A 265,429-nucleotide genomic window follows, 5' to 3' on the forward strand; every position below is an offset into this window, starting at 1 on the left:
CTGAAAGCTTTTCCTCTAAGACTAGGAAGAAGACAAGGATTCCCACTCTTGCCATTTTTATTCAGCATAGTATTGGAAGTCCTAGCCACAACAATTAGGCAAGAAAAAGAAATAAACGTGTCCAAATGGGAAAGGAAGAAATAAAACTATCACTATTTGCAGATGACATGATAGTATAAATAGAAACCCAAAAGACGTCATCAAAAAACTACTAGAACTAAAAAATGAATTCAGTAAAGTTTCAGGATACAAAATTAATGTACAGAAATCTGTTGCATTTCTATACATTAATAATGAACTATTAGGAAGAGAAATAAAGAAAACAATCCCATTTACAATTGAATCAAAAAGAATAAAATACCTAGGAATAAATTTAACCAAGGAGGTGAAAGACCTGTACCCTGAAAACTATAAAACATTGATAAAAGAAATTGAAGACAACATAAATAAATAGAAAGCTATACTGGGATTATGGATTGAAAGAATCAATATTGTTAAAATATCCATACTACCCAGAGCAATCTACAGATTCAATGCAATTCCTGTCAGAATACCAAGACATTTTTCACAGAACTAGAACAAATAATTCTAAAACTTGTAGGGGAACCACAAAAGATCCTGAATTGCCAAAGCAATCTTGAGAAAAAAGAACAAAGCTGGAGGTATCAGGCTCCCTGATTTCAAATTTACTACAAAGCTATAATAATCAAAACAGTATGGTACTGGCACAAAAAACAGACACATAGATCAGTGGAACACAATAGAGAGCCCAGAAATAAACCTATGCTCATATGGTCAATTCATCTATGACAAAGGAGGCAAGAATATACAACGGGGAAAAGACAGTCTTTTCAATAAATGGTGTTAGGAAAACTAGACAGCTACAGGCAAAAGGATGAAACTGGACCACTTTTTTACATCATATACAAAAATAAACTCAAAATGGATTACAGACTTAAATATAAGGCCTGAAACAATAAAACTCCTACAAGGAAACCTTGGCAGTGCTCTCTTTGACACTGGTCTGAGCAATATTTTTTTTGTATATGGCGCCTCAGTCAGGGGATACAAAAGCAAAAATAAACAAATGGAACTACATCAAACTAAAAAGTTTTCACATAGTGAAAAAGTCATCAGTAAAACAAAAAGGCAATCTACTGAACAGAAGATAGTTGCAAATGATATAGCTAATAAGGGGTTAATATTGAAAATATATAAAGAATTCATACAACTCAGTATCAAAGAAACAAGAAACCCAATTAAAAAATGGGCAAAGAATCTGAGTAGACATTTTTCCAAAGAAGACATTCAGATGGCCAACAGGCACATTGAAAGATGCTCAACGTCACTAATCATCAGGGAAATGCAAATCAAACCACAGTGAGATACTATCTCACACCTGTCAGAATAGTTATCATGAAAAACACAAGAAACAAGTGTTGGCAAGGATGTGGAGGAAAGGGAACACTCGTGCACCTTGGTGGGAATGTAAATTGGTACAGCCACTATGGAAAACAGTATGGAGGTTCCTCAAAAAGCTAAAAATAGAACTACCATACAATCGAGCAATTCTGCTTCTGGGTATTTATCCAAATAATACAAAAACACTAACTTGAAAAGACATATGTACCCCTATGTTCATTGCAGCATTATTTAAAATAGCCAAGATACGGAAGCAACTGAAATGTCCATCAATAAAGGAATGGATAAAGAAAACATAGTGTACATATACAATGGAGTATTATTCCGTCATTAAAAAAAATGTAATCTTGCCATCTGTGAAAACATGGATGGACCTAGAAGGTAGACAAATACCATATGATTTCACTTATATGTGGAATATAAATAACAAAACAAACAAAACAAAATGGAAACAGACTAATAAATACAGAAAATAATCTTGTGGTTGCCAGAGGGGAAGGGAGTGGGGAGAATGGATGAAATAGGTGAAGGGGATTAAGAGATATAAATTTCCAGCTATAAAATAAATACGTCATGGGTATGTAATGTACGGAATAGGGAATATAGTCAGTAATATAATAACTCTGTATGGTGACATGGTAGCTAGAGTTATCATGGTGATCATTTTGTAATGTATAAAAATATCGAATCACTATGCTATGCACCTGAAAGTAATATAATACTGTATGTCAATTATAATTTAATTAAGAAAAGACTTTGATCTTTTGTTCTGGAACAAAACTTTTCTAGTGTCTGTTGAAAACCCCTGAAAAATAGAAATCAGCAACTGTATCTTATGGGGTATTACTCATCTCATAGCAGTTGCAAACTTCAGTGCTTTAAAAAAGCATTTTAGATTTGCAATATATTTCTTAACTATGTACCTTTTTTCCCACTGCTTTGTGTATTGCTCAGACTTGTCCATTTAATACTCAAGAACAAAGTGCTATTTTTCCTAACTCTTTGGCTTACTGGTAATAAAAACATATTTTCTCATCTTTAAATATGAAATGCATCCATGATTTTTAAAATATGCTACTTTATTGCCTGACAAAGACTGAGATGAAAAATAGGACACAAGAGACATAAATTAATGTTAAGAAAAAGCTTACTGGGGAAAATATTATTTCCTGACTGCTTTTCTTACTTAGAAGTTTAAAAATATGAAGAAGTCTTCCCCAGAAAGGACTGAGGAATTTCAGAAGAACTGATAGGCTATATTCACAAATCCTTGTATTGAAATGCTATTTTAATATATTTCATATGGAATTATAGAAAATCCTATTTCCTCCTATTTCAATATGATTTAACCTCAATGGTAGCCAAAATATTTATCCTACAACAAATCCTTTTAGAGACTAATTCCTATATTTCATAATAATGAGTTTTCTACAATTTTATTATAAACCTAGGGTCTATGAGACAAAGTTTAACTGTTTGAGAATACTGTATTTGGAATTTTGAGTTAAACATAGCGTGCTGAACATGTATTTGTCTCAGGTTCTCCTAAAACCCCATTAAAATGACAACAAAGATTTTTTAAAGCATAAATCCATGAGAAGAAAAAGAATGGGAAAGAAGAGGACAACAGCACAATTTTCGAGGTGGAAACAAGAGGGATAAATTATAACCAATTTCGAAGCCAAGAGAAAATGAAAACCAGAGATACGTCAACTCACAGCTCAAGAATTGGAAGTAACTGGAACTTCTCAGTGGAACTGGCTAGTGGATACAGTATTGCAGAGTGCAGAGGTAGATAATACTAGCTCCGAAAATTTTCACTTGCCTTTAGGAGATGATTTAATAGTGAACCACTGGATGACTGGGGAAACTGAGGAGACAGACTGTACGTTACACTGATACCTAGACTGCTTGTAGACTGACTTGAAGTGCCACTGCCCACATGGGACTGTCCAGTTGATGCCCAGACTTTGGGACTGAATTAACACCCGGGAAGGGGGAGATAATCTCCGAGGGAGATGATCCAAGAAACAGTGTAGGTTGAGAGTGGGAAATCCCTAAAAGAGAAAGAAGAGGTATACTATGAACATTTGAAAACGGAAATGCTTATTGCAGTGTTTGTGTGTGTGTGTGTGTGTGTGTGTGTGTGTGTGTGTGTGTGTGTGTGTGTGTGTGTGGTGGTGCGGGGGAAGGGAGAGACAGGATTTGACAACAAAGAACATAATAAAGACTCATTGTGTGTCCATGAGGATCCCCCAGTAATGGGTTTAACATTTTGTGTTCCTCTTCGTTGCACTATGGAGTCAGTCATATTTACTTGTGGTAGCTTTCAGTTGCCTGCAATGCTTCAATAATTCTGATATACCTTTGTAGCCTGGTGTGGGTGATATTGCAGGGAATAAAAATAAGACAGTAAAGGGAATGGTGCCTGCCCCATGTGGAATGCTCTAGAGGGGCGCCTGCTGGGAGAGAGCAGCATCGTGGTTCAGGAAGTGGCCCACAGCAGAGCGAGTGGTGACAGACAGGAGCACATGATTAGGAGAAGCAGCGGAGGGCAGGCAGTTCAGGAACAGGTGTGAGAAAAACTCTCTCAACCTCAAATATTCTGGAAGGAGGTGACTATGAGGGAACGGCTTCCCCAGAAAGCAGACACTGATATGGAGATAAGTGTGCAGAAAGCACAGCTCTCGGGACCAACCCCTTGTGGGGAAGAGAAGGCAGCAGGATAGGGTGGAAGCAGAAGTCGGGCTTCAGAGAAACCACAATGCGGCCTTAGCTGACTGCACAGCAATCCCTGGAGCTGGGATGGCCCTTCCAAGTTGTCCTGAGCTGGGGTGAGGAAGCTGAGCCATTTTTATCCTTAGTTCAAAGGCATGGAATTTGAGTAAAGAGGCTCTCTTTAACAGAGGACAATTCTTCCCATCAGCTGAGGAAATAAGTCCCTCTGTTCTGAACAGGGGATTTGGACAGCACAGTACAGTATCCATGATAGTAGAGAAGACTAGTATAAGCGAAAATGTTAAAATAGAACATACACTGGTTTATATCCAATTATCCAGTGATGCATATTTTATATGGCAGACGAAGAGAGTTCAAAAATAATTATATTAACATGAATAAGTAATAGTATGGTAAAGATTAGTAAAAAGATTGTGAAGATATGATTGAAAATTTCTTGGCATTTTATATTGTTCCTTATTCAAATTATGACCAAATAAAAATAATACATTCTCAGCCTACAATGTAGTTCTTACCCAAACTTGGGAACAAATGTGCATTGATTTGGAGAGTTACATCTTCAACACGCAGTCTCTTTCTTTCGCTTTCTCTTTCTGTTTTCTGTCTCTCTCTACCTCCCTTACACACACACACACACACACACACACACACACACACACACACACTTAAGAAGACCTGGGTTTTCTTGGTTATTGGGATAAGTACTTTGGAACAGATAGCTGGTCACCTAAAAGACAAACTTGAGTCACAGTAGAAGGTTGCTGAACTGCTTTGTAGGAAAAATAGGTTTGGTTAAATGTAGGTAGAGGTTTTGTTTTGTGGAGGGTGAAGAGTAAACAAGTCTAAGACCAAAAGTGAATTATTTGAGTAGTAAGAAGGGTTCTGAGAAGTAGTGGAGGGGTCGGGGGAAGAGAATGAAGATGTGACAGCTGGCAGTCTAAGAAAAACTGAGGGGGAAGAGCAAAGGAGGAGGAATTTTTTTTTTTTTTTTTTTTTTTTTTTGCAGTATGCAGGCCTCTCACTGTTGTGGCCTCTCCCGTTGCGGAGCACAGGCTCCGGATGCGCAGGCTCAGCGGCCATGGCTCACGGGCCTAGCCGCTCCGCGGCACGTGGGATTTTCCCGGGCCGGGGCACGAACCCATGTCCCCTGCATCGGCAGGCGGACTCTCAACCACTGCGCCACCAGGGAAGCCTGAGGAGGAGATGTTTATTACATTTCATCCGTGTAGTGTGCAGTGTCAACTTTCTTCTCTGTCAAGCCACAAAATTTGCAATAAAACTTTCATTATTTGCCAATCCATTCTAGAGTTGGATGTTTTCTGCTGTGTTTTGTTTTGACCTCAACAAAGTATGAGTAGTACTGTCTCCTAGGTGCCTTGAGGTTGAAATGCTCACTAGTGCTCACTAGTGGCCAGCCCTATCTGGCAATAAATGCTTTCACAGTGAAGATGATGGTTGAAAGTTGAAAGCTAAAAGTAGAGAAAAGATATGTGTTCAATGTTATCATCAGACCAACTTCAATATGTCAAAGCACCTAAAATCAACTTGTTTACACCATCACCATCAGAAAAGACAACAGCATTGGAACTGGGAATTTGATCTCAAGAGCCAATCCATTCTGATCTCTTTAAATACCACCTATATACGGATGATTGCAAATGTGTACCTCAGTCCAGATCTCCTCCCTCATTGCAGGCTTTGTAACTGTTACTCAACAAGTTCACTTGGATGTCCAAAACCAAGTGTCCCATCACCCTCTGCAATCCAGCACCACTAAACAGTTTTTCCCATCTCGGTTAATAACTCCCAAACTACCAATAACCGAAGCCAAAAACTTGGATTCATGTTTAATCACACTCTTTCTCTCATAAACTACATCCATTAACATACACCATCCATCCATAAACATACACCATTCCTTCAAGCTGTCATTACCTCTCACCAGGATCATTTCAGTAGCCTCTTAATTAGTCTCCCTGCTTGCACTCTTGTCACACTACAACTTAGTTTCAAGATAGAAGCCAACAGAGAAGACCTTCAAGATGGCAGAGGAGTAAGATGCGGAGATCACCTTCCTCCCCACAAATACATCAGAAATACATCTACATGTGGAACAACTCCTACAGAACATCTACTGAATGCTGGCAGGAGACCTCAGACCTCCCAAAAGGCAAGAAACTCCCCACGTACCTGGGTAGGGCAAAAGAAAAAAGAAAAAACACAGACAAAAGAATAGGGATGGGACCTGCACCTCTGGGAGGGAACTGTGAAGGAGGAAAGGTTTCCACACACTAGGAAGCCCTTTCACTGGAGGAAACAGGAGGATAGCAGGGGGTAAGCTTTGGAGCCACAGAGGAGAGCACAGCAACAGGGGTGCAGAGGGCAAAGCAGAGAGATTCCCGCACAGAGGATCAGTGCCAACCAGCACTCACCAGACTGTGAGGCTTGTCTGCTCACCTACTGGGGAGGGTGGGAGCTGGGAGCTGAGGCTCAAGCTTCGGAGGTCAGATCCCAGGGGGAGGACTGGGGTTGGCTGTGTGAATACAGCCTGAAGGGGGCTCGTGCGCCACAGCTGGCAGGGAGGGAGTCTGGGAAAAAGTCTGGACCTGCCTAAGAGGCAAGAGACCATTGTTTCGGGGTGTGTGAGGAGAGGGTATTCAGAGCACTGCCTAAACGAGCTCCAGAGATGGGCATGAGCCACGGCTATCAGCATGGACACCAGAGATGGGCATGAAACACTACAGCTGCTGCTGCAGCCACCAAGAAGCCTGTGTGCAAGCACAGGTCACTCTCCACACCTCCCGTCCAAGGAGCCTGTGCAGCCTGCCATTGCCAGGGTCCAATGAGTCAGGGACAACTTCCCCAGGAGAACACAGGGTGCGCCTCAGGCTGTTGCAATGTCATGCTGGCCTCTGTGGCCACAGGCTTACCCCACATTCCGTACCCCTCCCTCACCCTGGCCTGAGTGAGCCAGAGCCCATGAATCAGCTGCTACTTTAGCCCCGTCCTGTCTGAGCGAAGAAGAGTCACCCTCAGGTGACCTACATGCAAAGACAGGGTCAAATCCAAAGCTGAACCCCAGGAGCTGTGTGAACAAGAAGAGAAAGGGAAATTTCCCCCAGCAGCCTCAGGACAGGGGATTAAATCTCCACAATCAACTTGATGTACACTGCATCTCTGGAATACCTGAATAGACAACAAATCATCACAAAATTGAGACAGTGGGTTTTGGGAGCAACTGTAGACTTCAGGTTTGCTTTCTGCATCTAATTTGTTTTTGGTCTTATGTTTATCTTAGCTTAGTATCTAGAGTTTAGTATCATTGGTAGAGTTGTTTATTGATTTGCTTGCTCTTCCTTTTTTTTATATATAGATATATATATTTTTTTCCTTTTTCTCTTTTTGTGAGTATCTATGTGTATGCTTCTTTGTGTGATTTTGTCTGTATAGCTTTGCTTTTACCATTTGTCCTAGGGTTCTGTCTGTCCATTTTGTTTGTTTGTTTGTTTTAGTATAGTTTTTAGTGCTTGTTATCATTGGTGGGTTTGTTTTTTGGTTTGGCTGCTCTCTTCTGGCTTTATTTTTTTTTTTACTTTTTCATAATTTTTTATTTTAATAACTTTATTTTATTATTATTTTCTTTATTTCTCTTTCTCTCTTTCTTTATTTCTCTTTCCCTTTCTTTCTTCCCTCCCTCCCTCCCTCCTTCCTTCCTTCCTTGCTTCCTTCCTTCCTTCTTTCCTTTCTTTCTTTCTTTCTTTCGTTCTTCCTCCCTTTTCTTCTGAGCCATGCGGCTGACAGGGTCTTGGTGCTCCAGCCAGGGGTCAGGCCTGAGCCTGAGGTGGGAGAGCCGAGTTCAGGACATTGGTCCACCAGAGACTTCCCAGTTCCAGCTAATATCAAACGGTGAAAGCTCTCCCAGAGATCTCCATCTCAATGCTAAGACCCAGTTCCACTCAACGACCAGCGAGCTACAGAGCTGGACACCATATGCCAGACAACTAGCAAGACAGGAACACAACCCCACCCATTAGCAGACAGGCTGCCTAAAGTCATAATAAGGACACAGACACACCGAAACACACCACCAGATGCGGTCCTGCCCACCAGAAACACAAGATCCAGCCTCATCCACCAGAACACAGATACCAGTCCCCTGCACCAGGAAGCCTACACAACCAACTGAACCAACCTTAGGCACTGGGCGCAGACACCAAAAACAACGGAAACTATGGACCTGCAGTCTGTGAAAAGGAGACCCTAAACACAGTAAGTTAAGCAAAATGAGAAAACCGAGAAACACACAGCAGATGAAGGAGCAAGGTAAAAACCTACCAGACCAAACAAATGAAGAGGAAATAGTCAGTCTACCTGAAAAAGAATTCAGAGTAATGGTAGTAAAGATGATCCAAAATCTGGGAAATAGAATGGAGAAAATACAAGAAACATTTAACAAGGACGTAGAATAAAGCACAAACAAACAATGATGAACAACACAATAAATGAAATAAAAAATTCTCTGGAAGGAAACAAGAGCAGAATAACTGAGGCAGAAGAACAGATAAGTGACCTGGAAGATAAAATAGTGGAAATAACTACCAGAGCAGAATAAAGAAAAAAGAATGAAAAGAATTAATGACAGTCTCAGAGACCTCTGGGACAACATTAAATGCACCAACATTCAAATTATAGGTGTCTGAGAAGGAGAAGAGAAAAAGAAAGGGACTGAGAAAATATATGAAGAGATTATAGTTGAAAACTTCCCTAATATGGGAAAGGAAATAGTCAATCAAGTCCAGGAAGTTCAGAGAGTCCCATACAGGATAAATCCAAGGAGAAACACGCCAAGACACACACTAATCAAACTATCAAAAATTAAATACAAAGAAAAAATATTAAAAGCAGCAAGAGAAAAACAACAAATAGCATACAAGGGAATCCCCATAAGGTTAACAGCTGATTTTTCAGCAGAAACTCTGCAAGCCAGAAGGGAGTGGCAGGACATATATAAAGTAATGAAAGGGAAAAACCTACAACCAAGATTACTCTACCCCACAAGGATCTCATTCAGATTTGATGGAGAAATTAAAACTTTTACAGACAAGCAAAACCTAAGAAAATTCAGCACCACCAAACCAGCTTTACAACAAATGCTAAAGGAACTTCTCTAGGCAAGAAACACAAGGGAAGGAAAAGACCTACAATAACGAATCCAAAACAATTAAGAAAATGGGAATAGGAACATACATATCGATAATTACCTTAAATGTAAATGGACTAAATGCTCCCACCAAAAGACACAGATTGGCTGAATGGATACAAAAACAAGACCCATATATTTACTGTCTACAAGAGACCCACTTCAGACCTAGAGACACATACAGACTGAAAGTTAGGGGATGGAAAAAGATATTTCATGCAAATGGAAACCAAAAGAAAGCTGGAGTAGCAATTCTCGTATCAGACAAAATAGACTTTAAAATAAAGACTATTAGAAGAGACAAAGAAGGACACTACATAATGATCAAGGGATTGATCCAAGAAGAAGATATAACAATTGTAAATATTTATGCACCCAACATAGGAGCACCTCAATACATAAGGCAAATACTAACAGCCATAAAAGGGGAAATTGACAGTAACACAATCATAGCAGGGGACTTTAACACCCCACTTTCACCAATGGACAGATTATGCAAAATGAAAAGGAGAAGTAATAATTGACACTGCAGAAATACAAAGGAACATGGCAGAGTACTACAAGCAACTATATGCCAATAAAATGGACAACCTGGAAGATATGGAAAAATTCTTAGAAAAGCACAACCTTCCAAGACTCAACCAGGAAGAAATAGAAAATATGAACAGACCAATCACAAGCACTGAAACTGTGTTTAAAAATCTTCCAACAAACAAAAGCCCAGGACTAGATGGCTTCACAGGCAAATTCTATCAAACATTTAGAGAAGAGCTAATACCTAGTCTTCTCAAACTCTTCCAAAATATACCAGAGGGCATAACACTCCCAAACTCATGCTACGAGGCCACCATCACCCTGATACCAAAACCAAAGGTGTCACAAAGAAAGAAAACTATAAGCCAATATCATTGATGAACATAGATGCAAAATCCTCAACAAAATATTAGCAAACAGTATCAAACAGCACATTAAAAGGATCATACACCATGATCAAGTGGGGTTTGTGCCAGGAATGCAAGGATTCTTCAATATACGCAAATCAATCAATGTGATACATCATTTAACAAACTGAAGGATTAAAAACCATATGATCATCTCAATAGATGCAGAAAAAACCTTTGACAAAATTCAACACCCATTTATGATAAAAACGCTCCAGAAAGTAGGCATAGAGGGAAATTACCTCAACATAATAAAGGCCACATATGACAAACCCACAGCCAACATCATTCTCAATGGTGAAAAACTGAAACTATTTCCTCTAAGATCAGTAACAAGACAAGGTTGTCCACTCTCACCACTATTATTCAACATAGTTTTGGAAATTTTAGCCACAGCAATCAGAGAAGAAAAAGAAATAAAAGGAATACAAATCAGAAAAGAAGAAGTAAAGGTGTCACTGTTTGCAGATGACATGTTACTATATATAGAGAATCCTAAAGACGCTACCAGAAAACTACTAGAGCCAATCAATGAATTTGGTAAAGTAGCAGGATACAAAATAATACACAGAAATCTCTTGCATTTCTATACACTAATGATGAAAAATCTGAAAGAGAAATTAAGGAAACAGTCCCATTTACCATTGCAACAAAAAGAATAAAATACCTAGGAATAAACCTACCTACAAAGACAGAAGACCTGTATGCAGAAAATTCTTAAGACACTGATGAAAGAAATTAAAGGTGATACAAACAGATGGAGAGACATACCATGTTCTTGGATTGGAAGAATCAACATTTTGAAAATGACTGTACTACCCAAAGCAATCTACAGATTCAATGCAATCCCTATCAAACTACCAATGGCATTTTTCACAGAGCTAGAACAAAAAAATTTCACAATTTGTATGGAAACATAAAAGACTCCAAGTAGCCAAAGCAATCTTGAGAAAGAAAAACGGAGCTGCCAGAATCAGGCTCCCAGACTTTAGATGATACTACAAAGCTGCAGTAATCAAGACAGTATGGTACTGGCACAAAAACAGAAATATAGATCAATGGAACAGGATAGAAATCCCAGAGATAAACCCATGCACATACGGTCACCTTATCTTTGATAAAGAAGGCAAGTATATACAATGGAGAAAAGACAGCCTCTTCAATAAGTGGTGCTGCCAAAACTGGACAGCTGCATGTAAAAAAATGAAATTAGAACACACCATACACAAAAATAAACTGAAAATGGATTAAAGACCTAAATGTAAGGCCAGACACTATAAAATTCTTAGAGGAAAACATAGGAAGAACATTCTATGACATAAATCACAGCAAGATCCTTTTTGACCCACCTCCTAGAGAAATGGAAATAAAAAAAAAAAATAAACAAATGGGACCTAACGAAACTTAAAAGCTTTGGCACAGCAAAGGAAAACATAAACAAGACGAAAAGACACCCCTCAGAATGGGAAAAAATATTTGCCAACGAATCGACTGACAACGGATTCATCTCCAAAATTTACAAGCAGCTCATGCAGCTCAATATCAAGCAAACAAACAACCCGATCCAAAAATGGGCAGAAGACCTATATAGACATTTCTCCAAAGAAGATATACAGATTGCCAACAAACACATGAAAGGAAGGTCAACATCACTAATCATTAGAGAAATGATGGAGAACAGTATGGAGGTTCCTTAAAAACCTAAAAATAGAACTACCATATGACCCAGCAATCTCACTACTGGGCATATACCCTGAGAAAACCATAATTCAAAAAGAGTCGTACCACAATGTTCATTGCAGCTCTATTTACAATAGCCAGGACATGGAAGCAACCTAAGTGTCCATCGACAGATGAATGGATAAAGAAGATGTGGCACATAAATACAATGGAATATTACTCAGTCTTAAAAAGAAATGAAACTGAGTTATTTGTGGTGAGGTGGATGGACCTACAGTCTGTCATACAGAGTGAAGTAAGTCAGAAAGAGAAAAACAAATATCGTATGCTAACACATATATATGGAATCTAAAAAGAAAAAAAATATTAATTCTGAAGAACCTAGGGGCAGGACAGCAATAAAGATGCAGACATAGAGAATGGACTTGAGGACACGGGGAGGAGGAAGGGTAAGCTGGGATGAAGTAAGAAAGTGACATGGACATATATACACTACCAAATGTCAGATAGCTAGTGGGTAGCAGCCGCATAGCACTGGGAGACCAGCTCGGTGCTTTGTGACCACCTAGAGGGGTGGGATAGGGAGGGTGGGAGGGAAACGCAAGAGGGAGGAGATATGGGGATATATGTAAATGTATAGCTGATTCACTTTGGGGATATATGTATATGTATAGCTGATTCACTTTGTTATAAAGCAGAAACTAACATACCATTGTAAAGCAATTATACTCCAATAAAGATGTTAAAAAAAAAAAAAAGCAGCAGCCAACACAAACAAAAGCCAAAGTCTCAACAGTGGCCTGCAAGATACCTGGATAATGATCTACTTCCCACTTTCTTCTTCTGACCTCATGTCTTATAGCTCTATGACTCCCTTGAGCATGCCTGGCACACCACTGCCCAGACCCTCTGCACTTGCTATTTCCTTTGTAGCAGTGCTCTTCTCCCAAATATATGCACAACACAGCCCGTCATGTTAGTATTTACTCATAAGTCACTTACTAAAATTGAACCCCCCTCACATTCTGTCATTCCTTATCCCCCTTCCATCCTTATATCTATGGTCCCTATCTATGTTTGATGACTGTATTTTTTACTTATTTATTTGAGTACTATATGTCTTCCCTCCACTTCTACTTGATGCAAACTCCACAAGGTTAGAGATTTTTGTCCTATTCAGTGTCCTATCCCTAACCACTTAGAACAGTACTTGGTATATAGTACGACTGCAATAAAATTGACTGAATTTAATAAGTAATTTTACACTCTGAGTATTTGAGAATGTTAATGTCTGCATCTTGACCTTTATTTTGAGGATTTTATCAAGTCTCAATAGTATAGTGATCCTCTAACTGATGCTCCTAATTGTTTCTCTGAAAATAGAAGAGTTTCGTTTGTCTGTTTCACTTTCTAGTTGCTCAGGTTTGATGTTAAGTCAGGTTACCTGCTGAACATAATCTTACTATGACTATATGGAGGAGGTAATCTAAGAGATGCTTGCGACCCAAACTGCAAATCTCAAACCCTCCCTAGCAATTCACTCCTTCTGTAAATACAGAATTACATGTAACATTTCTAACAGAATCAAATCATTTGAGGGATGTAGAATGGAAAACTGAGTAGATAGCTTGAGAGAAAAACACTGGAAGTCATAATTTGCCTTTCATAAATTCACACAAGTGAGAAATTCATCTAAAAATGGAAATTCTAAAACAACCAGAAAAAAATTACAAACCAAATCTTTTTTTTTCTTTTTCTTCTTTTGTAAAAGTGGCTTCCATTTCCTGTGATTTTATCCCACAAAACGGACTATCTACATTGGTAAATGCACTCCTGGGGCACATCTGACCTTTCATCCTCATCAATCAGCAGCACTTAGTGAGTACCCACTGTTGGTACCAGATACCATGGTGTGTTTAAAAAGAATTAGACAACACTTTCCTTAATTTTTCCAAATAGAATGAGCAGTATTGGAAAAGCAACAATACTTCTTTAATTCACACTCCACTAAAGCTGAATTTGTAATTAGTCAGAAGAAGGCCAGACTAATGTGTATACTATCTCTAAAGAATTTTTTTTTAAGTTTTAAATTAGTTAATTAATTAATTAATTTTTGTCTGCACTGGGTCTTCGTTGCCATGCACGGGTTTTCTCTAGCTGTGGCGAGGGGGGGCTACTCTTTGTTGCGCTGCACGGGCTTCTCATTGCAGTGGCTTCTCTTGTTGAGGAGCACAGGCTCTAGGCACGTGGGCTTCAGTAGTTGTAGCTCACGGGCTCTACAGCACAGGCTCAGTAGTTGTGGCACAGGGGCTTAGTTGCTCCATGGCATGTGGGATATTCCGGGACCAGGGCTCGAACCCGTGTCCCCTGCATTGGCAGGTGGATTCTTAACCACTGCGCCACCAGGGAAGCCCTAAAGAATGTATTTTTTAAGTAAATAAATTTTCCACAAAATTTCATGAAAACTGTTTAAACTATATTCAAGTACCTTTAAGCATTTAAAAATACTCATTTGCATGTGGATCATTATTATGCTATTTAGAAATAATTTTGATCTATTTACTACAAGCCAATCGGCAAAGGACATCTAAGCCAATTTTTCTCTTAGACCTAGTTATGATACCTTCCTTAAAAGAGCAAAAAAAACTGTAATTATTTGTAAATATTTTCTCCATATTTCATAAATTTAGCTGAGGATTTTTCATATTAAATAGAAGTGAGTGTTCTTTCTATACTTATAACAAGTTTTAAAACATCCTTATAACTAACTGAAGTTATATAGAAATACACACAAATGCTATATAGGTGGGGAAAAAAGAAAGGAAGGAAGGCTGAAAGAAAGAAGGAAGGGAGGAAGAAAGAAACAAAGAAAGAGAGTGTTAGATTTAAAGTCAATGACCACATACATTAACATTATATTTGATGTAACTGAAACCAACTATGTTATGACCACAGATTACTCAGCTGGACCATCAAAGCTCTCCATGAACTGGTCCTATCTCCTTCAATTCATCCTCCAAATAAAGGTGTTTTGTGCATTTAATGCTGGTCAGAAAATTTTCCCAAAGATGAGGACCGTGTAATTTACATATTTTGTATCCTCAGTCAGTATATAGATGGTACATAGGGTTTATTATCCAAGAAAAGCAGTGGACTAGGAGCCAGAAAGTTTAGTCCAAACACTTCTATTTATCATTTTCAGTGGCAACATAGCACAGGTGGTTAAGCACCACAGAGCCAGATATCCTGGCTTCAATGCTGGCTTCACCCCTTACTAGCTGGATATACCATGTCACAACCTCTCTGTTCCTTGGTTTCCTCAACTGTAAAATGGAAGGCATAGTAGTTGCATATACTTCATAAGTTGCTGCTGTCAAGATTAAATGAATTATTGCCTGTAAAGTGCTTAGTACTGTCCCTGGCACAAAGTAAGTGCTCCATAAATGTCAGCACTAATCATTACTGCTACTGTTATTATGACTGTAACTCATTCATTATCTTTATGTTTAGTTTCTTCATGAACTTAGTGACGATAACTTCCCTGTCACACACCTACCTTTCAAGCCAAGCCAGCAATGTAGCCAAGGCTCATGGAGGAAAGCTGGGGCCCAAGCTGTTAAATGGAGGATGAATAATCAACACTGAGATAAGTAAATCAAGAGGAAAAATCAGGATAATATAATTAAATGCTATTAAAGATATGTGAACCTGTATTCATTTCTTGGATAGGACAAGGATTGATGACTCCTCAAATAAGAGGATTACTCTACTATGGCTGTCACCTATAAAATGAAGCCACTAGGATACCTCAGAAGATGGTTTTCTTCTTATTATTATTATTTTTTTTTGCAGTACGCGGGCCTCTCACTGTTGTGGCCTCTCCCATTGCGGAGCACAGGCTCCGGACGCGCAGGCTCAGCGGCCATGGCTCACGGGCCCAGCATCGGCAGGCGGACTCTCAACCACTGCGCCACCAGGGAAGCCCGGTTTTATTTTTTTGAGTAATCCAACTTCAACTTGGTATTTGAGTTAACAGCTAATAATTCTTTTCTGAAGTGTTCTACTCAATATACATCTCTCACCTCTTAGAAGGAAGAATGTTAGTGGTGAGGAAAGCTGTCAAGTCTCTGATTACTGCCTACAAATGTTATCACTTGCTACTGTTCAACAATGTTCTGATGAAAATATTACTACTAATGGAACAACATGCATATGTTCTTAGGATAGAAATAGTATCACTGCATTCTGTTTGCTTACAAGTAAAGTAAATTAACATTGAACTGAGGTGAAAAGTAATTCCTTGAACAAAGTTCTCATGAAATTTTAACTCTGAATGCACACATCTCATAGATATTGCAAGAGACTTCAGGCTTGAGCACTTTCCTAAATAAAACCTCATCTCTCAGTAGATACTATTACACAATGAAAGCAGTTAATGCCCGTTCCTGAAGACCAAGTTCATATTGTGGGGTATGCTACACTGTGTTTATTGTCATAAACTTTCCCAAAGGGGCTGACAAAGGACAAAAGATAGTGCCAGAAACTACCATCAAGTCAATCTACAAGCAAATTTCACACACACCAGCCATCTAGCCAGTCGTCTTTCTTGAATTCAAACTTATAAAAGCATTATAAAAGCATGTCCAATATCTTCAACGAAAATGACAGAACTGCAAATTTAAATGTAAAAGACTTTTAGGATACAGTGAGTTTAAAAAGTAAAGGGTAGGTAGGTGCAAGCATTTTACATGAAATAAGGAATAGCAAAGAAAGTTTGAAATTAAAACTACAGAAAATGTATAATATTTATCAGGAGTCAAGCTTTTTCACATACCTGAATCAATCATTTCGACAGTGGGGCTCTATTAAGGAAATAATTTTGTGTGGACATGCTTTATTGGTAAAGATGTTCATCACAGCATTATTTTTAATTTAGAATTATTCTTGGTTTTAAAAGTTAAGAAAACAATGTCTCCATCAATGGCAGAGTGGGTGTATGCAGTGAGGAGAGGTTAAGTACACTACATACATCTATTCAATGGAGTTTTATATAATCATTAAAATTCTTTTTATGATATAATACCATGCAGTTATTTAAGGGGGTAAAGAATAAACATGTAGATGATAGATAGTAAAATATTTTAAAATGTATTAAGTGCAAATGTAGGTTGCCCAAAAATATTTTAAAATGTATTAAGTGCAAATGTAGGTTGCCCAACTGTATACAAAGTGTGATCCCAGGATTGCATATTTATGTACATATATTTTATCTGTATATATGCATACTTTTTTGTTTAAATGCATGGGCAAAAGTCTGGAAGGATATACACTAAATTTCACTGCATTTATTTCTGTGGGGTGGAATTACTTTTGCTCTATACATTTATGCATTATCTGAAATTTCTATAACTAGCATGAATTATTCATATAATGAGAATAGGAAACAAAGAAATATCCATTTTTGCTTTAAAAATTATGTTTGCTAGGTATTTCAAATAACTAAGGAAAACCCTTATGTTATAATATTAAATGCAAAAATAGGATATGAAATTGTATGTAAAGTCTCAAATATGTAACAAAAAAATGCAAGAAGTATGCCAAAATGAGTAGTAGGATTTTAAGTGACTTTCTTTCCTACTCACTTATGCCTTTTCATACTTTACAAAATTTCAACAATGATCACTTATTAATTTAAAAATAAGAAATAGATAAACATGAAGTTTTACATATTTATGTTCAATTCCAAGTAAAAATACTAGGAACTAATGTTCGCCATTGAGAAGTTCCTACTGGAATCTGCTTTGATGTGTACAGTGTTTGTGACAGGCATCTCCTGCCAAGTGTTCATTTATTCCTTTTTAGAAACTATCTTGAAATTTTTTGTAGACTAGAGCTCCCAAATTTTTAGCTCCTGGGGCTACAGTATATCTAACCCAATCAAGTATGAAAAAATCAGTGGCTAAGGTAACTAAGTTTTTAATGAAAGACTAACCAGTTACATACCGTTTCCTTGAGCCTTTGTCAAATAGATACAAAATATAGATAACAGTGCTTTAAATTCAGAGGTTAAAAAAGAGGGTGCTACTTTGTTTTGTTTTTGTTTTTCTCGTTTTTTTTTTCAGTACGCAGGCCTCTCACTGTTGTGGCCTCTCCCGTTGCCGGAGCACAGGCTCAGGACGCGCAGGCTCAGCGGCCATGGCTCACGGGCCCAGCCACTCCGCGGCACGTGGGATCCTACCGGACCGGGGCACGAACCCGTGTCCCTTGCATCTGTTACTTTGACTTAGAAAATTAAATAAGCTGGGGGTGAAAGAGTGTGGGGAGGGCAAACTTGCGTAGAATTTAATTGGGGCTTTAAAGGATGGGCAACATTTGATTAAAAGCAAGGGAAGTATTTCATATACAGCAGTCATCATTTACATATAACTGGGTTGAAAATTAACAACTTATTATGCAGATGTGCAAAGAAAATAGTTCCTTTGTGTTTTATAATGCTCATGAATGTTTATGTTGAGTCCAATACTGCAGGGAGTTGGTGGGGAGAGAGTGCTGTTGGTGAGAGATGCAAACTTACCAAATGTTGGGCTCTGGGTCTCTTAAACTCTTATTAATTGCTCAGTATTTTAAGATTAATGCTCAGCCTTTCAGATTTCCTTCTGGAGGCAATGGAGAAATAAGTTATTCTATGTAAAAAGAATAGTTGGTGTAGTCATGAGGTTGTAAAAATTCCTGATTGTATTTCCTTCTCCATAGACCCACCAAGGTAAAATGGAGACATGCCTTATCCTTTAAATAATGGACGGGTTGAATTTAGCCATGCTATCTTTACCAAGAACAGATGTTAGTTGGGGGATAGTATAGTCTAAATCTCAGTCTAAAGACTGTGAATAGAAATGTTTTCTCAATTAGCAAGATGCCTCCCCCTTCCCAGATTGTGAAATGTCACATTTGGTTTCTTCCATCTGAGAGACCCTACAGAGAAATAATCTCTTCTAAGGAGTTACAAGGCACTTTAAATGCTGTTACCTTGTTTCTCTAAGAAAGAGCCCAGATTCTAGAACTTTCTTTAGGCTTCATAGTTTGGAAGTATGAGAAATCAGAGAGACAGGGATGCCAATAATTTTTTTAAGCATCCTATTCTTCCCATTCAGCTTTCCAAATGTGCTGCCCCCCTGTACTGCTGACTAAAGGAACTAATTGCCCACCCCTCACTTGATGGCTCTCACTTGTGTGTCTTCTCACTTAGGCGACATCTCCCCAGGGCTCTGCCACAAATCCTGAGGAAGCTAGGAGCTGAGGAGAGAAGATCTAAGCTGAAAGACCAGCTATATGTTATGCCTTGTGATTCATTCAAAGTTGCCTTTCCCTTCTGACTTTTATCCACTGTCTGGGGGCCAAGTCTGTGAACCTCAGCTCCCCTGCCACTCAGGCTGCACTCATTCTCCATCAAGCATACTGCCAGGGAAGTTTAAGCATTAGCTTTTGTGACCAGTCTGGGGAGACCAACCATCATCTCCAACAATTCTAGTCATTGACTTTCCCATGAAGGACAGGATGTGTTTGATTTCTCCATAGCCTAGCTTAGGCCTCTCTGAGTCACCTGCCACTAATAAAATATGTCTTGAGCCCTCACCACCTGCCAGGCCCTGAGCTTCAGCTCAAGTTGGAATAAAAAGATGGAAAAGGCATGTCTCTACACAAAAACACATCAGAGGCTAAGGAGGAATTAAAGGCAGAGGTGGAAAAAAATCCATCTTAAGACTGGACTGTCTAGAGGGTCTGGGAAGAGGGTGGGTGCCGGAGGTGTCTGGAAGATAAACTGGGGCTAGATTACAGAGGATCTTTAATTCCGAGTGAAAATGATGAAATGCAACAAATCTTATTTCTTAAGCAGTGGTATTTCTGTGATTTATGTCAACAGTTTATTTTTGAATCTTAAAAAAAGTTATTTTGGTCACTTTAAATATACCACAAGCACATTTTTAAACTCTTAGATTTTGTTAACACCTGCAGCTTTGTCATTGTACAAAGTAAGTCACATTAAACGCTAAGTGGAAAAGCTTAAATTAAGTCTTTCAAGAATAGCCTCATCTGGAAACCAGTGCTTATGGTGAGGTTCTGGAGCACTTCTGCTCTAATACCATGCTAATCATTCTTAACTTTGACTCTGGATAGAGCCTTAAAGACATGTAAAGAAAGGAAGCAAATTTGCTTGCTGGTCAGTCATCAAAATCATTAATGACTGTCTATTAACACATGGCGCTATACTAAGTGCTTTTTCGGAGGCAGTTAGAAACATGATTCTCCCCTTTTTCATACTTATAGCCCTAAAATAAATTTAATTCTAAAAAATCTAATGCCTTAAATCAAAATTCAAATTGATTTTTCACCTATCATCATAAATCTGGTACATGATCTTCATTGAGCGCCTACTCTATTATTTACTGAGCACCAACTATGTGCTTGGCCTTTACATATATTACCTAATTTAATCTTTACAACACCTTATGCGATAGACTTTACTATCCTCGTTTCAAAACAAGTAACCTGACCCTCAGCAAGGTTAAGTAACAGGGCTTAGTTACAAAGCTAAAAAGGACCCAACACAGTTTTGCCCAATTGCCAAACCTGTGCTTTCTCTCCATTACATGTTACCTGAGCATCAAACTAAGAAAATACAAAGTATAGAGGACTACAGTGAGGATATATACCAGGCATGGGGGGGGGTCATAAATGTGGCACGTCTAGTTCTGCCTAACGGAGCCAATTAGCAAAGAAATCTTCCCAGGAGAGGCAGAGACCTAGTCCAGATTTAAAGGGTAAGTACTTTACTAGACAGAGCGGTCAGCAGGTTCAAAGGCAAATATGAGAGGAAAAAGCATGTTGGTTTCAGAGACCTTCCTCTGATAAGTGAGTTAATAATGTTAGAATACAGAGTGAGCATGGAGGAATGACAGACGGTGGATTAGGCAGGGAAAAAAACACAAAAAGCTTCCTAGTTTTGCTTGATATGAAGGTCTTGTTTCCAGAAAATAAAAGTTTCATTTAAGGGAATTCTATGGTTATAACTGAGGTCCTAAGCTGAAGTTGCCAAATGAAAAATGTGGCACCCAGGCAAAAATGGTATGTTCATTCATCAACCATTTATTGAGTATTGTAATCCACCAGAAACTGTGCTTGGCACTGGGGATACAAAAGTGGGTAAGATACTCTCCTATTTGGGATTCTCTACTGTAATTGATATTGAGGTGGACTCTCCATCATCCATCCCAGCACTCCCGCTTGGTGTACTAGCGACGTAACTTTAAGGACTGGCCCCAGTAACTAGGTTGTAAAGATTTTTCAAGTCAAATATAATAATTCTATCTCCCTCTCAACTGATACGTTCAGGAAACCAGATTTAAGACGATCAGGATTTTAAAATGTCCTTCAGATTACTCTTGTCCATAGGTGGACTCATAATCCAATCCAGTCTCTTAAAAAGAAACTGACAGATGCATTGATTAATATTCCACTTTATTCCAGAAAGAATTTGAGGCAACCTGTGAATATGCACACAAAATAGCAGAATAAAGATTAAACAGATGAAGAATTGAGAATAAGGGGAATAAAAGAATAATGGACAGCTACTAAAAGAAACAGATTTGATCCTTAACGTTCCTAGGAGAAAAAGCAAAGAAGAAAACATGAATAGTTATAAGAATTGCCAGTTCCATGAAAGAAAACAGTAACAACAATAATAATAACAGCTTACACTTTTTAAGTACTTACGTTCCAGGCACTGCTCTAAGCACTTACAATATATTAATTCATTTAATCTATAGAAAAACTCTATAAAGTGGGTAAAATTTTTATTCCCACCTTTGAAATGAGAGAAAGTGAGGACCATAAAAGTTAAATACATTATCAGAGGCTTAACTCTAATAAGTGACAGAGGTAAGAAAAAGTCAAAAACAAATGGAGAGCTCAGAGGAAGCACTGTATTTTTTTTTTTTTGCGGTACGCGGGCCTCTCACTGTCGTGGCCCCTCCCGTTGCAGAGCACAGGCTCCGGACGCACAGGCTCAGCGGCCATGGCGGCATGTGGGACCTTCCCGGACCGGGGCACGAACCCGTGTCCCCTGCATCGGCAGGCGGACTCTCAACCACTGTGCCACCAGGGAAGCCCAAGCACTGTATTTTTAATGCATTGTCAGAGAGAAATCTCTCTCATGGGTCCTTATAAAGGTAGATTTTTGAATTATAATAGTTAATATAATAACAATTATTTTGGTGGTGAAGTAAGGCAGAAAATTCCTTAGCAGACAAATAAGGTTTTTTAAAGTATAGGGAAAAGTCCTTGAAGATTAAGATTTAGAAGTAAAATATGGATACTCTGAAAGATCTTTGTATTCCCTCTCAGTGGTTATGATCCTTTTCTCTGCCAGATGAGTAAGGTTTCAAGTTTCAAAAATATAGGCTTAAGCTGATTGCAAAATGAATCTTTAATTGGGGTCTGGAAAACCTACTCTCCTAGCAACTATCTTTCAAAAAAAATGTAATTCTAATTTGCTATTTGAGGTTTCCAGTAGAATGACTGTTTTGAGCAATAGTAATTTCTGTATTCTTTCTTATAATAAATCAAAAGGAAAAAACACCTTTAAAGCCTCAGATATTTTCACAACAAAATCATCTTACATGTATTTCCCTTATCATCAACTTTTTGGATTGTTTTCCACCTGGACAATGATTCTGATATTAAAATCATGGATAAATCTCTGGTGATTTATTAGCAGGCATGTGGCCCAGACAGACATGGCCTTTTGGTAGTAACCCCTCTCTACACCTGAGTCACTTGGTTCCCCCCAGGCTGTCCTCTTCTCCTTTTCATTAAAAGCCATTATCGAGAAAGGATCTGAGCAACCCACTTCCACTGAGGCTAAATACAGGTAAGGCTTAATACACATCTACTTTACTTACATTTTAATCCAGCAAAGAACCTGAAGGATCCAGTCACTGAATGTAGGAATTATCTGAAGCTAGGGAGATCCAGCCTCTTAAAGAATACTACAAGCTGAGAGAGGGGAATAAGGAAGCTCTCTTATTTTTGCGAAAGAATTTCAAAGTTACAAAAAAGAGAAAGTCAAACTTGCTTTTCAAGACCAGTGCAATTCAATGTCTTATCCACAGATCAGTACAGTTCTATGAACTCTTTGCTTTCAGTTTATGACAAGTATAGACTCTGAGAATGAAAATTTGAGAGAACTAATTTTAGAGCAGTTTGACAGAATTATTTTATGTCTATTGCAACATAGTTTTAAAAATTGGATTTGTACTTTTTGTCTTTTTAACATATTGTTTTTCTAGTAATTCATTTTCATTGTATTTTACAAAAGAATTGGTCTGCAGTGGATTGGATATTAGTTCGAGAATCACTATACTATAATATAAATAATTTTGTATTAATGGTATATTCTGTCATATTTTGTTCTAACACAAACAAATGGTACCAGGTGACAGAGGTTTTAAAATATTTTATGGAAGAAGTCTTTTATCCATTGATTTAACTCTTGTATGTGTGAATTAGGAAAAGATTTCCACTATTTGTGTAAGCAAATGTATATCCAGGAATCAATATCTGAGAAACACTCTAATTAGGTAATAAAATACTAGATAGAAGATAAAGCAATTTTCCAGAAGTTATTAGAGAGTAACCAAGGAAGAGATCTCTAGGTACAGGGGCTGTTACATTTTTGGCAAATGACTGATAATGGAGGAAAGATTAATAGAATCATAAAAAAGTTAGAAATAATAGAATCCTATTTCTTGTCGATAAATGAGCTCAGAATAAGGAAGAGATTGTTGGAACTAAAAAGATGAACTGGTGGGTGAGAACTGCAGTTCCCATTATATACACAGTTTACATGTATAAATATATCCATGTTGCTATTTTATAATATCCAGAGTCACATAATATTAGAGCACAAAGAACCTACCACTATCATATAATACAGCTTCGAATTTACATCTAAGACAACCAAAGACTTAAGAGGTTAAGTGAACATGCCTGAAATTGCCCAGTACTTAAAGAAGGAAGATCAGGAAGAATAGAATTCAAGTATTCTGCCTCCCATTTCAGTAATTTCATGTGGCACCATGTTGGGAGAGACTTTTAAGTAAGCTACCATATTAATTCCTTAGGAAAAGTCTTCTACTTGGAACCTAAAGTAGTATATTTCACAAGAATGAAGCTTTGTTTTTCTTATGTAAATCAATGAAAAAATAAGATTTATTTAACAAACTAAATGATTAACCATAATGGTAGGACCAGAGGAATTTTGCCAAGTAGAGACAATGTATCTGGGTGAATGATACAATTTATAAAAATTAGAGAAATTCAGGGTTAGAATAAACCTTAACTAATCTCTATACACTGACTGGAACAACCTAGCCTACCCACAGGAAGAACGACAATCAATCCAAACCCAAAATTTCTATGTCTTTGGACTTGTAAACTGTGCTGACTTATAAAAACAGACATTACTTCCTTAGTACTTCTATAATCCAGGTACCAAGCTACTGCTTTATTTAAATGCCTCATAATAAACACTGTGAAGAAGGTATTATTATTAATCTCATTTTAGAGATGGCGTAATTGAAGAGAAGTCAAGTAAGTTGTACATGTAAACATTGCTCATATGAGATCAGACTTCGATATGCTTATATACCCCTCATTCATATCTATTATACCATATTGTGGTCTAGTAAGTGGTCAAGGTGACATCATAGGCAGCCATAAGGGCCCTGGAGTCAGACAAGCCTGGGTTCGAATCCAGCCTTTACTGCATACTAACTGTGTGACTTTAGGAAAGTTACTTAACCTCTCCGTGCTTGCCATTTCTTTCCTATAAAATGGAAGTGGGGCTATGGTGAAGAATTCTAAGTATTCAGCTTATAGCAAGTACTCAATAAATGCTAGCTACTATTACCAAGGGCCAAGGAGTCAACTCAAGCTAAAGTAGGCCTCTTGTTATCCTGGGCACAGCAAAATCAACTTACTAACTCTACTATCCCTAATCTCCCTGTCTGTAAGCCCTCTATCTGGTGGGAGGAAGGCAATCCAGCTTCTGTAGTATTTCTCAAAGAAGTCGTATATTTCTCCTGCTGAGGTAAACAGGCTCAGACATCTTCCCATGCCAGAACTTGCTTGGAGCTATCAGCCTTCCAGGGGTTATTAGTATAACATTTTAAACAAAAAAAAGGGAAATATTTGAAGATGGTAATGAAATTATAAAATTGTAAACCAAATCAATAGTCACTATAAGAAACTCTGAATATCATACTTCTAAAAAAGAAATGTATTGTTTAAAGCAGTGGTTCTCAAAAGTAGCTGGACATTAGTCTGAAAAGATCTCAGAGTTTGGGTTAAAGTTAGGGTGACACAGAATTACATCAGGATCTCTGGGGATGGAACTGAGTTATCAGGTTTTTTTGGGGGGGTGTTAATCTCCCCAGAGGATTCTAATGTGCAACCAAGGTTGAGAATCTCTGATTTAATGCTACCAAGTAAAAAAAATTTCCTAAGGTTGAGTCTGGAAATCTGTATTTTCAGAAAACAGCCCAGATAATGCTGATGATTGACCATATTGGGAATCACTGGCTTAGGACACGTTAACGTCCCAATAAAATAGCTGAGAGCCTTTATTTATAGTTACAAAGTCTAAAGAAACATTGCCAGTGGAGCTTTCAGACAAAAAATAGTTGGTAATAGTTTGGATTCCAGATCACAAAATTGGAAACAGATTCTTAAGATCTCATTATTTACGAACCAATAGACAACATAGGTTAGTAAATAATGTTTAAAGTTGGAGGTTTAAGGTAAAATTTAAATGTCTATTTCCTGCTTCCATTATACTTAAATCATAACCTTTAACACTGAGCTAACATAATTTGTCTTTTCCTACCAGGAATTATTTCCATAGGCAAACTGTATGAAACTCAGCCGTTTTAATACAGAAGAGACAGCACAAAAATCACTGCTATGTAGCAACCAAGCAAAAACAGTGCTGATTTATGAAACTTCACAGACTCAGAAATAGAAACAAAGCACTAAATATTCATGAAATCCCATACAGTGCCTGCACATAAGTTACATCTCAGTGATCTGTAACTTAGTTATAGGCAAAAAATAATAATCTGAGCACATTCAAACATATGGAACCTTTCAAGTGTTAAGTTTCACTAAATTTTGGTCTTATTTTATTTTGAGTCATAAATAAACTATGAACATGCTGTAAATGGTTGGCCATAATCTAAACCTCCCAAAGAAAAGTAAACAAAGATTTCATCAGAAAAACAAGAGAGCAACTATGGAAAGAAGGATTTAATGAAAATCTTCTCTGATTGCAGTGTTTTTAGAAAGTGGTAGAAGCTCTTTAAAGACACAAAGACACAACTGAAAGAAGCAAATAAAATTCTGTCATTCAACAAGGCAACATCATAAACCTATCATGCAAACATAATTAAAGTAAGAAAACAATCTGTGTCATGTACTCTTTGAATTAATCATAAATTCAAGATATAATCTGATAGTTAATACAATAATCAAGGAAATCTTAAATTTCAATGAGTTACCTTGCCAATTTTGGTTCCAGTTTCATAATGTAATTATCCCAGTTTTATTTAACTATACCAATGACAGATGCAAACTTCAAATACAAACAGTATGCCTATATACCATGTTTAAAGTGGAAAGATCAAAAGCATACCACTGGTAAAATCTAACAATTCAACCCAAAATCTGTTTGTTTATTTATTTCAGATATATTATTTTTTTTAAAGAAATATAATTTAATTAATTGCTAAAAATTCATTCTTTTTATCCACTTTGCACCCTGTGTTTTTCTTCTTCAGTGTTTGATAAACCATAATTAACCCCAAGTAGCTCTGGAACATAGTGCTGTTCTTTAACAACTGTTAACAAACAAACAAACAAACAAAAACTTCTTTAATTAGAAAAAATTTACAATCGAGATATACACTTCTGTGTGTGCGTGTGAAGGGAGGCTGTTTGTTTTCAAATGGGCTTAGTTTACCTGTGATACAAATAAATGCTCAGAGATAATGTACCACCTCCACTGAAATGCTTTTGTTCTTATAAAAGCAAGTGGGATACTGCGATGCATAAACAGTAGTTAAGCATTAGGAATGTGAGGTGACACATCCAGAATAAAACTATAAATAAATAAAACATGGGTCAGACCCACGTGAGCACAAATTGTTTAGATTCAGAGATTCAAGAAAGAGATGTACAGAGCAGTAAAAAGGATCAAAGGATTTAAAAACAAAACCTATAGTAAAAGCCTTGACAAAATGAGATTATTCAGCAAAGGAATTCTTTAATAATGGTTCTCAAGTACGTGAAGAGGATGGTATCAGCTGCTCTCCATCGTTACTGAGGAATGAATAAGTAAGAATAAGATTAATTCTCAAGAGAGCAGACTTAAGTGAGATATAAGAGAATATCTCAAATCAGTTATAGTTTTAAAAAGAGCAAATCATTCAAAGGATCTGTGGGATTTCCTTCCCTGGAGATATGTATAAGTAATGTATATATTCTTGTTCAAAATGTTTCAGTGATGTCTTGCTGGGAGGAATAGTCTACTATTACTGAAACTCAGGATAGGAAGATCATGTTTCCCAATCACCATTTATTGCTTTCAAATATTCTAAAAATGGAGACTTACTATATAGTTATAAGAATTAAACATTGAAATATTTAAAAAATTTTATGATCTATAGTTGAAATATGCTTAATCCCTGTTAGATAAACTATGGAAAATGAGAAACCATCCTCTTCTAGTTAACCAATAATTTTCTACATGGCCTTATGACTAAACTTTTTTTAAAGAGACCTAACTCTATCCTTATATCTGGAGAAAACTTGCTATCATCAGGATGCATTAAGCTGTCAGTGTCTTCCCAACTCTCACCTGATAGAGGAGTACTTGGGTAAAGGTTCACTCTAGTTCAAGAAGTCAGATGGAACCAAGCTCTCTATGTAACGAACAGGCATACCTTCAGCATGTGACCCTCTCATTACAGCTCTCTCTAATCCCATGGGAGAGATATGGACACACAGCAATAGTTTGCTGGCTCTACTACACTGTTATCACCCCTCCAGGAGGAAGATATGTGGCAAGTGAGAGAAGAACCTGGAGCAGGTCTCCAGTAGACCAATCCTGCTATCACTTTTCAAACTTTCAGTGCTTGTCTGTATTCTGTACACATAAATAGCTAACATTTATAAAGTGTATATTTACATGCAACATACATATAATATATAAAGTACTGTTACTGATGGTTCATATTTGCTCTACTTATTTAATCCTCACAATCCTGAAAGGTTGGTACTATTATTGTCATCCTTTTAACAGATGAGGAAACTTTGGCAAAGACAAGTTAAGTAATTTGTCCAAAGCCACTGAGATATTAAGCTATTGAGCCAGGATTCAAACGCAAACAGTCTGGCACCAGAGTCTGTGTGCAAATCCATAACATCAAACATCCATCCCCTCTGCTGTTGGATTAAACATACAGAAAATAAGAAATCAGCTATTTCTATTCTACTCCTTATACTTGGAAACATCATTAGTCACTAATTTTCTAGGCACCAAACACAGCACAGAACTCTCCAAAGTTAGTGAAAATAAAATATTGCTTTAAATTATTTATACATAATTTTCAAAAGATAAAATAATACCTCATTGTCATAAATTCATTTATCCACTGGCAAAACCTCTTTTCTTATGTCTACAAAAGGAAGGAAACAGATTGACACTAATAAGCTGTTTCTTGTTTTTCACTGTAGTGTATTTGAAAAGAGTGCTCATGAATTGAATTGATAAGAAGTAAATTAACATATAAGGATATGAAGCAGAATGTATTTACACAAAAAGTAACTGTTGGTGAAGTAAACTGCTAAAGTCAACAACAATCACAAGTAATATTTTTAAAGACAAATTACTAGAAGGTAGTACACAGAATATACATTCATTATATATATTTAGTCTCTCTTATCATTGACCTTAAGTTTATCATAAATATAAGAATAACCTTGATTTCAAAGGTCCTAGAAGACATGGGAAAACCAGGCTGGAACTGTAAATACCATGGTGCAAGCACACTCTAGCTAATTCAAAAAATGAGCCCCGTGTCTGAATGTCCCACAGTGAACTATTTCTGACAATTTCTCAGATTTCCAGTTTCTGTTTCTGCTAAATAGCCTGCAGACTTGTCCAGTCCAGTCTCTTTATCAGCCACCACGGCACAATCTCTGCTACCACTAGCCTTCCTAACATGGCTTCTCCACAGCGACAAGTGTTCTCTGCCTGTTCCAACTGCTGCTCACTGCCTGCACCATTCTGCCCTCAGGGAGGGAATATGAGCAAAGGCTCATCCTATATTCTGGATACAAGAGCTAAGACTAGCTCTAATTATCTTAGGTTTCAGTTTTATAGACTTCATGGGTCAAGGGTAATGCAAGTTAAGGCCCAGGGCCTGCCCAAGGTGAGGAGTCTCATAGGAGACTTTCTACTCATTAAATTGGGACCCCAAAGCTCTCTATCTTCAGAATAATGGTGAATCAGAAGTAAACCTGCCTCCATGGTCTATAGGAGGGTGGGATGGTTTGTTGGTGAGCACAGCAGACAGCAGAGAAAAACAGTGTAAGAAACAGGGGTAAAAGGGTTGGAAGGTGTGGATTCCTGAGAAGTTGTGACCTTAGGCTACCCTTACATAGTTCTGCAGCCTGGGGTTATATCACGTTGACAGTCCAGGGAAACTTAAGGTAGTCGCAGACTAATAGCAACTCCATATAGGAGTCAGAAGCAAATTCTCTCTGGAAGAAAAACTTTCATTCTAGACTTCAAAGAATTTCCTCAAATAAGATTTCATATGCTATAATGGTACATATGCCATAATGGTACATAGCTAAGCATAAACAAGCACAAAAGAAAAAAGCCAGCATGAGCAAGAGAAATAGACAGCAGATACAGATTCCAAAAACTTCAGACATTGAAATTACCAAATGCATCTTATAAAACAGCTATTATACTATGTTTTTAAAAATAGTTTGAAATAAGAACAAGTTTGAAGATATGTTCAGAGAGCAATGAACTCTAAAAAGTGCCCCAGTAGAACTTTAAAAGGGCTAAACAAAATGTCTTCAAATGAAAAATGCAATAATGAAAATTAAAAACTGTAGTTACACACACCTATTAGAATGGCCAAAATCCAGAACACTGACAACACCAAATGCTGGTGAGAATGTGGAGCAACAGGAACTTTCATACATTGCTGATGGGAATACAAAATGGTACAGCCACTCTGGAAAACAGTTTGGCGATTTTCTTACAAAACTAAATATACTCCTACTATACGATCCAGAAATCACACTCCTTGATATTTACCCAAAGGAGCTGAAAATTTATGCCCACACAAAAACCTCCACACGGATGTTTATAGCAGTCTTATTCATAATTGCCAAAACTTAGAAGCAACCAAGATATCCTTCAGTAGGTGAATAGATACATAAACTGTAGTACATCCAGACAATGGAATACTATTCAGTGCTAAAAATAAGTGAGCTATCAAGCCATGAAAAGACATGAAGGAAACTTAAATGCATATTACTAAGTGAAAGAAGTCAATCTGAAAAGGCTACATATTGTATGATTCCAAAAATATGACATTCTGGAAAAGGCAAACTATGGAGCCAATAAAAAATCAGTGGTTGCCAGAGGTGAGGGAGGGGAGGAGAGATGAGTAGGCAGAGCACAGAAGACATTTATGGTAGTGAAAATATTCTGTATGATACTATAATGATGGATGTATATCATTATACATTTGTCCAAACCTATGGAATGTAGAACAGTATGAATGAACCCTAAGGTAAGCCATGAACTTTGGGTAATTATGATGTGTCAAGGTAGGTTCATCCTTGGTAAAAAGAAAAATGTACCATTCTGGTGAACGATGTGGATAATAAGGGAGGCTATACCTGTGTGGGGCAGGGGGGTACATGGGAAATCTCTGTACCTTCCTCTCAATTTGTTGTAAAGTTGAACTGCTCTAAAAAAAAATAAAGTTGTTTAAAAAACCCTCAATAGGGACTTCCCTGATGGCGCAGTGGTTAAGAATCCGTCTGCCAATGCAGGGGACACGGGTTTGATCCCTGGTCCGGGAAGATCCCACATGCTGTGGAGCATCTAAGCCTGTGTGCCACAACTACTGAGCTTGTGCTCTAGAGCCCGCGAGCCACATCTACTGAGCCCACGTGCCACAACTACTGAAGCCTGTGTGCCTAGAGCCTGTACTCCACAACAAAGAGAAGCCACCACAATGAGAAGCCTGCACACCGCAATGAAGAGTAGCCCCTGCTCACTATAACTAGAGAATGCTCGCGTGCAGAAACGAAGACCCAATGCAGCCAAAAAACAAAAAACCCAAAAAGGCAGTGGGAAGTTGTCTCCATTAGTCTTTAAATAAATAAATAAATAAATAAATAAATAAATAAATAAATAACCCTCAATAAACTGGTCTTATAGCATAATAGACACATGAAAAGAGAACGAGTAAGCTAGAAGATAGGTGTGAAGAAGAGAGGCACAATACAACACACACACACACAAATTTTTTAAAGGAAACTGAAAGTGTGTGTATGTATACAGCACTTAACCACTCAAGAGTACATATTCTTCCTAGCACACATGGACTACTTATGAAAAGTGACCATAAAAAAAGTTTCAGCAAATTTCCAAGGGCTTAAATCACACAAAGTATGTTTTCTGTCTTCAGTACAATTAAGCTAGAAACTAAAAACAACACCAACAAGATATCTAGATGTTCCCTATACATCATCTGTTATTTAAGAAATAAACTAAATGGTCCCTGAAACAAAGAAATCATCATCAAAACTGGAAAATAGTTTTACCTGAGTACCAACAGAAATACTATAAAAATATTACATATAAATCTTAAGTTAAAGCAGTACTTAGAAGAAAAATGTATACCTTTGAATATTAATAAATAATTAAGCATATATCTCAAGAATTTTAAAAAAGAACAGCAAAATAAACACAAAGAAAGGATGAAAGGACATAATTAAAAATAATCTTAAAGTCAACAAAGTTTGAAATAAGCAGCCAGTGAGGGTGCATCAACAATTTCAACCATTAGTTTTTTTTGGAAAAGACTGATAAAATGAATAGGCTTCTGGTGAAACTGATCAAAAAAAAAAAATAGTTCCAAAAATCTAACACCAGAAATGACAAAGGGAATCATATTAAATAAAGATGCTGCAGATACAAAAAACATAATAAAAGGATATTGTGGGAAGCACTGTCAGTAAAATTTGAAAATTTAGATAAAGTAGGAAATTTTGTAGAAAAATAAAACAACAAAACTGACCAAAAAATGGAAATCTGAATATAACCAATAATCTATAACCTAAATGTAACTGATAACCATTAGCGAAATCGAATAAGTAGTCAAATATCTTCTGGTCCAGTTCCACTTAATGTCATAATTTCTACAACTTTTCCATAGGATAGAAAAAGATGAAATGCTCTCCAACTCATACATAGCTAGTATAATCTTGTTTTCTTAACCTAATAAGTACAGACAAAGGATTATGGGCCAAATTCTCTCATAAAGATACATGAAAACATTCTAAATAAAATATTACCTAACTGAATCAAGTAATACATAAAAAGGACAATATATCATGATTAAATTGGGTTGATCCCATGAATGAGGTCTGTTTAACATTAGAAAAGAAATCATTGTAATTTACAATATTAAGAGGATAACCAAGAAAAATCATATTATAATCATGAAAGATGCAGAAAAAAAGCACTTGACATAATCCAAGTCCCTTTCTTGATCAAAAAAAAAAAAAAACAAAGAAGAAACTTTCAACAAACTAATAACAGGAAACAACCTTATAGAGCATATCCTGATAAAATACAACACACAAACATCATACATAATGGTAAAATATTAAAAGTTTTCCCTTTTCAGATTAGAAGTAAGTCAAGAATGGCCACTGTCACCATTTCTAGTCAACCTGACATTAGAGGTCCTAACCAGCATCACAAGGCAAGAAGGGGGAAAAGTATAAGAAATAGATCAAAGAGCCATATTGTCATTTATTTCCAGATGATATATGGCCTATATAGAAACTTTTAAAATCCACAAATGACTTTTAAGAATGGACACTGGGAGGGAGACGCAAGAGGGAAGACATATGGGAACATATGTTTATGTATGACTGATTCACTTTGTTATAAAGCAGAAACTAACACACCATTGTAAAGCAATTATACCCCAATAAAGATGTTAAAAAAAAAAAAAAAGAATGGACACAAAATTTAAACTATGAACTATATTACTGTGTAACAGAAAATACAATTTCCAGTAGATATCATTTAAATCATATAAAAATGAAGTACCTGGAAAAATGGAAAAATGTATATCTGAGAAAAATTACAGGAACTTACTGTCATTTTAAAGAGTAATTTAAAAGAGAAATAGCATGTCCATGGATTTGCAAACTTAATATTATAATGTCAATTTTCCCTAATTGATTTACAGATTTAATGTAATTCCAATCAAAATCCCAACAAAATTCTAAAACGTATGTGGGAGTACATGGGAACAAAATACCCTTGAGGAAGAACAATATGTAGTCCATAGGGGTCTACTCATTCTAACATATATTTAAATAGAGAAATTCTTTTGTTTTTACTTATTGTTTTGTTTCGTTTTGTTTATAAACTGATATACAGACCTTCCTGAACTTACGATGTGGTTACATCCCTATAAACCCACTGTAAGTTGAAAATATCATTAAATCAAAGATGCATTTAATAACCTAACCTACCAAGCATCACAGCTTAGCCTAGCCTACTTTAAATGTGCTCAGAACACTTACATTAGTCTATGGGCAAAATTATTTAACACAAAGCCTCTCATGTAATTTATTGAATATTGTACTGAAAGTGAAAAACTGAACAGCTGTATCGGTAGAAATTTGTTGTAAGTGCATATCTCATGGCTGACAGGGAGCTGCAGCTGCTGCCCCTGCCCAGCATCACAAGAGAGTACTGTACCACATATTGTTAGTCCAGGAAAAGATAAAAATTCGAAGTTTAGTTTCTAATTAATGCATATTGCTTTTGCACCATGGTAAAGTTGAAAAATTGTTAGTTGAACCAGCATAAGTTGGAGAGTCTGAAAAATGGTTTCCTTCCAAAAGGCAACATCAAATCAAATCAGCAAGTATTCACTCTGTACAATACTTGGTATCATCATGTACAGACAAGTGGTTTTCAGAGTTTGACAAAAAGATCCTTCTCAGTGATGAACACTGTAAGAGGCTCAAGGAAGGAGGAGAAATGGGATAATAAATAGGAGAGCCTCTTAATTTCAATCAATTCTTAGTGCGCTAATAGGTAGAAATTAATTTTTAGATGTTCAAATATCTAATGGATTTTTAAAACTCCCCAAATAACAAGAATTCACATCTTACACATATTGGTCAAAGTATTTCTGTAACATAATACAGGTATTTTAAGTTGAAGGATATATGTGTACTGTTCATAAAGAATTATGTGATATTCAAAAGCACTATTCATATGTAGAAAAGAACATGAAAAGATCTAGAAGCCAAATAAAATATGCAAAATTACAAGGGCTAGTGAAATGAGCAGAAGCAAAATAAATCAACTATTAACTTTTATTTTCCCCAAATAAATAAATGTTAATGATGCATACCAGTGGTTCTCAGAAGTGTGGACACCAGAATGGCAGCATCAGCATTACCTGGTGTCTTGTAAGAAACATGAAGTCTGAGTTTCCACCCTGGACCTACTGATCAGTAACTCTGGGGATGAGGCTCAGGAATCTATATCTCACACTCCCTACTGGTGATCCTGCTGCCCTTGAATCTTAATATAATTTTCTTTTTTTTTTTTGGTGTGCAGGGATTGAGTCCACGCCCCCTGCAGTGGAGGTGCAGAGTCTTAACCACTGGACCACCAGGGAAGTCCCCTGCTGCCCTTGAAGTTGGAGAATCACTGAACCATTTCAAACCACGCTGCGCTCTTTTTTTCTCATGTGAATGGACAACTGGGTTTAATGTTTATTATGAAGATTAAATAAATTATCATAATGGAAGAGAAAAAATAGAAAGTACTTAAAATAGGTTTAAATAGCATAAATGGAGCTTGCATTTTGTCAAAATATAATTAACGTGAGTATCTTTTTACTAATTTCATGAAACTAATATTCTACATGAGAAGGGAAAGATCCATACCTGCTTTAAAATACTTAAAAATATTTCACATAAATATTAGGGAGATATTTTCTTATTTGCAATTTACTAGTTATGGAACCTCTCCATACATTGCCTTATCTGTCATTACAATTATGTATTATTCAGCACACCTAACCTCATTATTATTCCAAGACTATTATTTCATACTAAGATTTTTAAGTTCATTAGAAATTTTTTTTTAATTCCAAAGTGTGTTTCAAAAATACCGTCACGAGTCTAACATAATACTCAAAATTAAAGTCGCATTTCTGAGTAACAAAATTTTGTCTTTTTCTCCTATTTGTTTCACTCATATTTATTTACCTAATCACCATCTTCACGTCTATTGTATAAAATGACAGATTTCCAACTAAAAACTCAGTAAACAAACACGGTAGTCAACCTAAATTGTAAACAATCACAAAACAAACTTTGAAGCATTTCTACCAATGTAAAGCTCTGTGGGAAACTGTCTTCTCAAAGTATTATAGATGATTATTATGAACAAAAGAAATGAGGTAAGGTAATGTTACAATAATGATCTGGAACTCTGAGTCAAACAAGGATTAAAGGCACAAAGAAACTCTTCCTAATAAACAAGCAGATAACGGCTGGAAAGAAAAACATGTTCCTTTTGGAAATTAACTGCCATACATTCTCAAACTACACAAAGCTGCCATAAAGAACATCTAAATCTGTCCTTGTTTGTAACATGTGTTGTGACAAGATTTGACACTTTATCAAAGACCTGTAATTGTCACCTAAACATCTAGCATTTTGTCAACTGCAAGCGTGTTTAGTGAAAGCATTTATTTTACTTATAATACAACAACTATTTTTCTCCACTTTCTGAAAGAACCGACTGACTTTCTTTTCTCCTTAGTTGATCAAGCTGCATCAGGGCTCTCTTTGAATTATTTATGTTGGAATCGTGAAGGGTAAAAGAATAATCGGTAAAGCAAGAAACTATTCCCAAGGTAATAGATATATTCTGGGTATTAACTCAAAAGACCTTCAAAATACAACAATTCTCACAGACCTGTAGAGATGACATTTAAATATGCTTGCCTTGGGAAGGAGAAAGATAAGGCATTTTCTCTATGCCACAATTTTTGTTTCCAGAGTAATTTATTAGCAACATCTTAAATAGAGAGAATGTGTTGTTCAATGGGCATCATTCCTACCTATAACCTTTGTCAGAAACAGTCAATGATAAGATAGATGTCTTTCTCAACCTACAGAGACTAAAATAAACAGGAGCTAAATCCCCTTACAATAGACCCATGTAACAGAAATATCAGAGTAATGAAGATATTTCCATGACACTGCTAATCGTTCATTTCTTTCTGGAAATAATTCTTAAAAGCAAAAGAATTTTCCAGTCTCAGCTTTGGAGTTTTGTTCCTTGTTGTAGTTGTTCGACGAAAGAGTAAAATTTTGTGCAACAATTTCTACATAACCTTTTGATTTTTTCCTTCATTCTGATAAACCTCAAAGAAAAGGCCTAGACATGGTATAGTGAGAAAAGCCCTGTGTGGAAATTCAGGGATTCTGCGTTCTAATCCATATTCTCTAATTAGCTGTTAGATCCCAGGCAACTTGCTTCGTTTCTCTGGGCCTCGGTTCCCTGTCTGTGAATTAGGATGCTAGACCGGGTGGTTTCTAAGGTCATTTCCATCTTTAACATTTTATGATTCTAGACAAATCCCTGAAACTGTGAGGTGTTGCAACAGCCAGAGCATGGATCAAAAATGGCAGCAACACAAAAATTTCTCCTGCTTAACACCTCAAGGAAAACGCAAGCAACTATCGGTTTTTAAAGTTTACATTAGCGTTCAGTCCAATTTAGTAATAATAAGTCGATTTAAAAACCTGTTTTGTTTTTCTTTAAAAACTGAAAAATGTGTGACACATTTAGAACACTAAGAATCATTTTAATTAAAGCTGCAAGTACTTTTTAGTGTTGCTAAATTAAGACAGAATTTTCTTTAGAAATCACTGTATGTAGTCTTGGCTGAAGATGAGAATTATATTGTATAGGTGGGTCTGTTGATTTTATAATAGGAAAGAACATGAATGAAGAGTTGTGGACTGAAATGAGCCTGCATATACGGTCAACCATGAAGAGTTTGAACTGAAGAGAAAAGCATGTTGATGTCTCCAGAGATGTGGTTGGATCAGCAGCAGGACATTTTGATTTAGCCTTTTTGACATAGCTGTTTTTATGTTTTATACTAAGCACATTTAATATATAAAAACACTGTTTTCTAGCAATGTGTTTCACAGAAATTGCCAAATCTTATCCATTTCTGTTGCCTCCCCCCATTCCTTACCTCATTCCTGATCTTATCCTGTCCATGAACCAAACCCAGCAGGGAAGCTCAAAAGTGGGGTGTGAAGATACATTCAACAAATTATTTAGTAATTTCAAAATATTATAAAATGATGATTTGGTTTTAGGCTAAATAAAAATATCCCAGAACCAAATGTTAAACACACAATTAGTAGGATAAAACTTTATGATCTCTATCTGATGTTTCCACTACTTTTATGACACAGTTTATTGTTGAAATTCCTGGTATCTATGATCTCTACCACTTCTTAGCCCTTACTCCAACCCCCAATGCATTTGGAAACTGTGTACTTAAAATTTCCTAAAAAAGACATATATATTTTGTTAGTCTTTTTTAAATTATAAAAGTAATGAAAGTTCAATACTACATTAATAGATGTCAATAAATTGTGACATATTCATCCCCAAGTACAACCAACCTACTCCCCTCTGCAAAGGTAATCATAATAAAAAGGACTTCCTTAATGATTTGATGCTTTGACTATTACTTAATTTTAAACACATAAATATCATACTATGCATATTTTTGTGAATGATTTTTTTACATTTAAAAATATCTTGGATCACCTCACACTGGTCAGAACGGCCATCATCAAAAAATCTACAAACAATAAATGCTGGAGAGGGTGTGGAGAAAAGGGAACCCTCTTATACTGTTGGTGGGAATATAGCTTGATACAGCCACTATGGAGAACAGTATGGAGGTTCCTTAGAAAACTAAAAATAGAACTATCATATGACCCAGCAATCCCACTACTGGGCATATACCCAAGAACCATAATTCAAAAAGAAACATGCACCCCAATGTCCACTGCAGCACTATTTACAGTAGCCAGGTCATGGAAGCAATCTAAGTGTCCATCAACAGAGGAATGGATAAAGAAGATGTGGTACATATATACAATGGAATATTACTCAGTCATAAAAAGGAATGAAATTGTGTCATTTGCAGAGACGTGGATGGACCTAGAGACTGTCATACAGAGTGAAGTAAGTCAGAAAGAGAAAAACAAATATCGTATGTTAATGCATATATGTGGAATCTAGAAAAATGGTATAGATGATCTTATTTGCAAAGCAGAAATAGAGACACAGATGTAGAGAACAAACCTATGGACGCCAAGGGGGAAGGGGGAGGAGGTGGAATGAATTGGGAGATTGAGATTGACATATATACACTACTATGTATAAAATAGATAACTAATGAGAACCTACTGTACAGCAAAGGGAGGTCTACCCAGTACTCTCTGGTGACCTAAATGGTAAAGAAATCCAAAAAAGAGGGGATATATGTATATGATTCACTTTGCTGTACAGCAGAATTGACACAGCAGTGTAAAGCAACTATACTCCAATAAAAAAATAAATAAAATTTTTAAATGAAAAAAAGTAAATAAAATATTTTGGAGACACTTCCATATGACTTCTTCCATATGACTACTGCGGTCTCTTTAATGGCTGCCTGTGTATGTACAATACATTATCTGATAATTTAGCTATTGACAGACATTTTTGGTTTCCATATTTTGCTTTTATAAGCAATTCTAGAGAGGTTACTATTTGTCATTCATCATCTTATACCCTGTAAATGGGGCAACACCTGACACAGAACACCTCGGGAAATATTGACTAAATGGATTAATACAGCAAAAAATACTGTTATCAATATACTTTGTGAATCTTTCTATTGAGTAGATTCCTAGAAGACACGTTGAGCCGTATGTTATGTACTCAATTTCCCTTGCAAAATCTACACACTTACACTTTCCATTAGACTAGAAGGAGTTATCTATTTTATAATTTTGGCTTACCTGGTATGTGAAAATGAACGTCAATTTCTTGATTTGTAGCATTTTTTCATACGTTTGTTCCTCCTTATCTTTTTCTCACTCAGTTGGAAGAACTCTGGGCACGTTCTCCACATTTCCTCCAGTCCAGAACTTTCCTTTCAAAGCTACGTGTTTTGCCTTGTAGAAATTTTACATTTTTACGTATTCAGATTTAAGCTGCCCTTGGAAACTAATACAAGCACTAATAGAGGAGGAAAAAAAAAATCCACGAACTGAAAAAAGATTTGGTTTTTTTTTTTTTTTTCGGTACGCGGGCCTCTCACTGTTGTGGCCTCTCCCGCCGCGGAGCACAGGTTCCGGACGCGCAGGCTCAGCGGCCACGGCTCACGGGCCCAGCCGCTCCGCGGCATGTGGGATCTTCCCGGACCGGGGCACGAACCCCCGTCCCCTGCATCAGCAGGCGGACTCTCAACCACTGCACTACTAGGGAAGCCCAAGATTTGATTCTTTAGTTTTGAAGCGTGAACTGGATGCCAAGAAGGAATTTTTTTTTTTTGAAGACCCAGAAGGCAGTTTAGAGCGGCGCACATCCGGAAGAGACCGGAACAGCTGAGTAACAACCGGAGCTCTCGCGCCTCTCTAGGAGCTGGAATAGTCTGTGGTCTGACCTCTGTTCCTTTCTCAACTGCAGGGGTGATCACCGGACGTAGAGAGCCTAGGGCAGTTGACCAAAATGCCAATCAAAATCTTCAGCGGCAGCTCCCGCCAGGACTTATCCCAGAAAACTGCCGACCGATTGGGCCAGGAGCTGGGCAAGGTGGTGACTAAGAAATTCAGCAACCAGGAGACCTGCGTGGAAATAGGCGAGAGTGTGAGGGGATGTCCACATATTGCAGAGTGGTTGTGGCGAAATCAACGACAATCGAATGGAGCTTTTGATCATGATTAATGCCTGCAAGATTGCTCCAGGCAGCCGAGTTACTGCAGTCATCCCGTGCTTCCCCTGTGCCCGCAGGATAAGGAGGATAAGAGCCGAGCCGCAATCTCCGCCAAACTTGTAAATACGCTGTCTATAGCAGGTACAGATCGTATCATCACGATGGGCCAACGCTTCTCAAATTCAGGGCTTTTTTGATATCCCAGTAGACAATTTGTATGCAGATCCAGCTGTCCTGAAGTGGATAAAGGAAAATATCTCTGAGTGGAGGAACGGCACGATTGTCTCTCCAGATGCTGGTGGAGCTAAGGGAGTGACCGCCGTTGCAGAAAGACTGAATGTGGACTTTGCCTTGATTCACAAAGAACCGAAGAAGGCCAATGAAGTGGACCGAAAGGTACTAGTGGGATATGTGAAGGATTGTGTGGCTATCCTTGTGGATGACATGGCTGACCCTTGTGATACAATCTGCTATGCAGCTGACAAACTTTTCTCAGCTGGAGCCACCAGAGTTTATGCGATCTTGACTCACGGAATCTTTTCTGGCCCGGCCATTACTCACATCAACAGTGCAGGCTTTGAAGCAGTAGTAGTCACCAATACCATACCTTAGGAGGATAAGGTGAAGCATTGCTCCAAAATACAGGTGATCGATATCTCCATGATCCTTGCCGAAGCCATCAGAAGAACTCACAATGGGGAATCTGTCGTCTACCTGTTCAGCCATGTCCCATTGTGACAGAATAACGTTGGGGTTGTTGTATTTTAAATAAAATAAGATAAAATAAAAATATACCCTGACCGTTGGTTTCCCTTTGTGTTTGATGAAAAGTTTGGCAGAAGACCCTGTTTGTTCCAGCATGGCTTTCTACATCCCACATCATGTATATTAGATGCTTATTTTAGATTGGAGAAAGACAGATTAAGAATAATTGCTGGAATATCCTATCTGGGTTGTCTCATTCTGGTTTCTTTGATGATTTTGTGAGCCTTGCAGCTGTAACTACAGTTCAGCTGCTGACTTCAGACTTTGAAGGTGTTGTGTGGAGTTGTATGAAATTAATTGGGGAAACTTAGACTACTTTACATGTGAATGCTTCAGGGTTCACTTTGTTCAGAACAACTAAAAATGCAACCAACCCAATCCACCACCACCACATCTCAATCCCACCAACCCCCTCTTATTCCCTGTATTCTCCTCCCCTCTTCCCCGTTTGTCACAAGTTCTCCAAGATCCGTGCTAAATTAATCAAGAGTCCTGTGCAACCCAAACCTAGTTCACGTGGTTGCTGAGCCATCTGCAAGGCGAGAGCAGCAGCTTTCAGCTTGAACAGCCATTGGGTAGGATTATGAGAAAAGGCTGCAAAGTGCAGCAAATGCTTCACGAGAGGAAGAAGATAAATCTGTCACCATCTGTTTGGAGAGTACATGTTTTGGATTCTCCAGTGTACCTGTTCTTTTTGATTTAGTTTTACTTCTAATCATCTTGACATTTTCCTGGTCAAACATCCTGTTGGATCCAAATTATCAGTGTACCAGTCTTCTGGAAAGCAAATCCACTTCCTGCTATATAGTCTCTAAAATTTTCATCAGATGTTTTTGCTGTAGCTAAATCTTAGCCTGCTACTGCCATGGTAGTAGATTTTAGGTGGTGTTGTAGTACCTTTTGATTAAGCATTTAATTTTAATCTTTCTTCCTTGCCTCTCAGATGACTTCAGATTTATATTTTAAAACTTACGTTATTGTCTCTTGTAGGGAAAACCAATAAAAAGTCTGCATGTATGTGAGAAAAAGTCCACCTTAAGATATATCCTGAAATTTCTGATTCCCAAGAAAATTCAGACAGGCCCTAAAAGTTTCTGAGAGGTAAAATGTAAGATAGTTCTAAAGAAATAATATTCAGTTGCTGTCAGAATTCTCATTTGATCTCTCAGGTAATAAGCAAAATGGAACAATATTTTTGCAGTTCTAAAGGAATATTCCTTTTAACTTAAATTTGTGTGCTTAGCCAAACTATTATTTAAGTTTGAGGACAAAATTAAGGCATTTTTATATATTAAAAGACTCAAATTTTACCACCATGAATGCTTCCTGAAAGTATCACTTGAGGATACTGAAAACAACAAGTATGTACAACTAGGAGGAACACATGGAATGAAAGAGATAATGGTGAGCAAAGAAAGAAGTGAAACTGATAAAATTTTTCGTGAAATTATTATGAATATTATCACAATTATTAAGATAAAATTCACGTAAAAATTGAACCACAATGTAAAGCAAATTATTTTAAAATCTGTAATAAAATAGTTTAAAATATTTTTAATTTAAAATAATTTTTTTCCTAAGTATCTTCATATACATGTTCATCAAACAGTGATGCTTATAATGGGCTTCTTAATGTCAGTTGTCATTTATCAATATCTAGCTCCTTGATGATCTTAACTTTCTGCTTTCTTGACTATATCCTGGAAAGCACTTCCAGCCTTCTTAAAACTTCCACCGTAAGCACCATTATAACATTATAACCTTGTTTATCTGAAGCATATCCAATGTTACTTTTACACATACAAGCAGTCATTTTGGACAAACTGTTCTCAGAATACAAAATAGATGAAAGAGGCCATACCATAGTAAATACCACATACTGCAGAATATATTCACCTCATGGTTAGCAAAGTAGCAGTTTCCATAGCTGAAAGCGATAGTGTGCTTATGCTTATTGACCAAAAACTGTTTTAAACACTCAATAGTATTACATACCAGCTCATATATATGATAAAACTGGCATATCATGTCATTGGATAAATAATGCACTGATCAGTCAATGATGCCGGATAACTGACTACTAATTGGGGCAGCATTTTTTTTTGTTTGTTTTTTGTTTTTGTCTTTCAATGATGCACAAAAATAAATTCCAGAAGGAATGGTTATAAGGAACAAAACTGTAAAACACTGGAAGAAAATGTGGAATAACTTCTGTACTCTTGTAATAGAGAATTTATAAAAATTTATATAAGATGAGATTGAGGCATGACTTCTAGGATTCTACAGGCAGGAAATAGGCTGATAGAGCTACTCAGTTGCAGACTTGTGCTACCCTTTGTGAAAAATAAAGAATGACTCTAAGGGCAGAGATGACAAGAGTGGTACAGAGGTCAGAAGTTTCATTGAGAGAGGGCTAGAGGCTGACTGAGCCTCTGCTGTGAACCCAGAGGCTGATGGAGCCACTGTCGCAGGCCCAGAGGCTGGAGCTGTGGACCCAGCAAGTGGAGCATCAAGCCACAGATAATTACTCCCAGTCCTTAAAACCTAAAGAAATTTGCCCTGCTGGATTTCATACTTTCTTGGGTTGTGCAACCCCTTTGTTCCTTTAAATTTCTCTGTTTGGGAATGAGAGTGTATATCCCATGCCCGTCCCACCATTGTATTTTAGAAGCAGATAACTGCTTCACCAGTCCCCATATGGAGAAAAGTTTTGCTCCAGGATGGTTTATACTCAGAGTTTCGCTTGTCTCTGATTCAGATAATTTAATAATGAGATTTAGGACTTTTGATGAGATTTTGAACTTAGGGTTGATGTTGTAATGGATTGAGACTTTGGTGGAATGTTGGGATGAGGTAAATGTGTTTTGTATGGATGTGGGACAGATGTGAGTTTGGCAGGGGCTAGAGAGCAGACTGTAGTGAGTTGAATAGAGGCCTGCCTCACGAAAGACAGATCCATGTCATAGCCACCTGAACCTTATTTGGATAAGGTGTCCTTATTGAGATAAAGGGTCTTTGTAGGTTTAATTAGGTTTAGGTTTTCCAGATGAGATCATCCTGGATTTAGGGTGGGCCTTAAAAACAATGACAGGTGTCCCTATAAGTGAAAAGCAGAGGGAGATTTGAGAGAGAGACACAGAGGAGAAAGTGACATGAAGATGGAGGCAGATATTGGAGTGAGGCATCTGCAAGCCAAGGATTGTCAAGGATTACAGCAGCCACCAGGGGCTAAGGGAGAGGCATGGGACAGATTCTCCCTCAGAACCTCCAGAAAGGGCCAAGTCTACTGACACCTTGATTTCAGGCTTTTGTCCTACAGAACTATGACAGAATAAGTTTCTGTCATTTTAAGCCATCCCGTTTGTGATCATTTGTTACTGGAGCTGTAGGAAACTAATACAGTGTTTATACCAGGAAATGGAGTGCTGCTGTAACAAGTACCTAAAAATGTGGAAGTGGCTTTGGAATTAAGTATTGGGAATAGGCTTGGAAGACGTTTATTTTAATGTACTCTTTATTTTTAAAAAGTTAAACAGAAGATAGATTTCAAACTTACGTTGTGTTTGGATGGTCTATACAAACTTCAAGGTGAAGACGGCATCATTCTCTATGACATTCTGGATTTGCTGCAGGTGTTCTTCTATCTAAATGGAGGATTTTGCAGTGCAGCTTGGGGTGCGATCATTAGTTACTTTATGAGAAAATTGATTTCTGTGGGTAACAGTAACACGGTGCAGCTCAGCATCCATGAATTTAGAGAATATAACGTAGTAATCTATGGAATGCTTACTGAGCGAGGCAGAAAATTCTAACCTTGGTAAGCCACTGGATCTATGGCCTTTCCCTTTAAACATGATAAAATGACTTTCAAAATAACATTCTTCAAATTTATGAGCTGGTGTGTCTGCTACACTATAAAATACATTTAAATTAGGATGTTAAGTCATCATTTTATGCTAGAAAGGGACTGTCTTTGGACTTAGCACTGCCTATGATTTTTGGCTAGGTTCCTGAAAGGCTTGGAAGAATTTTGAGGTGCATGATAAGAAAAGCCTAGATGACTTTGAAGAGACTGTTGGTAGAAATAGAGACATGAAAGGAAATTCTAGGCAAAGCTCAGAAGGATGTGAAGAGGATGATGTAACTCACAGATCCAATCTACCATCTCAGCAGAAGGCAGGAATGGAAATAGTTATCCAGGAAGGATTGGTAAGGTACCCTCTTATCTCGTTGTGGGGACCCCATGACAGGCACAAAATCAAAGGGTACAGAGACAGGAGAAAATAAATGAGTGCTGTCATTGGGAGCTATTATTCAACCTACTACACTGCATCTTTTCCCTTCTCTGTTTATGTTTTTTTGGATCCCCTATTAGATGGGTATTTTATTTTCTGGATATATCTTCCCTATCTTATAACTTCCTCATATTTTTCATCATTTTATTCTTTGTCACTGGGTTGGTGGTTAATTCTTTAATTTGATCCTCCAGTTAATTCAGTCTTCAGTTAATTCTATTAGTAATTAATTTTATTATTCATCCCATCTATTGAATTTCCTTTCAATATCAAGCAACCCTACTTTTAATTTTCACATACTCCTTTTGTTTTTGACAGCTTCCTCTCTTTTTTTTATGGTTGATATCATTGACATTATTTTTCATTTTATGGAATACAATATCTCGATTCTCTTTGTAGATTTTAATTATATTTAACTTTTAATTCTACTTCCCAGTATTAGCTGTTTTATTGAGGACACACAGTAGTGGAGAGAAAGAAGTATAGCAGGGGGCCTTTCCTTTGTGATGGATATTTTGACTTCTGGCTGCAAAGATTTCCTAGCTATTGGGGTGACCATAACTTACTTTGGATACTGCACTTTTCAAGCCTAAAAGCCCACATGAAGTTATCCCCTCTCACTTTTAAGAACCAAACTCACAAATTGTCTCTTGTGGCAAAATTCTGAAGTCTACTGGTCTAAAAGTTGGAGACAGTCACAACCATTCCACTGCTCTTTAATGTTTTAATTTAATTCAATAAATTGCTCATAGACCCTTCCCTTTCTCAATACCCAATAACCCTTTGAGAGTTTTTCTAGAAATTTGCTACACAACTTCCTTTTGGGGGCTTATTTTATCTCTATGAACGTCCAGCTCTTCAGTTCTATTGGGAAAGAGCTGGCAATTGGTTTCCATATACTTTATATTAACTGGGAATTGTTTACTTTTCTGGTCTTCTGATGGTTTCCCTTCAGACTAAGTAAATATTTATTTGTTTTTATTGACCTCCCTCATTCTCCTTGATCTTTCTAAAAACCATTACAAAATTTATAACTATTTTCTTATCAAGGTGCCTTCTTCACTTGACTTGTTTTTGTTTTTTTGTTTTTTTTTTGTTTTTTGTTTTTTGCGGCACACGGGTCTCTCACTGTTGTGGCCTCTCCCGCTGTGGAGCACAGGCTCCGGACGCGCAGGCTCAGCGGCCATGACCCACGGGCCCAGCCACCCCGTGGCACGTGGAACCCTCCTGGACCAGGGCAGGAACCCGTGTCCCCTGCATCGGCAGGCGGACTCTCAACCACTGTGCCACCAGGGAAGCCCCTTCACTTGACTTTTTATAACACTATAGTACAGGTACTTTCCTCCCAACTCTTGGCTCTTGTCAGACTTCTTCCCCGCCATCCCGCTGATACAGCTCTTTTCAGCTGCTGTGGGCAAATCAGAGGGTTGAGGCTTCTTCATACACTAATGTCTAAGGTAAGCACTTGCTTACCCTAATATCATCCTTCAGATTCCCTCTGTACTTCTGCCAGACTTATTCCTAAAATATTACTTTCATAACTTTAATCCCATAATCAAAAGTTTCTATTTTTTTCCATTATTTACAGAAAAATCCACCCTTTGTTTTCATGTATAGCCATCAAAATCTGGTCCACTACTCCCAATATAAACTTTCCACTTCATTCTTATTGATCTATTCATTGCTCCAGAAAATACCTGTAAATCTCTGCCGTAATTCCTCTATACAATTCAACTAACCTCCAGTAGCCTCACTATTATCCTCCACTTGACTAAATCTTACCTTTCTTCAAGGCCTATTTCTTTTACAAACATCTCAATATCTGATCGCTTTCTCTCTCCCATAAATTCCTATTGTGTGCAGCATTCTCTACAACATTGCCTTCTCTTGTGAGATTAATTTGGGTAGTCATTAAGGATTGGGAATATTTCATATATTCTTTGTACCTTTATGATGCTTCCTATAATGTTTAATACTAAGCAGTCAGATATTATGCTTCAGTTGATTTTTAAAAATTGATATAAATCTTACCTAATGGTGGGTAAACCTAAAAATGTCTAAGTGTCTTAAATACCAACCTAAAGGTTTTTATTTATTTAAAAAGCAATAGGGAACTATTGTAGCTTTTTCGATATGTTTTCTGTAGATGACTTTTGCAGTGAAAATAGTACTTTCTGAAAAGAATGTCTCAGCATTGTGCAAACTGAACTGGACTAGAACGCCTATGCAACTGGGAGACCAAATGAGTCCAGGTGGGCTCCATTTTGAGAAATTAAGCCAACGTAATATTTTTTTAGATTTATAGTAAACAAAGAAGCCCTCATTTTCCTAATCCCTAATGCACACATGGGTTGTTTACTGGAATTCATTCTGAGTGTAATTTCTAAACGTAACACTGACAGTATCTCTTATCAGATGACATGATTAATGATGTTTTCTTCAGAGTGGCTTCAGTTAGTGTTTAGTAAGATGCTTCCCAAATCCTAATTCTATTTCAAAGATACAGTCAGATGATTAGACTTATGAGCACCCTGCAAGAATCAGAAAAGATAAGGCAGTGATCAGTTTTAAATAATACATTTTACCCAAATTTAATTATTTTGCAACCAGTGACTCTATTCTCTGTTTTTATACTTGTCATTGTTTCCTTCTTTTCTAGGTAAACCATTACTTTCTTTACCCTGATTTCACTGCAGATGCTATGCAATGACTGGCATAACTCATTGCTTAGAGCAAAGAAAGAGCTAGGATCCTCTGTTTTACAAAATTAAAGAGTTTGGTTGTCAGCTAGGCAATGAATCTGCTTCACAGATTTAAAACTGTGCTTTTGGGGCTTCCCTGGTGGCGCAGTGGTTGGGGGTCCGCCTGCCGATGCAGGGGACACGGGTTTGTGCCGCGGTCCGGGAAGATCCCACATGCCGCGGAGCGGCTGGGCCCGTGAGCCATGGCCGCTGGGCCTGCGTGTCCGGAGTCTGTGCTCTGCAATGGGAGAGGCCACAACGGTGAGAGGCCCGCATACTGCAAAACAAACAAACAAACAAAAACTGTGCTTTTCTTCCTTCTCTTTGCTTGCCATTTGGCTTGTTCAGTTAACAGCCCTACCACTTAAGAGAGGATTAAAAGGACACCGGCCCTGTGAAGGTCTCCAGGAATGACATACCATGCAGGGGACCAGCAAGGGCAAAGACTTTGAGGTGGGAGCCTGCACGTATTAGAGCAACAGAAAGAAGACCAGTCTGGCTGGAGTAGCGTGGGCAAGAGGGAAAGCAGAATGAGATTAGGTCAGTAAATTGGGCAGAGCCAGATAAAGTAGGTAAGTTATCACCTGCTCTGAATTTCTCTGATCACCAGTCACCATCAAATTGATCTATTGTTTGCCCCTGGCCTGTAAGTACTCAAATCTTTACTGGGAAGATTATGTCTTAAATTATTACTGCTTAATAATGCAATGTTTGTCTTTCACAGGAGCTTTCTGAATGCAAAAGCAACTCAAGTATTCCCAGACTTGCCAGATGATAAAATTCCTGACTTCCCACTTTTAACCTCCTGAATCTCCAGGGAGACCTGGAAAACAATATTTTCAAACAATTAATCTAGACGATTCTTATGATGATTCAAGCTTAGGAAATACTAAGTCCTCAAAGTGAAATTAATAGAGAGAATTTTGACTGTGGAAGGCAATTTTGAGCAGTAGCCTCCCAAATTACATACTACTTTATTAATACTTGTGGCAGTTCTAAGCAAAACATGGTACATGAGTTGCCATTTTCCTCTCCCATGACCATGGCCTTCATCTCTAATGGATCCCAAGGCTCCTTCCTGCTGACTCTAGACATAACTTCAGATTTCTTCTCCATGCAGGGATCCAGGCAGCCCTGCCAATTGATAAGACCTGACATAGAAGATGAAACTTACATGATATCCCTTTTGTAGGGTTATTTCTAGACCAGGGAGACTTCTCAGGTGATTTTTACTTTGAGCAATATTGAATTATTACATAGAAAAAGGTATTTTGGGGGGGGAGTGATCTGTAGGGATAATTTTGTTTTATTGGCTCAGAAATATATATTGATATAGACTTCATAGCTTCAATATCTGAAAAAAAATGGATTTTGACATTTCTTTTATAACAGTTTATGTATACAGACATATTTCTGGAGCACGGGGCAATGAAAATAAAAATTAGCTTTAGAATTAGATAGACCTGAATTTCCATTCCTGGGTGTACTGCTTACCAGCTATGTTACCACCCAGTTAGTATATGTCTTTGAATCTCTGATTCCTCATCTCCATAATGGAGACAAAATATCTCACACAATTGTTGTGATTCAAGATGAACATGTGTGAAACAGCTAGAACAGTTTTGGTCACATGGTGTGTACATGAAATAAAGCCTAGATTTCCTCCTTTCCTTCGCTTGAAACAGAAATCTCCCTCTATTAATAGACTCGCTTAGGAGACTGTTTCCTGTGTTCCTCTATTTGGTAACAGAATTTGGATAGTATAATGTGGAAATTTTAAGAAATACTCTAAAATGTTATTTATTCAAAGTTTGATAGCTCACATGTATTCAAACAAGCAAAATCCTCAATTAACCCTTTTTTGTGTTTAGGTGTATACTCTAGACTTGTAAGGAAACCATGGAATAACAGTCCCTCAGAATTAAATGGGACCCTCAACATATTTAGTAAAACATACTGAATTCCTACAGGCAAATGATGAAAAAATAAGCTCAAATTGGTGCCTCATTTACAAAAATGTAGTCCTGGAGCTAATAAAGAATTGTCTAAAAATACTTTCAGTTTTTTCAGGAAAGAGTAATGACTGTGAGTTCTATGAAATCTCCAATTATTGAAGTAATATTAAATTGTGTTCATTATACTACCATAAGTCAGGAAAGTTAAGCTAACCTAAGAAAAATAAATAGAAGAGTTTATGTTCTGAAAAATTTCTACATAGCTTAAGTAATCAGAAATCTAAATGAATCAGAAGAATACAATCTCTGAACATGATAGTTATTCAAAATTTTACTGAAGTTGAATGTAAATACCTTTCAAGTTTTTCCAACTTCTCTGCTTCCTTTGCCCCTCAAGCATGTATACTTCTTCAAAACATAGATCACTAGGTTAAAATATCAAAAAGTTAAATTATTGACTCTTACTACCTGTATTATTGCATCAGTTCCTAGGGTCAACCCTTATTTTGTCTCCCACCTCTCCTTCCTCAGCTACTCTCATAGGGATTTGCTAGTTTCTGAACTAATCCTAAAAACTCAGGATCAACAGCTTTGAATCTGTAACCTGGTGTAGGCCTAGAATTGATCTCAGTGATGCAAGTCACCCACAGTTGTTGGCCTTCCACATGTCCTCTGTCTCCCTTTTACCATCAACATAGCTCAGCTCAAGGTCTGCTATATGAGGACCAACCCTCAGGCCTTGGCATTCCTTGGGTTGGCAAGCTCTGACACTCCTTCTGTGTTAGCCATTAGATCGGGATTTTCCTTTCATTATCTCTCCTCTCCATATTCTGTCAGCTCTGTGCCCTGGTTCTTATTTGGACTAGGGCCCTATACTGCACCCCAGGTGATGTCAAGGTCCTAGAAGTGTGCTGGCTCTAGTGTCTGCATCCTTTCCTGAGGAGAAGGCTGGAATGATTTCTCCCGCACCTGCTGCATTATCACATCTGGTCAACTCTCTTGCACCATCACCTAGATTTCCCATCACTGTGTTCTGCCCATCACATCAACTCTTATGATTTTGGCAGTTGCCAGTATCATGCCTAAGCATGTCTTTTGGATTCCATGCTTTTGAAGCCCCCATCTAACCCCACTGAGGCTACTCTCCCACTTCCCATACCCTTACCTCTGCCCCAGTGAATAAGCAGCTTGCCACCTAGTCGTGGCCTTGAACTGCTCCTTGATGATGTCCCCATGTGGTTTTTTTTGTTTGTTTTTTTTTTTGCGGTACACGGGCCTCTCACTGTTGTGGCCTCTCCCATTGAGGAGCACAGGCTCCGGACGCGCAGGCCCAGCGGCCATGGCTCACGGGCCCAGCCGCTTCGCGGCATGTGGGATCCTCCCGGACAGCGGTACAAACCCGTATCCCCTGCATCGGCAGGCGGACTCTCAACCACTGTGCCACCAGGGAAGCCCTCCCCATGTGCTTTTTAACAAGGCCCACCTAAGTTGCATCTACTTGTTCTCCTGCCACTCACTAATGTTTACCTATATCTTTACCTTCATAATGCTGACATATTAATCTTCAAAAACATCTTTTTAATGTCATCATTCTGATGTTCAGAAGCCCTATAATAGCTTCCTATTGCCTGTTGCATTTAACAAATTCTTCTTTTGGCTTTTAGGAACCTCGCAGGATCCCTCCAAATTTCTCGGGAATTCCCGAGAGTCAGCTATGACCTGCTCACTGGCCAAGTCCTTTGCTTATGCTGTTGGTCCCACATAGACTGCCCTCCTTTTTTTCTTTCTGCATGCCTCGGTCCTAGTCATTGCTCAAAGACAAGCTCAAGAAGAAATCCCAACACAAAGTCTTTCCTGATCCCTCCAGCTATTGACATTAACCCAGTTTTCAACAATTTAGTAGTTAATTCTTTCCTGTTTGCTTCACATATTTCATTAGTCCTGATTTTCCTAAGAAGTTTGGAAGGATTCTGTAAGAAATGACCATTGTATCCCCTACAGTGTTTCGGACAGTAATAGGAGGCATGAAACAGACTGATAAAACAAGTACCCTTATGCAAATCTTTCGTTGAAAACACACTGGTCAGCTAAGCTGACTATTGATTTGGTTATCTCTGATATAGTGATTTAATTATGTGATGCTTTCCTCTGTCTCAGCCATCTAAGTATCAGAGAAAACATAAGGGGACTCTGCCTGTGTAAAGAAGAAACAGGTGTTATAATTGTGGAAACCTGTCTGGAAAGGTAACTGGGATGGTACCTGACTCAGCTGAGTTGAAAGGCCTGGGAATAACTGTTCCCTAATTGTCTCACTCGGAGAGAACTTCTAGGATATTTATTTGAAACAGGGCAAAGGACTGAGGAAAGGTGGAGGAGGATGAACTATGTTCCCAGGAAGAAAGAGAGAGAAAGAAAAAGAGAGAGAGGAGAAGGGGTGGAGAAGAATGATTATAAATATAAAGATTCCGCTTCTATGAACCAGTTAACAGTTTAACCAGAAAAGACACGGTAAGAGACCCACGCCTAGCGACACTGACCTGGCTTATAAACAGTGGGGTGCTGGTAAAGGTTTAACAACCAGCTCTCTGGAAAACGAAAGTCCTGACTGGTACTGATTGCATGTTTTCATGGAATAAATACTCCTACTGCCAAATTCAAGCTACCAATCTGCCCGCACTGAACACAAAATTGGGAAGAATGTGCGTAATCAGGTCCAGTGGGCAGGAAGGAGCTGACTCCAGCACACCCTTGCATATAAGCTTAGGACAGTCACTACGAGAACTTTCTGAAATTAACTTGAGGGCTTGTAAGTTCTCTCGTATTATTCAGTCTCCTGAGGTGGCAGGAAGTGAACCCCTTATTGAAAAGGGCCTAAATGCTTTTATTAAAATAAGACCAGTGAAATAGTGTTCTGAAAAGACTAAGTTCTAATGCTCAAATAATCTTTGGAGGCAAGCAACCCAATGCTGCAGAATATATAGAAACACTTCCCATCAATTTTTCTGTTCTTAAAATAACCTGTTTTATAACTGATAATATTCTTTCATATAGCAATCTTGAGCAGACCTTTAAAGTTTACTGTGAGCCTGGTTGGCCCTAACCATTGTTTTCAGAGAAGGCCTAAAAAGACCAAGGTCTTGGCCCCTACCTCAGTATCATAAAAAATCTTTTCTTTTGATAGAGGCTCTAGGAGATTCTTATGAGAAGAATTTGTTGTGGTTTTTTTTTTTCCTCAGTAGTAACCTGTCTTAGTTCGGACTGTTATAACAACATACTATAGACTGGGTGGCTTAAACAGCAAACGTTTATTTTTCACAGTTCTGGAGGCTGGAAAGTCCAAGATCAAGGAGCTGGCCTATTTGATGTCTGATGAGAGCATGCTTTCTGCTTTGCAGCCTTCTTGCTGCATCCTCATGACATGGAGAGAGATTTTGTGTCTCCTTTTTATAAGGACATTGATCCCATCATGAGGGTCCCACCCTCATGTCCTAATCTAAGCCTAATTGCCTCCCAAAGGCCCATCACACTGAGGATTAGGACTTCAACATATTAGTCTGGGAGGGACAGACATTCAATCCATAGCACAGTCATTTTCATATAATCAGTAAAAACAGAGGATGAAGGGCTGTGGCCAGGACTGAGGGTAGGAGGAAGCAGAGGAAGGGTAAACTAGAGCAGAAAGCCTGATGGGGAGATCAGCTTAACTGAAAAAACAATATTTTCTTCCACTTGGGCCAATGGGGGCAATAACCTATAGTAGCTGTAGAAATGTAAAGGTAAGAAACCGTTTACGAATTAGTTGACCAAAAAGTAAGTAATCTGATCTAGCTAAAAAGTGACAAAAATAAATTGGTATTAGAGCGATCTGTACAAAATAAGTTTGGGCAACTTTGATTTATTTAAATGAATAAAAACAAAATGTTAATTTATGGACATAATTCGGTAGGCTAATTAGTCATGCAGCACAGCATTGCCCTTCGACAGTTTATTTCCATCAGCAGAATTAATCACAGCAGAGCAGATGTAGTGGGGACAGTCCAAGGTTAAAACAAATGATACAAAATAATGAACTAGAGTACAAGATGATAACCTGGAGAAAGTAGTGATTTGTTATTCTGCCAGAGCCTTCTGTGGATTGTGCAACCACTCTATGCAAGCCTGTCTCCCTTTTAACCAGATATCTCTGATTGTAGTGATCTTTTACTTTGCATTCATTTTATCTGCCTGTGTAATGGTAATGTAACTGTGATAAGAGCCAATTAGTTTTGCACCATTGAGAAGAACAATGAAATGTGACTTAAGAAAACAAAGATAAAATTAACTGTCTAAATGAGACTACAAGGCAATCTCATCTTTACTATTTTCTTATAGGGTTAGAGCACCATATGTTCAGCATCATAAACTGGAGGACAACTATAAGGATACGTGAGTTGGTTCAAAGACATGCTGTACTGAACACGATTCTTCCAGAGTTACATTAACCAGTAATTTAATGCTAACTTTCCACAGGACTTGAGATCTATATCTATGGATTGCATTACCGACAAACACAAACGTCAGGGTAGCACTATGGGGAACCAAATCCCTTTTAAACTCTTTTTGGGATTTTGGTTATGAAATAAAATGAGCAAGAGAGTCTTCAGTTAAATATCATCTGGCTTTATTATACCATCACCATTGTTTCCTTATTGCTTCAGTATATCCGGAAAATTTTCAGTGTGTCTATTGCAGAAGTGTTGCTAAAAGGAAAAACTTGGGGAGTTAAACTTCTGCATGTCTTTTGTGTTTATTCACTTATGCTTCTGGTAAGAAATAGATGCAAAACAAATAATGGCTGAGTAATACAAACCTGTTGTATTCTTCAGATCTCATTTATTTATCATAAAAATAACAAAATTCAGTCTTGATAAAGGTTGTATTTTTGAGGGTTAGAAAAATTGTATTTTTTAAGCCAAGAAACTGGCACACATAGATCAATGGAACAGACCAGAGAGCCCAGAAATAAACCCACACTTATATGGTCAATTAATCTACAATGAAGGAGGCAAGAATATACAATGGAGAAAGGACAGTCTCTTCAAAAAACAGTGTTGGGTAAACTGGACAGCCACATGCAAAAGAACTAAACTAGACTACTTCTTTCATCACACACACAAATTAACCCAAAATTGGTTAAGGACTTAGAAGTAAGACCTGAACCCATAAGACTCTTAGAAGAAAATGTAGGTGGTAAGCTCCTTGACATCAGTCTTGGCAATGATTTTTTTAAATCTGACTCCTAAAGCAAAGGGAACAAAAGCGAAAATAAACAAGTGGGACTACATCAAACTAAAAAGCTTCTGCACAGCAAAGGAAATCATCAATGAAATGAAAAGGCAACCTACTGAATGGAAGAAAACATTCGCAAATTGTATATCTGATAAGGGGTTTATATCCAAAATATATAAAGAACTCATACACCTCAATATAAAAAATTTTTTTATTAAAAAATTGGCAGGGGCTTCCCTGGTGGCGCAGTGGTTGAGAGTCCTCCTGCCAATGCAGGGGACACGGGTTCATGCCCCAGTGGGGAAGATCCCACATGCCGCTGAGAGACTGGGCCCGTGGGCCAATGCTGCTGAGCCTGCGCGTCCGGAGCCTGTGCTCCACAACGGGAGAGGCCACAACAGTGAGAGGACCACATATCGCAAAAAATAATTTAAAAAAAAGGGCAGAGGATCTGAACACACATTTTTCCAGAGAGGACATACAGATATCCAATAGGTGCATGAAAAACTGCTCAATATCGCTAATCATCAGGGAAATGCAAATCAAAACCACATTGAGATGTCACCTCACACCTGTTAGAGTGACTATTAGCAAAAAGACAAGAACTAAGAAGTGTTGGCAAGGATGTGGAGAAAAGAGAACCCTTGTGCACTGTTGGTGGGAACGTAAAGTGGTGTATCCACTAAGGAAAACAGTATGAAAGTCATTCAAAAAATTAGAAATGGAACTACCATATGATCCAGCAATTCCACTCTGGGTATTTATCTGAAGAAAATGAAAACATAAATTCAAAAATATATATGTACTCCATGTTCATTGCAGCATTATTTACAAAAGCCAAGCTATGGAAACAACCTAAGTGTCCATCAGTGGATAAAGAAAATGGTACACACACACACTGGAATACTATTCAGCCTTAAAAAAGAATGAAATTTTACCACTTCTGAAAACATGAATAGACCTTGAGGACATTATGCTAAGTGAAATAAATCAGACAGAAAGACAAATACTGTATGATATCACTTATATGTGGAATCTATAAAACAAAACAAACAAAACAAAAACCCCAAGCCGATAGATACAGAGACAGATTGGTGGCTACCAGAGGTGGGCAAAATGGGTGAAGGGAATCAAAGGTACAAACTTCAAGTTATAAAATAAATGTCATGAAGATTAATGTACAGCATGGTGACTATACTTAATAATATTGTATCACATATTTGAAAGTTGAGTGAATCTAAAAAACCCTCATTACAAAAAAAGAAAAAAAATTGCCACTATCTATGGTGATGAATGGTAACTAGACTTATTGTGGTGATCATTTCACAAAATATACAAATATCGAATCATTGTGTTGTGCTCCTGAAACTAATATGTCAATTATATCTTGATTTAATAATACATTAAAAATAAACTGGCACTAAAAAAATTTTAAATGATCGAATTATTTAACTTTATAAAGAATCTGTATGGCTAAACAACAATGAAAAGCAAACAATCTTGAATATATGCACAACATATATGACAAAGGATCTACAGCTTTAGTATGCAAAGAGAAATAAACAAATCAGAGAAAAGATGATCACCTCAGAGAAAAATGAACAAAAACAGGTATGAATAATTCACAGAAGGAAAAAAAAGGGCAAAATAAACTGAGAATGGGGTGGAATTCAAGCTTCCTAGTAATGCAAGAAATAAAATTAAAATAAAACAGTTTTTTTTACTTCCAAATAGAAAAAACTAATAATTAAATACTCAGTATTAGCTGGAATAGGCAAAGATATTAATACATACATTGTTGGCAAAAATATAAGTTTGTAAATTTTTTTGAGGGCAGTTTGGAAATGTTTATGCTTTTTGATTCAATGATTCCTGTAGTAGGAATTTGTCCTAAGAAAGTAACCACAGCTGCGCTAAAAAATTTTGCTAAGAGGACAATCTTGTTAGTGTTGCTTAAAGTAGTGAAAACTTAACAACAGTCTTAAAATATATCTATTGAGAAAATATTTATTAAATAAGTTATAGTGCCTCCATTCAAGAACTCTCTGCAACCATTAAAGCCATGGTTCCCAAACTTGTCTGCAATTCAGAATTATCCGAAGATATTTTAAAAATTCCAAAGCCTGGGTCACTTTTTAAAAATCATAATTTTTGGGCTTCCCTGGTGGCACAGTGGTTGGGAGTTCGCCTGCCGATGCAGGGGACACGGGTTCATGCCCCGGTCCGGGAGGATCCCACATGCCGCGGAGCGGCTGGGCCCGTGAGCCATGGCCGCTGAGCCTATGCGTCCGGAACCTGTGCTCCGCAACGGGAGAGGCCACAGCAGTGAGAGGCCCGCGTACCACAAAAAAAAAAAAAAAAAAAAATCATAATTTCTGGGAATGAGACACAGGCATCATTATTTTTTTAAGCTCCCAAATTGCAATGTGCAATGTTGTTTGGAAACTATTGCATTAAGGTGATATCAAAAAAATTTATTGCCATGAAGAATGTTTATAATATATTCCTTTGTCAAAAAAAATCAACATGCAAAATAGTGTTATTGAGGGTATAGCAGTGTTCTTAAACTGGTGTTCTATGTGCAAGGTGGATCATCTTACTGAAGGGACAGTTTCAAGCCTCCGATGACACACTCCACTTTTACCAAATCTGACTAGGCAGCCAGTCTGCGAGCTGGCCAGAAGCTCAGGGTGGCTTGGCATCAAAATCTCTGACCAAGCAGAAATAAGATGGGTCAATCAGAATCCTGCTCTAAGGAAATTGCAGTTGTGAATTTTGAAGGAATCAGGCAGCGAGACTGAAGCTGAAAGGATGTACAAAGAAAGGTCTTGAGGCAGAGAAGTGGCCAAGAGAAAACTAAAGTAATAAAGAAGCAGACAGCATTAGTTAGCAAAAGCTGTGAAGTAGTCAAAGAGAGACTGATGATGGGTGAGCAAGAGACTGGTGGGAGAGACAAGTTTGAAAAGATGTGCAAAATAAGGAAAGACCAACAGAGTATCTGAAATGTGGCATTAGTGCAGCTCCACAAACCCTTGCTTGGATTGTTGGAATTTCCTCTTTCTGAGTAACCATCTTAAAAACAACTGTTTTAATATTAATCCCTTGTCAGTATATTTAGGCAAATGTTTTAGTGTTAAAGACCTAGTACACCAATGATGTTCAGCCCAAGGTTCAGTATCTTTGGGGATATTTGAAGGCGCTCTGTATGGAACACAAGTGTTGACAGTACGTGTTAAGAAAATCAATTTCCAGATCGTTTTTTAAAATAAATTTTTTCTTAAATGTGAGAATGTGGCTATGGTCAAAATATCATGTCTACTTTCCTTCTCTAGCTTCACTTTCCCTAATGCCTTTTTCCACTTTACAAAAAAAAAAAAGCGTACCTCTTGCCCATTCTGAATTTACGAAGGCTGCATTTCTCCAGATCGTATAAAGATTATGGGGTGCCAAACAAAGGACAGTTCAAAATTTTGGTGTCTGTGAAGCCTCCTTTAATCAAGACACTGTTTGGGTCTCTGTGACATTTAAAAAAAATGATTTCAAGAAGGAGGTAGTGAAATATATATATATATATTTTTTACTTCCTATTACTATCTCAAGCTTGGGTGATAAAACAATGGTGGAGGTAAGTTAATGGGTTTCAGAGTTTTTTAGCATATACTCAGACTCATAGGATATATATTTTCATTAACCTTTCTTAAAATATTATTGATATTATAAATTTATATTTGTCTTTTCTTTGGGTGGGTCTCCTGTTCACCATCACATATCAACCACTTCTCTATTTATTTTTTCATTCCTGCCACATACTTACTCAATTTAGACTAACTTAGAGGAGATGTGCTGTGGATTCTATCATAAATAATGCACTTAGAAACAATAATGAAAAAACTTTATGTAAGCCGTACACTTATAACTGAACATTTAGTTAATTTCCACTAGAACTTCTTTCATTTTAGAAATAGGGCATCCTTACCTATGGATATGACCTTTATTGCAGGAAAAAAACTGCATCTATTTAATTAGAAATGTATTTCTGGGATTTCCCTGGTGGCACAGTGGTTAAGAATCTGCCTGCCAATGCAGGGAACACAGGTTCGAGCCCTGGTCCAGGAAGATCCCACATGCTGCAGAGCAACTAAGGCCGTGCGCCACAACTACTGAGCCTGTGCTGTACAGCCTGTGAGCCACAACTACTGAGCTTGCGTGCCACAACTACTGAAGCCCACATGCCTAGAGCCCATGCTCTGTAACAAGAGAAGCCACCGCAGTGAGAAGCCAGCGCACCGCAACGAAGTCCCAACGCAATCAAAAATAAATAAATAAATAAATATTTTAAAAAGAAATGTATTTCTGATAAAATCTTACTTTAATGTTTAATAGTAAATTATGAAAAGTGCAATGCATTTAGCTATCTTTGATCAATCATTTAATACTAAATATAACTCAATCCAAAAGAATTTCTAACAGATGGTAATAGACAATAAGTAAATTTTCAAATGTCATTTTATGTGTATATTTTGCTTCAGAGAGGTATAAAAATGTAATCAATAAATCTTTTCAAAACATAAATACTTCAAAAATAAAAATAGATTTTATATTAGGATAAATCAGTGAGGTAAATGTAATGGAAATATGAGTATAAGAAGGAAAAGGAACAATGTATACTTTCTGACAAAATCATCTTGTTGATGTATTTTTCAAATGTACAATTGTGGCACCAAATCACTATGATATTATATTCCATTAGTTATACTAAAGAGCTCCTAACAGTTTTAATTTAAAATGTTAATTTTTAATATTATGGACATGGCACATTTTGTAACTATTAAACCCATGATTTAAAATGTAAATATTGACTTAAAATGAACAATTGGGCATCTAAATTTTTCAAAACAGTTTTAGGAAATAATAAAACAAAAACAATTAAAGATTCATTTATGGGACACTATATTGAGTCTTTAATATTTTCATACCATTGTAAATGGGCTTATTGAAGACATGGAGAAACATTCAAAATATATTGCTTACTAAGTGACAGTCATAACGTGATACACTGCACTTTTTAAAATCTAGAAAATGTTAAAAATTTAACACTATTGTCAATATTAGCAAATTATGGCTATTATTTTAAAATGTTCATCTGATTATATACTAATATTAAATACTAAAATATTAACAATGGTATATCTGAGTGGTGGAATTATGAGTGATTTTTATTTTCATTTTGTTTATCTCTTTTTCTAGTTTATACATGAACACATATTATTTACATTGTAACAAAAAATTATTTAAAATAAAACAGTAATGTGTGTTCTTTGATCTGGACATCAACAGCTTTTCTAAGCAAAAACAATAACAACAACAACAAAAATCCCTGCAGAATTAAACCTTTTAATAGTAATTCTGAAGGTTTAGCTCTGACAAATGCTAAAATAAAACCTTGCTTCTTAATCCTAAATTCAGCTGTCTTTATCCAGGATTCTCAGGATATTTATTCTGAACAAGGAGTGCAGAATCAGACCCCCTAATAGCAACGGTACTACATCATGAAAAATATGCTGCATAAGTCTTTGTAAAAAGGCCAATCAGCAGAAAACATATTCTATAAAGGCACCTCCTGCGTGGTCCTGAATTATAACTTAACTGGAAAATATAGAAACTAAAGAACACAGAAATAGTAGTCAACTTATATTCTACATTAAGTGTGAATTATTATTCTTCAAGGAGTTCTGAGGCTGTTCAGCATGTATTAAATCTTGAACAAGTTACAGGATTTTGGAACTGAAAAGTAATTGGTTTGTAAAACTGGCTTAAGCATTTCCATCTGCACACATATAATTTTGATTAATTTTCTTTCTAGTTATGTGGTGAGGCATAGCAATGTATTTTGACATTGAGCTCTTATCCACATTTAGAGGACTGAAAGGTCATTATTCTTTCAGTCTCTGTAAAGATATTTCTTGATAATAATAGACTGAACAAAAATAGTACCAGGTGATACTTGGCTCCCAGTCAGATGGAGCTCTGCTTTGTCTACAACTACAATTTTCAAAGGACTCAGTTCTACAAATACTGGACTGAACACTTTGGTTTTGTTAGTTTCATCTTGCATATTTTGGAAATACCCTGACTAGAGGCTATCCTGATAAGCCTATGTCAATACACATCTCTTTCCTCAACTCCACAATTTCTCCTTAACCTAAAATATAGAAAACAAAGTTTTACAGGGAAAGTAAATAATTATAATAAGCAATGTTCTAATAAAAATAAAATATTCTAATAAGGAAAGATGGAATTTTACTTAATCTAGCTCAGTGGGTTAATGAAATAGAACTTTGAATACCAAATGGAATATTAAGGCAAGACCATCATGTTGTGAACCTACATGTATTTCAAATGTACAGGTTATGACATTCTGTGGGTTATATCTAAGCACTTAAGGAAGAGAGCACTTGAATTTCATGTACAGATAGGAGATATTACTCCCCTAGAAGTGGGACTTTGATTGAAATAGAAGCAGCTTAAAATAAACAGTGATGAACAATTCTAATGCCCTTTGATTTGAAATGAGGCCTCATAGGAGAAACTGTACTAAGTTTGAACTGCCCACCAAACAAATTCTCACCCGCAAAAAAATCTATTTTTCATTTTAATATGTGATTTATTTGCCTAAAGTATTGCTATTACTTATTCACACAGAAAATTCTTCATAAAAGCAGATTTTTGTGCTAGATTTTGCTATCTCTTCTATGGCTCTCCATCATGCTCTCACCCTAAAATTGTTCACACAGTACCCCCCAAAGCTTTCTTAGTTTATTTAGAGATCAACAGTGACTACTATAATTCCACAGTTACTTCTGATGAGGTGTTAGGAACAATAGACTTGAATTGTTAGGAACAATAGACAGAATTTGAACCCCAATGCTAATACTGACTGGATGCTTGACATTCGGCAAGTTACGTAAACATCCAAACATTTGTTTCATCATCATTTAAGAGGAAATGGTAATAGCCACCTCACGTTGGTGCAAGGAGTAAATGAGGTAATGTAGGAAAAGATCTACCATTGTTTCTAATACATAATAGTTCCTCAAGAAGAGTTCTGTTGCCCTGTATCCTACTGTACCACCTATTAGGTTACGTTTATTCAAAATTAGCCATGGGAGAATCTCTGCAGCACTAATGCTAAAATACCAGTAACTATATGAAAAGAATATTCTCATCAAAAGTCCATTGGATTCGGTCAGAAATATGTCTAGGACTTCCCTGGTGGTGCAGTGGTTAAGAATCTGTCTGCCAATTCAGAGGACACGGGTTTGAGTCCTGGTCTGGGAATATCCCGCATGCCACGGAGCAACTAAGCCCGTGCACCACAACTACTGAGCCTGCGCTCTAGAGCCTATGAGCCACAACTACTGAGCCCGCATGCCACAACTACTGAAGCCCACATGCCTACAGCCCGTGCTCCATAACAAGAGAAGCCACCACAATGAGAAGCCCGCGCACCGCAACGAAGAGTAGCCCCTGCTTGCCGCAACTAGAGAAAGCCCATGTGCAGCAACGAAGACAAACACAGTCAAAAATAAATCAATTTTTAAAAATAGTGTGAGTTAATGTTTTTAAAGAAAGAGAAATATATCTATATTAAACTGAATTCCAGGCCACAATTGGTTTGATCATGCTCTGTATTAACCTTAACATGCTCCAATGTACTTACCTTATTGGTGCATTTGTTTAATGGATGTCCTTAATAATTCTGTCAATGTCAATGCTATTTATTCTAAACTTTTTAATTGCCTTTGGACTTCAGTTAGCACAGAGTTGTTACATTAAAAATTAGAATATAAAGCTTAAGAACTTAAGAGTTAAACAAATGTGGTTTGATTTGGCTAAAAGTCCAAAAGCAAATGGTGAAAAAGGAATCTGCAGCTATGGATAGATTTACTTCTAGTAAGATCGAATTATTGAAGGTTTACTGCAAGGGAAAATGTATTAATAAAAATCTTCCTGCAAATGTAGGATTAGCCACAAAGCAATTAATGAAAAGCTGTGTCACTCATTCACATGTGAAGAAAGTATTAAATAGTCATTTCAATGCTGTTGTGACCTTTGTTTCCCTGGGCAATGACAACTTTGGAAGCAATCAAAGCTTAGTCAATAATCACATTAGTAATTGGGTCTCGTTGCCGTATAGAATTTTCCCAGGGATTCCAAATTCTCTTTTCCTTGTGGGGCTATTAAAAAAATATTAAAAGTACTAGTCAGTTATCCCATGAAATGCTACTCTGGAAACTTCCATGGATATGTTAAAAGGTCAAGTTAATTAGAATAAAAAGAAACAACTACTTGTTTTCTTCATCAACTTCCATCTGTTGTTTAGAAATCATAATTACAACATACATTCACTGATAAAAAGCACAGACATAACAGTAAACAAAAGGGAGATTTACAATCTATTTTCCTACTGGAAAGGTTCTAGCTCAATTCCCCTGTAACTGGAACACTGAGTAGACAAAAGCTCAGTGTAGTAAAATCTCTACTTATGCAATTCAGCATCACCATGGAAACATCTCCCCCTCAGTGAAATAATGAGATGGTAATGAAAACAGCTGCCACATAACGAACCTAGGCACAAGCAGAGGCCGAGTTCCTCATGCCAAAAAGTGAGTGACAGGAGGGTCGACTAGATGGGGGTGGGATGAGCAAGGAGTAAGAAGAAAGCCATCAGTGGGTATTGTGGGAAAGGGCAGGAATAACTGCATAAAATTCTAATATTGAAGCTCTCAGATTGTGAGTTTTGCAAATTTTGGTACCGAGTTTGTTGCATTCCCATTGCAGAGACAATGGGGCATACAACTTGAGTTTTGATTATCTGAGTTCAACCTAACGTTTTACACATTTAACACTTCAAACTCAAATATGTAGCTTGACCATTCAGGGTTCTATATTTTACTGGGCCCTAAGGAACATGTGTAAAATGAGAACAACATCAGGAAGACAGTTGCATTTTGGGGGCATGAAAGGATATGATGTCATCACTTAGAGCCCTCCCAAGTGAATAGAAATTACACTCGCCTCCTCTGAGGTAATCTGGGCCCACGGATATCAAGATTATGAACAGAAATAGGTTGGAACTAATTATATACATATGTATATGAATCACTTTCTGTACACCTGAAACTAACACAACATTGTAAATCAATTATACTTCAATAAAAAAATAAAAATAATTTAAAAAAATAATTTAAAATAATTAAAAAAAAATATCCTGTTGAGAAGTACGCAGAGCCGCCTAGTGGTTAATATGCATTGTTCTGGAATCAGAGAGGAAATGATTTGAACTCTGGCTCTTTCATATACTAACTGTGACCAGGAGCAAATGTCTCTAATTCTAGATTTCTTCACCTGTAAGATGAGGTCAATAATAGTTCCTGTCACTATGTGGTTGTGAAAGTTAAATGAGGTAATGCTTGTAGAACACCAATCACAATGTGTTCAATAAATATTAGCTATTATTTGTTTCATTACAAGTAAATGGGCTGACAGATTATCAGAGCTTTGGGGAGAATGTATATCAACACACTACGTTTTTAAAAGGATTTTCATACAGTATTAAAAGACCAACTGAGATTGGGTGGCCTACATTTGGAATGGCCCCATTCTATACACTTAGGCAATATTTTGTAACCACGCTTTGCAGGCTGGATATGACAGGAAAGAAAAAAAAAAAGAGAGAGAAATCATACAATTGATACAGAGTTGAAAATTTGCAGGAAGGGTTGGCCAAAGAAGCTTTAAAGGTGCTGGTGAGAGATCTGCATGCACTGTGAGGTACATTGTCTAAAGAGAAGCAAGAGTCATGGTCAGATAAAGGTGAAGACGTTAAGAGAATGCAGATGTCCTTGAAGTCCTTGAAGGCAGGTACAGAGGAAGTGAGAATGAGCCGTCTAAATAGTGAGGAAACAAAGTGGTTGGTGAGCATGGAGAGCAGTGACTCATGAGAGTTCCCTGTCCATGGGCAGTGTGCCTTTGAAGGCAGGTAGGGCTGGTTGAGAGTCCAAAATACAGTCAGCAAAACCCACATCACAAGGTCAACATTCCAGCTGCACCTGACCAGCCCAGCGTATGTGTACTGCCTGTCTCCTACTCCGCTGGAATTTGACTGCCTTTCTCAGATGGTTCAGGGTACTTCTTGGCCACCCAGTGTCGAACTCTATTCTCTCTCCCATTATTGGGTCCCCATGAGTAAGGGGTGTCCTCTCTTGGGATCCTGCCCAAGCCATTGCTCTGCCTGCAGGTGCTGGTCAAACCCTTCCTTTCAGATCCCCGTGTAGCCTGGGATTGTTCTTGATTAATAGCATTTCCACCCATGAACCTTTCTGCTTTCCCCTGCCTCAGCCTGGCTGCTGAAGTGCTCCTAGCTGCCTCAAGAGATCACCGTCAGTGGCTGGTGTAATGTCTCCTCTCTCTGCCTGGCCTTGGTTGAGGTAGAAGAAAGAATGCTAAAACTTTCACCCTTACCTACATCAATCAGAAAAACTCTTCTGGTGACAGATGGACGATGAGAGACACTCACCATTAGATAATGTATCACTTTGGCAGTTAGCTGTGTTTAGTAGATATAAAATGTGCAGTCATTACTCACATGTACAGAAATGATGGTGAACATCTCGTATTTTTGCCATTTCAATGTCTTAAACTCAATGTCTTTAAAATTCAATGTCCTTGAGGCAGGTAGTAAAAAAAAAAAAAAAAGTTTCCTTTCTTCTCTTCCTCCTCCTATTCAGTCTCCCCTTCTCTCCCCTAAGTGAACTAAGTTCGCTGGGGACTTACGTATCAGCCTTGTGTATCTATGTGTTGAGGGTGAGGAGAGGGAATTGCTGGTCCAAAGCTGTGGTCTGATTAGCTGTCCCTTGTCCCACCTGGCCTTCAGGTATCATGACCTGACACTTGCTGTGGTCTGGCTGCCCTTACTGGGCCTTTGGGTATTGTGAGCTGGCGTCTGCTGCTGATATCTGAGATATGGTGTTGATATGGTGCCTGGTCACAAGATCTCATGCATTTGGAGTTTTTCTCATCCTAATTTCAGGCCTTTTCCGGTCCTCCAGGTTTCTCAGCTCTACTATATACCTCTGTTCTATAGCCCTTCTGTTTCCCTCTCCCACGCTGGAATGTGTGTTCCCCTCTGTGAGACTCCAGTCTCTGCTGCCCAGACCCCTCCTCCAGCCACAGACGGACATCAAAGTCCTAGAGCACTGAGGTTCCTGCAGAGCTTCTCGAAAGGGCCTGCGTTCTTCTTCACTCTTCCTTGAATTCCTTCTAAACCTATTTGGGTTTTCTAGGTAAGGGAGGATCTAAATTTTGTCATGCGCCTCTCATCTTCTTCTGGACAGCTAGCTGAACTTTTATCATTTTTCATAGTGGTGAGAAAAATGACCTAACATTAAATAGTAAATTCTTTCCATTTTAGGATTTGCAGTATAAATCAGATTTTCAAACCATAAATTGTCACTCATAAATAGGTTATAAAATAAATGTATTTTTCTTAAAAATTAAATAGAATCAAACTGAATAGAAAATACTACTCTATCACATAATAAGAGTAACTGTTGTTTTGTAAAACTCCTGGTTTACTTCTGTGTATGTTTGTGTGTGTTGTATATTGGATACATATTTATTTCTGTGAGTTACTATCAAAAAAAAAATTGACAGGCTCTGGTATAAACTAATTTCAGTTCTCCAAACTCTGACTTTTGGGAACCTAAAATATTTGTCTCCTTCTAATTGTTTGGCTCTAGCAAATCAAATTGCTTTACTCTACTATTTGTCTTTGCTATAAATTTTCAGAAATAAGTATTAGTGCTTTATTCTAGATTCGATCACATCTTCCTCCGAGACAATGAATAGCACTGGGTGATTGGGTAAGATGCTTTTGACAAGAAGAAAAATAAGAAACCTGGGACTAAAATCTTCATGTATTTTCCTATTAAATGGTCTCAGAATACGTACCAACAATTAACTCCCCAAATAGGTGAAAATAAAAGGATTTACACAGTTCTGTATAAAAGAGACCATGATCCTTTTATGCAATAACTATATCTAACATTTGCTGAACATCTAACATGTGCCAGAGATGGGAACACAGAGATAGATGAGAAATTTCTGCTCACATCCTACCTGGGTAGACAGACATAAATAATTAATAATTCAGTAAATGCTAGTAATGTAATTCAGTGCAAAGAGCTATAGATCCATAGAGAAAGAATGTCAAATTTCAGAATTTTAGAATGGCTACTCCATTTAAACTCTGAAGATAAATAAATGTTTCCAAGGCAAAGAATGGAAGGAAGGGTACTCCAGGCAGGAGGAATAGCAAACATGGGAAAAGTCCCGAATGCACAGTGCATGTTCAGAGTGACTGGACAGAAGGTACAAGGCACGAATGTAATGAGATGAGGCTGAACACATAGCTTGAGGAAAGACTGAAAAATGGGAGGTTCATCACCCAGTCCTGACAATCGTATACATGATTAATTTTATTGTTATGTGCCATGCTTAGAAATTTGTACTTTTGTAGGCAGATGGCAGCCAGGAAGTTTTAAACAAATGTGTGATGCTTCAATGTATTTTATAAAGATAAGTTCTGTGGAGAAATACTGCAATGTGAAAAAGAAAATTGGTAGAATCAAAAAGAACAAGGTGGGGCTCCCCTGGTGGCGCAGTGGTTAAGAATCCGCCTGCCAATGCGGGGGACACAGGCTCAAGCCCTGGTCCGGGAAGATCCCACATGTCACAGAGCAACTAAGCCCGTGTGCCATAACTACTGAGCCTGTGCCCTAGAGCCTTCGAGCCACAGCTACTGAAGCCTGCGAGCCTAGAGCCCGTGCTCCGCAACAACAAAAGCCACCGCAATGAGAAGCCCGTGCACAGCAACGAAGACCCAACGCAGCCATAAATAAATAAATAAATAAATAAATAAAAGAACAAGGTGACCAAACTGCAGGTAGGGATTAAGGGAGCCAAGAGCATTCCCAATTCTCCCAGCTTAGGTAAATGTGTAGACGGTGATAGCGGTACCTGAGATGCAGCCAATAAGAGAAGGAGCTAACTTGAGAAACATGGGATCATAAGTGCAGTTGGGCATAAAAATAGAACTAGAGGAGGAAACTATAATCAACAGCATAAGGGAATTTAGTGAGCTTCCAGGGAGGGAGGACTGACAAGAAAATGTGTGTCAATCATAAAGACATTCCTTCTCATGTGTTTGATGAGATATTTTGGCTGTATCAGAATGAGGCAGAGTGCACCTCTCACCTTCTGCGGTGGCCCACACTGTCTGTGGAGTGTGTTTTTCCCAAGGCCGTTCTTGCCTTTTGAGATGGACCTCATTCTGTCTATGGAATGTGTATCCCTCCTTATCCACTTCCTAAGTATCACTTTGTCTCTCACTGAATTCTTTCTGCAATGAGACTTAAAGAACCTGAGCTTCATTAAGTCCTGAGACTAGTTAGACCAATTCCCGCTCAGCGTCAACACTGTGTGGACACCTCCTATACCATTCCTTTGCGACAGACAACTTTTCTGGCACTAACACCTGGTCGGGCAACTACCTTGGAAGGGATAGCATCTAAAATCGCCAGCTTTAATGACCACAGTAGATGGAATATATAAGGTTTGCATCCATGTAGGATCAAAGCTGACAGAGAAGATTCTTCTCAACATTTCTGCTGACTGGCTCAATAGAGTTATGGTCCTTCCCTCAGACGTCACCTACTGCCTAATCACCGAGGACCTACTCCATGCCTTGCTGTTGGGCAGCAGGGCACCTTGTGTCCCGAAGGTGCAGAGCCTCTTTGTGTTAGATGAAAACAGCTACCCTCTGCAACAGGATTTCTCCCTCCTGGATTTTTATCCTGATGATGTGAAGCACGCGTCCATGCCCTTCTCTGAGACCAGAGGAAAGAACTGCAGGCACTTCAAGGAAGAGCACTGAAATGACTTGTCTTTCGAAATGAATGTCAGGGCTTTTGTTTGGGGTTTTAAAATAAGTATATTTTGGGCTTCCCTGGTGGCACAGTGGTTGAGAGTCCACCTGCCGATGCAGGGGACACGGGTTCATGCCCCGGTCCAGGAAGATCCCACACGCCGCGGAGCGGTTGGGCCCGTGAGACATGGCCACTGAGCCTGCGCGTCCGGAGCCTGTGCTCCGCAACGGGAGATGCCACGAGAGTGAGAGACCCGCATACCGCAAAAAAAAAAAAAAAAAGGTATATTTTATAAAGAGAATTTGCTAAATATATTAATTAAAACTCCCCCCCCCAAAAAAAAAAGAACGAGGCAGAGTAGAAAGAATATATAACCTGGATTTAGTACCGGGGTGGCACCTGGGCTGAGGTGATGAACACGGCTGAAGGCTGAGAAAGTCTGTGGCACCTGGAATGGATAGAGACAGGCAGGAGGTGGTGGCAGAAGCAAATCCCCAGCAATGGGAAAATCTATGGTGATCTGAGGGAAGTATCCAATGGGCAACCAATCAATGATATAAAATTCAGGGAAGGTTAATACCTGGGAATCCCAGCAGGCAGACAACTATTACAGGGGATATCTGTCAGCAGGTGACCTATTTACTGGCTGGGGTCTTGGGAGAGAATTCTAGTGTCTGAAGGGGAAACTAGCAAGGCAACAGATGACAGATCTATGGGAAATGGAATACTATGTGGGTTCAGTAGGGGCCAAAGTAGGGAAACAAAAACAAGGGTCCAACTATAAGACTCCAGGTAGAGTTTGGAAAGTGTATCTTGGAATCAAGATGGAAGCCTAATCAGCTGATCAGGAAGATAATAGAGAAAGCTGTTAATAGAAAACTGAATTCAAAAGTGTCCGCCAGGGCTTCCCTGGTGGTGCAGTGGTTGAGAGTCCGCCTGCCGATGCAGGGGACACGGGTTCGTGCCCCGGTCCGGGAAGATCCCGCATGCCGCGGAGCGGCTGGGCCCATGAGCCATGGACGCTGAGCCTGCGCGTCCGGAGCCTGTGCTCCGCAACGGGGGAGGCCACGACAGTGAGAGGTACCGCAAAAAAAAAAAAAAAAAAATGTCCACCAATCAACTGTACTTCAGTTTTAAAAAAATGAAATGAAAAAAGTGTCCACCAATGTTTGTCCACCTGGCTTGTACATTATAGTCTCTTGGGGGAAATTTAAACAAATATCTTTGCCTAGTACCGAATCTAAACAAAGCTAGCACCCAATCTAAACAAATTAAAATCAGAACCTCTGGAGCATTGTAGATTGGGCATAGCTGTTCAAAACAAAAACTATACAAATGTTCTAAGCCAAAGTTGAGAAACACTAGTCTAGCCCTTTCTCAGCCTTAGCTGTCCATTGTAGTCACCTGGGTATCTTTAAAAAATTTGTGAGTCCAGTTTCTACCCCAAATAGATTCTGACTTAATGAGTCTGGGGTTTGGCCTGGACATCAGCGCTTTTAAAATGTCCCTAGATGATTCTAATGTACAGCGATGGTGGAGATTCATGGTCTAGAAGTACAGTGTTCAGTATGGTAACCCCTGACACATGTGTATTAAAGCACATGAAATGTTACTAGTTTCAACTGAGATGTGCTGTAAGTGTAAAATACACACTGGATTTGAAAGACTTACTATGGAAATAATAATGTAAAATATTCATTAATAATTTAATACTGATTATATGTTGAAATGCTAATATTTTAGATATATTGGGTTAAATTAAATTACATTTACTTTTTTTTTTAACTTTTTAAAATATGGCTACTAGAACATTCAACGTTACATATGTGATTCACTATATTTCTATTGGACAGAAGTTCTCACATGTTTCTAGCCCAATTGTCCCAATTGGTCCTAAGAACTGCAATGAGCTGAGCCTGGGGAAGATCCAGGGAGCAACTCCTGGGAAGGGAAAATGGCCTGTGGCCAAAAATCTCCGTCCCTTATACAACTCCTATTTTGTCATAAAATTAAAGAACATAGGGGAGCATTAAAAGTCATCCAGTTTAACTCCATCTTATTATAGGAACTGTATATTTTATTTTACTTTGTTTTCCGGAATGAAATTCTTCCAATTAGCCATTCTTATTAGATAACAAGCCTCCTCCTTTAATAAAGTGAATAACTTGAGACTAAAGAAACTATTACTCACTGACACAGAATTCAAACTAATTCAATCAGATTGCTTTCCTCATAGTACCTAAGGGAAGGCTGTGGGGAAGGAGTTTGGACTCCACGAGGGGAGGTAAGATAACTGGGAACAGTGAGCGCCCTGGGGAATAGGATGGCCTCAGAGAGGTCTTATAAAAGGCACTTAGGGCAGAAAGAAGACACTGAGAATTTGAGCAGAATAGGAGGAGATAGTGGGGGAAAAAAGGACACTAAACGGCAATCAAGAAGCTTTTTTATTTCAAAATTTTCCTGTTTCCAAGGAAACAAGGAAAAGAAAACTAGACTTTCTAGCAGTTGTCATAAGCTTGACTAATACCACAGTATTAAAGTTTAGTGATACTGAAAATTAGGTAGGCTTTTAAAAATTAAGAACTGACCATGTAGAGCACTAACTGCTAAATGGAAAATTCCTCACAAAACTTAGCTATAAACAGCACCTGCACTTTCTCAATGGTAACACGTGGGATATATGTGGACAAGACTAAGCATATAATATGCTCAGGGAGTGGCAGCTTTACAGCTTGGAGTTTTTGCCATTTTGATGGTTAACATCCTGGAGCTGGATACTTTGGACAAGAAGGGAAGTGTTCCTTTCCCTTTCATATACCAGAGTCTGCCCTATTGGGCAGTTTTACAGAGTCAAGAACAATAGCTTGGGCCGAGGAGTCTAAATCTGATTGGTAACTTCTTGACAGCCAATAATTATTTAAATAAATTATGTTCCAAGTACCTTGAGAAAGGTTTCTGTTCCTCCTGTTCACTTCCTCATATGAGATTGTGTATCATTTCAAACCAGTTTTCTATGTGCAACATGTAGCAAGTGCAAGATACTTCTTTAAGGTGAGGCATTCTGCTTTGGGATACAAGAAGAGAACCTCAGGAGAGCAGTAAAAAGAATATTTAGCCAAGCAAAGGGGACCATATGAAGAAATAATTTTGAATTGATGTTCTACTCTAAATGCATTATTGGCTCACAAAAAAAAACAAACAAAAAATAGGCACAAAGCCCTCATAAAATCTTTGTGAGAAGACCCAAATTTGACTGAAAATTTTAACAATAAGAGAAAATTCTAAGATTACAAGAGCAATGTAGTTAGTCAATAGGTTTATGAACGCTTAGATCCTTGTATCTTGGCGGCTTTATTTTTCCCAGTTTATAAACCAAGATCCACCGCTCAGAACCTTGACTATCAGGCTGTTTGCTGACTGAGTGCCAGACATGTTTCTTCATCTAGTGCAATTCATTTTAAACTCTAAGGCTTTATTTGTCTATCTTTCTCAACTCGATAGCAAACGGTTCTGATTCGACTCAGTATATAGATGATTACCTCTTTACGAAAAGAAACACTGTATTGCCCCCAAATTATAGGTCTGTGAGTTTAACAGATTTTTCTCCTCAACCATGAACTGATTTCTTTCTTGACTAAAAAACAAGTCTGTGGTTCTCAGACTTTACTAGGAACTAGAGTTAAGGCACAAGAAGCAACTGCAAGAGGAGCTGAAGAGGCTTTTATAAAGTAGCTTCACTAAACCTCACAAACTCCCTAGGAAAATGTGGCCATTATGGAATTGGTTGCGTACAAAATTCCTAGCAGGGTTTTTACAGTTCCTTCTTTATAAGAAGTAAATACTATTTAAACTTTTTATAATGCTTACAAGTCTAACTTCTTAGTATAACATTGGCCCAAATGGACAAGGATGTTATATTAAACCATAACATTTCTAAATAATTTTTATCAAAACAATATCACTTTTCGTTGTGATTATTAATGGGAATCCTGGTTTTTAACTGAGTACATGGTCACCCAGAACAAAAACTACATTTCTCAGCTGCCCAGGTAGCTAGGTATGGGTACTAAATATGTTCTATTAAATGGGATAAAAGTGGAAGTGATGAGCGCAACTTTGTAGATGTAATTAAGTGAAGGATTCTGCGACAAGATCATCCCAGATTTAGGGTGGGCCCTGAGTCCAATGACCGTGTCCTTATAAGAGAAAGGCAGAGGGACATTTGAGACCCAGAGACACACAGGGGAGATGGCAATGTGAAGAGAGAGCAGAGCTTGGAGCTATGCAGCCCCAAGCCAAGGAACACCTGGAACCATCAGAAGCTTGAAAGGGCAAGGCAGGATTCCCCAGTAGGAATTTTGGAGGGAGAACAGCCCTGTTCACACCTTGATTTCAAATTTCTGGGCTCCAAAACTGTAAGAGAATATGTCTTTTGTTTTAAATCATCACTTTTCTAGCAATTTATTTCAGCAGCCTTAGGAAACTAATACAAGCGGTATGCATTCTTCTTTTCCTTCCCCTTTCCTGCTGACGGGTAATAAAAGCTGCAACCCCAAAAGCAACATGGTACCATGAAGGAGCCTTGGAAATGGAAGGAGAGCACAGCAGAGTAAACTTGCAGGTATGGTTCATTGTTGCAACTGACCAAGTCTCGAATTCTTAAAATGGATAAGCAATATCTTCCTTAAACCACTGCTGTTTTGAGTTTTCCTGTTACTCACATTTAAACCTAATGCTGACCACAACCTCTTATATGATACTTATTTTGTGTGGCCATCTTCCTGAGAGCCAACCTGATATGGGATTCATCTCTATACTTATTTTAGATGTTGATATTTGCACCTTACATAGTATGGCCACTCAAGTATGTGTTGAATGGATGGATGGATTTGATTTTAAATCTTCCTGTCAGTTTACAGACGGTTAAGTTTCTGATCTTAATCAAAATGCAATAAATCTCAAATTTTAACAATAAAGTCTACTCTAAAAGGAAGTCAAGGGAAATTAAAAGGAAGTCAAGGGAAATTAGGAGATTGTAGCCATTTTTGAGGGAATGTAAGAGAGAGAGGTACAACTTATTTTTAAGTTCCCGTAGTTTTTTAGTTTCTACTCCCCTCTTCTTCCTGTTCTTGCCCAAATGAAAGGTCCTTTTCTCACAATAATGTGTCTGTGTGTTGTTAAGGGAATGTTTTAAACCTTCATGTAAAACACAATAGAAATTTCTAGAGGCCTAAATAATGACCCATAGAAAAAGAACTAGAAAGTGAAATCCAACAGTCTTCTACCAAAATCACAATCTAATAATGAAGCTAGGGACATCAATTATAAATTATAAAGTATGTGGGGAGAACTTTTATAGGGATATATCTTCACTTCTCCAAAGCCAACACCTTCCATTGATGAGGGTGGGAAGTGGGAGGGGTAAACTTAAGAAAACTTCATATCTGACTAGTTGTTAGTGACAGTGACACAACTTGTCACTGGCCTCGGAAAGAAAGAACAAGGAGAGTGATACACATTTCCTCTTCTTTTAAGTTATAATTGACAATCCCAATGTTTCCAATAATCAGGAAAGAGTCCTGATTTGTAAATTTACTTGTGTCTGTACAGGTAGTTGGAGTAGAGCAACGACAATAAGCTTGCCAATAATGACATTCAAATTTGGTGTTAACACAAGTCTAATGCATGCGATTTTCAGATTTCTATTGTCCAAATGTTCAGAGTGATCGCTTTTCATTTCACTTCCCTGCATTTAAATATCACTTTGGTTCTCAATGTACCATAGTCAGGTGTGCATATTAAAATAAAATCGACTCCATATATTTAAACTCAGTATTCAATGTCACTTGTAGTAATGGAGTCAATAAAAGAATTGATGACTAGTATCCCTATGTCTTACTCTTATGTATGCATGCATTCACTCAACATTAATATATATAAGGTACTCTTCCTGATTCCAGGATTACAAGGTTAAATCAAATATGAATCTGTCTTTCAAAAAGTTTATACTTCTCATGGATGAATGAAGTGGAGATTAATAGTTGTCCCCTACATCATCCTCTCTTTCTCTTCTAGTAATATAACCTCTATTTTTTTTTTTTAATTAGGCATGTGGCCATGTGGAATAAAGGCTGCCTTTTCAGCTGACCTGGTTGCTAGATGTGGACATGTGATTCAATCCTGGTATGGGTGTGTGGAAATGAGACTGACATTCCAGTGTCAGGTATGGAAGGGTATTGGTGGGAAATAGACCTGGAAGGGTAGCTGGGAGCCAGACAGTGTATAGGCTTGAATACCACCCTAAAAAGTTTAGGCTTTGCTCAACAGGCAATGGGGAGTCATCAAAAGCTTTTGTATATGATCAGTACTCTTTTTTGGAAATATTATTGAGAGGTCATATAATTATGGACCATATTCAGCCCTTGATAGTGAGAATACCTGGTGATGCTAGGATAGTCCTTTCCAAACTTTTTCCCATAAGGGTATACACAGAAGTAATATCTGTAGAGCACCCTGGGTTAAATGGATGAGGCTGCAAATGCTGAGGGCAGCTGCCTCCATACAGAGCTGCTCCAGGCCCCACCTGGGAGCCCTGACCCCTTCAAGGAGCAATATGACAGCATACTTATTATCTATTCCCTTTGTGCTATTGCAGTTAGGAAGCTCTGCCACAGGGATGTTTTATTTAGACATATTTATGTGAATGATTTAGAAATGGAACTTGAGTGACATAAAGGATTACATTCTATTATTAGGGTCAGTATCTTTGATTTCTATATAAACCCTGAAGAGTGTCATTCAATAAGATGAGAGTGCAGATGATGATGATATTTCAGTGCATATATATCTCTCCATCCACACATATTATAAATATATGTGCATATATATATCTATATACGCACATATATATAGACATATACATATATAAAGGAGAAATGCAGAAACCCAATTTTACCAAATATAATTTTATATTCATTTTTATAAACAATTAGACACATTTTGGAAATTGTTCATTTTCTCACTTCAGTGACTAATATTCTCACCCCCTACGCCCATGCCATATGGCTTTTTCCTATGTTCCTTTTACTTGTGGGAGAGTATGGAGACAGCGCTTGGCCCAGGGGAGCTAAAGGCATGCAACTCCATAAATAAGAACTCTTTGTGAGGTTGTCACATTGACCAGTCTCTTTGAGATTCTAGTTGATACACTTTATTAATTTAAAAAAGGATTAGTAAAAATAAGAATAACTAATATGCACGGAATGTCTGGTGCCAGTTACTGTGTACAAACATAATCTTACTTTATGCTCGAGACAATGCTGTCAAGTAGGTACTGTTACTATCCCCACTTTAAAGGAAATCTAATTTTAGGACAATTTAAATCCTTATCCGTTCTTCTCTTGCTGGGACTAAAAAATGAAAGGACTATGAACTGTAGCAAGTTATTTGGGTGGCAAATGCCTGGAGGTATTCTGCATAACCCATTGTTAGGGTCCTTATAAATGTATAAAACAAAACAAAACACCTCACATGGAGTGGCTTAGGGAAAACATAGTTTTTAATCGGGCAGTCTGAGTATTTTGGTCTTTGATGACCCAAATAAACTCTAGCTTTAGCTATTTCCATCAATGAGATGCAAAGAGAAACACAGGTATGAGTCATCTTCCTTTTTATGGTGTATTTTTCCTTCACCTAAATTAATATCATTTAAAAAACTCAGAAAATTCTGTGTCTTGGACATCCTTTATATTTCTGAAAATTAGTGTATTCATGAAAAAATTATTCATCCTAAAATCTCTTCTGCGTGATACAAACACAACGTTGACACAGAATGATTGCCATGATTTGAGGATAATATTCCTCAAAAACAATTAGTTAAAACGTTCATCTTTATTCTTTTTTGTTTCATCGCATCAACTTAATGAAACCAAGAATGGCAAGATACACGCAAAGCCTGCATCTCAAGCCATGATTTTATTCCTAAAATCAAATCTATTTTTAACAGCTACTGAGAGCCAGGGACTAATTTTTACACAAAATTATGCATACATGAAAAACTGTGAATGAATCTACTGCTTGTTAAAGAACATAAGTAAGTGATGGAGTAAACTGCCACCTAGAGTTGAAATTTTAATTCAGTTCAAAATACAATATAAAAATGATTCTAACAACCTGAGATTGTATAATGCCTTAATATTTACGCGTACACAGCAGTCCTTTACTTCCAAAACTTAATGTCTCTGTATATTTGGAAGTTATTCCGAAAAATGTAGTATTTTTATGAGGAAAATATAAGTCTACTAGAAGTAAAACATGTTGATTTTTATTGGCTATAGTTATAAAAATGAGTCTTTGGGAAAATATACTTAATGTATTAACATATGTATGTGCTCCAAAAAAGTCAAATTATTTAGGATGCCTTATGTCATAAATTCCTAGAACAAAAATATATTCAGCCCAACTCTTTCATTCATAACGTATTTGATGTCTTTGCTTCACTTACAGCCACAATGGGAGGTCAAAGGCTTCTACTGTACATCAGGATCCCTGTCAAAAAATCTGAGTGAACTATTCAGATTTATATATGACAGTTATCTGTTCTAAGGTCTGAAAAGCTGAATTTTCACTTCCTTAACTAGCTTGTTCTAAAATCATACCCTTGTCAGAAACCCTGCAATTAATACAGTAGCTATAATACAACCCAGCCAGCTTAATAAATGGTGAACAGCTCATTCTCATTCTAAATTTGCACCTACCCACAAGTGTGAAAAGGATTCCTAGGTCTTAACCACTCATATGCAGCACAGATCAAGCTGTAATTCTGTGTGTGTGTCATACTGTGAGTATGGATTTTCTGGGTCAGGCAGAGAATGTCTATGACACGAGGGTTTAGAAGTAAGGCATGTAACTGTGCGCCTGCACAATTCTATGACTGTATGTTTATAACCCAACTACCTTTACTTTTCAAACCTGGCCACGTACCTGATTTATCTTTAAGTCTCTTAAAGGTAAATTTTTATTTTATTTTCCCCACCCACTTTCCCAGCCCAGATGTATTATCCTTATTCTTTTCCATAAAATTCTCTTTCAACAATCCTTTCCCCCTCATTTCCATTATTCTCTTTGTGACCTCCGTGGCCCAATCCCCTGAGGGTGTATTTGTGCTTGATCCTGTCTATTTTTCATAACTTTCTTCCATCTCCTCTGAGTTCTCCGTAGGTGTCCTTGCATCTCTTACATCTTCCCCTAGGAAGTTCTTGCCTTTGCTGCTTCTACAATCAGCCAGAAAGGAGGTTTCCTCCTCACTCCCTAGCAATTTCTGTATTGTTAAATTTTATTTTATTTCTCAGTATTTGATATTTGCACCTTATTCTTTTGGTTCAACTTGCCTAGAAGTCTCTCCGCACTTTCTCTTTTCTTTCTTCTCCCCCTTCCACTAAGCCTTTTCTGTCTGTTGTAGAGGATATCAATCCTCAATCTTCACTGCCCTCTAGGTTTCTAGCCCTGTGTCCAACCATAATATTAGTGTCTTGCTATTTATGTTGAAATATCTCACAACATGACTTGAACGCTCCCTGTGTGAAAGGCATTATTCTCTGTGCTTTGCAATATTTATTACTTCTTGTTTTAAAAAACCTCCATGAACTAGGTTTTATTACTGTCCCCAATTAGCAGATAAGGAAACTTAGGCATGAAAAATTTAAGTAATTGGCCCAAAGGAACACAGGTAGTAAGTAGTAAAGCTGGAATTTGAACATCACAAGGTTAGACTCCAGAGTCCATAGAGTAGTCACTAGGCTCCACTGCTTCCACGCCTCAGCACTTCTCTTAACTTTCCTTCCTAATTAGTTCTACTGCGCACTAGTGTTGGATCTCAAAAGATGTCAGACAATCTAGATTTAGGTTGCTTTGAGAAGAGGCTGGGAAACTCAGCTCACTTCAGACTATTGCCATAAGAATGCACCAAGGGTTCAGGCAGCACTACTGTAAATAGAGAAATGGTAGGAAGGATTTGGAATCAGACAGACTGGGATTTGATTCTAGGATCTACCACCAGTGTGACTTCGTGTGGTTGTTTGACCTTTCTAGTTCCTCTTCTGTGGAATGGAAATAGGTATCTGTCTCTATCTAGCCTGTGTTATGGTTTGAATACAAAGTTAACGCTCTATGTTTTTTCTTCCCCTTTCTACTCCCAATCGTGTCTCTTCCAATCTAATACTGTGCTTTTGCTGGCTGCTATCTGAACTGATAAATGGCTGGAGGCCCAGACCCTGTCTTTTCCCTCTCTAATCTTCCCTAATTGTTCACTCTTGTAATTTTTGACTCTTGTCAACATCTGCTAAATGAAAGGCTACTTTTTAAATAAAACTTGCTAGGGCTTTCCTGGTGGCGCAGTGGTTGGGAGTCCACCTGCTGATGCAGGGGACACGGGTTCGTGCCCCGGTCCGGGAGGATCCCACATGCCGCGGAGCGGCTGGGCCCGTGGGCCATGGCCGCTGGACCTGCGCGCCCGGAGCCTGTGCTCCGCGACGGGAGAGGCCACGACAGTGAGAGGCCCGCGTACTGCAAAAACAAAAACAGAAACAAAAACAAAAAAACTTGCTAGAAGTAATAAGTAAACCCCTAGAGAGCAAAGGATATTTTCTATAGGAAATAAGTGATAAATGAGAAAACTCCATCTCAATGCAGAGTGATTGGAAGAATTTCCATAGTTCTCATAAAATCATATCATCGAGACACCTATTCAGTCTACATAATGGGAAAGTTAGGCAAATCTACACATGTATTTTAACATGTATCAATTAGTATACACGGTATATAAATATATGATATGAGTCATATTTTTAAGGAGATATTAGATGAGATAATTCAAATCAAATTGTTATCGACTCTTTCAAGTCGGGGCCCAGCAAGGGTCCTCCTGTCCGATGTCGCTGGAGCCAATAGAATGAGACCGAGTTCAGTTCAGAAGCAAAGGGAAATTATTCTTTGATCAGAGAATGGAGACATGTGAGCTCCAGCCCTAGAGCACACGCTCTCCCAACAGGCCATGGGTGGAGCTACTTCATAGGGTCTCACAGCAAGGGAGGAGAGGGAGAAGGGTTCTCCTGGGTCCCCGGCACTGTGCTAATCCCTCCAGATTGCAATGCCGGGTGCAGTGTCACTGTGCACGGCCCGCCACCTCCGTCTTCAATTGAGGTGTCGTGGGCAGCTCTTCTGCAGGTGGCCTGCAGAGCTGAGGTGTCAGGTGCAGCGGTTCTGCGCCAGGACCTCTAATACTTTGCAGTAGGTGCAAGGTCTGCACACGGCCCCCTATTGTTTTCATTACTGTCCTATGAATCTATCATTTGACTCTTCAAAACCTGACTAATGTTCTATTAGTAAAAACAATAGGACATGCCCACTTGAGAAGTAGACACAACTCTGCTCTCATAGCTGTATCTTTTCAGATTGGTGTAATAGACTATACAACTCACACACCACCAGTTGTAATTTATTTGTGTTTTGATCTATATTAGGTTTTTTAAAAATGCTATAGAATGAATAGGGCTCTCAGAGTATATCCTGTAATGGGGAACTTTACTCAATATCAATATTGTTTAATAAATATGTAGCTTAGATTGTTTGTGTACATTAATATATTTGAGAACAATGAAAATACACTATAGACGGGTGCATGGGGACTAGGGTCCAGTGGTTAAAACTCTGCGCTTCCAACGTAGGGGGTGCAGGTTCAATCCCTGGTCGGGAAACTGAGATCCCACATGCCACGTAGTGCAGCCAAAGAAAAAAGTGCCTGTTCTAGGTGCTTAGAACCAAAAATATTTTTCTAGGGGATTATTTTTGTGTGCATTATTGCCTAACGTCATATCCTAGTCCAGGCAAAGAAGAAACCTGGGGATTTGTCAGGTCAGTAAAATGGACCTATGGCAGAGTTTCTGGTTCTGTCTGAATTCTAGGACGTGGCATCAAATATGGGCAGAAAATTCAGGAGCAGTTGTGCACAAAAAAGTGCACACTCACAATTGTTCCTGAGGAAAAGAATCAGAAATCCCTTATGACCTTGAGCACACTTGAATTGGAAAATAGATGGAGCAACTAAGTATGATCAACAAAAGTGATCAGTGAAAAGATGAATTCAAATTAACTTTTCCGTATAGGTTGCCTTCTAAAATAACTATTTTTATTAATCCAGTCACAAATACAAAAGTTTTGCCCCAAGTATGGTAATACCTTAAAGGCATTGTTCTGCCCATGAGATCAATAGTGAAACTGTGGGTAGCATGAAAAGATATAAAGAAACAGACTTCAGAGCCACATGAGTACTCAGGAATAATGCTGAAACCATGAGCTATCAAGGTTACTGAGTGGCCCTGGCCACATTAGTAAACTCTCCGGGCCTGCATTTCCTCATCTGTAAGACAGAGATAGTAATAAACCTATGGCGTAAGGTTGTCTAGAGAATTTTAAAAGATAATACATGGAAAAGCACTTTGAACAGTTCCAGAACACAGAATTTGCTTATTAGATATTAGTTATCATCATCCTCATTCTCATAAGCATCATCATCATTTGCACTTAAATTTAAAAACAGACCATCTGAGTACATATTCCCTGGAAGCTCCTACCAATGATGGTCAATTTGTAAATGTTCCCATCTTAAAATTTTTCACATCTGCTGTAAAGCATTTCAACTTTGTCATGGAATCATCATATCTTTTCTATTTTCTTTAGCCTGAGGTCATGGAAGTAGAAAGGCATGGCAGTAGAAAGTCCTTTAGTGTCAGTGGAAGGGAAGCAACAATTATTTTCTCCTTTACATTTATTCCAGTCTAAAGATTTAAAAATCATGCTGCCTTTTATCAAGACATCTCCCAAGGAAATTGTACTAGCTCTTCATGTGTGAGAAGTGCTTGGTATTTTCAAAGCAACTTCCAATATTAATTAAACAACATCCTTATGAAGCAGGTCAGTAAGTACCTTTATCTTTCAGAGTAGGTAAACAGGATATAGTGAGGTAAAGTAGTGATTTGCCTTAGGTCATGAACTAGCTCATCATTTGAATTGACTTCCTGTGTCAGTTAACTGGTCTGTGATTCAACCTGATAGGCCAAGCTACAAGAAACAAAATATCAAAATACTAATTTGCATATTGTTATACTTTGTGAATCATCGGTGTATCCTGTCCCGTGCCTCATGAATCTGAGCTTTGCATCTCTTATTCTCATTACCTGAGGTCACCTTCTTTCCCTAGTCTCCTTATTTTTCTAGCTAATTTCTACTCATGTTTTGTAACTTAACTTGTATGTAACCTCCTCTAAGAAGGCTTCCCTAACTTACTGTCTGATTTAGAGTCTCCTATTCGTTGTTCATATAGCACTCTGGATCCCACACTGTATCTCTATTATGGTACTAACTATACGCTACTGTAACAATGGGCTTTCTGAGGGGAAAAATAATTATTCTGTCTTTATATTCTCAAGCACAATACCTAGCAGATGGTATTTGCTCAACAAATATTTTTGAATGAAGAATGTATAAATGATATGTGTATTAGTCAGGATAGGAGAGGATATGCCATAATAACAAACTCAAGAGAATAAAATGCTGGAAGATTACACACTGGAAATTAAACTCACCTGTGATAGTAATTTCCACTGAAACACTATTGGCCAGAAGTACTCACATAGCACCTAAGGTACACAGACAGTGTCTTTCTTTCCTTGGCGTGTCCCCTTAAATCCCTAGTCTGTGTGCATTCAATGACCAGCACCCATGGGCTCTTCTTCAGCAGCCTGCCTCTGAGCTACTGGAACTCCTTTGCACAGAGAGCCAGAAGTGCTTGGCTTTCACAAGGACATACACCCCCAGTGGCTGTTTATGAATGACTGTCTTGTGCAGGAATACAAGCTCAACTCTCTTTCCTCAGCTTAGGACAACTCAGAGGTATCACTTACCCTCCAGAATTCTCCTGTGGGATCACGCTAAAGCCTGCCCTCTATGGGACATTTGCCTTAGCTTATACTCTTGTTTGACTTTATTTCATTCCTTGTTTTGCTTCCCTCACTTCCTTACCAGTCTCTCTGGAGGATATTTTCTTAATCCATCTTTTTTAAAAAATTAATTAATTAATTAATTTATTGGCTGCATCGGGTCTTCGTTGCTGTGTGCGGGCTTTCTCTAGATGCTGCGAGTGGGGGCTATTCTTCACTGCAGTGCGTGGGCTTCTCATTGCGGTGGCTTCTCCTGTTGCAGAGCACAGGCTCTAGGCACATGGGCTTCAGTAATTGCGGCATGTGGGCTCAGTAGTTGTGGCTCGCAGGCTCTAGAGAGCAGGCTCAGTAGTTGTGGTGCACAGGCTCACACGTTCTTGTCTTAGAAGCTGCATCTAGGGAGCTCAAGCTATGAGAATGCCACCTAACTAAAAGGTGGGCAGAGAAGTGTAATGTATGATGTTTCCAGAAAGAACTGATATAGGTGAGCATTGTAATGTCTACCATAGCATAATGAAAAGCAATTTGGTGATTAAACTAAGGGTCAAATGACCTGGGTTTAGCCAACCAACTCTATCAACAAGGACTGGACATGGAGAAGGAAGACAGGATTTCACGGAGGAAGGGTCACTGAGAAAAGTGACTTCTCCATTGGGTAAGATGCTGAGGAAGCCAGGCCAGTAGTTCAAATTGCAAAGTTGAAAGAACCCCCGGGCTTGGTTCTAACAGGAGCCATTATTTGAGGAGAGCAAATTGTGCAGTAATAATAGGAATCATCGGCAATACAAGGAGTCCATGACACATAAAGGTAATAAGCAGTATTTACAGGGAAATGTAAATACTGGAAGAAGTCAGTTTGATGGTTCTGGGTTATTATTTCACAACAGGTCCTCAGTCAGTGACTTATGGTATGGGAATTTGGGGAATAGGACGTGACCTTTTTTGTGGGAAGATGGTAGTAAATTCTATGCAGGGTCTCTGGCTATTAGAGAAGCAGACTAGAGGCTCCAGTCTTAGTGGAATGCCAGGTTGGAAAGCAAAGGCAGAACCCCAGGTATTTGAAGTGAGAAGCACTGTGAGGGGTAGAAGCAGGCTGCACTTGGAGACACATCTGCCCCAGTGCACGGACACTCTAAGATACTGGTCCTGCAGTTGCAGGATTCACCGTTGACCCCTCTGCCTGATTTTCTCTGTTCTTGTGAGGATAGGCTCAACCTCCCGTTGACTAGAGATTCCATCAGCAATAAAGGCTATGAGGTCAAATATTTTCTCTTAATGCATCTGGATTATGAGTCATAGTTAGAAAAGTTTTCCATACAACAGAGTTTTAAATAAATTTCCCTTGTTTTTCTCTAGTATGTATATGATTTAATATTTTACATTTAGCTATCTGGTGAGTTTTCCTTTTTGTATGGGTGAGGTATGCCTCTAAATTTATCTTTCTAAAATTCTATCTAATATTCTCATACAACTTTTTAAAGTCCATCATTTCTCCTAGAGATTTAAACTGCCACCTTTGTCATTTACTAAATTCCATAGGTAGTTGGAGCTGTTTCTGGACACGGTATTCCGTTGTTCCATTGGTCTCTCTATTCATGCATCTACTCCCCACATTTTCAACTATAGAGGCTTTATAGTATGTTTTGTATCACATAGGGCTAGTCCTCCCTCAGATTGTCTATATTTAGAGTTTCCCTAGTTATTCTTGCATGTTTATTTTTCCATATGGACTTTAGAATCACCCATTTTCATCAAACAAACTTCAGGGAATTTTTACTGGGACAACATTAAATTCACATATTAACGTGGAGAGAATTTATATCTTTATAATACTGAGTTTTCCTGTTGAAAAACAAGGGATGTCTTTCCATCTCTCTAGGTCTACTTTCTGAGCCGAAGAGTATTTTAAAGTTTTCCTGAAGTTAAACACATTTTTTGTTAAGATTATATCTAATTATTTATATTTTGGATGTTATTATAAATATTTTTTTTTAGTTATATATTTTAAGTGGTTAGTTTTCTATCTGTGAAAGCTATTGATTTTGTATGTTAATTTAACAACTGCTCCTTTATTAAAAGTTTTTTTTTTCTTATTTGTGTTAGTCTTAGCGTGGATTCTCTTCTGTGTTCTAGGTGTAAAAATACATTATATGTCATTAGATATAGTTTTGCTCTTTCTTTCTTGATTCTTAAGCTTCTGCTTATCCTCTCTTGTATGATTGAAACTGGCACCTGTGATCCAAGTTTAACAATAGTGGAGCTAATAGGCATCCTTGCTTTGTTTCTGACTTTGGTGGTAATGCTTCTAGTGGTTTTCTGTATATTCAGCATGTTATGGAAAGGTGTACCAATTAGAGCTTTTTAAACATATCTAGGGGAAATTCCATGGAGGTCCAGTGGTGAGAACTCCCCTCTCTCACTGCCTGAGGGCATGAGTTGGGGAACTAAGATCCCGCAAGCAGTGCTGCACGGTCAAAAATAAAAATAAAAAATAAACTTCATACATATTGATGTTTAAAAATAAAAAAATAAACATATTTAGGACTGTGTATGGATTGAGGCCTAAGCATCTGTTTTATAAAAAGCTTTGAAAGTGATTTTAATATAGTATGAACTCTAACTTGAGTAACTTGAGTATATGTTCCATAAGGATATATGATATCAGTTAAGTAAATTAATCAAACATTTGAATCACACTTTGTGTAGAACCTGTGAGAACAAAGACTAAGCCTGTCTTTCCTTCCAGGAGCTCAATTTAGCAGAAGAGAAAGATCTACAAACTAATGATTGCATATAATAGAATTATTACATTGTAGAAAGTGTTTCGTTACTTGTACCTTTGCAGAAAGTTGGCTTTACCGAAATATTTACTCTTAAGTTTTACAAAATTGTGTCCTATAATACTATCTGTTAATCTCTGCTTTTAAAAATTATTCAAAATTGGCCTTCATCAGTAGTCACTAACTGAAAATGTTATGATGATGTCCTACAGAAATTCTAAATTTCCTATCTTATTTCCCCCTCCCCCCTCGTGTTATTTTCAAATTGTAGATGAATTGATTATGACAGTCTACCTCATTTGTCAGTTCCTGGTGTTTTCATAATTATTTTATCATCAAAGACCACTCAGTTGTCTATTAAACAAAATTATGTAAATAATTGTTTTTGAAAGCAAAGGAATTCTCTTATTTTTGTTAATAGATTTACACTAATATGTTAAATATTGTGTACTGATCCCAAATCAACTCTGAGACCCATATTTTCCCTCCCAGTGCCTTTTGACTTCATTCTTTTAAAATTTCTCAACCACTTTCAAATTTGGGGAGAGTAGAAAAGATGGTCCTAATGCTTGGGGTGGGGGATAGAAGTGGAACTTTTGGAAAAAGGAGATGAAATTTTAAACTTAAAATTTTAAACAAAATTTTAAAATTAGACATGGTGAAGTAAACTTTGGGCCTCCTATGTACTTTGGCTTGAATTGTTGCAACATTTGTATGTCTTTCTCCTCCCTTGCAGGTTCTCTCTCTATCTCTTGGGTCAGAGGTGCTTTCAGTTTGAGAGTTACTCGTGAATTAGAAAAGATAAAGAAGTCAGGGTATGGTATAAAAGAGAAGGCACCAGGATGGCTACTTAGGACTAATTCTAGATGCTGTATTTCAGGAGATACTACTAAAGAATATTTAATGATTTTATTTCTAGCTTACTGATCCCTGTTTATTAAAGTGAGGGACCTAGGGCAGAGGCTCTTTTCAGAAACAAAGGTTATTCATTTGGCTAGGCTGTTATCTTATGGGAACAAGCTTGCAAATGAGAAATAGGAAAAAGAAGAAACCCAGTAGAGAACAATCCCCCAGGCCTCTAGTAGGAATCCTGTCTGCTATGAAAGGTGCTACATTATTTGTCCTTCTTCTAGAAATGTCAATATTAGTGGCATCAGTGATTGGTTTTTGCTATCTAGTATTATCAACTTTTTATATGTAGGAGGAAAACTTATGCAGATATCTAAGTAACTTGTATGAAGTAGAAAATGGTGCTTAATCATTACTCTTCTGAAATATAACATTAACTTCTTAAATGTTTGAAACACTGTTCATAATTTCTTTTTTGATAGTTTCTGTACACTTCACAGGGTAAGTGTATTAAGCATATCGATGAACTGTGCATATCACCTGCTTGTAATTTTCACCCAGATAGTATGAAAATATCCTAACTCTTAGTCAGTGCTGTGTGTAGGCCAGTGTGTATTTTTTTTGTTTTGTTTTTCTGGGTTTTTTTTTTTGCGGTACGCGGGCCTCCCACTGCTGTGGCCTCTCCCGTTGCGGAGCACACGCTCCGGACGCGCAGGCTGAGTGGCCATGGCTCACGGGCCCAACTGCTCCGCGGCATGTGGGATCTTCCCGGACCGGGGCACGAACCCGTGTGCCTGCATCAGCAGGCGGACTCTCAACCATTGCGCCACCAGGGAAGCCCTGTGTATTGTTTTTTATACTCCTCAATATCTATAAAGTCTTTATTGTGAGGAATTGCCACATGGTTCTGTTGATTATTTATTTTGCCTCTTTAGACTCTATTTGCAGGTTACATAGAATAATGACTTAAATAGGTGTCAAGCTCAGTTTACAGGATATTTTTAGTTTGGGGCAAGTTACCACTTTTGATGTCAGTGTAAGGCATCTTATGGAAGAAATGAATAATATCGATAAGTAGATAATGAAGAATAAGGAACTACATATTTCTTCTCCCAAACCAATTTTTTGCATATAACTTTTTCTTCTTAGAGTTGAACACCTAGAGCCATGTTAACTTGCACTTCTATTATAATGAACTATCATGAAAATCTGAGTTCTGTAGTCAGAAACATCCAGGGGTCAATTTCTTACTCTTATTGTACCAAGCCTTATTAAAGGATGGTAAAATATTGTTTCTGTTTGGTGATCAAGGCCTTCATAGTATTCTGTGTCATGCTTATCTATCAATCTATTTGTACATGTTTGGATTAACATTATAGCCAATAGCATGAGAAGTACTTATGAAGAGAATTATAGACTCCAAGGCAGTTATAAACTCTAGCCTTAAAGGTTGGACCAACCCAACTACCCATTAAATAGGTATAACCTACTGTAACCTTAGAACTAAGTTTAGAATTCTTTTTCTGTGCATTGATTAATCATTCTCAACTTAATAGTTTATGTGATTTAAAGAAGCAACACTAAATTTCACCTAAGAGTAAAGTTTAAATGTAGTCATTTTTTTCTTAAAATGGACCGTTTAACTTGATAGCTTTAGCTCCTAAGCTCTCATTACTAGACTAGATATCTTAGTCTAGTTGTATTCGTATAAGCCTTAAACATTGTTTATTCACTTCTGTCTTGATGGGATATTTATAATGCTGTCTATTGGCTTTGATGACAAAGTGTTTTTATTTTTTAGAAATTTAAATGTATCACATTTTAATTTTCAAACCAAATTTATTTTCAAAGACATTTTGACTATATTACTTTATTGTGTCTGTTATATTTTAAATATGATTTAAATAATTTCTTTTTAGTGCAATAGGTACAATCAACCAAAACTCTTACAGAGGCTAACAAAATATTGCTTCAGTTAGGTGAGCGGTACCTGCACAGCCTTCTATGTCATGCTTATCCAAGCAATAAATTACTTTTCTTAGACAAAAATCATCCTCGGAAATTGCTTTAGCTTTTGCTGAAGTAAAGGGATTGAATGCCTAGTACTGGGAACACTTTATTTTGCTTTTTATCGAATACAGTTATTTTCCACTTGAGAACTAACATCACAAGACAACAAGATGGGTTTCTTACCTTTTACTGTTTTCTTATTCATATTGAACCCAGTTTTAATTTGCCCCAATAAAGATATTTCCTGCCCTATAACTTAATTTCCTTAACCTCTTAACCTAGAAAATAATCTTAAAACAACTGATATGTATTTATCCAATTTGGATTTAATGCCTGATATTACTTCCTTGAAAGTTATTTCTAAAGGTGAATAAATGTCATTTTTAAAGCTTTGATAGAATATAGATACTGGCTTCTTATCAGATGTTCATTTCGTAAAAGTCAAATGAATAACAAGTGTCTCCCACTTTAGTCTCTCTTGAGAACTATGTTCACAATATCACACATATAGAAATAGGCTAGTATGTGAAGAATGTAACAACAAGGAAGGAATTAAGTGAAAATTAAGTGCCTTTGGGATTTAAGACTCTTAGGAGGCCTTAAAATCTAGGTTAAAAACATCAGACAAAGACAAACTCAAATTCATACTCAGGTGAATGTAATCACCTCTAGATTGGTGTAGTATATATGCCTAGCAAGTTTTGACACAGAAAGATACAGGTTTAGTTTATTTCGATTCACATTAACTTAAGTAAGCCTTTGTGGGTTTATAGATCCTTTTGTGAATCTGAGGGAAGCTATGAACCCTATTCTCAGGGGGGAAAATGCACTTACACACAAACACACAAAATCTTGCATACAATTTCAGGCAGTTTACAGACTTGCTGAAGTCTGTCCATTAACTGCATAGGGATTTGTATTAGTCGGGGCTCTATAATTGCAAGTGATAGAAAACCAGCTCATTTTATCTTAAGGCAAACATAAAGGTATTGGGCCATGTAGCTGGGAAGATATTGAAGTAAGTCAAAGAAATGGCTATAGGAAGTAATGCCTATAGGACGAACTGGATCTGGGAAGTCAGCATCACCAGGACATACTCTATCTGCACTCCTTGAAGTGCAGATATTTCTGCTTGTCTCTACTTCTCTTGGCATGTTAATCTCATTTTCTCCTGTTGCAGGGATGCCTTCTTCATGTGGCTGAGAACATACCTGCCAGCAGATCCAGCTTGGCAACCCCAGGAAGAACAGCGCTCCTGAGCAGCCAGGTATCAAAACCAGAGAACGATTTTATCGTTCAGGTCATAACCAATCAAACGTGAGACTGGAGGAGAGGGGAGTAAGCTGACAACTGATTAATAAACTGAGGCTGTGTGAAGGGGGTCAGAGTGTAAGTGCTAGACAGTAGTGAGCTTGTACACTGGCTCTCTGGAAAACATGCATGCATATATTAAAAGATGCATATAAACTTATTACACGTTTTATTGATATAAAGAATGAGTGGCACACAACTTATTAAAAATGATACAGTGTTCAAGACTTTTATTATTTGAATATAGCCAGTTGATTCTCTTTTAATGCTTTTGCTGATTTTTGCTGTTCTTGTATCCTGGCTAAACTGTGGTTGCAATTGACAAGTGTTTGACGAACATGAATATTGGCTGATATTTTCTTTTTCGTTAACTAGTAAAATGCCAGAACTTCACTCATTTGTCAGTTGTGTGAACAATTTCTTTGCTGAATTGGATAATAATTTTTGAATAGTGGAAGGATAGTTCCTCAATATTTTTTTGTGTTATTCACAATGTAACAGCTAGTCATGACACTTTTAAAGTTTAATATGCATTATTAACGTGTTCTCGAGCACTTCCTTAACTCTAGAAAATCAGCAAAACAATAATTCGTCTTGACTTGTAATAATTGCCAATTTCCATGGTGTAAATACTCCCACCACAGCCTATTTTAAGCTACTAATAGGACATCAGTAAACAAAGAGTTGGGAAGAAATGAGAACTAGCACACTATTCTGTAGTATTTTCATCATACTCTAAGCATAAATAACCTCAAAACATAGATAATAATAAAAAGTAGTAAAATAATTAGGAAGTGAAGATTTTTGAGTACTTATTATGTTTGTTTTATAGATAATGTATTTAATTATAAGTTTATATACTTTAATTTTTAATAATTACTGTATCTAAAAATTAACTAGTAAAATTCTAAGAATTTTAACAATTCCCCGAGTTCATGAGTCCGTCTGAACCAGCTCCAGAACACCACTAGTGATGGTCTGCATGATTACTATGAAGAAAAGGCAGTTAAGAAATAATAACTTGAAGTTATCGTAAAATAGCGAGCCGACATGTAACATCAAGATTCTGCCATGGCATGTCTAAATCTCTAGATTTATCTAAAACAATATACTCAGTAAATATAGCTAGGTGGGTATCCAGCATTAGATACATTCAAATTTCAATGGCTTTACTTTGTAGTTTGACAAGTTTTAGATTATTCACTATTTGGGATTTTTCAAATCCATTTTCTCTTTTTATTAGTGCAAGTGATTGAGAGGTTATTTTATCACATTTGTAAAAAGTGTAAATTCCATAAGCTTTAGATTTTAGTTAGAAAAGGAAGCAAAAGCAGAATCTCTGAAAGCCTTTTCTGCTCCTTCACTGATGTGTGTGATTAAAATCTGACTTCTATTTCTTCACATTATAAACTCTTATCAGAATCTCTTTCACACTCTAATAATTTTCTAAAATACTAGACAAAGCGAGACAATGAACGCTAGGAAAATGTTGTTTATTTCAGATATAATGCTGTCTTTTAGTGAGTATGCTTTGGCCAAGAAATAGGAATAAAGGAAAATAAGAGTGAGAAACACTTTCGATATTTTACTTTACTTTTATGTATTTAGCATTGACTATAGAGGTGTCTACTTGTTGGTTTTCTGGTGACTCAAACACTCATGTGCTTTAATCAGTAAAAGAAGTGGATAAATGAGAATAATTACTAAATAAATTAAGTTCGAAACTGGATAGTAATTGTGTTATTTAGTAATTATTTTGTCTTTGATGTTGTATATAGACTTGTTGCTTTCAAACGTTGCACAGGTGTTAAACCTTATTGGTTTCCTCAGTGTACATTTAACATTTTAGTGTCTTTGTTTCTAAAGATAAGCAAAGCAAAAAAACCCCATACAATTATGTGAAATACATTATACCAAACGTGTTTCTGAGGAATTGGTTAAAAAGAAAAGGGATAATGAATGAGACTAATACATAGGAAAAGATTATCTGGAGCTTAGGAGAAAAATCACCAGAAATGACTGAAAATAAATTTACATTAGTAGTCTGTGATGTCAAAAATGGGAGACTTTGCAAACCACCTGGACTTAACTTCTCATAAATGTCGATGTGCTTCAGCAAAATAGGCCTGCTGATGAAGTTACAACCTCTACTTTGTGGTTTGCTCTTTCTGGTGTTTACAAATCACAGGGTCATCCCTCTCTGCTCTAATGGGGCTCAGAGGCAGCTTATGACCATGGTCATGAAGGATACTTTAGGGACTAGGGACTGGCCTAAGGAGAAAGAGTTGATTAATGATGGAGTCGTCAATGTCAGAAGCAGGTGAGGAGAGGGAGATGTAATTCGTCTGGAAAAACACAAAACCATAAGCCTCTGAGGGAGAAAAGTGAAGGAGAACAGACCCGACACAGCTAAAGTCTGGCGCCTCACTTGGAAAGGAAGGCAGAACGATAGAAACAGACCATATACCCTTGGCTTATGGTACAGGTATGGCATAGGCAGAGGTCAATAGGCCTGAGGCAGACATATGAAAATCATATTGCTGTTAATGATAAAGAGGCCTCGAGCGCGCTCTATAAGATAATAATGAACGTGGAATGCATGCTAATCAATAAGAAAAATTCAATAAATATGTGAGATTAGCATTTTACAACCAGGAGAGGTAAAGCGTGTTTACATTAGAGAAGAACTATGGTTATATTTGACAAATTAACAGAAGAAATCAGGTAAAATGCTATTGGGCTCATACCCTTGTCTCTTCTTATATGAGAGGCAGGAAAAAGTGAGTAAACTGGAAAAACAAGTCATCATTAGATAAATGATAGTTTATTCCAAGAGATCCTCAAGAGATCTGGACTGTAAAAAGCAGGAAATGCTTGGGAAAAGAGACAGGTTTTTATTGGCCATTCGAAGGGTATCCTAGATCTGAGGCTGAGCTTGGGGGAGGTATCGTGGGAAAAAACGAGATAAGTTTCAAGTCAGAAAGTTGAAATAGATTTGCTGTTTATTAGCAGAAGACTCAGGCAAATTAAATAACCTTCTGAGCCATAATTTCCTCATTTTAGAAATGGGGCTAACACTGCTTACTATGAGGTTTAAAGATAAGGTACGGAATGCACCTGGCACAGAGGAGTTTAAAAACATTAGTTCCCTTGTTCCCAGGTGAACTGTTCAGTGTGGCAGACTCTGTCAGAGGTGAGGAGTACGTGTAAGACATCCCCAGGGCAAAACCTTCCAAGTGACCAGGAAGTCATTCTTTGGTGGAATTCCTGAGTCAAACACTGGTCTGGTCTGAACCCTCCTTGGTTCCTAATTTGGTTGCATACTTGGGCAGTGGCTATTAGAACTCTCCAGGAAGGCTCTCAGGATTTTCAGAGCAACTAACTGGTCCTTGATTCTGGTTCATGCCTGTCTATTACTCACTCTTTTTTCTATTCCATTAACTTCCCTGGTTTTCTTTTCTGAGAAGACTGGATGGAACAGGGTCTTCAGTTCATCCGCCTCTCCCAGAAATCTTTGGGAGCCGTCTCTGTGTGCCTATGTGTGTGTGTGTGTTGGTGTATGTGCGTGTGCGCGCACGCCTGCGTGTGTGTTTGTCTGTCTAATCTGTAACACCCAGGCCGTAACTTTTAAAATGGTTCTCCTTAAAAAAAATGTGGAACTGGGCTTCCGTGGTGGCGCAGTGGTTGAGAGTCCACCTGCCGATGCAGGGGACACGGGTTCGTGCCCCGGTCCGGGAAGATCCCACGTGCCGCGGAGTGGCTGGGCCCGTGAGCCATGGCCGCTGAGCCTGCACGTCCGGAGCCTGTGCTCCGCAACGGGAGAGGCCACAACAGTGAGAGGCCCGCGTACCGCAAAAAAAAAAAAAAAAAAGTGGAACTATTGAGGATCTACTTAAGTAATATCACTTAAAACAGTCCCCTCATTTGCAGGGGGTGGGGAGGGTGCGAGGAGGGGGGGATTTCTCAGGTTAGACACTTCCTACTGTCAGTAAGTAGAGTGAGAGAGGGTTTTAACACCGTAACAACAACCCAAGATAATAAAAGAATTTGTCACTTGTGCAAAGTCCAAAGATTTTCTTTCTGGATCTGGTGGGCAGATTCTCCTGTGTGGTTCCTTCCAACTCGTCTCTATTATCTAGCATAGCATGGAAGGTCACCTTCGAAGGTGGAAAGAGAGGAAGACTGCTACATTGCATTGAGCTAGTTACTGGACCCCACCTAGACAGGCAGGATTTGTAATCTCCCTCAATGCCCAGGAGGAAAATGAAATGACTAGGCCAAGGCAACATCATCATGCCACAGAATGATTTAGAGAGATATAATGAAATATTCTCTCTTTCCCAAAAGCCAGTGGCTCATAGATTAACAATTTACTTCTAAAGACAACAAATGAAATTTGGAAGATGGAAACTCAATTACATTTTTCACGGCATAGAGTTTCAGTGTAACCAAAATTTCTGGCATAACCATAAAGTATAAACTTGATGAATTACCGAGAGACACAGCTTCAAACAAAACAGAAGTCCTTGTTTAAGAAATCAACAGTTTTTCACAGAGTACTACAATACAATTAAGATGGTGATAATATAGAATTTAATTTCAAGTTAAGACAATTACATTTAAAAAATAATTCTGTAATTCTTACCTTAAGCTGAGGATAGCCAGAATGGGTATATTTTTTTTTAATGCAGTTTTAAGCATGAAAGTAAATATACCAAAGTAATATTTTGTTCAAATTTGCTTGCCTGTGATATTTCCCCTTTCAGTTTCCTGCCCTAAATAGTGCAAACAGTAATACATAAAGATGAAGAGGAAGATGCCTTGTATTTTAATTATATGATCATAAGATTTGAAAGGAAAGTCAGATCTCATCTATTTCTTATTCCCCTCCCCCTTTTGAGACTAAATTATATCAGACAGAAATGCAAAGATGATAATCTCTTTGTACCTTCTAACCATTAGAGATTGAGTGATAACAGGTGTTTCAATAAGAATTCCATAACCCAGTGATCTTTAAAAATGGAATAGTTAGCTCATTTAAGGTTTAGTGAATAAAGTAATGTGTAAACAAATGAGCAAATTCCATGATTCTATTAAAGGATACTCTGGTAAATAGCCAATCATATGCTTTTACCCAGAAGGCAGACATTTCACTTACAGAAACAAGTTAAAAAAAGGGGGGATTCCTTCATTCATCCTTCTGCCACTCCTACTGATAAAAACAAACATCTTCCATTCAAAGCAGAACATTTAGCTCTCAGTTAGCAACAGAAAGTACACTTCCCCAGCAACAGGAAAACCCAAAAAGGACATCTATTTTTAAAGATAAAATGTGAAACCCTCAGCATTTTGCTGATTAAGTGAACAAGATAAATCTTATCTATCCAAAATAGGTGAATGTCCTATCGATTTCAAGAATAGTGTGATTTTAGGTGCTTTTTTATTTGATTATTTGCTTTGTTTTTTATACACCAGAACTCTTCCTGACATTTCTGCTGATCTCTCTGTTCACGGATATTTGCAGACATGGCTGTTCCAAGGTAGGAGGTGTCTTATTTTAAGTGGAAAGGTGGTAATTCAAGGAGTTCATTACTACAAACAGTTCACAGCAGCCTCTGCTTGGTAGCAAGGTTTTTGAAAAAGGTGATGATGAATATGCTTGTTGAAGGAAAGTGATAGGAAAACTTGCTATCATAAGTACCACAGTTTTAAAATTGAAAGAAACCTTAGAGAGCATTTGATCTTGAGCCGCAGTGCATTGCCCAATGCTTCAAGCAACAACTGACTGTATTCATGTACACAGTATATTAGTGTTAATCTAATTATATGTTTCAAGCTCTTAACTTTACAGAAAAAGACAGTGAAGCTCAAAAAATGATGAATTTTCACTTTCAAGGTTTAATCCTATTTAATAGCAAAGACAGGACCACAATGCAAATCTTCTCAGGTTTCTACTCTTCTCATTCCATGGCCAATATTATGGGGCATGTGTCTAATATCTCTTCCATTCAATTGTATGTACATCTATTACAGTTATTTTTGTTTTTCTTAATTTATTTTAATTTTTTAAAGTTTTTTTTTTATGTAGACCATTTTTAAAGTCCTTATTGAATTTGTTACAATATTGCTTCTGTTTTATGTTTTGTTCTTTTGTCCGCGAGGCATGTGGGATCTTAGCTCCCCAACCAGGGATCGAACCTGCACCCCCTGCATTGGAAGTCGACGTCTTAACCACAGGACCCCCAGGGAAGTGCCTATTACAGTTATTTTTAAATTTAAAAATTTTATTGAAAACAGAAAGATTACCATATATGCAAGGGTAAAGGCAGGTCTCATTAACTTTATGCCAATTAACGTAATATGTAACCATTTAAAAACACTGGTAACTCAGAACAATCTTTTTTTTACCTTCGTTGTTAAGCTAGTAAAGTAGGAAGCAATATAATAGCAGTCTTTGATTTCACCCTTACTCTGTAAAAATGGAACTAGCTGAGGTAAGCCTTAAATAAGTGGACATACTAGGTTCTGTCTGTGAGTACTGATTCCTCTTCTCATTTCCTCCTTTGGCTGAAGGCAGAAACAGGAGGTCAAAGGCCAGTCACTATTCTTATGATTCACATAAGAAACTGGGGACAGGATCACTGAAAAATTTTAGCTTTTAAAGTTAACTGATTTAATATACTTGAAAACACAATATATACACACATATAATTCTGAAATATATAACTATACAGTGTATATATATACATACATGTATGTATATATTAATTTTTTTATTAAATATTTTCTCTACTACTAGTTGTGCAACTAGGACAAAAAATTTAACTCTCCGGCTTCCCTGGTGGCGCAGTGGTTGAGAGTCCGCCTGCTGAGGCAGGGGACACGGGTTCGTGCCCCGGTCCGGGAAGATCCCACATGCCGCGGAGTGGCTGGGCCCGTGAGCCATGGCCGCTGAGCCTGCGCGTCCAGAGCCTGTGCTCCGCAACGGGAGAGGCCACAACAGTGAGAGGACCGCGTACCGCAAAAAAAAAAAAAATTTAACTCTCTGGGGCCCAATTTCTTCATTTGTAAAATGGGAATAATAACAGTTCCTATATTCTCGGGTTGTTGTGAAGCACTTAGAACAGAGCCTGGCACACGGTAAGAATTTAATATCAGGTATTATAGAGGATTATATGTCTAATATATCTAATATTATATATGTATATAATATAGATGTATATATATTTATGATATCTCTATATCCAAGTGAGGTTTCTTCTATAAAATCATTAGTTGTTTGGGTCTGTGCATAAAAATGTAAAAGTAATTTCACTATGCGTTTCTCTTTATGTTTTAGGGCTGTGAAACTATTCTGTATGATGTGACATTATGCGTTTGTCAGAAATCAGCACAAAGAGTGAAACTTAAGGTATGCGAATTTAAAAATTCAAATTATTTAGGAGGTTGGGGGAATCTCAAGAAAGAAAGTAGACTGCAACAAGAGAATCTAACTATATTACCAATATAAGAAATGACCTCACTGAAGAGGGTGGGAGGAAAGGTACTGAACTAAGCAACTTTGGAAATGACTGAAGTTTGTAAGACTAAAGATAAAAGAAACTGCACCTAGAGACTGTACTCTAATTGATTTCACAAGGGGTTATGGGCTAACAATTTTGATACAGCTATACATGCATACTGGAATTGAACAAGTAAATAAATGGATGGCTGATAGTAGGAATCAGGTTTCTCACTGCTGGAGTGAAAATTTACAGATAAGCCAAGGAAGGAGGCTAGAATGATCCTTCTGGTAATGCGTTAGAGTTGTAGACATCACTATGAATTTGTGTTTAGTTTAATATAGGTACAGATGGTTCCATACAGAAATATATATAGATAGGTGTATATATATAGATTAGTGTACATGCACATATTTCCTTGCTTTCTTAACTGCAAGGGCTGAAAAGAAAGGGCACCACCAGTAGCAAAGAACACATCTAGTTTTTAGATGTGTTCCTAGTTTCTAGTTTCTAGAAACCAAGAACAGATCTTGGTTTCTAATACCATTCTCCAGTAAAGGAACCAAAGTTCCTTAGAGACATGGCTGATTCTAGGACAGAGGTATGACGAGCCTGAAGAATCTTGTAGTATGAGAAATTAAGGAAGTACTCAAAAACAAAAACAAAAAACCATCCCACAGTGATGGGATTATATTAAAAGGACATAGGACAACTGAAAGAGCTCCCAGTGGCCAAAGCTGAGGCAATCTGAACAACCAAATAAAATAGTATTGGATTTAACCCAAAGTATAAAATAAATATCTACGAGTACATACGCATATAAAGAAATGATTGAATCAATAAAAAATGGAGAAGAGACAAGTCACCTATGCAAAATAATTTGAAATAATTTATGTAGATCTATACTCAAAGAGAAGGAGGTGACTGAGGTCAGCTTCAAGATCTTGTTGATAGCATGTATCCTTGATAGGTGATCCTGGGAATGTTACTAAATTCACGTCCTGGAGGGTAATAAGACCTACTGTGATGGTCTTTTTCAATTGTTCAATATATGCGAAATGCTTCCCGCAGCACCTGGCCCATATATTGAAAAATAGTATTCAAAATTGAGAATTAACTGTTTGAAAAGTGCTGATTTTTATGGTGTAAAAATACTTGTTTTAAAAACTATTGACTGGGGCTGTCAGTGATCTAGTAAAATCTCTGAAATACACTACAGACTCTACATATTTGTAATATGGTCCTTTCTATTGAGATCTTGGTACCATTGTGAACTTGTGAATATTATTATTTTATGGCTGCATCTGCTGTTAGCAAAACTTCACCTTATTACTGCTTCTCTCTTAGTCTTGAGTTGCCTCAGTATTTCCTCAAAAAATACTGTGTAAGAAAAAAGCACCTGCAGAGCTCTTCAAAGCTAGACTTCAGAATACTCTTAAATGCCTTGAAATTTCTGCTTTACTGTTGTCATACTAAAGCTGTAAGAATTAGGATACCCTGCTGCTGTCTGTTCTTAGAATGTGTCTTCTCTGTTGCCAATGCATTATTTTAATACTGATTCACTGGCTGTGATATTGGACCTTGTTAATGAATGTATGGTACTATTTAATGCTCGGTACAGGTGGTAGGTGACACTGATGACATTGCATTATGAAGAAACTGGAGTTAATAATATGGTTTAAGAAACCAAAAGATTAAATGTGACAACTGTTTGATAGATGCAATTTGCTTGGGAGATTGATGCTATACTTTTACAGTTTCTCAAAAAGGATTATAGTTAACATGTGACAACCTGAATATGTAGATGAATTTTTTTTCTTTGCTTTAAAATTAAAAAATTAGGCAAATTGGATATTCGGAATTGTTGCTCAGAGGTTTGGAAATCACTGGCAGTAGCCTGTTTAAAAGCATCACACACTTGATTTTTGCCTCTGACCTCTTTTTGTCATCCTTTCCTGTGTTAGACTGGACACTGCTTGTTGAGGAATCAAACCTTTTGCAATAACAACCACAGATGTATCCTTATCATGTGTTTCTTAAGATGGATAGTTCTGTTTTGTTTCAAATTTCTGATTGATAGCCAAAGAACGTGGCATCTCAGGTCAGCCTGTCCCAGGTTTCCTCTGTAACAACTGATAGGATGTTTTTAAGACCATGTGGTATGAAACTGTAATCTGTGCCAAATTAGATGCTTACTTTTTTTTTTGAAGCTAGCTGCTTCTATAAGCATTCTCTTTCCCAACGTCCATAAATCTCTGAAATGCCATACCTTATTTACTTTGTTGCTTCCCTTGCTAGCAAATTAACTTTGACTCATGCCAATGTATATATACATAAGAAAGCTTTTTTTTTTTTTTTTTTTTTTTGCTGTGCGTGGGCCACTCACTGTTGTGGCCTCTCCCGTTGCGGAGCACAGGCTCCGGACGCGCAGGCTCAGTGGCCACGGCTCATGCGCCCAGCCGCTCCGCGGCATGTGGGATCTTCCCAGATCGGGGCACGAACCCGTGTCCCCTGCATCGGCAGGCGGACTCTCAACCACTGCGCCACCACGGAAGCCCAAGAAAGCTTTTCTTCTAAACATATTTTATCTTTATTATCCTCCCATCCCATTATCACCATTGAAAATAACAGCAGTAATATAAGCTTAAGGGAAAGGCTCAGCTTACTATTCTGTCATAAACTTCTCTCTGGCATTCTAGTGCAGTAAAAGTAATTCCCCCATTAATTGCAAGATAAGAACACACAATGGTCAATTGAAAAAAAAATTCTTTCAACACAAAGGATTTTGTTTTCATTTTTAATTAGGCCTTTTCCTTGGGAGTCTTTTAGGAGGACACTGGGGGAGGGGCAACATTTTAAAAGGATGGTCAGAATAGGCTTCCTTGAAAAAGGTGGTATTTGAGCAAAGATGGAACAGAAGTGAGAGATCTAGCCATGCAGGTACCTGGTGGAAAGATCCTTCCAGATAAATATTCAGTGCAAAGGCCCCAGGGCTAGAGGATGCCTTGCTGTTATAGGAGCAGTGCTTAGCAGAAATGAGGTCAGAGAGGTGGATGTGGGGTGGGACTGGGGAGGCTAGATAACATAAGGTTTTTTAGGTCACAGAAAGAACTCTGGCGGAGAAAACTTGGAGCTAATGATTTTGGCTTGCTCCTAGGTCTACGGACAAACTTCTAACTAAATGTTAAAAGCATAGCCATGTCATATTACAGGTTGGTACAAACCTCAAGTTGTGCCTACACTTAATTTATCACCTTTAAAATAAGTGAAAATGCCTTCCTTCTGGAATGGGAAAAACATGTGAAGATTAAATACTCAGGCCAGACACCTAAATTACAGTTTGAATTTACTAGTTGGTATCTTAAATATTAATGAGCCTCCTCTGTTTTCTTATTTATAGGTTGGAACAGTTATCTTTTTCCAGGTTCCTTGTTGTCTCTAGTATCTCTTCGTTTCCTTAATATCTTAGGCCAGAGAGTATTTTCCAATCTTATTTTCTATTCATGGCTATTCTGTCAATCCCTGTAACACATTTTATTCTGTTGCAGAGGTCAGAATTTTGCTGGCCCAGTAATATGAAAATTATGTATTAGATGTAGATTAAAACAACAGCAAAATTACTTTGCCTCACTTAGTTGAATTGAGTAAAATCAGGATTTATCTTGAATTTCTACCTGGCTACCTAAATGAATCATTCTCTTTCCTTGATAAGGACACAACAGAGGTAACACAAAGTTTCTAATGCCTTTACTTAATGTTTTGAGAATATAAGAGTAATGTATTAGGTAAATTTCATTTTACACAATAGTACTATTGTTAAGGGAAGGGGGGGACTCCGGTTAAGGGGAAGGAACTTCTTTCCCAAATGCCTCTGTAACCCCTTAAAAGAGGTGGAAGGATTCTGCGTGTCAAATTTGAAAATTTACTTGTCAATTTCCTTGGAAACTGGTTTCTAACATACAACAGGGTAACTCACTTTGACAGCAGGTTCAGGTAAATTACTTTCATTACAATTCAGGTAGAAGTGACTGCCTTCAGTTTCACACACTGTAACTCGCCTAGTGGCAGGTTCAGAACGGTGTCAGTAACAGGGGCTTCTATGCACCCTGCATTCCAGAGTTCAGTCCCATTTAAGTTAGGACTATTGACAATGACACGTGCTGAAATTTGCTCATCATGATACACACACACACACACACACACACACACACACACACACAAACACACACTGTATCAAGAAGCCAGTGAAGTTGTACGGACCGCAGTTAAAAAGTAAAATTGGCTTTACATTTTTTAGAGGTCTCTTAGGAAGAGCAAAACCAAGCCCTCATTGTTATACAGGTGCTGGCCAAACACCGAATCAGCGACACTCTGCTACGACCGGGGTAAAGCTGATATGCCTGTATCACTTCTACTACCTGTCGCGCACCCCAGAAGAGAACACGCTGAGGACTGGTAAGGACAAAGGAAAGTTTCTGTCAAAGTTTAGAAGGAAAGAGGGGCTGAGCAGGGAGCACTTTCAGCTCATATTTAAGCCCCAGACAGTGGAGAAAGCCGAACATCCCCCTCCTGCTCTTGGGTCGCCGCGGGGCCGGAGATATGCGAGAGGGAAGTTTTTCTACTGGACATCTGCCGCCTTGTCCCCGAGACGCGCGAGGTCCGCAGCGCCATCCATGGAAGCCTCGGCCTCTGCCCGTCTCGCTGTACCCCAGCGCCGACCGACCCCGGCGTGCGGCGGAGGATCAGCGGCCGCCGCGGACGCGTGCGCGGACTCCCGGGCCGGCATCGCGCTTGGGCCTCTTTGCCCTCCCAGCGGTCCCAGGTCGGCCTCTGCGCCCTGCCCCAGGGCCCTTTCAGCTGGCGCCGATTGGGTCTCCGACCACCCGCCTCCACTTCCCCTCGCGCCGGCGCTATGGCGACGGTCACGAGACGCCGGCTGCCCCTGCGCCCGCCAATGGGAGCGCACGTCGCGGGGAGACGCGGACGTCGCTCTTCCAAGATGGCGGCGCGTCCGTCGAGAGCTGCCGGGCCGGGGGGAAGCCAGCGAAGCCGAGTAAAGCCGCCGCCCGGGAGAGGACTGAAGGAGCTGTTGCCGCCGTTGGCGGCGGCTCAGGCAGTTTTCGCTGCTGCTACGGCTGTTGCCATGCGGCGAGGCTAGGAAGGAGCTCACTTCCCCGGGGTGTAATAATGTTAACAGAGGTAAGCGGCGACGGCGGCCAGTGTTTACCTGTGAGATGGGGAAGGGGCCGGCGCCTGCCGGTCGGATAACTATTTCCGCCGCCTGCGGGCTCGACCCTTGGTAGCGGGCCCCGGGGCCCGAGTAGAGCGGGGATCCTACAAGTGCCCCCTGAAGAGGAGCTGTGCTGACTCAACAGTCCCGCCACCTCCGGCTGCCTGTGCCTCTTCTTTCGCAGTTGCCACTTGCTCGTCGCCCCTGGCACTGGTCTCCCTCCTGCCGTCGCTGTCTCCTAACTCGCCGCTCCCTTCGTGGCGTCCCCTTACACGCTGGTCTGTGGCAGTGTCGGTCTCTCCGCGTTGCTGCTGGTTCCTGTTCCCCTACGGTTTTCTCGAGGTCTCTCTCTTCGCGGGTCTCTGGCCTCCAGGGCCCTCCACCTCCCTCCACCTCCAAGCTCGGTCAGCATCCTGGGTTTGTCACTCGGCCAGACCGGTTTGTTTCCCACCCCCTACCTTGACTGCTTCGTGAAGAGGACCTCTTTTTCTCAGGGGGATACTTCGATAGCCCAGTTACATCACCTCCCTCTCCCACACCCTGTCACCTTTCGCTTAAATCGTAGGAATCTGGAAGTTGAGTTTAGCATCTATCCTCTTGATTTGCTTAAGACTTCCTTGGTACTCTCAGTGGAACAGTTTTTTCCCTTGGTTCTGAAATGGAAGTAGGGCAACTATGACTAGCCAATCAATTTCCCTTTTCTAGTGCTTGATGACCATTGCAAAAAGCAGACTTTTTGAAGAAGTAGAGTTTGCCTTTACTAGCAGTACTTTAAGGGAAAGAACGAAATTGTTGTAAGTAGGTACTTGACCTAAGTTAACAGTTATGTGTTGTGGTGTATGTTAGTGTGGGTGTCATTGAAGATAAATTCTGAAGCTTGTGGATTTGAGGAAATATCTTAGAAGCTATACTCACTTTAAGTCCTGTGAAGCTTCCAATGTCAGCTGTCACGGACTAGTTTGGGCATCTTTGTGGGCTGAACTAAGGATAGCAAACAATTTTAATGGGCAGTGAGAAGTATTCCTACTTGGGCTAACGAGGACATAAAAATGTTTGTAGATGAGTGGCTTTTGTTGTGTAAAAATGTGATAATAAAGGACTTGCCTTTCCAGCCTTATTAACTCTGAGGAACTTCATACTTTGGTATTTGTACTTAATAATCTGCACACAGCCTGGTGTAGGAGGGCCTGGTAAATACTTATTGGTTGATTTTTAACTCATGAACTACTTATTTCTAGTAGTTTGTAGTTCACTTTATATTTCTGAATTCTACAGATTATTTTTTTCATTCCTGTAGTTAATTTTATTCCCATGGTTAATTTTATTCACAGAGATTATGGTATATCATAAGCTCTGTTGTCATTAGCAGTATTAGGTTAAAAAAAAAAGGCAAGTAGCAGAAGTTCTATTTTTACCTTTAGTGTGATATTTTGTTGGGAATAATTAGCCTTATAATAAATTTTCAGTGGTGTTGCTAATGTACATTATTTTATGAGATAATCTTTTGGTTAAATTTGGCTTAGGTTAGCAGCCTTTGAAGAGTTGTACTGCTTTCACATGAACTCAGTGCTTGCTAGTAAAATGAGAGTCTTGATTTGGAAAGGCTGAACTTTCTAAGCTTCTGTATTTTATTTTATTTTATTTTTTGGCTGTGCCACGCGGCTTGCGGGATGTCAATTCCCTGACCAGGGATTGAACCCGGGCCACGGCAGTGAAAGCCGCGGAATACTAACCGCTAGGCCACCAGGGAACTCCCTGAAGCTTCTGTATTTTAAAATAATTTCATCTTTCAGTGAAATATTTTAAACAGTAAGTCAGTGATATTAGTTAGATGTGCTTTATTGCTGTGTGTGTGTGTGTGTGTGTGTGTGTGTGTGTGTGTGTGCGTGCGTGCGTGCGTGCGTGCTGTGCGTAGCTTTTAAGTGGAAGAGCCGGGATTCCAACCTGGGCAGTCTCTGCTGAGTTTATCATTAACCACTACGCTGGATTACCTCTCCAAAGTAAGGCCCACATTAAATGGTACTTGGATCTCATCTGTGGTTGTGAGTAGTCATTTTATAGATGAGAAAACTGAAGCCCAGAGACTTATCCAAGGCCAAACAATTATTCGAAGCAAAGGTAAAACTAGAATCCCATCTCCTGACTCTCAGTATAGAACTCTGACCATTTTCCTCTCTATGGATAGTTTTCAGCTCTCTTGAGAGATTTTATTTTATTTATTTATTTTAATTTATCTTTCTTTTATTTATTTATTTTTGGCTGCATTGGGTCTTCGTTGCTGCGCACAGGCTTTCTCTAGTTGCGGAGAGCGGGGGCTACTCTTTGTTGCGGTGCGCAGGCTTCTCATTGTGGCTTCTGTTGCGGAGCACGGGCTCTAGAGTGCAGGCTCAGTAGTTGTGGCACATGGGCTCAGTAGTTGTGGTTTGCGAGCTCTAGAGCGCAGGCTCAGTAGTTGCGGCGCACGGGCTTAGTTGCTCTGTGGCATGTGGGATCTTCCTGGACCAGGGCTTGAACCCGTGGCCCCTTGCATTGGCAGACGATTCTTAACCACTGCGCCACCAGGGAAGCCCCACCCACTCGTTTTTTTTAAATAGGAGTGAACTTCCACATATCAGACTTAGGATATAGGATGTTTACCTGAGAACTTGTTTCAATTAATCTGAATTTTCACAACATTCAAATATAATGAAATATTTATTAGTGAATTTTCATTACACACACTTTAAAAAGCTACTGGGGTTATTATTTCTGAGCATGTATTATCATAGAGAACTAAAGTTATAGAAGATGTAGGAAAATATACTGAATTTGCACCACTGCTGTGGCATACTCTAGAGATTGTCTGTGCATAAAAACCAGTTACCAGCCTGTTGACACTTGTGCTTTCAAAAATAGTGAATAAAAATCGTACTTATTTAAACTTAGTAGTTGTTTGGGTTGTGTGTAAATGTGGAGCATTAGTAAATGTTACATAAAAATTGTAGTTGTGCTAAGTTATTTCCATCTAGATTTATTGATTTTTTAATATATTAACATTCATTCTTGATTTTGTGGTTAACAAATATGGTACAGATGGGTAAGGCATAAACTGCTGTACTTTTAGAGGTCCCAGGTTAATAATTAAGGGAGTAAAATTTTGTAGTTCAAATAAATTTGGAAGATTTGCCTAACGGAAGTTAAAAAGGACTTCTTATAGCTTTTGATAGGTGATTTGCTGTCAAAGAATGTGTTAGAACTTGTGTCAAATTGCATAGAGACTGTGATGGTTAATTTTGTGTGTCAACTTGATTGGCCTTGGGGTGCCACATTAAACATTATTTCTGGGTACCACCGTGATGGTGCAGCTGGATGAGGATGAGATTAGGATTTGAATTGGTGGGCTTGTTAAAGTAGATTGCTCTCCCCAGTGTGGGTGGGCACCATCCAATCTCTTGAGGGCCTGAGTAGAACAATAGGAAGAAAGAATTTGCCCCTTTTTTTCCTGCATCACTGTTTGAGCTGGGACATTTCATTTCATCTTCTCCTGCCCTTGGACTGGGATTTATACCGTCAGATCCCCAGATTCTCAGGCCTTTGGATTGAATTACACCACTGGCTTTCCTGGCTCTCCAGCTTGCAGACAGCAGATGGTGGGACTTCTCAGCTTCCATAATCTTGTGAGCCAGGCCCTCATAATAAATCTTAAAAAAATTTCCTATTGGTTCTGTTTCTCTGGATAACCCTGACGAATACAGATACTTACAGAGTTTCTTGTATTTCGCTTTGGGAAATCCTGAGATGTGATGAGTTGTGCATTAAGGGAGAGTCTTTGGACTTTCAGAGCTCTTTTTAAAGACACACAGACACACTCTTGCCCATAGTAAGTGCTTAAGAAAAAATTATGACTTGATTTTGTTGGTTAATACATTAGTTAAGAGAAATACTCTTGGGGTGGGTTACTCCTTACGTGACGTGAGCTCTTTCTTTCATTATTAGTTAATGACATTATAAAGGCTACTAACCAGAACAAGAAGCATAGGCCCATTGCTATTCAAAGGATGTTAAGAGGTGGGAAAGAGATTTTATAAGGGAAGAAGGACATTACTGTCTAGAATGAGGCTGGCTTGCCACTCTACATCTTTTGACAAGCCAAGTTGAGTATTGCCAACCATTTCTCAAGAATTCTAAAGGGCCTTTGTTTTATTTTCCTCCCACTGATTCCAGACTTTCAGAGAGCTTATAAATAAACTATATTTGTTTAGTATTTATTTTCATTATATTTTCTTATTCTAGCACGCATATACCGTTTTTTCATCACTTCTGATTATCAACTAGCTAGCTGGTTGACAGAATTGCAAACAAAAGCAAATGTGTGATTTTTTAGTTAAACTCTACAACTTTATATTAGATAAATGTAGGTCTTCCATTTGGCATTTCAGAATATTAAAATAGAGGTTTTAGATTTCTATAACCATCCTTGGGAGTCCTAGGTAGGGAGATACCAGTGTTCAGATGGATTGTTCCAAAGTTTGTTGACCAGTGTTTCATAGAAATTGATAAAAGTTTCTTAACTAGTCCACTGTGTTTAAAAGTTTTGCCTTAATTGCTACAAGTTTATAAAATTACTTTTATTTATTTGAGGAAATACGGAATTAAAGTACAGACGTTTGTAGTTTTAAAGGTACAAGGCATTGGTTTGTGAATCATAAGGCCACTGCAAAGTGTGTGGGTTTACATTTCTGTGTGTAGTAACTACCAGCACATGTATACACTTTTACAGATTATAAAGGGTGCTTTATCTGTTAATTTAATCACGTTATTAGATGTGCTCATGCTTATGTTTAGTGTCATTTCTAGTTTAACTGTGGAATAAAGAGTATTGTCTAGAGTAAAGAGAGAAAAAAAGGGGTATGCGAGGATGTTTGAAGTAGATCGTTTTAGGTGGATCAAGTAAGCTCTGTTAGCTGAGTAATGATGGAAAAGGAGGGAGCATGAGCTTCTGGAAGAGGAAGAAAACAGGTTCTATCATCGTTAAGAGTTTCCAATGCTGGCTACTCACTAATTAGCCATTTGGTGGCAAAGCTAAGTGACTTTATGGCATTCCTGAGTGAGGTTCTCAGGGTATGGTTTTTTAAATTGTGTTTTGAAATTCTGCCGTTTCACAGACCATCAAGTGCTCCCTCAGTTGATGGAACTCTAACATTGACTTTCTGAGTCAAGTTTAATTTTCATATTACAATGCCTTATATATTTGTGAGGAGAGGGAACTTCGAATTAAAGCAAGTGGACAGCTCTGTTTTATCATGTTAAAAAATGGTTGAAACTTGAGTAATAGGTTGAAGTCATGGTGATGCATACTTTGTCTATCAACTACCACAATAGTGAGGCTACACGAATATGACCTATATGTTAGGCATTTCTAAGGATGAGTCTTAACTTCACCACTTATTTATGATGTGACGTTGGGGAAGTTGTTTGAACTTTCTGACCCTTAGTTTCCTTCTTTGTGAAATTGGGATAATAATAGCACCTTCCTAGCTACTCTCACATTGTTATGAAGATCAAATAAAATGATAGGGAGTAAAATTCTTTGTAAACTGTCAATCATTATACAAATATTAGTGGTTAATACATCAGTTTTGTTCTCTATATGTCTTGCACTAATATGAATTCAGGTTCTAGGCTCCATAGCTTTATGGCTCACTAGCTTCTCAGTGGATCCCAGGAGAAAGAGGGTATCCCCTGGCCATTGGTGCAGTTACAGAGAGGCAGGGACTAGACTAAAAGAAGGGAAAGGAAAAAAAATAGACTGAGAGCATGTCTTGCCGAGTAATAATAAGGATAGCTTCTTGTGTGGTTGGTAAATTGATTCCAGAGAATTTCTGAAAGGGCAGTTCCAAAAAATATTTTGAAAAAGGTTACTTATTTGAGGGTTAGTAGTCATTTGTGTATACACAGTGTGAAATATTCGTGGGAAAAGAAATCCTTTATTTTTAATCAACCCTGGTAAATTATTAAAATCCTGGTCGATTCTTAAGAAATAAATTAATAAGTTCTTAATTCTTAATTGTTTAATACAATTTTTATAAGGCTTTGGTTGTAACTTGTACTAATGGAGATTAATTTTTGTGGATCACTTTGTTCACCAAACATAAATACCCCTACTCTGTGGTAGGCACATGCTAAGTTCTGGTGCTGCAGTTGTGTCTGACCTGAAACCTGCCCTCAGAAAATTCACTATCAGAGCTAACTGGTGCCACTTTGGCCATCATTCAGCTGAAGCTTTGAGGTCTTTTGTCAGAATAAAACAAATTACGTAATTAAAAGGTGAAAAATTAAGAGGAATAAAAGGTTGGAGAATGTAATTAAAAGGTAATTACTTGCATTTGCTTTAGTTAACTCCAGGTAAAACTACCAGTTTGGATGACATGGCTGCTCTAAAATGAGCTGCTTCTTACAACTGAAGAGTCAGCCCATTTCTACTGTCTCTCTTCGCTCCAAGCTAATTCACAGTGAGAAGTGGAAAAAAAAACACAAGAGAACAGAGGAGCAAAAAAAAAAAAAAAAAAGTGAATTTGTCTTTTGTTTTGTTTTTATGAAAAGACTCTTTATATCTCCTTAAGAGGTCTACCAGATTTTACTGAAAGACTTAGCTGAATTCCATTACCTTGGTAAAAGTAGTACTTGGTCCCTACCCCATATGTTACATATTCCTGTATGTTACATATTCGTGTAAACTCCTGAATGTGCAGCTTACCATTGTATTCCCAGTGCCTGGAAGAGAGCTTCACGCTTAGTCCTCACTAAATATCTGTCAATAAAAGAATGTTGAATATTCCCTCCAGCAAAATGAAAGTAAAATTGAAAAATTACTAAGACAAAAATCGTCTTTGATAAATTTAAACTATCACATTAATTACCCTTCAAGGACTGGTTATTATCTCTGTCCATTAGGCTTTTTAAAATAGTACACTGTGGTTGAATACTATGTTTGGGATCACAAAACACGCACACAAAAGTTAGACCAAAAAAAAAGGTGAACATTAAGCATTTAGTTAGAATGTAATTCTGTTTTAATTTTTCCTACAGAGAAGAATCTGATTAGATTGATGTTATTTTCATGTAACAAATCATAAATGCAAGAACAACTTGGATTTTATTTTGTGTTTTTACTACTTACTTTTTATGATTTCATTTGTATTCCTGAACTAGATAAACCTAAAGCTTTGTTTATAATAGTACAGTAATGCAGATTTTTGTGGTGCTTTGTTGAGTGTTTCGTGTTTGTATGACCTTTAATGTTGTCTCGAAGTTGCAAGTAAGAGTAAAAATTTAGTCATGAATTTCAAAAAGTTGGACATTTGGGGGGTACGTTTTCTAGGAGGGCAGCTGCTACCACGATCTCTTACCTAAAATACCTCTCAATGTCACTCTTAGAGCATTGTTAGATCATTTCACCCATCTATAATTCCACTGTATATTCAGAAATAATATGTACCAGAAAAGTTCAATAAAATAATTCTGCAGCTGGTTTAATGATCTTTCATTTAGTACCAGAGGCTCATATACAATCATCTGGAATAATTCACCATTGTTAGATTACTGCACTGTTTTCTCCAATTTCCTGAGGGACCTTTTAATTCTGATGCAGCTGTGAAATTCCTACGGTGAATCCTGTTTCGACCTTAGCCCTGCATTATTGGAGAGTCCTTGAATGTTACTCTATTTAAACCTGAATTGGTTTTGCTCTTGGAACCCTGGAGCTATCTTTAGCCTGGCTGTGGTTTGGCAGGTGAGCGAGTCTGTGATTCTTTGTATTGTGACATCTTTTATTTTCAGGCCAGAGTTGTGTGACAACAGGATATGTATGGAGAATGGCTCTTGGATTCACGATCATTTGAGGCTTGGAAGTTATAAAACTGAAGTTGTACAGTTTTAATGGAAGAGTTAAGTCTGAAATAAAATTTCACCTCAGTTTAGTTATTACATAGATTTTGGGAAATAATGGTCTGATTTTAAGATACTATGATATTATGTATTATCTAATGTTTCTCCAAGTCGTAATATTGTACTTTAGAATTTGTTCTTGATTTCTCTTCCTGAGATTATTTGAGGTGGCATTTTTTCTTCCTCAGAACTTTCCTCAGGGTGTTTAATCAGATCACAAATGTTAGTATAACTAGCTCCTTTAATGTCCAGTGTTAATTACTAACGTCATACACTTTTTCTTGAGTACTACCTAAGTGCTCAACACTCAAACCGTTGAAATAGTCTAATCCTGGTAAGAGTTAGCAGAATAAGAGGAAGTGGTCTAGAGGGAGGTTGGCGACAACTTGAAAGGTGGAACACAACAAAGGTACAGAAAAAGAAACTGAAATAATGGACTTTACAAATAGTGGGTGTGTTGATTATATAAAAATTTTAGAAAAATCAATTAGGCTTAAGAATATTTTATAATTTATAAAAGCTCTACCAGTTAATGTCTGATAGCTCAGAATATTCAAACAAATAATAGGCACTAATGCAAAATTTGTAGAACTCCAGAAGTTAGTGAGATTGCCTTTGTACTGGGACTCAGAGTGTTAATCATCTCTATCTCTCTCTTCTCTCTCTCTCCCCCCAACCCTGCCACATATATATCTTCTAATCACAAATTGGACATTCTTAGTTTCTGAAGAAGAGTGTATGCTTTTGGTTAAGAGTGGCCGTTGGTGTCAGATTATTTGGATTTGAATCTGTTTTGTCACTTCAGAGTATTTTGACCTTAGAAAGTTATTAACCTTTTTGAGCCTCAGTTTTTTCATCTGTGTAACTTTTAAATTAATGATACCCTATAGGGTTGTTCTAAGTATTAAGTGAAATAACATGTTAAGTACTGCACACAGTATTTCCCACAATAAAACTCAAGAAATAACTAGATTTTAATTATTATTTCCTCAGAAGTAAATAACAAGTGGTTTATTTTTTATAACTTAGAATGTGTTTGAAGTTGTTTTTTGTATTTTGTCTTTGTTTTATTGAGGAAGTTTTAAAATGTCAAATTAAACAAAGTAATCCCCTTTGATGCAGATGATCTAATTCTTCCCTTTCTCAGTTTTTATTAACTTTCTAAATTATGTATTGCACTAAGAGCTAGATCTAGACTAAATATCAGGAGGAAATCAAGAGAGGTGACACTTATATACTGTGGTCATAACTAGAACTTTTGACTGAACAATAATTTCTTCTGCCCACTAAAGGTTTTACAATAGATGAAGTGAAAGGGAAAAGTTGTAGTATAATCTCACATGCTTTAAAAAGATGCCGGTGTTGTGTAGTTTTCTGCTATGGGAAGTACTAAGGTTCTTGTCAATTTGATAAAGTTCTATGTAAAGTAGCTCAGAATTTATTTAAGCTTTTCTCTTGAATTGTTCCTTTTTATAGGGAATAGAAAGATGAGAAATGTTAAAATACTTTGTTTAAAAAAATTATGTAGTTAGCTTGATTGGTATTAGTATACTGTGTAGTAGGTTAAGAAAAAGACTTAGGGCTAAGTTATTACAAATAAGATTTGTACTTATACATCTAAATATGGGTATTAAGAATGTAAATTCAGTTCCTTTATTCAGGAGCTGCTTATCTGCATTCATGTAATAGTACAATACATTGTTATATTCAAAGAATGGAGTGTTGGGCTTCCCTGGTGGCGCAGTGGTTGAGAGTCTGCCTGCCAATGCAGGGGACGCGGGTTCGTGCCCCGGTCCGGGAAGATCCCACATGCTGGGGAGCGGCTGGGCCTGTGAGCCATGGCCACTGAGCCTGCGAGTCCGGAGCCTGTGCTCCGCGACGGGAGAGGCCACAACAGTGAGAGGCCCGCGTACCGCAAAAAAAAAAAAAAAAAAAGAGTGGAGTGTTCATGTGATAATAACATTTTAGTTAGCTGAAGATTATACCATCAAGGTCCTTTGTGGGTGAATCTGTGTCTGTCTCTATTTTCCTTACTATACTTATTTTTTCCCCCTTGTCGCTGTTGCTTTGTGGATGTGTTGATTTTTTCCCTCACCTCTTTTATTATTCTCCTCTATGTCTGTAGGCGTGCTTGCTTTCTCAGTTTTTTCCCCTAACCTTCACCCTTTCCTTCCCCCACCTCCAGCAAATTAAAGAGGCCACAATAATTTAACTTTTATTTTTTAAGTTATACTCCACTTATGGGTTTAAAAATACTTTCCATTGCTTAAAAATTTAAAAGGCGAATGTATACAACAATTTGTATATATTTTTAAATAATACAGTTCAGTATAATTTCGTTTTGTGATTGTATACCTCTTGTCTGAATTTATATTGATTAAAAAGCCTCATAATCTCTGAGTTAACAGAGAACAATGTTCAGCTTTATTTTTTATTGTGAATTAAGAGCATCTTGTAGTACTTTCAGGGTCATTGTTTTGATGTGGAGTTGTTACTGTACAGCCTTCAGGAACATGAAGGAAATTTGTTTGAACCTGTACCAAGTCTAGAATATACCTTGAAAGTTATCTGAATACTAATACCTACAAAATCTACACCAGATTCTTAAGGGGTACCAAGGACTAAGATATTAGTGTCAGTTTAGTTACTTCAGGTTTTTCTGATAAATTGAATTTTTTTTTTTTTTTTTTCTTTGTGGTACGCGGGCCTCTCACTGTTGTGGCCTCTCCCATTGCGGAGCACAGGCTCCGGACACGCAGGCTCAGCGGCCATGGCTCACGGGCCCAGCCGCTCCGCGGCACGTGGGATCTTACGGACCCGGGCACGAACCCTCGTCCCCTGCATTCGCAGGTGGACTCTCAACCACTGCACCACCAGGGAAGCCCAATAAATTGAATTTTTAAATCTTAATAAATCACTTTTATTTGATTCCTTAGATATATGTGCAGAATTTTGCCCATCCCCCTCCATATCCTTTTTTTTTAAAAAAGTCTACTTAAGAGTCGGTGTAAAATAATGGTTCAGGACATGCTTGAATTTTATTTTTTTTATTTTTTTTATTTTTTGGTATGCGGGCCTCTCACTGTTGCGGCTTCTCCTGTTGCGGAGCACAGGCTCTGGACGCACAGGCTCAGCAGCCATGGCTCACGGGCCCAGCCGCTCCGCGGCATGTGGGATCTTCCCAGACCGGGGCTCGAACCCGCATCCCCTGCATTGGCAGGCGGACTCTCAACCACTGCGCCACCAGGGAAGCCCTATTTTTTTTATTTTTAAAATTTATTTATTTATTTTTGTCTGCGTTGGGTTTTTGTTGCTGTGCATGGGCTTTCTCTAGTTGTGGCAAGTGGGGGCTGCTCTTCATTGCGGTGTGCGGGTTTCTCATTGTGGTGGCTTCTCTTGTTGCAGAGCACGGGCTCTAGGCGCGTGGGCTTCAGTAGCTGTGGCACTTGGGCTCAGTAGTTGTGGCTCGCAGACTCTAGAGCTCAGGCTCAGTAGTTGTGGCGCATGGGCTTAGTTGCTCCATGGCATGTGGGATCTTCCCGGACCAGGGCTTGAACCCATGTCCCCTGCACTGACAGGTGGACTCTTAATCACTGTGCCACCAGGGAAGCCCCATGCTTAAATTTTAAACCAAGTTCAGTTCATGGTCCACTTCTGTGACTTAGCTGTTTCCTCATCTATAGAATAGAGTTAGTAATATAACTTATGTCATAGAGTTGTGAGAATTAGAAATCTATATAAAGTGGTTAGCAAAGCACTAAACAGTTAATACTAACACTTAATACATCATGGCTCCTGCTGTTTCAGAGGATGCTCCTTTTCATAAGAAGAAAGGGAGAGGTAGGAGATTGGTGACAGTTCAGTGCTAGGCTGTGCTTTGAACATTTAACCCTGTTTACTGTAGTTTCCCCCTGTATTATATATTATGGGGAAAAGCAGAAGTTGAATTGTCAATATTGGGACTATTATTCTTGTATTGTTACAGTCTTATATGAATGAGGTGAAGGGGGGCCACTTATGAATATGGCCTGTTTTATCTTGCATTGCACTATTTAACTGCCGTAATAAAAGTTTTGTGTGCTGTAGTAGAGAACACTTTGGTAAATAACAGTCTTCTAATGTATAAACTAAATTCATTCTTTCTGATTCACTTTTGTAAAAGGAGCTTAAGGTGAATTGCTGTGTGACTGAGTTTATTTTTCAGTATGAGGTAATGATAGAGAATGACCTTGGTGTTTGAAGATTTTTTTTTAAATTATTTTTGGCTGCATTGGGTCTTCCTTGTTGCACGTGGACTTTCTCTAGTTGCATAGAGTGGGGACTACTCTTAGCTGTGGTGCGTGGGCTTCTCATTACGGTGGCTTCTCTTGTTGCAGAGCACGGGCTCTAGGCGTGCGGGCTTCAGTAGCTGTGGCACGTGGGCTCAGTAGTTGTGGCTCGTGGGCTGAGCGCAGGTTCAGTAGTTGTGGTGCACAGGCTTAGTTGCTCCGTGGCATGTGAGTTCTTCCTGGACCAGGGCTCGAACCCATGTCCCCTGCATTGGCAGGCGGATTCTTAACCACTGCGCCACCAGGGAAGCCCCTGAAGATCTTTATGTACTTACTGTAATGTGGCTCAAATAGAGTGGGTAGGCTGTAGACAAATTACTGGGTTAGAAATGCCAAGTGCAATACTGTATTATATCAAAATAATAGATTTTATTTTAGTAGTATTAAAGTGACAGAATCTAAAGAGAACAAGATATTTATGGAACAGGAGGAGAATTATTGAGAAACCTGGGCATTCAACATTTTAATTTCCTTTTGATGTTTTCTTTCTGGCCTTGAAAAATATAGTGGAATAAAGCTTCCTTCCTCACTAAAATATTCCCGTAGTAGTTTCAAGAAATGTAATGAATTAGAACTCTGTTATTCAGAAAAAGAGCTTTTTAAAGGAATGATTTAAGTGTAATTTAAAAAATAATTTTTTGTTATTAAATGTCTTAGAAGAAATACAAGTTTTAGTGTGTTTAATTATTTCTAAGAATATGATTAGAATTACAAGCAACATAATTTTCAGCCGTTTCAAAATTCTCACAAACTGTTGGTGGAAATCTAGTTTTTCTTTTCTTTATCCATATACATTGACCTAGGTACAGGAATAACATAACCTGTATTATCCCTCACAGGCATGTGGGATCTTCCTGGACCAGGGCTCGAACCCGTGTCCCCTGCATTGGCAGGCCGATTCTTAACCACTGCACCACCAGGGAAGTCCCTCCTCCTCTTTCTCATCCTCTTTCTCCTCTTCACTGTTGTGGATGATTATCTTGTGCATTAGGATGCTGTGTAGGATGCACACAGCAAAATCCTTAGCGTCTGTGATACCCACCCCCCATTTTGATAACCGAAAATGTCTCCATACATTGCTAAATGTTTCCTGGGGAAATAATTGCCCTTGGCTGAGAACCACTGCAGTAAAGATAGTGCCTTTTCTGCACTTTATCTCTTTAGATACTTATTTCTAGAATTGTTTTTATCTCGAATCTGTTTTGTTCCATTGATCTGTGTGTCTGGACTTTAGCCTCTTTTGCTTATTTATTTTACTTCTCTTTGTTGTTTAGTAAGTAGTAATTTAAAAAACAGCTTTATTGACATGTAATTTATATACCATTCATGAATACAGTTCAGTGGCTCTTAGTATGTTCACAGAGTTGTGCATCTGTTGCCACAGTAAGTTGTAGAACTCATTACCCTCAAACAGAAAAACCCTTACCCTTTAGCTGTCACTCCCAAATCTTCCCTGCTTTGAGCCCCAGGCTATCATCACAAGTCTGTCTCTATGGATTTGCCTGTTACAGACACTTTATATAAATGGAATCATACAGTGTGTGGTCTTTGTGACTGGCTTCTTGCACTTAACATGTTTTCAAGTTTCATATATATTGTAGCATGCATCAGTATTTCAAATTTCTTTTTATTGCCTAGTAATCCATTGTATAGAAACACCACATTTTGTGTATTCTTTCATTTATTGATGGATATTGGGTTATTTTCACTTTAGGGCTATTATCAATAATGCTGCTATGAACACTTTTTTGTATGGACATGTTTTCATTTCTCTAGGGTATATACTAAGGATGGAACTGCTGAATCATATGGTAACTCTATGTTTAACCTTTTGAGGAACTGTAAATTGTTTTCAGAAGTACTGCACTATTTTTATTCCCACCAGCAATATAGGAGGCTTCTAATTTCTCTGCATCCTCAAGAATATTTGTTATAATCTGTCTTTTTGATTATAGCCATCCGGTGGGTGAGAAGTGATATCTTGTAGTGTATTTGATTCGCATTTCCCTAATGTCTAATAATGTTGAACATTTTTTCATATGCTTTTTATGACCACTTATATTATCTTCTTTGGAGAAATGTGTACTCAAATCTTGTGCTCATTTTAAAATTAGATTATTTATTTCTTAGTTTTTATTTAATTTATTTTTATATACTTTTGGCTGTGTTGGGTCTTTGTTGCTGTGCGCAGGCTTTCTCTCTTTGCAGTGAGCGGGGGCTACTCTTCGTTGTGGTTCGCGGGTTTCTCATCGTGGTGGCTTCTTTTGTTGCGGAGCATGGGCTCTAGGCGCGTGGGCTTCTGTAATTGCAGCACACGGGCTCAGTAGTTGTGGTGCGCGGGCTCAGTAGTTGTGACGCACAGGCTTAGCTGCTCTGCAGCATGTGGGATCCTCCCATACCAGGGATCGAACCTGTGTTCCCTGCGTTGGCAGGCGGACTCCCAACTACTGCGCCATCAGGGAAGTCCTTCTTAGTTTTAACAGTTCTTTGTATATTCCAGGTAGAAGTTCATTATTAGGTATATGATTTACAAATATTTTTTCTCATTCTGTGGGTTGGCTTTTCATTTTCTTGAGGGTATCATTTGCAGCACAGCATTTAAAAATTTTGACATAGTCCAATTTATTTTTCTTTTGTTGACTGTGTTTTTTGTGTCAAAAATATTTAAATTTTGTAATATATTTTCTGTAATTAGCTTCAGGAAATGGTATCAAGGATCACATAAACAAGACAAACTAAATACATAAAAATAGAGCAGAAATTAAGCCATTATAGTTTTCCCCAACTTGAATTTTGAAAAAATAATTTTTTTCTTAAATTTTATTATCATATTTAGATGTGTGTGTGTGTGTTGATAGAAGACTTTACTGAGAATTTGAGGGTGATGAGGCATTTGGTTTACATTGTAGCAGTGCTAGGTAATTAAAAACCACTCTGCTCTGTAGTGGAGTAGCTAGCTACAGTAACCTAAAATTTTGCAGTGTTCCAATCCTCAGTTGCCATGCTTTGAGTGTTTTCATGGTTAACCGCACCCCCTAGAGGAGGAGGAATCCTCCAAAAGCAGAGACTATTTATTTCTAGTCCTGCCCTCTCTGTCTGTAATAATCTGTTTACCTTCTCCTGAATTCCTGGCTCTATTATTTCATGATTATTGGTGTGCTTATCCATTACTTTTTCTCCTAGCACATTCTGAGTCTCTGGGTCTTGACTTTGCAGATCCCTAACTAGGCCGGCTTATTCTTTCAGCAACACTACATGTCCAGGAATCACAGCTCGGTCTTGATATTCTTGAGGATCATCTCTGATTATGGTCCCGCTGCCTCTTCATAGTCACTTGCAGCGATGTGTCTGCTCTCATCATCTCCACCTTCTTTTATACTTATTAACGTTTTAAAAATTTTATTTACTACCTAATTAAACTTTGACAATATACAAATACATATCTGTTTTTTAAGATTTTCCAGTTCATTTTAAAGGTTATGTGTGTTAAGCTATTCCCTCGTTATTACCATAATTTGACCAATTGTTTTGTGTCGCTTTCTCAAACAAGATGTTAGTTTCATGTTTTTCACTTGCTGGAGTACAGATTTTATGACAGCCTTTTTGATCATTGCTTGATAGAAATAAACATCCATAATAGTGTATTCATGTAAACATTTTAAATGACTGTTAATTGAATGTAAATAAAATGAGTTAAGGATATGGTGTGTCTTTTGTAGGAAAAGTGGTATGTGTAATCTAAAAAGAATAAAGTATTATTTGCAATATATATTTTTTAAAAAGTTCATGCTGCTTGAAGAGTAAACCAGTGCAGAAGTGTATTTAGTAAGAAGTGAAAGTATTTGCTTTTTCTGTTTTAAAAGCAGTCTGGGTACATACTTCTATACCTTTCTTTATATTTAATACACGAGAGAAAATTTTCATTAAGTTACAAAAATTACTCTTAAAAGTGGTGCTGTAAGTTATCTTTTCCCACTTTTATAAGTTTCTCAAGTGTTTATCTAATTTTTCCAGTAGTGTTTATTGTTACACTTTATACTCCTGTCTTCTCCCCTTCCCTCTGCCATATAGATAGGTGCTCACTGAATTGATTTGACACAGAAACAAAGGGCAAGTGAAATTGAAGTATTAAGATGCCAATTAATGATAAGAAAGGAAGGTAATCTGGTGAAGATTATCACTAGGAAAAAATATTGATGTGTATATCACATTGATTTAGATGATTACTGAGAAGATCTGTGGATTCGATATATACTTATTCAGAGTATACTGGATGTGCCAGATGTTATACTTGTCAACAGGAATACATCAATGAATAAAGCATATACATTTTATGATCTCATGAGACTTAGGTATATGGTATATACAGGAAAATAAATAGACAGTGCCAACGTAATGTGATAAATGAAGATATTGACAAGAGAGTGGTTGAAATGGTGAACTGTGGAGTCCAGTCTAGATAGGGAAGTGAATGCAGAAGTGGGCTAAGTAAGGAGAAAGTAGAATTAAGTGTCTGCAATTCCGAATGATAACGAAAAATAGATGCAGTAGGTTTAACTAATTTAGAACTGGAAGATTGTGATCAGAGAGTAAGATAGTTAATTTTCACATTTCCCATTCAGAGAAGACAGGGTGATGAAGTCTGGAGTGTGGTCTTAAAGTGGCTAAAATGGACTTGCAGTGAATGTCGGTGGAGGTGAAATGCTTATGATGTTAAAAGTAGAGTGTTGGGAGTTCCCTGTTGGTCTCGTGGTTAGGATTGGGCGCTTTCACTGCTGTGGCCCGGGTTCAATTCCTTGTTGGGGAACTGAGATCCCACAAGCTGCACGGCGTGGCCAAAAAAAAGAAAGAAAAAGAATGTTGGGTGGATGCATGTTGAAATAATTCAAGGTTATGTCGTACTTAGGACAGAAGCATGTCAAGAGTTTTGAGTGAATGATTAGTAGTGCCCTGGGGAGCAGTGGTTTGCACCTGTGACTGCATTTTGGAATCACCTGGGGAACTTTATAAACTACTAATGCTCTTACCCTAACTTTGCTGCACATTGGAAATTCTAATGGCTAGCTCCCATCCTCAGCTATTCAGATTTAATTTGTATGGGGTGTAACCTGGGCAGTGGGGCTTTAAAATGCCCCTGGGAATTCTAATGTGCAGCAATTGCACAGTGGCAGGGTTTTGGTTTTTTTGTTTTTTGCTTTTTACGGGAAACTGGCTGGGAGTTATGGTTAGGAACATGACCCTGCATCATGAAGTTGGAGTACATGATAAATGAAAGAATAAGCAACCTTTGAGAGTGAGGCAGGAGAAGCAGCTTTTACTTAAAGCAAACAGTGAAATTGTTGATGATATAGATCCGTTTACTTTTACCCTGGAGCAGAGTAAACCTAGAGGGAGGTTTTGGGAGGAAGGTAAGCAGTGGGAGGTTGGATAAAGGAGGAAAAAACAAGAACAGTACAGTGGTTAGAGTCCAGGAGAGGACTGATAACTGTAATAAATTTATCTTTTGGTAGTGACCAAAGATAACAGGGCATAGTGGGTTCATAATGAATCTGGAAAATACATTCTGCAGTCCCATGGTGGATGAAAGTTGGGAATTGGATGAGTGGCTCTCAGGAGTCAGCTTAAGACCTGGGGTTGAACTTAGTAGGAAGTCCTAGCTTTGTATTCTTCTCTTTGTTAAGGGGTTTGGATTGGTTGCATAAGATCCATGGAGAGGCCCAGAGTTTCATGCTGCTGTTCCACAGGCTCCTAGGTGAGTGGTTAGGGGCCTGGTCTCTTTTGTCCGGACACTGGCAGGAGGAGGCTGTGGAGTGTCAAGGCTTGGTTAGGTCTGCAGAGCATAGCTCTGCTCACTCGAGCGTGCTTGCTTGTGTGAGTTTGACACTTTGCTGTACCTAACAATGGCAAAGCCTTTGCTGTTTCTTTACTTTTACACTTGATGCTTTTCAGGAACAATTTTAATTGCCCAATTCCAGATTTTTTTCAACATTGAAGAAATGGTATAGACTTAGAAACAGTGAAAAGGGACCTTGTATATTATTTATGCAAACTTCCCTTATTTATACGTTGGAATTTTATGCATAGAGAATTGAAGTCAGTTTCACAAAGAAACCATTCACCCTAAAGTATAAACTATATATGAGACTAGAAATTTATAATTGTTACACTGATTCAAATTTGTTGTCAGAATAAACTGGTTTACTGCAACTCATTTGATTAATTTGACATGTAACTTGATTTTTTTGCATTGTTAAACTTGGAAGATGAGAACATCAGATATCACTGTCAGTGGAGTGCAGAAAATTTATATTTCTTTTAAATTAAAGGAAGTGTTTTAAAGTATAATACTTGCAGAGTTCAAGAGCTACCCTAGTTATGCAAATGAACTGTGGAATTACTTTTGAATGATGAGTTCATTCAAAAACATTATGAAAAATTGTTAATAGATTTTTGGTCAGAATAGGGTAAGTAGTAAAGTAGTAAATTTGGTAATAGCCTGATGTAGAAATAAGAAAATTGTATGCTTAGTGGAAAATATACTTTTGCATAATTACAGTATATCATGTCAACTAGTAATTTAAACCCATATGCCCTTACTGAGCAAAATATATGTCCATGATTAAAGCTTTTGTACTTTTTTTTTTTTTTTTTTTGTGGTACACAGGCCTCTCACTGTTGTGGCCTCTCCCGCTGTGGAGCACAGGCTCTGGACGCGCAGGCTCAGTGGCCATGGCTCACGGGCCCAGCTGCTTCGCGGCATGTGGGATCTTCCCGGACTGGGGCACGAACCCTTGTCCCCTGCATCGGCAGGTGGCCTCTCAACCACTGTGCCACCAGGGAAGCCCAAAGCTTTTGTACTTTTTAAAAGTAGATGATTTTGTATACAGTGACTTTATTTCACGTGTGTTTGAATTATGAAAGTAAAAGTAACTTTTTGAGGTTGTGACACCAAGCATATGATACCTATGATGGGTCATAGGGATTTAGGTTACATCAAAAGGATGCTTTTAACGCTGGGTTGTGACATGTATTTTTTTATATGTATCTTTTGTATTCATAGTTTTCAGATGTGCTTATTAGCAAGATGAAAACTGAGGAGCAATTATGCTAAATGGTGCTTGATTTCCTTTTCTCTTTTTGGATTGCATTCATTGATTTACCTATGTTTAGGTGGGTATGAATGGTTCTCATTTTTCTAAAAGTCAGTTGATATTTATTAAAAAACTCTGCACAGCTAGTCAGTTGTCTCAGTCATTTGTGGGGACATTTCATAGTTTAGTTTTGCCAATACAGATTTAGACTATTCATAGGAATGTTAATAAGATTTTTCTTTGGCTGTGGCAGCTGACATCATTTGGCTTAAATTTTCTAGGCCAAAATTATTTCTGCTCTACTGTATGGTGGTAAATTCTGATAACTCAGCTGAACATTTATTGTGTTAGAGTATATATCCAAAGCTGCTTCCTGAGGAAAATTTTGGCTTGCTTATGTGGCTTTAGTCTGCTAACTTGTAGAAGTAGCGTTGTGAGAACACTAGTTAGGCTCTTTAATTTTTATGGTTTACCTTATTTTTAGGTGTATATAGATTAACTCTAAATCGGAATATAGACTACCCACTTTCAGTGACCGCAGATTATATGATTCTCAGCACCTCTCAAAGCCTGAAAGAATTGATATTAGGGGAAAATGCCTGAGAGTTATTTAATCCAGTCTTTCTTTTAGATTCTCAAATTTCATCTATTTGTTTATTTATAATTGTGGTTAAATTCTCTAATTTGTATCCTTGGATATAGCTTGACTACTAGAAAATTACAATCTTAGAACACATTAGTTTTACTTCTTGCAGAGTTGCCTTCATTGACGTGCCTTTTAATGTTTATGTCCACTTTCTTTAAAGTCATTAGGAGAAGCAATTTTGTTAAACTTTCTAATGACTTTCCTGTAAAACTTGCTGAGAACATAAACCAGTACTTCATGCTTTGTTTTTCAGATATATTCCTATATGATACAATTCTTTAAAAATTCAGAGCTGCAGATATAGAGCATCAGTTAATGAGAGGAAGCTTGGATATCATCTGTTCCCAACGCGTTTACAGATGAAGAATTGAGGCTCAGAGAGGTCAGCTATAAGTGGTTGGCCTACAACCTGGGTGTAGAAATTGTGTCTTCTAACAGCTGACCCAGTTTTTTTTAAGTTTTCAAAACATTGAGGTGAAATTGACATAACATAAAGTTACCGTTTTATAAGTGAACAATTTATTGGCATTTAGTACAATCACAATGTTGTGTAGCCACCACCTGTATATAGTTTCAGAACATTTTAATCACCCCGAATTACACTTGCTCCCCATTTTATTCTCGTCCCAGCCGTTGACAGCCACCTTTCTGCATTCTGTCTCTATGAATTTATCTTTTCTGTGTATTTCATATAAATGGAATCATACAGTATTTGACCATTTGTGCCTAGCTTCTTTCACTTAGCATAATGTGCTATCCGTGTTGTAGCATATATCAGTACTGCCTCATTCCTTTTTATGATTGTATAATAAATACTCTATTGTAAGTGGAGACCACAATTTGTTTATCCATTCATTCATTAGTGGACATTTGGGCTATTTTTATCTTTTGGCTATTGTGAATAGTGCTGCTGTGAACATGTATGTATATGTATTTGAGTTTTTAGGCTTTTTGGATATATACCTAGGAGTGAAATTTCTTGGTCATATGGTAATTGTATGTTTAAATTTTTGATTAACTGTCAAACCATTTTACATGGTGGCTGTACCATTTTACATAACCCCAGTTTTGTTTGTTTATTTGTTTCCCTTCTACTCTCCTATGTAAGATCATGGTGACTTGAAAAAGAAAATGAGCCAAAGATCAGTTTTTTGTTGTTGTTGTTTTTTTAGGATATCAACTCTTATTTAGTACATTTTATACAGTAGATTTTTCAAACGGGTTTGTTTATCTTTGTTCCAGTGGTTTATTTGTTTATTGAATATGATTTTGCTTTGTTCATGTCATTCAAACTGAAGTGAAGTTGTGCTCCTTCATTTCTTTTCTCTCACTCTATTTATGTTCATAGAACCCAGAGAACGGTTTTAGAGGTCTAAGTAAATGTAAATCTCCCTACTGTGCAAGATAAAATGAAAATAATGAAAAAGAAAAAATAGGGGGAAACAGTAACACAAATAGTCTTGGGAACCTTCAAGAAGTTATTTTTAGGTTTCAACTGACTTTAGTGCAGGTCACATTTCTTTGTCTTCTACTTTTGCCAAGGGTTTGGGAATTGTTTTTTGAGTCTCTTTACATTTGGGGGCCATCCTATCACTGTAACATCTTTATGAAAATAGTGCCTTGTATTATACTTGATAAATGGATACTGTAGAAAATTTAAAGTAAATGGTTTAAGATAGGTTAAATAGTCATCAGATATCTGAGGTTTTTTAGATAAGGCTAATTTTGATTTAGTTTGGACTAAATAATGACCTTCTGACATTACTGAAGTCTGCCTATTTCTTTCAATATTTCATTTTTTAATTTGTTTTTTATCATAAAATGACCCTCACTAAATTATGTTTGCCAAGAAAGAAAAAAATGTTAAGAAGCTAATGTCAGCTCTGGAAGATCTAATTGAGTTCTTCTGTTAACAGAGAAAACAGTATAAACTTACATCTTTAGTACTGAGGAAAGAATCTGAAGGTCATTATTTTTATTTCTTTAGTTTTAGAAGATAGAGACCTACTAAAAGGTACATAGAATGCATTTAGCTTTTTGAAAAGTGTTAGGTATGGTAGACTTTTTTTTTTTTTTTTTTAAGGATGTAAGGCACAGAGGAATTCTGGAATAATCCCTTAGTCGACAAGAATTTTATTATAAGGTAGTGGTGAAATCAGTGAAAGAAGAGCCTTATTAGATAGCCAGACTTCACAATACAACAGAAACGGCTGCCTTGCATGGTTTCAGATAGATTGAGATGTAGACTGGAGTTATGGATACAACACATATCTGGCCACCAGAAGGTCATGTACAATATATATAATACAGATCTAGCTACGTGGGTAACCTGTGACACTCCTAGCATTAGGCTTTTGTAAGTGCCTGTGCTGGTGCTGTGCCATCCTGAGTGACTCTGTTACTGCGTCACTGCTGCTTTTATTCCCATCACCATCAACTGACAGCCCCAAGAGAAGACTTTATTGGCCAGATCAGAGTCACCATTTACTCTGGGTTACCTATATTATTTGATAGAGCTATTTTGTCAGGCTGTCTAACAGACCAGTAAACCAGCCTTAGAAATCCACCCTTGTAACTGTGGCCCAGTGTGGTGGGAGTCATTCTTATAATTCAGAGCATGGTGATCTGTACTTAAGGAGTCCCTCAGAAGATGGTTTAAACCATAGTAGGCAGGCATTTTTAAGAAGTCCAAGAAGGGAGGCAGTGTAGTAGATGAATACTTTGTCCTGAACGGCAGTTTCATATTTTCACATAGATACTACATTTTTCTTCGAGTACTCTTTTTGAATTTCTGGTAGCCTTAGTGATGATCTCAATAGAAAAATAATTTATTACATATAATCCAGTTAAGCGTTTTAGGAAAGAGCCCTTTTATACTCCAAGTTAACATTCTTCTTGCAGTTACAGAAATTCACAAAAGACTTCCAGAGTTGCTCTGAGTATATCTTTGAATTTGTTGTATATACACATACACACACCCCTCATACTATCATCTCAAGTTAATTTTTAAGCCATTTAAGTATATATAAGAAGTCTATAATCCACTTCCTTTTAGAAGTGAGTAAACAAAGGTTGAGAGACATTTTGATTGCTCAGGTTCACATGATCTTTGAGCAGAGCTAGGAGTAGAAACCAGCTAGGATTAGAATTCCTAACTACTTTTTTTTTTTTTTTTTTTTTGCGTTACGCGGGCCTCTCACTGTTGTGGCCTCTCCCGTTGCGGAGCACAGGCTCTGGACGCGCAGGCTCAGCGGCCATGGCTCACGGGCCCAGCCGCTCCGTGGCATGTGGGATCTTCCCGGACCGGGGCACGAACCTGTGTCCCTTGCATCGGCAGGCAGACTCTCAACCACTGCGCCACCAGGGAAGCCCGTCTCATTTTTTTTAGATGACTGTAATCAATTCTGATTCTATGTATTAGTAGTCCTGAGGATTCCCTGGAAAATAACTTGTATCACTATATCCATTTGCTTGCTGTCTGTCTTCACTTGAGATCTGTATGTATCTTTGCTCGGAACATGTCCCATACTGAACTTCACTTCTTCATCCACAAAGCAAAACAACAAACTTACCATCCCCCAGCCTTCTTTCTTGTATCTTGTTTGGAGTGACTAGTTGTTCAGCCAGATACTACTCAAGCTTAAAGAGCTGTGATGATGGCTCTTTGTCATGCCCCATGCAATCTATTGATCTATTGGTTGGTCATCTCGATATCTCTCCACTATGCAGACATGTGTTCATCCCCACTACTTCTGACCTGTTTCTGGCTTTTAGATAGTATGACTGTAATTGCTTTTCATAGGTTTTCCTGCCTATTTCAAATCTTGCACATAATTGATAGAATGGTTTAACTTGAACATTCCATATGCTTCTCACAATCTACCTTTTAAAAACAACCTTCAGTGCCTTCCCCATGGGACCCTCTTTCTTGCTTCAATGCCCACTCCTGTTGTCTTCTCTTTATCAGTTGCCCTCTTCTTCACCTGGCTGAGTCCTGTTATCCTCTGAAATTAATCTTAGGTGTTACCTTTTTCAGGACGCTTCCTCTGATTTGCTGCCCCTCCTCCCCTTCGGGCTGGGTCAGATTACCTGCTCCTTCTTTTTAGAGCCTTGTAATAGCTGATGCATGTCTATCATTTTTCTTACTGTATTGTTGTATAATTTTATATGTAATTCTCTTCTTCCACAAGATTGTGAGCTTCTTGAGGCCCAGAATAATCCTTTATTGCAGAGCCTGGCTATAGGGGGCACATGCTAGACTTTAATAAATGTTTGACCAACGAATGAAAGAAGTTTCTAGTTTAGAAAAAGCAGATATTCATAAATAATTACTATAGAACTTTAAATAGTGCAGTGGAGGCAGAGAATGCAAGGACTGAACATTCTATCTGGGAAGAGGGAGAGGTGCCTATGAGGGAAGACTCGCTTTATGGAGGGTATAAATTTGATCTGGTTCTTGAAGGGAACTTGATAGAGATTTTGCTAGAGAGGAAAGGTGATCCATCCTAGAGAACAAAAGCAAGAGAACAGGTCCTACTCAAGAAAAAGCCAGGTATTTCAGACTTTTTTTTTCAAAAGTCATTTTGGCAGTGAGGAGGATGTAACAGAGGAGAGGCAGGAATTGTAGTCTTGCAGGCTGTAATGAAGGTCTTGTATAAGGCTTTGGTGGTGAGGGGGGCCCCAAGAGATATTTAAGATGTAAAATATAACTAACTAGTTGGATGTGGGAGTTCAAGGTAACGCTTACGACTTCTCTTTTCAGTGATTGGATAGGCAGTGATGCCTCCTTTTAATTAATTAATTTTTTAATACATCTCTATTGTAGTATACTTGCTTCACAATAGTGTGTTAGTTTCTGTTGTACAACAAAGTGCATCAACCATCTGCATACATATATCCCCATATCCCCTCCCTCTTGAGCCTCCCTCCCACCCTCCATATGCCAGCCCTCTAGGGGGTCACAAAGCACCGAGCTGATCTCCCTGTGCTATGTGGCTGCTTCCCATTAGCTATCTATCTTACATTTGGTAGTGTATATATGTCGATGCTACTCTTACCAGCTTCCCCTTGCCCATCCTGTGTCTTCAAGTCCATTCTCTATGTCGACGTCTCCTCCTTTTAATTTAAATGAGGGAATATAGGAAATTGGGGTATGGAATGAATTTAATTTTAGACATGATGAGTTTGCGGTACCCATGAGAAATTCAGGCAGAAGCGTTCAGTATGCTGTTGAATATAAGTGTTAGAAATTCAGGAGGTATATCTGGGCTGGAGGCACAGTTTTGGAAGTCATGGTACGTATGAGGTAGTTAAAAGTGGTAAATTAGAAAACAAAATTACTCAGGGATTGCATATATAGTAAGACTGTAGGAGAGTGAAAACAGAATCCTGGGCGTTGCAGGCTTTCTTCTGCTTAAAGATAATCTGGTATACTTGCAAAGCAGTAGAAAATTTTTTGATCTCTTTAATTTCCTTTTATTCTTTCCCACTTTAACAGATTTCAGAAATTTCCCCTTTGCAGCCTCTGTTTGTTCCTTCCATTCTTTACTCCACTGGATTCTTCTTGAGGCTATTAGTTTATTCCTCTTTGAAGTGTCTGTTGTCAGACTAAACTAGGGAAAAGGAAACGCTTAATGTGAATTCACATCCCTTCATGAAATGGGGATATGTATTTCTAACTTTACTTCCACTAAGAAATAGGTTGTCTGCCATTTTTTAAACATATTACTTTCTTGGTTTATCTTTTGTTTTTCCTCTTCTGATAGTAACATAGATACAGATAAATATTTTGCTTCTTTCATTAAAACAACTGTAAAGTTACGGTGATAAATCACATCTTGGACTCACATCTGGTACACCTTATAGCAAATTTTGGGACTGTGGCACTACCGAGGAGTTTGTGGCTCATTTTCATGGGGATTGTTGCCACTCAGCTTCATTCCATTATTGCCTTGCAGGGAGGTGATTCCACTGATGCCAGATTTTTCTGTTTTTCAAGAAAAGTCAGAAATCCTGATTTTTATGTGATTTTTAAAAAATGTTTATTGAATTAAAATACGCTGGCAGTTTTTGATCCCTTTCTCAAACCTTAAATTCTTTGTAACAAAGACCAACCATCATCACCTACTGAGATGTCTGAGGTGTGTTTGGTTCTATTGCATACTAGGGTAAGAGAGGAAACTTGACTTGGAAGCCTCAGAAGACTGTAGTGGAAAAGGAGACAGGCTCAATCGCTTGATTTGGACCATTGAGTAATAAAGGGTCATGAAATCAGATGGGCTGACTCCCATCCCATCTGCAGTAAGTATTCTGGTAATGAATCCTCCCTATCTTCAATTCCTTATTTGCTGAGGTTTTGATCCTGGGCACCATGATCAGTGACTTGAAACTGGAGTGTTTAGTTAGGGAGGATATTTTTCTATTATTTTATCATGCATATTTAAGTACAAAATTAAACACACACACCCACCCCCATCCCCACACCCAGCTTTGGTGGTTTGTCACCAGAATGTAACCCACGTGAATAATAATGTTTCTGTCACTTGGTGGGTTTCAAGTTCTGAACACCTGATTTACTCAGTGTACTCAAAGTATAATTTGTTAGGGCTTACTGTATTTATTTATTTTTGTTGAGTCAAAGAATTTTTATAGAAAATATCCTCATTCCATAGGAAAATCAGGGAGATATGTTGGAAGTGACCTTTGGATTTTCTATTTGTTCTCCATGGGAGGGAAAAGTAATTATTCCTGCAAGTGGAACTTACATAGTTTTGAGTGCACATGTTCCCTTTTAGCAACAGCTTTCCCTTGTAAATAAATTCCATTTGTTTAAAAATTAGATCTCACAAGTAAAAATTATATTTAAAAAACTGTGCCACAAAATGTTAGAATGTTAGACCACACTAGAGTAGATTATGAGAGGAATTCATACACTAGGTATCCTGAATAAAGACAGTGTGATTTTCTTTGGGAGGAGGGGAGTCTAGGTGGAGGTAGTTGAAGTATGTGCTAATGTATTATGTCAACTAAAATTCTGATCCTCAATTTTCCTTAATTACATTATACATATTTTGTGTATGTTTATTGTTTCTCTTAAGGTTTTCTGTATCAGAGATGTTGACCTCTTGTTTCCTGTCCTAAGATAAGAGATTATGAAATCTATGAAATGAATCTAGTTAATTTATTTTTTAAAGGACACATTTTTAAAAAAAATTTATTTTATTTTAAAAAATTTTTGCCTGCATTGGGTCTTCATTGCTGCACGCGGGCTTTCTCTAGTTGCAGAGAGCGGGGGCTACTCTTTGTTGTGGTGTGTGGGCTTCTCATTGCGGTGGCTTCTCTTGTTGCGGAGCAGGGGCTCTAGGTTTGTGGGCTTCAGTAGTTATGGCACACGGACTCCGTAGTTGTGGCTCGTGGGCTCTAGAGCATAGGCTCAGTAGTTGTGGTGCACCGGCTTAGTTGCTCCATGGCATGTGGGATCTTCCTGGACCAGGGCTCGAACCCGTGTCCCCTGCATTGGCAGGTGGATTCTTAACCATTGTGCCACCAGGGAAGCCCCTAAATAGTTAATTTTAACATTATGTAAAAATAGGTTTCTTTACATTTTTATAAAGTTGAATGAATTTTGAGCAGTTTGACGATTGAGTTTCATACTTTTGTGCATTGATAATGACTATGTATCAGTTTATTATAATTCATGACTGGTGCTGTCTTGTTACCATTCTCTCCTGTTGTAAAATCATCTTGTATTTGTGATTATATGTAGTTTTTTTAAAGACTTTTTTAAAAGAGCAGTTTTAGATTTATAACAAAATTAAAAGGAAAGTACAAAGTACAGGGAAGCTTCTAATTTTAATGAAGTCCAGCTTATCAATTATTTTTTTCATGGATCATATCTGGTGTTATATCTAAAAATGCATCACCATACCCAAAGTTGTCTAGGTTTTCTCCTAAGTTTTCTTCTGGAGTTTTATGTTTTACATTTAGGTCTGTGTCCATTTTGAGTTAATTTTTGTGAAAGGTATAAGATCCGTGTCTTAGATTAATTTTTTTCTTTGTGGATGTCTGTGACAGCACCATTTGTTGAAAAGATTGTATTTGGTTATGTGTAGTTTTTGGAAACTCTTCAATAGTGCATTTATCTCTCACAACTTACTTTGTTGCCATTTATAAATGGAATCTTTAAATACATTTACACATAAAAGTATAAATAGCCTTGAGCATTGGGCTTAGAAGTTTAGTAAACAAATGATATTCTCTGTCCTACTTTTGTATGAAAGATTACCTGTGGCACACTCTTATGTAGCGTTAGCAGTTGTGAATCTTTGTTCACTTGGAATTTTTATTTTTGGAAATTACCAAAACTTTAGTAAATCAAATGAGTAATTAATTTCGGGTAATACCATTTTGATGGAAAGAAGTGGGTAACTGAAAAGAAAAGAGATTGATTTTTCTTGTTCAACTGCAAAACTGCCTTTGGAAACCAATTTTAAAGGAGTGTCAATACTGTTTAAGCTCTGGAAGATTTATCTTTTTTGTATTCCCAAACACTTTGTAACTTTTTATTATGGCACTTACCGCATTTGTGTTATCATTACATGTGTATTTTACCTTTTTAGTTTATGAACGTTCTGAGGGCAGAAACTGCCTGATTCATCTTTGTATAACTAAAGTCCAATACATGGTTATCTAATTATTATAGGATCAGTGTAACCCCTCCAAATAATTATTTTGAAAGGCAGTAATTCTTATGTAAAATAAATACATAACCCACACATAAAATAGGATATTAAAAGTCATTACTCACAGTAGTTCCATATTTAAAAGAATCTTTTTCTTAATTGAATAGCCAAGTGTATATTGCTCTACTATCAACTAATCACAGGAAATTTTTAATCCCAGTTTAATCTCTGGGCTGTGAACATGTAGCATGTTTGTGCACTGTTTATTTCCTGCATTGGTTCCTTAAGAAATGCAAGTACATTTACTATGTAAGTGAATTTTGTGATTATTGTGTGTGTTTTAAAAAATGTTTTTAGTGAAAAATTTTGAACATTACAAGTAGAAGGATTAGTATAATGAACTTCCTCTGTCACGCCCAGCTTAGACATTTACCAGCTCATGGCTAATTATATTTTGTCTATATCCTTTTTCACTTTTCCTCTACTGTCCACTTTAAGAATTATTTTGAAGCATATTCGAGATACATGATTTCATCTTTAAATATTTCATCATGCATCTCTAAAACATAAGGGTTCTTTTTGCTATAACATAATAGCTGGCACCATTCATTATTTAAGCTAAAAGATAAGCAGTAACTTGTTAATGTCATTAAATATTCAGAAGATATTTAGAATTACCCAGTTTCTCTTCCTTCTTTCTCGCCTCATTCTTCTTCTTTTTCCACTGTATTTTTGTTAAAATCAAGTTGAATAAGTTCTACATATTGCAGTTTTAACCCACAGGTTCTCCTCAACCTTCCTCTTCCCTCTTTCTTTTTTTTTTTTTCCCTTTGCCCTTTATTTGTTGAAGGAATTGGGTCTTTTGCCCTTTAGTGTTTCTCACAGTCTGAATTTTGCTAAGTTCATCTCCATGATGTATTGTAACATTTTCTCAGTCTTCTGCTTTTCCTCAGTCAGATTCAGGTTCGAGTCCCCCAACCCCACCCGCACAAAACTTTTTGATAGATGGTGATGTGTATTTTTATTTCAAGAGGCATGTAATGTCTGGTTCATATTCTCCCTTTCCTCCTCTCTCTCTCTTTCATCCTCTCTCTCTCTCCCCCGCCCTCCATCCGTTCCTTGCACGTGTTAGACTGGTAGATCCCTAACTATGTTAGGGATTGCAATATGGCAATATTCTGTCATTTCTTCTTCTTATATGGATTTTTTCCTTAAAGAGAAACCGATTTTTCATCAACTCTCTGATTAGCCTGATAAATGCCTAATTCTCTACCACTTTTCAAAAAGAGCTGGTTCTTTAGAACCCTTCAAAGGTGATCAATGAAATTTAAAAATCTTTCTATGATTTCATGAACTCAAATATTTGAAGTGCTCCAATACATTGCAGTTGTTAGTGTAACTGATTCCATCTTTAGCCAGGTGAAGCCTCTTCAGGTTGTCTGCTGAGTTTTGACATATTCTTAGTAATCTTTGGTAGCTTTTTGGTATGGCAAAGTGTTCCAGGCCCATCTTAAACTCAGTTCCTGCTCCAGACTTGGAATCAGCCATTCCTCCAATAGCCCTAGTTCGTTTTAGTGGAACTATCAACACTATTTTTTACCGAAGCAATGATTCATAGTAAAATTACTATATTGCTTTCTCTGTGTGGTTATTCCAACATTGTTAGTATATTGAGTTAGATTTTTAAATTTCACTTTGCTTTTGAAATTTAGAGATTACTTTTGAAATTCTTTTTATATGTAAAATATTTACACTGATACAAAGTCAGATTTACAGAGCAAGGTATTTTCAGTGTCCAGTTCTTATCCCTGTCCCCTCTACCCCATTTTCTCCATTCCTTAAAGATCGTCATTTAAAAAATTTTCTGTATATCCTTATATTTAAAAAAAATAAGCAAATGTTTATAAATTTATAACTCTCACCCTCCCTTTCTTAGATGAATGATAGCTATACATGCTTTCCTCTACTGGTATGTAATTGGATTAAAAAAATAATCAGGTTAAGTATGCTGATACAAAAAAATTTGTTCAAAATGCCCAGGATTGGTATTTTTTTTCTGATATCTTGATGGATTCTTTTAGTTCACATAATTAGAAATTTAGCTGTCTTATTCTTTAGTAGCTTTAAAAATTTTGCTTTAATCAGTTATTTTTAAGGGAATACTTTTCCTTTTTGTATGTTATCTATATATACATGTATACATACATATGTATTTGTTTAGGAATGAGACTGATGTATATGTAAATTAAAAATAGACATTTATCTGTCAAATGGAAACATAAGGAAAATAATCTGTTTTATTTCTCTTTTTTTTTTTAAACATCTTTATTGGAGCATAATTGCTTTACAATGGTGTGTTAGTTTCTGCTTTATAACAAAGAGAATCAGCTATACATATACATATATCCCCATATCCCCTCCCTCTTGCGTCTCCCTCCCATCCTCCCTATCCCATCCCTCTAGGTTAAATGTTTGTTTTAAAAAGTCTTTACTATGATTTTTTGCAGTTTTTTTCATTATTATTATTTTAATTTTAGTTTATTTTTTATTTATTTTTGGCTGGGCTGGGTCTTCGTTGCTGTGCGCGGGCTTCTAGTTGTGGAGAGCAGGGGCTACTCTGTTGCGGTGCGCGGGCTTCTTATTGCGGTGGCTTCTCTTGCTGCGGAGCACTGGCTCTAGGTGTGCGGGCTTCAGTAGTTGCATCATGTGGGCTTGGTAGTTGTGGCTCATGGGCTCTAGAGCGCAGGCTCAGTAGTTGTGGCAGTTGGGCTCAGTTGCTCTGTGGCATGTGGGATCTTCCGAGACCAGGGATCGAACCTGTGTCCCCTGCATTGGCAGGCAGATTCTTATCCACTGTGTCACCAGGGAAGTCCTGCAGTTATTTATTATTAAGGCACAAAAACATCATGTATAACTATAAAAATACAGCTTCTAGAAAGCACCTTTGATTAATTTATTTCAGCTTTGTGTATCTACTGGACCTTTAATTGGAAATTCAGGAAACCTTGTTAACATGGTTTTGAAGTTGGAGGCTTTGAGTCTACTAGAAGCCTGTCAGGACTGTTCTTTGCTATACTGCTCCATCCACATTTTAAATACTTGTATTATTCTTTATAAGGGAAAGCACTCAGTAAATACAGTCCTTTGTTTTTTCAGTACTGTAATTTCTTTTAGACTCTAATTCCAGTGATCCCCAATGTATGGGCTGGGGAGGGGTTGTGCAGCCTAACTTAGTTTGTATCCTGAAAAAACAAGTGCATATGAATGTACCTGCTGTTGTTTCAGACTGTATAGTTATTTTGTAATTGATGGTATCTAGTTTAAAAAACACTGAAATAATTGTAGCTTTTTTTTTTTCCTTGTATTTTCTTCATCATTGGATGCTAGGAGTCCTAATTATGTAGTAGTGTATGATCTTTTATAACTACTGCTCTGATATAACATTGAAGGGTTTGTTAAAGTAGTTACCTACATATGTGTACATAATTAATTCTTGAAAATATATAAAAGTTGAACAATAGATTTCTGTTTTAAGGGAGAGGGTTCTGTTACCAAAGAACTAAAAATACATGAGTCTGGTGTATATGTGTGTATATAACCTAATTATTCTGGGCACCCCTAGTTGGGAGAGAGAGGATAATCTCCACAGGTAGCCAGTGGCCATTATCTTTGCCAGCTGGGCAGTTAGCCATCTTGGAGACAAGACCCTCTATCCCTCCTGGCTCAACAGCTGGATTGAAAATGTGCACCATATCATGCTAGTCTTTAATCATCCTCACAAGGATATACTAGGTATCTTAAATACACGTGAGTGGAAGAGGATCTTTACTTCCGTGTCCCAGGAGTATGAAAAGAGGGGTTTTGGGACCAACTTAGCTAAATGTACTGATGATCCCTGTGTGGCTGCCTCTTCGTGGCTGCCTCCCTGAAAGGGAAGTTGTGATGTAGGCTGTTGTAGGTTATGTTGAGACAGTCAAAAGTATGTTATTTCTGTACATCAGTTCTATGGGAGAAAAAGGACCAAGCTCTTGGGAGATTTATTTTTTTTGGAGGTTGGGGGCTTGGTGAAGGTTGTGCTGGTAGGAATGTATAACTCTGCCTAAAGTCCTAAGGTGGGAGTGAGGGGCAGGACTTCAATTTAGCGTTCACTTTCCCTTCCCCTTTTCCTTTTCTTGCCCTTTCCCCTTTTCTCTCTTTTCTCCCCTTCCTTCTCTTTCCATTCCCTCCCTTATTTAATTTCTCTAGTTAGTAAATTAATTAATTAGTTCTGTATTTAGTGAGCAGCTTCTTTGTAGCAGGCCTTGGTTAAATTATTATGTAATGTTGAATGAGCCAAAGTTCTGTGTCAGGAGCACATTCTACTGAAATTACTTGGAGAAGAACTTCCAATTTATTATAGGTGGAATAAGGTGGACGGAAAACAATCTATAGTTTCAATAAAGCGACTCTTCTTATGGGTACTTGTTTTTGTTGTTGAATTCTTTTATATAATTTCTGTGATCCAGGTTGGCACTGAAGTAATATCAGCTTTAAGATTCTCAGCCCTATCTGGCTGCCCTATGCCATGTAATGTGTTGAGACATATCAGGTGAATATAACTGAGAGTGGCTGACTCACTCTAGTAAGACTTTTATGAGAGTCCAAGGTCCGTTCTCTGGGAGCTCTGACAATCTGTTCTTCATGTGATCTATTAATATATAAAATAGCTGTTTGCACTTAGCCCCATTCTCCACACGTAGCTGGGAGAATCTATGCGTAGCTCTGCATCCAAGTTACTTAATCAAGTCTGCTTTAGATAGGCTTGACTTGAGGGATGGTCTCACAGCTCAGCTTCTTCATTGCGCTAGTGTGAGTTCTGGATCAAAAAGTGGTTAGTGATTTTGCAGTGGTTACATAGAACATTAGTGGCAAACTGGAACCTGTAATTTCTGATTCTATGTTTTTAGTACTGTATTCTGCTACCTTTCCTATCATATTGGGGTGTCCAAAAAGTGCCTTCGGTTTTTAAGTAAAAAGACACATTTTTCATTTGCACCAAGAACTTTATTTAACAGCATATTCACCCTTTTGTTCCACTATGTTCTGCCATTTTCCAGGCAACTTCATAATTCCGTCTTCCCAAAACTTTTTATCTTTTTGAGCAAAGAACTGTTCCAGGTGCCTTTTACAGTCTTCCAGAGAATTGAAATTTTTTCCATTAAGAGAATTTTGTAAAGATCTAAATAAATGGAAATCTGAAGGGGCAGATGAATCAGAACTTCCCAGCCAAGCCCTAACAGTTTTTGCCTGGTCATCAGAGAAACATGCAGTCTTGCGTTTATCCTCATGGAAGTTTATGCGTTTTCTGTTGACTAATTCTGGATGCTTTTCGTCAAATGGTGCTTTCAGGTGGTCTAACTGGGAGCAGTCGTTGTTGGAATTAATCATTTGGTTTTCTGGAAGGAGCTCATAATAGAGGACTCCCTTCCACTCCCTCCATATACACAACATCGTCTTCTTTGGATGAAGACCCGGCCTTTAGTGTGGTTGGTGGTGGTTCATTTCGCTTGCCCTACGCACGATCTGTTCTGTTCAACATTATTGTACAGTATCCACTTTTCATCGCCCGTCACAATTTGTTTTAAAAATGGAACGTTTTCATTACGTTCAAGTAGAGAATCGCATGCAGAAATACGGTTAGAAGTTTTCTTTCACTTAACTTATGTGGCACCCAAACATCAAAGCAATTAACGTAACCAAGCTGGTGCAAATGATTTTCAGCGCTTGATTTGGATATTTTGAGTGTGCCGGCTGTCTCCCACATGGTATAATGTTGATTGTTCTCAATTAACGTCTTGATCACTGTCCACTTCAACTGGTCTACCCAACCATGGAGCCTTGTCCAGCGAGAAATCTCCAGCACGAAACTGTGCAAACCACTTTTGACCCAGTCAGTCAGTCACAGCACTTTCTCCATACACTGCACAAATCTTTATTTGCGTTTCAGTTGTGTTTTTACCTTTCTTGAAATAATAAAACATAATATGCCGGAAATGTTGCTTTTTTTCTTCCATCTTCAATATTAAAAGGGCTACACAAAAATTCACCAATTTTTGTAAGTCTTTTTTTAAAATGCATGCTGATAGGACAGCTGTCACATACAATCTAACAAAATTGTTTCGAATGAAGTTAAAGACAGCTAAGTGCTACTGGAGCCATCTTACGGAAAAAGCTGAACGAACCTTTTGGCCAGCCCAATAAAAGTCTGTGATGAGGATGAAATAAGATAAATGGTAGTATGAATTGATAGGCATAAAATACCACAATGTAAATTATTTCCATTTGCTTTCTACTATCAGGAGGCATTTAAGATTTTTTACATTGTCACTTCTCGATTTTAAGCATCTTGGCAGCAGGAGTCATTTTTTATATCTGTGTGTCCCTCTGCTCAAGGCCAAACTGATACATATAAGAACCAGGGCATGCTAATAAAATTGATACCCTTTGAAACTGAAATTATTTTCATTATTTATAGATAAACTGATTGTCTAATAAAAATTATACTTTATATTTATGTACTTGATACTCAAACCAGGAATTTATAACATTCATTACAAGTAGTGTTCTGACTAATTTCTTGGGAGGCATATTAAGCTGATGAATATTTAAATAAAAGAAAGCACTCATTTATGATTTTAACCTTTTTTTCTTATTGTGAATTTTAATTTCAGGCAGTTGTCAGCTGACAAATTTTAAGGTTCATTAAGGAGTCAGGATTTGAATAGGATCAAATCCCACTCTCATACTAACTGTGTGACCTTGGGCCATTTTTAAAAAAACTTCTCTGTATTTTAGTTTCTATGTTGTTAAACTAGGGATAATAATAACGATTAAGCTAAAATCGACCACTAGACCATGGGCTTATTTACTCCCCAAAAAACCACGTAATGTAGGTGAGGAAATGAAGGCGTGGAGTGGTTACACAGCTAATAAATAGTAAACGTGAGATTTGCACTCAGATAGTTAAACTCCAGGGTTCATATTTTTTGAGCACTATGCTGTATTACCTTCTTGATTATTTCATAAGTTGTTCTGAGGAGTAAATGAGATAGGTATATAGAATACTTGGTACAATTTTGATTTTCAGAGGTTTTGGGTTCTGGAATTGTAAGGTTTTGTGGACCTAGAGGCTAATTTAGGAGAATTATAAATATATAATTGTCCTTAGTTCTGAACAGTTTTGGTAGCTTATTAGAAATAAAAGTATCACAGACCCCACCCCAGATATAATGGATCAGAATCTGCATTTTAAGAACCTGCATTTAAGATTCTTAAAGTCTGAGAAGTACTGCCGTAGATGATCACGAAGCTTTCTTCCATCTCACAGTTGGTGTGTCGGTGATTTTAGGGAACCAGACACATGAATATTTCAGTGTTGATTGTTGTGTTTGGAGAAGAAAATAGTAACATATCAAGTATTATTTTAATGTAAATCATTGTGAAGTGGATTTATTTATATTTTTTGGCTTCCGTTCTGAATTTGTAAAAAGTTTCTGATGTAGTGCAAAATTTTTGTAAATTTTATCATCCTGTATCATCTTAGGAAATAATTAGAACTCAAAAATTTTAAATGGTTTTAGATCAAATGTTCTTCTTAATCTCACCAGTTAAGATTATAATATTAGCCAAATATGTAAATGGGAACACTAAATATAACATGAAACTTTCTCAATTTTGGACAGTTCTCTATTCTGATATTTCATTGAATAGTTTATTTGAAGTTAAATATTATGAGATTAACCACAAAACAAATGAGCACCTGACTTGCTTGATTAGAAATGTTTAATTTTATTAGTCCCTGGAATATAGAAATTCCTCTCAAACTTAATTAAGGAAAGGTTCTTCTCCATAGATTTTTTTTTTTCATGTGACGGTAATGTCTGTTTTGTTCACTGTTAAATCACTAGCATCTGGCATGTAGCTATTCCCAAATATTTGTTGAATGAATAAGAGTTTGTTTTTTGATGATTTTTGCTGCCATTTTCAAATGAGTAAGAAAAGACTTGTAAGATTCTGAAAATTTGAGCTTTTAGACAATTGAGCATCTCCCCTTGTTAAATAATTGAGTTAATAATCTTTCCCACATTATATAATTGTGATTCTTTTTTGAAAATTTATTATTTTTTTTTTTGTGGTACGCGGGCCTCTCACTGTTGTGGCCTCTCCCGTTGCGGAGCACAGGCTCCAGATGCGCAGGCTCAGCGACCATGGCTCACGGGCCCAGCCGCTCCGCGGCATGTGGGATCTTTCCAGACTGGGGCATGAACCCGTGTCCCCTGCATTGGCAGGCGGACTCTCAACCACTGCACCACCAGGGAAGCCCTGAAAATTTAATTTTTAAATTTCTTTAATTGATAGTCATACAGTTGGAGCCATAACACATTTATACAGTTTAGAGCAAACACCTGGTTAAAAAATATAGAACATTTGAGTATTGAGTATTTGAGAAGCCCCCTGTGTATTGTCCTCCAGTTGCATGCTCCCTTCTTTCCTTTATCTCCAGAGATAGCCATTTTGCTTGGTTTCATTGTTCAAACCTCTGAATAGATCCTTGAACAGTAAGTTGTTTAGCTATGAAAAATGGCGAGCAAGCATAAATATAACTTTGTAAAGAAAGAGTAATATTGCTAATATTACATCAAATATCATTGAAGAAGGTAGGCTGGATAAAGTATCTGGGTCATAGTCTGGTCTGAGCTTTCCTGAGAGTTTGTAAGAACTCTTTTCAGGAAAGTCAGTGGAAAAGGTTTTGAATGAATCTTGGGAAATCACATCTGTTTTTTATAGTTGGCCATCTGGCGGTACTATAGTGTGGATCAGGTCCCGAGTGTTCAGCAGAACTATTGTCAGAGGGACTGAAATGTTCTGTACTTTATTCTAAACCACCATGGCCTACTTTCAGCTCTTGGAAAGAAGTCAGGGGAGACCACTTCATAGGTGCAATAGTATCCCCAGCTGATTCAAGGAGGAGATCATGAAGGCAGGGTAGAAACATCAGTAGGCATTCTGTCCTCTGGTTAAAAAGATGTGGCCAGGATGAGGAAAAAAGGTAATAAAAATACAAATGAACAAGAGTTGTGAAGGCCTTATATAGAAGAAATTTAAAAAAACCCTTCACTGAGGGACATAGATGATATGAATAAATGGAAAAATATTATTTGGGGGTAGGAAGACTATTATAAATTTTCCGTATATCTTATCTAAGATTTCTGTTCATGTGTCACTTAATCATTGAAAGCTTCTTAGATCAACCACATGCAATTGTTTTATTTTTCTCTATAGCATTTATCCCCATCTGATATATATTTACTTATTTATATGTCTTTTTTCCTCTTCTGGAATGTAAACTTACGAAGGTATGTAAATTCATGAGGGTGTGCTTGTTGTTCTTCCCTTACTAAAATGTAGATTTATGAGGGTATACTTTATTCCTTGTGATATCCCCAGCACTTTGAACTTACAGCACATAGGAAGCAGTCAATGACTGGTGAATGAATGAATGAATGAATAAATAAGTAAAACTGTGCTTTCTCTCATAGTCCATAGCACTTATTGTCTATTCCATAGTTTTTTTGTCATTAATTTCGTTCAGTTTAGCATCTTATAATGCTTTCTATTATTTTCTTTTGGTTCAGTGTCTAATTGTTTCATTCCTGTAAGACATTCTTCTCTGGGCTTCTTGATGGCAGGAGTGGGACAAATGCATCCTTTGTATACCTCACAGTACAAGGCAAATGGATATAGGAACTTGTTGAACTGAATACATTTATTTATTTCATAATGACTTAAATTGCTAAAATCCAGTTTGCCTTCAACAAAAGGAGTATTTTTAATAGATAATACAGTATAATTCTAAACGAAATAAGGAAACAGGATGGAGAATTTTTAGAGATGTTTTGTTGAACTCGTGGTAAATTTTGGTAACGGGAAGTTGGAAGTTGTGCAGTTATAATTTTACAAATTTCTGCAAATAATTTGAGTAAATAAAAATATAATTTTTAGTGAGACATGGGTTTTTTACCTTGAAATTTTAATTTTTAAAAAGTCTCATGCTGTAGTTTTAAGATGAAATATAAACAAGTACAATCTGTTGTCTACTTAAGCTTTCATACATGCTTTTGCATATATAAATGTATAAATGTTTTTATTATACTTTATCACTTTTCATGTCATTCAACAATTTATGTAATTTGTTCATTTATATTGCCAATAGATTGTTTTTTAAAATCGTTGCTGATATGCTATAAATTTGTTTCTACATATAGATTTTGTATATTGTTTCTGGGAGATAAATTTCCAAGAATGTACTTAACACTTTCAAAAGTAAATATTTTTAAAATTACTGAAACAATACCATGAATGCTTAAAAGGAGAAACATAAACTATGTAAAAGTTTTGTTGGTTCTTTTCTAGTTCCTATGGAAAATTATTTATTTATTAAAAAGATTTTTTTTCCTGCTTTATTTCAGACCAGTCTGTCCATATGGGGATGGGGAAGCCTTGGCATTGTCCTTTCTCTAATAACGTTTGGACCCTTTGTAATATTTTATTTGGCATTTTATATCCTCTGCTTTGTGGGTGGGTAAGTATTCTCAATGATAATTTTATAATTCATGTCATGTTCAGTTGTTCAAAATGGAAACAAATGACCATGAGACCTCAATAAGAAAAAAAAATGATCATGAGAAATGGCAGTATGATTTGTGAATGCTATTTTTGCAAATTGTTTTTACCAGAGTTAAAAATAGTAAAATTAAGATAACTATAGAAATAAAAACGATGATGGTTATGATTTGTACCAGCAATATGGGTCATCATCTTCAAAAATAAATTTCAATTTCTGATGATATAAACTTTTTTGTGTAACTTGAAAAGTTTTTAAGATTTTTTTATTCCTTTTGGTGTTATTTCCCCTTTAAGGTTGAAATTTCCTTATCTATTATAATAATAAGATAAATAAGTTAAATTGAGATGACACATCAAGTTTTACAGACTAGAAGATACTGACTGTTTCATTGATTAGACTTCAGACACTAATGTTAATTATTATGTTAATGTTAATTATTGTGTTAATTATTTCCCTTAGTGAATGCTGTCATTTTGTTCTAGAAAATTCCAACAAACACCTGATTTTGCCATTTTTCTCTTCATGGTTATTTGGTTTACAGTGTTTATGCTTTACCTTGAGTTCATAAAACTTTACAGGAGAGGTTTCAGTCATGATTTAGTATAGCTTCCTATGTAGAATGTTTGGTATCAAATATGAATTATATGTAAGAAAATGTATAAACAAGAGAGATGCTTGCTACTTAGGTACTCTGAACAAGGTAGTTTAGCTGAAATGAGCATTTTGTTGTTAATGTTTATGTGTGTATGTATATATATGTGTATTTGTATATGTGTAATACATTTATGTAATTATTTGTGCAGTGAATACCTATGAGTTCTTTCAGAAAAATCTTTTGAGACCCCAAATATTTGGAGGAATTGTTTGAGCCTATAGGTTTAGAGGACTTAGCTGAATTGAATAGCATATATAAACTGTGGCCTGAGAGAGACTGTATAAGACACTGAAGGGATGGCTGTCATCCTGTCACATTTTTCAGGTTATGAGTTTGAAAATCATGTGTAACCATTTTATAGGGAGGTCACCCACTGATTGTTGAACAAGTGAGAATTAATTTAACTGGGAAACTACATCGAGGACTATTCATAAAACTGTATTTTATATTAGATTTAATATTTTCCTTATAATTGCTTGGATATGGTATTATATACTGAGACAATTAAGAAATAAGCCATAGGAATCAGATAAATGGAGTTCTGAATATCTTTATTGATTATAAAGATGATTGAAGACTTACAGATCTGCAGCCATTTGGGCTTCCTAAATTACATTCTTTAGTCACAAATCAAGGCCAGACCTTCATGGTTGCACTACTCCCCCACAAGGTCATGGCTGCTTTTATTTATTGGAAAGGAAATTGAGGAGATGTTTCTCTCACAAAGGAAAGATTTCTTTTATTTCACTAATTGAATAAGCCTTTGGCAAAAGTGAGGAAGGATTTCAGAATATTTTACAATACTTCAGAAAGGGAAGAAATTGCAGCGTTACAGATGAAGGTAGAGGGGTGAGAATCCTTTCTCTTAGACTCAACTGCTCCATATAAAATTTGGGAAAGGGAAAAGGGTCACGAGTCCATTCATTTCGAAGTCCCAGGAACCTTTGTTGTTCCCTTTTTGACTCTGCTGATTTATTAAGGAATAATTTCAAGAAAGTTTTTGGATATTTGTAAAGTTCTGTGAATTTTTTTAGATAAGTTGGGATATTGGTAGGTGTGGGAGGGCCACTATAAACTCTTTAGATAATATTAAGTCACATGGAAGGATCTGAAATTCCAAGTTCATGTTATGTCATAAATTGATTTGATATTCTGTTCCAGACTACTGATGTCAGGAAATATAGTGCCACAGTAAGGGGACTTCAATTTATATACTAACAAGCATCCAGAATCATCTCAGAAGATTAGTTAATTAAGCATTCCCAGGTTACTCAGTTACAGTCAGTGAGTATCACAATTCCTGAGTCAAAAATCTTTCTAATTTTGGCTCTAATTATGAAGAATGATTGTCCTTTCTTTAATGTAGCTTTATTTATATAGTTTAGTGCCTTATGAATTTTAAGAGCAAAAATAGGCTTTTATATATCAATCTTAAATAGTTACATTACATATAACTAAAAATCATTTCTTAGTTTTAGTGTTTTTTTGTTTTTGTTGTGTAAGTTTTAAAGATTTGTTTTTGTTCTTTTTCCTAGTTAAAATGCAAGTCAGAGAGGAATTAATACATTTTCTCATGGAAACTATCTTTTTTTTTTTTTTTTTTGGCTAGTAAAACTTAAGTTTTTGAGTTCTGCAGTTTACCTGTATACAGTGTTGATAATGTATATGTTTTGCTTATAGTCAATGGTAACCCCTTATTTTCTAAAATAAAGAAACCCTTTGGAAAGAAAACCACTCAGAAGTTTTTGGTTTTTGTTTTTCTGAATTTTGGTGGGGTTTTTTTTCTGGTTATTTTGGGATACCTTCAGTACTGATATGAGTTATTTAATGGCATTCCCGTTATGTTTGTTTGGTTATGCAATCATTTGTAGCACCTATTTTTACTTAAACCTCAAGGCTGAAGCTATTAATTAGGTTCTTTCTAAGATCATATTATTCCTTAGCTTACTTTCCTACTGTCACACTGTGGGCAAAGGTGAACGTTTATTTTATGATAATGTTTTTAGAAATGCATTGTTAACTTAATATCAGCATTTTATTGTGTCTAAATATGCTTACAGCTAGGTAAAACTGAAATACAAGGCCAACTTGATTCTTAGTAATAATGTCAGATAGAACACAGATATGTGAAATTTACTGATAATTCTGAGGCCAACCTTTTAAAAAAGAAACAGAAACAGAATTGATGACATGAGTTGATTTGACTTTATTTGTTTCTCCAACCTCCTCCTTGCTTATGTGGTGCCGGTACTGAAGAGTGGTGAAATGGCAGATAGCCACGAAAAGCAGAGGACCTTGAGAATCTTCCTTTCAATAGCTAAGGCTGACTGTGTTTAATTTTTTACTGTTCCTTTCTTGTCACTGCACCCTTCCTTCCTTCCTTCGTTCCTTCCTTCCTTCCGTCCGTCCGTCCGTCCGTGTTGGGTCTTCGTTGCTGCACATGGGCTTTCTCTAGTTGTGGCGAGCGGGGGCTACTCTTTGTTGCAGTGCGTGGGCTTCTCATTGCAGTAGCTTCTTTTGTTGCGGAGCACAGGCTCTAGGGCACACGGGCTTCAGTAGCTGTGTCACGTGGGCTCAGTAGTTGTGGCACACGAGCTTAGTTGCTCCGCGGCATGTGGGATCTTCCTGGACCAGGGATCGAACCTGTGTCCCCTGCATTGACAGACGGATTCTTAACCACTGCGCCACCAGGGAAGTCCCCAACTGCACTCTTTCAATCATTGTAAGATTACTGTAAATCATTATAAAATTAAAATTTAATATTCTTTTATGGATTTCCTATCTACTTAGTAGTGCTTAGATTTATTTGGGAAACTTTAAATGTAGGAAATACTGATAGCATTTAGTCAATACAAAGTATTCTAAACCAGTATTTTATCTTACCTTGACTCCATAATTGTTTTAAAAATAATTAACTTTTGGGGATGTATTTATATTTCTTTTTTAAATTCCAGTCTTATTTTAAACAAATCGTAAATTGGATCTTTTTTTTTCCTGTATAGCCTTTGTTTATTCTGTATTCATAGTGGCAAGTTATATCTCTCTTTAATTAGTTAACAGAATTGTAGAAATGTGGGTATAGCTATAGATGTACATCTCATTTGTCTTTGGTTATTAGCTTGCCTACTTATTTAATGAAGGTTTATTTTTCTAAAGTTTGAAAATGTTGCCTGAGATTCTTTGTGAAATATATTGGATGAAAACTCGTAAAGGCATTATTGTATAAATTCACAAAATGTTTATAGTTGTTTTAAACTTGAGAACTTAACAAAATCTGTCAATTCCTTGCGCCTCGTCAAAGTCACAAACTGACTTTTTAGTGAATGGTAAGCCATCAATTAAATCTGAAAAATATATTTGGTAATAAATAGATGTGTTAAATTGTAGTGAAGTTTTGTTTTTGTATCTATAATTAAATTTCTTTCAGGGGTTTTGTGGTTACTCTCCTCTTTGGAAAAACAAACTCAGAGAAGTACCTAGAGCAGTGTGAACACTCATTTCTTCCTCCGACATCAACTGGGATTCCTAAGGTAAGAAGGGTAAAGGAATGTGAAACCTTAAAGTCCTGCTGTACGCAGTGATGATATGTGATCATCTTTATATGGCTTGGCAGATTTTCCTATAATTCACTAATGCTCACTATAAATTTATGAGAGTCTATCTGATCAGGCTTAGAAAATGCATGTTAGATGTTAAAGGTGAGAATGCAAATTTGAGGAAAAGATAGAAATTTGGGGTCTTTTCCTGCTGTCTTAACTTAGAATTTCAGTGCATCATGTGTATGACTTGTGGAAATGTCAATGAATATACTGTTTTGAATGAAATAAATGCATCGGAACCAGAGGGAGGAAAATGGGCACTTTCTCTTTAACTCACTTGAAAAATAGAGCTTGCGATTAGGCTGTGCAGTTTCTATAATTTTAATAATTCAAGTCCAATTTTATATTATCTTTCCTATTCTTTTGTTTTCAATATCATACTCTAAATAAAATTGGAATTGTGTACTAGAAGTACGCTTCAGATTCTCATTGCCTTCAATTATTATTGTGGGATTAGGATGGTTTTTCTTGTATGAAGAGAGGCCAATGGTCTGGAGTTGATGCCAGTAACTGAATTTTACAATTATTAACTTATCCATTATGTGCTAATAAGACTTTCATATTGATAAATACATTTTTTTCTAATACTTACTGTAACTTTTAAAGTAATCTCTGAAACTTACTTCTGTCTCCCTTTAAAACTCCCTTTAGTGTGTATTCTTTGAGTTTGCTCACAGATCTTTCTGAGGAAATGAACCTTTTTTTTTTTTAATTGAGGTATAGTTGACTTACAATGTTGTGTTAATTTCTGCTGTACAGCAAAGTGACTCAGTTATACACATACGTACATTCTTTTTTTAAATATTCTTTTCCATTATGGTTTATCCCAGGAGATTGGACATAGTTCCCTGTGCTCTTCAGTAGGACCTTGTTGCTTATCCATTCTAAGTGTAATAGTTTGCATCTACTAACCCAAAACTCCCAGTCCACCCACCTCCCTCCTCCGCTCCCTCTTGGCAACCACAAATCTGTTCTCTCTGTCTGTGATTTTGTTTCTGTTTTAGAGATAGGTTCATTTGTGCCATATTTTAGATTGCACATATAAGTTATACCATGTACTATTTGTCTTTCTCTTTCTGATTTACTTCATTTATATAATAAGAAAATCTCTAGTTGCATCCATGTTGCTGCAAATGGCATAATTTCATTCTTTTTGATGGCTGAGGAGTATTCCATTGTATATATGTACCACATCTTTATCCATTTATCTGTTGATGGACATTTAGGTTGTTTCCATGTCTTGGCTATCGTGAATAGTGCTGCAGTGAACGTAGGGGTGCGTGTGTGTTTTTGAATTGTAGTTTTGTCTAGGTATATGCCCACGATTGGGATTGCTGGATCATATGGTAACTCTATTTTTAGTTTTCTGAGGAGCCTCCATACTGTTTTCCATAGTGGCTACACCAACTTTCATTCCTATCAACAGTGTAGGAGGGTTCCATTTTCTTCATGCCCTCTCCAGCATTTGTTATTTGTAGACTTTTTAATAATGGCCATTCTGACTGGTGTAAGGTGGGTGGTACCTCATTGTAGTTTTGATTTGCATTTCTCTAATAATTAGTGATGAGCATCTTTTCATGTGCCTACTGGCCATCTGTGTGTCTTCTTTGGAGAAATCTCTATTAAGATCTTCTGCCCATTTTTCTATTGGGTTGTTTGCTTTTTTGCCTTTTCTTTTTGAATCATTTCCTAGCCATCCATATTTTCCACTCACTTGAGTGGTACATAGAGAGGATGCAAAATATTTTAAGAATTAAGATCCTAAACAGTAATAAATCATAGTCAAGACTGGTTAAGTCTTTATAATCTGTTTTTTAGTATATGGTATAAAAATGGTGATTTTGATTGCTATTTCTAAAATGATTCCTAAGTATATTTTATGAAAAAATCTTAGAGGTTGCATGTGATAACTCGAGGCATATGTTTTTTATATGTATGTGTGCTTTGGTTTGTATTTTTAATTGAAGAGTGTCTTACTACTTTTCACCCGATTTCCAGGTCACTGGTCTTTCTGAAGACTACAGAGAAATATTTATTTTCTTTAGTTGCTAAAAACCATCCCTAAGTAAAATTAATTTAAAATATATTCATTTGGCAGCTGGTATACTGTTGTGGGCTGGGAGGGAGAAGGAGGAAATAGGGGTGTGTTTAATAAAGACAATTATTTGACTCACCTGAAACACTAACTTATGATTGTAAAGTTTCATTGAAATATGGCAATATTATATCTGATATTTTCAATTTCTCACATTCTAAATAATGTTTGCTGATAATTGTTTTTGGTGATGACACAAGATTTTTTTCCTAGATGTCTAGTTTTGTTAATTTGAGAAATAGTGTTTGCTTTGTACCCGAGTCTCAAGAAATAAGGTTATTTATTAACTTGAAAATAATGACAGGGAAGTTACAATGAATATTTAGTTAGAAGTAAACTACAGAGACTTTAAATCAAGAAACCATGTAATAGAATGTTATGGTTTCCTTTCAGTGCTTAGAAGAAATGAAACGGGAAGCCAGGACTATAAAGATCGATAGAAGATTGACAGGTGCCAATATAATTGATGAACCTCTCCAGCAAGTGAGTTTCAGTATGTGGTATTTGAATTCCATATGTTGTGTGCTAGGTGCATTTCTTTTGAAAATACTAAAGAAGAATTTTTGCTATTTGTGTAATATGCTGGAAATTCATTATAATGCTGTCCTTGGAGTCTGTACATAAAGATGCTGCCTTACTTATGAACTTATTTATAATAAGGTGTTTGCTTAATACGATATTAAAGCCTTTTGGTTGAATTTACATTTAGGAAAAAAAGGTTTTACTGACATCTGATAATGTTTCTAATTATTTTATAGTTAAAATGTTACTCTTCAGCTAATGAACAAGCTTAGTGGTTTGATAAATCAGATGTTTTTCCTACTAGTTTAATTACTTTTTTAAATGGATATTTATGGTTTCATTCAAAAATATTTTAAAAATTAGAATTCAAATTATTCTTCTCCAAAATATTTTTCATCGATTCTTGATTTTGTGATTATTACAAATAATGTATACTTTAAAATGTAATACTATTTTTTAGATGAACCCATATTTACTTTGTCTGATTTGCAAAAACATTATACATTAAACTGTATTATTTGCTATTTATTGGCTAACAGTGCTGTTGGCAGCATCACCGGTATTAGAATTAAGTGAATTGTCATTTTTATAATTTGATGCAATGATTCTGATGATATTCTCAAAATTTGATATTCTCAAAATTTCTCAAAAGAAAACATATTTCCAAGATTATTAGCGTCTCTTGACATTATTTTGCATCTCATTCCATCAAACTGATTAAAACTTCATTATGTTGTAGCATTGGAAATTTATTTTTTCTGCAGGCTTCATCTTTATCTGAAATTGGGTGGGGCTTCGCCATAGATAATTCTTTAATTTTTTAAAAAATTTGGGCAGTGGATGAATTGGGCTACCAAAATAATTGAAAAATTTTTGAAATGTGTTTTAGTATATTGATGCTTTTTTAATGAAGGCAGTTATTTACCACTACAATTTAGTATGTAGCAAGTAAATATAAATCGCAAATAATCCTTTCAGGTTTTACTTTGCCACTGTTACTTTTTAAATCCTAAAAAATTGTATTTTTTTCCATATTTTTGTTTTAGGTTATCCAATTTTCCTTGAGGGATTATGTCCAGTATTGGTATTATACACTAAGTGATGATGAATCTTTTCTTCTTGAAATTAGGCAGACTCTTCAGAATGCACTCATTCAGTTTGCTACTAGGTAAGGTCACTGCATTGTATTTATGCAGAAAAATTTAAATATTGTTTGTATCAATAGGGAAAATAACTTTCAAATGGAAGGAGAAAATTGATTTATTACATGGTAAGTAGAACAGTAGATTATTATTGTGGGATAATTCTTAGATTATAGAACTAGAGTCATAAAAACCTTTGTTCCTTTACATTTACAGAATGTTTATCTTGACTAATACCTGTTCTCTTAGTCTGTACGTCCGTTTCTTCCTCAGGGTCCAGTTGTCCAATCATGTGACTGTTCAAAGTCTTTCATCCCACTTACCGATAATACTTTTTTCCCCTCTTACCCAGATACTCTTGTTCTGTTTTATTTTGTTTTTAGTTGCATCACTCCCTTATTATACTGTTCTGGAAATAGGATTTAGTACAGTTATGCTCAAAATGAGTACTGGGCCAAGTGGCAGCGCCAAACAACTGGAACATGATTCGGAAATCTGACACAGTGAAAGACATGCTTGGACATGATCAAGAGGCATTTTATGGCCATAGAACAATAAGGCAGGGGAGGGGTTCTGAAACATACAACAGGGTGAAGTCCTATACCTTAGGAGTCAGGGAGCTTATCTCATGTTGGTGTAAGGAATAGTTTGTTTTCTGTTAACCACCACTAAAATCCCCGGAAGGTTTTTGTTGTTGTTGGTATTTTTAACATTAATATATAAATAATATATGAAATATATATAATATGTACAAATATAGACACAACATATATGTATTTTATATATATATTTTGTAAAAGTAAATGCAACACTTAAACATTCAGGATTGATCCTAATCTTCTGGAGCGAGTTCCTCTGGTGTAATGGAGGAAATGTTTGTTTGAATCACCATGCAGGTTACATTCGTCTTCTACTGGAATAACTAGAGCCTCCCAGACAGTCACATGACTACAAAATAGTACAGGATTAGCTTTTGGGAACACAAATAAGCTCTCTTGTTCCTCCTCATTGGTCACATCTTAGCATGGTTCTTGCCTATCTTCTACTCAAGCAGGGCCTTAGTAATGAACGAAGCACTAGCAAAAAGTCCCAGAGTTACTTCCTCTCCACCCTCTTGAATAAGTCTTCCCTTGACTTGGACTGAGGACCCTTTGCCCCATAGGTGCTGTTCTGACTAGATTGTATGAAGGAAATGGGAGCAGGAGACAAAATGGCTAAAAGAAAATTGGGAGCCACTGATCCCCATCTGGAGCTACAACTTAAGATGCCCACAGACATGTGCAGGGAAGAGGTGCAGAGGAATGGGGTGGGAGGGGGGTGTCCTTGGGAAAGTAGGCTGCTTGCTTGCCTTCACTTCTTGGCCTTGCCCTGGGCAGCCATAGCCTCCATGACTTCACACATGGGCTCTTCATTTCCCAGGAACTCCATGGGCTTCTTGTCCAGTTCATAGACAGTGGGACTACCAGTGGGCAGGTGCAGCTCCACAGTAGCCTCTTCAGAGAGACCCTCCAGAGGGTTGACAGTGCCCTGAAGGCTATTGCCGTGGGCTGTATTCAGTACCCCCTTCCCCTCCTCCATCTGGGGAACTATTTTTTCATTCCAAAAGGGCAGAGCTCTGGCAATAGTGTCCTTCGGACTCTCACAGGAGGGTAGCTGATCTTCAGTGAGGTCTGCATACCTCAGTCTTTATTGATGTTGCTGTAGAAGGGTGGTTGAGCTTCATAAGAGGTGGTAGGACATAATAGCATGTCCAGATCTTTACCTGGGTTTCGTCATGCTTGGCAGCAGTTTCTGCTTTATTGAAGTCAAGTCCTCACTATTGGCAGCCACACTTGGTCATTGGCATCCAGTGCTGTCCAGAAGATCCAAATGGCTTTCTTCTGCACCGTGGTGAAGCAGATGTCAAACTCCTAGCCAGCATCTTGTAGCACCTGCATGTGGTGCTTCACCTCCTCACGCCTCCTGGGCTCATGTTGGCTTTGCCCCAGCCACTGAAGCTGTTCTACAGGTTCTGTGTGCTTTTCCTGTGTGGGATCAGCACCACCTTGTAGGTGGCCATGGCGGCATAGACTGGGGCTCACTGAGATGCCAAGGTCATGACCCCAGATACTCTGTTTTATTCAAGCGCTCTGAAAATAGTTCAGCATAACTGCTCACTTTTGGCACATACCTAGCGGGGTCCTCTTAGAGGAAGAAGAAACCAAAGGAGCATAAGTCAGTGGAGAATACGTATTCAGTTTATTTGTTTACTTTCAGAAGAGAAGTGTATTTTAATGAGTTTCCTTTAAGAAACTTTTCTGAGGTATACAAAAATTCTCACTTTACAAACACCCCTTACATACTGCCTCCCATATAACAAAATATTTTGGTCTATATCCTTGTATTTAAACTGCTTGATTTTGGGGAGGGCATTTCATATGCAGAAATTATTTATTTTTGAAAGAAAGGATTCTATCTTTGGGCGAATTTGCAATCTTTTTTTTTCTTAAATAAAAGAATTTGCTACCCAGTACACAGAGTGCTTTTCCTATGAGCCTGTGGCCTCAAGGCAGGAGGCTGCATTGCTATGCCAGGAGTACACTGTCTAATCTGAAGGTATTATTCTCCAACCAACCCCTCTTCTTCCCTAATTAGGTTCTTGAAATATACTTTTGTACTTTTGAGAGTCTTGGAGAATAGAGCTTTGCCCTAGGGCTGTTACTTTGTTTCCATCTCTGTTCACATAGATATTTCTAGCTCATGCTGCCCTGTCAAGACTTTTTCTTCTATAATTCAGTTGATCTTAAGCTTTAGAGTGTGAGGTGAGTTCCTCAGCCTGAGGTCACTGAGGAGGCCTACAGTAAGTTTCATGGTTTGAATTTTAACCTTACTTGGATAGATTTGAGCTCCTTCTCCCTTATGATTAACAGCAAACATTGTAAAGTAGCCAGCCATAATTAGGAGTGTAGACTTAACTGTGGAACACAGAAAATATAATAAAGTATAATCAAAGAAGTCAGAAATTGGATTTTATCTCCTTATTTCATATATGTAACATTATTGTGTGTTAGGTATTTTTTAAGATCATTCTTTTGAATCGGTCATTCACTGCTTTTTATGGTAACACCATCCTAATGATGTTTTTCTCCCTTTGGAAGAGTGGGAATAAGAAGAGTTCATTATTCTTGTGTCTGCTTAAGAGTATATGAAAATATGAAAAATTTTAGACCTAGAAAGAACTTTGAACTAGTAATTGGAAGACTTGAGTTTGTATCCTGCTCTACCATTTAGCCGCAGTACTGTGAGCAAGTATTAAAAATTTTTTGGATCTTGGTTTTTCTCACATGTGAAATAAGCCTAATAAAAAATACCTGCCCAGTACTGCATTCCTCACAGGGTTATTGTCATGATCAAATTCATCTATTCATTCAACTAATATTTTGTGTCTACTTTGTACCAGCCAGGTGCTGCGGATACAGCAATGAATAAAGCAAAATCCCTGCTCAGTGGAATGTAATGAAAATAGTTCTTGTGAAAATGTTTTCAAAGTTGTGAAGGAATTTAGAAGTTTAAGTTTTTATGCCGTCCAACATCCATAATTTCACAGACAAGGAAGCTAAATTCCAGAAAGATTAAGCGATTAGTCTAGGATTATCTGTTGAGTTGGGGGCAGAGCGAGAATTAGAATCAGTTTGTTCCTAATAGTTAGTATTCTTTCCTCCACTCGCTACCAGATATATTATGATCTAGATTATTAATCTTAGTTTCTCCCACCTTTCTTTCGTATCATTGCAATGCTTTCCCTGTTTTTGATCTTATAACCACCTTTTCTTTAAACTTCCTGTCGTAAGTTTTTTTTTCCCCCTTCTCTAATATTCTGTGCTTTCAAGCTAAGTATTTGGGTGATTACAGGAAGAGCCAGGTTTCTTCCATACTAGACTGATATGAATTTATATCTTTGCTTGTTCATTGGTCTTAAGTTTTTGGGCAAATTAATCAGCCTCTCTTGAGCTTTAGTTTCCTTATTTGTAAAGAGCTGATAATAAGCTACTTTTGAGGCTGCTTTCAGGTTAAAAAACAATATGATGTAAAACCTGTAGCATACAGTAAAGCTCAGTTATTGTTTGTGCCTTTTCTGTGAATGACTTTATTTTTGTCCTTCATTGGCTTTTTCTGTTACTACTAAAATGTATGTCTTCACAGAGGCTCCTTGACTATTTCCAATGTGAATATCAAGAAAATTAAGCCTGGTTATAATCACTCAAATACTTTAAAAATTCTTATTCTTGTCTGCTGTGCACTGTGAAGCATAAGTTATCACTTCTCTCCTTCAAATTACAATCTTGCATAGGGTTCTTAACCAACAGCCCATGAAGCCCTGAAGATGTATGCGAAATTGTCTGTTATTTTTCCTATTGAGTGATTCCATAGATTTTATTTTCAAAAAGGGCCTATGAACCCAGAAAAGATTTAGAACCACCAAATTCTAGTGTTCATATTTATTCATCAGCTTGGGGAAACAATTACAGAACATCAACATAAAACAAAATACTCATTTTGAGATATAACAGGAAGAAAAGGATATACTTAGAGTGTGAAGTTCTGGTTTTGAGCTTTAGCTCTATTATTTATTAAGCTCTATGGCTTTGAATGGGTAAAAACCATAAATTCTTTGAGTCTAGTGATAACCTATGTCTGCTTATCAGGTTGTTGTTAGGATTAAATGACATCGCATGTGAGAGAGTACTTTGTAATGATAACACCTCATACTAACATTAGTACCTGTTATTCTAGTAACAGTTTAGGGAAGGAAACCTTCCCATAGCACTTGAGTTCTCTGTGGAGCCTGGGCATAAATTAGGCTGGAGCTTTAGCAGATGAATCTGTGATAACCCATGTATTTTTATTCTCTCTTCAAATAAGATAGTATGATATAGGATAGAAAGCCCTGGGAGATTTGTATTATAATTCTACCTGTACCATTAAGTTATAATGTACTTAAAAGAACATTTCTTAACAACTCTGTACAGCAGTGATGCTGAACTTGTAGCACACTCTGAGTGTGTGAGGGGCAAAGGAGATGATGTGCATGAAATATTTCATAAAGTATTTGTCGACCAATAAATGACTTTTTGAGCAAGTTATTTGACTTTCTGTGCCTAAATCTCTGCATCAGTAAAATGGGGTAATTTTCTCATAGGATTGTTGTAATGATTATATGGGGGAAAAGTGCATGTAAAACATCATAGGATCTGGCACATAGCTTGTGTTCAGTGAATGTTAACTTCTTTGTTGTTATTGTTGTTTTTGTTATTTGTTACATTCCTAGGATATATACACAGATTCTTTGACCTTGTCTTCTTAGCTCTATTTTTTTTTTTTTTTTTTGAGGGGGAAGGGAAAGGGAGACAAAATTAAAGCACATGAAATGGAGAGAAATAAAGTGGTGATTTGTGTGGCATTTAGAGGATTTCATGTAGAGATAGAATGGACCAGAGTCACTGATCAAGACCTCATGTGGATTGAGGCCAAAACTGGACTTCAAGAATGGGTGTATTGAGATGGAGAGGGAGGGATAAAGGACATGTTAGGCAAAAGGAATAATCTGAGCACAGTTCTCAGAAGGGGGATAAGGTTAGTGTATGAGGAGGTACAAGTGAACAAGGAACCTTGTTGTTCTCAAAAGTGAAATGTGGTTACTAACTCTACACATCTGTTTCCCTGAACCCTAGGGTTAGTGGAAAGGAGATATATTCTAATGCTACTGTGTTCCTTCCTGAAGGGTTTTCCCATGGTGTAAGGACATAGGAAATGTAGGTTCTGAGATTCAGTGGTTCTGATGCTGATGGTATCACTGTTCCTGGAATAACGGGGTTTTGCTACTGAACTCAGGTCCCACTGCTCGCTGCTTGAGAGGCAAATTTTGGTTGGAAAGGAAAGGTTGTTTTATTCAGGAGGCTGGCAACCCGGGGAGAAGGTGGACTCATGTCCAGAAGCCAACTCCCCATTGCTGATCAGGGGGCAAGAGCTTTTAAAAGGGAGTTTCAGGTGTGTATAGGCAGAGGGAGGGGGCTTTGTGCAGAGCAGCATAGTAAGCTCTGATAGTCATCTTGAAATTGGTCATGAGGTGGTCTGATTAGCATCATCTCGATTGCTTTAAGTACAGTGAATCTTCAGTTCCAGGGTCAGTTTGTTCCCATTTCCTTGAGGTCAGTTCTTAGAATTGTGTAAGATGGAGCAGCTTATGTCAGGGCTACAGTCTGGTCATCAAGTAGTTAACTTTTTCCACCTGGTGGGGGTTTTAATATCTGTAAAACAGCTCAGAGGATATGGCTCAATATTATCTGTAGCCCTTGAGGAGGAACTAAAGGTCCTTGACTTTAAGGACTGAACTATTATTATCTTGTCCTGTTTGACTATTTTACTTTGTTTCTGTATTTTCTCATTTCTTTGATTAAATTTATTCTTTGCCTGAAGTTTTTCTACAGACAAGACGCAGGTGGAAGACATGGTGGTGGTGGTGGGATCTGTCTAGGGAAGCTCCCAAGGGTCCTGCTTGATTTTAGTTTGTTTTCCATTTTTCTCACTCCCTTTTGCCATAGAAATGTAAATCGTATGTTCCTAGACTTGTCCAAAAGGCAAGTACAATAATGGACGTTTGCAACAGTGAAGTTTTATACTATTATCATTTTATATTCTTTGCCATTTGAAAACTTAGCTCAAAAGAGATATTAATCAGAAAGATGCAAAAAGAATTAGGAACCATCTAAATATTTAAAAGGGGAGAAAAAGTTAAAGTTTTTATATCTATAGAATAGACCAGGGGTGGTTAACTGTATATTTTTATAATTCATATATTGTACAGTTCACTCACTTAAAGTCATTGGCTTTCAGTATATTCACAGAGTTGTGCAGCCTTCATCACAGTCAATTTAAGAACTTTTTTAAAAAAATAAATTTATTTAATTAATTAATTTATTTTTGACTGTGTTGGGTCTTCATTGCTGCACACGGGCTTTATCTAGTTGTGGTGAGCCGGGGCTACTCTTCCTTGCAGTGTGCAGGCTTCTCATAGCAGTGGCTTCTCTTGCTGCAGAACATGGGCTCTAGGCGTGGCGGGCTTCAGTAGTTGGAGCACGTGGGCTCAGTAGTTGTGGCTTGTGGGCTCTAGAGCACAGGCTCAGTAGTTGCGGCTCATGGACTTAGTTGCTCCGTGCCATGTGGGATCTTCCTGGACCAGGGATCGAGCCCGTGTCCCCTGCATTGGCAGGTGGATCCTCAATCACTGCACCACCAAGGAAGCCCTAAGAACATTTTAATGACCTCGCAAGGGGACCTGATATCCGCTATCAGTCTCTCCCCATATCCCCCACAAAGCTTCTAGCTCTGGGCAGTCAATTATATACTTTTTCTCTCTATGCATTTGGACATTTTACATGAATGAAATAATACAATATGTGGTCTTTAGTGACTGGCTTCTTTCACTTAGCGTGATGTTTTCAAGGTTCATCCTTGTTGTAGCATATATTATTACTTATTGCTTCTTATTGCTGAATAATTTTCCATTGTATGGATACACCACAGTTTGTTTATCCATTCATCAGTTGGCAGACAGTAGGTTTGCGTCTATCTTTTGGATTTTATAAAGAATGCTACTATGAGCACTCATGTACATGTTTTTGTGTGGACTTAATGTTCTCATTTCTTTTAGATGTGCACCTAGGAGTAGAGTTTCTGGTCATATGGTAACTTAGTTTAACCTTTAGAGGAACTGCAAACTTTTAAAAAGTGGCTACACATTACCACCAACAATGTATGAGGGTTCCAGTTTCTCCACATCCTTTCCTGTACTTGTTATTGTCTGTCTTTTTGATTATAGCCATCCTAGTGGGTGTGAAGCGGTATTTCATGATGGTTTTGATTTGCATTTCCTTGATAGCTAACGATGTCGAACATCTTTTCATGTGCAAATTAGTCATTTGTATATAGAGAATGTCTGTCAGATCTTTTCCCTATTTTAAAATTAGGTTATTTGTCATTTTATTATTGAGTGTACTGTACTGCTGCCTGGTTTTGTAAGTACAGTTTTATTGGGCAGTTATGCTCATTTGTTTGCATTTTGTCGATGGCTGCTTTTGTGCTACAGTGACAGAGTTGACTGAGATGATGTGGCCTGCAAAACCTAAAATAGTTGCTAATTGACTCTTTTAGAGAAAGAGTTTGCTGACCCCTGGAATACATAGATTTGCATACATTAAAATATTACGTAGTATTAACGAAGTAGGAAATACATTAGAATAAAAAGCACACAAAGTAGTGTACGCTATATGATTTTAGCTGTGTAAAAAGTTGTAAGTATGTGAGCATAGCAAAGATACTAAAAGAAAAACACTAAAATATTAACAGTGATCTTTGGATTGTGGATTTAAGGCTAATTTATAGCTGATACAGAAAATCTAAAGAAGGAAATTACATTTTACAAAACGGGCATGTATTATTCTTATAGCCCAAGACAGAAACATTTGTTGCTCAGCAATAAAAATATCTAGGATGACTTTGCAACTAAATTCCTTTTCCTGTTTCTCTGTTTTTTATATTCTTGCAAACACATAAATAAAATAAACCGTTTTTCAGGTGTAGATGACATTTTTTGTATAGGTAGCCACTGAATCTTTATTTCCTTGGGAGGTTATCTTGAAACTAATGCTTAAATATAGTGTTTTGTACATGATAAGGTAGTGAATACTCAATAAATTATTGTTAATTGAGTTTCCATTTATGACTTCCTTGGTAATTTTTCTCCACAAAATTTAATATATTTTGCTGTTGGGTCTAGGAATTTTTCATTTATCAGGTAAATTTTACTGAAAACCTTATTTATTAAAATACTTAATAGCATGAATTTAATATTTAATACTTAACATTATACTTAAGAAGATTCACACTTAGCCCCAGGTTATTTTTTTTCTTTTCCTGTAGCTTGATTAAGGCTTCCAGCTCTGTGTTCTTTATACTCAACCCCTAAAATAGAGTGTGCTTCATGTGTGTTCCTCTATCTAAGTTTTTCTTTATATTTGAAGATCCAAGTTCTTTAAAAGTTATGCATCCTTGACCTCTTTGAAGCATTGGGGCACAGGATGTAGAACTGGATGGATTTCTTAGGTGGAGTTATAGTTCACTAAATACCATTTCCTTTACTATGGTTATATAAAACTGCATGCCTAAATTTTTCTCCATTTCTACCAATTTGTTTATAACGTTTATGAGTCAGAAGATTTTGTGTTGTTAAGGTATAGCAGAGAAAACACCAAATTGAAAGTTAGGAACCCTGTTTTTGTTTTTCTGTTTTTTTTTTTTTTAACAAAGCCTTGATCTCAATAACTATATAATCTAGAATAAGTAATTTAAGTTTTGGCTCTGTAATTACAGGGGTTTGTGGTAATTATTTCAGATCTCTTTCAGTTCTAAAAGACTGAGATTCCCTGGTATGGTTGGTACTAATCTTGATTTGTTTGTTTTCACTCATACTTCCTCTTCAAAACACTCACTCACATTCTCTATCACACCCCACATTTTGAATATCATTTGGGGAGTTATTTTTTATAGTGTGTGGGGTTGCTAATTAGATTTAATTTACTTTGGGATTAAAGTACTCCTCTAGTCTGTTGTTTTACTGATAGGAGGTCTTAGAGTAGGGTGATGATAAACTTTATTTAAACCTTTTATTGTATTTCTCCACGGTCAGAAAGGATACAAGACTTAAACGTGAAAGATATTTACTAGACCAGTCTTTTCTCTGTAGTTAAAAGTCTTGTATCAGTGAAACTTTAAAAATTTTTATTTGATTATCCAAACTAGTACTATTCTGTACTGAATACTGAAAACAATAAATTTGTAGTTTTATAAGTCGACTCCTTTAAGTTTTGTGAAGTGTAAATACTCCCACCATGGTTGATTTTAAGCTGTCAGTATGAAGTCACTGAATGTGGAGTTAGGAGAGAGATGTGCACCTTTGGCTCTCCTACTCAGCATACAACAGTGCAGCCAAGGGAAGGGAGCAGACAGGTTAGCAACCATGAAGTAATGAAAGTTGTTACCTCGTGTGGTTGCTAATTTAGCTCCCATGAAAGAGTAATTCTCCATATATTTTTAAGAATTATGGTATAGAGTAATAGTAAATTTAATGTAAGTTCAGTTTCATTATTTTATACTCAATCCTTATAACTACATCCTTAAAGTAGATTTTAAAAGGGAAACAAAGGTGCTCTAGGGAGGTGGTTATGGTAACGTGAAGTATTTATACTATGAGCAAATTGAGACTGGAAGAAGGGAAAATCTTTTAATGGATTTAGGAGCAAGTTTATAATTCTCTGCTTTTAAAATATTGCTCAAATTCAATTTTAGGCTGAAGCTTTTGACGCTAACAGCGTACTCCCTCAAGGACTCTTGAAGGATGGAAACATGTAAAGGTTTATGTATTTTAAAGAGTATATCCTTTATAATAGTGAAGTCTGAGGGGGAAGTTACTGTCTGATTCCGTGACTCAAGGAAGGAATTTTTTCTTTCACAGATAGGACACCCAATTTCAGCAAAAGATGTCTGAGTCAGTGATCTAAAAATCCTCTAGTGGAATAAAACTTCTCAAAATGTCTTCAAAGATGCTTGTCAAAATCTACCCAGAAAAACTAGAAATCATTAGTATAGGAATTTTACTATACTAATGATTTTTTTAAATGTCTGAATTTTGTAATTAGAAGGTAAAAGACCTCATATAGGAGATTAATACATATTATTGTAATTTTATGCAGTTGGTTATTATATCACCTTTATTGATTAATACACATTTAAAAAGTCTTTATATATACGTGTGTGTGTATATATATACACATACATACATATACGTACATACATACTATGCAGATACAGTGTCATTCTTTTTTTATTTAATTAGTTAATTAATTAATTTATTTATTGGCTGCACCACACGGCATGTGGGATCTTTAGCTCCCCAACCAGGGATCGAACCCATGCCCCCTGCGTTGGAAGTGCAGAGTCTTAACCACTGGGACCGCCAGGGAGGTCCCTACTATGTCATTCTCACTGTTGTAAAATAAGGTCTTAGTAGTCATTTCTGTGAAAAAATAATACAGCATCAGGAATGTAACATTTATTATAGGATTGTTTCTGTGGGAAAATCAGTTTTTACTTTTATCGTTCTGACATAAAGGACCTTTTCCAGGGCAGTATTCTGCCCAGTGTGTGAAGATTGCCTCTATTGCCAAATGGTCACCCACTTCTTTAGTTAGGCAGGTCTACGTGATGACTCTTGCATAGGCCATGCTCATATCCCTCTTTTGTCTGTTCCTATATCCTTCTTTACCCCATTTAAATACTAGTCATTCATCAAAATATGTTTGTAGTGTGGCCTCTTTAATTAATCCTTTTTGACTTACGACATAGCACTTAACTAACTTCTGCTTATTTCTGTGTGTGGGTATCATCAAAAAAAATTGTAAGCTATTTTTAGAATGGTACCAATTCTGTACTACTGTAATAGAAATTCTCTTTAGTTAGCCAGTTATTCTCCATTCCCTTTGTAAGACATACTGACTCATGCCCTTAGCATTAAAGCTAGGCTAATAGGCTACATTCTAGTACTTCTGTCCACTTCTGTCCCTACCTTTTGACTTTTAAACTTATCAGAAGTTAGTTGTTGATTCTTGGGCACAGAAAGTCTGATATAATTGTTTTGTGGTATGAGCTGAGCATGGATGCTTTAGAGGAGGAAGACAATTGAGTGTGTTAAAAAAGGAAGTTGTATTTGTTTCTGAACCTGTGTACCCTGCTTATACTTTTTATTATAATCATATAATTTAATTTACTTCTACATAGATTAAAGAATATGAGTATGACAGGGTAGTTCCTATGAAAAAGAGGTCACTTGCTTTGGAATTTACTCAGCTAGTTGCTAAATAGATCACAGTAGGATTAGGTGTGTGAAAGACAACTATAAAATGTTGGTGAAAAGCCTTGAAAGACTCTTACTCTGCATTTGGATTTGTTCACAGATGTCGTTAGTTGTTAATGCCATTTAAAAGAAACTGGAAACCATAACTTCCTCAATGTGAGAATGGTTTATTCAAGACAAAGGCCACATTAATAACACTTAGCAAAACATTAATCAAAAGGTCTTATCTTAGTCTTACACTGAAAGATTTATATGATTTAAGTTAAAATGAAATACATTCATGATTCCTTCTTTTGATCAAATATTTCGATTTACTTACCAGTTACCACTTTTCTATGTATTGTGTTCCTGCGCGCGCGCATTTGTGTGTGTTGGGATGGGTATGTAGTTAATCATAGGTTCTTAAAGCTGTAAGTGTCCCTAGAGAAAAACCATGGGTGGTGACGTGACTTGCTGAATTTCACAGCTAATGAAATGGTGTATCTTTTACTTGAATCAAGGACATGTATTCAGTCCAGTTCAGTCTTAGTTGATTTTGATGTGTTTTTTGTGTTACTGATGATGAGCTGTATACTGCTTAGAATAGATGGCCCCAGTGAAGCAATTTATGTAATCTCAGTCTCAGCCCACATATTTGGGACATTCATTGCCTTTTTTTGGCATTAGCATTAAGTAGCTTTGGGGTTTAGAGACGCAAAAAGAGCTTCTCAATATATGTCCTATTTCAGAACTTTAAGGAGTAAAGAAGCAGTTGCTGTATGTGGTTCATGTGGCCATTCTCCAAGCACCTATTAACAGTGCTCTGACCCTGAAAGAGAAATCAATAAATCAGTATGTATCAAGTGCCTCCAGTGTTTAACATATTATTTAGCCATTGGGGAACACAAGTAGTGAATAAAACATAGTGGAATAAAACAGACAAAATCCCTGACTTCCTGAGATTTTTATCTCAGCAGTTGAATTATTTAACTGCAGGTTGTAAGTGCTATAAAAAGTGAAAAATGTGCTGCTATGAGAATATGTAACCAGAGATCCAGACCTTGTCTGAAGGAATAAAGCAAAGGGTGAGGGTCAACGAAGAGTGCCGTGTGGAATTGACATTTTAGGTGAACTCTAAAGTATAAGTGAGAATTGTCAAAGGAATGTGGGGGAGCGAAGGTAAATTTATGGAGAGTGGACAGGGTGAGCAAACTTGGCAGAGGGAATAGTCTGTCCAAAGGTATTGAGGTAAACACAGAACAGAAAAGGAAGGACAGTGGAACAAATGATGAGGAAGTAAGCAGGGTCCCAGCTGTGTATGATCGGAGAGTCACTAAAGGGTTTTTACGGCTCTTGTTTTGTATTATCATATTTGTATTTTTAAAAAGATCAGTCTGGCTGCTGTATGGAAAATAGAATGGAGGGTAGACTAGAGTGGACGTGGGAGATCAATTAAAAGGCCAGGAATAAGATGACGGTGTTAGAGATGAAGATAAGGCCTGCCAAATGTATCAGAGAGCTACACTTGGTAGTTTGACTTTTCCTTTTGTTCTTTAATTAAGACTTCATTGCTTATTTGCATTCCTAATTAACCATCGTAATTCTTACAAGCATTCTGTCAAGATATATAAGCTTCAGGGGCCTAATATAAATTGTATATTCTCAGGGTAGGGTTGAACATATCCCTTATTCTCTTGGTCATATAGGAAGTATGCTCTCATTTTTAAATTCAAGAAGTGAAAGCCTCTAAGTAATAATAAAATGAAAGTGTAGATAATAGGATTCATTGTGTAATAATCCAGGTGTTTTTACTAGGAGTCATGTGGGGGAATATTTTAAACAAAGTGAAAAAGAGCCTTGACTGTAGACATGACTTAAGAATAAATAATATTAAGAGCTCTAATAGAAAACTACCTGTGGATCAATAGAAGGAAGTGTGGCTTTCAAATTTTAAGACAAATACTACTAGAAATTGTTAGTAGATATTTTCCTAATTATGTAAATGGGAAGTCATGTACTACTGTTGTTCTTATCTTCCTAACCTAGAACAGTTCCTTTGAGTTGAGATTTGCAATAGATTTGCATGTATTCAGGGTAAATGAGTCAAGCAGAGGGAAAATGATGACCTTGGATAGAGAATATAAAATACTGTGTTCCCTGTTTTCCCCACCCTCAATATATTTGTATATTGAAAGTAGAAATCTGTATTTAATACTTAAAATAATTTTCATGTATTTGCATTACTTGTTAACTTTCAGTCATTTTAAATGTCATTACATCCTCCATAATGAATTGAGATAGGTTTTAAAATGCCTTCTAAAATTAATAAATTTTGTTTTGTTTGAAAATTTCAGTAAATTCTGTAAATAGCACTGTACCATGAAACAGAACATATGTAATTTGAAAGATTATATATTCTGCTTTCTTCTAAATTTGTTAGAATGAACCTTTTATGGATTAAATGAGCTAATGGCCTATACCAAGTAAATTTTGTTCTTATAAAATTTTCAGGTTTGGATGATTTTGTACAGATATTCATGTAAAGAGTTTTGAAAGATGCTTACACAGATTGTGCTTTTCTTTCTAAAATAAGGGCAAAAAGAGACTCTAGAGACCTCTAGGTTTAAGTTTTTATTTTAGGTTTTATGTTGAGACTGAGTATTGTTACCAAGTTTAGTGTATGCTTATATACATGGCTCTTACATTCTGAGTAATGGTAACCTCTCCTCAGATCCCAGAGCTCAGGTTACATTTATTTTTGTTAAATTGTTTGTATTCATGGACTTATAATTTACTCTTTCTTTCCATGTATATAACAAAATCATAATTGTGCATTAGAAATTATGAGTGTTAATAATTTATGTTTTTGTTTAAAAATAGCCATCTGTTATATTCCTCAATGCCATTACCACATTTAAAAGTTTTTTCTCAAAAGACAGTAATCAAGTCAACTTAATTCACTAGCTTCTTTATTATACAGGTATGGTGAATTAGCATAATGAATTATGGTAACTTTTTTTTGCTCCCCCATTGTCTAGCATCTTCATGAGTAGCCTCTTTATCTTCTGTTTATTTGGTATGTTCCTAAAGGGGTGAATTAATTTTAGTGCTAACTTAAGGAAAACAGCATTGAATAACATGTTTGTTTAAAAATATCACTTAATCCAAGGAGATGTATAATCTGGGTTTATCTGTTGTATTTGTTATCTGTTTCACTGGTTTACTAAATTAGTGATGTTTGTTGAGGTCTGTTGCTTTAGAGATAAGAGTACTAGGTAACTTAATAAACTTAGTAATCACCTTTTTCATGGGTAAGTGTGGTATTTTACATTACTCTTTAAACCATTTCCATGTGACTATAGTTATTTCAAATAGTTAAGTTTTTAAGTGTTTTATATGCAAACAGAAACCAGTCAGGCTCATACCAAAGATATTTGGTTCAAAACTTGGACCATATAACTAAAAGGAAGAATGTGGAGAATTCAGAAAGGGTTCAGAAGGAACCAAGAAATATCTCAACTGCTCTTTTAAAAGCAAGCAAAAACATTCTGAATTCCTAATATATTGTTATGTCTGGGATGAGAAATTGCATAATATACCTGTTGTTTTTTCTCTTATTTATTTTAAGCATTTAGATAGTACTTTTAAGCTTTGGCACATAAAATACTTCAAAGAATATTGTTCGAGGGTTTAAGTAGATTTGATAAACTGGGTCTCTTGAAAGGGAATGCTAAGGTGTAATAGTGGTTAAATGAGTAAAATCTCAGTATAAATAAATTCAGTCTCTTTTGATAATCATGTCTTTCAGTAGTCATTAAATAAACTTATATTTTGATTAAAAAAGCATTTATATAATGCTTTTATGTCATGTGTTTTTTGTAAGGTCAAAAGAAATAGACTGGCAACCTTATTTTACTACACGCATTGTAGATGATTTTGGCACACACCTACGAGTATTCAGAAAGGCTCAACAGAAGATAACAGAGAAAGATGATCAAGTAAAAGGTAATATCTTTATCCCCTTTGAAAATTCGGATTGTTAAATCTGTTTTTCTTTATTATTCTGTATGTCTTGAATTGTTCCTTCTTTGTCCAGGTACAGCAGAAGATCTTGTAGATACCTTCTTTGAAGTTGAAGTTGAAATGGAGAAGGACGTTTGCCGTGACCTAGTGTGCACATCTCCCAAAGATGAAGAAGGTTTTCTTTTCAGTTTAACTTTTTTGAGAACAGTAACTGTTCACATTGGTTGGAGACAAGTTAGCAGAATCAGTGAACAAATATAAGTGTAAAATCTAAGAGTGAAATTATTCTTACAGGACAGGCAGCATAGTAAAGACACTGCTACTATTCACTTTATTGTATTTTTTAACTCTTTAAAATAGTTTCCAGATTCTTTTTTCTCTTTTAAGGTCATCTTTAAAATTTAAAGATGGCAATTAAAGAGTACCTCTTTCGTCATCTTTTAAAATACAGCAAAATGAAACATTATATAATTATAAATTTACTTTTTTTGATCTATAGTAATTTATCTTCCCCTTGAATTTATTATTTCTATTTCAAGAGTACACCTGTTACCCTGAATATTTCCTAAGGGAATGATTATAATATTTCAAATGAAATTTATAGAGTTGAATGTACTTTTCTTTTTGAGAGGTTAGACCCGATAAGCTTTAGCTGAGGATGTTGTCTTTTCCTAGTTTTACAACGACTAGGAGTCTGTGCTACTTGGCACATTTTTCTGATTAGCTGTTTATTGCATTGGCCAAAAAGTTCGTTCTGACCCAGTAATTATATTCCCGGGAAGTGTCAGCATATGAACAATTCAGAAACGCATTTCTGGTTGTGGAAATTGTTTTCTTAGATTTTAAAAAATGTGCTCAGCTTTTTTATTTCTTTGCCTTCCTTTCCGCTTTTTCCCTTTTTCCTTCTTTCCTTTTTTATATTTATTGTGCAATTCAGTTCTTAACTGCTACTTTATTAGCACTAATATGAAATAACTAAATGTAAGAAATAGATATAACAATGTACAGTCCTTTTATGTAAATCAAGCCCTCCTCAATCAGTAAAATGTTGGGTTGGCCAAAATGTTCGTTCGGGTTTTTCCATAATGTTACAGAAAAACCCAAACGAACATTTTGGCCAACCCAATAGAAGCGCATACTCTTCTTGTTATTACCTGCCAAGACAATGGAAGTTCTTTCCTGAGAAAATAGTTACAAGTGTATTTTTAAATGTGCAAATAACTTGTAAGTATGCAAAGATGTGTGGTAGAAGTGTAGAATACATGGTACAACTAAAACTTTTTGGGGAAAACACTTTTGTAATTGAAGTTTCTCAACAATTCAAAATGTGGGTTAGAATTGGGCAGAATAAAAAATATGTATTCGTTTGATTAATGAATAGTTGCTATTTGGAGAATAATAAAGGGATTTTTAGTGAATACTGATTACTAAGGTAATAAGCTGGTATAATCAGGCAACTGCTTATTTCTACCTTTATTTGTGTTTTATATCAAGAGTAGGTGGAGACTTCATATTTTCTAATGTTGTTATAGCTACTTCTTTTATTTCTAGGATTCCTAAGGGATTTGTGTGAGGTCTTATTATATTTATTGCTACCTCCTGGAGATTTCCAGAACAAGATCATGCGATACTTTGTCAGGGTAAGCCTAAGCTCATACAAAATACATGGCTGTAAAGAAACTTAGAGTAGTAATTATTAAAATTTTTGTCCCAGGACCTTGTTACGCTCTTAAAAATTATCGAGGACCCCAAAGAGCTTCTGTTTATGTGGGCTTTATCTATCAATATTTATTGTATTGTAAATTAAAACTAAGAAATTTTGGAACACAAATACACAGCCCACATTCCATTAATGGTATCATCACACCATCATGTTCCTTTTTGAAAATATCACTGTATGCTTGTCTCCCCCTACACCCCAGAGGTTCCTGGACAACACCTTGAAAACTGCCTGAGTTAGAGTTAGATACTTGGATTTTGGGTTATAACAAAGATATGTTTTAAATTTTCTTTAATATAGCTTCACCTATAAATTTACTTAAATTAGACTGACTAAAGTAACACTTCTGGATAGAAACTTTCAAAAAAACCTGGGTAGCTAAGATTCTGCTTCTTGTCATTGGAAAATAAGTTAAGTCAGATGAGAACAGTAGTCTTGGACTCATTTATTTCCTGGGTATAAACCTTTGGAGTAAAATTCTTTGTACACATGTAAAGGAATAACATTTTGGCTTTGGCTACTGGTTGTGATTGAGAAATGCTAGCTAATGCTAACATTAGCCCTTACCCTGGCTGAATGGGTAAAATTGAAGTTTCTAATTTTTCTAAAAATGAAAGCTTATGATCTCTTTAGTCTACCATTCTGCAGAACAGATACACCAATTCCTAAGGTGTCTGTTGTTATTTAATGCTTGTTTGTTATTATTTAAGCAGTATCAATTTCCTAATAGCTCTCTAACTTGAGTTCAGTGCACTTCTCAGGTAGGGTAATGGTACTGTGAAGTGAGAAGAAAATGCTTGATTTTGATGGGAAGAGTCTGCTAGATTATATATAGTGAAGACCAATCATTTGGGCTAGTCATTATCAAGGGAGGTGAATATCTGGCATTTCTATCACTAGATTCACACTTACCACTGAAGGAAGATACTGCTAATCAGTCATCATACTCATTCATGCTGATTATTTGGCAGCAGAGTCTTTGCCTGGTACTCCAGATAGCCACTGCTAGGCAGTATCTCAGCAGCATTTCACATGGCTGGCCATGTCTTCCTTCTTGAAACTCTGTCTTTTCTTGGGTTCCACGTCATTACTGTCTTCTCTTTTTCTCCTCCTTCGGTCTCTTTTTTAGTCACCTCTATATGCTTTAATTCCTCTTCTTAACTTTTAAATATCCAAGTTGTTCAGTTCTTAGCCCTCTTCTTGCTCATCCATTCCTGTGGCTTTAAACACCAGCCAAATGCTAATAAAAATTTATGTCTATAGGCCAGATTCCCTTCTGAGCTCTAGGCCCCTCTGACCAGCTGCCCACTAAAATCACTATTTGATTGATTCACAGCCCTTTTAAACTTTAAATGCCCAAGATGGAAATCTTATTCTTGCCTCCAGATCCTGTCTACCTTTTATAAGTCTTTTCTTCATCCCAGTAATAACTATCCAGGAAATGTTTTAAATCTCAAGTCCTTTTAAAAGGCTTACAATAAGACTGTGCATGATGTGGCTTTGTTTACCTCTCTGGCCTTCATGCCATGCCGTCACTATGTTCCAGCTACATTGGCTTCTCCAGAAGTGCCATTTCTCCCCACCATAGGACTGTCTTGTACTCTTTTTCATCTGCTTAGAATGATTCTCCTTCTTCTCTTGGCTAAGTTGTATTTGTCCCACATATCTCACTTCTCAGAAAGGCCTCCAATCTAAAAGCCCCCTCATAATTCCCTATTAGTGTAGGTAAGTACTGTTTTCCTTCATAACATTTACCATATTTTAAAATGACAATTTGGTTGTTGCATTTACTTGCTTGATGCCTCTTTCCCCCAGTAGAATCCTAAGTCCTATAAAGACGGGGACCATATTTTGTATTTATCATGATTATGTACTTAGTGGTTATCACAGTACCTGCCACATAGCACATACCCAATCAGAGAATTGGGTTTAATGCAAAAGGAAACCTATTTGTCCTTCTTGCTGGCTGTGGTGGACACGCTATTGCTGCTCCTTAAAGATTAAATTGACTTTTAGGAGACAGGAATGAAGATGAGTCTTGTTACATGGGGTTATAGTTTAAAATAAGTAGGACTGTTTAAAGAGCAAATATGTTTTGCCATAGATTGTTCTTTTAGACCAATATTTTATTTATTTTTGCTTGAGTCTAATTGAGTTGAGTATAATTGTTGGAGCACTGCAATCAGTTTGTTTTTCTTTTAACTTGATAGTTCTTTATCAGTTTTCTTTTGTTGATAATTAAATCTAGGTTTTCCCAAAAGACATTTTGTTCAGATTAAATAACAGTTTAGAGAGTTCTTAGTTCTTTCCTTTATATGATGGATCCTTTGTATGGATTGTACAGATCACAGTATTTGACTGAGATAATTGCTGTTTAATTGCTACTCCTTTCTTCCATTACCGTGTTTTATTGGTTTAGAGATTCATGGCCTCAATGACTCTATCTTTTGAGCCTTCATATTTGGCAGCTGGTGCTTGTCTTAAAGTATATGAAAATTATCTGGAAATTGCTACATATTTTGGAATATTTAGGGCTCTCACTAGAACCTGTAGAGGAATTGTTGAGTCATATGATTACATCTTGACTAACCAAACCCTTTCATGAGGCAGATTAGGAGATCAGCGTAGTTTTCTGAGATATATTGACTGTTTGCATTAACTAATAAGAAGCACTAGATTTATTCAGAAATTTTGTCCACATGTTTTTTTCTCTCACTTTGAAAAGAAACTTTCAAAAAATACTTGTTTGTGAATTTTCTCCTTACAAAGTACATTTTAAAATGTGAGCTTCTGTGGTCAGATACATAATTTGAAGGAAGGGATTCTATAAATAAATATAATTTTTAAGAAGTTAGAGTTAAAGCTAACCTTGAAAGAATAAGCAATTTCTTCTACTTTGAGACTGTATGGTGTCTCAAAAGAGATTTCAGAAAGTTACTGGAGCCTCCATTAGTGCCTTTTGGAAATACGAATTCATCGTGGGGGAAACGTTGTCAAAAGACTTGTACAACTTACAAAAGTAGAATTTGAATAACGTATTTCTTTAAAGGAAAATAAAGTGAAGGCTACCTTCTATGAACTTACACCAGAAAATGGCACAGATAAATTAGAGATCTGGAAAGGAATAAGTAAATAAATTGGTCCTTTACTTAGAAAAGTGAAACATCCTGTTAAACTTGTAGCTATTTAGCCTCTCCAGTATTCATAAGAAATGATATTTCATAAATTTAGATTTCACAGGCATAAAGGACTGAAGAGTAATAACAGGTAAAAATATTGTCTTAGTAGAATCAGCATTAAATTCTTAGTTTCTTCATTTCCATCATTTAATATTTGTCAAATTCCAGCCATGTTTAAGACAATGACCTTGAGAAGAAGAGGCTAAATATTTTTGAAGATAGATAAATCAATAGATTAACTAATCTCACTCATATACAAAAAGTTCCTGAAGAGCTGTAGTGTATGAGAGAAGTAGAAGACACAAAATTACATAGAGAGTGGTATGTGATAAATGGCTTAAATACAGGGCATTAGTGTATTTTAAACATATAAGTGAAAAAGTGTTCAGCTGGAATGATCAGGGTTTATTTAATTGGAAAATTAATTCTGGATTCAGTCCTTGAAGGAGAGGCAGAATCTTAATAGGTAGGAGCATAAACAGCTGCAAAGAATGGGAAGGTATATTCTAAAGAATGTTGAGTAATTGTTTTAACCTATGTTATTTTATTTTTATTATCTTCTATTAGGTAAATTTCAAACTCAGACAGGTATAGAGAATAATACAATAGACATTTATGTACCAACAACCCAGATTTAACCACTGTTAATATTTTGCTGTAGTTGCTCTGTCCCTCCCTTGAAGGCAATCACTATTCTAAGATTGGTATCTTTTCCTTTTCTTGTTTGTTTTTATACTTTTAATGTAGATGTAGGAATCCATAAACACTTTTAGTGCCATGTTTTGCCTTTTAAAAATGAGTATAAATGCTAACACATTAGAAGTATCCTTTTGCCTTTTTTCACTCAACTCTACTTATCATTGTGGCCATGTATCCAAGTTGATATAGGTGGCTTCATCTCATTTAAATGAGGTGTACTAGCTCACCTTTTTGTAAAATCATGTCATTTATCAAGTTTTACTTTTATATGTACCTTACCTTTCTTAAGTAACAGCATTGTGTTAGGAAATTTACTTTGTGCTATTGATTTGAGAAGTATATTAGATTAAGTTTGTTTTTGTGTTTTAAAATTTTTGTCCAGGAAATCCTTGCACGAGGAATTCTTCTTCCATTAATAAATCAACTCAGTGATCCTGATTATATTAATCAATATATCATATGGATGGTATGTACTTTGTAAAATTACAACTCTTGTTTTTAAAACAGTTTTTTAAAATGTACAAATATGATTTGGAGGTCAGGATGATTAAGCAATAGTTTATTCAAGAAATTAAGTAAAAATACATCTAAAGATAATCTTTATATTTTCAGTATTTCTATTTGCTTATGTGTTGAATGTACCAGCCAAATTCTCTGTAAGAAAGTTCGTTGATAAGGTAATCTTCCTTACAATTTTGGTGCTGTTTCTACTTATTTAAATTTAAAAAAGGATATTTTATTGTCTGTGTGTATATAGATGATGAGTATTTTAAAAAACTATTTGATTTTAAATACAGCTGTGTTCTGAACTACTTAAATAGTATGTACTTTACATTTTATTCTAAATTTGTTTCTGTAAGTTGCTTAGTATGTCTATAAGATAACTCAGTTTTCTTATTCGTCAGATATATCAAAGGGTTAGTGGTTATTAAGTTTACTAGCTCTGATTTTTTTTTTCTGGTTATATGTGCTTTCAATAAATTCATGGCTGAGGAAGAGTGTAAATGGGCTATTACTGGGAATACGTTGATAGGTACTTCTAGGTCTTTGATTCATTTTTTTTGAATCTGAAATTTCTTCCCCACAGTGTCTTCTGTTAACTCAGTCTAGCTTTCCTAGGAAGGAACTACTTGATTGTTCTTTGTTTAACCATATCCATTATCAGACTTGCCATTTTTTATTGTTGTTCCTGTTGCAGTATTTGTCTCTCCCATCAGATGGTGGGTTACCTGCAGGCAGAAATTATCTTACTATCTTTGTGTTCCTAGAGCCTTTCATGGAGGTCACAGAACTTGATTTTTTGTTTCCTTTGTCAGCTTCTTCAGAGTACTGCTAGGCTCTAAGAGCTTTAAAAATATGCATATCCGCTTAATTAAAATTTTAAACAATACATGTCCTTTGCTTAGGAATTCTACTCCTGAAATTTATTCTAAAGTGCTAATAAGCAAGTTTGCAACAATCCGATTTAAGGTCATTAATGACAGTGTTGCTAGTAATACTAAAAAATTGAAAGCAATTTAATTGTCCCACATAGAGGGATAATTTAGGCATATTGATACAATAAAATACTATGCCGCCATTATTATGGTAGTGTATCTTTATGAATATGAAAAGATATGTATATTTTTATGTGAAAAGCATAATTTAAAATGATGTATGTATAGATATCTAATCTTTTAAAAAATAAATATATAAGTAATTATATATTTATGAATGACTGTGATTCTGATAAGATGTATACTGACTGAAATATTAATAGAGAGGTAGGATCCTGAAAGTTTTAATTTTTCTCTTTTGTTTATATATTTCACTTTACTCACAAGGAGTATTGGTTATGTAACAAAATGATTTTTTAAGAAGTAGGAAACACAGGTCAAATTTAAAAACATTTAAGTAATAAAGCAAGAGTAAATGACATTAAAAAAAATTTTTTTGTAACACAAAAATGGATATTGTATACTTACCTTAAATAATCAGGGTACAGTACTGTATAACCTTACCTATAGTACAGAAAAGGATGCATGCTTACCAGAATGTTATAGTTATCTCTCACTCATGAGGTTAGGAATTATTTTTATTCCTATTTATATTTTTCTTCAGTTTTCAATTTTTCTTTTGCTAAGCTTATATTAAGTATATAATTAGTTATATGGGAAAAATGTTTTGGGGGGATTTAACACATACTCAAAAAAGAATTCAGACCATCAAATTTTTACTTGTTCTCCCCACAGTTGGGCTGGTACTATTATTGTGTATGATGGGTGGGTCTTTTTGTTATCTAATGAACAGGAATTGATCACTATTGTACTTAGCTATAAAATATCAGAAAATATGTTTAAAAGAGAAGAATATATCAATAAAGGATCTTTAGCCTACTTTGTTGTCTGGTTTGCACACTTTTGGCATTATTTGTGTGGAAAACCCTTTACATGTGTAGGTATTATAAAGATTAAAATTGGCTCAGTTCTTACTCTTTCACCCAGTTAAATTTCATATTAATGATATCTAATTGTATAGTTTATTTCTATTTGAAAGGAAAAGTTTAGAGCAGTGTAGTAGTAACATACATCTTATCTATGTAAAGTGTTCGTGTTACCCAACAATAGTTTAAAATTTTTAAGTCATTTCTAAAAACAGTGTGGACGGATTTGCATGATTCATCTCGAAATATATATTTTATTTCTTTTTAAGACAAACTAGTTAATGTTAAGTCCTATCTCTGACTGTGGAATAGAGTACCTAATTGGTTCATATTGTTACCACCCCCCCCAGAGCAGATAAGCGAACAGCTACTTAACTTGTTTCTTAATGTATTCTTAGAAAAATCAGGTCTTTAAAAACCTACTTCTTGTTGTATTATTGAAGTAAAATTTATACCAAGTGAGAGAAACTGCCAAGTAGTCCTACAAAGTTGTGTTATAATTTCGTACTTCCACTCGCACTGTTTGAGAGTTTGGTCTCTCCACATTCTGATAGACATTTGGCATTGTCATTTTCTTATGGTTAACTTGCACATCCTTGATGACTAATGATTTTGAGCATTTTTTCATGTGCTCATTGGCCTTTTTTTTTTTTTCCCGTACCTCCAGACTTACACAAATCCCCGGTGCTTTGACTCCTTGTTTAGAATGGACAGTATCCCAAGTTGGCTACCTTTTCATAGCTCCCCTTACTGTTTCACTTAGCTTAAATTTTGTTGGTGGTCATACATTCCTTCACAACATCCTCAACTACCTTCCTGTCTCTCTCACTTTATTATTTGCTTGGTGAAACCACACTCTGGTTAAATCCAACTTAACCTTCTACTCCATTCCTATTCTTAAATAGCAAGTGGCTGGAGAAAAAAGATGAAATAACAGTTATTTATGTCATTACGGTGATTCTGTTAAATTTATGTCAGAGAATGCCACTCTTCTGTTTAAAACTCTCCAGTAACTATTCCATTCAGAGTGAAAGCCAAAATATTTACTAAACCCTACCATATTTGCCCTCCATTACCACTGATCTCCATTACTCTTCTACACTTCTTTAGTTTAGCTCTAGCCATCATGGCTTCCTTGCTATTATCAGACATTCTGAGCATGCTCTTTACTTTGTAGTGTGCTATATATCTTACTTACTTTGTTAATAGTCTGTGACCCACAGGAATTTAAGTACCAAGAGTACAGAGATTTTCATTTTGCTTTGTTATAAACAGTGGGGATATAGAGGAAAGTTGTGCCTGGCCCATGGTAGGCACTCAAGATTCTGTTTTCACCTAAGCGAGTCTCCCTCCCATCTGTATTTTAAACTTTATTTTCAGATCCGTGATTCTAACTGCAACTATGAGGCCTTTATGAACATTATTAAATTGAGTGACAATATTGGAGAGCTAGAAGCAGTCCGAGATAAAGCAGCAGAAGAATTACAATATCTTCGATCTCTAGATACAGCTGGTGATGGTAAGTATTGATAATTTATTTAAGCATAAGAATGTTTTACTTCTTTAATGATTACTGTGTCTTCAAACAAAACTTTAATTTACCTAAATGTCATTTGATGCTATTAGTTGTTTTCACCTTAAGTAAATCTGACTTTTATTATGCTAATATGTGCTGAGACTAAAGCACGATAATTTTCTGAATATGAGACTCTTATTATTGCAGTTATCTCTGAAGTAAAGATAATTGGCATGGTTTAATTTTAATTAAATAATTTCACTGTAAAGTTTCCAGTTTTTTCTTTTATTAAATAAAATAATTGCTCTATTCATTGGTTATTATGTTAAATTATAGTAAATGTATGTTTAAAGTATTTCACAAGTAACACTGCCACTTTCTACCTCATAATCAATTTGTTTGTTTTTAGATATCAACACCATCAAAAATCAAATAAATAGCTTATTATTTGTAAAGAAAGTATGTGACTCAAGAATACAACGGTTGCAGTCAGGCAAGGTAAGTAAAGTACTTTTGAGTTAATATTTAGTTATAAATACTTTATATTCATTAAAACGTCTAGCAAATGACAAAAGGTAGAATATTAACCAGTGTAGCACTCTACAAAAGAACTAAGAATTTAGAAAAAAGTTTATCTTACACAATGTAGTGTAAGTATTTGTTAAAACAAGCTAAAGAGATTAAAATGCTGCATGAAAAATACTGAAGTAATTAAAGATTTTATTTCTTGATTTATATATTTATCTACTCATGTATTATTTATTCAAAATTCAACATTTATTATATTTTGTACACTGGGCACCTTTTTTTAGATGGACCTAACAGAAATCTCTCTCATGGAGCTTACATTTCCATAACATCTTACAGAAAAACCCGGACGAAGTTTTTGGCCAACCCAGTAGTTGTAGAATCAGAAAATTAACCAATATATAAATTGATGTATTATGTAAAAAATGTAAAAAATAAGTAAATGTGAAAAAAATCAGTAAAGCAAAGTATGGTGATAGAGAATGTCTGGGAGTGTTTTAGATATATGCTGAGAGATTTGGTGACATTTGAGCAGAGAGAGATGTGAATAAGGAGAGGGTCCTGTGAATTTTTTTTTTTTTTTTTTAAAGGAATCTTGCAGGCAAAGGTGAGAGCATGCAAAGGCCCTGGAATAGGAAAGTGCCTGGTGAGTTAGAGGAGGTCATTTTGTCTGGTATGGAATGCATGAAAAGGATTGTAGTAGTAGGAATGAAATTAGAGAGGAACCTTGGGGTTTACTGCCATAGTAAGATTTTAAAAAATTCTAATTGTGATAGGAATCCATTGGAGATTTGCCCTGGCAAGTGACATGATGTGACTTATGAGTTAAAATGATTACTTGGACTCTTTGTGATGAATAGATTGTGGTGGAGTGGTGGGAACGAGAATGGAAACAGATCACTTACAAGACTGTTGGCATTAGTTCAGTAAGAGATGTCTGTGGAGGTTCATGTGAGAAGTAATTAGAGACTAGATATAGTGCTAACAGGATTTGCTAATGGTTTAAATACAGGGTGAGAGAGGAAAAAAGGACTCAAGGATGATTCCAGAGTATTTTGGCCTGAGCAACTGTATGAATAGTGTTGTTGTTTACTAAAATGGATACAGCTGAGGGAGGAGGAAGTCTGGAAGAGAGAATCAAGTTTTGAATGTTTTAGTTTGAGATCCCGGTTTGACATTCAAGTACACATGCTAATTCGTAAACTCGAGTTCAAGGGAATGTTTAGTGATGGAACAAACTTTGAGAATCCTCAGGATTATCAGATGTTTATTTGAAGTTAAGAGACTTAACTAAGAGGTTACCTAAAAGAATGAGTTTAAGTAAGAAGATATCAAGGACTTAGTCCTGAGGCCCTGCAGTTACTTAGTGTTTAAGACAAAGTGAAAGATCTAGCCAAAGAAACAGAGTGACTGGTGAGATTGAAGGAAAACCTGGGAGTGTGATATCCTAGAAGCCAAGTGTAGAAAATGTTTAAAGAAGTGAGAGATCAGGTATATCAAAGGCGACTAATAAGTTGAGTAAGATGAAGATTTAGAATTGACTATTGGGTTTGCCAGCAGGGGGATTATTGATGATCTGATGATAGCATTTTGGTGGAATAGTGGAGAGAAACCCTGACTGGAGTCAGTCCAGGAGAAAATGGGAAGAGGTGAATTAGAAACTGTGATTACAGGTAGCTGTTTGGAAGACTTTCATTGTAAAGGAGAAGCAGAGATTTGGGGCTTTAAAACGTAACAAAAACATTTTTTACTACATTTAGTTTTTAATGTAGTCACCTTTTTCACGCTGGTTTTCTATTGGAAATTTATTTGTGACTCTCTGGTCTTGTAATTTGCAGTGTACTTAAATTCCTTAAGGAATGGAAGACTTATTTTTAAAAATCTTGAGTTCAGTTTGCTAGTTTAATTATAACTTACATTACTTGAGGCCCACATTTGTCATTTATATGTGTGTGCGGGTGTATGTCTGTCTGTCTTTGTTTCAGTTAACTATATTTTAAAGTGAGTTTATACGTGCATGTAAATTCAGAATAGAAGAATAATATGGTTTCACTTGTTCTTACTGTTTCTTTATCTAGTTACCTTACCTAGATCTTAAGAGTTAATGATCCATACGCATCATTATTTAAAGTCTGTTTGCCTAAACACCTTCCGATATTGAATCCTTTTGAAATTTTGAAACCTTGTTTGGAAGCTTGTCAATTCTATTTCGAATATCAACCTTTACCTTTTTTAATAGCTCAAGTCATACAGTGTTGTCCTTTGGAAGAAAACTCACACTCTTCGCAGAGATGTAGTTTTTTAACCATGCTACTTATCTTAAAGTCTTAGCAGGTGCTTTATTCTTTTTATCAGAAATAAAGTGATAGTGAATACTCTTTTCCATTCCCTATCTATAGAGGTGCTGCTGGACAGGAAAAAGAGGTGATAAAATCTGAGGAAGGAAGACTTAGGAGAAATCATGCGCTGGGACTAGATTGCTTTACCCCAGACATTTTAAGTTGGTAATCTGTTATTATTAAGTACTTATATGAAGGAGAGATACTAATTACAGAGAAAGCTTTTTTCTCCTTTTTTCAAAACATCTTCCTTTTCCTATGCCTAATTTAATATCTGCTCCTGAATAAGGCAGCCTATCTAACTTTCAGAAAACCTGTCTATCTTTTTTAAAAATAGAGGATTGTGAGAGATGGATTTGGGAACGCAGAGAAGCTGGTGAAAATCATTCCTGGAAACACTATGGCTCTTTGTGGAAGGGGCAGCAGGTTTTGAGGACACTGACTCATTCTAACCAGCTTTGTCACCCCAGGCAACATTTCCGATCCTCAACTTTCTTATCTGTTGAGTGGGATTGGTAGTATTTATCCAACAGGATTGCTGTGGAGATTAATGAAGTAATGTGTATAATGCACCTAGCACAATGCTGGACATGTAGATTCTCTAAATTTGAACCTGTTAACAAATTTTTTTTTCACCCTATGTAGCTCTCTTGCTTTGAAGTATATGTAATTTACTGTTTAGGTAGACTGAAAAGAAATACACTTTCTATAAAGATTATAGAATTTTTACTCTGTTAGGAGCAGATTAACTCGGGAATATTTTCTGTTTTCCCAGTAGATAGACTTCAATCTGTACTTGAAAATATTGGGATTTGTTTATTCTTGAACATATTAAGGTGATCCAAATATCCCCTTTAGCTCCTAAAATGTTCATTTTTGTTTGGAATATACAGAGTTAGAGAATCCATGAAAATACATTTAGATTTATTTTTTTATTAGAAGAAATGAGTGCTTATCATACTTTTAATGTATATTTACTAAGCAGCTCTTAAAATAACTCTAGGAAATTCAGTGAGCTGATACTTTTTATTGGGCACCCACATGTACAAGAAGAGAAACCTTTATTTTTATTCCATTTTAACTTAAATTTTTACATCTATGTAAAGATCTTTAACCTAGTGAGTGAATAGATGAAATATTAATTTACATTAACTTTTATTTGTAGGAAATAAATACTGTGAAACTGGCAGCAAACTTTGGGAAACTTTGCACAGTCCCCCTGGACAGCATTCTTGTAGACAATGTTGCACTACAATTTTTTATGGGTAGGTAAATCCATTTTATAAAAATAATATAACCTTGAAATTTTTAATAATTGTAAATATTGTTAAATTTGAAATACCTGGTATTAGGTGTGGCATATATATCTCTCTTCCACCCCTCATTCTCTGAAATACTCCCTTTTCTTTGGAAACCAGAGATTTATTTTGTTGTCGAGCAAATAAATGCTTATTTTAACTCCAATGTGCATTTGCTAATCTGCTTTTAAATAAACCCCAGGAGATTCTACTATGAATTTAAATTTAAGTTATTTGAGAAAGAATACTTTATCAGGAATACTTGGTGTGTATAACCTGTGTATATCATTTTGGTGCATGAATGGGAGAGGGCTTTGTTTTTATGCCATTTTAATATATAAATATTTATTAATTTTATTAATATTACATCAAAATTGCTTTTATCTGGGGGACATTTCCAGCAAAACTCCCTGATTCTTCATTTCACGATCAAAAACAAATGCATGGCTTATTGAAGAGCCCAAACGTTATCTTTAATATTTATGATAATAGTAATATTGTGATTAATAATCTTTGTTGAGAATGGAAGCTGAATGTTGGTGAAGTAGTTTATTTCTGATGAAGGCTTCTCTGGCAGTTTTATCCCCTAGAGATATTTTAGTGAAAAATCAGATTTTTTAAAAAAAATACGTGTTTCCATTTGTTTTTTCTGCATAACTGGTCTTCTCAGCCTAACCAGTTTATGATATATTTTTTTTTTAACCTCAAGCATTTTCTAAACATGTTCAAAATGTGGAGTTTTAAGTATTTGAAACTTTAATCCTTCTTAACTTGTCGTACATCTGTATGCACCCAAAAATGTGTAACTTTAATATCTATGTTGTTATGGATTTTGGTAGATTACATGCAGCAAACTGGAGGTCAGGCACATCTCTTCTTCTGGATGACAGTGGAAGGATACCGGGTTACAGCCCAACAACAGCTAGAAGTTTTATCAAGTCGTCAGAAAGATGGAAGACATCAAACCAACCAAACCAAAGGTCTTTTAAGAGCAGCTGCTGTTGGAATTTATGAACAGTATTTATCAGAAAAGGTGAGAATATATTTTGATTACTGTTTTCTTATCTTCTCTGGCAGTATCATTAATAATGATTTTTGTAGTACTTGTAAATATCCATTATTCATGCTGCTATGCACAGCTGCCTTACATTGCCTTATTTAATCCTGGTAATAGTATTATTGTGTATTATCCTCATTTTATAGGTGAAGAAACTGATTGAGTTAGAAAATTGAATTAACTTGTCCAGGGTCATGCAGATACAAAGTGACAGTTAAAATTCAAGGTCACACACACTGTAGATAATAGGTAGAAAGTAAAAGGATGGAAAAAGGTAAACCGTGCAAACAGTAACTAAAATAGAGCTGGAGTGGCTACACCAATATTAGTGATAGATTTTAAGACAAAAAATTGTTACTAGAGAAACGAGGAACATTTTATAATTGTAAAAGGGTCAGTTGATGAGGATGATAAAACAACAAAGCCCCCACGTAAATGAAGCACAAACTGACTGAATTGAGGGAGAAGTAGACAATTCAGCAATAACAGTTGGAGACTTCAATACTCACTCTCAAAAACTGATAAAACAATTATACAGAAAATGACCAAGGATATACAAGAATTGAACAGCCCTATAAACCCGTTAGAACTCTCCACATTCTCAGTGGCTTAACTCAACAAAGGTTTATTTCTCTCTCATGCCACAGTCCAACGAAAGTCAGTGAGGCAGGGTGAGGAGTGGAGAGCGAGAAGCAGTGAATCATAGGGTGACCCAGGCTTCCAGACTCCTTTATTCTTAAAGTACATTTACTTTAAAGTGACTTCCGGGGCTTCCCTGGTGGCGCAGTGGTTAAGAATCCTCCTGCCAATGCAGGGGACACGGGTTCGAGCCCTGGTCCAGGACGATCCCACACGCCTCGAAGCAACTAAGCCCGTGTGCAACAACTACTGAGCCTGAGCTCTAGAGCCCGCGAGCCACAACTACTGAAGCCCGCGCGCCTAGAGCCCCTGCTCCGCGACAACAGAAGCCATCGCAACGAGAAGCCCGCGTACCACAAAGAAGAGTAGCCCCTACTCGCCACAACTAGAGAAAGCCCGCATGCAGCAACGAAGACCCAATGCAGCCAAAAAGAAAAAAAAAAAGAAAACACGGTACATCAAAATTTATGGGATGCAATTAAAGAAGTGCTTACAGGGAGATGTGTAGCCTTAAATGCCTAATGAGAAAGAAGAAAGATCTCAAATCAACATTCTACGTTTTCACCTTAAAAATCTAGAAAAAGAAAAGCAAGACAAACCCAAGCAAACAGAAGGAAGGAAATAAAATAGTAAAGATCAAAATGGAAATCAGTGAAATAGAAAACAGAAAAAACAATAGTGAAAAATCAGTATGACCAAAAGTTGGGAAAAGAGCAACAAAATTGACAGACCTTTAGCTAGATTGGCCCGGAAAAAAGATACAGATCACCAAAATCATGAATGAAAGAGGAGGCATCACTGCCAACTCTATAGAAATTAAAGGGCCTATAAGGAAATATTACAAACAACTTTATGACAACAAATTTGACAACTTAGATGAAATGGACAAATTCCTGGAGAGACACTAATTGCCAAACTGACTTAAGAAGAAACAGAAAATATAGTAAATAAATTTAATTAATAATTAAAAATCATCTTTCAAAGAAAAGCCCAGGCCTAGCTGGTTTCACTAGGTATGAATTCTGTCATACATTTCAAGAAGAAATAATACCAATACTTCACAAATTCTTCCAGAAAATAGAGAAAAAATAAAACATTTCCCAGCTCATTTTATGAGTTGTGTCATTCTCATATCAAAGTCAGACAAAGACATCATTTAGAAAACTACAGACTAATATTCCTCATGAATATGGACACAAAAATCCTCAAGATTCAAGGCTACTCACACTCCAGTACTTTTAATGGCTATGCTATAATAACCTTTTAATTTATACTTAACACAAAAATTGTATTTGAATTTTAAGTATGAATGTTACTTGGAAACTGCTTATTTGTGCATTTGCCTACATTTTTGCCTTATGAAATATACCCTACTTAAAAGAGTACACAGTTTTAAGAATAATAGTAGAGCAAACACCTTTATACCCCATCCAGCTTTAGAAATAGAACATTCATTATAGTTTTAAAGATCCCTATATATTCTTTACCTGTCCTTGCTTCCTGATGAAGCCCATTTTCTGTAATTATTCACTTGCTTTCCCATACAGTTTTATTATACCTGTATGTTCTGAACAATATTATTGCTTCAGCTTTCTGAGATTTTGACATTACCAAAATGTCAGGAGAAAACTTTAGACACTTGCCTTCCAGATGGCTATCATTGTTGCCAGTCATAGTAAAGATGCCAACAATGGCCTGCGGTAAATCATATTTTCAAAGAATGGGACATGAATAATGTCCTCTCATTTGAAAATGCATCAAGAATGAGTATGGTGAAATAAATTAACGTAAACAGAAATTTATATGCTTTCTCTAAAACTATTGAATGATTTTTGGAGGGACTAAAATAAACCTTGAAATGGATGGACTGAACTGAGTTTTTTATGTGTAGGCTGTAACAAAAACTCATATAATGAAAAAAATGACTCACTTTTTGGAACTAAGGCTATTGAGAACTCAGATATCACCAGAAGGGAACAGCTAGCTTAAAGAGGATTTTCTCACTTTCTTTACTAAAACTATAATTTATTTGGAATGCACCTTTACCACATTTAAATGATCTGTGTGTTTTAAAACCATTTTCCTTGAAAAGGAGAGGTTTAACTTATGACATTCATTATGCTTCGAAGGACTTAAAAATGGGCATTTTAGACATGGGTAGCCTGTATGATGAATTCATAGATGCAAAGGACCTGATAGACAAACAGCTGGTCTATGAAACAAATCTGGAGATACAAATCCCTACAGGTCTAAAAACCTGCTGTTTTTAGTGAGTAAAATCCCATTATTCTTTGCCTAAATGGTTTTATTGAAGGGATATTTACTTGATGTCATGACATTGCACTGGTTAGAGAAATAAGTGTGATATATAGCCTTAAGAGCAGAGCTGAAAGTCATAGTGAGTTTTATTTTATAGTTGATTGTACTTAGTTATACCACTGCATAAAATAATATCCTGAAGGCTGCAGGCAGATCAGAGAAGTATCGTTTAAAAGGGCAACACAAAAATACCCTACAAGATCATGGAATAAAAAGAAAAGTAATTGTTTACTTTTTATTAAATATAGATATATCTATTTAATTAGTCCTATTATAGGTATAATCTTTTAAAAAGTCTTACATTTTTATATTTTAAGAATATATAATATAGCGCCTACAATATTTAAATTTAAAAGTAAAAAGTTTAAAATATGTTAAAATAAGTTGCTGTATCAGAGTACAGAAACATTAAGTATATTAATATTCTCAGACATTTTTTTGATTAGTCCAATTAATTACTAATTGCCACTGTTAACTAGTCCTTTTGTTTTGTTTAAATAACTACATTTGTGTAACAGAAAAGTAAAGAATACAGATTAATAGATAATTTTGGAAAAACACCCATTTTTGTATTTTTATGTTAAAGAAGTAACATATGTATAAGTATTTCTTCCATATTACTTTTTTTGAAAGGTGGGCTCTCTGAAAGTTTTGGTCACCCTCTTCCAAGGATGAGGCTTAATCCAATTCTGTATTCCAGAGATTATAGAAAAAATTAAACTAGATAAATAGATAATGTTATTATTTTCAAATTTTTCTCTTATTTCCTAGAAACTGAGTTTTACTGAGCTTAGAGGGCAAATGAAAGGACAAAACTAACTTAAATCTTGTTCGTCTCTGATCTTTGTCACATAGTTGAAGTTGTTTAGTTCTCCTGTTCTTAGTTCGGGGGAAACAAAAAAACACCACACTCGTGGGCTTCCCTGGTGGCGCAGTGGTTGAGAGTCCGCCTGCTGATGCAGCGGACACGGGTTCGTGCCCCGGTCCGGGAAGATCCCACATGCCACGGAGCGGCTGGGCCCGTGAGCCATGGCCGCTGAGCCTGCGCGTCCGGAGCCTGTGCTCCGCGACGGGAGAGGCCACAGCAGTGAGGGGCCCGCATACCGCAAAAAAACCCACAAAACACCACACTCGTACACAAACAAATAGTAGGTAAGTATCCTTCTCTTCCTCCTCCAAAAAAACCCCACACAAACCAAAAAACAACCACCACACAACCTACTTGGGTTTACTACCGGGAGTGTTGAATTAACAAGGGAGCATTAGAAGTTGTGTAGCCGTTTGCCTCCTGTTTACTTATTTGAAAGAAAACTAAAAAAAAAAATTTTGTTTGAGTGTAGTTGATATACAGTGTTGTGTTAATTTCTGCTATACAGCAAAGTGATTCAGTTATACATATACACATTCTTTTTCATATTCTTTTCCATTATGGTTTAGCACAGGATATTGAATATGGTTCCCTGTGGTATGCAGTAGGACTTTGTTGTTTATCATTCTATATATAATAGCTTGCATCTGCTAATGCCAAACTTCCAATCCATCCCTCCCCCACCCCCCCTCCCCTTTGGCAATCACAAGTCTGTTCACTACGTCTGTGAGTCTGTTTCTGTTTTGTTGATAAGTTCATTTGTGTCATATTTTAGCTTCTGCATATTAAGTGATATCATATGGTATTTGTCTTTCTCTTTCTGACTTAACTTCACTTAGTACGATAGTCTCTAGATTTATCCACATTGCTGCAAATGGCATGTTTCATTCTTTTTTGTGGCCAAGTAGTATTCCATTGTATATATTTATCACATCTTTATCAATTCATCTGTCGTTGGACATTGAGGTTGTTTCCATGTCTTAGCTATTGTGAATAGTGCTGCTTTGAACATGGGGTGCATGTATCTTTTAAAATTATAGTTTTGTCTGTATATATACCCAGGTTACTTACTTACTTTTACTTTTTTTTCTTTTCTTGATATATCTTCTTTTCTGTTCCTTAGATAGTCTATTAGCATAGAGAAATCACTTGAACAATGCATTCTTTTGGTACTTTCTCTAAAAGTTACCATCCTTGTTGCTCATTTATTCTCTAGAGCCTTCAGAACTAAAAATACAAAAGTTGACATGCCAAAGATGACCATATTTCTAGCTTCTCAGCGTTATTTTCTTTCAGTAAGTTTTCACACTGAACATGATATTTTATATTTCTGTGTAGTATCTGTCACATTATGCACCTTGAGATGGAAATTGTTGGAACAAATTAACTTCTCAGATTTTTTCCATCCTGTATCATGTGGGAACTTTGCTGCAGTATTATAAAACCAAATTAAGATAAGCATAGTCTCTTTTAGATGCCATTCAAAAGGATTGTTTCTAACGTTAAATGATAAATAACAAATGGATTATTCTTTTGGTATTTTATTAAATACACATCTAGGACTACTGAGTGCTCAACACTAACTCCTAATGACAGAGTTTCCTATGTGCTAGACACATATGCCTTACGTAAATCTCTTTTCATCCTCATAATAACCATATGTGGTATTTACCACCATTTTGCAGATTAAGTGAAGCCTAGTGAGAGGTAAGTTGCTCGGCAAAAGTCAAGATTTAAATCCATGTTTGTCGAACGTCGACTGTGTAGTACCTGATGACAAGAAGGTTCTAGCTCTTATTTCAGCCTTTAATCATCAGGGTGTCATTTACAAACCAAGGATTTTCTGGCATTTAGTTTCAATAATATGATTCCATTATTCTCCTACTATTAAGGCTTAACTTGTATATAGAAAATCCAAAGATCAATACTACTGTTATTTTTCTCTGTCAGGCATCTCCAAGAGTTACTGTTGATGATTATTTGGTAGCAAAATTAGCAGATACTTTGAATCATGAAGATCCAACTCCTGAAATCTTTGATGACATTCAAAGGAAGGTATTATGTACAACATTTATCATTATATCTTTCTCGAAAACAATGTATATTTCTATATGCATGTAATTTGTTTATAAAAGGTTATTGAAGCATTAAGAAAGTACGGTGATAACTAAAAAGATGAGTTATGGTAATAATATCAGTACTTCACAATTACAAAAAAGGTAGGCCAGTTTTTCTTTGTTTATTTAATTGACAAATGAGGAAAATCCTTAGCTGGGTTGTTTAATTTGAATCTGACTGCAGGGCCAGATATAGATTCTAGAATTTTATGAATTGATGATGTATAAATAACATGATTCATTTATTTGAATATGTGTCTTGAGCCTTTATGTGTACTTGTTTCTTAGAGAGTACTACTTTCTGGAACATTTTATGTAACCTGCTGTCGTGTGACTTGTGTTGCAGTAGGACCTGTTTCAGTACAATTTGGGTGCTGGAGGGACCAGAAAAAAATTATTGGTTGTGACATAGTCTTATTACTGACATCTTGTTAATATGGAACCTGTAATTTATTACAGTAAGACCTCTATCTAGCTTTCGTTGAAATCTTATTAGTGGAAATCACTGCATTATCTGCATTAATGATTGAATATCTTGATTTATTTCAATAAGGTATATGAATTGATGCTACGAGATGAAAGATTTTATCCTTCCTTCAGGCAGAATGCACTTTATGTGCGCATGTTAGCCGAGCTGGATATGTTAAAAGATCCTAGTTTCAGAGGATCAGATGATGGTGATGGAGGTAAGGTGGCACACGTTGTACATTTATGTGTATATGTATTTTCCTGTATATATTCTGCTTACCAAAAAAAGTCCTTTCAAATAAGATAAAAAATGTTTTTGAAACCCAAATATAAATTGTAGTATATTTAAAAATCTGTAATTAAATGACAGTTTACTTACTATACTAAATTAAAATGTTAAAATTTAATAACAAATTTGAATGTAACTGTTGAAAATAGAATTCTTAAAGAAGCATGTTTTCTTGAGTTGTGTCACCCCAGTGTTTTTATGGTAGTTTCCCTTTTGTTTATAAGTAATAATAGTCATGACTAGCAATAGGATTATTGAGAAGATTAAATGAAATAACAAGTGATGAATCTGAGAATATACCATAAACTATAAAACATAAAAATACAGTTTTTTCCCTCTTTAACTGTACCCTTTTCCAAATCCTGCCCAGTATAAGCTGGGAGAAGCTATAAGAGTCATTTATTCCAATCGTTCAGTTTTTTTCTATCTACATGTTATAGTAAAGAAAGCAGACTTTGTCATAATACTTAGATTTTAATCCTTTTCTTATTGCCTGTGTGATGTTGGCCAAACAATTTCTTTAAGCCTCTTTCTCAGCTGTAAATCTGGAATAATATTCTTCTCATAATAATATCTTACCTCAGAGTTGTCATATTTTAATGGAATTCTGTATATAAAAATGAAATATAAACTAAAACGCAAATATAAGTTTTTATTAGTAGTAAATAATTTGTTATTTAAGAATAGTGGGAGAGGCAGCACTTAGAGTACAGTTTGCAGATTTTAGACCTGATGACCATTTTACTTGTGATTCAGTTCAGAAGTACTTATTAAACTCTAATTAAATATCTAGTATTTGATAAACTTTCCAGCAAATAAGCAATGTAAATACAAAGTAAATGGGAAAGATTGGACTAAGGAATTTTTTTTTTTTTTTTTTGCGGTACGCGGGCCTCTCACTGCTGTGGCCTCTCCCGTTGCGGAGCACAGGCTCCGGACGCGCAGGCTCAGCGGCCATGGCTCACTGGGCCCAGCCGCTCCGCGGCATGTGGGATCTTCCCGGACCGGGGCATGAACCCGTGTCCCCTGCGTCGGCAGGCGGACTCTCAACCACTGTGCCACCAGAGAAGCCCTGGACTAAGGAATTATTTTAAGAGAGTGCTTTAATTATGCTTATTTACTTATGAATAGATTTTATGGACAGGACCACTTGAAGTTGGAGATATAATAGATGTATTAGATAGTGAGCACTGCTTTAAAAAATACCTCTATTATGGAAGCTTTCCAGCCTCCCCTGTTCTCTACCTATCCTCCCCACTCCCTAGTCTATATTAGTGAGATTTTACTGTTTATTTTTAAATTTTTTTCTATATATTTTTTTAACATCTTTGTTAGAGTATAATTGCTTTACAATGGTGTGTTAATTTCTGCTTTATAACAAAGTGAATCAGCTATACATATACATATATCCCCATATCTCTTGCCTTTTCCATCTCTCTCCCAGCCTCCCTATCCCACCCCTCTAGATGGTCACAAAGCACCAAGCTGACCTCCTTGTGCTATACGGCTTCTTCCCACTAGCTATCAGTTTTACATTTGGTAGTGTATATATGTACATGCCACTCTCTCATTTTGTCCCAGCTTTCCCTTCCCCCTCCCCGTGTCCTCAAGTCCATTCTCTAGTAGGTCTGTGTCTTTATTCCCGTCCGGCCCCTTCATGACCAATTTTTTTTTTGTTTGTTTTTAGAATCCATATATATGTGTAAGCATATGGTATTTGCTTTTCTCTTTCTGACTTACTTGACTCTGTATGACAGACTCTAGGTCCATCCACCTCACTACAAATAACTCAATTTCGTGTCTTTTTATGGCTGAGTAATATTCCATTGTATATATGTGTCACATCTTTTTTATCCATTCATCTGTTGATGGACACTGAGGTTGCTTCCATGTCCTGGCTATTGTAAATAAGGCTGCAATGAACATTGTGGTACATGACTATTTTTGAATTACGGTTTTCTCAGGGTATATGCCCAGTACTGCGATTGCTGGGTTGTATGGTAGTTCTAATTTTAGTTTTTTAAGGAAACTCCATACCGTGCCCCATAGTGCCTGTATCAATTTACATTCCCATCAACAGTGCAAGAAGGCTCCCTTTTCTCCACACCCTCTTGCATCTCCCTCCCATCCTCCCTATCCCACCCCTCTAGGTGGACACAAAGCACCGAGCTGATTTTCCTGCACTATGTGGCTGATTTCCACTGACTGTCTGTTTTACATTTGGTAGTGTATATATGTCCATGCCACTCTCTCACTTCGTCCCAGCTTCCCTTTCCCCTACCCTGTGTCCTCAAGTCCATTCTCTACGTCTGCGTCTTTATTCCTGTCCTGCCCCTAGGTTCTTCAGAACAATTTTTTTTTTTTTAGATTCCATATATATGTGTTAGCATATGGTATTTGTTTTTTTCTTTCTGACTTACTTCACTCTGTATGACAGACTCTAGTCCATCCACCTCACTACAAATAACTCAATTTCGTTTCTTTTTATAGCTGAGTAATATTCCATTGTATATATGTGCCATATCTTCTTTATCCATTCGTCTGTTGATGGACAATTATGTTGCTTCCATGTCCTGGCTATTGTAAATAGAGCTGCAATGAACATTGTGGTACATGACGCTTTTTGAATTATGGTTTTCTCAGGGTATATGCCCAGTACTGGGATTACTGGGTCATATGGTAGTTCTATTTGTAGTTTTTTAAGGAACCTCCATACTGTTCTGCATAGTGGCTGTATCAATTTACATTCCCACGAACAGTGCAAGAGGGTTCCCATTTCTCCACACCCTCTCCAGCAAGATTTTACTTTTTAAATAATCTAAGAAATCTAGTTACAGAAGTTTCCATGTTGTAATAACTTTTATATTGATTGTTGATCTAATATCTTGGTTATTTGTAAAATTGGGATAACATTTTATTAACTGGATTTGATTGCATAATTGAGGAAGTGTTTTTTCTTTTAAGAGCACTTCTGTGGGAGATGAATAGTAAAATTCAGTGTACCTCAAGTATGTTATATAGTATATCTATTTACTGTCTCTTGAAAAATCTTTTGCATAGCTGCTATGAAATTTGCAGTAGGAACTCTACTTCCAGAAAGGACTATTTAAAATGTTTTTATTGTTGATTTTGTCTACTTTAGAAGTTTCCTTAGTATTGTGAAACAGATTTGCTATCTGACCCAGAATGAAAGAGGATAAATTGAATCATAATCAGCTAATATATGAGTGTCTAAATATTATATAATGATGACAGTAACAATATATTCTCTGGGAGTAGGTTTTGATCCTATAGTGTAAGAACTTCAAATTCTTCTAAATTGACTTTAACTTCCATTTATATTTGTCTTGTATGCAACTAATGGAAGCAAATTATTTATGTTGTCTCAAACTTCTCAAAACCTCATACTTATTTAAAACACAGAGTAGCTTAAAAGTTTTTTTTCTGCAACTAGTTTTGATCTGAAGTAAATGTACTTCTATTATATATCAGTCATTGAGTAGTCCCTCACACCGGAATCATTGATTGTAGTTTGGAATTAGTGTATATATATATCTCTTTCGTCTTTCTAGGACATTGCTTTTTAACATTCTGTGTCGTAATTGATGAGCTTTTATATATTTTATAACTGAGAAATTGCCTAACCCTTTTTTGAAATGATTTGAAAAAGTATGTGGAATGATGGGTATAATATGAAACATTATTATTAAAAATGGCAGTTAGGTATATTATCTTTGTCAGTGTTTAGGTTTTAGGCACTTGTGACAACTTTTTCAAATAGTGATGCTTATGATTTTCTTGTCTTTATAAGACTGTTTAATTAAAAATAGGCCTTTGTTAAATCTTCTGGTTATAAATTCATTGTCTGACTTTTCAAATTAAGCTTCCTGGCACTTTGTGTATTTTTTAAAGTCCTGAAGTTTTGGCTACTTTTTAGACATTTTGAAATAATTACCTAATCTAGTGTTTAATATGTAGCTGATTTTAAGAAAATGCAGCCTAAACTGAGCACAGAATTAGTGGGTCAAATCTTACCATGTGTAGTAGTATTTGCTGGTGGTTTTTCTTTGCTGTGGAAGAAATTTCATTCCTATTTAACTAGACTTCTGTAGGTAGGTAGGTAGGTGGCTGGATGGCGTGCTAACCCATGCTCTCTGTCCTCCTCTCCTCCCCTTTTTTCCTTTTCTCTTTCTTTGTTCGTAATTGCCTTCTTTAGTTAGTTCAGCTTTAAATTATTTTAAGAGTATTTTTTCCTACATACTTTCACAGCCTTTTAAAAATATTTAAATTGTGCTGTTTTAAATTTTAATTTCAGTCACGTTTTTCTCATCATGTCAAACAATAGTTTCTTTTGTTTTCTAATATTAATAACCAGTTATTAAAGTTTTGATTAAATGTGGACCTAGATTGGCTTTAGACTCTATTTCTGGATCTTATTATTGATCAAGAAAGTAAACTATGCCTTGTTTTGCTCCTAGTTTCTCTTTTAATTTGACATGTCTTTGGTGGGAAGACTTAAGAGGTGGGCAGACCACAGAAGGAGGTAGGAGGCATATAATTGAATAAGGAGGTTAGAGAACTGTTTGTTTACTCATTTTAATTTTCACCTTGCTGTTAACCAAGGGGTAATCCTAGGTGGGATTTCCTATTTTTGTGACCAAAGTTTTGAGGAACCGAGAAGTGTTCTTGGGCATTTAGAGTTGTTGAAGTTGGAAAGCAACACCAACTGCCTATTTCAAGAGTAATAGAAATTTCCTTTGAAGACCCATCTAGAGATCCAAATTATAAATAATCTCTTAAGGGCTACAAGCCATACATTAACTTTAAACTGTTTATGAATATTGCTTTACCATATATTCATTTGTGTTTTTAACAGAGGGATATCTTAATTGGTAACCTAATTTTTTCAGATATAGACTAAAATTCTGAGGGAAAGATGTTAATTTTAATAATTCACTTAGTCTCTAACGTTAATTTTTAAAAATAATTTTAGTTGCTTTTTAATTAAATGACATTACACATGGGATTTTATGTATCTTTTGTTCTATTAATTGTATATTCATTTAAGAATCTAGATTTTGAATATTTTTGATCCAGATCAACCAAGAATAAGTAGACTTTATAGATATATTAAAAGTCAATCTATTTATCCTTCATATTAAAGAATAATTTTATTTGTAATATTAATCCAGTGGGACAGAAATAGCAAAATACCTCTGACATTTCCTAGTGGACTTCACTCTGCAGTGTTTACCTCATATCTACATTGTATTAGACAACTTAATATGATACTGTGAGAATAAGATATATAATAATTGCTTTCCTGTACATAAATACCTTTTTTTGGGGGGGGGGAGCAACTTAGGTACATAACTATTTTCACTGAAATATCTGGCTTGGAAAACAATGGGAATAGGTGTTTGGGAATAGTGTACCACAATTTACTGTTTTGTTATATCTTGGCTTGTGTGACTTTTGTTCTTAGTGTTTGAACCTTAGATAGATAAAGCAGTTTCAAAAGTTTTTTACTGTATACTAAGTTGAATTTCCCTTCTCACAGAATCTTTTAATGGGTCTCCTACAGGAAGCATAAATTTGGTAAGTACTGTTATGAGTACTTTAATTAATAAAGTGGCCTGAAAACAATGTGAAAGACTGAGCCTTAACATATGTAAATAAATGATTTATTAGAAGTCCCCAAGTCATCCTTTGTAAGAAGTTGTTATGCTTTTAAAGAAATATTGAATTCACAAATAAGGGATCTGTTAATTAGAACTTAAAAATGACATGAAATTTTTTTTCATTTTAAAAAATGTGCTTAAGCCACACCTGAATGATTTAGTTGCAGGTGATAAAAAATGATTTTATTATTTTCAACCCCAGTATTTAATATTTGAAAATGACTCTGGTCAGTGCTATGATGGGCAGTAAATTTGTGACATATAAATGTTTACACTGGAATTAGTTTTTTCTTCTTGTATTTAGAAAAGAAATATAAAATTAGTTGGGATATCTGAAAACTTAAAAGATATTTCTTTAAAGTCTACACTATAAAAGATTCAAGTTATTGTAAAAAAAACCCTTTTTTAAGCTTAGAGGGTTTTACAAGAATTAAGCAACTGTATTCTATGATTACAGGTTTAAGAATGACATGTTTTTAGCATATAAACTGTCATTGACATTTCATATATTCAAGGTGAAGTGTGAAACAATGAACATTTCAGTTCTTTTATATATCCATCCTTGCCATTGAATACCTTATTTCATAAAATGCTGCTGGAAAGAAATATTAGTGTTCTATGAAAGTTTCAGTCCAGAATTTGTGGGGGATGGGCGGAGATTGTTTGCTTTGTTTTTCCTTCTACCTAAAACACATTTTCTTTCAAACGTTTTGTGATAGCTAAATAGTTTAGAGGTCCATTGTCTTATGTTCCTCACTACTACATTTATTTCTAAAATTACTTTATTGTATAAATGTTCTATTATTGTGCAACGTATAACCTTTAACGAAACACTAAAGCAAATCAGCCATAGCGTTATGTCATATATTTAGTAACGTTTTAAATGTTTTCCTAAATTATTTGGTATCATTACCATTTACTTCTCATATTCCACAGAGTTATAATGAAAAGGAATAGGTCCCAGAGAATGAAGAGTGTTAGCAATATAATGCCCATTATATAGAAAGTTTCCAAATGTGATGAAACTTTTCCTTGGTTTGAAATTTTTTAATATTCACCTTTGTAGTGCTTGTACAAGTGTTTGAACACTAGTAAAAAATATTTTTTTTCTTCATTCCCTATTGGGAATAAATGCTTTTTCAAGTAAAAGAGATCCCTTTTATCACATAGTGATATAAACCAGAACAGTGTGGATTGAAAAAGGTCACACTTGAGGTCAGTGACTTACAGTTTTTTGGTTTTCACATCTGTTAAATCTAAGCTTTTAAGTAGCTAGACTTTTTCAATTCTATTTTTTTAATACATAGATTTTAATGAACAGCTGCATTTAAAAAAATAGTTTAAGATTATAAAGAATTGTTTTAAAAACCATCAGATATTTTTCATGTTTGATGAAGATAACATTTATTAATTGTATTAAAATTATAAACTAGATCATAATAGTTTATTCCAGTATACTAAGCAAAGAAAATATTTAATGTGGTGGTTTACTCATTTTGTGATTGAAACTGACACATAAATTATAAACATTTTTAGAAGTGCCATTGTAGTTGTGTTTGCTCAATTGATTATCATAGTAAATTAGAATTTTTGGTTTTTATCTTAGCATAGTGTTAAAAAAAAAAACCACTTTTTTTTTTTTTTTTTGGGCAAGGAATTCAAGAATCTTAACCCAAGAATTACTTTACAAACTGATTTTATTTCAGGACAGCATTAATGCACTTGTTTTGAAATCACAGTTTTCTATGACTAATCAATACTTATAGTTCTAAATCACAATGTAGTTCTGTAGTTATTATTTCACCAGTTGTAACTTTATGTAGTCTAGTTGATAGTTACATATGCATTGTAACTGTGACTAATGGTTAAGAGATATCTCATTGGATTTTTTTAATCATATTTAATGAAAATAATATTACTTGTATATTTTAAATGTGCTAAAAAGACATTTATATATTATACAGAGTTTTTCAACAACTTCTGGGTTGCATAGTATATAAGATGCTAATGTGTTTAAAGTAATAAGTAATGTAAATAAATGGTAAATAAATGTTACCTGCAAGGGTAGGTTACCAATAATAATGATGTTTTTTTTGAAAAAGGTGATTGTTTTATATTCTTGGTGCTAGCTTGTAATTAGAAGACGATTACAGTAGATAACAATCTTAAATCTTGTAGAATATTCCATTTCCTCTGGGGCTTCTATCTTTCATGTAAAAATAATACTAAAACAAAAGTTGTGCTGTTTCTGTCAAAATGTTTTATTGTAGGTCAGGTGAGCACTTAAAAAAATAAGTGCATTCTATATCTTTTCAAAGTATTTTCATTCACTTTATATCCTGATAGAATTGTAGAACAGGTATTACACCATTATAACATTGGGAAAACTGAGAAACAGGAAAGACTAGTTGATAATGGCTAAAGTCTCTTTTTTTTTTTTTTTTTTTATGGCTAAAGTCTCTTAAGGTATCAGTGGTGAAGCCTGGACTAGACCTAATTTAATTGAATGGTTCTCCCACTTGATTTGTGGTTAATCTGTATGGAATTATCAAATTTTGCTTCTCCTGATGATCAGTCTTTAGTAGATAGAATTTTGGCTTTCTTCTTAGACTGTAATTGCTTAATTTAAATGGCTTTGTGTCATATGCATGGCTTCATTTAAGTCATTTAGATGACTCTTAGTGATAACTGGTAATATCACATTAATACTCCAAAGTTCATTCAATCCTATGGTTTTCTAAGTGTAAAATGTGTCTGAATCATATAATGTCTGTGTGTTATAGGTCCCCAAGACCACTCCTATGTTTATTGATTTACTAAGAGGACTCACAGGTCCCGGCATAGTCATACTCATGGCTAGAATTTATTACAGCAAAAGGATATAAAGCAAAGTCAAGAAAGGGAAAAGGTGCATGGGGCAAAGTGCAGAGAAAACCAGGCACAAGTTTCCAAGAATCCTCTTCCATGGAAGTCACATAGGACAGACTTAATTTCACCAGCAGTGACTATGACAACATGTGTGAAATGTTGCCACCAGGAAGGCTCATCTGATACTAAGTGCCCAGGGTTTTTATTGGAGGTGGATCACACAGACACCCTCTGCCTAGCATAAACTAAAATGACTCCCAGAAGGAAAGCAGGTATTCAGCATAAACCACATTGTTTGTACAGATAGTTACGTAGAGTGAGCCACTCTTAGCAGTTAGGGAATGGAGGGAACCTTTTCTAAATCTGACTTCCCAGATATTGTCCAAGGGCCAACCTTGAAAGCAGTCCTTTCTAACGAGAGCAACTTCAAGTCTGTTGTGTTAATTCTTTTCCATACAGTCTGCCTTCATTATATGCGTTATGTTCCCTTCTTTGTATGTGTGGGTGTATGGATATGTAGCAAAAAAGTTTTAAGTTTAGAGCTAAAGTCCATAGTTACAAAAGATTTATTCTGAATCGATCAGTAATACTTTTTGTTTATGGAATAATTTTTGAAAATTATTTAAAATATCTTAAACTGTGGATTCACTTCATTTAGTGAGTAATCATAATAATGGCTAACATTTTTTATGTTTGGCAGTTTTCTAAATGTTTTACATGTCTTTTCCTTTAGTCCTCACATAACCCTTTGATGTAGGTACGATTGTTCTCATTTTATAGATAAGGAATCTAAATTAACTAAAACTATTTCTAAGTTAACAACAGTGTTAAGTTAAAGAATACAAAGTTGGCTCTAGTATATTTCAGCATTAAAATTGAAATGTTGATTTAAGAATATGTCTGCTTATTTTTATCCACATTTTTTTTTTGCCATGTATTGAATATATATAATTGAGAAGAAGCAAATTATAGTATGTGGACAGGTAATGAAGGAAGAAATAATCTGATGTATTAAGTTGATTACTAAATTACTTTGTTTTATAGTTTCTTAATCTTAGGTTCTCTCTCTCCTATTAGTATAAATAAAGAGGATTATTGTTTGGGGGGGAAAGATACAAATAATATAAAGCTTACATAGGGCAAAGATGAGTAATGTTATATATGATGTAGAATTCTTTAACATTTTTTTTTCCTGTAAAATTTAACAATTTTGTGTTCTGATTCCCCCCCTCCATCACCCAGTCTTTAGATGACCTTTCAAATGTGTCTTCTGATGACTCAGTACAACTTCATGCTTACATTTCAGACACTGGTAAGAGACTTCATGGTTTAATTATTACTTAAAAACTATTGACTATTACTACTCCTACATTATTTTCCACATTTATTTTTATAAATCATTTTTGTGTTCTGTAGTCATGTTTTCAAATTACTTTTTTTCTGTAACATGTTCTTCATTAAATTCTATGATGTTTATTACATGGGTGTTTCCTTTCTTTAAGGTTGTCACTGTTATCGTTTGAAAAAGGTTAAATTTTAAGCATTTTGTCATGGCTAATAAACTTTGAAACCAGTCTTCTTTTTCTTTGAGTCTAGCTGATAATTGTCTGCATAATTCTTATTAAATTGTCTTGGGGCAGATTTTAGTTTAATATTTGTTTTCATACATGCAAAGTCAGATTAGATATCTGGATAAATGAAGCTTTTTGGTATAGGAGTTTATAGAAGTTCAACAAATGCTTGGATGAGGTGAGATTCATGACTGAATCAGCATATGTGCAAAGTGGCTAGTGAACTGAGGAAAAAAATCAATTTCCATCATTGTTATTGGGTTATTAGATAATGCCAATGCCGATTTTCTTATTTGGCTTCTCAGTATTCCTACAATATAGGAGTGTGTTTGTCAGATTACATACTGAAGTATAAACGTACAGATAAATACCTGAGTTCAATTTCATACTTATAATTTAGATAATTTGGAAAGAGATTTAATAGTACAAGTGTAGTTTTAAAAAGATCATTTGCATCTATTTTTTTAAGATCTTGTTTTCTTTTCACTGGAGCTGGAGTCTAATTTTCCATTGTGTTTTCTGCCAGATTTCTGTAATAAGTTATCTATAATTGCTTTTTCAGTTTTTCCTTTATCTTTTCCAAATAGTTGGTGCATACGTTGTTGTCAATAAAACCAGAGGGTCTAGTTGCGTTTCTTTCTAGCTTTTGATACATTTGTCTCACTTTTTCCTTCCTTAAAATTTTAAAATTCTTTTAAAAAACTATCTTTGTTGAGTTGTCTTCGAAATATGAAAGCCTTTGTTAAAGTGCAACATTTAGAATTTGTCCTTTTATTTCTTTCTTCAAGTCCTTAAACTTTTGTGTGTAGAAGAAGATACTAATGTCCATATTTCTTATGTGGATCTTTCTCTTCTCTGAGGGTTCTAGTTTTCTAGCTGCTTTGTCCATTCATTCAACAAGTATTTATTAGCTTCTTAAAAGATACAGAAGCATAATACTAAGCATTTTTAATAAATTGTAATTTCTGTCAGACAAATTTATGTATAAACACTAAAGGGGCAGCATAGTGTAGTGGTTAAGAGCACAGCTTTTTGTCCAAATTGCTTAGGTTCAAACTCCAGCTCTTCCACCTAATAGTTGGGTGAACTTGGCTGAGTTCCTTAACATCTCTGTATCTCAATTTCCCCATCTGTAAAATGGAATATTAATGATAATAATAATAATACTTGCCTCATAGGATTGTTATGGGACTAATTAACTGTATTCGTAATTACATGGTGGGCATTATATATTAGTGTTTGTTCAATAAAGATTTCTTTTATGAGTTGGGCTTCAGAGTCTCTTTGAGTCTGGATCCCATGTCCTTAACATCTGTATGATGGGAAGTAGAACTTAAGAGTCCAATGCTATTTAAGGAGTGATCCATAGACTACAGTGTACTGGCTTCTTCACTGAGAAATCTTGTTTTAAAAAATACTGGCTACGTTAGGCAATGTGTTTAGTGATGAGATTTATTTATATTCTGATCCTAGTTCCTTGTCTGGCCATGGATTAGGAACGAAGAGGTTGCACATCACCTGTTACGAGTAGTAACATTGTCCTAATGCAAACAAAACCTGTTATTTCCACTATAATATCTCACCATCATCTCAAAATATATGTAACCTCATTATCTTTTAAAATCAAATTACCTTTCTGTCTTAGTGCTTCTTTTATAATAGCCCCATTATTCTTCCTATTGTGCATGCATCCTAGTCATGATCTCCCTTGCCTATCAATTTGTGACAAATCTGATCATTCTTTTTTAGAATGCTTTCTTACATTCCTTTCTTCTTTCCTTTTCTATTTCTTGCTATTCTCCTTGTTCTTATTAACTCCTAATTGGTTATGGTTTGCTGCCTAATTGGCCCCTGCTTCCTATTATCCTTTCCCAAACGTATCTTGAACACAACAGGTGAATCCATTCCCTTGTTGCCTTGCTAACTCTGTTGAGTGATGGTGGTTCTCTTGGGTGATGAAAAATTGCTGTACACTTTGTTCCACATAGTCGAAAAATTGCTGTACACTTTGTTCCTCCGAGTGAAGGATATTTGAAAGAGGTGAACAGTGAATATTAGAGTTAAAGCCTCTGACAGCAAGATGACCCAGGTCTATCCCTAGTCTTCTATTTTGTCAAGTCAGGAACACTGATATTAGATGGTAAGGGAATGAAGGACAATTTTGAATAGAAAGTGCAAATCTTAGAAAAATTTTAATGAAAGGCTGGGAGAGGTTCCTGTCCAACTACGTTTGCCAGTATAGATTTGTAGCTATTATATTATTAAAATAATTTACTAAGAAGCTGCACAGACCCCTCTTTGCCTAATTATATACAAAATACAAATATTTAGTCAGCTCCAAAGCTTGGCCACTTTTTTTTTTTTGTAATTATGGATCAGTATAATCTACTATTAGAAGAGCAGTTTATACTTCTGGTCAACATGGTAGTCTAAACTGCTGTGGGAAATCTTGCTTCCCACACATCTAAGGGCTGAAAACAACAGAATAAAAATAGCTAAAAGGGGAAATCTACAGGTGTAATAGACCATGAGGAAAAGCAAATTTAGGGAAATGAAGAGGAATTGAAGCCAAGGAGCTTATAGGAGCGTGAAGACTGCTGTCTTGATTTTGACAGCATTTTCATGCCCTCAAGTTTAGAAGAGGCAGGATGGGCTAAGGCAAGGAGAAGCTGGAACACAGTCATTTGCATAAAGCCCAGAGTCACAGAGGTGGCTTGATGTGAAAGAGGAACCAGAACTTAGCCTACTGTCAAAGGAAAGAACAAAGAATGTCAAGGTTGTGGTTGGGAATGGTATCTATCACCCATATGAAATTGAAAGCCTGTCTTGTATCGCGATATTGGTGTGTCTAGATTCAGCCATCCTGAAGTGGTTGTGTACCACAGGGTTTTCTAGCCCAAGAGTATGTTAAAAATATTTGTAGAGATAAAACGAGGCAAGAATACCACACTATAAAAAAAGAACCATATGAAATTATAGAAGTAAAAAAAATTACTTATTGAAATTAAGGTGAGTGGCTGAATTAAGAAACAGACCAGGTACAAATGAGTGGAGACTGATAAACTTTTAGAGACCTGAAGAGATGATCTAGAATAGAATACAACACAGAGGGAAAAACTGGAACATGAGAAAGACAAAATGATTCAAAATATGTCTTTTTACTTAAGATTAGTACAGAATAGGAATAGGTTTTGATTTTTGAGACTACCTGGCTTGGATGGTTTGTGTCAATTAAGTAGGAATATAACTATTTAGAACAGTCTTCAGAATAAATTACACTTGTAAATTGTTGAATATTTTAAACAAGAAAGAGATTTGCCAAAAGAGAAGATAGGTCTTATCCTATAGCTTTTGCTTGCTGTTCAGTTAAAAAGCTATCGAGTTAGAGCTGAATAGTGAAGGCTAGTACAGAGGTTATTATTTTGTTTCTGTTGTTTTTCTTCTATTAAATTTAAGAGACTCTAATACTATAGTATGAGGTGGTACTGTGTTATCATAACTGATAATAAATAAAAGCTCATTGGGAAGAGAGTCCAAAGTAGACATCACTGTGTGGTTGGCAGTATCATCATAAACTTGTAGATCATTTTGTAATGTAGCCATCATATATAACGCATTATGGATGTGAGTACAGAGGATGGGAATCTATTTTATCCTTTCGTGACATCCTTTCGTCTCAGTCTGTCATTTCAAATTCTTCTTCATTTCATGTTGTCCTTTTTGTTTGTTTTTGTTCTTCATCTTCCTCCTTTCTGTGTCTTTTGTTCCTTTTCATTTTGTTTTAAATGACTAGTATATGCTGACTATGACCCATATGCTGTGGCAGGCGTTTGTAACGATCATGGCAAGACATACGCATTATATGCCATCACTGTACACCGGCGCAGTCTAAACAGTGAGGAGATGTGGAAAACCTACCGTCGTTATAGTGACTTCCACGACTTCCACATGAGGATCACTGAACAGGTAATGAGGTTTTGAAAGTTTGTGTACTTTACATTGTTTCTTGATTCCATGTTTGATTCTAAAAAGCTCTGAGGGATGCTAAGGTATTGACCAAAGCTAAGTAAATAAGGTAAGAATTTTTTTATAAGCAACATGAATGTTATAATGATTTTGCACATTTAACCAATAAATCAAATTTTAACCAGTCTTAATCATTGTGGACTAGTGACGAAGTATCAGTGGTATACCTTGGAAAATTAGAATAAGTGTATATTTCTGATATTAAGAGTGTGTGTATGTGCTGTGCTTTGCAGAGGTATTTGGGTTTGGTTTAAAGTAGGGATGGGGATCACTGGACATTTGGTGGTTTTATTTTTGGCAGTATAATTTAAAGCTATGGTTATTTAAAATGGCGTCCTTTTCCAATTGTTAACAGTTAAATCCTTGATCCATTAAGTTATGAAGAACCAAAATCTAAATTAAGTTTAACATTAACCAAATAATGTTTTTAATTCTTACCAAATATAACCCTCTTGTTTCATAGAAGTATGAGGACTCTTAAACATAACGAATGTAAACAAACTATTTCTCTGTTTTATTTTATTTTTATTTTATTTTTTGCGGTACGTGGACCTCTGACTGTTGTGGCCTCTCCCGTTGCGGAGCACAGGCTCCGGACGCGCAGGCTCAGCGGCCGTGGCTCACGGGCCCAGCCGCTCCGCAGCATGTGGTATCTTCCCAGACCGGGGCACGAACCTGTGTCCCCTGCATCGGCAGGCAGACTCTCAACCGCTGCGCCACCAGGGAAGCCCTCTCTGTTTTATTTTTTATTAAATATTCTTTTCTTTTTAACTTAGAACAAAATAACTTATCACAGGATAAATTGGAATAGGTGTTCTGTGACATTTATTTTAAGTCATGAGAATCCTTCTTTCAGGGTTTTAAAATAAACAATTATTATTAAGCCAATAAAATAATAATAATTAATGGTGACATTTGATTGGGTGGACTAAAGCTTTGAAATGACAGTTTACTACTTAAGTAATCAGAAAGTGTATATATATATATATATATTTTTTGTTGTTGTTGTTGTTGTTGTTGTTGTTGTTGTTGTTGTTGTTGTTATACGCGGGCCTCTCACTGTTGTGGCCTCTGCCATTGCAGAGCACAGGCTCCGGACGTGCAGGCTCAGTGGCCATGGCTCATGGGCCCAGCCGCTCCGCGGCATGTGGGATCTTCCCAGACTGGGGCACGAACCCGTGTCCTCTGCATCGGCAGGCGAACTCTCAACCGCTGTGCCACCAGGGAAGCCCCAGAGAGTATATTTTTCAATTAGAGTAGTGGAAAATATATGGTTGCCACCATGATAATCTCATTAAAGTACTTCGTGAATAGAGTGAGATAAACTATTAATAGCTCAAAAGTGTTTAGAGACCAGGTTAAGCCTGGTCTCTAAACACTTTTGAGCCCATATTAACAGGACTGTTTTTATATATTCATAAGGAAATTACTAACTTTGGACATAACTGTTCTGTTGTTCTTGTTGAATAGATATTTTCTTCATTTTTAGCTTGATTTGTTTGCATAGGTGAAAGAATTTTCTGCCCCACGTTGAAGAAATAATTGCTTTATTTACTTTTTATATTATTACCTGTTTCATATTGTTTTAAAATCACATAGCTCAGAGCTTCTGGGTTGGCAAACACGTGGTACGCTCAGGGCATCGATGCTCCATGCCCTTTTCCATATCTTGCCTTATTCATCTCGTCCATCTGGCTGTTTTTGAGTTATATCCTTTTACAACAAACCAGCAATCTAAAAACGTCTTCCGACCCCTGGCCTGGCTTAGAACATCACCGGTGCTACTGATGTCCTACGTTCCTCCCAGATCACATGCCAGCCTGCCACTGCTTCTCAGAGCTCGATTTAAGTAACCAAGAGGCTCATCTCCTGAGTTTGAGAACTTCCCTTGCTCCACTGTCTTGTATTCCAGATTTTCCTATCCAACTTGCCCATGAGACCGTGAGCTCCCTGAGGCAAGGATCTCATTTCTCTTGTACTCCATTCTGTCACCTGCACCAAAAACAGCCTGGAACAGACCGTGTGGCTGACAGGGTCTTCGTTCTCTGGCTGGGTGTCAGGCCTGTGCCTCTGAGGTGGGAGAGCCGAGTTCAGGACATTGGTCCACCAAGAACTCCTGGCTCCATGTACTATCAAATGGTGAAAGCTCTCCCAGAGATCTCCATCTCAACGCTAAGACCCTGCTCCACTCAACGACCAGCAAGCTACAGTGCTGGATACCCTATGCCAAACAACTAGCAAGACAGGAGCACAACCCCTCCCATTAGTAGAGAGGCTGCCTAAAATCATAATAAGGTCACACAGACCCCAAAACACACCACCAGACACAGTCCTACCCACCAGAGAGACAAGATCCAGCCACATCCACCAGAACAGAGTCACCAGTGCCCTCACCAGGAAGCCTACACAACCCACCAAACCAACCTTACCCACTGGGGGCAGAAACCAAAAACAACGAGAACTGTAAACCTACATCGTGCGAAAAGGAGACCCCAAACACAGTAAGTTAAGCAAAATGAGCAGACAGAGAAACACACAGCAGATGAAGGAGCAAATAAAAACCCACCAGACCAAACAAATGAAGAGGAAATAGGCAGTCTACCTGAAAAAAAATTCAGAGTAATGGTAGTAAAGATGATCCAAAAACTTGGAAATAGAATGGAGAAAATACAAGAAACTTTTAACAAGGACCTAGAAGAACTAAAGGTCAAACAAACAATGACGAACAACACAATAAATGAAATTAAAAATTCTCTAGAAGGAATCAGTAGCAGAATAACTGAGGGAGAAGAAGGGATAAGTGACCTGGAAGATAAAATAGTGGAAAAAACTACCACAGAGCAGAATACAGAACAAAGAATGAAAAGAACTGAGGACAGTCTCAGAGACCTCTGGGACAACATTAAATGCACCAACATTCGAATTATAGGGGTCCCAGAAGAAGAAGAGAAAAAGAAAGGGACTGAGAAAATATTTGAAGACATTATAGTTGAAAACTTCCCTAATATGGGAAAGGAAATAGTCAATCAAGTCCAGGAAGCGCAGAGACCTATACAGGATAAACCCAAGGAGAAACACGCCAAGACACATATTAATCAAACTATCAAAAATTAAATACAAAGAAAAAATGTTAAAAGCAGCAAGGGGGCTTCCCTGGTGGCGCAGTGGTTGGGAGTCAGCCTGCCGGTGCAGGGGACGTGGGTTTGTGCCCCGGTCCAGGAGGATCCCACATGCCGCAGAGCGGCTGGGCCGGTGAGCCGTGGCCGCTGGGCCTGCGTGTCCAGAACCTGTGCTCCACAGCGGGAGCGGCTGCAGCAGTGAGAGGCCCGTGTACCACAAAAGAAAAAAAAGCAACAGGGGAAAAATAACATACAAGGAAATCCCCATGAGGTTAACAGCTGACCTTCCAGCAGAAAGTCTGCAAGCCAGAAGAGAGAGGCAGGACATATTTAAAGTGATGAAAGGGAAAAACCTACAACGATTACTCTACCCAGCAAGGATTCATTCAGATTCAATGGAGAAATTAAAACCTTTACAGACAAGCAAAAGCTAAGAGAATTCAGCACCACCAAATCAGCTTTACAACAAATGCTAAAGGAACTTCTATAGGCAGAAAACACAGACAAGGAAAAGACCTACAATAACTAACCCAAAGCAATTAAGAAAATGGTAATAGGAACATATATGTTGATAACTACCTTAAATGTAAATGGATTAAATGCTCCAACCAAAAGACATAGACTGGCTGAATGGGTAGAGAAACAAGACCTGGTATATATGCTGTCTACAGGAGACCCACAAGAAAGAAATCATAAATTTCAGATCAGAAATAAATGAGAAAGAAATGAAACAGTAGGAAAGATCAATAAAACTAAAAGCTGGTTCTTTGAGAAGAGAAACAAAATTGATAAACCGTTAGCCAGAGTCATCAAGAAAAAAGGGAGAAGACTCAAATCAGTAGAATTAGAAATGAAACAGGAGAAGTAACAACTGACACTGCAGAAATACAAAAGATCATGAGAGATTACTACAAGCAACTCTATGCCAATAAAATGGACAACCTGGAATAAATGGACAAATTCTTAGAAATGCACAACCTGCCAAGACTGAATCAGAAAGAAATAGAAAATATGAACAGACCAATCACAAGCACTGAAATTGAAACTGTGATTAAAAATCTTCCCACAAACAAAAGCCCAGGACCAGATGGCTTCACAGGCGAATTCTATCAAACATTTAGAGATGAGCTAACACCTATCCTTCTCAAACTCTTCCAAAATATAGCAGAGGGATGAACTCTCCCAAATTCATTCTACGAGGCCACCATCACCTTGATACCAAAACCAGACAAGGATGTCACAAAGAAAGAAAACTACAGGCCAATATCACTGATGAACATAGATGCAAAAATCCTCAACAAAATACTAGCAAACAGAATCCAACAGCACATTAAAAGGACCATACAACATGACCAAGTGGAGTTTATTCCAGGAAAGCAAGGATTCTTCAAAATATGCAATTCAATTAATGTGATAAACCATATTAACAAATTGAAGGAGAAAAACCATATGATCATCTCAATAGATGCAGAGAAAGCTTTTGACAAAATTCAACACCCATTTATGGTAAAAACCCTGCAGCAAGTAGGCATAGAGGGAACTTTCCTCAACATAATAAAGGCCATATATGACAAACCCACAGCCAACATCATCCTCAATGGTGAAAAACTGAAAGCATTTCCACTAAGATCAGGAAGAAGACAAGGTTATCCACTCTCACCACTCTTAATTCACCATAGTTTTGGAAGTTTTAGCCACAGCAATCAGAGAAGAAAAGGAAATAAAAGGAATCCAAATCGGAAAAGAAGAAGTAAAGCTGTCACTGTTTGCAGATGACATGATACTATACATAGAGAATGCTAATGATGCTACCAGAAAACTACTAGAGCTAATCAATGAATTTCGTAAAGTAGCAGGATACAAAATTAATGCACAGGAATCTCTGGCATTCCTATACACTAATGGTGAAAAATCTGAAAGTGAAATCAAGAAAACACTCCCATTTACCATTGCAACAAAAAGAATAAAATACCTAGGAATAAACCTACCTAAGGAGACAAAAGACCTGTATGCAGAAAGTTATAAGACACTGATGAAAGAAATTAAAGATGGTACAAATAGATGGAGAGATATACCATGTTCTTGAATTGGAAGAATCAGCATTGTGAAAATGACTACTACCCAAAGCAATCTACAGATTCAATGCAATCCCTGTCCAACTACAATGGCATTTTTTACAGAACTAGGACAAAAAATTTCACAATATGTGTGGAAACACAGAAGACCCCGAATAGACAAAGCAGTCTTGAGAACGAAAAACAGAGCTGGAGGATAAGGCTCCCGGACTTCAGACTATACTACAAAGCTACAGCAATCAAGACAGTATGGTACTGGCACAAAAACAGAAAGGTAGATCAATGGAGCAGTGTAGAAAGCCCAGAGATAAACGCACACGCATATGGTCACCTTATGTTTGATAAAGGAGGCAAGAATGTACAGTGGAGAAAAGAGAGCCTCTTCAATAAGTGGTGCTGGGAAAACTGGACAGGTATATGTAAAAGAATGAAATTAGAACACTCCCTAATTCCATACAGAAAGATAAACTCAAAATGGATTTAAGACCTAAATGTAAGACCAGACACTATAAAACTGTTAGAGGAAAACATAGGCAGAACACTCTGTGACATAAATTAGAGCAAGATCCTTTTTGACCCACCTCCTAGAGAAATGGAAATAAAAACAAAAATAAACAAATGGGACCTCATGAAACTTAAAAGCTTTTGCACAGCAAAGGAAACCATAAACAAGAACAAAAGACAGCCCTTAGAACGGGAGAAAATATTTGCAAGTGAACCAACTGACAAAGGGTTAATTCCCAGAATTTACAACCAGCTCATGCAGCTCAGTATCAAGAAAACAAATAACCCAATCCAAAAATGGGCAGAAGACCTAAACAGACATTTCCCCAAAGAAGATATACAGATTGCCAACAAACACATGAAAGGGAGCTCAACATCACTAATCATTAGAGAAATGCAAATGAAAACTGCAATGAGGTATCACCTCACACCGGTCAGAATGACCATCATCAAAAAATCTACAAACAGTAAATGCTGGAGAGGGTGTGGAGAAAAGGGAGCCTTCTTGCACTATTTATGGGAATTAAATTGATACAGGCACTATGGGGCACAGTATGGAGTTTCCTTAAAAAACTAAAACTAGAACTACCATACAACCCAGCAATCGCAGTACTGGGCATATACCCTGAGAAAACCGTAATTCAAAAATAGTCATGTACCACAATGTTCATTGCAGCCTTATTTACAATAGCCAGGACATGGAAGCAACCTCAGTGTCCATCAACAGATGAATGGATAAAAAAGATGTGACACATATATACAATGGAATATTACCCAGCCATAAAAAGACACGAAATTGAGTTATTTGTAGTGAGGTGGATGGACTTAGAGTCTGTCATACAGAGTCAAGTAAGTCAGAAAGAGAAAAGCAAATACCATATGCTTACACATATATATGGAATCTAAAAACAAACAAACAAAAAATTGGTCATGAAGAACCTAGGGGCTGGATGGGAATAAAGACACAGACCTACTAGAGAATGGACTTGAGGACACGGGGAGGGGGAAGGGAAAGCTGGGACAAAATGAGAGAGTGGCATGTACATATATACACTACCAAATGTAAAACTGATAGCTAGTGGGAAGAAGCCGTATAGCACAAGGAGGTCAGCTTGGTGCTTTGTGACCATCTAGAGGGCTGGGATAGGGAGGCTGGGAGGGAGATGCAAAAGGGAAGAGATATGGGGATATATGTATATGTATAGCTGATTCACTTTGTTATAAAGCAGAAACTAACACACCAGTGTAAAGCAATTATAGTCCAATAAAGATGTTAAAAAAGTAAAATTAAATTAAGATATACATTGTAAAAAACATCACATAGCACATATATCTCTTTTTTTATTTACTTGCAAATTTATGGGAATTTGGTATAATACAAGATTTTCTTTCTGTGAATACTTGTAATTGTTTTCTGTTCCAGACAGATAATTTTAAGAGGAGTTTGATTAATTTAGACTCTAGCAAAATAACTGTTACATTTAATTTTTTATTAATAAGTTTTAATGTTCTAAAGTTTTGGAAATAAATTGTTGTTTTGCTGAGTACTGTTATATTGCCTTGGTGTATTAGTTTGCTAGGGCTGCCATAACAAAATAACATAGACTGAGTAGCTTAAACAGCAGAAATTTATTTTTCCATAGTTCTGGGAGCTAGAAGTCCAAGATCAAGGTGTTGGCAAGTTTGGTTTCTCTTAAGGCATGTCTCCTTGTCTTTCAGATGGCCCCCTTCTTGATGTGGCCTCACATGACTTTTTCTTTGTGTGCTCGCATCCTTTGTGTCTCTTTGTATGTCCAAATTCCCTCTTATAAGGGCTTTGATTTGATTTAACTACCTCTCTAAAGGCCCTGTCTCCAAATACAGCCACATTCTGAAGTATTGGGGGTTAAGGTTTCAACATACGATTTTTGAGGGAATAAAACATACTGGTAATGCCTGAATAAACTATGCATTCTTTAAAATTGAGTCAGTAGTTTAAGATACCATGGATAAGTCCTATTCTAGGAAACTAAATATCTTTTAGGACACCTTGAAAACTGTAAATGTACTTCTATAAGGTGTCATTTTTTAAAAAATTAATTCATAAAACCAGGTACTCTATATTGTACATTCATTCATTGTTGACCCATTGTAATATTTTGTGAACCACCAAACTTGTGACTATTACTACAGCATAACATTTGCCCTGTAAATCAGGTGTCCCCATCCCCCAGGCCGCAGATCACTATTGGTCTGCGACTGGGCCGCACAGCAGGAGGTGAGCAGAGGGCAAGGGAGTGAAGTTTCATCTGCTGCTCCCCATCGCTTGCATTACCGCCTGAACTATACCCCCATCCACCCCGCCCTGGTCTGTGGAAAAATTGTCTTCTGTGAAACTGGTCCCTGGTGCCAGAAAGGTTGGGGACCGCTGCTGTAAATGACCTCCCGCTCGCCCCCTTTTTTTTTTTTTTTGCCTTGGCTAGGGCGAAAGAACTGCTTTTAAGTTTCATGCATTAACATGTAATGAACTTGTTCTCATTATAGCTCCAAGCGACCATCTGATTTGCCATTCCATTTAATAATTTATCAGAATCTTCCAGTTTAGGGATGAAAATTATCCTACACCTTTTCATTTCCTCTTTTCTTTAATCTCTGCACCAGGAATGAGTTTTCTTTACAGAAGCCTTGTTGTTTTTAAACAAAGAATGGTTTTAGAAAGTTTGTTGCACTTCTGAATGTGTATCACAAAGGAAAAGCAATGAGGCTGCTCATTCAAGTTTTAGATACTAGGTATTGCTGGCCAAGCACAATTCTTTGCTCAGTGACTTTGCTCTTCCACTTTGTTAGCAGCTAGTGTGGTTAAAATCTGTGCTTCATCAAGGCACAGTAGATTCCTACATATCTGGACTTTTGAAGGTGGAGTCTGTAAATGCTAAATTTCAAGTATGTACACTTAGTTTTTTTTGTTTGTGGCTTTACAAAGATAAGATACATACTTGATAGCTTTTAATTTGTTTTTTTCTTAGTTATCTATGAGTTTATTTTTCATGCAGTTTCATGTAGGAGAAGTATGTGTTGTACTGTTTGTATATAGAGAGTTATGATATAACTGTAATCTATGTTTTGAAATTTGCTTTTTATTCCTTTAATAATTAGCTATTACAGTGATTAACTGATTTGAAGTCATCAATATAAAATATTTCTTTGAGTTTTTTTTACCAAACCAGGAACTCACAACTTTGATTATTAAAAATTTACTGGCTAATACTTTATTCACAAGTTAAAGCGTTGTTAAACAAAATATTTTTTTTACGTTTATTATTAATTTTAATAATATTAAAGACACATAATTTACAAATAATAATAGAGTATTCAGTACTGTATCATAAGTTCTTTTTAGCCAATTGAATAGCAAAATATTTTTAAAACCTTTTGTTATGAAACTTTTGAACAATCTTAAAATCAGAGAGAGTATAAAATGAAACTCCATGTGGATATCACCCATCTTCATCAGCAATCCATGTTTGTCATTCTTAGAAAATAACTTCTTTATAATAAATAACATTCGAACTGTGGTTTGGACATATTTGGACAGTATTTTATATTTTCTGGTTTTGGCTTAATATATTGCAGAATCTGTTCTAGATGCTTTTGATATGTAGAGAAATTGTCAGTTGGAAAATACTTTTCTGTTTTTGAAAAAAAAATTAAGATTACTGAATGTATTTTGTTTTCTAGTTTGAAAATCTGTCAAGCATATTAAAGCTTCCCGGTAAAAAGACTTTTAATAATATGGATAGAGATTTTTTAGAAAAGAGAAAAAAGGATCTAAATGCATATTTGCAGGTAAGTTCATTATTATTACCCATAGATTTTCATTTCAATATAGCATAGAAATATAACTGATTTCTTTATTAGAGAATGTTTGTACTATAATAGTGGGATAGCAGCCACTTTTGAGGTGCTGAGATGTGACATGCAATCTGCTCAGTAATTTATAAATATTATTTCTCTGTTTGTTTATTACCTTAGAAGTTTTCTGGACACTCAGTGCTAGGAATTTTGCTTCTTCAGGTTTGGATGAATATACACACACACCGGCAGGCACACATCCATTCTACACTACTGTAAAGTCTAGGAAGTCTAGGTATTTTACAGCAGACAGTTAAATGTTACCAGTTCAGTAAGTAGTTGCTCTTCATGATGTATCCAAAGCTAGTAGATTTTTTTTTTCTTTTCCATATGGCTTATTACATGGTATTAAATATAGTCCCCTGTATAGATTTTTATTCTCAGATAAAGTGAATAGCTGCCTGCCATGGTCCAGAATGATTCTAAAGCTTCTAAAAATTACAGGATAATTCAAGAGAGGAATAGATCCAAGGGACTTTTCAGAAGTGTAGCATGCTAAGCATGTAGATTTCTCTTCTGGAATAATGGGATAATAAAACGTGTCTCATAGGTTACGTACTGCATAAGCCGTTGGGACTATCAGAAATAACTTTGTTTTAGACCTGGGTACCCAAATGCCAGATTTTAATAGTATCACTTTATGGTTTTTTATAGTAATGAATGATTTATAAACTTTTCTCATCTATTAGCTCCCCACTTCTCTCTTTAGAACAGGGGTCAGCAAATTCCAGCCAGCAGACCATATCCAGCCTGCCGCCTGTTTTATTAAGAGTTTATTTTATTATTAGAACACAGCCACCCATTTAGTTTACTGCTGTCTATGACTGCTTTTACACTACTACAGCAGAGTTGAGTAGTTGCAGCAGACTCCATGCATCACAAAACCTAAAATAATTATTATATGCACCTTTACAGGAAAAATTTGCCGACCATGTCTTAGTATTATATTTAGTGAAACTTAGCTAATACTGTACTTGATATTTTGTTTGGAAGGTTTCTCTCTCTTAAACATTTATAGGTTTAATTGGGTTTGTTTATAACCATAATTGTAATTCCATGGCATTATAATTTACTGAAAGGGTAGGAAAAACATATACATCTACTATTACTCACCTTTGTCTTCTGGCTTAAGGCTAAATATCTGAAATCATTTATATGACTCTTGTCAAACATTTTGATTTTTTAAAATGTATTAACTTGAGTTGCATTAAAATCTGTATCAGTTATTTATAAAATTTAGAACATAAGCACGTTTCTTCCAAATCTGGGGCCATAAATATGTATTTTAATTGTGGCTATACTGTCTACTTCTTAGGTAATGATCTCAATATGTCAAAACATCTTTAATTGAAGAGATTAAGCTAGAATGTTAGACTGTATCATTAACAGTGTAAAAGCAATACTTTGTTTTGGGCCTTCTAATACTTAAAAAAATTTGAATTATTTTATGTACTTTCTATTAATGTTAACTTTAAAATTAGAATGTGAAAAACATAACAGTTTACTGATGGTGGGTCTTCTTAGTATAAGCTATAAAACCTGAAAATGGAATAGTAAATAACATTTGGGGGAATTCCGTGGCCGTCTTGTGGTTACGACTCCGTGATTCCACTGCAGGGGGTGTGGGTTCGATTCCTAGTTAGGGAACTAAGATCCCACATGCCGCGTGGCACAGCCAAAATACATAGATAGATAGGCAGGTAGATAGGTAGATAGAAAAATGTGTTAAAATTTTTTTAAAAAAATAACATTTTTACTATACATTCTTAACTTTCTAGCAGATGAAATTATAAATAATAGTTAATTTTCAGTATACTATCAATATAAGGTACCTCTTTTCTTTTCCTGTTAGTTACTGTTAACTCCTGAAATGATGAAAGCATCCCCAGCTTTGGCTCACTATGTGTATGATTTCCTTGAGAACAAAGCCTACAGTAAAGGGAAAGGGGATTTTGCTCGTAAGGTAAGCAGACCATTGCATTGGTTTTCTTTATAGGTCTGTTTTCATACTTTGTTTTTAATAAAAGAAGATAAATTTGTATTTGTGTGTATGTTTTAAAACTAGAAAACTTTATTAAATGCTCCTTGGCATGTTTATCTTCTATGCTTTATTAAGCCTACTATTGAAGTATATCTAATAAATACAAACTCCTGTCTTTACATATTGATTAAAATGTAGCAAAAGCTTGCAAGAAAAAAAAAGCTTTTGAAATGATACAGTAAGGAGAGTTGGCCTAAGACAGGTCACAGCTTTCGTTAGCTTGAGTAGGAGCTACTTCTTATTGGGAGGAAATGTCTTTTATTTGGAGTAAGGATAAGAAAAATGTTAAATAGGATATGTTCCTGAAAGTATTTGTGCCTTTTGAGTGAAATATTTATTGTTTAAAATTCTGGGGACACAAGACCTATTAAGATGCTAGCTTAAGGCAATAAATGATTTACTGCTCAAATTGGGCAAGATAGGCTCACTGGGTGAGAACACAAACATTGGAATCAGGCAACCTTTGGTTCAAATTCCTGTTCTGCCACTTATTAGCTGTGTCCTGCAAAATGTTACTTAACCTTCTGGGCTTTTAATTTTCTAAAGATTGAAGGTGTTAATCCTCAGTGTAGAGCATGTATGGATCAAATGAGATAATCTATGTATTACAGTGCCTGTCTGAATAAACGTTGGCTCTTAGAAGTAGTAACAGTAGTAGCAGGAGCTGTAGCAGCAGTTGGGAAAGCTGGAAGTGGGAATTCTGTGGATTATTTTTGCAACTTCTTAAAAGTCTGAAATTATTTCAAAATGAAAATTAAAAGTAAAAGACTTCCCCACCACTCGTTCTTCTAAAAAGGCTAACTTGCTTAAAAAAGATTAAGGAATTGGTACAAAATAAGTAAGATTAACAACTGTAAGCATAAGAACTTCATGTGATTTCTTAAGGATACTACGGTTTAACATCCAAGTGAATGTTAACATTTCTAAGTGGAATGTTTTATTTTAATAAGAAATTCCAGGTTATGTACCTTATAATGGTAGGAAAAAAATATGGTGGACTTATCTTTATATTTTGTGATTGAAGTGATTGAGTTTAAATTCCAACTCTAAATGGCTTTATTGTCAATAGAGATGCATTTCAGTATTCCATCTTTTTTATGTTTACCTTATCTTCTCTCAAGGTTGTATCAATTTTAAGATAAACTAATAAATTGATAAGAGCTTTTTGAGATAAAAGAAGCATTATATTAAATGTAGACAATGTCTTTTTTACCAACCAGCAGTTGTGCATGTATATATGTAATGGGTAGGCCAAAAAGTTCGTTTTTTCCGTAAGATGGCTCTAGTAGTGCTTAGTTGTCTTTAACTTCATTCAAAACAAGTTTGTTAGATTGTATTGTGACAACTGTCATATCAGCGTGCATTAAAAAAAACATCAAAATTGGTAAATTTTTGTGTAGCCATTTTAATATTAAAGAGGGAAGAAAAATAGCACTTTTTGCATATTATGCTTTATTATTTCAAGAAAGGTAAAAACACAACTGAAACGCAAATAAAGATTTGTGCAGTGTATGGAGAAAGTGCTGTGACTAAATGGGTCAAAAGTGGTTTGCGAAGTTTCGTTCTGGAGATTTCTCGCTGGACGATGCTCCACAGTCGGGTTGGTTAGAGCAATTGAAGTTGATAGCTATCAAATTGAGACATTAATTGAGAGCAGTCGACGTTGTACCATGTGGGAGATAGCTGGCACACTCAAAATATCTAAATCAAGCACTGAAAACCATTTGCACCAGCTTGGTTATGTTAACTGCTTTGATGTTTGGGTTCCACATAAGAGAAAGAAACCCTCTTGACCATATTTCCGTGTGTGATTCTCTACTTGAACGCAATGAAAATGTTCCGTTTTTAAAACAAATTGTGATGGGCATGAAAAGTGGATACTGTACAATAATGTGGAACAGAAGAGATGGTGGGGCAAGTGAAATGAACCACCACCAACTAACTAAAGGCCGGTTTTCATCCAAAGAAGGTCATGTTGTGTATATGGAGGGATTGGAAGGGAGTCCTCTATTAGGAGCTCCTTCCAGAAAACCAAACGATTAATTCCAACAAGTACTGCTCCCAGTTAGACCACCTGAAAGCAGCATTTGACAAAGAGCGTCCAGAATTAGTCAACAGGAAATGCATAATCTTCCATGAGGATAACGCAAGACCGCATGTTTCTTTGATGACCAGGCAAAAACTGTTACGGCTTGGCTGGGAAATTCTGATTCATCTGCCCCTTCAGATTTCCATTTATTTAGATCATTACAAAATTCTCTTAATGGAAAAAATTTCAATTCCCTGGAAGACTGTAAAAGTCACCTGGAACAGTTCTTTGCTCAAAAAGATAAAAAGTTTTGGGAGAATGGAATTATGAAGTTGCCTGAAAAATGGCAAAAGGTAGTGGAACAAAAGGGTAAGTACGTTGTTCAATAAAGTTCTTGGTGAAAATGAAAAATACGGCTTTTATTTTTACTTAGAAACTGAAGGAACTTTTTGGCCAACCCAATATATATATATACACACACACACATATACACATTAGAGTCTAAAAATTAGAGTCTAAAAATCCTTCTCAATCATTTCTGGAAATCCACAGTAACATACATTTTTCATAAATCATATTGGTAATTACCAAGTTCATCTTGACCTCTTTTAGATTGTCAGAATAATTTTCATGCATATCAAGAATTAGGAGTTTTCAGCTACATTTCCTTTTTGGCTAAATTGTAGTTTAATATTTTCCTTAATTATATTTCATTGGAAATGAAATAGCTATTAGAGAAAATCATCTGTAAACATTTTATTAGTAGCTACTCAGGTTGAGAAATAAGCATAAGAACTTAACTTGGCCACACAATTTGTTAACTTGGCCACACAATTTGTCTAGCTTTGCAAAATTTATGGGCCAATTCCTAGAAGAAGTAATTGACAAGCGGTCTTCCTCCATGTACACAGTACCTTTCTATCCAGTTTTGTATCATGGTGTGATGGCAGTTTTAAGCTGTAGATAGGGACCTAAATTTAAGTTAAAATTCCTTTGTTCGTGTTTTTACCCATACAAATAACTCAACTGAGGTGATAATTGAATGAATAGACAACATCTATGTATGTCAGGCTAAGTGTACACTTTTGCTGGCAATCCATAATTTACTCTTCTGCCTGGTAATTTTGCAATTTTCTTTCTTTTTTTTTTTTTGCTTTAAACATCTGTTTTAAGACGAATCCTGATTCTGGAAACATTATCATATTGTGATGGGCTGCTTTTATGCTTCTAAATTCTGCTGCTTTCAAGGTTGAGCGTCATAATCACGTGTGGAGGTTTTTCCATGCCCCCTGGTTCCCCCACTCCCCACCCCCAACACAGATGATTAAGCTTTGCCCTCAGAAATTGGAGGAAAAAAAACATGGAAGAAAGAAAAGGAAAGAAAAAGAAATGGATTCTGTAGTTCTGGGACTGGTGCACAGGCAACTCTTTTCAGTTATCTAATTCATGATATAGATTTAAGTTCTCTTATTTTGAAAGAGTGTCAGTGGTAGTTAGCCCTATGCCTAGATAGGATTTGAGGTTGTATTCATTTAACCAACTTAAGGTTATGTTAGTTGAACCCATGTTTCTACTGCGAAGTGTAAGATACATAAAATTCTAAAATATTTTTGACGGTGTTCAGTTTTTAATGTAGGTTAAGATTAAAGTGAAATTCTTGCCTTTTATGCTTCTGAAATTCTACCTCATAAAAAATGTATATTTTAAGTGTGGTATTCTCATGTTTACCTCTCTTAAAAATTCTACTTGTGTTCTTATGACTTAGAGTTATTACAGTTAAAAAAAACACTTGGCAGTAATGTCAGTGTTGGAAATAATGTCCTGATTGATTTGAACACACTGTTCTGGTTAACTCAGAACTACTGTATATAGAATTAGAATTACACACACACATATATGTAATTTTACACCCAAATATATAATTGTACACATAAGTGTGTGCACACACAAGAGAGTTAACTTCATCTTTTTTACCCTTTGTAATCTCTTTATCTCTCTTCACCAGTGGTAGTGGTTTTCAAGCCCTTCTTCTTCCTTTCTGTCCTTTGGTTCTTCTTTAAATTTGTTGTGCTGTGATAGTGCCCCTCCTCAAGGTTGTATATTCCAGCAAGCATATCTATAAGACTGTTGGGTCTGCTTAACCCAAGGAATTACTAAAACTTTTACAGTTATCTTGAAGTAAACTCTTTGTTGTTATTGTTTATTACAGTACCTATTTCACCTTTTCTAATTTTTCTTGTTGAAAACCATGAAAGCATATTAAAGAGTTTTATCTTCTTGATATCATCTGTTAACATTGTGTTCCTTAAGCAGTGGGGTTCCATTTTTTTGCTCTTACTGCTTTTATTTTTTTTCTTTTTGTATACAACATAACTCATATCTGTGGTAGTTTTTATGAGATTCAGTACTTTCTGGAAAATAGTCTTACAGTTTTCTTTGACTTTGGTTATTGTGTCCCCTTTTTCTTTTCTCCCCTCCCTCCCTCCCTTCCTTTTTCTCTCTTTCTTTCATTTCTTTTGTTTGTTTTAGTCTGTTAAAAATCTCAGAGAGGGCTTCCCTGGTGGCGCAGTGGTTGAGAGTCCACCTGCCGATGCAGGGGACACGGGTTCGTGCCCCAGTCTGGGAAGATCCCACATGCCGCGGAGCGGTTAGGCCCGTGAGCCATGGCCGCTGAGCCTGTGCGTCCGGAGCCTGTGCTCCGCAACAGGAGAGGCCACAGCAGTGAGAGGCCCGCGTACCGCAAAAAAAAAAAAAAAAATCTCAGAGAGATCCATATGCATCTACTTTGGTTTCTTTAGATGGCTCTCTTAATTGAAATTATCTGACACTTGTACAGTCAGAAGGTCAATTTTATTTTATTTATTTTTTAATATCTTTATTGGAGTATACCTGCTTTACAATGGTGTGTTAGTTTCTGCTTTATAACAGAGTGAATCAGCTATACATATATTCCATATCTCTTCCCTCTTGCGTCTCCCTCCCTCCCACCCTCCCTATCCCACCCCTCTAGGTGGTCACAAAGCACCAAGCTGATCTCCCTGTGCTATGCGGCTGCTTCCCACTAACTGTTTTACGTTTGGTAGTGTATATATGTCCATGCCATGCTCTCACTTTGTCCCAGCTTCCCCTTCCCCCTCCCCGTATCCTCAAGTCCATTCTCTAGTAGGTCTGTGTCTTTATTCCCGTCTTGCCCCTAGGTTCTTCATGACGTTTTTTTTCTTCCTTTCTTAGATTCTATATGTATGTGTTAGCATATGGTATTTGTTTTTCTCTTTCTGACTTACTTCACTCTGTATGACAGCCTCTAGGTTTATCCACCTCACTACAAATAACTCAATTTCATTTCTTTTTATGGCTGAGTAATATTCCATTCTATATATGTGCTACATGTTCTTTATCCATTCATCTGTTAATGGACACTTACGTTGCTTCCATGTCCTGGCTTTTGTAAATAGAGCTGCAGTGAAAATTTTGGTACATGACTCTTTTTGAATTATGGTTTTCTCAGGGTATGTGCCCAGTAGTGGAATTGCTGGGTCATATGGTAGTTCTATTGTTAGTCTTTTAAGGAACCCCCATACTGTTCTCCATAGTGGCTGTATCAATTTACATTCCCACCAATAGTGCACCACACCCTCTCCAGCATTTATTGTTTGTAGAATTTTTGATGATGGCCATTCTGACCAGTGTGAGTTGATGTCTCATTGTAGTTTTGATTTGCATTTCTCTAATGATTAATGATGTTGAGCATTCTTTCATGTGTTTGTTGGCAATCTGTATATCTTCTATGGGGAAATGTCTGTTTAGGTCTTCTGCCCATTTTTTGATTGGGTTATTTGTTTTTTTGATATTGAGCTGCATGAGCTGGTTATAAATTTTGGAGATTAATCCTTTGTTAGTTGCTTCATTTGCAAATATTTTCTCCCATTCTGAGGGTTGTCTTTTCATCTTGTTTATGGTTTCCTTTGCTGTGCAAAAGCTTTTAAATTTCATGAGGTCCCATTTGTTTATTTTTGTTTTTATTTGCATTTCTCTAAGAGGTGGGTCAAAAAGGATCTTGCTGTGATTTATGTCATAGAGTGTTCTGCCTATGTTTTCCTCTAAGAGTTTGATGGTTTCTGGCCTTACATTTAGCTCTTTAATCCATTTTGAGCTTATTTTTGTGTATGGTGTTAGGGAGTGTTCTAATTTCATACTTTTACATGTACCTGTTCAGTTTTCCCAGCACCACTGATTGAAGAGGCTGTCTTTTGTGCACTGTATATTCTTGCCTACTTTATCAAACATAAAGTGACCATATGTGCATGGGTTTATCTCTGGGCTTTCTATCCTATTCCATTGATCCATATTTCTGGTTTTTTTGTGCCAGTACCATACTGTCTTGATTACTGTAGCTTTGTAGTATAGTCTGAAGTCCGGGAGCCTGATTCCTCCAGCTCCATTTTTTGTTCTCAAGATTGCTTTGGCTATTTGGGGTCTTTTGTGTTTCCATACAAATTGTGAAATTTTTTGTTCTAGTTCTGAGGAAAATGCCAGTGGTAGTTTGATAGGGATTGTGTTGAATCTGTAGATTGCTTTGGGCAGTAGAGTCATATTCACAGTGTTGATTCTTGTAATCCAAGAACATGGTATATCTCTCCATCTATTTCTGTCATCTTTAATTACTTTCATCACTGTCATATAATTTTGTGCGTACAAGTCTTTTTTTTCCTTAGGTAGTTTACCCCTAGGTATTTTATTCTGTTTGTTGCAATGGTAAATGGGAGTGTTTTCCTGTCTTGCTAGTTGTTTGGCATAGGGTGTCCAGCACTGTAGATTGCTGGTCGTTGAGTGAAGCTGGGTCTTGGCGTTAAGATGGAGATCTCTGGGAGATTTTTGCCATTTCATATTACGTGGAGCTGGGAGGTCTCTTGTGAATTAGTGTCCTGAGGTTGGCTCTCCCACCTCAGAGGCACACCCCTGACGCCTGGCTGGAGCACCAAGAGCCTTTCATTCACACGGGTGAGAATAAAAGGGAGAAAAAAATAGAAAGAAAGATAAAATAAATTTATTAAAATAAAAAGGAAAAGATAATTATTAAGAAAGAAATTTTTTAAAGTAAAAAAAAAACAAAACCAAAAACGGTCAGATAGAACCCTAGGACAGATGGTAAAAGCGAAGCTATACAGACAAAATCACATACACACTCACAAAAAGAGAAAAAGGGGAAAAAAAAATACATATATATATATCTTTGTTCCCAAAGTCCACCTCCTCAATTTGGGATGATTCGTTGTCTATTCAGGTATTCCACAGATGCAGGGTACATCAGGTTGATTGTGGAGATTTAATCCGCTGCTCCTCAGGCTGCTGGGAGAGATTTCTCTTTCTCTTCTTTGTTCACCTAGCTTCCGGGGTTCATCTTTGGATTTGGACCCACCTCTGCGTGTAGGTCGCCTGAGGGCGTCTCTTCTTCGCTCAGACAGGACAGGGTTAAAGGAGCAGCTGATTCGGGGGCTCTGGCTCACTCAGGCTGGGGGGAGGGAGGGGTACGGAGTGCGGGGAGAGCCTGCGGTGGCGAGGCCATCATGACGTTGCACCAGCCTGCGGCGCGCCGTGTGTTCTCCCGGGGAAGTTGTCCCTGGATCACGGGACCCTGGCAGTGGCGGGCTCTACAGGCTCCTGGGAGGGGAGGGGAGGATAGTGACCTGTGCTTGCACACAGGTTTTTTGGTGGCTGTAGCAGCAGCTTTAGCGTCTCATGTCTGTCTCTGGGGTCCGCGCTGATAGCCGCGGCTCGCGCCCGTCTCTGGAGCTCCGTTAAGCGGCGTTCTGAATCCCCTTTCCTCGTGCACCAGGAAACAAAGAGGCAAGAAAAAGTCTCTTGCCTCTTCTGCAGCTCCAGACCTTTTCTCAGGCTCCCTCCCGGCTAGCTGTGGGACACTAGCCCCTTTAGGCTGTGTTCACGCAGCAACCCCAGTCCTCTCCCTGGGATCTGACCTCCGAATCTCGAGCCTCAGCTCCCAGCCTCCGCCCGTCCCAGCGGGTGAGCAGAAAAGTCACTCGGGCTGGTGAGTGCTGGTTGGCACCGATTCTCTGTGCAGGAATCTCTCCGCTTTGCCGTCCACACCCCTGTTGCTGCGCTCTCCTCCGTGGCTCCGAAGCTTCCCCCCCACCCGCCACCCGCAGTCTCTGCCCGTGGAGGGGCTTCCCAGTGTGTGGAAACCTTTCCTCCTTCACAGCTCCCTCCCACTGGTGCGGGTCCAGTCCCTATTCTTTTTTTCTGTTTTTTCTTTTTTCTGTTGCCCTACCCAGGTACATGGGGAATTTCTTGCCTTTTGGGAGGTCTGAGGTCTTCTGCCAGTGTTCAGTAGGTGTTCTGTAGGAGTTGTTCCACATGTAGTTCGTTGTATTTCTGATGTATTTGTGGGGAGGAAGGTGATCTCCACGTCTTACTCTTCCGCCATCTTGAAGTTCCTCTCAGAATGTCAATTTTAAAGCTTCCTGTCCCTCTGAGATCAGTTCTTTTTATATCTCTTGTCATATTTTCTTTATGGTTTTTCTATTCTCCCTTAATAAAGTATGGCTTACGTGTCTGATTTGCAGCTTCTTTTCTTCCTAATGGATTCCAGATTCCTTCCATATATTGTAATTGAGCATGTAACATATCCTAAAAATTATTTTTTTAAAAAATAAATCTTACTTGTTAGTTATTTGAGCTGTTTGTTTATTTTATCTGCTTGTTTGCTTTTTAATATCACCTCAAAATATCTATGTCATTGTTGCCTTGAATTTGTGCCAGAAGTATGTTGTAGCTGTTTATACTTGCATCAATTTCTAGTTTGGAAAAATTTTCATTTTTTCAGAGTTTTCCTTAATAAGAAGGCAACCCAAGGTTTATATTCATTTCTACCAATAACCATATCACTCAAAAATTTTATTCATATATTTATGTCTGAAAATAGATTTTAAAGACACACTGAAGACAACAGTTTTATCCTTTTAAAATGCAATGAGATAATATAGACTGGAAAATTATTACATCTTTCATGTGTTGCACTCTATTTTCCCATGCTTCTCAGTTGAATAACAAATCTGATACAGTGAAGTCATGATATATAATCTTTTCCCCTTTAGATGGACACTTTTGTAAATCCGCTTCGAAATTCTATGAGGAATGTTTCAAATGCAGTTAAATCCCTTCCTGATAGCTTCGCAGAGGGAATGACTAAAATGTCAGACAACATGGGCAAAATGTCAGAAAGATTAGGTCAAGACATAAGGCAATCATTTTTCAAGGTAAGATGTTTCAGTAATGCCTAAAGGAAACTATTTTTAGGTCAACTAAGATTTACTGAGCTCTTGCTTAGATTTACCTTATTTTACTTTGTAAGTCCAAAGCCCTATAGACACATAGTCTCATAAAGAATTAAAAAACTAAAGAGAATTAATTCTTATCGAAAATGGATACTGTAAAATCCAGTCACTCCTCAGTCTCCACTACAGTAGAATTTTAAAATCCATTTAAAGCACATATTTAAAATAAGTAAGGTTAACATTCTTTGTACTCTTTTATTCCATTCAGCCATGTTTATTCTATAGTGTCATTAAAATTTATAACAAAACAGGTATGTGCTGTTGTGTAAATTAGTTTTACTAGTATTCATCAGCAAACATAAAGTCTAATTTCTCCTGAGTCACTCGATCAAGATTCACGAGATCAAAGAGAGGAAAAGTCTTTCAACATCATCAGTCTCTGCAGCCATATCTTACTGTGTATATACCTGTGAGAGGCATAGAAGAGTTTCTTGGGAAGCTTTTTCATTTCGCTAGCAGAAGAGGTAGTTGACCAAGTAGTTTTTTGCTTCTAATTTACATTTTTTAAATAATTTTGACCTAGTTGTTTAAGGTTATAATCAAGACTATAAAAGAAATCATGTAACTATTAGAATGTTTCAATGAAGAGGAAATATATATAAACACTGATAGAATTTCTTTATTGTAAGAGGCAACTCCTGAAATACAGTGTGTGTAAATCATACTTTCTATTGATTCTCATACCTTTTCTGATGTTTCATCCTAATTTCTAATCATGGGGAAGTACACTAACACTGAAGTGAGGGTTGTCTTGTGCTGCTTCTGCTGATAGCTACCCATATGACTTCCTACAAGAGTCACTGAACTTTTCCAGGCTTCTTTTTCCTCACCAGTAATGTGAAGGGGTTATAATAGGTGATCTTCATAGGTCCTTCCTGTGCTGAGAAATGGTTATCAACTAGCACTGGTCCTTCTGTCCTTTTCCTCCATAACTTACATTATATAACAGTCAGTTAATTAGTTCCTTTAAGCCTCTTAGCATACTGTCAGGCTCTTTATGGTAAAGAAAAAAGATTGGAGTTCTGTTCCCCTACTGTGCTACTAACTTTTGGTCTTTAAATCATTTAATCTTACTTAGCTTTAAATTCTAAAAAGTATGGGAGTTTGAGTAATATCTCCATCCACCTCAAAATGAATCCTTTTTTAAAGGAAAGAAAATCTGTTGGTAATGAAATAATTACCCTTTTATATTGGGTTTCTAACTGTAGATTGTCAATACTTTGTTAATGCTATATAAATTTTGCTTATATATTGTCCCCAAAATCAAATCAAATGCTGTTCATTATATTTGATACTACTAATTTTGGTTTATTGTATTGTGTTCTTTCATTTTCTGCTTTAGTGTGTTTACTGTGTTTTTTGTTTTTTTAAATATTAGGTTCCTCCTTTAATTCCAAAGACTGATTCAGATCCTGAACATTGTCGAGTTTCAGCTCAACTTGATGATACTGTGAGTTAATTTTATTTTGGTAGCATTCAGTTGAAATTCACATCATACTTGGCAGATCTTTTTAACTTTTTAATATAGTATAATATGTATATCTGTCATTAATGTACATATATTGTAAACATTGTTTGATGAATTCTTACAAACTGAACATATCCATGTAATCAGCACTATAAACAAGAAACAGAACATTACCAGTACCCCAGAAAGCCCCTAATGCTCTCTTCCTGTCACTATCCTCTCCCCTGCCAAGGATAAACACTATCCTGACTTCTACCCTGCATTTATACTTTATATAAATGAAACTGTGAGGTATGTACTCCTTTAAGTCTGGCATTTTTTGCTCAACATTGTGATAATCTTCCATGTTTGTTTTGTGTGATTGTGGTTTCTTCATTTTTGTGGCCTTACAGTGCAATTTTGTAATTATAGTACAATTACATTTTGTAAATATAGTACAATATGTTTGCTATATTACGAACTGTACTCCTGTGAACATTCTGGTACTTGTCTTTTGATTAAATAAATAAGTACATATTTCTTTCTGTACCGAGGAATGGAATTACTTGGTCAGAGGTTATGCAAAAATTCAATTTTAATAGATACTGTCAAATAATTTGCCGAAGTGTGTGTACTGCTTCCGCTGCCATCAGCAATGCATGAGAATCAGTGGTTCACAGCCTGCCAAAACTCAATATGTTATGCCTTTTTAATTTTAGCCATTCTCTTTGTTGTATCTCATGCGGATTTCCATTTCTCTGATGACTGTTAAAATGTTGAACCTCTTTTCATAAGTTTACTGGCCATTTGGGTGTCCTGTCTTACATGTCTATCTCTTTCCCCCATTTTTTATCTGTTGGCTTGGTTGTCTTTGATTAGTAAGAGTGCGTTGTATAATCTGAATATTGTTTCTTTGTCAGATATAAGTATTTGTGTATTGTGAATATCTTCTACTTTGTGTGCTTTTATGCTCTGTGTACAATTTGTGCCTACTGCAAGGTCACAAAGATGTTCTCCTATGATTTTCTTTAAAAATTGTTTTTGTTGGGCTTCCCTGGTGGCGCAGTGGTTGAGAGTCTGCCTGCCGGTGCAGGGGACACGGGTTCGTGCCCCGGTCCTGGAAGATCCCACATGCCGCAGAGCGGCTGGGCCCATGAGCCATGGCCGGTGAGCCTGCACGTCCGGAGCCTGTGCTCCGCAACGGGAGAGGCCACAACAGTGAGAGGCCCGCATACCGGAAAAAAAAAAAAAAAAAAAAAAGTTTTTGTTTACCGTGCCAAAACTTAGATTTGCCATTCATCTAGGATCAATTGTTGTGTATGGAATGAGGTAGGGGTGCGGTTGACCTAAGCACCATTTACTGAGAAGACCCTCTTTTCCCAGTGTATGGTTTTTCCTTGTCACAAATCTTTTTATTTTATATATTTGGGTCTGGGCTTTATATTCTATTAGGCAGAGTTATTTTAAAGTTATAATTATCTCTCTTCAGTTTCTCATTGAATTTCTTTATAATAAACTGTCTTAAAGATAATATTTTTGTTTTTTTAAGAATATTTTAGAATGTTTATTATGCATTGTACTGTTGTAATATCCATAATATTATACTTTTTGTTAAGGGTTTTTACAATTTAACTGTTTATTAGAATTGTCATGTGGCATCAGACTCATGACTATACTCGATCAGAGAATAGAGCAGTAGTGATTTTTGCCTCCAAAGTGGTTAAGCTATTGAAAAATATGTGAAAGAGAAGGTATGCTAAGAAAATGTTTACAACACAGTGAAAAATGTATGACTCATGCTGTTTTCTCATGAAAAAATTTAAGTATTTAAATTACAACATTGATGAGGAAATAATTGGAAAGAGTAGCTTAGTGATGAAAGAATTACAAAATTACTGGCAATTCTGGCAGTTTTGTTGCATATCTAAACCTGCACCCTATTATATATTGATATATTTCGGCATCAAAGCATTCTAGTTGTCTTTCTTTACTTTTTATATCATTAATTGAATATTCCCATGATAAAAGTGTACAAATTTTTACTTCTTAAAAATAAAAAGAAAATTCTAGTAATCTAGTTGCCTTTTGTAATGTTAGCTGGATTTTATTTCAGCTTCTTTTCCATGAAAATACCTATATACATACAACGCAGTAACCGAGCAAAACAGATTGCTCTGTGTAGATTGTATTTTGTTCTATTAAATAAAGAGAAATGTTGAGAATATTTTGTTCATTTGAAAAAGATGCCCCAGAGAATAGGCAAAGGGGCTAGCCTTTGCCTTGTAAACTAATACAGACTCTACTGCAAGATCCCAAATCATATTTTCCTAAGACCATCATGAATCCAGTTTGAGAAGTTTTCACTACAGCCTTGGAATTTACTCATCATTGTAGAGTTGTAAAATTCTGTATTCTGTCAAAATGGCTGTTAAAAATATTTTTTCTAAATTAGAATGAAATATTGGTTACAAAGGCTATAGTAGAACTTGTTCTCTAACCTGTAAATAGTAACAGTCATTTGGTAAAAGCAGCAAAATTAGCCATTCATAGTAGATAGGTAACTCAAACGTATCCTTATTTCTTCCCATATTTTGTCAGGTGGATGACAATATTCCACTTAGGGTGATGCTGCTTCTCATGGATGAAGTATTCGACTTAAAAGAGAGAAATCAGTGGTTGCGAAGGAATATCAAAAACCTACTTCAACAGCTTATTAGAGCCACATATGGTGATACTATTAATAGGTACCACTTTTTTTTCTTAAACTACTTAGAGCTGATCTTACTTAGCTTTTGAAGTTTTACTTCTAGAAGTAGATTGCTCAACCTTTTGTAGGTGAATTTCCTTCTCTGGGTCTTTGAAGATCATTAAAGCAGACTATTGCTCTCAGAGATAATCTTCATACAAATTAAGTTGCTTACTTCATGAAAGTAATGTTTCTTTATTTTATTCACCTTCTAAAATCTTGACCTTACTTATTTGAATTTCTTTACTTTCAGAAAAATAGTTGACCATGTTGACTGGATGACCTCACCTGAGCAAGTAGCCGACTTAGTGAAACGTTTCAGGTATGTCTTAAGACACAGTCACTTCTTTCAGATAGTACAGAGTTGAGCATTGTTATCACTAACTTTCATTGCATTCCTTCTCTTCCTGGCCTTAAAGTTGGTTTTAGTCATCACTGATGAGCAAAAAGACTTGCAAGAATTATAAACATTTGTCCCATGGACCTATTCATCTTTGTTTTTTTAAAACCAGAATAGAAAAAAGTGTAAATGAAAAATCTTTAAGATGTTAGGCTATATTTTATCATAGTAATGTGGCTTTAAAATAATTGAAATATTAATGTAGACATGGCATGGTCATATAATCAGGTTACCTAGTTTCCAGGATTAATTTTTCTCAGTTGTATTTGCTAACCTTGATTTGATTGATTGATTGATTGATTGGCTGGCTGGCTGGCTGCATGGGGTCTTCATTGCTGCATGCTGGCTTTCTCTAGTTGCTGCGAGCGGGGACTACTCTTCATTGTGGTGCGTAGGCTTCTCATTGCAGTGGCTTCTCTTGTTACGGAGCGTGGGCTCTAGGTAGGCAGGCTTCAGTAGTTGCAGCACGTGGGCTCAGTAGTTGTGGCACGTGGGCTCAGTAGTTGTGGCACACGGGCTTAGTTGCTCCATGGCATTTGGGATCTTCCCAGACCAGGGATCGAATCCATATCCCCTGCATTGGCAGGCGGATTCTTAACCACTGCACCACCAGGGAAGTCCCTGCTAACCTTGTTTTTAAATGAAGAATTTTAGAAATATGTATGTCCATGGTCGAAATTTTTATTAACTATTTGAACCTCTGAAAAGGTTCAGATTAATAGTAGTGATACTCCAATTCATATGTTCATTCTACAAAAATATTCTGAACCCCTTCTCTGTGTCTAGCCCTTTACCAGGAACTGAGAGGTAAGGTTCAGTCCCTTCAAGGAAAGCATGCCATGGCAGACAAACAACTTTTCTAAAAGCGAGAGATAAGCAAGGCATAAACATTCATGGCATCACGTACTTTGAAGTAACAGAAAGAAGGGAACTACGAACACTGTTTACTTGGCACTGTCTAACTACTTCATGTACACTTTCTGATTTTATCCTATTTTATGAGATAGGGATTTTTGTCTCCATTTTGTTACAAGGAAATTGAGGGTTTGAGAAGTTAAGCAGCTTGCCCAAAGCCTCATGTGCTGGATAGTGGGGAAACAGGTCTCTCTAATCTGAAGCTAAATTTCTCCTCACAATACCGTACTGTTTCTAAAAGCTGTACCACCTGCCCTGGCACCTTCATTCTGTTTCAGGGTGGGTAAATATTGTTTTTCTGGAGCACTGATTCTCAACCTTGCCTGCACACTGGAGTCACTTGGAGAGCTTTAAAAAGTACTCATGCTTAGGTCCCATCTGCAAACAGTCTGATTTAATTAATCTGGTGGAGGCCCTGGTCCTTAAGCTCTTTTAAAGCTCCCAGGTGTTTTCTAATGTGCAGTCAGAGTTAAGAAGGACTACTCTGGGCAGTCTCTTTCTCTCAGACCAAATTCCCAGATGGAAGCTTAGTTACTGTGCTCAATTCCTACCTTTGGCCTGAGAACTAGGGAACAGGAATCAAGCACACTGTGAAAGTAAAGGAGAATGGATTAAATGTGTGAAAGAAACATTGTAATCAATACAGCTCTAAGGTGTGGGTGCAGAATTTGTTTTATATTGGCTTAGTTTTAAGTTGTTCCAGGGCATACTTCTGTTATTTTTTCTTGTATATATCCTTTTACACCTAAAATGGAACCCTATATGTAGTTACTGTTTGTTGAGTATCACACCTATATAAAATTGCAGAAGTGTTTCCTTTTTCTGTTTACATTTGTGTTTTCTCTAGAAAATTGGAATAATTTTACCAACTTGTATCATTAGAAAATGAAAATGTTTACAAAATTTATTTAATCTTCTTAAATAGAGATGCCTTTTGGCCAAATGGCATTTTAGCAGAGACTGTTCCATGCAGAGATAAAGCTATTCGAATGAGAACAAGAGTTGCAGGAAAAACTAAATTACTTTCAATTATGCCAGGTAAGTGAACATTTTTAGTATAAATCTTATTAATTTGTACTTCTTCTGAATTTAAGGCATTGAGCATGCTAAGTATAGCTGCCTTTTGACTATAATAACTATCATTTGATGGCTTATCATATACTAGGCACTGTGCTAGGCATTTCTCACATATCTTTAACTAACCCTCATAACAACATTATGAAGCCAAGGTACTGTTAACATCACAGCTTTATATGTGAGGAAACAGAAGCTCAAAGGGGTTAAGTGAGTCACCCAAGGTTTATAGCTAGTAAGTGAGTGTTGGGACTCTGACTCAGCTCTGAGTTCCCCGAAAGCCATTGCTTTCAACCATTTGAAGAAAAAGTGTTGCTTTTAACCACTTCACTTTGCTGCCTTGAAACATTTTGAGAATGAAGTTGATGATAAATTCTGTGACAGATGAAAGGGCTGATAAAAGTATATGAAGTATGAGGTTTTCAGGAAGAATATTTGTTCTACTTAAGAGAACAAACACATTTTTTCAAAGAATCCCTTTGAAACAGCTGATTGGCCCATTCTTAATCTTTACTAAAACATGATCCTAAAGAAAGTGTACATAGTGGCATTCTGTTGGTCTAATTTGAGTTACTTTAGAACACTGCTGTCTCACTAATTGAGATTCACTTTGTCCGTTTTGTCTTCTCTCAATAAGAGCAGTTTTGTGTAGTTGGGTGGTTGTTTGATCTCTTCTTTGGTTATAAATATCTTTGAAAATACCTAGATATCTCTTCTCCACATTTTAATTGTGGATGTAGAGAATAGAAAAATATTTAAGTTCTCAATATCTATTTCTTTTCATATAATTTTGTTTTTAATTTAAACTATATTTTCATCATAGATTTTAATCAACTTTGTCTTCTGACAAGTTGGAAATTTGCCACATAGCTATTTATTCTGCCCTATAGACTATACTGTTGCATTTGGAGATAAAAAGCAAGTGACAGAAATAACATTTTAGAAAAATAAAAAGAAACAATAATGTAGGATATTAATATACTGTTAGAATAAACCAGATGGTGCTATAGACTGACTCAGTTATGTGGCTGGAAGAAATCTTAATGCATTTATACAGTAAATATTTATTGAGAGCCTTTCATGAGCCAGACACTATTCTTTACACTTATCGTTGCCTTCTTGGAGTTTACATTCTATTAGGGAGACACAGAAAACAGATGAAAGAAATAGATAAACCACAGTATGTTGGATAGTGGTAAGTGCTGAGGAGACAGATAGTGCAGGAAAAGGGAGGTATCAGTTGAGTTGCAGTTGCAGATAGGGTAGCCATTGGGGGCCTCCCTGAGATGAAGACACTTATGTGAAGATGTGAAGGAAGTGAGGATAGATGTAAAAGTATATATTTTTATATATACATAATCTCTCACCTGTTTTTTAGTAAATTTAAAAACTATTTGCTTTAAATTATATTGTACCCTAGTTAGAAATATACATTTTGGAAGTTGCATGTTTCTTTCGAGAGCAATAAAGTATTGCTTTTGAGGCCCCTGCTATAGGGTCCTGACTATGAATAATTAAGAATAATAGGAGATTGGTTCAAGATGGCGGAGTAGAAGGACATGCTCTCACTCCCTCTTGTGAGAGCATCAGAGTCACAACTAACTGCTGAACAGTCATCAACAGGAAGACACTGGAACTCACCAAAAAAGATACCCCACATCCAAAGACAAAGGAGAAGCCACAATGAGATGGTAGGAGGGGCGCAATCACAATAAAATCAAATCCCATAACTGCTGGGTGGGTGACTCACATACTGGAGGACACTTATACCACAGAATTCCACGCATTGGAGTGAAGGTTCTGAGCCCCACGTCAGGCTTCCCAACCTGGGGGTCTGGCAACAGGAGGAGGAATTCCTAGAGAATCAGACTTTGAAGACTGGCGGGATTTGATTACAGGACCTCGACAGGACTGGGGGAAACAGAGACTCCACACACAAGGTAGTGTGCACATCGGGACCCAGGGGAAGGAGCAGTGACCCCGTAGGAGACTGAACCAGACCTACCTGCTAGTGTTGGAGGGTCTCCTGCAGAGGTGGGGGGTGGCTGTGGCTCACCGTGAGGACAAGGACACTGGAAGCAGAAGTTTTGGGAAGTAATCCTTGGCGTGAGCCCTTCCAGAGTCCACCATTAGCCCCACCAAAGAGCCCAGGTAGGCTCCAGTGTAGGGTCGCCTTAGGCCAAACAATCAACAGGGAGGGAACCCAGCCCCACCCATCAGCAGACAAGCAGATTAAAGTTTTACTGAGCTCTTTCCACCAGAGGAAAAGCCAGCTCTTTTGCTCTGGTGGGCAAGTCCCTCCCAACAGGAACTTGTACAAGCCTCTTAGATAGCCTCATCCACCAGAGGGCAGACAGTAGAAGCAAGAAGAACTACAGTCCTGCAGCCTGTGGAACAAAAACCACATTCACAGAAAGACAGACAAGATGCAAAGGCAGAGGACTGTGTACCAGATGAAGGAACAAGATAAAACCCCAGAAAAACAACTAAATGAAGTGGAGATAGGCAACCTTCCTAAACAAGAATTCACAATAATGGTAGTGAAGATGATCCAGGACCTCGGAAAAAGAATGGAGGCCAAGATCGAGAAGATGCAAGAAATGTTTAAAAAAGACCTAGAAGAATTAAAGAACAAACATACAGGGATGAACAATACAATAACTGAAATGAAAAATACACTGGAAGGAATCAATAGCAGAGTAACTGAGGCAGAAGAACGGATAAGTGACCTGGAAGACAGAATGGTGGAATTCACTGCCACAGAACAGAGTAAAGGGAAAAGAATGAAAAGAAATGAAGACAGCCTAAGAGACCTCTGGGACAACATTAAATGCAACAACATTCACATTACAGGGGTCCCAGAAGGAGAAGAGAGAGAGAAAGGACCCAAGAAAATATTTGAAGAGATTATAGTCGAAAACTTCCCTAACATGGGAAAGGAAATAGCCACCGAAGTCCAGGAAGCTCAGAGATCAAATATTAAAGACAAAGAAAAATTACTGAAAGCAGCAAGGGAAAAACGACAAATGACATACAAGGGAACTCCCATAAGGTTAACAGTTGATTTCTCAGCAGAAACTGTACAAGCCAGAAGGGAGTGGCATGACATATTTAAAGTGATGAAACAGAAGAACACACAACCAAGATTACTCTACCCGGCAAAGAACTCATTCAGATTTGATGGAGAAATCAAAATCTTTACAAACAAGCAAAAGCTAAGAGAATTTAGCACCACCAAACCAGCTCTACAACAAATGCTAAAGGAACTTCTCTAAATGGGAAACACAAGTGAAGAAAAGAACCTATAAAAACAGACCCAAAACAATTAAGAAAATGGTAATAGGAACATACATATTGATAACTACCTTAAATGTGTATGGATTAAACGCTCCAACCAAAAGACACAGGCTCACTGAATGGATACAAAAACAAGACCCATATATGTGCTGTCTACAAGAGACCCACTTCAGACCTAGGGACACATCTAGACTGAAAGTGAGGGGATAGAAAAAGATGTTCCATGCAAGGAAATCAAAAGAAAGCTGGAGTAGCAATACTCATATCAGATAAAATAGACTGTAAAGAATGTTACAGGAGACAAGGAAGGACACTACATAATGATCGAGGGATCAATCCAAGAAGAAGATACAACAATTATAAATATATATGCACCCAACATAGGAGCACCTCAATACATAAGGGAACGGCCAACAGCTATAAAAGAGGAAATTGACAGTAACACAATAATAGTGCAGGACTTTAACACCTCACTTACACCAATGGAGAGATCATCCAAACAGAAAATTAATAAGGAAGCACAAGCTTTAAACTACACAATAGACCAGATAGATTTAATTGGTATTTATAGGACATTTCATCCAAAAACAGCATATTACACTTTCTTCTCAAGTGTGCATGGAACATTCTCCAGGATCACATCTTGGGTCACAAATCAAGCCTCAGTAAATTTAAGAAAATTGAAATCATATCAAGCATCTTTTCTGATCACAACGCTATGAGATTAGATATCAATTAAGGGGGAAAAAACGTAAAAAACACAAACATGGAGGCTAAACAATACATTACTAAATAAGCAAGAGGTCACAGAGGAAATAAAAAAATACCTAGAAACAAATGACAGTGAAAACATTACGATCCAAAACCTGTGGGATGCAGCAAAAGCAGTTCTAAGAGGGAAGTCTATAGCAATACAATCCTACCTCAAGAAACAACAACCATCTCAAACAATCTAACCTCACACCTAAAAGAACTAGAGAAAGAAGAACAAACAAAACACAAAGTTAGTAGAAGGAAAGAAATCATAAAGATCAGAGCAGAAATAAATGAAATAGAAACAAAGGAAACAGTAGCAAAGATCAATATAACTAAAAGCTGATTCTTTGAGAAGATAAACAAAATTGATAAACCATTAGCCAGACTCATCAAGAAAAAGATGGAGAAGACTCATATCATTAAAATTAGAAATGAAAAAGGAGAAGTTACCACAGACACCACAGAAATACAAAGCATCCTAAGAGACTACTACAAGCAACTCTATGCCAATAAAATGGACAACCTGGAAGAAATGGACAAATTCTTAGAAAGGTGTAACCTTCCAAGACTGAACCAGGAAGAAATAGAAAACATGAACAGACCAATCACAAAGTAATGAAATTTAAACTGTGATTAAAAATCTCCAACTAACAAAAGTCCAGGACCAGATGGCTTCACAGTTGAATTCTATCAGACATTTAGAGAAGAGTTAACACCCATCCTTCTCAAACTCTTCCAAAAAATTGCAGAGGAAGGAACACTCCCAAACTCATTCTACAAGGCCACCATCACCCTGATACCAAAACCAGACAAAGATAATACAAAAACAGAAAATTACAGACTAGTATCACTGATGAGTAAAGATGCAGAAATCCTCAACAATATACTAGCAAGCAGAATCCAACAACACATTAAAAGGATGATACACCATGATCAAGTGGGATTTATCCCAGGGATGCAAGGATTCTTCAGTATGCAGTTGACATGATACTACATGATAGAGAATCCTAAAGATGCTGCCAGAAAACTACTAGAGCTAACCAATGAATTTGGTAAAGTTGCAGGATACAAAATTAATGCACAGAAATCTCTGGCATTCCTATACACTAATGATGAAAAACCTGAAAGAGAAATTAAGGAAACACTCCCATTTACCATTGCAGCAAAAAGAATAAAATACCTCAGAATAAACCTAGCTAAGGAGACAAAAGACCTGTATGCAGAAAACTATAAGACACTGATGAAAGAAATTAAAGACGATACAAACAAATGGAGAGATATACCATGTCATTGGATTGGAAGAATCAATATTGTGAAAATGGCTATACTACCCAAAGCAATGTACAGATTCAGTGCAATCCCTATCAAATTACCAATGGCAGTTTTTACAGAACGAGAACAAAAAATCTTAAAATTTGTATGGGGACACAAAAGACCCCGAATAGCCAAAGCGGTCTTGAGGGAAAAAAACGGAGCTGGAGGAATCAGGCTCCTGGACTTCAATCTATACTACAAAGCTACAGTAATCAAGGAAATATGGTACTGGCACAAAGACAGAAATATAGATCAATGGAACAGGATAGAAATCCCAGAGATAAACCCATTCACCTATGGTCAACTAATCTATGACAAAGGAGGCAAGGATATGCAATGGAGAAATGACAGTCTCTTCCATAAGTGGTGCTGAGAGAACTGGACAGCTGCACGTAAAAAATGAAATTAGAACACTCCCTAACACCATACACAAAAATAAAATGGACTAGAGACCTAAATGCAAGACCAGACACTATAAAACTCTTAGAGGAAAACATGGGAAGAACACTCTTTGACATAAATCACAGCAGGATCTTTTTTGATCCACCTCCTAGAGTAATGGAAATAAAAACAAAAATAAACAAATGGGACCTAATGAAACTTCAAAGGTTTTGCACAGCAAAGGGAAACATAAACAGGACAAAAAGGCAACCCTCAGAATGGGAGAAAATATTTGCAAAGAAATCAGTAGACAAAGGATTAATCTCCAAAATATATGAACAGCTCATGCAGCTCAATATTAAAATAGCAAACCACACAATCCAAAAATGGGCAGAAGAGCTAAATAGACATTTCTCCAAAGAAGACATACAGATGGCCAAGAAGCACATGAAAAGCTGCTCAACATCACTAATCATTAGAGAAATGCAAATCAAAACTACAATGAGGTATCACCTCACACCAGTCAGAATGGGCATCATCAGAAAATCTACCAACAACAAATGCTGGAGAGGGTGCAGAGAAAAGGAAACCCTCTTACACTGTTGGTGGGAATGTAAGTTGATACAGCCACTATGGAGAACAGTATGGAGGTTCCTTAAAAAACTAAAAATAGAATTACCATATGAGCCAGCAATCCCACTTCCTCAGTTGTCACTTCCTTGAAGGGAACCTTTCCTTATTATCTCATGTTGCATTCCCTCCTTGTAAGTGTCTTTATGCTTTTAGTATTTTAATGGCACTGTTTCTGTGTTGCAAGTTTTTTGAAATCATAGATGAGCTTTCACACATTTTCTTATAGTATTTCTGACTGCATTAAATGTAGTAAAAGTATGTGTATAGTGTTTTAGAGTTTACAGATCACTTTTCACATTATCTCATCAAGGCTTTATAAATTCTTACAGTTATAATAATATTGGTTATTATAAATTCCCATTTTACAGATGAGGATGCAAACTCAGGGTGGGTAAGTTATCATATAGGTATTAAGGGACAAGATTACAACTCTAATTTGGGGTTTCCTGCTTTCTCCTGTGCTGTATTTGTCTCACAGTATCTATTGTGTAAGTGCATGCATGCTTGCAAACGTATATAAGTTTTAAGTCAGTTATTAAACTTATATTAAGGTCATTAACTGAATACTTGCTACTTATCAGTTACTCTGCTTTGTACTTTACATACTTAGCATAGTTTAGGCCTTGGATTTCCTTTGAATAATGAATTGTGTTTATTTCCCCTCTCCCCCGCTTCATTTAGATGAACTGAAGCACATTATTGGGGCTGAGACAACACGGAAAGGTATTCTTCGTGTATTTGAAATGTTTCAGCACAACCAGTTAAATAGGAGGATGGTTTATGTCTTTTTGGAAGGCTTTTTGGAAAGCTTATTTCCACAGTATAAATTCCGTGAACTTTTCAACAGACTGCATTCACGGTCAAAGCAGATGCAGAAATATAAACAGAAACTTCATACTACTCAAGCGCCTTCTTTACAGAAAAGGTGACACTCCAATCTATGAAGCTGGTGTTCGTTTTGTCCAGGACTGATGGTATGGACGGATCTTCTGGGGCTTAACTCATATACTGTTGTGTCTGCACCAGTCTTTTAGTGTCTCAAAATAGATTATTAATACATCCATAAGACTGTGGTTCTTCTCATCCTTGTCTATAATCCAGCCACTACCAAGAGAGATTTCTGTGTCTTAAATGATTTGGTGCATATTTTTGCAACACTGAGAGGATACTGCCCCCATCTCAAGCAAGAATGACGTTGGTCTCTTCCGTTTCAAACTAATCAGCATTCTCCAGCAATGACAAAGTGCCAGAGTGTAGATATGAGAGCTAAGGAAAGCACAAAACAAGAGTTCACAGATAAATTGGCTGATTTGTTTAACAGTGGGAAACTGTGCAATGTGCTGTTTGGAGGGATTTGTTTTGCATAATGATTTTATAGGTCTTTTTCAGAATTTTGATATAGTGTAGATAGCCAGGTGAGTGATCTTTGGAACATCTGTTTCAGGTCTAGGGAAAGTGACAGAATGCCCTTAAAGTATGAAGTAACATTATATCCAAATTACAGTTTTGTGACATAAAGTAAAAACCTAGTATAAAATAAAACCAGTGAAAACAAAAATTTCATTGGATCTGTTATTCATTGGTAGAAAACAGATTTTAATTGATTCTTATGTGCCTTAAGGGCTCTATTTTGCTCTTAACGGTACTCAGTCATAAGCTTTATTTTGGCATTCTGTGTGTAAAAAGAAGCATATGATGGCTCTTAGTTAAGTTACAAAATTATTACAGTTTTCTTTATCTTTAAGAGATTACTGATTATGTAATAGGGGCTATAATTTGTTGAAAGAACTGCCAAATACTTCTAAAAATGTGGAAATTTAAAAAACAGTACTCTATTGAAAGTTACTATATGATGATTTTAAACTGTGTGATCTAGACATACGTTAGGTGATTGCAAAAATAGCAAATCAAAGGATTAAATGAGTTTATTAGTCGTATGTAAACATACAAATTCTTAACTCTATTATAGTGTACATATATGAAAATAAATAAAACAGAACTATAATATTTTTTAAAATAGGCTTTATTTATATTTTGCATAATGTAAAATTCTACTAAATAAAGCAAGTTGGCAAAACCCCTCGGTGTATACATTTAAGTCCCTAAAATAATTTTATACCAACAACAACAAAATACCTTTTCCAGTTTTGGAGCCTCTGCATTTCCTATAGTTTTCTCATTCTCCATTTGTCAATCTTGGAAGTCTTCATATGTTTTGTATGCAGGATTTCTGCATAGTTTTAAATACTTCCACTGACTAAGGGTTTGGGTGTGTCAGCGTTTTTTGTTTTAAAAATATTTAACACTAAAACCTTAAAATAGTGAAGCTATTTATCAGACCACTGAGCCAAGATGCTGGTATTAAAAGAACATCCGGGTGCTTAAGATAAAGGGACAGAGTATTGGTATCCCAGTTGTTTGGGAGCTTTAAGATTGGAACAAGATGTTATTGTCTTGTCACTGAGATCCTACTTACAAAGTGAAGCCGAATAGAATAAAGCCTTCCTTTAAAGCTTTATAATAATAATCATATTTATTAATAATGCTGTTGTGCATACTTATAGTATGCATATTTTCAGCCTGTGTTGCATGTCTTCAGAATTACATAAATGAAATCCCTTTCATTTAAACTTCCAAATGAGAAAAGATCCTTATTGACTCTGGTGGAAGATATAATATTTCTTCTTCTCAATGTGTCTTCCTGCCCTGGTCTCTCCTCATGCCCCAGGCTTTGGAAGAAAAGATATGTGAAACATGTCTGTAGGAAGCATCAGCATGGCCGTAAGTGCAATGATTTTCAGATATACCCCTGCCCATTTCAAGTATATTTTTGCCATAAATAAATCTAAGAGTAAGAGCCTAGTGTGTACATGTGAAAAAGCATTTCTAGATAATGTGAGGAACGCTGGCCATCAACCAGGGAAAGAAAGGTCATGCAGGATTGTGAATTTTCATGGAGCCCTGCAAGAGAACTGCAATCATACCAAAAACTGTTTGAGTAAATGGGTTTTTAAAATAATTTTTGTTTAAAAGAGTTTATATTTCAAAAGCAGAAATGTCAAATGGTAGTCTGTGTAAATGGTTATGCATCTTCTCCTTGCACATCTATGTTTTACATCAGAGAGAGCCGTGGTCATGCTAAAATTAGAGATACTTTTTGAATGACTTGGTCGAGCTGTGTGTAAAATATTTAACCCATAAGTCAAGTACAGTGTACTATGTTTAATAAAGTTATTACATTTAATGCATTTACTGCATATATGAATATATACATGAAGAGGCTTTATGTCTTCTGATATTTGATTTTTGAATGTGTTTTTAAGTCAGTGGTGCCTTTAGGCAAGAACCTTCTAAATTAATCATTCTTTGTTTGGGTTTTCTGACTTTTCAGGTAACAGACTTTAGAAACCATCACTACTAACTTATAGTAATTCACCTAAAAAATTGATTGTATGATTTATATATAACGGTTAGATGGGCATTTCCTATGATTAGGGTTTTCTGATAGTTGCTGAAAACAATTGTGCCATTGACTAATGGATGCACTTGGTTAGCCTTAATTTTTTTTCTTTTTAAATTTAAAACCTTGAATATTTCACTTCCTTCATTTTAAGTTTGTGCTTTGGTGTTTGGAAAAAAATCAAACAGTTAAGTGCTACCAGGAAAGTGTACCAATTTTTAAAAAAATTAAGAACAATATAAAATTTCACAATCTAAAATTTTAATTTGTGCAATATTTTCATTTAATGCATGTGTATTTGAGTAATTGTAAAATAAATGAATTTTTAATGTTTTGAGATCTAGTTTAAGCTGTCTTCTTAACCCAACAACTTACATTCCGTTGTTGCTGCATCCTTTTATTTAAGGACTTGTTTTAAAAGTCTTTTTGTCACTCCTTGTAAAATTCTTTTGTTATTAGTAAATTTTGCTTATAGGAGCATGGCTCCTGTATTACAAGGGAAAAATATAAAGAGCACATTTTAGGATTATAAGTGTTAAAAGATAACTTGTGCATATCATTCATTGTACAGTAAGTGTCAACTGTGTGCCTAACTATTCTATCAATACTTCTTTAACAAAGAAGGAACAACAATCAGAATGTCAGTTATTTTTATTGAACTAAAAAGAAGATTAAAAATTTTATTTGGTTTGCGTTATGTTTTGTCCATTAGAAAATACTAATAAAGTATTAACAAACCTTTTTGTTGAATTTTATTTAGTAGTGATATATTTTTATTACTTGAAAAAATGCTTGCTCACTTGTCTTATCTTTATTATCTGTGTGTATTTTCCTTTCATTTTAGAAATCAAGCAATTCAAGTTCCAGGTTGATAGATGAACTATTGAATGATAACTGACTTACAGCTAACTGAATTTAATTTTTCCTTTTATGGGGCAGCTAATTTACTACCACTTGTTAAAGAAACTTCATACTTCCCTACATGCAAAATTATAATTTTCTCATAGAGAGGAAGATCTATAAGTAATCCATTAACAATTTTTGTTTGATCTCATTTTAAATTCCTGGCCTGCCTGCTATTTTAGAGGTTTCGTTTCTAAAGGCAATAGACTCAATACTCAGAAATGTAGCTCTGCCTAGTTGGCGATAGTCTTTGCAGGCTTCTTGGATCTGTATCCAAAGACTTCTCAGACATCAGTGTGATTACTCCTACCCTACCAGGGGCAGGCATAGTGTTTCTCAAAATGCATACTGTAAAATAGTGGTCCCTTTAAGATGTTCCTGAAGGAATAATTTTATACTTTTATGTAACTTATGTAAATCTACATGCTATTCAAAACCCTAAAATGTTCCTTCACAATTCAAATGATTGTATCAAAGGTTCTGAAAAGTTATATAATGAATAACTCTGTTTAACTTTGTTTTCCTGACTTCCCAAACTTAGTTAACTACAGAATCTTTTGTCATAAATACCTATTAATAGCTTGAGGATAGTGTTCCCAAGGAACGTGGTTAAAAAAAAAAAATCTTAGTAGGGGAGAAAAAAAGGTGAGGCATCTTTAGTTAAACTCTATATAGAAAAACCCATGAATTTGGGAGATGGTGTTTTGGGGTTTTTTTCTTTCCTGTTTTTTTAGCTTGTCATTCGTATACGAAGTTCAGTGTTTGAAAGAAAAAGGACAGTTAGAAAAATTAACAGGACATATTGGAGTTGAATTTGGCACTGGATACCAGAATAATGAACTCAGTGAGGGATAGTAGAGTATGTCTCCTGAGAAGCAGGAAAAATACTTGCTACTTCTTAAAGATCCTTATCTTGCTGAGGTGATCAAAATAGTAGTAACTAGGAAATGCAAAGAGGAGAGAGAAATGTAATATAGGTCAGATTTTAAACTATGTGCCAGACATAATCCATATATAAGAGGGAGATGCTGTGTTGGATCTAGGAGCAATGGCAGCAGCTAAGAACCTAGTACTTCACAAGAAAAACAATTAATAGAATGGAAATTATACTTAATGTCTGTTTCCCAATGCACAGTGTATGAGAATTGTATGAAATGTGACATTTTAAGTTGGCAAACATGAACTTTTACATATAATTGAGTGGAATAAAACAATAGGTATAATTGTTGGAAAACTGCAAGACCACCCCCCTGGTGATTCACCAGGAGGCCTCTCAGGATTCGGCCTTCAGTCATACAGCAAAGACTTCTTACAGCAAAAGGATATAGAACAAGATGAAAGGGAAAGGGTGCATGGGGTGAAGTTTGAGGGAAACCAGGCACGAGATTCCGAAGTTCCTCTCCCAATGCAGTCTTGCAGGATACACTTAATTCCCCCCAGCAATGAGTTGTGACAGCACGTGTGAAACATGGCCAATCAAGGAAGCTAATTCAAGACTGCCTACAGTTTTTTTTTTTTTTTTTTGCTGTATGCGGGCCTCTCACTGTTGTGGCCTCTCCCATTGCGGAGCACAGGCTCCGGACACGCAGGCTCAGCGGCCATGGCTCACGGGCCCAGCCGCTCCGCGGCATGTGGGATCTTCCCGGACCGGGGCATGAACCCGTGTCCCCTGAATCGGCAGGCAGACTCTCAACCACTGCACCACCAGGGAAGCCCTGCCTACAGTTTTTATTGGGGGCAGGTCATGTAGGCACCCTCTGCTTAACACCAAAATTCTGGACTCCTGGAAGGAAAGCATGTGTTCCACATAAACCATATATTTTGTACAAACGGTTTACACATACTGATCCACTTCTATCAGTTTTGGGAATGGTAGGAGTACTCCTAAAATCTAAGTTCTCAGATAGCTGAGAACAAAGGCCAACCTTATAAGCAGGCCTTTCAAAGGACAGCAGTCATACCTTCTATGTTAACTCTTTTCTACACAACTAAACCCCTTGATTCAAAGAAATAGCTAACAGAAAGCAATGAGTTGCACTGAAGATCTTTAAGATTTATCCTTGTGTAGAAGCCTCCACACCTGGAAGTGGAAACATGACAATTCAGATGCAGATGAAAGGGGAAAAGATAGTGATAATGTTATGAATGTATGTTGCAATCCAAGAAGCTGGAGGAACATATTTGTGTATTTCCAATAAAGATTCCCGTAGCAACAGTTATACAGCACTTACTAATCAACTTTTTGAGGTGTAGATACTATTACCTTCTTCAGTTTATAGATGGGAAAACTCAAGCATACCAAAGTTTTAGAGCTGGTAAGTGATTAGGCTGAAATGTCAACACAGGTGATCTTACTCGAGTCTGTGCCACGGTTTCTCAACTGGCGTTATTGATATTTTGGGCTGCATATAATTCTTCGTTGTGGGAGCTGTACTGTGCATTAAAGATGTTCAGTAGCATTCTTGGGCTCTACCTACTACATAATGCCAGTAGCACTTCCCCCACCCCCAGCTATGACAACCAGAAATGTCTCCAGACGTTGCCAAATTATGTCTGGGGGCAAAATTGCTGCCAACTGAGAACCACTGATCTGTGCTCTCACTTACAAAATAAAGTAGGAACTGAAGACTTAAGTTCTGGGTATTGTTTTTTCTCTACAAGCTAACACCTGACGAATCTGCGGCTAGTTTTTTTTTTTTTTTTTTCTGTTACAGAATTATTTGTGTTTTTTTTTAACATCTTTATTGAAGTATAATTCTTTACAATGGTGTGTTAGTTTCTGCTTTATAACAAAGTGAATCAGTTATACATATGTTCCCACATCTCTTCCCTCTTGCATCTCCCTCCCTCCCACCCTCCCTATCCCACCCCTTTAGGTGGTCACAGGGAGAATGTAAATGGGATGCCTAGCCCTGCTTTAAGAGGAGGAGAAGGCTAGAGCTAGAGGCAGCAAAACCAAATATTTTAACTTGTCTTGATTTAAGTAGGCATCCCATAGTTGGGAAGAAGGGGAAGGGAAGAGAGGGACTTTGCAACTGAGATAAACAAGAAAAGCAGGGTTTTTCTTGATGTTTAAAGATGTGATGATTACATGAGAAAATTGCTGTTTTACTCCCATGACCAGGCTATTAACTCAGTAACGTTGATACTTCTGGGATATTTTACTTTCAACTCTTGTCCTTTTTATTAGTGAGTCTTTCTAGAGCCTGAAAATTCTTTTGCAGTCTTCTTTATAAGTAAAAGCCTTTCCTAAAGTGCTCTTGTATCTACGTTTTCCTTTGACAAGTGAAAGTTCCCCTGGGATGCCCAGGTGAACTGAGTTTGCCTCCGGGGATGAACCTCATTCAACAATTAGAGCTTTCACCCTTGCTGACTGTTTCCTACTTTTCTTCCCTCTGGTTCTTTTTCTGAGTCTAGGTCAATCTGGTTCTGATTTTGATTAGTGCACAGATTTTTTATTTCTCTATTGGTGGAAGCGATGTTGGGAAGCTGATTTTTTTGTGGTCTGACCTTCTGATTCTCTCTCAAGCAGCCATTTGCTTTTTTTGTTTGCACATCTTGAGGATTCTTAAGAAAACGTACTGGCATTTCAGACATAGGTTTAGTCTGGCCAATAGCAGGTCTCGCCTTGGGATTAAGAAGTTCACGTTGCAGGCTACACCAGTAATTGTGTGTCTTCTGCCACAGGTAGAATCCTCCATGTTGTTTGTCTTATTTGCACAGCACAGAAAGCTAAAAAAGACATTAAAGAAAAAAAGTTTTTGTGCCTGCTTGAAAGATGGTGGCTCCTTGCAATCCTTTGTGTTTCTGACCTCCCTCCTTCCAAAGCTGCCACAACAAATCGGTGAGTTTTTTTCTTTATTTTTGATTTACGGATAAAGTTGTAAAAGTAAGCCTGCTACTTGTGTGTGTGTGTGTGTGTGTGTGTGTGTAAGTGTGGGGGGAACCTTTTCTGTCTTTGTAGAAGAGAAGTAATTAGCCTTTTACAAATGGTCTCTATATAATTGTAATACTATATACACCGGTGGCATTCATCCACTCTGTTGTCTCAAGTTCTGGGAATTGAGTGAGCACAACAATTGATCATTTATATGCACTACTGAGGATATCTAATTCAGATATACAGATTAACCATCAAATAGAGAGTTCATACAAAAATTTAAGGAAAACTGAAATTAGTTTTATGTGGTTTTAGAGTAAGAGTGGTTGAAATTAAGCATTTTTCTTGGTTTTTATAACAGTTTTATAAATGGGTCTGTATGTATGGTGGAATGGGACTGCAGGTTGAATGGAAAAGATTACTTCTGGTTTGTTACGAGCTTCATGACTTTCTGTGCAACCTGAAGGGTGCTGAGTAGCCTGAGTTTTCTTTCTTATTTCTTTAAAAACAACTCCATGATGAGCCAGGTAAAAATATGAAAGAGAGCTCTGTGTTAAAAACAAACAAAACAAAATACACACGCATATATACTGAAGTAACAAGAAATCCATCAGTCACCTCCTCTAGAGTCCTCTCAGCTTGCTCAAAGTTGGATGAAATTCTTTTATCACATGAGTATGAAGTATTTTCTAAATGTATTTGTTGATAGACTTACATGCCTTTGCCTATCTCCATAGATAACAAGTTAATTATAAAGTCTCTTAAAGTTAATGGAGCTCTTGCTTTGATTGCATAAATAAACTAATCCAGACTTAAATAAATTGAAAATGAAAGAACAAAATAATTTTCAGAGAGAAAGCAAAGAAGTCCAATGGGCAAGTTTGCTAGCACTTTAATGAAACTCAAATACTTGTTGAAGGAGGTGAGTAAAAAAAGTTAGCCGTTCTTTAAATTAATGGCCTTGATTGCCTAGGATACAACATAAGAAACAAAAGTATACATATGTTGTATGTGTATAACAAGAAGAAATAAGAAAAATGGTAGTCCTTGTTTTAATAATTAGGTATGTAAATGTAGAAAAATATGAGATAATATTACTAAACAAGGGGAATACTTGGACAAATTAGTTTTAATAATTTTGGTTTAAAATGACTATGTTTTTGCTCTGGTGTGAAAAGTAACATTATTCTAAAGTTTCTAACTTATACAAAATTTGGATGAGTTTTCCAATGGAAAGCATAATTTGAATGCTATCAGCTTCCTACATTGATGTAATTTATGTTTGTCTCCACAAAATATTTAAGATTATGAAAACTGTAAAAACTGTGTTTGACTGAAGTAGCAGTTTTAAACTGGGGGTGAGTTACCCCTCATGGACCATTTGGGAATATCTGGACATTTTTGACTGTCAGGGCTGGAGAAATTACTGTTAGCATCTTAATGAGTAGGGCCAGGGCTATGCTGCTAAAAATCCTATATATGGCACCCCACAGCAAAGAATTATCTGGTCCAAATTGTCAATAGCACTGAGGTTGCAAAACCCTGAACTAAATGTAATTATTATAGAAAAAGGATATGTTCCTCTGATGCTACAGATCATAAGACAATGCCATGTAGATAGTTATTGCATTTACAATGCCTATGTAAAAAAAACCTGTCATATTGCTTTTGAAGTTCATGTATGTTGTTAACATGTATCAATAACTCGTCCTTTTTCTTGTTAATACTATTCCATAATATGGACATACTATAATTATTGTATCCACTCACCAGTTAAAGGACATTTAGTTATTTTAAGATTTTTGGTAAATATGAATAAAGCTGCTATAAGCATTGTTGTATAATAAAGAATTGGGTTCCTGGGAGGTATACTCTAAGTCCATGGAGTTTTGTGAGCATTAGGATTGTCTTTGCTATTCATGAGCTCCTTCAATCATTTGAGTTTATGCTAAGGAGATGAGTTGACTTAGGATGGGGTTTGTCACCAGAAAGATCAACCATGTGATTAGAGGTTTGGGGCTTTGAGCCAGCTGACCTCTGGGGAGAGGAGGAGGACTGGAGATTGAATTCAGTCAATGGCCAGTGATTTCAATCATATCTCTCTGTGATGACCTCAATAAGAACTCTGGACATCAAAGTTCAGTAGAGCATCCTGGTTGGAGAGCACATTGCTGTGCCAGTAAGTGTGACCACCCACCCTGATTCCATGGGAAGGGAAGAGAGCGTGGAAGCTCCATATTGTGGGACCTCCCAGACCTCACTCTTTCTGTCTTCTTACTTGACTGGTCCTAATTTTTATCCTTTATAGTAAAGCTGTAATCATAATTTGTTGCTTTTCTGAACTCTGTGAACTGTTCTAGTGAATTATCAAACCTGAGGGAATTGTGGTAACCCCTGGATTTGTAGCCAATTAATCAAAAGTACCAGTGGCCTGGGCACCCCCAAGTATGGCTGGCATCAGGAGTAAGGGCAGTCGGGTTGGAGACTATGCCTTTAAACCTGTGGAATGTGATGTTAACTGCTAGTGGTTAGCACCAAAATTGTACTGCAGTACACCAGCTGGTGTCAGAATAAGCACTCGGTACAAGTCTACGTGTAGACGTATGCTTTCATTCTCTTGGGTAAATTCCCAGGAGAGGGATTGCTAGGCTATTTGATAAGTATATATTTAATTTTATTAGAAACTGCCAAACTATTTTCTAAAGTAGTTGTAGCATTTTGCGCTTCCATTAGCAGTTTATAAGAGTTTCAGTTTCTCTGTATTTTTGTCAGCATTTGGTATTATAAGGCTTTTATTTATTTATTTTTTAAGTGTGGTCATTCTAATATGTGTATGGTTGTCTCTTTTTGTGACTTAAATATGTATTTTCCTGATGACTAATATTTGGTGCATCTTTTCATATGCTTATTTGCCATCCTATCTCTTTGGTGAATTGTGTGTTCAAATCTTCTGCTCATTTCTTTTTAATAGGGTTGTTTGGTTTCTTATTAATAAGTCCTAAGAATTCTTTTATATTCTGGAAACGTGTCCTTTAACAGATGTGTGTTTTGCAAAGGTTTTCTCCCAGTCTGTGCCTTATCTTTTAATTTCCTTAACAGTGTCTTTCAGCTAACATGATTTTAAAATTTTGTTGCAGTGCAGTTTATCAGATTTTCCTTTTTGTTTCTTCTGTCTTGTCTAAGAAAGCTTTCCTTGCTTAATTCAATACCACAAAGATGTTCTCTTGTGTTTTCTTTCAGAAGTTTTATAGTTTTAGGTTTTACATTTAGGTCTTTGGTACATCTCAAATTAAGTTTTATATATGGTGTGAGGTATGAATTGAAGTTTTTTTGCGTATCAGTGACCAATTATTCCTTCATCATTGTTGCAGAGACCATCCTGTCCTCCATTGAATTACCTTGGCACCTTTGTTGAATATAAATTGACCATACATGTGTGGTTCTATTTCTCGATTTCTGTTCCAAGGAGCTATATATATCTGTTTTATGTCAATACTGAATAGCTTTATAGTAAGTCTTGAAATTAAGTTGTATGAGTCCTTAAACTTGGTTTTAGTTTTCAAAATAGTTTTAGTTGTTTGGACTGCTTTGCTTCTCTGTACAAATTTTAGAATCAGCTTGTCTGTAAAACAAAACGAACAAAACCAAAAAACCCTCTTAGGGTTTTGATAGGGATTGTATTTAATCACTAGCTCAATTTGGTAGGAATTGACATCTTAATATTGAATCTTTCAGTCCATGAATTGGTATGACTTATAAGTGTTTTCTAGTTTCATAGAACAAGTTTTTTACATTTTTTAGATTTAACAGTGTTTCGTTTTTTATGTTATTGCAAATGGTACAATAATTTAACTTCCCATTGTTCATTACTAGTATAGAGAAATACAGTGTTTTATATCGACCTTATATTCTGTGACCTTGCTAAACTTGCTTAAAGATTCTTTGAGATTTTGGGGAAAGGGAGAAAATGAAGGCCATTTTAAATCTTCATTTCCAATGTGTATGCCCCCTTTCCCCATCTCCCTCCCTCACCCCCTCACTTCTGCTTTACTTCACTAAGAATTCCAGTATAACACTGAATAGGAATGATGAGAGTGGATATCCCTTCCTTGTTCTCTCACCATTAAGTTTGGCGTGAGCTGTAGGCTTTTTGTAAATACCCTTAACCAGACTCAGGAGATTCCTTTTATTCCTATTTGCTAACAGTTTTGATCACAAATGGATGTTGAAGGGTTTCAAATGCTTTGTCTGCCTCATTTTCAGTGATCATGTGGTTATTCTTCTTTAGTCTGTTGATATGGTGAATTGCATTGATGATTTTCCAATGTTGAATACTCCTTGTCTTCCTGAGATTAATCCCAATTGCTCATAATTTATTATCCTTTTTATAAATTGTTGGATTTGAACCACTATTATTACATTTGTTTTTATGCCTGTGATCATGAAGGGTGTTAGTCATTAGTCTTCTTGTAATGTCTGGTTTTGGTAACTGGGTAATTGTTTCATAAAATGAGTTGGGAGGTATTCTCTCTTTTTCTATATTCTGAAAGAATGTATATAAAATTGGTATTATTTCTTCCTAATTGTTAGAGTTCACCTGTGAGGCCAGAAGGGCCTAGAGTTTTGTGGGATTTTTTTTTTTTTTTTGGTGGAAAATATTAAACTAAGAATTCAGTGTCTTTCATAGAAGAATTATTCAGGTTATTTGTTTCCTTTTGAGAAAACTTTGGTGGTTGATATCTTTCAAGGAATTTGTCCATTTCATTTAAGTCAGGGTTTCTCAACCAAAGTGATGTTTGGGCAGGATGATTCTTTGTCGTGGGAGGGTGTCCTGTGCATGATGGGATGTTTAGCAGCATCCCAGGCCTCTACTCACTAGATGCCAGGAGCAAGTCCCCCACTTGTGTCTTCACATATTTTTGCCAAGTGTCTGCTCTTGGTTGGGAACCACAGACTTATGATAACAAGTTCATTGGCATAAAGTTTCTCATAGTATTCCCCTCTGATCTTTTAATGTATTGTAAGATCTGTGGGATCTCTTTTTTATTTATAATATTGATAATATGTATCTTTTCCTTCTCTCCATCCTCTTCCTGCTCTACCTCCTCTCTCTTTCTTTCATCAGATTGGGTAGAGAGTTTAATTAATTTTATTAATCTTTGCAAAGAACTACTTTTGGTTTCATTGCCTTTCTGCTTTTAGTTTTATTTCTGCCCTTTACTATTTCTGTTCTTCTGCTTGATTTAGGTTGAATTTGCTGTTCTTTTTCTAGTTCTTTAAGGTTTAAGCTTAGATTATTAATTTGAAAACTTCGTTTCATAATATGTTCATTTAATACTATAAATTTCCCTCTAAGTATGATTTAGTTACATCCCATAAATTTGGATTTGTTTTTTATTCTTTTCCATGCAATTAAAAAGATATTTCATTTCTGTTTGACTCCTTCTTTGACCCATGGGTTATTTAGAAGTGTGTTTAATTTCTAAACATTTTGGGATTTTTCCATATATCTGCTATTAATTTCTAGTTTATTTGTGTTTTGGTTAGAGAACATACTTTATATACTTGCCATTCTTTTAACTTTGTTGAGGTTTGTTTTGTGGCCCAGAATATGATCTTGGTGAATCTTTCGTGTGCACTTGAAAAGAATGTATATTCTGTTGTAATTGGGTGGAGTGTTCAGTGATTGTTGGTTAGGTCAAGTTGTTTGGTTGTAGTGTTCAGGCCTATATCTTTACCTCTTTTTTCCTGCTTTATCTTTCAGTTACTGAAAGAGGAGTGTTGGTATTGAAGTCGCCGATTGCAGTTGTGATTCTATGTTTCCTTTTGGTTCTCTCAGGTTTTGCTTCATGTTTTTGAGGCTTTGTTCATACATATTTAAGATTTTTATGTCTACACAATGAATTGACCCATTTATCATTGCTTAATGTTCCTCTTTATCCCTGCTAATGTCTTTTGTTCTGATGTCTACTTTGTCTAATATTAATAAAGGCCTTTAAAAAATACTTCAGGCTAGATTTAGCCTATGAGCTAAATCCTTAATCCTTGTTGACCCCTGTGTTAGAAAGTTTTTTGTTGATAAGACATAGTTGACTGTTTTTGTTGTTATTGTTGGTTTTTTATGTATTTTTATCTTTGCCTTTTAATTTGAGTATTTAAACCATTTTTATTTGCTTTAATTATTAAATGGTTGAATTTATCATCTTGCTGGTTGTTTTTATTTTTTCACGTTTGTTCTTTATTCCCTCTTTCCTCTTCTTTTGCATTATTTTTTATGAATCCATTTTATATTCTATTGTGGCTTTTAGCTTTATCTCTTAAAAATATTAATGGTTTCTCTAAGGTTTAAAATGGATAACTGTAACTTATCATAGCTGTAGCTGCCTTAAAATAATATTAAACTGCTTTATGTGTGGTGTAAAAATTATACAACAGTATATTTTGAATTCCTCCTGCCTTCACTGTTGTTGTACATTTTGTTTTTAGCTATATTATAAGCCCTACAGTAAACTGTTAATTATTTTATGTTAGTCAAATATCTCTTAAAGTAATTAAAAAGAAGAAAAAGTATATTTATGTTCACTTTTACCATTTATGGTACTTTTCATTTCTTTGTGCAAAGCCAAGTTTCCATTTGGTCATAATACTCCTGCCTGAAAATTTTTAATTAACATTGCTGTGGTACACATCTACTGTCATTGAGTTGTCTACAAAAGTCTTTATTTCACCTTAATTTTTGAACAATATTTTCACTGTGCATAGAATTCTGGGTTGACTATGCTTTTTTTCACCCAGTATTTTAAATATGCTACTCTGTGACTGTTGAAAGATCAGTGGTTGCCAGGAGTTTGGGAGGAGGCAAAAGAGGGATAAATAGGTGAAGTAGAGGGGATTTTAGGGTAGGGAAACTATTTTTTATAAATCAAATGGTGATACATGTCATTAGGCATGTGTCAGAACCCACAGAACAACAATTAAGAGTAAACCTTAGGGCTTCCCTGGTGGCGCAATGGTTGAGAGTCCGCCTGCCGATGCAGGGCACACAGGTTCGTGCCCCGGTCCGGGAAGATCCCACGTGCCGCGGAGCGGCTGGGCCCGTGAGCCATGGCCGCTGAGCCTGCGTGTCCAGAGCCTGTGCTCTGTAACGGGAGAGGCCACAACAGCGAGAGGCCCGCGTACCACAAAAAAAAAAAAAAAGAGTAAACCTTAGTGTAAACCATGAACTATAGTTAATGTAGTCCATCGTTTACATTGTTATAATTGTACATTACATAATTATTTTAACTACATTAATTATTATATTATAATAAACAATTGTAACAAATGTACAACACTAATGTAAGATGTTAATAATAGGGAAAACTGTGTGCAGAGTTGGAGGGTAAGCCTAGGGAGGGGCTGGGTATATGGAACTCTACGTACTGTCTCTCACTTCTGTAAATCTAAAACTACTAACAAAAATAAAGTCTATTAATAATTTTTTTAAATGTCACTGTTGTCGGTCTTGCATGTTTTGGGATGAGAAGTCTGATGTAATTCTTTTTGTTGTTTCTTTACATACATTGCATCCTTTTAAAAAATGCTAACTGCCTTCAGGATTATTTTCTTTATCTTTGCTTTACAGCAGTTTGGCTATGATGTGTCTAGATTTGTATGTGGACGTGCATGTGTCTATGTGCATAACACATTTCTGGGATTTGTTTCCATTCCTTGGTCTCTGTGTTCAGTCCAGGAGAGAGGATTTGATTGATTCATCCAGTCAGCATCCAGTCGAGGGCATTCCTGTTGGGTGGAGATTTCAGGACAGCCCACCTCAGAAGTTAGCCTTGGGTCAGGAGCCGTTCTTTGTCCAGTCATCTTTGCAGGGCTTTGTAGTATAGAGCATGAATACCTATAGCTGATTGTCTCAGCAGGCATCAGAGGCAAGGAGATTTCTGATAGATGTCATAGGCATGGCCAGCCAGCATCCCAAGCATGGCAAACTCCTGTCCAATACAGGTTACCAGGGAGGGCAAAGTAGGAAAAGCAAAATCATTTTTTGGGAGAGGGAAATAAGATAATTTTCATACTCCTGTCCTAAATCCCAGAAATATTGTAGGGAAGCTCATCCATCCTCTGGGTGTCCATATCTTCATAGGAGACAGTTACTTACATTTTACCTAGAATTTATATGAGGTAGAATTAGGATAGAGTTACCTCTGAGGAGGCAGAGGATGGTTTAAGTGATACATACAATCATGTAGTTAGTAATATACCGAAGATTAGACACCAGGTCTGGGTTCCTGTTACAATAGCATCATACATCCCACCAAAGCTATGCTTGGCTGAAGTCAGTACATAGAAAACAGCTTTTAAGGAATTCACTAATTAATCCCCTCTGCTGAAGGGTAATTGAGGGGAAAGATACTCCTTTATTAACTGTAGTGAGACCTTGTTCCTTCCTGCCTACTGTTCCTACTTGTACTTGCCTTGTGATATTTCACAGAGTGAGGCAGTATGCAGTGAGGGAAAACAGAGAGAAAGGACGTTGGGATAAGATTCTCAGTAATAGTTCTATAACCCACTGACTCTGTAACCCTGGTCACTGACAAAATCGTTCTGGGGCTGGGGCCAGCTTGAGCCCCAGCTGCGCTCGTTCTCGAATCAGATGCTTTCAGGCATGTGTAATTGACTTAAGGAGAGTCCTTAAGAACCTCCTGGAAGAGAATGTGTCCCAAGTGAAGAGGGAGGCTGGATTAGAAGCTTAGTCAAATAACATTGCCCATTGCCCATTGCCCATTGATCAGAAAGGGCATCTCAAAGACGGGACTTTCCAAATCTCTGCAAAACCTTGGAGTCACAGACAATTATCTGGGACTCATGTAACTGACAGCATAGCTCAGAAATGGCACTGAGATGAATTCCCCTCACTTCAGCAGGACCACTTTGTTGCACTGGGCGCTTTAAAGATCAAAGCACTTCTCAGGCACCTGTGAACCACTGGCAAGCACAGCCCTGATGGACGCAAGGCCCAGCAGAGCTCTGGGCCCTGGCTCTTCCTGTGTGCATTCCTTTAGGAGTTATTTTCCTATTAGCCTGAATCATTTGTTTTCCTTTCGAGACTTTTCACCTGTTAGGAACTAGGTTTTCTAGATGATGTCCACACATTCTTTTGCAGAGCCATTTCTGTTTCTTGAATTATTGCTGAGCTTACAGATTACTTGGGGGGATTTCTTATGTGGATAGAACAGCATGAAATAATAAATAGTAAAGAAATGAATGATTCTGTTCTTCATTCCATCTGCAGCTGGTACTTAGAGCCACCCTGTCATGCTGGTGCATGAAGGGTACAATGATACAGCCTTTAACTTATGGAGTCATTTATTTCTGTTGAGTTGTCATGGAAATAAGTTTACCATGAAGCAGTTCACAAACTATTAAAAAAATAACTAGCTATTTTTACATTACATCCTCTTACTGTGTACTTCAGAGTGGCCCTTCAGAGTTGATTCACAAGACTGCTCTTTATCGATAGCTATGGCTTACGTTTTCCTGAAGAAGAAGAATAATCCTAACTAACATTTAGTGAGTGCTTGACGTTTGAAGTGCTTTACATATTTTGCCTTGTGTAATCCTTGAAAAATCTCCATGAGGTAAGTATTATTATTGTTATTATTATTATCCCCATTCTGTATAGCTGCAGAGACTCAGTTACAGGGACAAGGCACGTACTCTGTGCAAGGTCATACATTTAAGACTTGGTTAAACCAAGAATTCCAAGTTGCTCTTAATCACTACTCCATCTTGCTTCTGAGTAGTGAGGTGAATGCCACTGGGTGGAAAGTTAAGCTTGAAAACAGGACTGGATCATGAATCACAGTGGGGACAAATGGCCAGGACAAGAAAACCCATGGCCCACGAGGTCTGAGCATATGAGGTTGACTGGTTCATGGATCTGGGAGGCCAAGTGAATATCTGATATTTGAAGAGAATATCTTCCAGGAACCTGGGCTGTGCACGGGAAATGTAACACATCATTAATGCTGCATATCAATTAGTGGGCCTATTTCTGTGAAGTGACAGTCATGGTTGCAGACCATTTCCTTTGAATTACCGATTCTTGCTCCGCTCCAATGATTTGAAAGGAAATAAAACTGTTGTTCTGCACCCGTAGGATTATATATTCAGAATGCCAGTTTCAAGAAGAAATAACATTTCCAAAGTTGTTTTGTGTCGGTGTTGCTTTTAATCTCAAAGCAGAAGGCCTACATAAGTTTGTCCTGGGACTCAGACTTACGTAAAGGACTGGGAACAGGCTGGCCAGGGCTCCCTTGGCATGAAGGACTGAGAAGCCTTCTGAGATGGAAGAAAGTTCTTAGAACCTCTTCTAAGGGTAAAGGGTTCAAGGGAAAAGTAGGATGTCTATCTTTCATTTAGATGGCCCTCAAGTCCTATTTCCACTTTGAGTCTGAACGTAAAGGCTATAATGAAAGAACAGGTCAAAAATTAATCAAGCCATCATCCTGAGGGCGTGAAATGTCAGGAGCTTGGCTGTCAGCACCAAGAGGCAACCTCTCGGTGTGGAGCTCATTGGTTTGCAATCTGGACACAGATGTGACCATGAGGGCCTCTGCAGCCATGGTGGTACCTTCTACAGACATTAATTAGCAGCTGAGTGGGCAAGGAAGAAAAGGCTGAGTGCTGGAGGGTAGCCAGGAAGACCAGGCCAAGGGACACATGAGATGCCTCCTAGATCAATTTGAGGGAAAACTGAAGCATGTGCAGCTCCCCCAGCAAGGGTGAATGGAGCCAGAGAGCCAATCACTAGTGGCTATATTGCAACCCAGTGTTTACTTGCAGGCTGTGCTGGCAAAGCTCTTTGGGAATACAGCTGTGTGGCTGTTCTCTAGAAGTGTTGCGCTTTGGGTCTCCTACTTACAATTCATGAATCATCAGGGGCCTGTGAGAGATGCTTTGGACCACGACAGACCAGTCAGTGCTCTTGTGATGTAAGCTTGAAACTTTCTAAAGTCTCTCTAATAAAAAGTTCAGGCTTAAGAATAAATAATCCTCAGACTATTGGAATATTATAACAAAGGGACAGTTATACTGTTCAGCTAGTACTTGAAGAGACACATCTAAAAGACACATCTTTAAGTTCATACACAGTGCTGAATAGTCAAGCACTTGAGATTGCTGGTGAACAAAGCCTACTACTCTCTTGTAAAATCTTTCAGCAGCAGGTGTTATTTCTTTCTCTCTTCAGGACATCAAAGGGTCAAAGAAGCATGAAATTTTCCTTAATGCAGCTTAGCTGCTTATCATATACAAAGAAATGAAATTGTGATGGAATTGTGAACAAATGCCCTTTGGCACCTGTTTTTGCCATCTTGGTTTGTTTTTCTTCCCACAGCATTTTACACCTCCTAAATTTGTGACTGACCCCCTTCCTCCCAGCTGTTCAGGCCTAAAGAGGGCACACACATTCATTCAGGGTTATTGGAGCTTAACAAAGGGCAGGGGTTGAACCAAGAACATTGGCTCCATCACATGCAGGTCTTGTGACCCAGCTCTCCCACTGCCTTGTCCCACTATTCGTGGGTAACTTTAGACTTGGGGTATGATATGGAGTCCGTAAAGTTCAAAAACTGTCAGAAAGTATATGCCATTCAAACAGGCTTTCTAGGGGATTAAAGGGACTTTGGGTCACAGAGTGGCCCATGCAGGAGCTTTGTGATATGAAAAGTGATTTTAGGTAAAGTAGGCCCTGTGGCATTCTCACCATATTCTTGAGTCAAGCTGCCATTTTGTTGTGGTTTTGGAGGAATATGGGCAGATCCTGGAAGCCAACAGCAGAGACACACACACCAAATTAAGAGTCTGGAAATTGGAAATGTTTGAGTTTGATCCTGCGCTTTCACACAATGCCAAGGACATGCGAATGGATGGAGGTGGTTCTTTTTCTTCTGGGCCACAGACAATGTGAATCTAATCCCAATCCTTGTGGCTGCTATTGTCCAAAGGTACCTGTAGAGTTGAGTGGACAGAATGATATGAATTAGAAAATCTCATCGGGGGAATGGCACAATATCTTTATCAACAGGGCCAGTGTTTCCCTATATCTGTTTGCTTCTGAAGCCATCACTATAAACCCACTGTTTGTTAGTTCTGTAACTTCCCCAGGACCATGAGGGATGCTGGCAGTAATATGGTACATTAAATAGGCCATAAATTTATCTCCAGGACTGAAATAATAATATTTGAGTACAAAGGCAATGGCTTCTGGCTGCCCTGTAAATCAAAAACACTGTCCCCAAAAGAACAGAATAAATCCACAAATAATACAAAATACATAGAGAATTCAACTTATGATAAACAGGGCATCTCACACCAGTGGGGCAAAGAAGGCAATTTAATAATGGGTGTTGTGGGACTTCCCTGGTGGTGCAGTGGTTAAGAATCTGCCTGCCAATGCAGGGAACATGGGTTCGAGCCCTGGTCCGGGAAGATCCCACATGCCGCAGAGCAACTAAGCCCGTGCGCCACAACTACTGAGCCTGCACTCTAGAGCCCGCGAGCCACAACTACTGAAGCCCACGTGCCTAGAGCCCGTGCTCCGCAACAAGAGAAGCCACCGCAATGTGAAGCCTGCACACCACAACGAAGAGTAGCCCCTGTTCACCAGAACTAGAGAAAGCCCGCTCGCAGCAGTGAAGATCCTACGCAGCCACAAATAAGTAAATAAATTTTTAAAAATAATGGGTGTTGTGAAAATAGCTTGTTCATAGCTCACCTGTATATCATGATAAACTTAAAATACATTAAAAGTCCCATATTTAAAAAGAAAGCTTAGGGCTTCCCTGGTGGCGCAGTGGTTGAGAGTCCGCCTGCCAATGCAGGGGACGCGGGTTCATGCCCCGGTCGGGGAAGATCCCACATGCCGTGGAGCGGCTGGGCCCGTGAGCCATGGCCGCTGAGCCTGCGCGTCCGGAGCCTGTGCTCCGCAACGGGAGAGGCCACAACAGTGAGAGGCCCTCGTACCGCAAAAAAAAAAAACCAAAAAACAAACCTTAAAAGCACCAAGAAAATATTGGGAGAATTTCTTTGTATCCTTGAAGTGAGGAAGGTCTTTCTTGTGATGACTCAAAATCCAAAAGCTGTAAAGGGAAAGATTAACTCAAGTACATAAAGTAAAAATAAGTTTTCATGGCAAATTATACTATAACCATATCAAAAATCAAATGATAAACTGGAAAGAAAATTGTAACAACCAAAGGCTAAATTCCCAGTACATAAGATCTTTCAAAAATGAATTTGAAAAAGATTTATTCTACACATAAAGGCAGCACAGTATACACATTCTGCATCTGACTTTTACTTAGGTGGTAGCTTCTTCATACTTTTTCACCTCTGTATTTCATTGTTTGGGGAATATGTAATTCTTTACCCAGTCCCCTATTAATGGACATGTGGGTTTGATTTCTACTCTTTTGCTTTAAATCATTTTTTAAGAAAAAGAATTGTAATGTTCAAGAGCTTAGACTGTGAAGCCAGATTGCCTGTGGGTTCCGATTTTGGCTATTATCCATTTCAAGCTGCTTGACCTTGACCTTGGACCTCTCTGTTTCGTCATCTGTGTAATGGGTTTGAGGATAATAGTATCAACAAGATGAAACTTTTGTGAGGATTCAATGTGATAATATCTAGGTAAAGGACTTAGAATCGTACCTGGCCCATGATAATTGCTATGGGAGTCTTAGTTATTATTACTGTCACTATGTGCCAAACAATATACATTTTACTGGCTTTAAATAAACAACATCTGATTTCATAATGTTTAGGACTCTCAGTAAAAGAGAACTTAACGGGGAGATGCTGTTTTCTAAGGGCAAAAAGTGGGATCCAGCAATGAGGAAATAACTGTCTTACTTGCTGCTTCTTGCTTTTTAGTGAAGAGCTGCTTAAAAAGGCAGCATGACAGGCAGGAGGCCTGGATGTCAGTAAATGTGGAGAGCAGCTCTGGAATCTGCACTTGAATAAGCGTCAGACAAGAATTTGAGAAAGTACTGCTAACCGTCCCCTGGTTGTGTATTTGAATTGTAAGCATAGTGACTTAGAGAAATTGGTCAGGTTCAAGTTTCTTAAAAGTTAAGCCAGTGTTTAACTATAACAAACATCCTAAACCAGTCCAGAAGAGAAAATGCTGAGTTTATTGAGGCAGTATCCTTTTGTAACTGCCTTCAGATATGCTGCTTGTTAGTGTTTTGTATTCTAATTTATATTGCAAGTCCTTGAGGTCCATGAATTTGATTTCCAGTTTCTTCAATGTCCTCCAAGTCCAGGACATATTTTATTCGGTCATTCTTATTAATATTTTCATACTGTTCAGAGCTGCTAAAGAAAGAAGGAAGTTCTAATGCTGCTTTAAGATTTCTTGCCACCCTGTAAGAGCAAAACTTGGTGGCGTGCAAGAAAGACCACAGGCTTCATATTCAGTCAAATCTCAGCTCATCAATTACTAAGGTGAGAAATGTTGGGAAAGTTACTAAACTTTCCTGAAAATCAGTTGGCTCATTTATAACGTCGGGATGATAATACTTAATGCCTACAGTTAATCCAATGAGATCATATTTGTAAAGAGTATGCCACACAGCAGGTGCTCAGTGAATAGTAGGTATTATTTGATTAAAGCTGATTTTTCCAGGTGATTCTATTCTGGTTGTCTGATGCCCCCTCCTGGACAGTCCAGAACTTAGATTAAGCAAGGGTCAGCTCACTTGCTTCAAGTTAAAAGTCATGTGGTTTCCAGAGGCAGTGTTTCAGAAAGAGTCTGAAATCAAAGCCAGATAGCCAGTCCAACTAAGAAGACAATCCAGGAGAAAGGCACTGGGGTGGGAACAAGAGAAACCAGATAAGGGTGGAAGGCAGAGCCCAGAGTTTTCTGAATAGTAATATTAAATATGATAACTACTTTCTGCAGGTATTTACATGTCTAGAATTTACATACATAATCTCAGTTAATCTTCACCAAAATTCTGTAAGACAGAGGAATAAATAAATCTTCAGGGAGTTGTAGGATGACTGCTAATGGGTATGGAGTTCCTTTTCAGGGTGATGAAAATGTTCTGGAATTAGACAGTGGTGATGGTTGCACAACTCTGTGAATATACTAAAATCACTGAATTGTATACTTTAAACGTGTGATTATATGTGCAAATTATATATTAGTAAAGCTGATAATAAATGAAAATTCAAAAAATCTTATGCTGTAGGTATTATTTCTATTGAATAAAGTAACTGCTCCTTCCCAAAGGCCAAATGAACTAGTGATGGAGCCAGAATTCAAAAGCAGTCTGTGAAATCCAAAGCCTGGACTCTTGACCAGAATGTTCTAATGCTATGAGCATTATGAGCCTATGTACATGTGGAGAGATTCCTATACAAGTTTACATAAATTGGTAATGCAATCCATACAGGATACCGTGTAAACTTGATATCAATATCTTCAAGATTCTCATGTTTTAGGGAGAAGATGCATCATTTTTAATGAAAAAAACCAACAACGAAGGTTTGATTTTCCACAGTTTCATAACAGTCACCATTATATAGGAAGCATAAAAACAATTCAAATCTTAAAGTACATATCCCAAATAAACAGATCCCCAAATTTTCATTGATATTTATGTCACTACCCTTTCTTCCCTTCTTTGTTGCAAAGCTAATAAAAAATAGATTAAGATAAACAGTTAAGGGCTTCCCTGGTGGTGCAGTGGTTGAGAGTCTGCCTGCCGATGCAGGGGACATGGGTTCGTGCCCCGGTCGGGAAAAAAAAAAAGATAAACAGTTAATATTTACCATAATTTTTTAGCAGTGCAGAGAATAGCATGGTTGTCAAAAATTTTATGAGTGCTTTCTAGATGCATGAATGTGTAAAAGTCCTTAGAAATGAAGATCATGGTATTTGAGAGTTTATAAATTTTAAGTTAATTTTTTTATACATAGGACAGAATATCAGGGTTTTTTTTTTTTTTTTTTTTGTCATTCTGAGTTACTCTGCAATTCTAAATTTCTACTGGTGCAAGAATTAACTTACAAGCTATCCTATAAACCTCATACTTTGTAATAAACACACACTAAAAATGTCCCCATAAACGTTCACTGACAGAAATTCTACAATTTTTTGAAGCCAAACTTTATGTCCCAATAATCATTTTCCTTACCTTCAGGGAATTCAACAGAATACTTTCTGCTTTTACACTGGGGGATGCACATGAGACTGGAATTCTTGACTCTAATCAAGAACAAGGGGTAAATTAATCTAAAAAAGAAATTTGGTAGAAGGAATTTTGTTTTGCAACATGGTGTTTTTTATTTCCCGTGACATGAGAGCTGGTCCTAAAAACATGAGTTGTTCCTCAAGAGAAATGCTCAACTTGATCTGCAGAAATAATGAGAAAGAGCAAATCCTTTTTATTCACAGATAAATGAACTATTAGTAAGGTTTAAGGAAACCTCTGGAACAAACTGACTGAAATCTCTTATGGTAAACAATAGCACATTTAAATATAAAAATATGTATTTGACACTTTTTTCTCCACACATGACTGCCTTTTCCCACTGTTGGTATGAATCCATTATCTTTTTTTAGAGGTATATTCCTCCTTGTAGAAAGTATTAAAATTCTCTTGGGATATCCATAAATAAGCAAAAGAAAATTAATTTTTTTAATTTCAAGGGATTTTTGCACACATATAACTTTTCTGCTTGTTACCACCTCCATCCTTATAACTGGACAGCTTGACAAAAGTGAAAATTAAACTTTCTCAATAAAGCATAAAAATAGCGATCACTTATTAAACCTTTTCCTTTTTATGTGTCCCAAGGAACCATGTGGGCTCACAGAATCTGCTAATCCAGAGCATATATGATCCACTTTTTTTTTCTATCTGAACCTGATGGCAATGCCTGGGGAGGAATAAAAACAGTTCCTGGTTTTTGACAGGTTAATGTTAGAGTTTGACTCTGTGTTTGATCATTTGCTTTTAGCAATTTTAGTTACTGACTAACCAATTATCACATGGTGGTAGTGACAGAGCCATGAAACCAAAGAGAAAATATTGAAAAGAAAAGTATCCATTGGCATTAACAGTACTGGGCATGTTCTACTTGCTTTCCAAAAACCAGTGTTTGAATGAACTTAACATGTACACACTGCTATATTTAAAACTGATAACCAATAAGCACCTACTGTACAGCACAGGGAACTCTGCTTAATATTCAGTAATAACCCAAATGGGAAAAGAATTTGAAAAAGAATAGATACATGGAAATGTATAACTGAATCACTTTGCTGTGCACCGGAAATTAACACAACGTCGTTAATCAACTATACTCCAATATAAAATAAAAATTATTTTTAAATCCTAAAAAAAAATCGAACGAACTTGAGGCCCTTTTCATAATGGCACACACATGTGGACACCCCAATTGGGCAGAAAGTCCTGCCTACACAGAAAGGATTCTTGAGGTTTTCCTTTGAATGTCGCACCTCTGTGCCACCCAACACCAAACCTTGGGCTGAGAACTCGCAGCTTGGTTGCTGTTCGTACAGATGTGAATGTTGGCACAACTGAACTGGAAGCCCAAATAGGGGTAGTTTATGAATGCCACTTGCTTAGAGAGAGATTCTTATCTTTCAAGAAAATGCCAGGCTAGGTTTATATGGTACTGGAAGCAAGGCAAAGGCTTCTGCATGGGCCACTGAATTGCATTCAAAAGGAGTAGGGAGCACAAAGCCTGGTTCATATTGCCCCACTGGGATTTCACTTCCATTTTTAGATCATGGCCAAAGGCAGTGAAATCACTTAAGGAAGTGTAGGACACTACTGAGAGAACCAGAAAATGTTTGGCGACAGCATGGGAGACTGAAGCTGTGTGCATGGGATTCCCCACTTTGCACTGGTATGTGCTGCAATGACAAGAACATCGGAGCTGCAGAAGCCTAACTGGGAGCCCTGGTAGGAATTACAAAGGGAAGAGATGCTAAAGTCTGAGAAGTAGAAGATACCTCCTGCAGTGACTACCATTAGATAACAGACGTCACAGCCCTCTTATGCAGATTTATTGAAATGGAAGCAGAGATCACCTAACAAACTACACTGTCAGTTCAAAAAATAGAGTGTAGCTGAATATGGAAAACATAGCCTATATATTAAAATAAATAGATTGCAGTCTTAACTCTCACTAGCTAGCCTTGTGATCAGAAAATTTAAGCTCTTTGTGTCTCATTTCCCCTATAAGAAATTAATATAAAAATAGATGAGAATGCAATTTCAAACTACAAATACATTATTATCGTTAAAGTTGTGACTGCTCTGTGAATCTGAGAGAGTAGAATCTTTGACAGCCTTCAGTGTTATTCCACAGTATAATTTATTATTAAATCTTCATATGAAATGGCAAGATGGGATCTTGAATTGGACCCTGAATGGAAGAACCTTTAAACCACGAGCATTAAAACTTGATTTACTGAACCCCAGTCCAAAGGATGAGAGTCAAAAAGATGCTTTATACACTGATATAAACGGGCAGAGCTGAGGAACTTCTTTGTGATGAAGCCTGTCTGTAGGATCCTGGTGCACATTATTGTTGGATATGGTAAGAGAAAGCATGACTCCATCCTGAAGCTTTCTAAGTGAAAACAGTAGGGACTGAAACAGGAGGACTGATCTTTGGCTCCTGGCAATAACAGAGTAGTTAATTGAAGACAAACTCTCTCACTGAGCACATCTAGGAATGCTAGACAAAAGAAACAAACATTGGTTTTAAGACATTAGATCACTACAGAGGCAATCAGAAATTGAGGCACCAAGAGCCCAGGGAGAAGAGAAGCTCCCTGAGGTGTGTACCTTGCCCCTCAAAACATAGTGCATTTGTGACACTAAACCCAAGAAGCTTAGAAGTCAGACAGCTGCTGCTAAGAGCCTAGAAAATGGAGTAGAGCTTTGAGCTATCTCACAAGGGTGCAGAGATGAAAATGAAGATTTCAGCGTCCACCAAAAAGTAGGAACACTGGAAACACCCACACTTCCAGTAAGGATATCAAAAGGAACTATACCCAGGAGTAAGGGTATTTGGAAAAATACCAGCCTTTATAAAGAGTGAAACCCAGCTTTGAAACAGTTAAAGCCCAGATTGGACCAAGATGATCTACCAATACTATGTCTATCTCCATGTCCTCCCTTCCAAAAAATAAAATAAATCCTCTCTGGAGGAATAAAACGTCAACCGGAGGCTCAAATTATCTCTAGAATTTATCATTCCATTCATTCATTTTATTGTGCAAGGAAGTATAAATGACTAAAAACAGAAAGGAAAAATATATTAGAAATCAATAGGTGATTCAATTGGAGGGTTCCAACACAGATTTTAAAATAACTGTAAGTATTATTTCAATAAAATAGAGAAGAGAGGGTATTTCATCAAAAACTTTTATTTTTATAAAAGGTTTATACAAAATAAAATGGAAATTCAAGTATTGAAAAATAATTTTATAGCTGAGTTTAACAAGGCATCTCAGGATTAATGAACAGAAACATAAAGTAGGAGAAAACATACAGATGAAGAGGAAAAAGATAGAAGGTACCTGACACACTGAAAAAGTCTAAGATACGTACACTTAATAGGTCTCCAAAATAGAGAACAAAATGGGACAAAAGCAATATTTGGAAAGACACTGACTGAGAATTCTGTGAAACAGATAAAAGATATCAAGCTACACATTAAAAAAGCTCTATTATCCTCAAGTAGGATAAATATAAAGACATCACACCTCAGCACATCCTACCAAAGAATAAGAGAAAATATTAAGAGAAGCCAAAAGAAAAAATATATTACCGTCACAGAAAAAACGATAAGCTGGCTTCTCCACAGAAATGGTAAAAAACAGAAGACAAGGTAATAACACCTTTAAAGTCCTAAAAGAAGTAGATGCCCACCTAGACTAATATATTCAATGAATAGATCTTTCAAAAATGAAGGCAAAGTGAATGTATTCACAAATAAAGAGGATTTGCCAGTACCACTAGACTTACACTAAAAGAAAAATTTAAAGTGAGTTTTCAGAAAGAGGGAAAATGATCCCAGGTGAAAAGATGGAAGTGCAAAAAGGATTGTAGAATAACGGAAAGGGTAAATAGATGGGTAAATTTAAATAACTATTTACAGCCTTTAGGAATAATGTTTTAGGGGCTTAAAACTGGAAGAATGCAAATATCTGATAATTACAGCACAGAAGACAGGAAAGTGAATAATGGAGTCACGGTGTTGTAAGATTCCTGAAATGTCTGGGAACTGATAAAGGTAATAAGTCAGTGATGCTGACTAATGATGATGCTATAGTCTCTAATAACAAATAAGGGCAGATTAAAATAATATATAACTAACAAGCTAACAGAGGGGGAAAATGAATGGATAAAAATAGTTGACTAATACGAAAGAAGGCAAACAAGGGAAGGAAAAAGTAACATAAAACAAATGGACCAAATAGAATAAAAAAGGTGAGATGCTAGACTCAAACCTGAATACACATATTGTATTAAATATAAATGCAATTCAATAAAAAGTCAAGGATTATCAGGCTAGATTTAAAAATAAAACACTACATTCAAGAAATACACCTTATGTATGGAGAAAAAGAAAGAATGAAAATAAATGGATGAAAGGATGTGCATGCAAATGGTAACCAAAAAAAAAAAAGCTGTTGTAGCTATACTTATATCAGATAAGCTTATCTCCTGAAGCTTCTTTTACTTTTCTTTTAGTAAAGGTGTTTCTTGAGATAGAGAAGGACACCTCCTAATGATAAAAGGATCAATACACCAGGAAGTTGTATACTTTTTATTTGTATGCATCTAATAATATAGCCGCAGCTTAAAAATATATATAACCAACTTGACAGGACAAACGACAAAAGTAGACAAATCCACAGATATGGTAGGGGACTGTAATACATCTCGCTCAGTAACTAACAGAACAAGTGTACAAAATAAACCCGTAATGTTGCAGGATATTTAAAAAACGAAATGATCAAATTTGACCAAACAACTTATGGCCATAGTTTTAGATGTGGTAATGGAGCATTGATTGTATTTCTAAAATGTATTTATCAGTTAGAGAAGTATTTAAAAATGAAAAAAGAAAAAGGCCTTGAGGACCATAA

The 265,429-nt window shown here is 36.7% G+C and overlaps 3 protein-coding genes and 1 pseudogene across 9 annotated transcripts in view; 2 read left to right on the forward strand and 2 right to left on the reverse strand.

Moving 5' to 3' along the window:
* Positions 1 to 39,716, reverse strand: part of HDAC9 (histone deacetylase 9) — a 1,064,374-nt gene extending 1,024,658 nt beyond the window's left edge. The window contains exon 1 of one of the 5 annotated variants that reach the window (XM_079931742.1): positions 39,502 to 39,716. The gene's annotated coding sequence lies outside the window, so the exon portion shown is untranslated. The remainder of the gene's footprint in view (positions 1 to 39,501) is intronic. The other 4 variants (XM_079931741.1, XM_079931736.1, XM_079931740.1 and 1 more) reach the window with 4 other exon arrangements.
* Positions 39,717 to 40,197: 481 nt separating this feature from the next.
* PRPS1L1 (phosphoribosyl pyrophosphate synthetase 1 like 1) lies at positions 40,198 to 41,156 on the forward strand (the record flags this gene model as incomplete). Its single annotated transcript, XM_079931743.1, is given in 5 exon segments — positions 40,198 to 40,353; positions 40,355 to 40,488; positions 40,491 to 40,581; positions 40,583 to 41,027; positions 41,031 to 41,156. Coding segments are annotated over 5 exon segments (936 nt in total). The 5' UTR covers positions 40,198 to 40,213.
* Positions 41,157 to 102,323: 61,167 nt separating this feature from the next.
* On the forward strand, positions 102,324 to 240,146 carry SNX13 (sorting nexin 13). 2 transcript variants are annotated; one of them, XM_079931864.1, is made up of 26 exons: positions 102,324 to 103,075; positions 142,287 to 142,399; positions 146,527 to 146,629; positions 149,187 to 149,276; positions 150,362 to 150,483; positions 166,267 to 166,388; positions 166,480 to 166,581; positions 167,958 to 168,046; positions 172,387 to 172,470; positions 175,807 to 175,945; positions 176,352 to 176,440; positions 179,975 to 180,074; positions 180,947 to 181,140; positions 186,941 to 187,045; positions 187,661 to 187,793; positions 193,425 to 193,462; positions 197,656 to 197,725; positions 201,811 to 201,950; positions 211,426 to 211,533; positions 213,452 to 213,562; positions 222,785 to 222,946; positions 224,403 to 224,474; positions 227,070 to 227,215; positions 227,471 to 227,539; positions 229,458 to 229,570; positions 236,669 to 240,146. In XM_079931864.1, the coding sequence occupies exons 1-26, from the start codon at positions 102,476 to 102,478 to the stop codon at positions 236,914 to 236,916; spliced, it is 3,462 nt and encodes a 1,153-aa protein (XP_079787990.1). In that variant the 5' UTR covers positions 102,324 to 102,475; the 3' UTR covers positions 236,917 to 240,146. The 2 variants fall into 2 exon arrangements, with proteins under 2 accessions (XP_079787990.1, XP_079787991.1); XM_079931865.1 differs by having other exon boundaries at positions 102,936 to 103,075; positions 142,287 to 142,395.
* LOC307191685 (phosphoglycerate mutase 1-like) lies at positions 150,492 to 159,093 on the reverse strand (annotated as a pseudogene). The gene has a single exon. The product of its transcript is annotated as a phosphoglycerate mutase 1-like (transcript).
* Positions 240,147 to 265,429: the final 25,283 nt, after the last annotated feature.

Source organism: Stenella coeruleoalba (genome assembly GCF_951394435.1).
Source record: "Stenella coeruleoalba genome assembly, chromosome: 9".
NCBI classification, from domain to species: Eukaryota; Metazoa; Chordata; class Mammalia; order Artiodactyla; family Delphinidae; genus Stenella; species Stenella coeruleoalba.

Bases quoted from the DNA above. Each gene is read 5' to 3' on its own strand.
- SNX13 (XM_079931864.1), top strand. From the start codon at position 102,476: ATGCGAGAGGGAAGTTTTTCTACTGGACATCTGCCGCCTTGTCCCCGA. The intron at 180,075-180,946 runs GTAGGTAAATCC...GGATTTTGGTAG, and splicing joins TGCACTACAATTTTTTATGG to ATTACATGCAGCAAACTGGA. The intron at 181,141-186,940 runs GTGAGAATATAT...TTTCTCTGTCAG, and splicing joins AACAGTATTTATCAGAAAAG to GCATCTCCAAGAGTTACTGT.